We start from the raw sequence: 288,358 nt of genomic DNA, 5'->3' as shown, positions 1-288,358 counted from the left end.
AACACATAGCTGTATCTCGGAAAATAATACAAATACTCCCACAAGCTGTGTTATTTTCAAAAATAAAATTACAATCCTTAGCTTTATCTCGGAAAATAATACAAATATACCCCCAAGCTGTGTTATTTTCAAAAATACAAATACAACCCTGAGCGGTAACTTGGAAAATAATACAAATAAACCCCCAAGCTGTGTTATTTTCAAATATACCAATAAAACCCTGAGCTGAATCTCGGAAAATAATACAAACACACCCCCAAGCTGTGTTATTTTCAAAAATACATATACAACCTATAGCAGTATCTCGGAAAATAATACAAATACACCCCCAAGTTCTGTAATTTTCAAAAATACAAATACAACCCTTAGCTGTATCTCGGAATATAATACAAATGCACCCCGAAGCTGTGTTATTTTCAAAAATACAAATACAACCCTTAGCTGTATCTCGGAAAATAATACAAATACACACCCAAGTTGTATTATTTTCAAAAATACAAATGGAGCCCTTACCTGTATATCGAATAGTAATACAAATACACCCCCAAGCTGTGTTATTTTCAAAAATGCAAATACAGCCCTTAGCTGTATCTCGGAAAATAATAAAAATACACACCCAAGCTCGGTTTTTTTCAAAAATACAAATAAAATCCTTACCTGTATCTCCGAAAATAATACAAATACACCCCCAAGATGTGTTATTTTCAAAAATACAAATACAACCCTGAGCTGTATCTCGGATAATAATAGAAATACACACCCAAGCTGTGTTATTTTCAAAAATACAAACACAACCCATAGCTGTATCTCGGAAAATAATACAAATATAGCCCCACACTGTGTTATTTTCAAAAATACAAATACAACCGTTAGCTGTATCTCGGAAAATAATACAAATATACCCCCAAGCTGTGTTATTTTCAAAAATACACATAGAGCCTTTAGCAGTATCTAAGAAAATAATACAAATACACCCCCAAGTTCGTTTATTTTCAAAAATACAAATACAACCCTAGCTGTATCTCGGAAAATAATACAAATACACCCCCAAGCTGTGTTATTTTGCAAAATACAAATACAACCCTGAGCTGTATCTCGGAAAATAATACAAATACACCCCAAAGCTGTGTTACTTTAAATATACAAACAACAACCCACAGCTGTATCTTGGAAAATAATACAAAAACACCCCAAAGCTGTGTTATTTTCAAAAACACAAATACAACCCTGAGCTGTATCTCGGAGAATAATACAAATACACCCCCAAGCTCTGTTATTTTCAAAAATACAAATACAGCCCTTAGCTCTATCTCGAAAAATAATACATATACACACACAAGCTGTGTTATTTTCAAAAATACAAATACAACCCTGAGCTGTATCTCGGAAAATAATACAAATAAACCCACAAGCTGTGTTATTTCCAAAAATACAAATACAACCCTTAGCTGTATCTCGGAAAATAATACAAATACACCCCCAAGTTGTGTTATTTTCAAAAATACAAATATAGCCCTTACCTGTATATCGGAAAATAATACAAATACACCCCCAAGCTGTGTTATTTTCAAAAATACAAATACAGTCCTTAGCTGTATCTCCAAAAATAATACAAATACACCCCCAAGCTCGGTTATGTTCAAAAATACAAATAAAACCCTTACCTGTGTCTCGAAAAATAATTCAAATACACCCCCAAGCTGAGTTATTTTCAAAAATACAAATACAACCCTTCGTTGTATCTCGGAAAATAATAAAAATACACCCCCAAGATGTCTTATTTTCAAAAATACAAATAAAACCCTTAGCTGTACCTCGGAAAATAATACAAATACAACCCGAAGCTCTGTTATTTTAAAAAATACAAATACAACCCACAGCTGTATCTCGGAAAATAATACAAATACACCACCAAGCTGTGTTATTTTTAAAAATACAAATAGAGCCTTTAGCTGTATCTCGGAAAATAATACAAATACACCCACAAGCTCGTTTATTTTCAAAAATACAAATACAACCCTTAGCTGTATCTCGGAAAATAATACAAATACACCCCCAAGCTGTGTTATTTTCAAAAATACAAATACAACCCTGAGCTGTAACTCGGAAAATAATACAAATACACCCCAAAGCTGTGTTATTTTCAAAAATACAAATACAACCCTGAGCTGTATCTCGGAAAATAATACAAAAACACCCCCAAGCTGTGTTATTTTCTAAAATACAAATAAAACACTTAGCTGTATCTCGGAAAATAATAAAAATACACCACCAAGCTCTGTTATTTTCGAAAACACAAATACAACCCACAGCTGTATCTCGGAAAATAATACAAATACACCCCAAAGCTGTGTTATTTTCTAAAATACAAATACAGCCCTTAGCTGTATCTCAGATAATAATACAAATACACCTCCAAGCTCGTTTATTTTCAAAAATACAAATATAACCCTTAGCTGTATCTCGGAAAATAATACAAATACTACCCCAAGCTGTGTTATTTTGCAAAATACAAATACAACACTAAGCTGTATCTCGGATAATAATAGAAATACACCCCCAAGCTGTGTTATTTTCAAAAATAATATAAAACCCATAGCTGTATCTCGGAAAATAATACAAATACAGCCCCAAGCTGTGTTATTTTCAAAAATAATATAAAACCCATAGCTGTATCTCGGAAAATAATACAAATACCGCCCCAAGCTGTGTTATTTACAAAAATACAAATATAGCCCTTACCTGTATATCGGAAAATAATACAAATACACCCCCAAGCTGTGTTATTTTCAAAAATACAAATACAGCCCTTAGCTGTATCTCGGAAAATAATACAAATACAGCAACAAGCTGTGTTATTTTCAAAAATACAAATACAACCCTGAGCTGTATCTCAGATAATAATAGAAATACACCCCGAAGCTGTGATATTTTCAAAAATACAAACACAACCCATAGCTGTATCTCAGAAAATAATAAATATATAGCCCAAAGCTGTGTTATTTACAAAAATACAAATACAACCGTTAGCTGTATCTCGGAAAATAATACAAATACACCCACAACCTGTGTTATTTGCCAAAATACAAATACAACCCTGAGCTGTATCTCGGAAAATAATACAAATACACCCCCAAGCTTTGATATTTTCAAAAATACAAATACAACCCATAGTCGTATCTTGAAAAATAATACAAATACACCCCCAAGCTGTGTTATTTTCAAAAATACAAATACAACCCTGAGCTGTATATCGGATAATAATAGAAATACACCCCCAAGCTGTGTTATTTTCAAAAATACAAATACAACCCATAGCTTTATCTCGGAAAATAATACAAATACACCCCCAAGCTGTGTTATTTTCAAAAATACAAATACAACCCTGAGCTGTAACTTGGAAAATAATACAAATACACCCCGAAGCTTTGTTATTTTCAAAAATACCAATAAAACCCTGGGCTGAATCTCGGAAAATAATAAAAACACACCCCCAAGCTGTGTTATTTTCAAAAATACAAATACAACCCTTAGCTGTATCTCGGAAAATAATAAAAATACACCCCCAAGCTCTGTTATTTTCGAAAATACAAATAAAACCCACAGCTGTATCTCGGAAAATAATACAAATACACCCCAAAGCAGTGATATTTTCAAAAATACACATAGAGCCCTTAGCTGTATCTAAGAAAATTATACAAATACACCCCCAAGTTCGTTTATTTTCAAAAATACAAATACAACCCTTAGCTGTATCTCGGAAAATAATACAAATACACCCCCAAGCTGTGTTATTTTGCAAAATACAAATACAACCCTGAGCTGTATCTCGGAAAATAATACAAATACACCCCCAAGCTGTGTTACTTTAAAAATACAAACAACAACCCACAGCTGTATCTTGGAATATAATACAAATACACCCCAAAGCTGTGTTATTTTCAAAAACACAAATACAACCCTGAGCTGTATCTCGGAGAATAATACAAATACACCCCCAAGCTCTGTTATTTTCAAAAATACAAATACAGCCCTTAGGTCTATCTCGAAAAATAATACATATACACACACAAGCTGTGTTATTTTCAAAAATACAAATACAACCCTGAGCTGTATCTCGGAAAATAATACAAATAAACCCACAAGCTGTGTTATTTCCAAAAATACAAATACAACCCTTACCTGTATCTCGGAAAATAATACAAATACACCCCCAAATTGTGTTATTTTCAAAAATACAAATATAGCCCTTACCTGTATATCGGAAAATAATACAAATACACCCCCAAGCTGTGTTATTTTCAAAAATACAAATACAGTCCTTAGCTGTATCTCCAAAAATAATACAAATACACCCCCAAGCTCGGTTATGTTCAAAAATACAAATAAAACCCTTACCTGTGTCTCGAAAAATAATTCAAATACACCCCCAAGCTGAGTTATTTTCAAAAATACAAATACAACCCTTCGTTGTATCTCGGAAAATAATAAAAATACACCCCCAAGATGTCTTATTTTCAAAAATACAAATAAAACCCTTAGCTGTACCTCGGAAAATAATACAAATACAACCCGAAGCTCTGTTATTTTAAAAAATACAAATACAACCCACAGCTGTATCTCGGAAAATAATACAAATACACCACCAAGCTGTGTTATTTTTAAAAATACAAATAGAGCCTTTAGCTGTATCTCGGAAAATAATACAAATACACCCACAAGCTCGTTTATTTTCAAAAATACAAATACAACCCTTAGCTGTATCTCGGAAAATAATACAAATACACCCCCAAGCTGTGTTATTTTCAAAAATACAAATACAACCCTGAGCTGTAACTCGGAAAATAATACAAATACACCCCAAAGCTGTGTTATTTTCAAAAATACAAATACAACCCTGAGCTGTATCTCGGAAAATAATACAAAAACACCCCCAAGCTGTGTTATTTTCTAAAATACAAATAAAACACTTAGCTGTATCTCGGAAAATAATAAAAATACACCACCAAGCTCTGTTATTTTCGAAAACACAAATACAACCCACAGCTGTATCTCGGAAAATAATACAAATACACCCCAAAGCTGTGTTATTTTCTAAAATACAAATACAGCCCTTAGCTGTATCTCAGATAATAATACAAATACACCTCCAAGCTCGTTTATTTTCAAAAATACAAATATAACCCTTAGCTGTATCTCGGAAAATAATACAAATACTACCCCAAGCTGTGTTATTTTGCAAAATACAAATACAACACTAAGCTGTATCTCGGATAATAATAGAAATACACCCCCAAGCTGTGTTATTTTCAAAAATAATATAAAACCCATAGCTGTATCTCGGAAAATAATACAAATACAGCCCCAAGCTGTGTTATTTTCAAAAATAATATAAAACCCATAGCTGTATCTCGGAAAATAATACAAATACCGCCCCAAGCTGTGTTATTTACAAAAATACAAATATAGCCCTTACCTGTATATCGGAAAATAATACAAATACACCCCCAAGCTGTGTTATTTTCAAAAATACAAATACAGCCCTTAGCTGTATCTCGGAAAATAATACAAATACAGCAACAAGCTGTGTTATTTTCAAAAATACAAATACAACCCTGAGCTGTATCTCAGATAATAATAGAAATACACCCCGAAGCTGTGATATTTTCAAAAATACAAACACAACCCATAGCTGTATCTCAGAAAATAATAAATATATAGCCCAAAGCTGTGTTATTTACAAAAATACAAATACAACCGTTAGCTGTATCTCGGAAAATAATACAAATACACCCACAACCTGTGTTATTTGCCAAAATACAAATACAACCCTGAGCTGTATCTCGGAAAATAATACAAATACACCCCCAAGCTTTGATATTTTCAAAAATACAAATACAACCCATAGTCGTATCTTGAAAAATAATACAAATACACCCCCAAGCTGTGTTATTTTCAAAAATACAAATACAACCCTGAGCTGTATATCGGATAATAATAGAAATACACCCCCAAGCTGTGTTATTTTCAAAAATACAAATACAACCCATAGCTTTATCTCGGAAAATAATACAAATACACCCCCAAGCTGTGTTATTTTCAAAAATACAAATACAACCCTGAGCTGTAACTTGGAAAATAATACAAATACACCCCGAAGCTTTGTTATTTTCAAAAATACCAATAAAACCCTGGGCTGAATCTCGGAAAATAATAAAAACACACCCCCAAGCTGTGTTATTTTCAAAAATACAAATACAACCCTTAGCTGTATCTCGGAAAATAATAAAAATACACCCCCAAGCTCTGTTATTTTCGAAAATACAAATAAAACCCACAGCTGTATCTCGGAAAATAATACAAATACACCCCAAAGCAGTGATATTTTCAAAAATACACATAGAGCCCTTAGCTGTATCTAAGAAAATTATACAAATACACCCCCAAGTTCGTTTATTTTCAAAAATACAAATACAACCCTTAGCTGTATCTCGGAAAATAATACAAATACACCCCCAAGCTGTGTTATTTTGCAAAATACAAATACAACCCTGAGCTGTATCTCGGAAAATAATACAAATACACCCCCAAGCTGTGTTACTTTAAAAATACAAACAACAACCCACAGCTGTATCTTGGAATATAATACAAATACACCCCAAAGCTGTGTTATTTTCATAAATACAAATACAACCCTGAGCTGTATCTCGGAAAATAATACAAATACACCCTCAAGCTCATTTATTTTCAAAAATACAAATACAGCCCTTAGCTGTATCTCGAAAAATAATACATATACACACCCAAGCTGTGTTATTTTCAAAAATACAAATACAACCCTGAGCTGTATCTCGGAAAATAATACAAATAAACCCACAAGCTGTGTTATTTCCAAAAATACAAATACAACCCTTAGCTGTATCTCGGAAAATAATACAAATACACCCCCAAGTTGTGTAATTTTCAAAAATACAAATATAGCCCTTACCTGTATATCGGAAAATAATACAAATACACCCCCAAGCTGTGTTATTTTCAAAAATACAAATACAGCCCTTAGCTGTATCTCCAAAAATAATACAAATACACCCCCAAGCTCGGTTATGTTCAAAAATACAAATAAAACCCTTACCTGTATCTCGAAAAATAATTCAAATACACCCCCAAGCTGTGTTATTTTCAAAAATACAAATACAACCCTTAGTTGTATCTCGGAAAATAATAAAAATACACCCAAAGATGTGTTATTTTCAAAAATACAAATAAAACCCTTAGCTGTACCTCGGAAAATAATACAAATACAACCACAAGCTCTGTTATTTTAAAAAATACAAATACAACCCACAGCTGTATCTCGGAAAATCATACAAATACACCACCAAGCTGTGTTATTTTTAAAAATACAAATACAGCCCTTAGCTGTATCTCGGAAAATAATACAAATACACCCACAAGCTCGTTTATTTTCAAAAATACAATTACAACCCTTAGCTGTATCTCGGAAAATAATACAAATACACCCACAAGCTGTGTTATTTTCAAAAATACAAATACAACCCTGAGCTGTAACTCGGAAAATAATACAAAAACACCCCCAAGCTGTGTTATTTTCTAAAATACAAATACAACCCTGAGCTGTATCTCGGAAAATAATACAAAAACACCCCCAAGCTGTGTTATTTTCTAAAATACAAATAAAACACTTAGCTGTATCTCGGAAAATAATAAAAATACACCACCAAGCTCTGTTATTTTCGAAAATACAAATACAAACCACAGCTGTATCTCGGAAAATAATACAAATACATCCCAAAGCTGTGTTATTTTCTAAAATACAAATACAGCCCTTAGCTGTATCTCAGAAAATAATACAAATACACCACCAAGCTCGTTTATTTTCAAAAATACAAATATAACCCATAGCTGTATCTCAGAAAATAATACAAATACAACCCCAAGCTGTGTTATTTTGCAAAATACAAATACAACACTAAGCTATATCTCGGATAATAATAGAAATACACCCCCAAGCTGTGTTATTTTCAAAAATAATATAAAACCCATAGCTGTATCTCGGAAAATAATACAAATATATCCAAAGCTGTGTTATTTTTAAAAATACAAATACAACCGTTAGCTGTATCTCGGAAAATAATACAAATACACCCCCAAGTTCTGTAATTTTCAAAAATACAAATACAACCCTTAGCTGTATATCGGAAAATAATACAAATACACCCTCAAGCTCTGTTATTTTCAAAAATACAAATACAGCCCTTAGCTGTATCTCGAAAAATAATACATATACCCACCCAAGCTGTGATATTTTCAAAAATACAAATACAACCCTGAGCTGTATCTCGGAAAATAACACAAATACACCCACAAGCTGTGTTATTTTCCAAAATACAAATACAACCCTTAGCTGTATCTCGGAAAATAATACAAATGAACCCCCAAGCTGTGTTATTTTCAAAAATACAAATACAACCCTTAGCTGTATCTCGGAAAATAATACAAATACACCCCCAAATTGTATTATTTTCAAAACTACAAATGGAGACCTTACCTGTATATCGAAAAATAATACAAATACACCCCCAAGCTGTGTTATTTTCAAAAGTACAAATACAGCCCTTAGCTGTATCTCGGAAAATAATAAAAATACACACCCAAGCTCGGTTATTTTCAAAAATACAAATAAAACCCTTACCTGTATCTCGGAAAATAATACAAATACACCCCCAAGCTGTATTATTTTCAAAAATACAAATACAACCCTGAACTGTATCTCGGAACATAATTCAAATACACCCCTAAGCTGTGTTATTTTCAAAAATACAAATACAAACCTGAGCTGTATCTCGGATAATAATAGAAATACACACCCAAGCTGTGTTATTTTCAAAAATACAAACACAACCCATAGCTGTATCTCGGAAAATAATACAAATATAGCCTCAAGCTGTGTTATTTTCAAAAATACAAATTCAAACGTTCGCTGTATCTCGGAAAACAATACAAATACACCCCCCAGTTTTGTAATTTTCAAAAATACAAATACAACCCTTAGCTGTATCTCGGAAAATAGTACAAATACACCCCCAAGCTCTGTTTTTTTCAAAAATACAAATACAACCCTTAGCTGTAACACGAAAAATAATACATATACACCCCCAAGCTGTGTTATATTCAAAAATACAAAACAACCCTGAGCTGTATCTTAGAAAATAACACAAATACACCCACAAGCAGTGTTATTTTCCAGAATACAAATACAACACTTAGCTGTATCTCGGAAAATAATACAAATACACCCACAAGCTGTGTTATTTTCAAAAATACAAATACAGCCCTTAGCTGTATCTCGGAAAATAATACAAATACACCCCCAAGCTGTGTTATTTTCAAAAATACAAATACAACCCTGAGCTGTAATTTGGATAATAATAGAAATACATCCCCAAGCTGTGTTATTTTCAAAAATACAAACACAACCCATAGCTGTATCTCGGAAAATAATACAAAGATAGCCTCAAGCTGTGTTATTTTCAAAAATACAAATACAACCGTTCGCTGTATCTCGGAAAATAATACAAATACAGCCCCAAGTTGTGTAATTTTCAAAAATACAAATACAATCCTTAGCTGTATCTCGGAAAATAATACAAATACACCCCCAAGCTCTGTTATTTTCAAAAATACAAATACAGCCCTTAGCTCTATCTCGAAAAATAATACATATACACACCCAAGCTGTGTTATTTTCAAAAATACAAATACAACCCTGAGCTTTATCTCGGAAAATAATACAAATAAACCCACAAGCTGTGTTATTTCCAAAAATACAAATACAACCCTTAGCTGTATCTCGGAAAATAATACAAATACACCCCCAAGTTGTGTTATTTTCAAAAATACAAATATAGCCCTTACCTGTATATCAGAAAATAATACAAATACACACCCAAGCTGTGTTATTTTCAAAAATACAAATACAGTCCTTAGCTGTATCTCCAAAAATAATACAAATACACCCCCAAGCTCGGTTATGTTCAAAAATACAAATAAAACCCTTACCTGTGTCTCGAAAAATAATTCAAATACACCCCCAAGCTGAGTTATTTTCAAAAATACAAATACAACCCTTCGTTGTATCTCGGAAAATAATAAAAATACACCCCCAAGATGTCTTATTTTCAAAAATACAAATAAAACCCTTAGCTGTACCTCGGAAAATAATACAAATACAACCCGAAGCTCTGTTATTTTAAAAAATACAAATACAACCCACAGCTGTATCTCGGAAAATAATACAAATACACCACCAAGCTGTGTTATTTTTAAAAATACAAATAGAGCCTTTAGCTGTATCTCGGAAAATAATACAAATACACCCACAAGCTCGTTTATTTTCAAAAATACAAATACAACCCTTAGCTGTATCTCGGAAAATAATACAAGTACACCCCCAAGCTGTGTTATTTTCAAAAATACAAATACAACCCTGAGCTGTAACTCGGAAAATAATACAAATACACCCCAAAGCTGTGTTATTTTCAAAAATACAAATACAACCCTGAGCTGTATCTCGGAAAATAATACAAAAACACCCCCAAGCTGTGTTATTTTCTAAAATACAAATAAAACACTTAGCTGTATCTCGGAAAATAATAAAAATACACCACCAAGCTCTGTTATTTTCGAAAACACAAATACAACCCACAGCTGTATCTCGGAAAATAATACAAATACACCCCAAAGCTGTGTTATTTTCTAAAATACAAATACAGCCCTTAGCTGTATCTCAGATAATAATACAAATACACCTCCAAGCTCGTTTATTTTCAAAAATACAAATATAACCCTTAGCTGTATCTCGGAAAATAATACAAATACTACCCCAAGCTGTGTTATTTTGCAAAATACAAATACAACACTAAGCTGTATCTCGGATAATAATAGAAATACACCCCCAAGCTGTGTTATTTTCAAAAATAATATAAAACCCATAGCTGTATCTCGGAAAATAATACAAATACAGCCCCAAGCTGTGTTATTTTCAAAAATAATATAAAACCCATAGCTGTATCTCGGAAAATAATACAAATACCGCCCCAAGCTGTGTTATTTACAAAAATACAAATATAGCCCTTACCTGTATATCGGAAAATAATACAAATACACCCCCAAGCTGTGTTATTTTCAAAAATACAAATACAGCCCTTAGCTGTATCTCGGAAAATAATACAAATACAGCAACAAGCTGTGTTATTTTCAAAAATACAAATACAACCCTGAGCTGTATCTCAGATAATAATAGAAATACACCCCGAAGCTGTGATATTTTCAAAAATACAAACACAACCCATAGCTGTATCTCAGAAAATAATAAATATATAGCCCAAAGCTGTGTTATTTACAAAAATACAAATACAACCGTTAGCTGTATCTCAGAAAATAATACAAATACACCCACAACCTGTGTTATTTGCCAAAATACAAATACAACCCTGAGCTGTATCTCGGAAAATAATACAAATACACCCCCAAGCTTTGATATTTTCAAAAATACAAATACAACCCATAGTCGTATCTTGAAAAATAATACAAATACACCCCCAAGCTGTGTTATTTTCAAAAATACAAATACAACCCTGAGCTGTATATCGGATAATAATAGAAATACACCCCCAAGCTGTGTTATTTTCAAAAATACAAATACAACCCATAGCTTTATCTCGAAAAATAATACAAATACACCCCCAAGCTGTGTTATTTTCAAAAATACAAATACAACCCTGAGCTGTAACTTGGAAAATAATACAAATACACCCCGAAGCTTTGTTATTTTCAAAAATACCAATAAAACCCTGGGCTGAATCTCGGAAAATAATAAAAACACACCCCCAAGCTGTGTTATTTTCAAAAATACAAATACAACCCTTAGCTGTATCTCGGAAAATAATAAAAATACACCCCCAAGCTCTGTTATTTTCGAAAATACAAATAAAACCCACAGCTGTATCTCGGAAAATAATACAAATACACCCCAAAGCAGTGATATTTTCAAAAATACACATAGAGCCCTTAGCTGTATCTAAGAAAATTATACAAATACACCCCCAAGTTCGTTTATTTTCAAAAATACAAATACAACCCTTAGCTGTATCTCGGAAAATAATACAAATACACCCCCAAGCTGTGTTATTTTGCAAAATACAAATACAACCCTGAGCTGTATCTCGGAAAATAATACAAATACACCCCCAAGCTGTGTTACTTTAAAAATACAAACAACAACCCACAGCTGTATCTTGGAATATAATACAAATACACCCCAAAGCTGTGTTATTTTCATAAATACAAATACAACCCTGAGCTGTATCTCGGAAAATAATACAAATACACCCTCAAGCTCATTTATTTTCAAAAATACAAATACAGCCCTTAGCTGTATCTCGAAAAATAATACATATACACACCCAAGCTGTGTTATTTTCAAAAATACAAATACAACCCTGAGCTGTATCTCGGAAAATAATACAAATAAACCCACAAGCTGTGTTATTTCCAAAAATACAAATACAACCCTTAGCTGTATCTCGGAAAATAATACAAATACACCCCCAAGTTGTGTAATTTTCAAAAATACAAATATAGCCCTTACCTGTATATCGGAAAATAATACAAATACACCCCCAAGCTGTGTTATTTTCAAAAATACAAATACAGCCCTTAGCTGTATCTCCAAAAATAATACAAATACACCCCCAAGCTCGGTTATGTTCAAAAATACAAATAAAACCCTTACCTGTACCTCGAAAAATAATTCAAATACACCCCCAAGCTGTGTTATTTTCAAAAATACAAATACAACCCTTAGTTGTATCTCGGAAAATAATAAAAATACACCCAAAGATGTGTTATTTTCAAAAATACAAATAAAACCCTTAGCTGTACCTCGGAAAATAATACAAATACAACCACAAGCTCTGTTATTTTAAAAAATACAAATACAACCCACAGCTGTATCTCGGAAAATCATACAAATACACCACCAAGCTGTGTTATTTTTAAAAATACAAATACAGCCCTTAGCTGTATCTCGGAAAATAATACAAATACACCCACAAGCTCGTTTATTTTCAAAAATACAATTACAACCCTTAGCTGTATCTCGGAAAATAATACAAATACACCCACAAGCTGTGTTATTTTCAAAAATACAAATACAACCCTGAGCTGTAACTCGGAAAATAATACAAAAACACCCCCAAGCTGTGTTATTTTCTAAAATACAAATACAACCCTGAGCTGTATCTCGGAAAATAATACAAAAACACCCCCAAGCTGTGTTATTTTCTAAAATACAAATAAAACACTTAGCTGTATCTCGGAAAATAATAAAAATACACCACCAAGCTCTGTTATTTTCGAAAATACAAATACAAACCACAGCTGTATCTCGGAAAATAATACAAATACATCCCAAAGCTGTGTTATTTTCTAAAATACAAATACAGCCCTTAGCTGTATCTCAGAAAATAATACAAATACACCACCAAGCTCGTTTATTTTCAAAAATACAAATATAACCCATAGCTGTATCTCAGAAAATAATACAAATACAACCCCAAGCTGTGTTATTTTGCAAAATACAAATACAACACTAAGCTATATCTCGGATAATAATAGAAATACACCCCCAAGCTGTGTTATTTTCAAAAATAATATAAAACCCATAGCTGTATCTCGGAAAATAATACAAATATATCCCCAAGCTGTGTTATTTTTAAAAATACAAATACAACCGTTAGCTGTATCTCGGAAAATAATACAAATACACCCCCAAGTTCTGTAATTTTCAAAAATACAAATACAACCCTTAGCTGTATATCGGAAAATAATACAAATACACCCTCAAGCTCTGTTATTTTCAAAAATACAAATACAGCCCTTAGCTGTATCTCGAAAAATAATACATATACCCACCCAAGCTGTGATATTTTCAAAAATACAAATACAACCCTGAGCTGTATCTCGGAAAATAATACAAATACACCCACAAGCTGTGTTATTTTCCAAAATACAAATACAACCCTTAGTTGTATCTCGGAAAATAATACAAATGAACCCCCAAGCTGTGTTATTTTCAAAAATACAAATACAACCCTTAGCTGTATCTCGGAAAATAATACAAATACACCCCCAAGTTGTATTATTTTCAAAACTACAAATGGAGACCTTACCTGTATATCGAAAAATAATACAAATACACCCCCAAGCTGTGTTATTTTCAAAAGTACAAATACAGCCCTTAGCTGTATCTCGGAAAATAATAAAAATACACACCCAAGCTCGGTTATTTTCAAAAATACAAATAAAACCCTTACCTGTATCTCGGAAAATAATACAAATACACCCCCAAGCTGTATTATTTTCAAAAATACAAATACAACCCTGAACTGTATCTCGGAACATAATTCAAATACACCCCTAAGCTGTGTTATTTTCAAAAATACAAATACAAACCTGAGCTGTATCTCGGATAATAATAGAAATACACACCCAAGCTGTGTTATTTTCAAAAATACAAACACAACCCATAGCTGTACCTCGGAAAATAATACAAATATAGCCTCAAGCTGTGTTATTTTCAAAAATACAAATTCAACCGTTCGCTGTATCTCGGAAAACAATACAAATACACCCCCCAGTTTTGTAATTTTCAAAAATACAAATACAACCCTTAGCTGTATCTCGGAAAATAGTACAAATACACCCCCAAGCTCTGTTTTTTTCAAAAATACAAATACAACCCTTAGCTGTATCACGAAAAATAATACATATACACCCCCAAGCTGTGTTATATTCAAAAATACAAAACAACCCTGAGCTGTATCTTAGAAAATAACACAAATACACCCACAAGCAGTGTTATTTTCCAGAATACAAATACAACACTTAGCTGTATCTCGGAAAATAATACAAATACACCCACAAGCTGTGTTATTTTCAAAAATACAAATACAGCCCTTAGCTGTATCTCGGAAAATAATACAAATACACCCCCAAGCTGTGTTATTTTCAAAAATACAAATACAACCCTGAGCTGTAATTTGGATAATAATAGAAATACATCCCCAAGCTGTGTTATTTTCAAAAATACAAACACAACCCATAGCTGTATCTCGGAAAATAATACAAAGATAGCCTCAAGCTGTGTTATTTTCAAAAATACAAATACAACCGTTCGCTGTATCTCGGAAAATAATACAAATACAGCCCCAAGTTGTGTAATTTTCAAAAATACAAATACAACCCTTAGCTGTATCTCGGAAAATAATACAAATACACCCCCAAGCTCTGTTATTTTCAAAAATACAAATACAGCCCTTAGCTCTATCTCGAAAAATAATACATATACACACCCAAGCTGTGTTATTTTCAAAAATACAAATACAACCCTGAGCTTTATCTCGGAAAATAATACAAATAAACCCACAAGCTGTGTTATTTCCAAAAATACAAATACAACCCTTAGCTGTATCTCGGAAAATAATACAAATACACCCCCAAGTTGTGTTATTTTCAAAAATACAAATATAGCCCTTACCTGTATATCGGAAAATAATACAAATACACCCCCAAGCTGTGTTATTTTCAAAAATACAAATACAGCCCTTAGCTGTATCTCCAAAAATAATACAAATACACCCCCAAGCTCGGTTATGTTCAAAAATACAAATAAAACCCTTACCTGTGTCTCGAAAAATAATTCAAATACACCCCCAAGCTGAGTTATTTTCAAAAATACAAATACAACCCTTCGTTGTATCTCGGAAAATAATAAAAATACACCCCCAAGATGTCTTATTTTCAAAAATACAAATAAAACCCTTAGCTGTACCTCGGAAAATAATACAAATACAACCCGAAGCTCTGTTATTTTAAAAAATACAAATACAACCCACAGCTGTATCTCGGAAAATAATACAAATACACCACCAAGCTGTGTTATTTTTAAAAATACAAATAGAGCCCTTAGCTGTATCTCGGAAAATAATACAAATACACCCACAAGGTCATTTATTTTCAAAAATACAAATACAACCCTTAGCTGTATCTCGGAAAATAATACAAATACACCCCCAAGCTGTGTTATTTTCAAAAATACAAATACAACCCTGAGCTGTAACTCGGAAAATAATACAAATACACCCCAAAGCTGTGTTATTTTCAAAAATACAAATACAACCCTGAGCTGTATCTCGGAAAATAATACAAAAACACCCCCAAGCTGTGTTATTTTCTAAAATACAAATAAAACACTTAGCTGTATCTCGGAAAATAATAAAAATACACCACCAAGCTCTGTTATTTTCGAAAACACAAATACAACCCACAGCTGTATCTCGGAAAATAATACAAATACACCCCAAAGCTGTGTTATTTTCTAAAATACAAATACAGCCCTTAGCTGTATCTCAGAAAATAATACAAATACACCTCCAAGCTCGTTTATTTTCAAAAATACAAATATAACCCTTAGCTGAATCTCGGAAAATAATACAAATACTACCCCAAGCTGTGTTATTTTGCAAAATACAAATACAACACTAAGCTGTATCTCGGATAATAATAGAAATACACCCCCAAGCTGTGTTATTTTCAAAAAGAATATAAAACCCATAGCTGTATCTCGGAAAATAATACAAATACAGCCCCAAGCTGTGTTATTTTCAAAAATAATATAAAACCCATAGCTGTATCTCGGAAAATAATACAAATACACCCCGAAGCTTTGTTATTTTCAAAAATACCAATTAAACCCTGGGCTGAATCTCGGAAAATAATACAAACACACCCCCAAGCTGTGTTATTTTCAAAAATACAAATACAACCCTTAGCTGTATCTCGGAAAATAATAAAAATACACCCCCAAGCTCTGTTATTTACGAAAATACAAATAAAACCCACAGCTGTATCTCGGAAAATAATACAAATACACCCCAAAGCAGTGATATTTTCAAAAATACACATAGAGCCCTTAGCTGTATCTAAGAAAATTATACAAATACACCCCAAATTTCGTTTATTTTCAAAAATACAAATACAACCCTTAGCTGTATCTCGGAAAATAATACAAATACACCCCCAAGCTGTGTTATTTTGCAAAATACAAATACAACCCTGAGCTGTATCTCGGAAAATAATACAAATACACCCCCAAGCTGTGTTACTTTAAAAATACAAACAACAACCCACAGCTGTATCTTGGAAAATAATACAAATACACCCCAAAGCTGTGTTATTTTCATAAATACAAATACAACCCTGAGCTGTATCTCGGAAAATAATACAAATACACCCTCAAGCTCATTTATTTTCAAAAATACAAATACAGCCCTTAGCTGTATCTCGAAAAATAATACATATACACACCCAAGCTGTGTTATTTTCAAAAATACAAATACAACCCTGAGCTCTATCTCGGAAAATAGTACAAATAAACCCACAAGCTGTGTTATTTCCAAAAATACAAATACAACCCTTAGCTGTATCTCGCAAAATAATACAAATACACCCCCAAGTTGTGTTATTTTCAAAAATACAAATATAGCCCTTACCTGTATATCGGAAAATAATACAAATACACCCCCAAGCTGTGTTATTTTCAAAAATACAAATACAGCCCTTAGCTGTATCTCCAAAAATAATACAAATACACCCCCAAGCTCGGTTATGTTCAAAAATACAAATAAAACCCTTACCTGTATCTCGAAAAATAATTCAAATACACCTCCAAGCTGTGTTATTTTCAAAAATACAAATACAACCCTTAGTTGTATCTCGGAAAATAATAAAAATACACCCAAAGATGTGTTATTTTCAAAAATACAAATAAAACCCTTAGCTGTACCTCGGAAAATAATACAAATACAACCCCAAGCTCTGTTATTTTAAAAAATACAAATACAACCCACAGCTGTATCTCGGAAAATCATACAAATACACCACCAAGCTGTGTTATTTTTAAAAATACAAATACAGCCCTTAGCTGTATCTCGGAAAATAATACAAATACACCCACAAGCTCGTTTATTTTCAAAAATACAAATACAACCCTTAGCTGTATCTCGGAAAATAATACAAATACACCCACAAGCTGTGTTATTTTCAAAAATACAAATACAACCCTGAGCTGTAACTCGGAAAATAATACAAAAACACCCCCAAGCTGTGTTATTTTCTAAAATACAAATACAACCCTGAGCTGTATCTCGGAAAATAATACAAAAACACCCCCAAGCTGTGTTATTTTCTAAAATACAAATAAAACACTTAGCTGTATCTCGGAAAATAATAAAAATACACCACCAAGCTCTGTTATTTTCGAAAATACAAATACAAACCACAGCTGTATCTCGGAAAATAATACAAATACACCCCAAAGCTGTGTTATTTTCTAAAATACAAATACAGCCCTTAGCTGTATCTCAGAAAATAATACAAATACACCACCAAGCTCCTTTATTTTCAAAAATACAAATATAACCCTTAGCTGTATCTCAGAAAATAATACAAATACAACCCCAAGCTGTGTTATTTTGCAAAATACAAATACAACACTAAGCTATATCTCGGATAATAATAGAAATACACCCCCAAGCTGTGTTATTTTCAAAAATAATATAATACCCATAGCTGTATCTCGGAAAATAATACAAATATATCCCCAAGCTGTGTTATTTTTAAAAATACAAATACAACCGTTAGCTGTATCTCGGAAAATAATACAAATACACCCCCAAGTTCTGTAATTTTCAAAAATACAAATACAACCCTTAGCTGTATATCGGAAAATAATACAAATACACCCTCAAGCTCTGTTATTTTCAAAAATACAAATACAGCCCTTAGCTGTATCTCGAAAAATAATACATATACCCACCCAAGCTGTGATATTTTCAAAAATACAAATACAACCCTGAGCTGTATCTCGGAAAATAATACAAATACACCCACAAGCTGTGTTATTTTCCAAAATACAAATACAACCCTTAGCTGTATCTCGGAAAATAATACAAATGAACCCCCAAGCTGTGTTATTTTCAAAAATACAAATACAACCCTTAGCTGTATCTCGGAAAATAGTACAAATACACCCCCAAGTTGTATTATTTTCAAAACTACAAATGGAGACCTTACCTGTATATCGAAAAATAATACAAATACACCCCCAAGCTGTGTTATTTTCAAAAGTACAAATACAGCCCTTAGCTGTATCTCGGAAAATAATAAAAATACACACCCAAGCTCGGTTATTTTCAAAAATACAAATAAAACCCTTACCTGTATCTCGGAAAATAATACAAATACATCCCCAAGCTGTATTATTTTCAAAAATACAAATACAACCCTGAACTGTATCTCGGAACATAATTCAAATACACCCCTAAGCTGTGTTATTTTCAAAAATACAAATACAAACCTGAGCTGTATCTCGGATAATAATAGAAATACACAACCAAGCTGTGTTATTTTCAAAAATACAAACACAACCCATAGCTGTATCTCGGAAAATAATACAAATATAGCCCCAAGCTGTGTTATTTTCAAAAATACAAATTCAACCGTTCGCTGTATCTCGGAAAACAATACAAATACACCCCCCAGTTTTGTAATTTTCAAAAATACAAATACAACCCTTAGCTGTATCTCGGAAAATAATACAAATACACCCCCAAGCTCTGTTTTTTTCAAAAATACAAATACAACCCTTAGCTGTATCACGAAAAATAATACATATACACCCCCAAGCTGTGTTATATTCAAAAATACAAAACAACCCTGAGCTGTATCTTAGAAAATAACACAAATACACCCACAAGCAGTGTTATTTTCCAGAATACAAATACAACACTTAGCTGTATCTCGGAAAATAATACAAATACACCCACAAGCTGTGTTATTTTCAAAAATACAAATACAGCCCTTAGCTGTATCTCGGAAAATAATACAAATACACCCCCAAGCTGTGTTATTTTCAAAAATACAAATACAACCCTGAGCTGTATCTTGGATAATAATAGAAATACATCCCCAAGCTGTGTTATTTTCAAAAATACAAACACAACCCATAGCTGTATCTCGGAAAATAATACAAATATAGCCTCAAGCTGTGTTATTTTCAAAAATACAAATACAACCGTTCGCTGTATCTCGGAAAATAATACAAATACAGCCCCAAGTTGTGTAATTTTCAAAAATACAAATACAACCCTTAGCTGTATCTCGGAAATTAATACAAATACACCCCCAAGCTCTTTTTTTTAAAAAAATACAAATACAACCCTTAGCTGTACCTCGAAAAATAATACATATACACCCCCAAGCTGTGTCATTTTCAAAAATACAAATACAACCCTGAGCTGTATCTTAGAAAATAATACAAATACAACCACAAGCAGTTTTATTTTCCAGAATAAAAATACAACCCTTAGCTGTATCTCGGAAAATAATACAAATAACCCCCAAGCTGTGTTATTTTCAAAAATACAAATACAAACCTTAGCTGTATCACAGAAAATAATACAAATACACTCCCAAGTTGTGTTATTTACAAAAATACAAATATAGCCCTTACCTGTATATCGGAAAATAATACAAATACACCCCCAAGCTGTGTTATTTTCAAAAATACAAATACATCCCTTAGCTGTATCTCGGAAGATAATACAAATACACCCACAAGCTGTGTTATTTTCAAGAATACAAATACAACCCTTAGCTGTATCTCGGAAAATAATACAAATACACACCCAAGCTGTGTTATTTTCAAAAATACAAATACAACCCTGAGCTGTATCTCAGATAATAATAGAAATACACCCCCAAGCTGTGTTATTTTCAAAAGTACAAATACAGCCCTTAGCTGTATCTCGGAAAATAATAAAAATACACACCCAAGCTCGGTTATTTTCAAAAATACAAATAAAACCCTTACCTGTATCTCGGAAAATAATACAAATACATCCCCAAGCTGTATTATTTTCAAAAATACAAATACAACCCTGAACTGTATCTCGGAACATAATTCAAATACACCCCTAAGCTGTGTTATTTTCAAAAATACAAATACAAACCTGAGCTGTATCTCGGATAATAATAGAAATACACAACCAAGCTGTGTTATTTTCAAAAATACAAACACAACCCATAGCTGTATCTCGGAAAATAATACAAATATAGCCCCAAGCTGTGTTATTTTCAAAAATACAAATTCAACCGTTCGCTGTATCTCGGAAAACAATACAAATACACCCCCCAGTTTTGTAATTTTCAAAAATACAAATACAACCCTTAGCTGTATCTCGGAAAATAATACAAATACACCCCCAAGCTCTGTTTTTTTCAAAAATACAAATACAACCCTTAGCTGTATCACGAAAAATAATACATATACACCCCCAAGCTGTGTTATATTCAAAAATACAAAACAACCCTGAGCTGTATCTTAGAAAATAACACAAATACACCCACAAGCAGTGTTATTTTCCAGAATACAAATACAACACTTAGCTGTATCTCGGAAAATAATACAAATACACCCACAAGCTGTGTTATTTTCAAAAATACAAATACAGCCCTTAGCTGTATCTCGGAAAATAATACAAATACACCCCCAAGCTGTGTTATTTTCAAAAATACAAATACAACCCTGAGCTGTATCTTGGATAATAATAGAAATACATCCCCAAGCTGTGTTATTTTCAAAAATACAAACACAACCCATAGCTGTATCTCGGAAAATAATACAAATATAGCCTCAAGCTGTGTTATTTTCAAAAATACAAATACAACCGTTCGCTGTATCTCGGAAAATAATACAAATACAGCCCCAAGTTGTGTAATTTTCAAAAATACAAATACAACCCTTAGCTGTATCTCGGAAATTAATACAAATACACCCCCAAGCTCTTTTTTTTAAAAAAATACAAATACAACCCTTAGCTGTACCTCGAAAAATAATACATATACACCCCCAAGCTGTGTCATTTTCAAAAATACAAATACAACCCTGAGCTGTATCTTAGAAAATAATACAAATACAACCACAAGCAGTTTTATTTTCCAGAATAAAAATACAACCCTTAGCTGTATCTCGGAAAATAATACAAATAACCCCCAAGCTGTGTTATTTTCAAAAATACAAATACAAACCTTAGCTGTATCACAGAAAATAATACAAATACACTCCCAAGTTGTGTTATTTACAAAAATACAAATATAGCCCTTACCTGTATATCGGAAAATAATACAAATACACCCCCAAGCTGTGTTATTTTCAAAAATACAAATACATCCCTTAGCTGTATCTCGGAAGATAATACAAATACACCCACAAGCTGTGTTATTTTCAAGAATACAAATACAACCCTTAGCTGTATCTCGGAAAATAATACAAATACACACCCAAGCTGTGTTATTTTCAAAAATACAAATACAACCCTGAGCTGTATCTCAGATAATAATAGAAATACACCCCCAAGCTGTGTTATTTTCAAAAATACAAACACTACCCATAGCTGTATCTAAGAAAATAATACAAATATATCCCCAAGCTGTGTTATTTTCAAAAATACAAATACAACCGTTAGCTGTATCTCGGAAAATAATACAAATACACAACCAAGCTGTGTTATTTTCCAAAATACAAATACAACCCTGAGCTGTATCTCGGAAAATAATACAAATACACAAGCAAGCTTTGTTATTTTCAAAAATACAAATACAACCCATAGCCGTATCTTGAAAAATAATACAAATAAACCCCCAAGCTGTGTTATTTTCAAAAATACAAATAAAACCCTGAGCTGTATCTCGGATAATAATAGAAATACACCCCCAAGCTGTGTTATTTTCAAAAATACAAATACAACCCATAGCTGTATCTCGGAAAATAATACAAATACTCCCACAAGCTGTGTTATTTTCAAAAATACAATTACAATCCTTAGCTGTATCTCGGAAAATAGTACAAATACACCCCCAAGCTGTGTTATTTTCAAAAATACAAATAAAACCCATAGCCGTATCTTGAAAAATAATACAAATACACCCCCAAGCTGTGTTATTTTCAAAAATACAAATACAACCCTGAGCTGTATATCGGATAATAATAGAAATACACCCCCAAGCTGTGTTATTTTCAAAAATACAAATACAACCCATAGCTGTATCTCGGAAAATAATACAAATACTCCCACAAGCTGTGTTATTTTCAAAAATACAATTACAATCCTTAGCTTTATATCGGAAAATAATACAAATACACCCCCAAGCTGTGTTATTTTCAAAAATACAAATACAAACCTGAGCTGTAACTTGGAAAATAATACAAATACACCCCGAAGCTGTGTTATTTTCAAAAATAACAATAAAACCCTGGGCTGAATCTCGGAAAATAATACAAACACACCCCCAAGCTGTGTTATTTTCAAAAATACAAATACAACCCTTAGCTGTATCTCGGAAAATAATAAAAATACACCCCCAATCTCTGTTATTTTCGAAAATACAAATAAAACCCACAGCTGTTTCTCGGAAAATAATACAAATACACCCCAAAGCTGTGATATTTTCAAAAATACACATAGAGCCCTTAGCTGTATCTAAGAAAATTATACAAATAGACCCCCAAGTTCGTTTATTTTCAAAAATACAAATACAACCCTTAGCTGTATCTCGGAAAATAATACAAATACACCCCCAAGCTGTGTTATTTTGCAAAATACAAATACAACCCTGAGCTGTATCTCGGAAAATAATACAAATACACACCCAAGCTGTGTTACTTTAAAAATACAAACAACAACCCACAGCTGTATCTTGGAAAATAATACAAATACACCCCAAAGATGTGTTATTTTCATAAATACAAATACAACCCTGAGCTGTATCTCGGAAAATAATACAAATACACACTCAAGCTCATTTATTTTCAAAAATACAAATATAGCCCTTACCTGTATATCGGAAAATAATACAAATACACCCCCAAGCTGTGTTATTTTCAAAAATACAAATACAGCCCTTAGCTGTATCTCCAAAAATAATACAAATACACCCCCAAGCTCGGTTATGTTCAAAAATACAAATAAAACCCTTACCTGTATCTCGAAAAATAATTCAAATACACCCCCAAGCTGTGTTATTTTCAAAAATACAAATACAACCCTTAGTTGTATCTCGGAAAATAATAAAAATACACCCAAAGATGTGATATTTTCCAAAATACAAATAAAACCCTTAGCTGTACCTCGGAAAATAATACAAATACAACCCCAATCTCTGTTATTTTAAAAAATACAAATACAACCCACAGCTATATCTCGGAAAATAATACAAATACACCACCAAGCTGTTTTATTTTTAAAAATACAAATACAGCCCTTAGCTGTATCTCGGAAAATAATACAAATACACCCACAAGCTCGTTTATTTTCAAAAATACAAATACAACCCTTAGCTGTATCTCGGAAAATAATACAAATACACCCCCAAGCTGTGTTATTTTCAAAAATACAAATACAACCCTAAGCTGCATCTCGGAAAATAATACAAATACACTCCCAAGTTGTGTTATTTACAAAAATACAAATACAACCCTGAGCTGTATCTCGGAAAATAATACAAATACACCCCCAAGCTGTGTTATTTTCAAAAATACAAATACAACCCTGAGCTGTATCTCGGAAAATAATACAAATACAACCCCAAGCTGTGTTATTTTCAAAAATACAATTACCACCCATAGCAGTATTTCGGAAAATAAGAAAAAAAAACCCCCAAGCTGTGTTATTTTAAAAAAAAACTAATACAACCCTTCGCTGTATCTCGGAAATTAATACAAATACACCCCAAAACTGTGTTATTTTCAAAAATACAAATAAAACCCTTAGCTGTGTCTCAGAAAATAATACAAATACACACCCAAGCTCTGTTGTTTTCCAAGATACAAATACAACACTGAGCTGTATTTCATAAAATAATACAAATACACCCCCAAGCTGTGTTATTTTCAAAAATAAAAATACAACACATAGCTGTATCTTGGAAAATAATACAAATACAACCCCAAGCTTTGTTATTTTCAGAAATACAAATACAACCCTGAGCTCTATCTCGGACAATAATAGAAATACACCCCCAAGCTGTGTTATTTTCAAAAATACAAATACAACCCTGAGCTGTATCTCAGAAAATAATACAAATACACCCACAAGCTGTGTTATTTTCCAGAATACAAATACAAACCTTAGCTGTATCTCGGAAAATAATACAAATACACCCCCAAGCTGTGTTATTTTCAAAAATACAAATACATCCCTTAGCTGTATCTCGGAAAATAATACAAATACACCCCCAAGTTGTGTTATTTTCAAAAATACAAATATAGCCCTTACCTGTATATCGGAAAATAATACAAATACACCCCCAAGTTGTGTTATTTTCAAAAATACAAATACAGCCCTTAGCTGTATCTCCAAAAATAATACAAATACATCCCCAAGCTCGGTTATGTTCAAAAATACAAATAAAACCCTTACCTGTATCTCGAAAAATAATTCAAATACACCCCCAAGCTGTTTTATTTTCAAAAATACAAATACAACCCTTAGTTGTATCTCGGAAAATAATAAAAATACACCCCCAAGATGTGTTATTTTCAAAAATACAAATAAAACCCTTAGCTGTACCTCGGAAAATAATACAAATACAACCCCAAGCTCTGTTATTTTAAAAAATACCAATACAACCCACAGCTGTATCTCGGAAAATAATACAAATACACCACCAAGCTGTGTTATTTTTAAAAATACAAATACAGCCCTTAGCTGTATCTCAGAAAATAATACAAATACACCCACAACTCGTTTATTTTCAAAAATACCAATACAACCCTTAGGTGTATCTCGGAAAATAATACATACACACGCCCAAGCTGTGTTATTTTCAAAAATACAAATAAAACCCTGTGCTGTATCTCGGAAAATAATACAAATACACTTCCAAACTGTGTTATTTTCAAAAATACAAATAAAACCCATAGCTTTATCTCGGAAAATAATACAAATACACCCCCAAGCTGTGTTATTTTCAAAAATACAAATACAACCCTGAGCTGTATCTCGGAAAATAATACAAATACAACACCAAGCTGTCTTATTTTCAAAAATACAATTACCACCCATAGCAGTATCTCGGAAAATAATACAAATACACACCCAAGCTGTGTTGTTTTAAAAAATACAGATACAACCCTTAGCTGTATCTCGGAAAATAATACAAATACACCCCAAAACTGTGTTATTTTCAAAAATACAAATACAGCCCTTCGCTGTATCTCGGAAAATAATAAAAATACACACCCAAGCTCGGTTATTTTCAAAAATACAAATAAAACCCTTACCGGTATCTCGGAAAATAATACAAATACACCCCCAAGCTGTATTATTTTCAAAAATACAAATACAACCCCGAGCTGTATCTCGGAACATAATTCAAATACACCCCTAAGCTGTGTTATTTTCAAAAATACAAATACAAACCTGAGCTGTATATCGGATAATAATAGAAATACACCCACAAGCTGTGTTATTTTCAAAAATACAAACACAACCCATAGCTGTATCTCGGAAAATAATACAAATATAGCCCCAAGCTGTGTTATTTTCAAAAATACAAATACAACCCTTAGCTGTATCTCGGAAAATAATACAAATACACACCCAAGCTCTGTTTTTTTCAAAAATACAAATACAACCCTTAGCTGTATCTCGAAAAATAATACATACACACCCCCAAGCTGTGTAATTTTCAAAAATACAAATACAACCCTGAGCTGTATCTCGGAAAATAATACAAATACACCCACAAGCTGTGTTGTTTTCCAGAATACAAATACAACCCTTAGCCGTATCTCGGAAAATAATACAAATACACCCCCAAGCTGTGTTATTTTCAAAAATACAAATACAACCCTTAGCTGTATCTCGGAAAATAATACAAATACACCCCCAAGTTGTGTTATTTACAAAAATACAAATATAGCCCTTACCTGTATATCGGAAAATAATACAAATACACCCCCAAGCTGTGTTATTTTCAAAAATACAAATACAGCCCTTAGCTGTATCTCGGAAAATAATACAAATACACCCACAAGCTGTGTTATTTTCGAGAATACAAATAGAACCCTAAGCTGTATCTCGGAAAATAATACAAATAAACCCCCAAGCTGTGTTATTTTCAAAAATACAAATACAACCCTGAGCTGTATCTCGGAAAATAATACAAATACAACCCCAAGCTGTCTTATTTTCAAAAATACAATTACCACAAATAGCAGTATCTCGGAAAATAATACAAATACACCCCCAAGCTGTGTTGTTTTAAAAAATACAGATACAACCCTTAGCTGTATCTCGGAAAATAATACAAATACACCCCAAAACTGTGTTATTTTAAAAAATACAAATAAAACCCTTAGCTGTATCTCAGAAAATAATACAAATACACATACAAGCTCTGTTATTTTCCAAAATACAAATACAACACTGAGCTGTATCTCGTAAAATAATACAAATACACCCCCAAGCTGTGTTATTTTCAACAATACAAATACCACCTTTAGCTGTATCTCGGAAAATAATACAAATACACCACCAAGTTCTGTAATTTTCAAAAATACAAATACAACCCTTAGCTGTATCTCGGAAAATAATACAAATACACCCCCAAGCTCTGTTATTTTCAAAAATACAAATACAGCCCTTAGCTGTATCTCGAAAAATAATACATATACCCAGCCAAGCTGTGTTATTTTCAGAAATACAAATAAAACCCTGAGCTGTATCTCGGAAAATAATACAAATACACCCACAAGATGTGTTATTTTCCAAAATACAAATACAACCCTTAGCTGTATCTCGGAAAATAATACAAACGCACCCCCAAGCTGTGTTATTTTCAAAAAATACAAATACAACCCTTAGCTGTATCTCGACAAATAATACATATACACAGCCAAGCTGTGTTATTTTCAAAAATACAAATACAGCCCTTAGCTGTATCTCGGAAAATAATAAAAATACACACGCAAGCTCGGTTATTTTCAAAAATACAAATAAAACCCTTACCTGTATCTCGGAAAATAATACAAATACACCCACAAGCTGTATTATTTTCAAAAATACAAATACAACCCAGAGCTGTATCTCGGAACATAATTCAAATACACCCCTAAGCTGTGTTATTTTCAAAAATACAAATACAAACCTGAGCTGTATCTCGGATAATAATAGAAATACACCCCCAAGCTGTGTTATTTTCAAAAATACAAATACAACCCTTAGCTGTATCTCGGAAAATAATACAAATACACCGCCAAGCTCTGTTTTTTCAAAAATACAAATACAACCCTGAGCTGTATCTCGGAAAATAATACAAATACACCCGCCAAGCTGTGTTACTTTCAAAAATACAAATACAACCCTTAGCTGTATCTGGGAAAATAATACAAATACAACCCCAAGCTGTGTTATTTTCAAAAATACAAATACAGCCCTTAGCTGTATCTCGGAAAATAATACAAATACACCCCCAAGCTCGGTTATGTTCAAAAATACAAATAAAACCCATACCTGTATCTCGGAAAATAATTCAAATACACCCCCAAACTGTGTTATTTTCAAAAATACAAATAAAACCCCTAGTTGTATCTCGGATAATAATAAAAATACACCCCCAAGATGTGTTATTTTCAAAAATACAAATAAAACCCTTAGCTGTATCTCGGAAAATAATACAAATACACCCCCAAGCTCTGTTATTTTCAAAAATACAAATACAACCCACAGCTGTATCTCGGAAAATAATACAAATACACCTCCAAGCTGTGTTATTTTCAAAAATACAAATGCAACCCATAGCTGTATCTCGGAAAATAATACAAATACACCCACAAGCTGTGTTATTTTCGAAAATACTAATACAACCCACAGCTGTATCTCGGAAAATAATACAAATACAAAGGTGTGTTATTTTCAAAAATACAAATACAGCCCTTAGCTGTATCTCAGAAAATAATACAAATACACCCCCAAGCTGTGTTATTTTCAAAAATACAAATACAACCCATAGCTGTATCTCGGAAAATAATACAAATACACCCCCAAGTTTTGTTATTTTCGAAACTAGAAATACAGCCCTTAGCTGTATATCGGAAAATAATACAAATACACACACAAGCTGCGTTATTTTCAAAAATACAAATACAATCCTGAGCTGTATCTAGGATAATAAAAGAAATGCATCCACAAGCTGTCTTATTTTCAAAAATACAGACACAACCCATAGCTGTATCTAGGAAAATAATACAAAAACACCCAAAAGCTGTGTTATGTTCAAAAATACAAATACAACCGTTAGCTGTATCTCGGAAAATAATACAAATACACCCCCAAGTTGTGTTACTTTCAAAAATACAAATCAAACCCTTATCTGTATCTCAGAAAATAATACAAATGCATCCACAAGCTCTGATATTTTCAAAAATACAAATACAACCCTTAGCTCTATCTCGAAAAATAATACATATACACCCCCAAGCTGTGTTATTGTCAAAAATACAAATACAGCCCATAACTGTATCTCGGAAAATAATACAATTAAACACCCAAGCTCGGTTATTTTCAAAAATACAAATACAACACTTAGCTGTATCTCGAAAAATAATACAAATACACCCCAAATCTGTGTTATTTTCAAAAATACAAATACAATCCTGAGCTGTATCTCGGATAATAATAGAAATGCATCCCCAAGCTGTCTTATTTTCAAAAATACAAACACAACCCAGAGTTGTATCTAGGAAAATAATACAGAAACACCCAAAAGCTGTGTTATTTTCAAAAATACAAATACAACCGTTAGCTGTATCTCGGAAAATAATACAAATACACCCACAAGTTGTGCAATTTTCAAAAATACAAATACAACCTTTAGCTGTATCTCAGAAAATAATACAAATGCACCCACAAGCTATGTTATTTTCAAAAATACAAATAGAACCCTTAGCTCTATCTCGAAAAATAATACATATACACCCCCAAGCTGTGTTATTTTCAAAAATACAAGTACAGCCCATAACTGTATCTCGGAAAATAATACAAATACACCCCCAAGCTCGGTTATTTTCAAAAATACAAATACAACCCTTAGCTGTATCTCGGAAAATAATACAGATTCACCCCCAAGCTGTGTTATTTTCAAAAATACAAATAAAACCCTGAGCTGTATCTCGGAAAATAATACAAATACACCCCAAAGCTGTGTTATTTTCAAAAATACAAATACAACCCACAGCTGTATCTCGGAAAATAATACAAAAACACCCCCAAGCTGTGTTATTTTCAAAAATACAAATACAACCCTTAGCTGTATCTCGGAAAATAATAAAAATACACACCCAAGCTCTGTTATTTTCAAAAATACAAATACAACCCTCATCTGTATCTCGGAAAGTAATAAAAATACACACCCAAGCTCTGTTATTTTCAAAAACACAAATACAAGCCACAGCTGTATCTTGGAAAATAATACAAATACACCCCCAAGCTGTGTTATTTTCAAAAATACAAATACAACACTGAGTTGTATCTCAGAAAATAATACAAATACAACCCCAAGCAGTGTTATTTTGTAAAATACAAATACAATCATGAGCTGTATCTCGGATAATAATAGAAACACACCCCCAAGCTGTGTTATTTTCAAAAATACAAATACAACCCATAGCTGTATCTCCGAAAATAATACAAATACTCCCCCAAGGTGTGTTATTTTCAAAAATACAAATAAAACCCTTAGCTGTATCTCGGAAAATAATACAAATACACCCCCAAGTTTTGTTATTTTCAAATATGCAAATACAGCCCTTAGCTGTATATCGGAAAATAATACAAATACACCCCATGCTGTGTTATTTTCAAAAATACAAATACAGCCCTAAGCTGTATCTCAAAAAATAATACAAATACACAACGAAGCTCGGTTATTTTCAAAAATACAAATAAAACCCTTAGCTGTATCTCGTAAAATAATACAAATACACCCCCAAATCTGCGCTATTTTCAAAAATAAAAATAAACCCTCAGCTGTATCTCAGAATATAATACAAAAACACCCCCAAGCTGTGTTATTTTCAAAAATACAAATACAATCCTTAGCTGTATCTCGGAAAATAATACAAATACACACCCAAGCTCGGTTATTTTCAAAAATACAAATACAACCCTTACCTGTATCTCAGAAATTAATTCAAATACACCCGCAAGCTGTGTATTTTACAAAAATACAAAAACAACCCTGAGCTTTAACTCGGAAAATAATACAAATACACCCCCAAGCTGCGTTATTATCAAAAATACAAATACAACCCTGAGCTGTGTCTCGGAAAATAATACAAAAACACCCCCAAGCTGTGTTATTTTCAAAAATACAAATACAACCCATAGCTGTATCTCGGAAAATAATACAAATACACACCCAAGCTCTGTTATTTTCAAAAATACAAATACATCCCTTAGCTGTATCTTGGAAATTAATAAAAATACACCCCCAAGCTCTGTTATTTTCAAAAATACAAATACAACCCACAGCTGTCTCTCGGAAAGTAATACAAATACACCCCACAGTTGTGTTATTTTCAAAAATATAAATACATCCCTTAGCTGTATCTCAGAAATTAATACAAATACACCCCCCAGCTCGTTTATTTTCAGAAATACAAATACAACCATTAGCTGTATCTCGGAAAATAATACAAATACATCCCCAAGCTGTGTTATTTTCATAAATAAAAATAAAACCGATATCTGTATCTCGGAAAATAATAAAAATACACCCCCAAGCTGTGTTATTTTCAAAAATACAAATACAACCCTGAGCTGTATCTGGGAAAATAATACAAATACATCCCCAAACTGTGTAATTTTCAAAAAAAGAAATAAAACCCATAGCTGTATCTTGGAAACTAATACAAATACACCCCGAAGCTGTGTTATTTTCAAAAATACAAATACAACCCATAGCTGTATCTTGGAAAATAATACAAATACACCCCCAAAATGTGTTATTTTCAAAAATACAAATACAACCCTGAAATGTATCTCAGAAAATAATACAAATAAACCCCCAAGCTGTGTTATTTTCAAAAATACAAATACAACTAAAGCAGTATCTCGGAAAATTATACAAATACACACAGAAGCTGTGTTATTTTCAAAAATACAAATACAACCCTTAGCTGTATCTCGGAAAATAATACAAATACACCCCCCACCCACAAGCTGTGTTTTTTTTCAAAAATACAAATACAACCGTGAGCTGTAACTCGGAAAATAATACAAATTCACCCCCATGCTGCGTTATTTTCAAAAATACAAATACAACCCTGAGCTGTATCTCGGAAAATAATACAAAAACAGCCCCAAGCTGTGTTATTTTCAAAAATACAAATACAACCCTTAGCTGTATCTCGGAAAATAATAAAAATACACCCCCAATCTCTGTTATTTTCAAAAATACATATACAACCCACAGCTGTATCTCGGAAAATAATACAAATACACCCCAAATCTGTGTTATTTTCAAAAATACAAACACAGCCCTTAGCTGTATCTCAGAAAATAATACAAATACACCCCCAAGCTCGTTTATTTTCAAAAATACAAATACAACCCTTTGCTGTATCTCGGAAAATAATACAAATACACCCCCAAGCTGTGTTATTTTGCAAAATACAAATACAACCCTGAGCTGTATCTTGGATAATAATAGAAATACACCCCCAAGCTCTGTTATTTTCAAAAATACAAATACAACCCATAGCTGTATCTCGGAAAATAATACAAATACACCACCAAGCTGCGTAATTTTCAAAAATACAAATAAAACCCTGAGCTGTAACTCGGAAAATAATACAAATACACCCCCAAGCTGTGTTATTTTCAAAAATACCAATAAAACCCTGAGCTGCATCTCGGAAAATAATACAAAAACACCCCCAAGCTGTGTTACTTTCAAAAATACAAATACAACCCTTAGCTGTATCTCAGAAAATAATAAAAATACACCCCCAAACTCTGTTATTTTCGAAAATACAAATACAACTCACAGCTGTATCTCGGAAAATAATAAAAATACACCCCAAAATGTGTTATTTTCAAAAATACACATAGAGCCCTTAGCTGTATCTAAGAAAATAATACAAATACACCTCCAAGCTGTGTTATTTCCAAAATTACAAATACAATACACAGCTGTATCTTGGAAAATAATACAAATACACCAACAAGTTTTGTTATTTTAAAAAATACAAATGGAGCCCTCAGCTGTATCTCGGAAAATAATACAAATACACCCACAAGCTCGCTTATTTTCAAAAATACAAATACAACCCTTAGATGTATCTCAGAAAATAATACAAATACACCCCCAAGCTGTGTATTTTTAAAAATACAAATACAACCCTGAGCTGTATCTCGGAAAATAATACAAATACACCCCCACACTGTGTTATTTTCAAAAATACAAATACAACCCATAGCTGTATTTTCTAAAATAATATAAATACACCCCCCAGCTGTGTTATTTTCCAAAATACAAATACAACCCTGAGCTGTATCTCGGAAAATAATACAAATACACACCCAAGCTGTGTTATTTTCAAAAATACAAATACAAGCCATAGCCGTATCTAGAAAAATAATACAAATACACCCACAAGCTGTGTTATTTTCAAAAATACAAATACAACCCTGAGCTGTATCTCTGATAATAATATAAATACACCCTCAAGCTGTATTACTTTCAAAAATACAAATACAACCCATAGCTGTTTCTCGGAAAATAATACAAAAACTCCTACAAGCTGTATTATTTTTAAAAATACAAATACAATCCTTAGCTGTATCTCGGAAAATAATACAAATACACCCACAAGCTGTGTAATTTTCAAAAATACAAATAAAACCCTGAGCTGTAACTCGGAAAATAATACAAATACACCCCCAAGCTGTGTTATTTTCAAAAATACTAATAAAACTCTGAGCTGTATCTCGGAAAATAATACAAAAACTCCCCTAAGCTGTGTTACTTTCAAAAATACAAATACAACCCTTAGCTGTATCTCGGAAAATTATAAAAATACACCCCCAAATTCCGTTATTTTCAAAAATACAAATACAACCCACAGCTGTATCTCGGAAAATAATACAAATACACACCAAAGCTGTGTTATTTTCAAAAATACACATAGAGCCCTTAGCTGTATCTAAGAAAATAATACAAATACACCCCCAAGTTCGTTTATTTTCAAAAATACAAATACAACCCTTAGCTGTATCTCGGAAAATAATACAAAAACACCCCCAAGCTGGGTTATTTTGCAAAATACAAGTACAACCCTGAGCTGTATCTCGGAAAATAATACAAATACACCCCCAATCTGGGTTATTTTCAAATATACAAATACAACACATAGCTGTATATTGGAAAATAATACAAATACACCCCAAAGCTGTGTTATTTTCAAAAATACAAATACAATCCTTAGCTGTATCTCGGAAAATAATACAAATACACCTACAAGCTGTGTTATTTTCAAAAATACAAATACAACCCATAGCTGTATCTTGGAAAATAATACAAATACACACCAAAGCTGTGTTATTTTCAAAAATACAAATACAACCCTTAGCTGTATCTCGGACAATAATACAAATACACTCCCAAGCTCTGTTTTTTTCAAAAACACAAATACAACCCTTAGCTGTATCCTAAAAATAATTCATACACACCCCACAGCTGTGTTATTTTCAAAAATACAAACACAACCCATAGCTGTATCTTGGAAAATAATACAAATATAGACCCAAGCTGTGTTATTTTGAAAAATACAAATACAACCGTTAGCTGTATCTCGGAAAATAATACAAATACACCCCCAAGTTGTGTAATTTTCAAAAATACTAATACAACCCTTAGGTGTATCTCGGAAAATAATACAAATACACCCACAAGCTCTGTTTTTTTCAAAAATACAAATACAACCCTTAGCTGTATCTCAAAAAATAATACATATACACCCACAAGCTGTGTTATTTTCAAAAATACAAATACAACCCTGAGCTGTATCTCGGAAAATAACACAAATACACCCACAAGCTGTGTTATTTTCCAGAATACAAATACAACCCTTAGCTGTATTTTCTAAAATAATATAAACACACCCCCCAGCTGTGTTATTTTCCAAAATACAAATAAACTCTGAGCTGTGTCTCGGAAAATAATACAAATACACGCCCAAGGTGTGTTATTTTCAAAAATACAAATACAACCCTGAGCTGTATCTCGGATAATAACAGAAATACACCCCCAAGCTGTGTTATTTTCAAAAATTCAAACACAACCCATAGCTGTATCTCGGAAAATAATACAAATATAGCCCCAAGCTGTGTTATTTTCAAAAATACAAATACAACCGTTAGCTGTATCTCGGAAAATAATACAAATACACCCCCAAGCTGTGTTATTTTCAAAAATACAAATACAACCCATAGCCGTATCTTGAAAAATAATACAAATACACCCCCAAGCTATGTTATTTTCCAAAATACAAATACAACCCTGAGCTTTATCTCGGATAATAATAGAAATACACCCCCAAGCTGTGTTATTTTCAAAAATACAAATAGAACCCATAGCTGTATCTCAGAAAATAATACAAATACTCCCACAAGCTGTGATATTTTCAAAAATACAATTACAATCCTTAGCTGTATCTCGGAAAATAATACAAATAAACCACCAAGCTGTGTTATTTTCAAAAATACAAATACAACCCATAGCAGTATCTCGGAAAATAATAAAAATACACCCCCAAGCTGTGTTATTTTCCAAAATACAAATACAACTCTGAGCTGTATGCTGGAAAATACTACAAATACACACCCAAGCTGTGTTATTTTCAAAAATACAAATACAACTCATAGCCTTATCTTGAAAAATAATACAAATACACCCACAAGCTGTGTTATTTTCAAAAATACAAATACAAACTTGAGCTGTATCTCGGAAAATAATACAAAAACACCCCCAAGCTGTGTTATTTTCAAAAATACAAATACAACCATTAGCTGTATCTCGGAAAATAATAAAAATACACCCCCAATCTCTGTTATTTTCAAAAATACATATACAACCCACAGCTGTATCTCGGAAAATAATACAAATACACTGCCAAGCTCTGTTATTTTCAAAAATACAAATACAACACACAGCTGTATCTCGGAAAATAATAAAAATACAGCACCAAGCTTTGTTATTTTTAAAAATACATATGGAGCCCTTAGTTGTATCTCGGAAAATAATACAAATAGACCCACAAGCTCCTTTATTTACAAAAATACAAATACAACCCTTAGCTGTATCTCGGAAAATAATTCAAATACACCCCCAAGCTGTGTTATTTTCCAAAATACAAATACAACCCTGAGCTGTATCTCAGAAAATAATACAAATACACCCCTAAGCTGTGTTATTTTCAAAAATACAAATACAACCCATAGCAGTATCTCGGAAAATAATACAAATACACACCCAATCTGTGTTATTTTCAAAAATACAAATAAAACCCTTAGCTGTATCTCGGAAAATAATACAAATACACCCCCAAGCTGTGTTATTTTCAAAAATACAAATACAACCCTTAGCTGTATCTCGGAAAATATTACAAATACACCCCGAAGTTCTGTTTTTTTCAAAAACACAAATAGAACCCTTAGCTGTATCTCGAAAAATAATTCATAAACACCCCCAAGCTATGTTATTTTCAAAAATACAAATACAACACTGAGATGTATCTGGGAAAATAATACAAATACACCCCGAAGCTGTGTAATTTTCAAAACAAAAACACATACCATAGCTGTATCTTGGAAAATAATACTAATACACCCCGAAGCTGTGTAATTTTCAAAAACAAAAATACAACCCATAGCTGTATCTTGGAAAATAATACAAATACACCCCCAAGCTGTGTTATTTTCAAAAATACAAATAAAAACTTTAGCTGTATCTCGGAAAATAATATAAATACAACCCCAAGCTGTATTATTTTCATAAATACAAATACAACCCAGAGCTGTATCTCGGAAAACAATACAAATACACCCCCAAGCTGTGTTATTTTCAAAAATAGAAATAAAACCCTTAGCTGTATCTCGGAAAGTAATACAAATACACCCCCAAGCTGTGTTATTTTCAAAAATACAAATACAACCCTTAGTTGTATCTCTGAAAATAATACATATACACCCCCAAGTTCTGTTATTTTCAAAAATACAAATAAAACCCACAGCTGTATCTCGGAAAATAATACAAATAAACCCCCAAGCTGTGTTATTTTCCAAAATACAAATACAACCCTGAGCTGTATCTCGGATAATAATAGAAATACACCCCCAAGCTGTGATATTTTCAAAAATACAAATACAACCCATAGCTGTATCTCGGAAAATAATACAAATACTCCCACAAGCTGTGTTATTTTCAAAAATACCATTACAATCCTTAGCTGTATCTCGGAAAATAATACAAATACACCCCCAGTTGTGTAATTTACAAAAATACAAATAAAACCCTAAGCTGTATCTCGGAAAATAATACAAATACACTCCCAAGCTCTGTTTTTTTCAAAAACACAAATACAACGCTTAGCTGTATCTCGAAAAATAATTCATATACAAACCCAAGCTGTGTTATTTTCAAAAATACAAACAAAACCCATAGCTGTATCTCGGAAAATAATACAAATATTGCCCCAAGCTGTGTTATTTTCAAAAATACAAATACAACCGTTAGCTTTATCTCGGAAAATAGTACAAATACACCCACAAGTTGTGTAATTTTCAAAAATACCAATAGAACCCTTAGATGTATCTCGGAAAATAATACAAATACACCCCCAAGCTCTGTTTTTTTTCAAAAATACAAATACAACCCTTATCTGTATCTCCAGAAATAATACAAATACAACCACAAGCTGTGTTATTTTCCAGAATACAAATACAACCCTTAGCTGTTTCTCGGAAAATAGTACAAATAGACCCACAAGCTGTGTTATTTTCAAAAATACAAATACAACCCTTAGCTGTATCTCCGAAAATAATACAAATACACCCACAAGCTGTGTTATTTTCCAGAATACAAATACAACCCTTAGCTGTATCTCGGAAAATAATAAAAATACACCCCCAAGCTGTGTTATTTTCAAAAATACAAATACAACCGTTAGCTGTATCTCGGAAAATAATACAAATACACCCCCAAGCTGTGTTATTTTCCAAAATACAAATACAACCCTGAGCTGTATCTCGGAAAATAATACAAATACACCCCCAAGCTGTGTTATTTTCAAAAATACAAATACAACCCATAGCCGTATCTTGAAAAATAATACAAATAAACCCCCAAGCTGTGTTATTTTCCAAAATACAAATACAAGCCTGAGCTGTATCTCGGATAATAATAGAAATACACCCCCAAGCTGTGATATTTTCAAAAATACAAATACAACCCATAGCTGTATCTCAGAAAATAATACAAATACTCCCACAAGCTGTGTTATTTTCAAAAATACAATTACAATCCTTAGCTGTATCTCGGAAAATAATACAAATACACCCCCAAGCTGTGTTATTTTCAAAAATACAAATACAACCCATAGCAATATCTCGGAAAATAATACAAATACACCCACAAGCTGTGTTATTTTCCAAAATACAAATACAACTCTGAGCTGTATCCCGGAAAATAATACAAATACACAACCAAGCTGTGTTATTTTCAAAAATACAAATACAACTCTTAGCCTTATCTTGAAAAATAATACAAATACACCCACAAGCTGTGTTATTTTCAAAAATGCAAATACAACCCATAGCTGTATCTCGGAAAATAATACAAGTACTCCCACAAGCTGTGTTATTTTAAAAATACAAATACAATCCTTAGCTGTAACTCGGAAAATAATACAAATACACCACCAAGCTGCGTAATTTTCAAAAATACAAATAAAACCCTTAGCTGTAACTCGGAAAATAATACAAATACACCCCCAAGCTCTGTTATTTTCAAAAATACAAATACAACCCTGAGCTGTATCTCGGAAAACAATACAAATAAACCCCCAAGCTGTGTTATTTCCCAAATTCAAACACAACCCATAGCTGTATCTCGGAAAATGGTACAAATACACACCCAAGATGCGTTATTTTCAAAAATACATACACAAACCTTAGATGTATCTCGGAAAATAATACAAATACACCCCCAAGCTCTGTTATTTTTAAAAATACAAATACAAACCTTAGCTGTATCTGGGAAAATAATACAAATATACCCCCGAGCTGCGATATTTTCAAAAATACAAATACAACCCTTATCTGTATCTCGGAAAATAATACAAATACACCCCCATGCTGCGTTATTTTCGAAAATACAAATACAACCCTTAGCTGTATGTCGGAAAATAATACAAATACAACCCCAAGCTGCGTTATTTTCAAAAATACAAACAAAAACCTGAGCTATATCTCAGAAAATGATACAAATACACCCCCAAGCGGCGTTATTTTCAAAAATACAAATACAACCCTGAGCTGTATCTCAGAAAATAATACAAAAACACCCCCAAGCTGTGTTATTTACCAAAATACAAATACAAACCTTAGCTGTATCTGGGAATATAATAAAAATACACCACCAAGCTGTGTTATTTTCAAATTACAAATACAGACCTTAACTGTATCTCGGAAAATAACACAAATACACCCCCAAGCTGTGTTATTTTCAGAAATACAAATACAAACCATATCTGTATCTCGGAAAATAATACAAATACACCCCCAAGCTTTATTATTTTCAAAAATACATATACAAACCTTAGCTGTATCTGGGAAAATGATACAAATACACCCCCAAGCTGTGTTGTTTTCCAAAATACAAATACAAACCTTAGCTGTATCTCGGAAAATAATACAAATACACTCACAAGCTTGGTTATTTTCAAAAATACAAATAAAAGCCGGAGCTGTATCTCGGAAAATGATACAAATACATCCCCAAGCTCTGTTATTTTCAAAAACACAAATACAACACATAGCTGTATCTCGGAAAATAATACAAATACACCCACAAGCTGTGTTATTTTCAAAAATACAAATACAACCCTTCGCTGTATCTCGGAAAATAATACAAAAACACACACAAGCTGTGTTATTTTCTAAAGTAGAAATACAACACTTAGCTGTATCTCGGAAAATAATACAAACAAACTCCCAAGCTCTGTCATTTTCAAAAATACAAATACAACCCTTAGCTATATCTCGAAAAATAATACAAATACACCCCGATGCTGTGTTATTTTCAAAGATAGAAATACAACCCTTAGCTGTGTCTAGGAAAATAATACAAATACACCCCAAGCTTTGTTATTTTCAAAAATACAAATACAAACCTTAGCTGTATCTCGGAAAGTAATATAAATACACCGCCATGCTGTGTCATTTTCAAAAATACAAATACAACCCTGAGCTGTATCTCGGAAAATAATACAAAAACACCCCCAAGATTTGTTATTTTCCAAAATACAAATACAAACCTTAGCTGTATCTGAGAAAATAATACAAATACACCCCCAAGCTGTGTTATTTTCAAAAATACAAATACAAACCTTAGCTGTATCTGGGAAAATAATACAAATACACCCCCAAGCTGTGTTATTTTCAAGAATACAAATACAAACCTTAGCTGTATCTCGGAATATAATACAAAAACACCCCCAAGCTGTGTTTTTTTACAAAATACAAATACAACTCTAGCTATATCTCGGAATATAATACAAATACACCCCCAAGCTGTGTTATTTTCAAGAATACAAATACAAACCTTAGCTGTATCTCGGAAAATAATACAAATACACCCCCAAGCTGTGTTTTTTTACAAAATACAAATACAACTCTAGCTATATCTCGGAATATAATACAAATACATCCACAAAGTGTGTTATTTTCTAAAATACAAATACAAACCTTAGCTGTATCTCGGAAAATAATAAAAATACACACCTAAGCTGTATTATTTTCAAAAATACAAACACAACCCATAGTCTACCTTGGAAAATAATACAAGAACACCCACAAGATGTGTTATTTTGAAAAATGCAAATACAATCCTTAGCTGTATCTCAGAAAATAATACAAATACACCCCAAAACTGTGTTATTTTCAAAAAACAAATACAAACCTTAGCTGTATCTGGGAAAATAATACAAGTACACCCCCAAGCTGTGTTATTTTCAAAAATACAAATACAAACCTTAGCTGTATCTGGGAAAATAATACAAATACACCCACAAGCTGTGTTATTTTCAAAGATAGAAATACAACCCTTAGCTGTAACTGGGAAAATAATAGAAATACAATCCCAAGCTGTGTTATTTTCAAAAATACAAATACACACCTTAGCTGTATCTCGGACAATAATATAAACACACCCCCATGCTGTGTCGTTTTCAAAAATACAAATACAGCCCTGAGCTGTATCTCGGAAAATAATACAAAAACGCACCCAAGCTGTGTTATTTTCTAAAGTACAAATACAACCCTTAGCTCTATCTTGGAAAATAATACAAACACACCCCCAAGCTCTGTTATTTTCAAAAATACAAATACAACCCTTAGCTATATCTCGGAAAATAATACAAATACACCCCCATGCTGTGTTATTTTCAAAGACAGAAATACAACCCTTAGCTGTATCTCGGAAAATAATACAAATACACCCCCAAGCTGTGTTATTTTCAAAAATACAAATACAAACCTTAGCTGTATCTCGGAAAATAATATAAATACACCCCCATGCTCTGTTATTTTCAAAACTACAAATACAAACCTTAGCTGTATCTCGGAAAATAATACAAATACACCCCCAAGCTGTGTTTTTTTACAAAATACAAATACAACTCTAGCTATATCTCGGAATATAATACAAATACACACCCAAGCTGTATTATTTTCAAAAATGCCAACACAACTCTTAGCTATATCTCAGAAAATAATACAAATACACCCCCAAGATGTACTATTTTCCAAAATACAAATACAACCCTGAGCTGTATCTCGGAAAATAATACAAATACATTCCCAAGCTGTGTTATTTTCAAAAATACAAATACAACCGTTAGTTGTATCTCGGAAAATAATACCAATACACCTCCAAGTTGTGTAATTTTCAAAAATACAAATACAACCCTTAGCTGTATCTCGCAAAATAATACAAATACACCGACAAGCTGTGTTATTTTGAAAAATACAAATACAACCCTGAGCTGTATCTCGGAAAATAATACAAATACACGCCCAAGCTGTATTATTTTCAAAAATACAAATACAACCCATAACTGTATCTTGGAAAATAATACAAGTACACCCAGAAGATGTGTTATTTCAAAAATACAAATACAACCGTTAGCTGTATCTCGAAAAATAATACAAATACACCCCCAAGTTGTGTAATTTTCAAAAATACAAATACAACCCTTAGCTGTATCTCAGAAAATATTACAAATGCATCCACAAGCTCTGTTATTTTCAAAAATACAAATACAACCCTTAGCTCTATCTCGAAAAATAACACATATACACCCCCAAGCTGTGTTATTTTCAAAAATGCAAATACAGCCCATAAGTGTATCTCGGAAAATAATACAAATACACCCCCAAGCTCGGTTATTTCCAAAAATACAAATACAACCCATAGCTGTATCTCAGAAAATAATACAAATTCTCCCCCAAGCTGTGTTATTTTTAAAAATACAAATACAATCCTTAGCTGTATCTCGGAAAATAATACAAATACACCCCCAAGCTGTGTTTTTTTCAAAAAACAAATACAACCCTGAGCTGTAACTCGGAAAATAATACAAATACACCCCCAAGCTATGTTATTTTTAAAAATACATATACAACCCTGAGCGGAATCTCGGAAAATAATACAAAAACACCCCCAAGCTGTGTTATTTTCAAAAATACAAATACAACCCTTAGCTATATCTCGGAAAATAATACAAAAACACCCCCAAGCTCTGTTATTTTCAAAAATACAAATACAACCCACAGCTGTATCTCGGAAAATAATACAAATACACCCCCAAGCTGTGTTATTTTGCAAAATACAAATACAACCCTGAGCTGTATCTCGGATTATAATAGAAATACACGCCCAAGATGTGTTATTTTCAGAAATACAAATACAACCCATAGCTGTATCTCGGAATATAACACAAATACACCCAAACCTGTGTTATTTTCAAAAATACAAATACAACCGTTAGCTGTATCTCGGAAAAAAATAAAAATACACCCATAAGTTGTGTAATTTTCAAAAATACAAATAAACTCATAGCTATATCTTGGAAAATAATACAAATACAAAACCAAGCTGTGTTTTTTTCAAAAATACAAATAAAACACTGAGCTGTATCTCGGAAAATAATACAAATACAACCCCATGCTGTGTTATTTTGTAAAATACAAATACAATCCCGAGCTTTATCTCGGATAATAATAGAAACACACCCCCAAGCTGTGTTATTTTTAAAAATACAAACACAACCCATAGCTATATCTCCGAAAATAATACAAATACTCCCCCAAGCTGTGTTATTTTCAAAAATACAAATACAATCCTTAGCTGTATATCGGAAAATAATGCAAATACACTCAAAGGTGTGTTATTTTCAAAGATACAAATACAACCCTGAACTGTATCAAGGAAAATAATACAAATACACCACCGAGCTGCGTTATTTTTAAAAATACATATACAACCTTGAGCTGAATCTCGGAAAATAATACAAAAACACCCCCAAGCTGTGTTATTTTCAAAAATACAAATACATCCCTTAGCTGTATCTCGGAAAATAATAAAAATACATCCCCAAGCTCTGTTATTTTCAAAAATACAAATACAACCCACAGCTGTATCTCGGGAAGTAATACAAATACACCCCAAAGCTGTGTTATTTTCAAAAATATAAATACAGCCCTTAGCTGTATCTCAGAAAATCATACAAATACACCCTCCAGCTGGTTTATTTTCAGAAATACAAATACAACCATTGGCTGTATCTCGGAAAATAATTCAAATACACCCCCAAGCTGTGTTATTTTGCAAACTACAAATACAAACCTGAGCTGTATTTCAGAAAATAATACAAAAACACCCAAAAGCTGTGTTATTTTCAAAAATACAAATACAACCGTTAGCTGTATCTCAGAAAATAATACAAATACACCCCCAAGTTGTGTAATTTTCAAAAATACAAATACAACCCTTAGCTGTATCTCGGAAAATAATACAAATGCACCCACAAGCTCTGTTATTTTCAAAAATACAAAGACAACCCTGAGCTGTATCTCGGAAAATAATACAAATACACCCACAAGCTGCGTTATTTTCCAAAATACAAATACAACACTTAGCTGTATCTCGGAAAATAATACAAATACACGACAAAGCTGTGTTATTTTTAAAAATACATATACAGCCCTTAGCTGTATCTCGGAAAATAATACCAATACACATACAAGCTCGTTTATTTTCAAAAATACAAATACAACCCTTAGCTGTATCTCGGAAAATAATACAAATACACCCCCAAGCTCTGTTTTTTCAAAAATACATATACAACCCTGAGCTGTAACTCGGAAAATAATACAGCTACACCCCCAAGCTGCGTTACTTTCAAAAATACAAATACAACCATGAGCTGTATCTCGGATAATAATACAAATACACCCCCAAGCTGTGTTATTTTCAAAAATACAAATACAACCCATAGCTGTAACTCGGAAAATAATACAAATACACCCCCAAACTGTGTTATTTTCAAAAATAGAATTAAAACCCTTAGCTGTATCTCGGAAAGTAATACAAATACACCCCCAAGCTGTGTTATTTTCAAAAATACAAATACAGCCCTTAGCTGTATCTCGGAAAATAATACAAATACACACACAAGCTCGTTTATTTTCAAAAATAAAAATACAACCCTTAGCTGTATCTCGGAAAGTAATACAAATACACACCCAAGCTGTGTTATTTTCAAAAATACAAATACAACACTGAGCTGTATTTCGGAAAATAATACAAATACACCGCCAAGCTGTGTTATTTTCAAAAATACAAATACAACCCATAACTTTTTCTTGGAAAATAATATAAATACACCCCCAAGCTGTATTATTTTCCAAAATACAAATACAACCCTGAGCTGTATCTCGGAAAATAATACAAATACACGCCCAAGCTTTGTTATTTTCAAAAATACAAATACAACCCATAGCTGTATCTCGGAAAGTAATACAAATACACTCCCAATCTGTGTTATTTTCAAAAATACAAATACAATCCTGAGCTGTATCTAGGATAATAATAGAAATGCATCCCCAAGCTGTCTTATTTTCAGAAATACATACACAACCCATAGCTGTATCTAGGAAAATAATACAAAAACACCCAAAAGCTGTGTTATTTTCAAAAATACAAATACAACCGTTAGCTGTATCTCAAAAAATAATACAAATACACCCCCAAGTTGTGTAATTTTCAAAAATACAAATAAAACCCTTATCTGTATCTCAGAAAATAATACAAATGCATCCACAAGCTGTGTTATTTTCAAAAATACAAATAAAACCCTTAGCTCTATCTCGAAAAATAATACATATACACCCCCAAGCTGTGTTATTTTCAAAAATACAAATACAGCCCATAACTGTATCTCGGAAAATAATACAAATACACCCTCAAGCTCGGTAATTTTCAGAAATACAAACACAAACCTTAGCTGTATCTCGGAAAATAATACAAATACACCCCCAATATGTGTTATTTTCAAAAATACAAATACAATGCTGAGCTCTATCTCAGATAATAATAGAAATGCATCCCCAAGCTGTCTTATTTTCAAAAATACAAACACAACCCATAGCTGTATCTGGGAAAATAATACAAAAACACCCAAAAGCTGGGTTATTTTCAAAAATACAAATGCAACCGTTAGCTGTATCTCAGAAAATAATTCAAATACACCCCCAAGTTGTGTAATTTTCAAAAATACAAATAAAACCCTTAGCTGTATCTCAGAAAATAATACAAATGCACCCACAAGCTATGTTATTTTCAAAAATACAAATACAACCCTTAGCTCTATCTCGAAAAATAATACATATACACCCCCAAGCTGTGTTATTTTCAAAAATAAAAGTACAGCCCATAACTGTATCTCGGAAAATAATACAAATACACACCCAAGCTTTGTTATTTTCAAAAATACAAATACAACCCATAGCTGTATCTCGGAAAATAATACAAATACAGCCCCAATCTGTGTTATTTTCAAAAATACAAATACAATCCTGAGCTGTATCTAGGATAATAATAGAAATGCATCCCCAAGCTGTCTTATTTTCAAAAATACAAACACAACCCATAGCTGTATCTAGGAAAATAATACAAAAACAGCCAAAAGCTGTGTTATTTTCAAAAATACAAATACAACCGTTAGCTGTATCTCGGAAAATAATACAAATACACCCCCAAGTTGTGTAATTTTCAAAAATACAAATAAAACCTTTAGCTGTATCTCAGAAAATAATACAAATGCATCCACATGCTCTGTTATTTTCAAAAATACAAATACAGCCCTTAGCTCTATCTCGAAAAATAATACATATACACCCCCAAGTTGTGTTATTTTCAAAAATACAAATACAGCCCATAACTGTATCTCGGAAAATAATACAAATACACCCCCAAGCTCGGTTATTTTCAAAAATACAAATACAACCATTAGCTGTATCTCGGAAAATAATACAAATACACCCCCAATCTGTGTTATTTTCAAAAATACAAATACAATCCTGAGCTGTATCTCAGATAATAATAGAAATGCATCCCCAAGCTGTCTTATTTTCAAAAATACAAACACAACCCATAGCTGTATCTAGGAAAATAATAAAAAAACACCCAAAAGCTGTGTTATTTTCAAAAATACAAATACAACCGTTAGCTGTATCTCGGAAAATAATACAAATACACCCCCAAGTTGTGTAATTTTCAAAAATACAAATAAAACCCTTATCTGTATCTCAGAAAATAATACAAATGCATCCACAAGCTGTGTTATTTTCAAAAATACAAATACAACCCTTAGCTCTATCTCGAAAAATAATACATATACACCCCCAAGCTGTGTTATTTTCAAAAATACAAATACAGCCCATGACTGTATCTCGGAAAATAATACAAATACACCCCCAAGCTCGGTTATTTTCAAAAATACAAATACAACCCTTAGCTGTATCTCGGAAAATAATACAAATACACCCCCAATCTGTGTTATTTTCAAAAATAAAAATACAATCCTGAGCTCTATCTCAGATAATAATAGAAATGCATCCCCAACCTGTCTTATTTTCAAAAATACAAACAGAACCCATAGCTGTATCTAGGAAAATAATACAAAAACACCCAAAAGCTGTGTTATTTTCAAAAATACAAGTATAACCGTTAGCTGTATCTCGGAAAATAATACAAATACACCCCCAAGTTGTGTAATTTTCAAAAATACAAATACAACCCTTAGCTTTATCTCAGAAAATAATACAAATGCACCCACAACCTATGTTATTTTCAAAAATACAAATACAAACCTTAGCTCTATCTCGAAAAATAATACATATACATCCACAAGCTGTGTTATTTTCAAAAATACAAGTACAGCCCATAACTGTATCTCGGAAAATAATAAAAATACACACCCAAGCTCGGTTATTTTCAAAAATACAAATACAACCCTTAGCTGTATCTCAGAAAATAATACAGATACACCCCCAAGCTGTGTTATTTTCAAAAATACAAATACAACCCTGAGCTGTAACTCGGAATATAATACAAATACACCCCCAAGCTGTGTTATTTTCAAAAATACAAATACAACCCATAGCTGTATCTTGGAAAATAATACAAATACACCCCCAAGCTGTGTTATTTTGAAAAATACAAATACAACCCTGAGCTTTATCTCGGATAATAATAGAAACACACCCCCAAGCTGTGTTATTTTCAAAAATACAAATACAACCCATAGCTGTATCTCCGAAAATAATACAAATACTCCCCGAATCTGTGTTATTGTCAAAAATACAAATAAAATCCTTACCTGTATCTCGGAAAATAATACAAATACACCCCAAAGATCTGTTTTTTCAAAAATACAAATACAACCCTGAGCTGTATCTGAGAAAATAATACAAAAACACCCCCAAGCTGTGTTATTTTCAAAAATAAAAATACAACCCTCAGCTGTATCTTGGAAAATAATAAAAATACTCCCCCAAGCTCTGTTATTTTCAAAAATACAAATATAACCCACAGCTGTATCTCGGAAAATAATACAAATACACCCCCAAGCTGTGTTATTTTGTAAAATACAAATACAACCCTGAGCTGTATCTCAGAAAATAATACAAATACAACCCCAAGCAGTGTTATTTTGTAAAATACAAATACAATCATGAGCTGTATCTCGGATAATAATAGAAACACACCCCCAAGTTGTGTTATTTTCAAAAATACAAATACAACCCATAGCTTTATATCCGAAAATAATACAAATACTCCCCAAAGCTCTGTTATTTTCAAAAATACAAATAAAACCCTTAGCTGTATCTCGGAAAATAATACAAATACACCCCCAAATTGTGTTATTTTCAAAAATACAAATACAGCCCTTAGCTGTATATCGGAAAATAATACAAATACACCCCCATGCTGTGTTATTTTCAAAAATACAAATACAGCCCTAAGCTCTATCTCAAAAAATAATACAAATACACAACCAAGCTCGGTTATTTTCAAAAATACAAATAAAACCCTTAGCTGTATCTCGGAAAATAATACAAATAAACCCCCAAATCTGCGTTATTTTCAAAAATACAAATACAACCCTGAGCTGTATCTCGGAAAATAATACAAAAACACCCCCAAGCTGTGTTATTTTCAAAAATACAATAACAACCCTTAGCTGTATCTCGGAAAATAATAAAAATACACACCCAATCTCTGTTATTTTCAAAAATATAAATACAACCCACAGCTGTATCTCGGAAAATAATACAAATACACCCCAAATCTGTGTTATTTCAAAAAATACAAATACAACCCTTAGCTGTATCTCAGAAAATAATACAAATACACCCCCAAGCTCGTTTATTTTCAAAAATACAAATACAATCGTTAGCTGTATCTCGGAAAATAATGCAAATAGACCCTCAAGCTGTGTTATTTTGCGAAATACAAATATAACCCTGAGCTGTGTCTCGGAAAATAATACAAATACACCCCCAAGCTGTGTTATTTTCAAAAATACAAATACAACACTTTGCTGTATCTCGGAAAACAATACAAATACACCCCCAAGTTGTGTTGTTTTCAAAAATAGAAATACAGCCCTTACCTGTATATCGGAAAATAATACAAATACACCCCCAGGCTGTGTTATTTTCAAAAACACAAATACAGCCCTTAGTTGTATTTCGGAAAATAATACATATATACACCAAAGCTCGGTTATTTTCAAAAATACAAATAAAACCCTTACCTGTATCTCAGAAATTAATTCAAATACACCCCCAAGCTGTGTTTTTTACAAAAATACAAAAACAATCCTGAGCTGTAACTTGGAAAATAATACAAATACACCCCCAAGCTGCTTTATTGTCAAAAATACAAATACAACCCTGAGCTGTATCTCGGAAAATAATACAAAAACAACCCCAAGCTGTGTTATTTTCAAAAATACAATAACAACCCTTAGCTGTATCTCGGAAAATAATACAAATACACCCCCAAGCTCTGTTCTTTTCAAAAATATAACTACAACCCACAGCTGTATCTCGGAAAATAATACAAATACACCCTAAAGCTGTGTTATTTTAAAAAATAGAAATACAGCCCTTAGCTCTATCTCAGAAAATAATACAAATACACCCCCAAGCTCGTTTATTTTCAAAAATACAAATACAACCGTTAGCTGTATCTCGGAAAATAATGCAAATACACCCTCAAGCTGTGTTATTTTGCAAAATACAAATACAACCCTGAGCTGTGTCTCAGAAAATAATACAAATACACCCCCAAGCTGTGTTATTTTCAAAAATACAAATACAACACTTTGCTGTATCTCGGAAAATAATACAAATACACCCCCAAGTTGTGTTGTTTTCACAAATAGAAATACAGCCCTTACCTGTATATCGGAAAATAATACAAATACACCCCCAAGCTGTGTTATTTTCAAAAACACAAATACAGCCCTTAGTTGTATTTCGGAAAATAATACATATACACACCAAAGCTCGGTTATTTTCAAAAATGCAAATAAAACCCTTACCTGTATCTCAGAAATTAATTCAAATACACCCCCAAGCTGTGTTTTTTACAAAACTACAAAAACAACCCTGAGCTGTAACTCGGAAAATAATACAAATACACCCCCAAGCTGCGTTATTATAAAAAATACAAATATAACCCTGAGCTGTATCTCGGAAAATAATACAAAAACACCCCCAAGCTGTGTTATTTTCAAAAATACAAATACAACCCTTAGCTGTATCTCGGAAAATAATAAAAATACACCCCCAAGCTCTGTTATTTTCAAAAATACAAATACATCCCTTAGCTGTATCTCGGAAATTAATAAAAATACACCCACAAGCTCTGTTATTTTCAAAAATACAAATACAACCCACAGCTGTCTCTCGGAAAGTAATACAAATACACCCCAAAGCTGTGTTATTTTCAAAAATATAAATACATCCCTTAGCTGTATCTCAGAAATTAATACAAATACACCCCCCAGCTCGTTTATTTTCAGAAATACAAATACAACCATTAGCTGTATCTCGGAAAATAATACAAATACACCCCCAAGCTGTGTTATTTTGCAAAATACAAATACAACCCTGAGCTGTATCTCGGAAAATAATACAAATACACCCACAAGCTTTGTTATTTTCAAAAATACAAATACAACCCATAGCTGTATCTTTGGAAAATAATACGAATACATACGCAGCTGTGTTATTTTCATAAATACAAATAAAACCGATATCTGTATCTCGGAAAATAATAAAAATACACCAGCAAGCTGTGTTATTTTCAAAAATACAAATACAACCCTGAGCTGTATCTCGGAAAATAATACAAATACACCGCCAATCTGTGTTACTTTCAAAAATACAAATACAACCCATAGCTGTATTTTCTAAAATAATATAAATACACCCCCCAGCTGTGTTATTTTCCAAAATACAAATACAACCCTGAGCTGTATATCGGAAAATAATACAAATACACCCCCAAAGTGGGTTATTTTCAAAAATACAGATACAACCCATAGCTGTACCTTGGAAAATAATACAAATACACCCCCAAGCTGTGTTATTTTCAAAAATACAAATACAACCCATAGCAGTATCTCGGAAAATAATACAAATACACACCCAAGCTGTGTTATTTTCAAAAATACAAATACAACCCTGAGCTGTATTTCGGATAATAATAGAAATACACCCCCAAGCTGTGTTATTTTCAAAAATACAAATACAACCCATAGCGGTATCTCGGCAAATAATACAAATACTCCCACAAGCTCTGTTATTTTTAAAAATGCAAATACAATCCTTAGCTGTATCTCGGAAAATAATACAAATACACTCCCAAGCTGTGAAATTTTCAAAAATACAAATAAAACCGTGAGCTGTAACTCGGAAAATAATACAAATACACCCCCAAGCTGTGTTATTTTCAAAAATACCAATAAAACCCTGAGTTGTATCTCGGAAAATAATCCAAAAACACCCCCAAACTGTGTTACTTTCAAAAATACAAATACAACCCTTAGCTGTATCTCAGAAAATAATAAAAATACACCCCCAAACTCTGTTATTTTCGAAAATACAAATACAACCCACAGCTGTATCTCCGAAAATAATAAAATTACACCCCATAATGTGTTATTTTCAAAAATACACATAGAGCCCTTAGCTGTATCTAAGAAAATAATACAAATACACCTCCAAGCTGTGTTATTTTCAAAAATACAAATACAACCCATAGCTGTTTCTTGGAAAATAATACAAATACACCCCCAAGCTGTGTTATTTTCAAAAATACAAATACAACCCTGAGCTGTATCTTGGAAAATAATACAAATACACCCCCAAGCTGTGTTGTTTTCAAAAATACACATACAACCCATATCTGTATCTTGGAAAATAATTCAAAAACACCACCAGGTGTGTTATTTTCAAAAATACAAATACAACCCTGAGCTGTATCTGGGAAAATAATACATATACACCTCCAAGCTGTGTAATTTTCAGAAACAAAAATACAACCCATAGCTCTATCTTGGAAAATAATACAAACACACCCCGAAGCTGTGTTATTTTCAAAAATACAAATAAAACCCAGAGCTGTATCTCGGAAAATAATACAAATACACCCCCAAGCTGTGTTATTTTCAAAAATAGAAATAAAACCCTTAGCTGTATCTCGGAAACTAATAAAAATACACCCCCAAGCTGTGTTATTTTCAAAAATACAAATACAAACCTTAGCTGTATCTCGGAAAATATTACAAATACACCGCCAAGCTGTGTTATTTTCAAAAATGCAAATACAACCCATAGCTGTATCTTGGAAAATAATTAAGTACACCGCCAAGCTGTGTTATTTTCCAAAATACAAATACAACCCTGAGCTGTATCTCGGAAAATAATACAAATACACCCCCAAGATGTGTTATTTTCAAAAATAAAAATACAACCCATAGCTGTACCTTGGAAAATAATACAAATACACTCCCAAGCTGTGTTATTTTCAAAAATACAAATACAATCCTGAGCTGTATCTCAGAAAATAATACAAATACACCCAGAAGCTGTGTTATTTTCAAAAATACAAATACAACCCATAGCAGTATCTCGGAAAATACTACAAATACACACAAAAGCTGTGTTATTTTCAAAAATACAAATAAAACCCTTAGCTATATCTTGTAAAATAATACAAATACAGCCACAAGCTGTGTTATTATCAAAAATACAAATACAATCGTTAGCTGTATCTCGGAAAATAATACAAATACACCCCCAAGTTGTGTAATTTTCAAAAATACAAATACAACCCTTAGCTGTATCTCGGAAAATAATACAAATACACACACAAGCTCTGTTTTTTTCAAAAACACAAATACAACACTTAGCTGTATATCAAAAAATAATTCATATACACCCCGAAGCTGTGTTATTTTCAAAAATACAAACAAAACCCATAGCTGTATCTCGGAAAATAATACAAATATAGCCAAAAGCTGTGTTATTTGCAAAAATACAAATACAACCCTGAGCTGTATCTCGGATAATAATAGAAATACACCCCCAAGCTGTGTTATTTTCAAAACTACAAATACATCCCATAGCTGTATCTCGGAAAATAATAAAAATACTCCCACAATCTGTGTTATTTTCAAAAATACAAATAAAATCCTTAGCTGTATCTCAGAAAATAATACAAATACACCCCCAAGCTGAGTTATTTTCAAAAATAAAAATACAACCCTGAGCTGTAACTCGGAAAATAATACAAATACACCCCCAAGCTGTGTTATTTTCAAAAATACAAATAAAACCCTTATCTGTATCTCGGAAAATAATACAAATACACCCCCAACCTCTGTTATTTTCAAAAATACAAATACAATCCACAGCTGTATCTTGGAAAATAATACAAATACACCAACAAGCTTTGTTATTTTAAAAAATACAAATGGAGCCCTTAGCTGTATCTCGGAAAATAATACAAATACACCCACAAGCTCGTTTATTTTCAAAAATACAAATACAACCCTTAGATGTATCTCAGAAAATAATACAAATACACCCACAAGCTGTGTATTTTCCAAAATACAAATACAATCCTGAGCTGTATCTCGGAAAATAATACAAATACACCCCCAAGCTGTGTTATTTTGCAAAATACAAATACAACCCATAGCTGTATCTTGGAAAATAATACAAATACACCCCCAAGCTGTGTTATTTTCAAAAATACAAATACAACCCTACGTTGTATCTTGGAAAATAATACAAACACACCCCAAGCTGTGTTATTTTCCAAAATACAAATACAACCCTGAGCTGTATATAGGAAAATAATACAAATACACCCCCAAGCTCGGTTATTTTCAAAAATACAAATACAACCCTTAGCTGTATCTCGGAAAATAATACAAATGTACCCCCAAGATGTGTTATTTTCAAAAATACAAATACAACCCTTAGCTGTATCTCGGAAAATAATACAAACACACCCCCAAGCTGTGTTATTTTTCAAAATACAAATACAACCCTGAGCTGTATCTCGGAAAATAATACAAATACACCGCCAAGCTCGTTTATTTTCAAAAATGCAAATACAACATTTAGCTGTATCTCGGAAAATAATACAAATAAACCGCCAAGCTCTGTTTTTTTCAAAAACACAAATACAACCCTTAGCTGTATCTCGAAAAATAATACATATACACCACCAAGCTGTGTTATTTTCAAAAATACAAATACAAACCTGAGATGTATCTGGGAAAATAATACAAATACACCCCGAAGCTGTGTAATTTTCAAAAATAGAAATAAAACCCTTAGCTGTATCTCGGAAAATAATACAAATACACCACCAAGCTGTGTTATTTTTAAATAGAACCCATAGCTGTATCTTGGAAAATAATACAAATACACCCCGAAGCTGTGTTATTTTCAAAAATACAAATAAAACCCAGAGCTGTATCTCAGAAAATAATACAACTACACCCCCAATATGTGTTATTTTCAACAACAGAAATAAAACCCTTAGCTATATCTCGGAAAGTAATACAAATACACCCCAAAGCTGTGCTATTTTCAAAAATACAAATACAAACCTTAGCTGTATCTCGGAAAATAATATAAATACACCCACAAGCTGTGTTATTTTCAAAAATACAAATACAACCCATAGCAATATGTCAGAAAATAATACAAATACACCCCCAATATGTGTTATTTTCAAAAATACAAATAAAACCCTTATCTGTATCTCGGAAAATAATACAAATACACCCACAAGCTCTGTTATTTTCAAAAATACAAATACAAACCACAGCTGTATCTCGGAAAATAATAAAAATACAGCACCAAGCTGTGTTATTTTTAAAAATACATATAGAGCCCATAGCTGTATCTCGGAAAATAATACAAATACACCCACAAGCTCCTTTATGTTCAAAAATACAAATACAAGCCTTAGCTGTATTTCGGAAAATAATACAAATACACCCCCAAGCTGTGTTATTTTCAAAAATACAAATGCAACCCATAGCAGTATCTCGGAAAATAATACAAATACACACCCAATCGGTGTTATTTTCAAAAATACAAATACAACCCTTAGCTGTATCTCGGAAAATAATACAAATACACCCCCAAGCTGTGTTATTTTCAAAAATACAAATACAACCCTTAGCTGTATCTCGGAAAGTAATACAAATACAGCCCCAAGTTGTGTAATTTTCAAAAATACAAATACAACCCTTAGCTGTATCTCGGAAAATATTACAAATACACCCCCAAGCTCTGTTTTTTTCAAAAACACAAATACAACCCTTAGCTGTATCTCGAAAAATAATTCATAAACACCCCCAAGCTATGTTATTTTCAAAAATACAAATACAACCCTGAGATGTATCTGGGAAAATAATACAAATACACCCCGAAGCTGTGTAATTTTCAAAAACAAAAACACAAACCACAGCTGTATCTTGAAAAATAATACAAATACACCCCGAAGCTGTGTAATTTTCAAAAACAAAAATACAACCCATAGCTGTATCTTGGAAAATAATACAAATACACCCCCAAGCTGTGTTATTTTCAAAAATACAAATAAAAACCTCAGCTGTATCTCGGAAAATAATAAAAATACACCCCCAAGCTCTATTATTTTCAAAAATACAAATACAACCCTTAGTTGTATCTCGGAAAATAATACAAATACACCCCCAAGATGTATTATTTTCCAAAATACAAATACAACTCTTAGCTGTATCTCGGAAAGTAATACAAATACACCCCCAGGCTGTGTTATTTTCCAAAATACAAATACAACCCTGAGCTGTATCTCGGAAAATAATACAAATACACCACCAATCTGAGTTACTTTCAAAAATACAAATACAACCCATAGCTGTATTTTCTAAAATAATATAAATACACCCCCCAGCTGTGTTATTTTCCAAAATACAAATAAAACCCTGAGCTGTATATCGGAAAATAATACAAATACACCACCAAGATGTGTTATTTTCAAAAATACAGATACAACCCATAGCTGTACCTTGGAAAATAATACAAATACACCCCCAAGCTTTGTTATTTTCAAAAATACAAATACAACCCATAGCAGTATCTCAGAAAATAATACAAATACACACCCAAGCTGTGTTATTTTCAAAAATACAAATACAACCCTGAGCTGTATCTCGGATAATAATAGAAATACACCCCCAAGCTGTGTTATTTTCAAAATTACAAATACAACCCATAGCTGTATCTCGGCAAATAATACAAATACTCCCACAAGCTGTGTTATTTTTAAAAATACAAATAAAATCCTTAGCTGTATCTCGGAAAATAATACAAATACACTCCCAAGCTGTGAAATTTTCAAAATTACAAATAAAACCGTGAGCTGTAACTCGGAAAATAATACAAATACACACCCAAGCTGTGTTATTTTCAAAAATACCAATAAAACCCTGAGCTGTATCTCGGAAAATAATCCAAAAACACCCCCAAGCTGTGTTACTTTCAAAAATACAAATACAACCCTTAGCTGTATCTCGGAAAATCATAAAAATACACCCCCAAACTCTGTTATTTTCGAAAATACAAATACAACCCACAGCTGTATCTCGGAAAATAATAAAATTACAAACCAAAATGTGTTATTTTCAAAAATACACATAGAGCCCTTATCTGTATCTAAGAAAATAATACAAATACACCTCCAAGCTGTGTTATTTTCAAAAATACAAATACAACCCATAGCTGTTTCTTGGAAAATAATACAAATACACCCCCAGCTGGGTTATTTTCAAAAATACAAATACAACCCTGAGCTGAATCTCGGAAAATAATACAAACACACCCCCAAGCTGTGTTGTTTTCAAAAATACACATACATCCCATATCTGTATCTTGGAAAATAATTCAAAAACACCACCAGGTGTGTTATTTTCAAAAATACAAATACAACCCTGAGCTGTATCTGGGAAAATAATACAAATACACCCCCAAGCTGTGTTATTTTGTAAAATACAAATACAACCCTTTGCTGTATCTCAGAAAATAATACAAATACAACCCCAAGCAGTGTTATTTTGTAAAATACAAATACAATCATGAGCTGTATCTCGGATAATAATAGAAACACACCCCCAAGTTGTGTTATTTTCAAAAATACAAATACAACCCATAGCTTTATATCCGAAAATAATACAAATACTCCCCAAAGCTCTGTTATTTTCAAAAATACAAATAAAACCCTTAGCTGTATCTCGGAAAATAATACAAATACACCCCCAAGTTGTGTTATTTTCAAAAATACAAATACAGCCCTTAGCTGTATATCGGAAAATAATACAAATACACCCCCATGCTGTGTTATTTTCAAAAATACAAATACAGCCCTAAGCTCTATCTCAAAAAATAATACAAATACACAACCAAGCTCGGTTATTTTCAAAAATACAAATAAAACCCTTAGCTGTATCTCGGAAAATAATACAAATAAACCCCCAAATCTGCGTTATTTTCAAAAATACAAATACAACCCTGAGCTGTATCTCGGAAAATAATACAAAAACACCCCCAAGCTGTGTTATTTTCAAAAATACAATAACAACCCTTAGCTGTATCTCGGAAAATAATAAAAATACACACCCAATCTCTGTTATTTTCAAAAATATAAATACAACCCACAGCTGTATCTCGGAAAATAATACAAATACACCCCAAATCTGTGTTATTTCAAAAAATACAAATACAACCCTTAGCTGTATCTCAGAAAATAATACAAATACACCCCCAAGCTCGTTTATTTTCAAAAATACAAATACAATCGTTAGCTGTATCTCGGAAAATAATGCAAATAGACCCTCAAGCTGTGTTATTTTGCGAAATACAAATATAACCCTGAGCTGTGTCTCGGAAAATAATACAAATACACCCCCAAGCTGTGTTATTTTCAAAAATACAAATACAACACTTTGCTGTATCTCGGAAAATAATACAAATACACCCCCAAGTTGTGTTGTTTTCAAAAATAGAAATACAGCCCCTACCTGTATATCGGAAAATAATACAAATACACCCCCAGGCTGTGTTATTTTCAAAAACACAAATACAGCCCTTAGTTGTATTTCGGAAAATAATACATATATACACCAAAGCTCGGTTATTTTCAAAAATACAAATAAAACCCTTACCTGTATCTCAGAAATTAATTCAAATACACCCCCAAGCTGTGTTTTTTACAAAAATACAAAAACAATCCTGAGCTGTAACTTGGAAAATAATACAAATACACCCCCAAGCTGCTTTATTGTCAAAAATACAAATACAACCCTGAGCTGTATCTCGGAAAATAATACAAAAACAACCCCAAGCTGTGTTATTTTCAAAAATACAATAACAACCCTTAGCTGTATCTCGGAAAATAATACAAATACACCCCCAAGCTCTGTTCTTTTCAAAAATATAACTACAACCCACAGCTGTATCTCGGAAAATAATACAAATACACCCTAAAGCTGTGTTATTTTAAAAAATAGAAATACAGCCCTTAGCTCTATCTCAGAAAATAATACAAATACACCCCCAAGCTCGTTTATTTTCAAAAATACAAATACAACCGTTAGCTGTATCTCGGAAAATAATGCAAATACACCCTCAAGCTGTGTTATTTTGCAAAATACAAATACAACCCTGAGCTGTGTCTCAGAAAATAATACAAATACACCCCCAAGCTGTGTTATTTTCAAAAATACAAATACAACACTTTGCTGTATCTCGGAAAATAATACAAATACACCCCCAAGTTGTGTTGTTTTCACAAATAGAAATACAGCCCTTACCTGTATATCGGAAAATAATACAAATACACCCCCAAGCTGTGTTATTTTCAAAAACACAAATACAGCCCTTAGTTGTATTTCGGAAAATAATACATATACACACCAAAGCTCGGTTATTTTCAAAAATGCAAATAAAACCCTTACCTGTATCTCAGAAATTAATTCAAATACACCCCCAAGCTGTGTTTTTTACAAAACTACAAAAACAACCCTGAGCTGTAACTCGGAAAATAATACAAATACACCCCCAAGCTGCGTTATTATAAAAAATACAAATATAACCCTGAGCTGTATCTCGGAAAATAATACAAAAACACCCCCAAGCTGTGTTATTTTCAAAAATACAAATACAACCCTTAGCTGTATCTCGGAAAATAATAAAAATACACCCCCAAGCTCTGTTATTTTCAAAAATACAAATACATCCCTTAGCTGTATCTCGGAAATTAATAAAAATACACCCACAAGCTCTGTTATTTTCAAAAATACAAATACAACCCACAGCTGTCTCTCGGAAAGTAATACAAATACACCCCAAAGCTGTGTTATTTTCAAAAATATAAATACATCCCTTAGCTGTATCTCAGAAATTAATACAAATACACCCCCCAGCTCGTTTATTTTCAGAAATACAAATACAACCATTAGCTGTATCTCGGAAAATAATACAAATACACCCCCAAGCTGTGTTATTTTGCAAAATACAAATACAACCCTGAGCTGTATCTCGGAAAATAATACAAATACACCCACAAGCTTTGTTATTTTCAAAAATACAAATACAACCCATAGCTGTATCTTTGGAAAATAATACGAATACATACGCAGCTGTGTTATTTTCATAAATACAATTAAAACCGATATCTGTATCTCGGAAAATAATAAAAATACACCAGCAAGCTGTGTTATTTTCAAAAATACAAATACAACCCTGAGCTGTATCTCGGAAAATAATACAAATACACCGCCAATCTGTGTTACTTTCAAAAATACAAATACAACCCATAGCTGTATTTTCTAAAATAATATAAATACACCCCCCAGCTGTGTTATTTTCCAAAATACAAATACAACCCTGAGCTGTATATCGGAAAATAATACAAATACACCCACAAAGTGGGTTATTTTCAAAAATACAGATACAACCCATAGCTGTACCTTGGAAAATAATACAAATACACCCCCAAGCTGTGTTATTTTCAAAAATACAAATACAACCCATAGCAGTATCTCGGAAAATAATACAAATACACACCCAAGCTGTGTTATTTTCAAAAATACAAATACAACCCTGAGCTGTATTTCGGATAATAATAGAAATACACCCCCAAGCTGTGTTATTTTCAAAAATACAAATACAACCCATAGCGGTATCTCGGCAAATAATACAAATACTCCCACAAGCTCTGTTATTTTTAAAAATGCAAATACAATCCTTAGCTGTATCTCGGAAAATAATACAAATACACTCCCAAGCTGTTAAATTTTCAAAAATACAAATAAAACCGTGAGCTGTAACTCGGAAAATAATACAAATACACCCCCAAGCTGTGTTATTTTCAAAAATACCAATAAAACCCTGAGTTGTATCTCGGAAAATAATCCAAAAACACCCCCAAGCTGTGTTACTTTCAAAAATACAAATACAACCCTTAGCTGTATCTCAGAAAATAATAAAAATACACCCCCAAACTCTGTTATTTTCGAAAATACAAATACAACCCACAGCTGTATCTCCGAAAATAATAAAATTACACCCAATAATGTGTTATTTTCAAAAATACACATAGAGCCCTTAGCTGTATCTAAGAAAATAATACAAATACACCTCCAAGCTGTGTTATTTTCAAAAATACAAATACAACCCATAGCTGTTTCTTGGAAAATAATACAAATACACCCCCAAGCTGTGTTATTTTCAAAAATACAAATACAACCCTGAGCTGTATCTTGGAAAATAATACAAATACACCCCCAAGCTGTGTTGTTTTCAAAAATACACATACAACCCATATCTGTATCTTGGAAAATAATTCAAAAACACCACGAGGTGTGTTATTTTCAAAAATACAAATACAACCCTGAGCTGTATCTGGGAAAATAATACATATACACCCCCAAGCTGTGTAATTTTCAGAAACAAAAATACAACCCATAGCTCTATCTTCGAAAATAATACAAACACACCCTGAAGCTGTGTTATTTTCAAAAATACAAATAAAACCCAGAGCTGTATCTCGGAAAATAATACAAATACACCCCCAAGCTGTGTTATTTTCAAAAATAGAAATAAAACCCTTAGCTATATCTCGGAAACTAATAAAAATACACCCCCAAGCTGTGTTATTTTCAAAAATACAAATACAAACCTTAGCTGTATCTCGGAAAATAATACAAATACACCGCCAAGCTGTGTTATTTTCAAAAATGCAAATACAACCCATAGCTGTATCTTGGAAAATAATTAAGTACACCGCCAAGCTGTGTTATTTTCCAAAATACAAATACAACCCTGAGCTGTATCTCGGAAAATAATACAAATACACCCCCAAGATGTGTTATTTTCAAAAATAAAAATACAACCCATAGCTGTACCTTGGAAAATAATACAAATACACTCCCAAGCTGTGTTATTTTCAAAAATACAAATACAATCCTGAGCTGTATCTCAGAAAATAACACAAATACACCCAGAAGCTGTGTTATTTTCAAAAATACAAATACAACCCATAGCAGTATCTCGGAAAATAATACAAATACACACAAAAGCTGTGTTATTTTCAAAAATACAAATAAAACCCTTAGCTATATCTTGTAAAATAATACAAATACAGCCACAAGCTGTGTTATTATCAAAAATACAAATACAATCATTAGCTGTATCTCGGAAAATAATACAAATACACCCCCAAGTTGTGTAATTTTCAAAAATACAAATACAACCCTTAGCTGTATCTCGGAAAATAATACAAATACACACACAAGCTCTGTTTTTTTCAAAAACACAAATACAACACTTAGCTGTATATCAAAAAATAATTCATATACACCCCGAAGCTGTGTTATTTTCAAAAATACAAACAAAACCCATAGCTGTATCTCGGAAAATAATACAAATATAGCCAAAAGCTGTGTTATTTGCAAAAATACAAATACAACCCTGAGCTGTATCTCGGATAATAATAGAAATACACCCCCAAGCTGTGTTATTTTCAAAACTACAAATACATCCCATAGCTGTATCTCGGAAAATAATAAAAATACTCCCACAATCTGTGTTATTTTCAAAAATACAAATAAAATCCTTAGCTGTATCTCAGAAAATAATACAAATACACCCCCAAGCTGAGTTATTTTCAAAAATAAAAATACAACCCTGAGCTGTAACTCGGAAAATAATACAAATACACCCCCAAGCTGTGTTATTTTCAAAAATACAAATAAAACCCTTATCTGTATCTCGGAAAATAATACAAATACACCCCCAACCTCTGTTATTTTCAAAAATACAAATACAATCCACAGCTGTATCTTGGAAAATAATACAAATACACCAACAAGCTTTGTTATTTTAAAAAATACAAATGGAGCCCTTAGCTGTATCTCGGAAAATAATACAAATACACCCACAAGCTCGTTTATTTTCAAAAATACAAATACAACCCTTAGATGTATCTCAGAAAATAATACAAATACACCCACAAGCTGTGTATTTTCCAAAATACAAATACAATCCTGAGCTGTATCTCGGAAAATAATACAAATACACCCCCAAGCTGTGTTATTTTGCAAAATACAAATACAACCCATAGCTGTATCTTGGAAAATAATACAAATACACCCCCAAGCTGTGTTATTTTCAAAAATACAAATACAACCCTACGTTGTATCTTGGAAAATAATACAAACACACCCCAAGCTGTGTTATTTTCCAAAATACAAATACAACCCTGAGCTGTATATAGGAAAATAATACAAATACACCCCCAAGCTCGGTTATTTTCAAAAATACAAATACAACCCTTAGCTGTATCTCGGAAAATAATACAAATGTACCCCCAAGATGTGTTATTTTCAAAAATACAAATACAACCCTTAGCTGTATCTCGGAAAATAATACAAACACACCCCCAAGCTGTGTTATTTTTCAAAATACAAATACAACCCTGAGCTGTATCTCGGAAAATAATACAAATACACCGCCAAGCTCGTTTATTTTCAAAAATGCAAATACAACATTTAGCTGTATCTCGGAAAATAATACAAATAAACCGCCAAGCTCTGTTTTTTTCAAAAACACAAATACAACCCTTAGCTTTATCTCGAAAAATAATACATATACACCACCAAGCTGTGTTATTTTCAAAAATACAAATACAAACCTGAGATGTATCTGGGAAAATAATACAAATACACCCCGAAGCTGTGTAATTTTCAAAAATAGAAATAAAACCCTTAGCTGTATCTCGGAAAATAATACAAATACACCACCAAGCTGTGTTATTTTTAAATAGAACCCATAGCTGTATCTTGGAAAATAATACAAATACACCCCGAAGCTGTGTTATTTTCAAAAATACAAATAAAACCCAGAGCTGTATCTCAGAAAATAATACAACTACACCCCCAATATGTGTTATTTTCAACAACAGAAATAAAACCCTTAGCTATATCTCGGAAAGTAATACAAATACACCCCAAAGCTGTGCTATTTTCAAAAATACAAATACAAACCTTAGCTGTATCTCGGAAAATAATATAAATACACCCACAAGCTGTGTTATTTTCAAAAATACAAATACAACCCATAGCAATATGTCAGAAAATAATACAAATACACCCCCAATATGTGTTATTTTCAAAAATACAAATAAAACCCTTATCTGTATCTCGGAAAATAATACAAATACACCCACAAGCTCTGTTATTTTCAAAAATACAAATACAAACCACAGCTGTATCTCGGAAAATAATAAAAATACAGCACCAAGCTGTGTTATTTTTAAAAATACATATAGAGCCCATAGCTGTATCTCGGAAAATAATACAAATACACCCACAAGCTCCTTTATGTTCAAAAATACAAATACAAGCCTTAGCTGTATTTCGGAAAATAATACAAATACACCCCCAAGCTGTGTTATTTTCAAAAATACAAATACAACCCATAGGAGTATCTCGGAAAATAATACAAATACACACCCAATCGGTGTTATTTTCAAAAATACAAATACAACCCTTAGCTGTATCTCGGAAAATAATACAAATACACCCCCAAGCTGTGTTATTTTCAAAAATACAAATACAACCCTTAGCTGTATCTCGGAAAGTAATACAAATACAGCCCCAAGTTGTGTAATTTTCAAAAATACAAATACAACCCTTAGCTGTATCTCGGAAAATATTACAAATACACCCCCAAGCTCTGTTTTTTTCAAAAACACAAATACAACCCTTAGCTGTATCTCGAAAAATAATTCATAAACACCCCCAAGCTATGTTATTTTCAAAAATACAAATACAACCCTGAGATGTATCTGGGAAAATAATACAAATACACCCCGAAGCTGTGTAATTTTCAAAAACAAAAACACAAACCATAGCTGTATCTTGAAAAATAATACAAATACACCCCGAAGCTGTGTAATTTTCAAAAACAAAAATACAACCCACAGCTGTATCTTGGAAAATAATACAAATACACCCCCAAGCTGTGTTATTTTCAAAAATACAAATAAAAACCTCAGCTGTATCTCGGAAAATAATAAAAATACACCCCCAAGCTCTATTATTTTCAAAAATACAAATACAACCCTTAGTTGTATCTCGGAAAATAATACAAATACACCCCCAAGATGTATTATTTTCCAAAATACAAATACAACTCTTAGCTGTATCTCGGAAAGTAATACAAATACACCCCCAGGCTGTGTTATTTTCCAAAATACAAATACAACCCTGAGCTGTATCTCGGAAAATAATACAAATACACCACCAATCTGAGTTACTTTCAAAAATACAAATACAACCCATAGCTGTATTTTCTAAAATAATATAAATACACCCCCCAGCTGTGTTATTTTCCAAAATACAAATACAACCCTGAGCTGTATATCGGAAAATAATACAAATACACCCCCAAGATGTGTTATTTTCAAAAATACAGATACAACCCATAGCTGTACCTTGGAAAATAATACAAATACACCCCCAAGCTTTGTTATTTTCAAAAATACAAATACAACCCATAGCAGTATCTCAGAAAATAATACAAATACACACCCAAGCTGTGTTATTTTCAAAAATACAAATACAACCCTGAGCTGTATCTCGGATAATAATAGAAATACACCCCCAAGCTGTGTTATTTTCAAAAATACAAATACAACCCATAGCTGTATCTCGGCAAATAATACAAATACTCCCACAAGCTGTGTTATTTTTAAAAATACAAATAAAATCCTTAGCTGTATCTCGGAAAATAATACAAATACACTCCCAAGCTGTGAAATTTTCAAAATTACAAATAAAACCGTGAGCTGTAACTCGGAAAATAATACAAATACACACCCAAGCTGTGTTATTTTCAAAAATACCAATAAAACCCTGAGCTGTATCTCGGAAAATAATCCAAAAACACCCCCAAGCTGTGTTACTTTCAAAAATACAAATACAACCCTTAGCTGTATCTCGGAAAATCATAAAAATACACCCCCAAACTCTGTTATTTTCGAAAATACAAATACAACCCACAGCTGTATCTCGGAAAATAATAAAATTACAAACCAAAATGTGTTATTTTCAAAAATACACATAGAGCCCTTATCTGTATCTAAGAAAATAATACAAATACACCTCCAAGCTGTGTTATTTTCAAAAATACAAATACAACCCATAGCTGTTTCTTGGAAAATAATACAAATACACCCCCAGCTGGGTTATTTTCAAAAATACAAATACAACCCTGAGCTGAATCTCGGAAAATAATACAAACACACCCCCAAGCTGTGTTGTTTTCAAAAATACACATACATCCCATATCTGTATCTTGGAAAATAATTCAAAAACACCACCAGGTGTGTTATTTTCAAAAATACAAATACAACCCTGAGCTGTATCTGGGAAAATAATACAAATACACCCTCAAGCTGTGTAATTTTCAGAAACAAAAATACAACCCATAGCTGTATCTTGGAAAATAATACAAACACACCCCGAAGCTGTGTTATTTTCAAAAATACAAATACAATCCTGAGCTGTAACTCAGAAAATAATACAAATACACCCACAAGCTGTGTTGTTTTCAAAAATTCAAATACAACCCATAGCAGTATTTCGAAAAATAATACAAATACACACCAAAGCTGTGTTATTTTCAAAAATACAAATACAACCCTTAGCTGTATCTCGGAAAATAGTACAAATACACCCCCAAGTTGTGTAATTTTCAAAAATACAAATAGAACCCTTAGGTGTATCTCGGAAAATAATACAAATACACCCCCAAGCTCTGTTTTTTTTTCAAAAATACAAATACAACCCTTATCTGTATCTCCAAAAATAATACAAATACACCCACAAGCTGTGTTATTTTCCAGAATACAAATACAACCCTTAGCTGTATCTCGGAAAATAATACAAATACACCCCCAAGCTGTGTTATTTTCAAAAATACAAATACAACCCTTAGCTGTATCTCGGAAAATAATACAAATACACTCCCAAGTTGTGTTATTTTCAAAAATACAAATATAGCCCTTGCCTGTATATCGGAAAATAATACAAATACACCCCCAAGCTGTGTTATTTTCAAAAATACAAATACAGCCCTTAGCTGTATCTCGGAAAATAATACAAATACACGCCCAAGGTGTGTTATTTTCAAAAATACAAATACAACCCTGAGCTGTATCTCGGATAATAATAGAAATACACCCCCAAGCTGTGTTATTTTCAAAAATACAAACACAACCCAAAGCTGTATCTCGGAAAATAATACAAATATAGCCCCAAGCTGTGTTATTTTCAAAAATACAAATACAACCGTTAGCTGTATCTCAGAAAATAATACAAATACACCCCCAAGCTGTGTTATTTTACAAAATACAAATACAACCCTGAGCTGTATCTCGGAAAATAATACAAATACACCTCCAAGCTGTGTTATTTTGCAAAATACAAATACAACCCTGAGCCGTATCTCAGAAAATAATACAAATACACCGCCAAGCTGTGTTACTTTCAAAAATACAAATACAACCCTGAAATGTATCTCAGAAAATAATACAAATACACCCCAAAGCTGTGTTATTTTCAAAAATACAAATACAACCCTGAGCTGTATCTCGGAAAATAATACATATACACCTACAAGCTGTGTTATTTTCAAAAATACATATACAACCCATAGCTGTATCTTGGAAAATAATACAAATACACCCCTAAGCTGTGTTATTTTCAAAAATACAAATACAAAACTGAGGTGTATCTCGGAAAATAAAACAAATACACCCCCAAGCTGTGTTGTTTTCAAAAATACACATACAACCCATACCTGTATCTTGGAAAATAATTCAAAAACACCCCCAGGTGTGTTATTTTCAAAAATACAAATACAACTCTTAGTTGTATCTCTGAAAATAATACATATACACCCCCAAGTTCTGTTATTTTCAAAAATACAAATAAAACCCACAGCTGTATCTCGGAAAATAATACAAATACGCCAACAACCTGTGTTATTTTTAAAAATACAAATAAAATCCTGAGCTGTATCTCAGAAAATAATACAAATACACCCCCAAGCTGTGTTATTTTAAAAAATACAAATACAACCCATAGCAATATCTCGGAAAATAATACAAATACACCACCAAGCTGTGTTATTTTCCAAAATACAAATACAACCCTGAGCTGTATCCCGGAAAATAATACAAATACACAACCAAGCTGTGTTATTTTCAAAAATACAAATACAACTCATAGCCTTATCTTGAAAAATAATACAAATACACCCACAAGCTGTGTTATTTTCAAAAATACAAATACAACCCTGAGCTGTATCTCGGATAATAATAGAAATACACACTCAAGCTGTGTTATTTTCAAAAATACAAATACCACCCATAGCTGTATCTAGGAAAATAATACAAATACTCCCACAAGCTGTGTTATTTTTAAAAATACAAATACAATCCTTAGCTGTATCTAGGAAAATAATACGAATACACCAGCAAGCTGCGTAATTTTCAAAAATACAAATAAAACCCTGAGCTGTAACTCGGAAAATAATACAAATACACCCCCAAGCTGTGTTATTTTCAAAAATACCAATAAAACCCTGAGCTGTATCTCGGAAAATAATACAAAAACACCCCCAAGCTGTGTTACTTTCAAATATACAAATAAAACCCTTAGCTGTATCTCGGAAAATAATAAAAATACACCCCCAAATTCTGTTAATTTCGAAAATACAAATAAAACCCACAGCTGTATCTCGGAAAATAATACAAATACACTCAAAAGCTGTGTTATTTTCAAAAATACACATAGAGCCCTTAGCTGTATCTAAGAAAATAATACAAATACACCCCCAAGTTCGTTTATTTTCAAAAATACAAATACAACCCTTAGCTGTATCTCGGAAAATAATACAAATACACCTCCAAGCTGTGTTATTTTGCAAAATACAAATACAACCCTGAGCTGTATCTCGGAAAATAATGCAAATACACCCCAAACTGTGTTACTTTCAAAAATACAAATATAACCCATAGCTCTATCTTGGAAAATAATACAAATACACACCAAAGCTGTGTTATTTTCAAAAATACTAATACAACCCTGAGCTGTATCTCGGAAAATAATACAAATACACCTACAAGCTGTGTTATTTTCAAAAATACATATACAACCCATAGCTGTATCTTGGAAAATAATACAAATACACCCCTAAGCTGTGTTATTTTCAAAAATACAAATACAAACCTGAGGTGTATCTCGGAAAATAATACAAATACAACCCCAAGTTGTGTTGTTTTCAAAAATACACATACAACCCATAGCTGTATCTTGGAAAATAATTCAAAAACACCCCCAGGTGTGTAATTTTCAAAAATACAAATACAACCCTGAGCTGTACCTGGGAAAATAATACAAATAAACCCCCAAGCTGTGTAATTTTCAGAAACAAAAATACAACCCATAGCTGTATCTTGGAAAATAATACAAACACACCCCGAAGCTGTGTTATTTTCAAAAATACAAATACAACCCAGAGCTGTATCTCGGAAAACAATACAAATACACCCCCAAGCTGTGTTATTTTCAAAAATAGAAATAAAACCCTTAGCTGTATCTCGGAAAGTAATACAAATACACCCCCAAGCTGTGTTATTTTCAAAAATACAAATACAACCCTTAGTTGTATCTCTGAAAATAATACATATACACCCCCAAGTTCTGTTATTTTCAAAAATACAAATAAAACCCACAGCTGTATCTCGGAAAATAATACAAATACGTCACCAAGCTATGTTATTTTTAAAAATACAAATACAGCCCTTAGCTGTATCTCGGAAAATAATACAAATGCACCCCCAAGCTGTGTTATTTTCAAAAATGCAAATACAACCCATAGCTGTATCTTGGAAAATAATTAAGTTAACCGCCAAGCTGTGTTATTTTCCAAAATACAAATACAACCCTGAGCTGTATCTCGGAAAATAATACAAATACACCCCCAAGCTGTGTTATTTTCAAAAATATAAATACAAACCATAGCGGTACCTTGGAGAATAATACAAGTACACCCCCAAGCTGTGTTATTTTCAAAAATACAAATACAATCCTGAGCTGTATCTCAGAAAATAATACAAATACACCCACTAGCTGTGTTATTTTCAAAAATTCAAATACAACCCATAGCAGTATTTCGGAAAATAATACAAATACACACCAAAGCTGTGTTATTTTCAAAAATACAAATAAAACCCTTAGCTGTATCTCGGAAAATAATACAAATACAGCCCCAAGCTGTGTTATTTTCAAAAATACAAATACAATCCTGAGCTGTATCTCAGAAAATAATACAAATACAACCACTAGCTGTGTTATTTTCAAAAATTCAAATACAACCCATAGCAGTATTTCGGAAAATAATACAAATACACACCAAAGCTGTGTTATTTTCAAAAATACAAATACAACCCTTAGCTGTATTTCGGAAAATAATACAAATACAACCCTTAGCTGTGTTATTTTCAAAAATACACATACAATCGTTAGCTGTATCTCGGAAAATAATACAAATACACCCCAAAGTTGTGTAATTTTCAAAAATACAAATACAACCCATAGCTGTATCTCGGAAAATAATACAAATACACTCCAAAGCTCTGTTTTTTTTTTTCAAAAACACAAATACAACGCTTAGCTGTATCTCGAAAAATAATTCATATTCACCCCCAAGCTGTGTTATTTTCAAAAATACAAACAAAACCCATAGCTGTATCTCGGAAAATAATACAAATATTGCCCCAAGCTGTGTTATTTTCAAAAATACAAATACAACCGTTAGCTTTATCTCGGAAAATAGTAGAAATACACCCCCAAGTTGTGTAATTATCAAAAATAATAATAGAACCCTTAGGTGTATCTCGGAAAACAATACAAATACACTCCCAAGCTCTGTTTTTTTCAAAAATACAAATACAACCCTTATCTGTATCTCCAAATATAATACAAATACAACCACAAGCTGTGTTATTTTCCAGAATACAAATACAACCCTTAGCTGTATCTCAGAAAATAATACAAATACACCCCCAAGCTGTGTTATTTTCAAAAATACAAATACAACCCTTAGCTGTATCTCGGAAAATAATACAAATACACTCCCAAGTTGTGTTATTTTCAAAAATACAAATATAGCCCTTACCTGTATATCGGAAAATAATACAAATACACCCCCGAGCTGTGTTATTTTCAAAAATACAAATACAGCCGTTAGCTGTATCTCGGAAAATAATACAAATACACGCCCAAGGTGTGTTATTTTCAAAAATACAAATACAACCCTGAGCTGTATCTCGGATAATAATAGAAATACACCCCCAAGCTCTGTTATTTTCAAAAATACAAACACAACCCATAGCTGTATCTCGGAAAATAATACAAATATAGCCCCAAGCTGTGTTATTTTCAAAAATACAAATACCACCGTTAGCTGTATCTCGGAAAATAATACAAATACACCCCCAAGCTGTGTTATTTTCCAAAATACAAATACAACCCGGAGCTGTATCTCGGAAAATAATACAAATACACCCCCAAGATGTGTTATTTTCAAAAATACAAATTCAACCCATAGCCGTATCTCGAAAAATAATACAAATAAACCCCCAAGCTGTGTTATTTTCCAAAATACAAATACAACGCTGAGCTGTATCTCGGATAATAATAGAAATACACTCCCAAGCTGTGTTATTTTCAAAAATACAAATAAAACCCATAGCTGTATCTCGGAAAATAATACAAATACTCCCACAAGCTGTGTTATTTTCAAAAATACAATTACAATCCTTAGCTGTATCTCGGAAAATAATACAAATACACCCCCAAGCTGTGTTATTTTCAAAAATACAAATACAACCTATAGCAATATTTCGGAAAATAATACAAATACACCCCCAAGCTGTGTTATTTTCCAAAATACAAATACAACCCGGAGCTGTATCTCGGAAAATAATACAAATACACACACAAGCTGTGTTATTTTCAAAAATACAAATACAACTCATAGCCTTATCTTGAAAAATAATACAAATACACCCACTAGCTGTGTTATTTTCAAAAATACAAATACCACCCATAGCTGTATCTCGGAAAATAATACAAATACTCCCACAAGCTGTGTTATTTTTAAAAATACAAATACAATCCTTAGCTGTATCTCGGAAAATAATACAAATACACCAGCAAGCAGCGTAATTTTCAAAAATACAAATAAAACCCTGAGCTGTAACTCGGAAAATAATACAAATACACCCCCAAGCTGTGTTATTTTCAAAAATACCAATAAAACCCTGAGCTGTATCTCGGAAAATAATACAAAAACTCCCCCAAGCTGTGTTACTTTCAAATATACAAATACAACCCTTAGCTGTATCTCGGAAAATAATAAAAATACACCCCCAAACTCTGTTAATTTCGAAAATACAAATACAACCCACAGCTGTATCTCGGAAAATAATACAAATACACCCCAAAGCTGTGTTATTTTCAAAAATACACATAGAGCCCTTAGCTGTATCTAAGAAAATAATACAAATACACCCCCTAGTTCGTTTATTTTCAAAAATACAAATACAACCCTTAGCTATATCTCGGAAAATAATACAAACACACCTCCAAGCTGTGTTATTTTGCAAAATACAAATACAACCCTGAGCTGTATCTCGGAAAATAATACAAATACACCCCCAAGCTGTGTTACTTTCAAAAATAAAAATACAACCCATAGCTGTATCTTGGAAAATAATACAAATACACCCCAAAGCTGTGTTATTTTCAAAAATACAAATACAACCCTGAGCTGTATCTCGGAAAATAATACAAATACACCTACAAGCTGTGTTATTTTCAAAAATACATATACAACCCATAGCTGTATCTTGGAAAATAATACAAATACAACCCTAAGCTGTGTTATTTTCAAAAATACAAATACAAACCTGAGGTGTATCTCGGAAAATAATACATATACACCCCCAAGCTGTGTTGTTTTCAAAAATAAACATACAACCCATAGCTGTATCTTGGAAAATAATTCAAAAACACCCGCAGGTGTGTTATTTTCAAAAATACAAATACAACCCTGAGCTGTACCTGGGAAAATAATACAAATACACCGCAAAGCTGTGTAATATTCAGAAACAAAAATACAACCCATAGCTGTATCTTGGAAAATAATACAAACACACACCGAAGCTGTGTTATTTTCAAAAATACAAACACAACCCAGAGCTGTATCTCGGAAAACAATACAAATACACCCCCAAGCTGTGTTATTTTCAAAAACAGAAATAAAACCCTAAGCTGCATCTCGGAAAGTAATACAAATACACCCCCAAGCTGTGTTATTTTCAAAAATACAAACAAAGCCCTTAGCTGTATCTCGGAAAATAATACAAATACACCACCAAGCTGTGTTATTTTCAAAAATACAAATACAACCCTGAGCAATAGAAATACACCCCCAAGCTGTGTTATTTTCAAAAATATAAACACAACCTATAGCTGTATCTCGGAAAATAATACAAATATAGCCCCAAGCTGTGTTATTTTCAAAAATACAAATACAACCCTTAGCTGTATCTCGGAAAATAATACAAATACACCCACAAGCTCGTTTATTTTCAAAAATACAAATACAACCCTTAGCTTTATCTCGGAAAATAATACAAATACACCCCCAAGCTGTGTTATTTTCAAAAATACAAATACAACCCTGAGCTGTATCTCGGAAAATAATGGAAATACACCCCAATGCTGTGTTATTTTCTAAAATACAAATACAGCCCTTAGCTGTATCTCAGAAAATAATACAAATACACCACCAAGCTCGCTTATTTTCAAAAATACAAATATAACCCTTAGCTGTATCTCGGAAAATAATACAAATACAACCCCAAGCTGTGTTATTTTGCAAATTACAAATACAACCCTTAGCTGTATCTCGGAAAATAATACAAATGCACCCCCAAGCTGTGTTATTTTCAAAAATACAAATACAACCCTTAGCTGTAACTCGGAAAATAATACAAATACACCCCCAAGTTGTATTATTTTCAAAAATACAAATAGATCCCTTACCTGTATATCGAAAAATAATACAAATACACCCCCAAGCTGTGCTATTTTCAAAAATACAAATACAGCCCTTAGCTGTATCTCGGAAAATAATAAAAATACACACCCAAGCTCGGTTATTTTCAAAAATACAAATAAAACCGTTACCTGTATCTCGGAAAATAATACAAATACACACCCAAGCTGTATTATTTTCAAAAATACAAATACAACCCTGAACTGTATCTCGGAACATAATTCATATACACCCCCAAGCTGTGTTATTTTCAAAAATACAAATACAAACCAGAGCTGTATCTCCGATAATAATAGAAATACTCCCCGAAGCTGTGTTATTTTCAAAAATACAAACAGAACCCATAGCTGTATCTCGGAAAATAATACAAATATAGCCCCAAGCTGTGTTATTTTCAAAAATACAAATACAACCGTTCCCTGTATCTCGGAAAATAATACAAATACACACCCAAGTTGTGTAATTTTCAAAAATACAAATACAACCCTTAGCTGTAACTCGGAAAATAATACAAATACACACCCAAGCTCTGTTTTTTCAAAAATACAAATACAACCCTTAGCTGTATCTCGAAAAATAATACATATACACGCCCAGGCTGTGTTATTTTCAAAAATACAAATACAACCCTGAGCTGTATCTTAGAAAATAATACAAATACACCCACAAGCAGTGTTATTTTCCAGAATACAAATACAACCCTTAGCTGTATCTCGGAAAATAATACAAATACACCCCCAAGCTGTGTTATTTTCAAAAATACAAATACAACCCTTAGCTGTATCTCGGAAAATAATACAAATACACTCCCAAGTTGTGTTATTTACAAAAATACAAATATAGCCCTTTCCTGTATATCGGAAAATAATACAAATACACCCCCTAGCTGTGTTATTTTCAAAAATACCAATAAAACCCTGAGCTGTAGCTCGCAAAATAATACAAACACACCCCCAAGCTGTTTTGTTTTCAAAAATACAAATACAACCCTTAGCTGTATCTTGGAAAATAATAAAAATACACCCCCAAGCTGTGTTATTTTCAAAAATACACATAGAGCCCTTAGCTGTATCTAAGAAAATAATACAAATACACCCCCAATTTCGTTTATTTTCAAAAATACAAATACAACCCTTAGCTGTATCTCGGAAAATAATACAAATACACCCCAAAACTGTGTTATTTTCAAAAATACAAATACAACCCTTAGCTGTATCTCGGAAAATAATACAAATACACCCCAAAACTGTGTTATTTTCAAAAATACAAATAAAACCCTTAGCTGTATCTCAGAAAATAATTGAAATACACATGCAAGCCCTGTTATTTTCCAAAATACACATACAACACGGAGCTGTATCTCATAAAATAATACAAATACACCCCCAAGCTGTGTTATTTTCAAAAATACATATACAACACATAACTGTATCTTGGAAAATAATACAAATACACCCCCAAGCTTTGTTATTTTCAAAAATACAAATACAACCCTGAGCTCTATCTCGGATAATAATAAAAATACACCCCCAAGCTGTGTTATTTTCAAAAATACAAATACAACCCTGAGCTGTATCTCGGAAAATAATACAAATACACCCACAAGCTGTGTTATTTTCCAGAATACAAATACCACCCTTAGCTGAATCTCGGAAAATAATACAAATACACCCCCAAGTTGTGTTATTTTCAAAAATACAAATATAGCCCTTACCTGTATATCGGAAAATAATACAAATACACCCCCAATCTGTGTTATTTTCAAAAATACAAATACAACCCTTAGCTGTATCTCGGAAAATAATACAAATACACACCCAAGCTGTGTTATTTTCAAAAATAAAAAAAAAACCCACAGCTGTATCTCGGAAAATAATACAAATACCCCCCAAAGCTGTGTTATTTTGAAAAATACACATAGAACCCCTAGCTGCATCTCAGAAATTAGTAAAAATACACCCCCAAGCTCGTTTATTTTGCAAAATACAAATACAACCCTGAGCTGTATCTCGGAAAATAATACAAATACACCCCCTAGCTGTGTTATTTTCAAAAATACAAATACCACCCATAGCAGTATCTCGGAAAATAATACAAATACACACACAAGCTCGTTTATTTTCAAAAATACAAATACAACCCTTAGCTGTATCTCGGAAAATAATACAAATACACCCCCAAGCTGTGTTATTTTCCAAAATACAAATACAACACTGAGCTGTATCTCGGAAAATAATACAAATACACCCTCAAGGTGTGTTATTTTCAAAAATACAAATACAACCCATAGCTGTATCTCGGAAAATAATACAAATACACACCGAAGCTGTATAATTTTCAAAACCAAAAATACAACCCATAGCTGTATCTTGGAAAATAATACAAATACACCCCGAAGCTGTGTTATTTTCAATAATACAAATACAACTCAGAGGTATATCTCAGAAAATAATACAAATACAACCCCAAGCTGTGTTATTTTCAAAAATAGAAATAAAACCCTTAGCTGTATCTCGGAAAGTAATACAAATACACCCCCAAGTGGTGTTATTTTCAAAAATACAAATATAGCCCTTACCTGTATATCGGAAAATAATACAAATATACCCCCAAGCTGTGTTATTTTCAAAAATACAAATACAGCCCTTAGCTGTATCTCCAAAAATAATACAAATACACCCCCAAGCTCGGTTATGTTCAAAAATACAAATAAAACCCTTACCTGTATCTCGAAAAATAATTCAAATACACCCCCAAGCTGTGTTATTTTCAAAAATACAAATACAACCCTTAGTTGTATCTCGGAAAATAATAAAAATACACCCCCAAGATGTGTTATTTTCAAAAATACAAATAAAACCCTTAGGTGTACCTCGGAATATAATACAAATACAACCCCAAGCTCTGTTATTTTAAAAAATACAAATACAACCCACAGCTGTGTTATTTTCTAAAATACAAATACAGCCCTTAGCTGTATCTCAGAAAATAATACAAATACACCACCATGCTCGCTTATTTTCAAAAATACAAATATACCCCTTAGCTGTATCTCGGAAAATAATACAAATACAACCCCAAGCTGTGTTATTTTGCAAAATACAAATACAACCCTTAGCTGTATCTCGGAAAATAATACAAATGCACCCCCAAGCTGTGTTATTTTCAAAAATACAAATACAACCCTTAGCTGTAACTCGGAAAATAATACAAATACACCCCCAAGTTGTATTATTTTCAAAAATACAAATAGATCCCTTACCTGTATATCGAAAAATAATACAAATACACCCCCAAGCTGTGCTATTTTCAAAAATACAAATACAGCCCTTAGCTGTATCTCGGAAAATAATAAAAATACACACCCAAGCTCGGTTATTTTCAAAAATACAAATAAAACCGTTACCTGTATCTCGGAAAATAATACAAATACACACCCAAGCTGTATTATTTTCAAAAATACAAATACAACCCTGAACTGTATCTCGGAACATAATTCAAATACACCCCCAAGCTGTGTTATTTTCAAAAATACAAATACAAACCAGAGCTGTATCTCCGATAATAATAGAAATACTCCCCGAAGCTGTGTTATTTTCAAAAATACAAACAGAACCCATAGCTGTATCTCGGAAAATAATACAAATATAGCCCCAAGCTGTGTTATTTTCAAAAATACAAATACAACCGTTCCCTGTATCTTGGAAAATAATACAAATACACACCCAAGTTGTGTAATTTTCAAAAATACAAATACAACCCTTAGCTGTAACTCGGAAAATAATACAAATACACCCTCAAGCTCTGTTTTTTTCAAAAATACAAATACAACCCTTAGCTGTATCTCGAAAAATAATACATATACACGCCCAGGCTGTGTTATTTTCAAAAATACAAATACAACCCTGAGCTGTATCTTAGAAAATAATACAAATACACCCACAAGCAGTGTTATTTTCCAGAATACAAATACAACCCTTAGCTGTATCTCGGAAAATAATACAAATACACCCCCAAGCTGTGTTATTTTCAAAAATACAAATACAACCCTTAGCTGTATCTCGGAAAATAATACAAATACACTCCCAAGTTGTGTTATTTACAAAAATACAAATATAGCCCTTTCCTGTATATCGGAAAATAATACAAATACACCCCCAAGCTGTGTTATTTTCAAAAATACCAATAAAACCCTGAGCTGTAGCTCGCAAAATAATACAAACACACCCCCAAGCTGTTTTGTTTTCAAAAATACAAATACAACCCTTAGCTGTATCTTGGAAAATAATAAAAATACACCCCAAGCTGTGTTATTTTCAAAAATACACATAGAGCCCTTAGCTGTATCTAAGAAAATAATACAAATACACCCCCAATTTCGTTTATTTTCAAAAATACAAATACAACCCTTAGCTGTATCTCGGAAAATAATACAAATACACCCCAAAACTGTGTTATGTTCAAAAATACAAATACCACCCATAGCAGTATCTCGGAAAATAATACAAATACACACACAAGCTCGTTTATTTTCAAAAATACAAATACAACCCTTAGCTGTATCTCGGAAAATAATACAAATACACCCCCAAGCTGTGTTATTTTCCAAAATACAAATACAACACTGAGCTGTATCTCGGAAAATAATACAAATACACCCCTAAGGTGTGTTATTTTCAAAAATACAAATACAACCCATAGCTGTATCTCGGAAAATAATACAAATACACACCGAAGCTGTGTAATTTTCAAAACCAAAAATACAACCCATAGCTGTATCTTGGAAAATAATACAAATACACCCCGAAGCTGTGTTATTTTCAATAATACAAATACAACCCAGAGGTGTATCTCAGAAAATAATACAAATACAACCCCAAGCTGTGTTATTTTCAAAAATAGAAATAAAACCCTTAGCTGTATCTCGGAAAGTAATACAAATATACCCCCAAGCTGTGTTATTTTCAAAAATACAAATACAGCCCTTAGCTGTATCTCCAAAAATAATACAAATACACCCCCAAGCTCGGTTATGTTCAAAAATACAAATAAAACCCTTTCCTGTATCTCGAAAAATAATTCAAATACACCCCCAAGCTGTGTTATTTTCAAAAATACAAATACAACCCTTAATTGTATCTCGGAAAATAATAAAAATACACCCCAAAGATGTGTTATTTTCGAAAATACAAATACAACCCACAGCAGTATCTCGGAAATTAATACAAATACACCCAAAAGCTGTGTTATTTTCTAAAATACAAATACAGCCCTTAGCTGTATTTCAGAAAATAATACAAATACACCACCAAGCTCGTTTATTTTCAAAAATACAAATATAACCCTTAGCTGTATCTCGGAAAATAATACAAATACACCCCCAAGCTGTGTTATTTTCAAAAATACAAATACAACCCTTAGCTGTATCTCGGAAAATAATACAAATACACCCCCAAGTTGTATTATTTTCAAAAATACAAATAGAGCCCTTACCTGTATATCGAAAAATAATACAAATACACCCCAAAGCTGTGTTATTTTCAAAAATACAAATACAGCCCTTAGCTGTATCTCGGAAAATAATAAAAATACACACCCAAGCTCGGTTTTTTTCAAAAATACAAATAAAAAGCTTACCTGTATCTCGGAAAATAATAAAAATACACCCCCAAGCTCTATTATTTTCAAAAATACAAATACAACCCTGAGATGTATCTCGGAAAATAATTCAAATACACGCATAAGCTGTGTTATTTTCAAAAATACAAATACAACACTAAGCTGTATCTCGGATAATAATAGAAATACACCCCCAAGCTGTGTTATTTTCAAAAATAATATAAAACCGATAGCTGTATATCGGAAAATAATACAAATACAGCCCCAAGCTGTGTTATTTTCAAAAATACAAATACAACCGTTAGCTGTATCTCGGAAAATAATACAAATACACCCCCAAGTTCTGTAATTTTCAGAAATACAAATACAACCCTTAGCTGTATCTCGGAAAATAATACAAATGCACCACCAAGCTGTGTTATTTTCAAAAATACATATACAACCCTTAGCTGTATCTCGGAAAATAATACAAATACACCCCCAAGCTGTGTTATTTTCAAAAATACAAATAGAGCCCTTACCTGTATATCGAAAAGTAATACAAATACACCCCCAAGCTGTGGTATTTTCAAAAATACAAATACAGCCCTTAGCTGTATCTTGGAAAATAATAAAAATACACACCCAAGCTCGGTTTTTTTCAAAAATACAAATAAAAACCTTACCTGTATCTCGGAAAATAATACAAATACACCCCCAAGCTGTGTTATTTTCAAAAATACAAATACAACCCTGAGCTGTATCTCGGATAATAATAGAAATACACCCCCAAGCTGTGTTATTTATAAAAATACAAATACAACCCATAGCTGTATCTCGGAAAATAATACAAATCCTCCCACAAGCTGTGTTATTTTCAAAAGTACAATTACAATCCTTAGCTGTATCTCGGAAAATAATACAAATACACCCCCAAGCTGTGTTATTTTCAAAAATACAAATACAACCCTGAGCTGTAACTTGGAAAATAATACAAATACACCCCCAAGCTATGTTATTTTCAAAAATACCAATAAAACCCTGAGCTGTATCTCGGAAAATAATACAAACACACCCCCAAGCTGTGTTATTTTCAAAAATACAAATACAACCCTTACCTGTATCTCTGAAAATAATAAAAATACACCCCCAAGCTCTGTTATTTTCGAAAATACAAATACAACCCACAGCTGTATCTCGGAAAATAATACAAATACACCCCAAAGCTGTGTTACTTTAAAAATACAAACAGCAACCCACAGCTGTATCTTGGAAAATAATACAAATACACCCCAAAGCTGTGTTATTTTCAAAAATACAAATAAAGCCCTGAGCTGTATCTCGGAAAATAATACAAATACACCTCCAAGCTGTGTTATTTTCAAAAATACAAATACAACCCATAGCTGTATCTCGGAAAATAATACAAATACACGCCCAAGCTGTGTTATTTTCAAAAATACAAATACAACCCTGAGCTGTATCTCGGAAAATAATACAAATACAACCCCAAGCTGTGTTATTTTCAGAAATACAATTACCACCCAAAGCAGTATATCGGAAAATAATACAAATACACCCCCAAGCTGTGTTATTTTAAAAAATACAAATACAACCCTTAGCTGTATCTCTGAAAATAATACAAATACACCCCCAAGCTGTGTTATTTTCAAAAATACAAATTCAACACATAGCTGTATCTTGGAAAATAACATAAATACACCCCCAAGCTCTGTTATTTTCAAAAATACAAATGAAATCCTTAGCTCTATGTCGGATAATGATAGAAATTCACCCCCAAGCTGTGTTATTTTCTAAAATACAAATACAACCCTGAGCTGTATCTCGGAAAATAATACAAATACACCCACAAGCTGTGTTATTTTCCAGAATACAAATACAACCCTTAGCTGTATCTCGAAAAATAATACAAATAACCCCCAAGCTGTGTTATTTTCAAAAATACAAATACATCCCTTAGCTGTATCTCGGAAAATAATACAAATACACCACCAAGCTGTGTTATTTTCTAAAAATACAAATACAACCCTGAGCTGTATCTCGGAAAATAATACAAATACACCCCCAAGCTGTGTTATATTCAAAAAGACGAACACAACAGTGAGCTGTATCTCGGATAATAATATCAATACACACCACCCCCAAGCTGTGTTATTTTCAAAAATTCAAATACAACCCATGGCTGTATCTCCGAAAAAAAAACAAATACTCCCACATGCTGTGTTATTTTCAAAAATACAAATACAACCATTAGCTGTATCTCGTAAAATAATACAAATACACGCCCAAGCTGTGTTATTTTCAAAAATACAAATACATCCCTGAAATGTATCTTGGAAAATAATACGAATAGAACCCGAAGCTGTGTAATTTTAAAAAACAAAAATGCAACCCATAGCTGTATCTTGGAAAATAATACAAATACACCCCGAAGCTGTGTTATTTTCAAATGTACAAATACAACCCAGAGCTGTATCTCGGAAAATAATACAAATACTCCCCCAAGCTGTGTTATTTTCAAAAATAGAAATAAAACCCTTAGCTGTATCTCGGAAAGTAATACAAATACACCCCCATGCTCTGTTATTTTCAAAAATACAATTACAAACCTTAATTGTATCTCGGAAAATAATATAAATACACCCCCAAGCTGTGTTATTTTCAAAAATACAAATAAAACCCTTAGTTGTATCTCTGAAAATAATACAAATACACCAACAAGCTCGTTTATTTTCAAAAATACAAATACAACCATTAGCTGTATCTCGGAAAATAATACAAATAGACACCAAACCTGTGTTATTTTCCAAAATACAAATACAACACTGAGCTGTATCTTGGAAAATAATACAAATACACCCCAAGCTGTGTTATTTTCAATAATACAAATACAACCCATAGCTGTATCTTGGAAAATAATACAAATACACACCGAAGCTGTGTAATTTTCAAAAACAAAAATACAACCCATAGCTGTATCTTGGAAAATAATACAAATACACCCCGAAGCTGTGTTATTTTCAAAAATACAAATACAACCCAGAGTTGTATCTCGGAAAATATTACAAATACACCCCCAAGCTGTGTTATTTTCAAAAATAGAAATAAAACCCTTAGCTGTATCTCGGAAAATAATACAAATACACCCTCAAGCTGTGTTATTTTCAAAAATACAAATAAAACCTTAGCTGTTTCTCGGAAAATAATATAAATGCACCCTCAAGCTGTGTTATTTTCAAAAATACAAATACAACCCTTAGCTGTATGTCGGAAAATAATACAAATACACCCCAAAGCTGTGTTATTTTGCAAAATACAAATACAACCCTGAGCTGTATCTCGGAAGATAATACAAATACACCCACAAGCTGTATTACTTTAAAAATACAAACAACAACCCACAGCTGTATCTTGGAAAATAATACAAATCCACCCCAAAACTGTATTTTTTTCAAAAATACAAATACAACCCTGAGCTGTATGTCGGAAAATAATACAAATACACCTCCAAGCTGTGTTATTTTCAAAAATACAAATACAACCGAGAGCTGTATCTCGGAAAATAATAGAAATACACCCCCAAGCTGTGTTATTTTCAAAAATACAAATACAACCCTGAGCTGTATCTCGGAAAATAATACAAATACAACCCCAAGCTGTGTTATTTTCAAAAATACAATTACCACCCATAGCAGTATTTCGTAAAATAAGACAAATACACCCACAAGCTGTGTTATTTTAAAAAATACTAATACAACCCTTAGCTCTATCTCGGAAAATAATACAAATACACCCCAAAAGTGTGTTATTTTCAAAAATACAAATAAAACCCTTAGCTGTATCTCAGAAAATAATACAAATACACACCCAAGCTCTGTTGTTTTCCAAAATACAAATACAACACTGAGCTGTACCTCGTAAAATAATACAAATACACCCACAAGCTGTGTTATTTTCAAAAATACAAATACAACACATAGCTGTATCTTGGAAAATAATACAAATACACCCCAAAGCTTTGTTATTTTCAAAAAAAAAAAAATACAACCCTGAGCTGTATCTCACAAAATAATAAAAATACACCCACAAGCTGTGTTATTTTCCAGAATACAATACAACCCTTAGCTGTATCTCGGAAAATAATACAAATACACCCCCAAGCTGTGTTATTTTCAAAAATACAAATACATCCCTTAGCTGTATCTCGTAAAATGATACAAATACACCCCCAAGTTGTGTTATTTTCAAAAATACAAATATAGCCCTTACCTGTATATCGGAAAATAATACAAATACACGCCCAAACTGTGTTATTTTCAAAAATACAAATACAGCCCTTAGCTGTATCTCCAAAAATAATACAAATACATCCCCAAGCTCGGTTATGTTCAAAAATACAAATAAAACCCTTACCTTTATCTCGAAAAATAATTCAAATACACCCCCAAGCTGTGTTATTTTCAAAAATACAAATACAACACTTAGTTGTATCTCGGAAAATAATAAAAATACACACCCAAGACGTGTTATTTTCAAAAATACAAATAAAACCCTTAGCTGTACCTCGGAAAATAATACAAATACAACCACAAGCTCTGTTATTTTAAAAAATACCAATACAACCCACAGCTGTATCTCGGAAAATAATACGAATACACCCCCAAGCTGTGTTATTTTTAAAAATACAAATACAACCCCGAGCTGTATCTCGGAAAATAACACAAATACACCCCCAAGTTCTGTAATTTTCAAAAATACAAATACAACACTTAGCTGTATCTCGGAAAATAATACAAATACACCCCCTAGCTCTGTTATTTTCAAAAATACAAATACAGCCCTTAGCTGTATCTCGAAAAATAATACATATACCCAGCCAAGCTGTGTTATTTTCAGAAATACAAATACAACCCTGAGCTGTATCTCGGAAAATAATACAAATACACCCCCAAGTTGTATTATTTTCAAAAATACAAATAGAGCCCTTACCTGTATATTGAAAAATAATACAAATACACACCCAAGCTGTGTTATTTTCAAAAATACAAATACAGCCCTTCGCTGTATCTCGGAAAATAATAAAAATACACACCCAAGCTCGGTTATTTTCAAAAATACAAATAAAACCCTTACCAGTATCTCGGAAAATAATACAAATCCACACCCAAGCTGTATTATTTTCAGAAATACAAATACAACCCCGAGCTGTATCTCGGAACATAATTCAAATACACCCCTAAGCTGTGTTATTTTCAAAAATGCAAATACAAACCTGAGCTGTATCTCGGATAATAATAGAAATACACCGCCAAGCTGTGTTATTTTCAAAAATACAAACACAACCCATAGCTGTATCTCGGAAAATAATACAAATATAGCCCAAAGCTGTGTTATTTTCAAAAATACATATACAACCGTTCGCTGTATCTCGGAAAATAATACAAAAACACCCCCAAGTTGTGTAATTTTCAAAAATACAAATACAACCCTTAGCTGTATCTCGGAAAATAATACAAATACACACCCAAGCTCTGTTTTTTTCAAAAATACAAATACAACCCTTAGCTATATCTGGAAAAATAATACATACACACCCCCAAGCTGTGTTATTTTCAAAAATACAAATACAACCCTGAGCTGTATCTCGTAAAGTAATACAAATACACCCACAAGCTGTGTTATTTTCCAGAATACAAATACAACCCTTAGCTATATCTCGGAAAATAATACAAATACACTCCCAAGTTGTGTTATTTTCAAAAATACAAATATCGCCCTTACCTGTATATCGGAAAATAATACAAATACACCCCAAAGCTGTGTTATTTTCAAAAATACAAATACAGCCCTTAGCTGTATCTCAGAAAATAATACAAATACACCACCAAGCTCGTTTATTTTCAAAAATACAAATATAACCCTTAGCTGTATCTCGGAAAATAATACAAATACAACCCCAAGCTTTGTTATTTTGCAAAATACAAATACAACACTAAGCTGTATCTCGGATAATAATAGAAATACACCCCCAAGCTGTGTTACTTTCAAAAATAATATAAAACCCATAGCTGCATCTCGGAAAATAATACAAATACAGCCCCAAGCTGTGTTATTTTCAAAAATACAAATACAACCGTTAGCTGTATCTCGGAAAATAATACAAATACAACCCCAAGTTCTGTAATTTTCAAAAATACAAATACAACCCTTAACTGTATCTCGGAAAATAATACAAATACACCCCCAAGCTCTGTTATTTTCAAAAATACAAATACAGCCCTTAGCTCTACCTCGAAAAATAATACATATACACACCCAAGCTGTGTTATTTTCAAAAATACAAATACAACCCTGAGCTGTATCTCGGAAAATAATACAAACACACCCCCAAGCTCTGTTATTTTAAAAAATACAAATACAACCCACAGCAGTATCTCGGAAAATAATACAAATACACCACCAAGCTGTGTTATTTTTAAAAATACAAATACAGCCCTTAGCTGTATCTCGGAAAATAATACAAATTCACACACACCTCGTTTATTTTCAAAAATACCAATACAACCTTTACCTGTATATCGGAAAATAATACAAAAACACCCACAAGCTGTGTTATTTTCAAAAATACAAATACAACCCTGAGCTGTATCTCGGAAAATAATAAAATACAGCCCCAAGCTGTGTTATTTTCAAAAATACAAATACAACGCATAGCTGTATCTCGGAAAATAATACAAATACACCCCCAAGCTGTTTTATTTTCAAAAATACAAATAAAACCCTGAGCTGTATCTCGGAAAATAATACAAATACAACCCCAAGCTGTGTTATTTTCAAAAATACAATTACCACCCATAGCAGTATTTCGGAAAATAATACAAATACACCCCCAAGCTCTGATATTTTCAAAAATACAAATACAACCCTTAGCTGTATCTCGGAAAGTAATACAAATACACACCAAAACTGTGTTATTTTCAAAAATACAAATAAAACCCTTAGCTGTATCTCAGAAAATAATACAAATACACACCCAAACTCTGTTATTTTCCGAAATACAAATACAACACTGAGCTGTATCTCGTAAAATAATACAAATACACCCCCAAGCTGTGTTATTTTCAAAAATACAAATACAACCCTTAGCTGTATCTCAGAAAATAATACAAATACACCCCCAAGCTCTGTTATTTTCAAAAATACAAATACAACCCTTAGCTGTATCTCGAAAAATAATACATATACAACCCCAAGCTGTGTTGTTTTCAAAAATACAAATACAGCCCTTAGCTGTATCTCGGAAAATAATACAAATACACCACCAAGCTGTGTTATTTTGCAAAATACAAATACAACCCTTAGCTGTATCTCAGAAAATAATACAAATACACCCCTAAGATGTGTTATTGTCAAAAATACAAATATAACCCATAGCTTTATCTTGGAAAATAATATAAATACACCCCCAAGCTGTATTATTTTCCAAAATACAAATAAAACCCTGAGCTGTATCTCGGAAAATATTACAAATACACCCACAAGCTGTGTTATTTTCAAAAATAAAAATACAACCCATATCTGTATCTTGGAAAATAATACAAATACACCCCCAAGCTGTGTTATTTTGAAAAATACAAATAAAACCCTGAGCTGTATCTCGGATAATAATAGAAACACACCCCCAAGCTGTGTTATTTTCAAAAATACAAATACAGCCCTTTGCTGTATCTCGGAAAATAATACATGTACACCCCCAAGCTGTGTTATTTTGCAAAATACAAATACAACCCTTAGCACTATCTCAGAAAATAATACAAATACACCCCCAAGCTGTGTTATTTTCTAAAATACAAATAAAACCCATAGCTGTATCGTGGAAAATAATACAAATACACTCCCAAGCTGTGTTATTTTCAAAAATAAAAATACAACCCTGAACTGTATCAAGGAAAATAATACAAATACACCAGCGAGCTATGTTATTTTCAAAAATACAAATACAACCCTGAGCTGTATGTTGGAAAATAATACAAATACACCACAAAGCTGTGTTATTTTTAAAAATACCTCTACAGCCCTTAGCTGTATCTCGGAAAATAATACCAATACACACAGAAGCTCGTTTATTTTCAAAAATACAAATACAACCCTTAGCTGTATCTCGGAAAATAATACAAATACACCCCCAAGTTGTGCTATTTTCAAAAATACAAATACAACCCTTAGCAGTATCTCAGAAAATAATACAAATACACTCACAAGTTGTGATATTTTCAAAAATACAAATACAGCCCTTAGCTGTATATCGGAAAATAATACAAATACACCCCCATGCTGTGTTATTTTCAAAAATACAAATACAACCCTGAGCTCTATCTCGGAATATAATACAAATACACCCCCAAGCTGTGTTATTTTCAAAAATACAAATACAACCCATAGCTGTATCTTGGAAAATAATACAAATACACTCCCAAGCTGTGTTATTTTGAAAAATACAAATACAATCCTGAGCTGTATCTCGGATAATAATAGAAACACACCCCCAAGCTGTGTTATTTTCAAAAATACAAATACAACCCGTAGCTGTATCTCCGAAAATAATACAAATTCTCCCCCAAGCTGTGTTATTTTTAAAAATACAAATACAATCCTTAGCTGTATCTCGGAAAATAATACAAATACACCCACAAGCTGTGTTTTTTTCAAAAATACAAATACAACCCTGAGCTGTAACTCGGAAAATAATACAAATACACGCACAAGCTGTGTTATTTTTAAAAATACATATACAACCCTTAGCTGTATCTCGGAGAATAATACAAAAACACCCCCAAGCTGTGTTATTTTCAAAAATACAAATACAACCCATAGCTGTATCTCGGAAAATAATAAAAATACACCCCCAAGCTCTGTTGTTTTCAAAAATACATATACAACCCAGAGCTGTATCTCGGAAAATAATACAAATACACCCCCAAGCTGTGTTATTTTGCAAAATAAAATACAACCCTGAGCTGTATCTCGGATAATAATAGAAATACACGCCCAAGATGTGTTATTTTCAGAAATACAAATACAACCGTTAGCTGTATCTCGGAAAATAATACAAATACACCCATAAGTTGTGTAATTTTCAAAAATACAAATAAACTCACAGCTGTATCTTGGAAAATAATACAAATACACCACCAAGCTGTGTTATTTTCAAAAATACAAATACAACACTGAGCTGTATCTCGGAAAATAATACAAATACAACCCCATGCTGTGTTATTTTGTAAAATACAAATACAATCCTGAGCTGTATATCGGATAATAATAGAAACACACCCCCAAGCTGTGTTATTTTCAAAAATACAAATACAACCCATAGCTATATCTCCGAAAATAATACAAATACTCCCCCAAGCTGTGTTATTTTCAAAAATACAAATACAATCCTTAGCTGTATCTCGGAAAATGATACAAATACACTCAAAGGTGCGTTATTTTCAAAGATACAAATACAACCCTGACCTGTATCAAGGAAAATAATACAAATACACCACCGAGCTGCGTTATTTTCAAAAATACAAATACAACCCACAGCTGTATCTCGGAAAGTAATACAAATACACCCCAAAGCTGTGTTATTTTCAAAAATATAAATGCAGCCCATAGCTGTATCCCAGAAAATAATAGAAATACATCCTCCAGCTGGTTTATTTTCAGAAATACAAATACAACCATTGGCTGTATCTCGGAAAATAATTCAAATACACCCCCAAGCTGTGTTATTTTGCAAACTACAAATACAACCCTGAGCTGTATCTCAGAAAATAATAAAAAACACCCAAAAGCTGTGTTATTTTCAAAAATACAAATACAACCGTTAGCTGTATCTCAGAAAATAATACAAATACACCCCCAAGTTGTGTAATTTTCAAAAACACAAATACAACCCTTAGCTATATCTCGGAAAATAATACAAATGCACCCACAAGCTCTGTTATTTTCAAAAATACAAATACAACCCTGAGCTGTATCTCGGAAAACAATACAAATACACACACAAGCTGCGTTATTTTCAAAAATACAAATACAACACTTAGCTGTATCTCGGAAAATAATAAAATACACGACAAAGCTGTGTTATTTTTAAAAATACATATACAGCCCTTAGCTGTATCTCGGAAAATAATACCAATACACACACAAGCTCGTTTATTTCCAAAAATACAAATACAACCCTTAGCTGTATCTCGGAAAATAATACAAATACACCCCCAAGCTGTGTTTTTTTCAAAAATACAAATACAACCGTGAGCTGTAACTCGGAAAATAATACAGATGCACCCCCAAGCTGCGTTATTTTCAAAAATACAAATACAACAATGAGCTGTATCTCGGAAAATAATACAAATACACCCCGAAGCTGTGGTATTTTCAAAAATACAAATACAACCCATAGCTGTAACTCGGAAAATAATACAAATACACCCCCAAACTGTGTTATTTTAAAAAATAGAAATAAAACCCTTAGCTGTATCTCGGAAAGTAATACAAATACACCCCCAAGCTGTGTTATTTTCAAAAATACAAATACAGCCCTTAGCTGTATCTCGGAAAATAATATAAATACACACACAAGCTCGTCTATTTTCAAAAATAAAAATACAACCCTTAGCTGTATCTCGGAAAGTAATACAAATACACCCCCAAGTTGTGTAATTTTCAAAAATGCAAATACAACCCTTATCTGTATCTCAGAAAATAATACAAATGCATCCACAAGCTCTGTTATTTTCAAAAATACAAATACAACCCTTAGCTCTATCTCGAAAAATAATACATATACACACCCATGCTGTGTTATTTTCAAAAATACAAATACAGCCCATAACTGTATCTCGGAAAATAATACAAATACACCCCCAAGCTCGGTTATTTTCAAAAATACAAATACAACCCTTAGCTGTATCTCGGAAAATAGTACAAATACACCCCCAATCTGTGTTATTTTCAAAAATACAAATACAATTCTGAGCTGTATCTCGGATAATAATAGAAATGCATCCCCAAGCTGTCTTATTTTCAAAAATACAAACACAACCCACAGCTGTATCTAGGAAAATAATACAAAAACACCCAAAAGCTGTGTTATTTTCAAAAATACAGATACAACCGTTAGCTGTATATCGGAAAATAATACAAATACACCCCCAAGTTGTGCAATTTTCAAAAATACAAATACAACCTTTAGCTGTATCTCAGAAAATAATACAAATGCACCCACAAGCTATGTTATTTTCAAAAATACAAATACAACCCTTAGCTCTATCTCGAAAAATAATACATATACACCCCCAAGCTGTGTTATTTTCAAAAATACAAGTACAGCCCATAACTGTATCTCGGAAAATAATACAAATACACCCCCAAGCTCGGTTATTTTCAAAAATACAAATACAACCCTTAGCTGTATCTCGGAAAATAATACAGATACACCCCCAAGCTGTGTTATTTTCAAAAATACAAATACAACCCTGAGCTGTATCTCGGAATATAATACAAATACACCCCCATGCTGTGTTATTTTCCAAAATACAAATACAACCCTGAGCTGTAACTCGGAATATAATACAAATACACCCCCAAGCTGTGTTATTTTCAAAAATACAAATACAACCCATAGCTGTATCTTGGAAAATAATACAAATACACCCCCAAGCTGTGTTATTTTGAAAAATACAAATACAACCCTGAGCTGTATCTCGGATAATAATAGAAACACACCACCAAGCTGTGTTATTTTCAAAAATACAAATAGAACCCATAGCTGCATCTCCGAAAATAATACAAATACTCCCCGAAGCTGTGTTATTTTCAAAAATACAAATACAATCCTTAGCTGTATCTCGGAAAATAATACAAATACACCCCCAAGCTGTGTTTTTTTCAAAAATACAAATACAACCCTGAGCTGTAACTCGGAAAATAATACAAATACACCCCCAAGCTGCGTTATTTTCAAAAATACAAATACAACCCTAAGCTGTATCTGAGACAATAATACAAAAACACGCCCAAGCTGTGTTATTTTCAAAAATACAAATACAACCCTCAACTGTATCTCGGAAAATAATAAGAATACAGCCCAAGCTCTGTTATTTTCAAAAATACAAATACAACCCACAGCTGTATCTCGGAATATAATACAAATACACCTTCAAGCTGTGTTATTTTGTAAAATACATATACAACCCTTAGCTGTATCTCGGAAAATAATACAAATACAACCCCAAGCAGTGTTATTTTGTAAAATACAAATACAATCATGAGCTGTATCTCGGATAATAATAGAAACACACCCCCAAGCTGGGTTATTTTCAAAAATACAAATACAACCAATAGCTGTATCTCCGAAAATAATACAAATACTCCCCCAAGCTGTGTTATTTTCAAAAATACAAATAAAACCCTTAGCTGTATCTCGGAAAATAATACAAATACACCCCCTTGCTGTGTTATTTTCAAAAATACAAATACAGCCCTAAGCTGTATCTCAAAAAATAATACAAATACACAACCAAGCTCGGTTATTTTCAAAAATACAAATAAGACCCTTAGCTGTATATCGGAAAATAATACAAATACACCCCCAAGCTGTGTTATTTTCCAAAATACAAATACAACCCTCAGCTGTATCTCAGAAAATAATACAAAAACACCCCCAAGCTGTGTTATTTTCAAAAATACAAATACAACCCTTAGCTGTATCTCGGAAAATAATAAAAATACACACCCAAACTCTGTTATTTTCAAAAATACAAATACAACCCACAGCTGTATCTCGGAAAATAATAAAAATACACACCCATGTTGCGTAATTTTCAAAAATACAAATACATCCCATAGCTGTATCTCCGAAAATAATACAAATACTCCCCCAAGTTGTGTTATTTTCAAAAATACAAATATAGCCCTTACCTGTATATCGGAAAATAATACAAATACACCCCCATGCTGTGTTATTTTCAAAAATACAAATACAGCCCTAAGCTGTACCTCGGAAAATAATACAAATACACAACCAAGCTCGGTTATTTTCAAAAATACAAATAAGACCCTTAGCTGTATATCGGAAAATAATACAAATACACCCCCAAGCTGTGTTATTTTCCAAAATACAAATACAACTCTGAGCTCTATCTCGGAATATAATACAAATACACCCCCAAGCTGTGTTATTTTCAAAAATACAAATACAACCCATAGCTGTATCTTGGAAAATAATACAAATACACTCACAAGCTGTGTTATTTAGAAAAATACAAATACAATCCTGAGCTGTATCTCGGATAATAATAGAAACACACCCCCAAGCTGTGTTATTTTCAAAAATACAAATACAACCCATAGCTGTATCTCCGAAAATAATACAAATTCTCCCCCAAGCTGTGTTATTTTTAAAAATACAAATACAATCCTTAGCTGTATCTCGGAAAATAATACAAATACACCCCCAAGCTGTGTTTTTTTTCAAAAATACAAATACAACCCTGAGCTGTAACTCGGAAAATAATAAAAATACACACCCAAGTTGTGTAATTTTCAAAAATACAAATACAACCCTTAGCTGTATCTCAGAAAATATTACAAATGCATCCACAAGCTCTGTTATTTTCAAAAATACAAATACAACCCTTAGCTCTATCTCGAAAAATAACACATATACACCCCCAAGCTGTGTTATTTTCAAAAATGCAAATACAGCCCATAAGTGTATCTCGGAAAATAATACAAATACACCCCCAAGCTCGGTTATTTTCAAAAATACAAATACAACCCTTAGCTGTAACTCAGAAAATAATACAAATACACCCCCAAGTTGTGTTATTTTCAAAAATACAAATACAGCCCTTAGCTGTATATCGGAAAATAATACAAATACACCCCCATGCTGTGTTATTTTCAAAAATACAAATACAGCCCTAAGCTGTATATCGGAAAATAATACAAATACCCAACCAAGCTCGGTTATTTTCAAAAATACAAATAAGACCCTTAGCTGTATATCGGAAAATAATACAAATACACCCCCAAGCTGTGTTATTTTCCAAAATACAAATACAACCCTGAGCTCTATCTCGGAATGTAATACAAATACACCCCCAAGCTGTGTTATTTTCAAAAAAACAAATACAACCCTTAGCTGTATCTCGGAAAATAATAAAAATACACCCCCAAGCTCTGTTATTTTCAAAAATACAAATACAACCCACAGCTGTATCTCAAAAAATAATACAAATACACCCCCAAGCTGTGTTATTTTGCAAAATACAAATACAACCCTGAGCTGTATCTCGGATAATAATAGAAATACACGCCCAAGATGTTTTATTTTCAGAAATACAAATACAACCCATAGCTGTATCTCGGAATATAATACAAATACACCCAAACCTGTGTTATTTTCAAAAATACAAATACAACCCACAGCTGTATCTCAAAAAATAATACAAATAAACCCCCAAGCTGTGTTATTTTCAAAAATACAAATACAACCCATAGCAGTAACTCGGAAAATAATACAAATACACACAGAAGCTGTGTTATTTTCAAAAATACAAATACAACCCTTAGCTGTATCTCGGAAAATAACACAAATACACCCCCCACCCACAAGCTCTGTTTTTTTCAAACATACCAATACAACCCTGAGCTGTCACTCGGAAAATAATACAAATTCACCCCCATGCTGCGTTATTTTCAAAATACAAATACAACCTTAGCTTTATCTCGGAAAATAATACAAAAACACCCCCAAGCTGTGTTATTTTCAAAAATACAAATACAACCCTGAGCTCTAACTCGGAAAATAATACAAATACACACCCAAGCTGTGTTATTTTCAAAAATACAAATACAACCCTGAGCTGTATCTCGGATAATAATACAAAAACACCTTCAAGCTGTATTATTTTCAAAAATACAAATACAACCCTTAGCTGTATCTCGGAAAATAATAAAAATACACCCCAAATTGTGTTATTTTCAAAAATACACAAAGAGCCCTTAGCTGTATCTAAGAAAATAATACAAATACACCTCCAAGCTGTGTTATTTTCAAAAATACAAATACAACCCTGAGCTGTATCTCGGAAAATAATACAAATACTCCACCAAGCTGTGTTGTTTTCAAAAATACACATACAACCCATATCTGTATCTTGGAAAATAATTCAAAAACACCACCAGGTGTGTTATTTTCAAAAATACAAATACAAACCTTAGCTGTATCTCGGAAAATAATATAAATACACACCCAAGCTGTGTTATTTTCAAAAATACAAATACAACCCTTAGTTGTGTCTCGGAAAATAATACAAATACACCCCCAACCTCTGTTATTTTCAAAAATTCAAATAAAACCCACAGCTGTATCTCGGAAAATAATACAAATACACCACCAAGCTGTGTTATTTTTAAAAATACAAATACAGCCCTTAGCTGTATCTCGGAAAATAATACAAATACACCGCCAAGCTGTGTTATTTTCAAAAGTGCAAATACAACCCATAGCTCTATCTTGGAAAATAATAACGTACACCGCCAAGCTGTGTTATTTTCCAAAATACAAATACAACCCTGAGCTGTACCTTGGAAAATAATACAAATACATTCCCAAGCTGTGTTATTTTCAAAAATACAAATACAATCCTGAGCTGTATCTCAGAAAATAATACAAATACACCCAGAAGCTGTGTTATTTTCAAAAATACAAATACAACCCATAGCAGTATCTCGGAAAATAATACAAATACACACCAAAGCTGTGTTATTTTCAAAAATACAAATAAAACCCTTAGCTATATCTTGTAAAATAATACAAATACAGCCCCAAGCTGTGTTATTTTCAAAAATACAAATACAATCGTTAGCTGTATCTCGGAAAATAATACAAATACACCCCCAAGTTGTGTAATTTTCAAAAATACAAATAAAACCCTTAGCTGTATCTCGGAAAATAATACAAATACACCCCCAAGCTCTGTTTTTTTCAAAAACACAAATACAACACTTAGCTGTATATCGAAAAATAATTCATATACACCCCCAAGCTGTGTTATTTTCAAAAATACAAACAAAACACATAGCTGTATCTCAGATAATAATACAAATATAGCCAAAAGCTGTGTTATTTTCAAAAATACAAATACAACCCTGAGCTGTATCTCGGATAATAATAGAAATACACCCCCAAGCTGTGTTATTTTCAAAAATACAAATACAACCCATAGCTGTATCTCGGAAAATAATACAAATACTCCCACAAGCTGTGTTATTTTCAAAAAAACAAATAAAATCCTTAGCTGTATCTCGGAAAATAATACAAATACACCCCCAAGCTGTGTTATTTTCAAAAATAAAAATACAACCCTGAGCTGTAACTCGGAAAATAATACAAATACACCAACAGGTTTTGTTATTTTAAAAAATACAAATGGAGCCCTTAGCTGTATCTCGGAAAATAATACAAATACACCCACAAGCTCGTTTATTTTCAAAAATACAAATACAACCCTTAGATGTATCTCAGAAAATAATACAAATACACCCCCAAGCTGTGTATTTTCCAAAATACAAATACAACCCTAAGCTGTATCTCGGAAAATAATACAAATACACCCCCACGCTGTGTTATTTTCAAAAATACAAATACAACCCATAGCTGTATTTTCTAAAATAATATAAATACACCCCCCAGCTGTGTTCTTTTCCAAAATACAAATACAACCCTGAGCTGTATCTCGGAAAATAATACAAATGCACCCCCAAGCTGTGTTATTTTCAAAAATACAGATACAACCCATAGCTGTACTTTGGAAAATAATACAAATACACACCCAACCTGTGTTATTTTCAAAAATACAAATACAACCCTGAGCTGTATCTCAGAATATAATACAAATACACCCCCAAGCTGTGTTATTTTCAAAAATACAAATACAACCCATAGCAGTATCTCGGAAAATAATTCAAATACACCCCGAAGCTGTGTTATTTTCCAAAATACAAATACAATTCTGAGATGTATCTCGGAAAATAATACAAATACACACCCAAGCTGTGTTATTTTCAAAAATACAAATACAAGCCATAGCCGTATCTTGAAAAATAATACAAATACACCCACAAGCTCTGTTATATTCAAAAATACAAATAAAACCCTGAGCTGTATCTCAGATAATAATAGAAATACACCCTCAAGCTGTGTTATTTTCAAAAATACAAATACAACCCATAGCAGTTTCTCGGATAATAATACAAATACTCCCACAAGCTGTGTTATTTTTAAAAATACAAATACAATCCTTAGCTGTATCTCGGAATATAATACAAATACACCCCCAATTTGTGTAATTTTCAAAAATACAAATAAAACCCTGAGCTGTAACTAGGAAAATAATACAAATACACCCCCAAGCTGTGTTATTTTCAAAAATACTATTAAAACCCTGAGCTGTATCTCGGAAAATAATACAAAAACTCCCCAAAGCTGTGTTACTTTCAGAAATACAAATACAACCCTTAGCTGTATCTCGGAAAATTATAAAAATACACCCCCAAACTCTGTTATTTTCGAAAATACAAATACAACCCGCAGCTGTATCTCAGAAAATAATACAAATACACCCCAAAGCTGTGTTATTTTCAAAAATACACAAAGAGCCCTTAGCTGTATCTAAGAAAATAATACAAATAAACCCCCAAGTTCGTTTATTTTCAAAAATACAAATACAACCCTTAGCTGTATCTCGGAAAATAATACAAATACACCCCCAAGCTGTGTTATTTTGCAAAATACAAATACAACCCTGAGCTGTATCTCGGAAAATAAAACAAATACACCCCCAATCTGTGTTACTTTCAAATATACAAATACAACACATAGCTGTATCTTGGAAAATAATACAAATACACCCCAAAGCTGTGTTATTTTCAAAAATACAAATACAACCCTTAGCTGTATCTCGGAAAATAATACAAATACACCTACAAGCTGTGTTATTTTCAAAAAGACAAATACAACCCATAGGTGTATCTTGGAAAATAATACAAATACACACCAAAGCTGTGTTATTTTCAAAAATACAAATACAACCCTTAGCTGTATCTCGGAAAATAATACAAATACAGCCCCAAGCTGTGTTATTTTCAAAAATACAAATACAATCGTTAGCTGTATCTCGGAAAATAATACAAATACACCCCCAAGTTGTGTAATTTTCAAAAATACAAATACAACCCTTAGCTGTATCTCGGAAAATAATACAAACACACTCCCAAGCTCTGTTTATTTCAAAAACACAAAAACAACCCTAAACTGTATCTTAAAAAATAATTCATACACACCCCACAGCTGTGTTATTTTCAAAAATACAAACACAACCCATAGCTGTATCTCGGAAAATAATACAAATATAGCCCCAAGCTGTGTTATTTTCAAAAATACAAATACAACCGTTAGCTGTATCTCGGAAAATAATACAAATACACCCCCAAGTTGTGTAATTTTCAAAAATACAAATACAACCATTAGGTGTATCTCGGAAAATAATACAAATACACCCACAAGCTCTGTTTTTTTCAAAAATACAAATACAACCCTTAGCTGTATCTTTAAAAATAATACATATACACCCCCAAGCTGTGTTATTTTCAAAAATACAAATACAACCCTGAGCTGTATCTCTGAAAATAATACAAATACACCCACAAGCTGTGTTATTTTCCAGAATACAAATACAACCCTTAGCTGTATCTCGGAAAATAATACAAATACACTCCCAATTTGTGTTATTTTCAAATATACAAATATAGCCCTTACCTGTATATCGGAAAATACTACAAATACACCCCCATGCGGTGTTATTTTCAAAAATTCAAATACAGCCCTTAGCTGTATCTCGGAAAATAATACAAATACACGCCAACGGTGTGTTATTTTCAAAAATATAAATACAACCCTGAGCTGTATCTCGGATAATAACAGAAATACACCCCCAAGCTGTGTTATTTTCAAAATTCAAACACAACCCATAGCTGTATCTCGGAAAATAATACAAATATAGCCCCAAGCTGTGTTATTTTCAAAAATACAAATACAACCGTTAGCTGTATCTCGGAAAATAATACAAATACACCCCCAAGCTGTGTTATTTTCCAAAATACAAATACAACCCTGAGCTGTATCTCGGAAAATAATACAAATACACCCCCAAGCTGTGTTATTTTCAAAAATACAAATACAACCCGTAGCCGTATCTTGAAAAATAATACAAATACACCCCTAAGCTATGTTATTTTCCAAAATACAAATACAACCCTGAGCTGTATCTCGGATAATAATAGAAATACACCCCCAAGCTGTGCTATTTTCAAAAATACAAATACAACCCTTAGCTGTATCTCGGAAAATAATACAAATACTCCCACAAGCTGTGTTATTTTCAAAAATACAATTACAATCCTTAGCTGTATCTCGGAAAATAATACAAATACACCCCCAAGCTGTGTTATTTTCAAAAATACAAATACAACTCATAGCCTTATAATGAAAAATAATACAAATACACCCACAAGCTGTGTTATTTTCAAAAATACAAATACAACACTGAGCTGTATCTCGGATAATAATAGAAATACACCCTCAAGCTGTGTTATTTTCAAAAATACATATACCACCCTGAGCTGTATCTCAGATAATAATAGAAATACACCCTCAAGCTGTGTTATTTTCAAAAATACAAATACAACCCTGAGCTGTATCTCGGAAAATAATACAAATACACCCCCAAGCTGTGTTATTTTGCAAAATACAAATACAACCCTGAGCTGTATCTCGGAAAATAATACAAATACGCCCCGAAGCTGTGTTACTTTCAAAAATACAAATACAACCCATAGCTGTATCTTGGAAAATAATACAAATACACCCCAAAGCTCTGTTATTTTCAAAAATACATATACAACCCTGAGCTGTATCTCAGAAAATAATACAAATACACCTACAAGCTGTGTTATTTTCAAAAATAGAAATACAATCCTGAGCTGTATCTCAGAAAATAATACCTATACACCCCCAGGTGTGTTATTTTCAAAAATACAAATACAACCCTGAGCTGTACCTGGGAAAATAATACAAATACACCCCCAAGCTGTGTAATTTTCAGAAACAAAAATACAACCCATAGCTGTATCTTGGAAAATAATACAAACACACCCTGAAGCTGTGTTATTTTCAAAAATAAAAATACAACCCAGAGCTGTATCTTGGAAAATAATACAAATACACCCCCAAGCTATGTTATTTTCAAAAATACAAATACAAACCTTAGCTGTATCTCGGAAGGTAATACAAATACACCCCCAAGCTGTGTTATTTTTAAAAATACAAATACAACCCATAGCTGTACCTTGGAAAATAATACAAATACATTCCCAAGCTGTGTTATTTTCAAAAATACAAATACAACCCTTAGTTGTGTCTCGGAAAAAAATACAAATACACCCCCAAGCTCTGTTATTTTCAAAAATACAAATAAAACCCACAGCTGTATCTCGGAAAATAATACAAATACACCACCAAGCTGTGTTATTTTTAAAAATACAAATACAGCCCTTAGCTGTATCTCGGAAAATAATACAAATACACCGCCAAGCTGTGTTATTTTCAAAAGTGCAAATACAACCCATAGCTGTATCTTAGAAAATAATAACGTACACCGCCAAGCTGTGTTATTTTCCAAAATACAAATACAACCCTGAGCTGTATCTCGGAAAATAATACAAATACACCCCCAAGCTGTGTTGTTTTCAAAAATACAAATACAACCCATAGCTGTACCTTGGAAAATAATACAAATACATTCCCAAGCTGTGTTATTTTCAAAAATACAAATACAATCCTGAGCTGTATCTCAGAAAATAATACAAATACACCCAGAAGCTGTGTTATTTTCAAAAATACAAATACAACCCATAGCAGTATCTCGGAAAATAATACAAATACACACCAAAGCTGTGTTATTTTCAAAAATACAAATAAAACCCTTAGCTATATCTTGTAAAATAATACAAATACAGCCCCAAGCTGTGTTATTTTCAAAAATACAAATACAATCGTTAGCTGTATCTCGGAAAATAATACAAATACACACCCAAGCTGTGTTATTTTCCAAAATACAAATACAACCCTGAGCTGTATCTCGGAAAATAATACAAATACACCCCCAAGCTGTGTTGTTTTCAAAAATACACATACAACCCATAGCTGTATCTTGGAAAATAATTCAAAAACACCCCAAGGTGTGTTATTTTCAAAAATACAAATACAACCCTGAGCTGTACCTGGGAAAATAATACAAATACACCCCCAGCTGTGTAATTTTCAGAATCAAAAATACAACCCATAGCTGTATCTTTGAAAATAATAAAAACACACCCCGAAGCTGTGTTATTTTCAAAAATACAAATACAACCCAGAGCTGTATCTCGGAAAACAATACAAATACACCCCCAAGCTGTGTTATTTTCAAAAATAGAAATAAAACCCTTAGCTGTATCTCGGAAAGTAGTACAAATACACCCCCAAGCTATGTTATTTTCAAAAATACAAATACAACCCTTAGTTTTATCTCTGAAAATAATACATATACACCCCCAAGTTCTGTTATTTTCAAAAATACAAATAAAACCCACAGCTGTATCTCGGAAAATAATACAAATACGCCAACAAGCTGTGTTATTTTTAAAAATAAAAATACAATCCTGAGCTGTATCTCAGAAAATATTACAAATACACCCACAAGCTGTGTTATTTTTAAAAATTCAAATACAACCCACAGCAGTATTTCGGAAAATAATACAAATACACACCAAAGCTGTGTTATATTCAAAAATACAAATACAACCCTTAGCCGTATTTCGGGAAAATAATACAAATACAGCCCTAAGCTGTGTTATTTTCAAAAATACAAATACAATCGATAGCTGCATCTCGGAAAATAATACAAATACACCCCCAAGTTGTGTAATTTTAAAAAAAATACAAATACAACCCTTAGCTGTATCTCGGAAAATAATACAAATACACTCCCAAGCTCTGTTTTTTTCAAAAACACAAATACAACGCTTAGCTGTATCTCGGAAAATAATTCATATACACCCCCAAGCTGTGTTATTTTCAAAAATACAAACAAAACCCATAGCTGTATCTTGGAAAATAATACAAACATTGCCCCAAGCTGTGTTATTTTCAAAAATACAAATACAACCGTTAGCTTTATCTCGGAAAATAGTACAAATACACCCCCAAGTTGTGTAATTTTCAAAAATACAAATAGAACCCTTAGGTGTATCTCGGAAAATAATACACATACACCCCCAAGCTCTGTTTTTTTCAAAAATACAAATACAACCCTTATCTGTATCTCCAAAAATAATACAAATAAACCCACAAGCTGTGTTATTTTCCAGAATACAAATACAACCCTTAGCTGTATCTCGGAAAATAATACAAATACACCCCCAAGCTGTGTTATTTTCAAAAATACAAAGACAACCCGTAGCTGTATCTCGGAAAATAATACAAATACACCCCAAAGCTGTGTTATTTTCAAAAATACACATAGAACCCTTAGCTGTATCTAAGAAAATAATACAAATACACACCCAAGTTCGTTTATTTTCAAAAATACATATAAAACCCTTAGCTGTATCTCGGAAAATAATACAAATACACCCCCAAGCTGTGTTATTTTGCAAAATACAAATACTACCCTGAGCTGTATCTCGGAAAATAATACAAATACACCCCCAAGCTGTGTTACTTTAAAAATACAAACAACAACCCACAGCTGTATCTTGGAAAATAATACAAATACACCCCAAAGCTGTGTTATTTTCAAAAATACAAATACAACCCTGAGCTGTATCTCGGAAAATAATACAAATACACCCTCAAGCTCTGTTATTTTCAAAAATACAAATACAGCCCTTAGCTGTATCTCGAAAAATAATACATATACACACCCAAGCTGTGTTATTTTCAAAAATACAAATACAACCCTGAGCTGTATCTCGGAAAATAATACAAATAAAGCCAAAAGCTGTGTTATTTCCAAAAATACAAATACAAACCTTAGGTGTATCTCGGAAAATAATACAAATACACCCCCAAGTTGTGTTATTTTCAAAAATACAAATATAGCCCTTACCTGAATATCGGAAAATAATACAAATACACCCCCAAGCTGTGTTATTTTCAAAAATACAAATACAGCCCTTATCTGTATCTCCAAAAATAATTCAAATACACCCCCAAGCTCGGTTATGTTCAAAAATACAAATAAAACCCTTACCTGTATCTCGAAAAATAATTCAAATACACCCCCAAGCTGTGTTATTTTCAAAAATACAAATACAACCCTTATTTGTGTCTCGGAAAATAATAAAAATACACCTCCAAGATGTGTTATTTTCAAAAATACAAATAAAACCCTTAGCTGTACCTCGGAAAATAATACAAATACAACCCCAAGCTGTGTTATTTTGCAAAATACAAATACAACACTAAGCTGTATCTCGGATAATAATAGAAATACACCCCCAAGCTGTGTTATTTTCAAAAATAATATAAAATCCATAGCTGTATCTCGGAAAATAATACAAATACAGCCCCAAGCTGTGTTATTTTCAAAAATAACATAAATCCCATAGCTGTATCTCGGAAAATAATACAAATACACCACCAAGTTCTGTAACTTTCAAAAATACAAATACAACCCTTAGCTGTATCTCGGAAAATAATACAAATGCACCCCCAAGCTGTGTTATTTTCAAAAATACAAATACAACCCTTAGTTGTATCTCGGAAAATAATGCAAATACACCACCAAGTTGTATTATTTTCAAAAATACAAATAGAGCCCTTACCTGTATATCGAAAAGTAATACAAATACACCCCCAAGCTGTGTTATTTTCAAAAATACAAATACAGCCCTTAGCTGTATCTCGGAAAATAATAAAAATACACACCCTAGCTCGGTTTTTTTCAAAAATACAAATAAAAACCTTACCTGTATCTCGGAAAATAATACAAATACACCCCCAAGCTGTGTTATTTTCAAAAATACAAATACAACCCTGAGCTGTATCTCGGATAATAATAGAAATACACCCCCAAGCTGCGTTATTTTCAAAAATACAAACACAACCCATAGCTGTATCTCGGAAAATAATACAAATATAGCCCCAAACTGTGTTATTTTCAAAAATACAAATACAACCGTTAGCTGTATCTCGGAAAATAATAGAAATACACCCCCAAGCTGTGTTATTTTGCAAAATACAAATACAACCCTGAGCTGTATCTCGGAAAATAATACAAATACACCCCCAAGCTGTGTTACTTTAAAAATACAAACAACAACCCACAGCTGTATCATGGAAAATAATACAAATACACCCAAAATCTGTTTTATTTTCAAAAATACACATAGAGCCCTTAGCTGTATCTCGGATAATAATAGAAATACACCCCCAAGCTGTGTTATTTTCAAAAATAATATAAAACCCATAGCTGTATCTCGGAAAATAATACAAATACAGCCCAAGCTGTGTTATTTTCAAAAATAATATAAAACCCATAGCTCTATCTCGGAAAATAATACAAATACAGCCCCAAGCTGTGTTATTTACAAAAATACAAATATAGCCCTTACCTGTATATCGGAAAATAATACAAATACACCCCCAAGCTGTGTTATTTTCAAAAATACAAATACAGCCCTTAGCTGTATCTCGGAAGATAATACAAATACACCCACAAGCTGTGTTATTTTCAAAAATACAAATACAACCCTGAGCTGTATCTCAGATAATAATAGAAATACACCCCGAAGCTGTGTTATTTTCAAAAATACAAACACAACCCATAGCTTTATCTCAGAAAATAATAAAAATATAGCCCAAAGCTGTGTTATTTTCAAAAATACAAATACAACCGTTAGCTGTATCTCGGAAAATAATACAAATACACCCACAAGCTGTGTTATTTGCCAAAATACAAATACAACCCTGAGCTGTATCTCGGAAAATAATACAAATACACCCCCAAGCTTTGTTATTTTCAAAAATACAAATACAACCCATAGCCGTATCTTGAAAAATAATACAAATACAGCCACAAGCTGTGTTATTTTCAAAAATACAAATACAACCCTGAGCTGTATATCGGATAATAATAGAAATACACCCCCAAGCTCTGTTATTTTCAAAAATACAAATACAACCCATAGCTGTATCTCGGAAAATAATACAAATACTCCCACAAGTTGTGTTATTTTCAAAAATACAATTACAATCTTATCTTTATCTCGGAAAATAATACAAATACACCCTCAAGCTATGTTATTTTCAAAAATACAAATACAACCCTGAGCTCTAAATTGGAAAATAATACAAATACACCCCCAAGCTGTATTATTTTCAAAAACACCAATAAAACCCTGAGCTGAATCTCGGAAAATAATACAAACACACCCCCAAGCTGTGTTATTTTCAAAAATACAAATACAACCCTTTGCTGTATCTCGGAAAATAATAAAAATACACCCCCAAGCTCTGTTATTTTCGAAAATACAAATAAAACCCACAGCTGTATCTCGGAAAATAATACAAATACACCCCAAAGCTGTGAAATTTTCAAAAATACACAAAGAGCCCTTAGCTGTATCTAAGAAAATTATACAAATACCCCCCCAAGTTCGTTTATTTTCAAAAATACAAATACAACCCTTCGCTGTATCTCGGAAAATAATACAAATACACCCCCAAGCTGTGTTATTTTGCAAAATACAAATACAACCCTGAGCTGTATCTCGGAAAATAATACAAATACAAACCCAAGCTGTGTTACTTTAAAAATAAAAACAACAACCCACAGCTGTATCTTGGAAAATAATACAAATACACCCTAAAGCTGTGTTATTTTCATAAATACAAATACAACCCTGAGCTGTATCTCGGAAAATAATACAAATACACCCTCAAGCTCATTTATTTTCAAAAATACAAATACAGCCCTTAGCTGTATCTCGAAAAATAATACAAATAAACCCCAAAGCTGTGTTATTTTCAAAAATACAAATACAAACCTGAGCTGTATCTCGGAAAATAATACAAATACACCCCCAAGTTGTGTTATTTTCAAAAATACAAATATAGCCCTTACCTGTATATCGGAAAATAATACAAATACACCCCCAAGCTGTGTTATTTTCAAAAATACAAATACAGCCCTTGGCTGTAACTCCAAAAATAATACAAATACACCCCCAAGCTCGGTTATGTTCAAAAATACAAATAAAAACCTTAGCTGTACCTCGGAAAATAATACAAATACAACCCGAAGCTCTGTTATTTTAAAAAATACAAATACAACCCACAGCTGTATCTCGGAAAATAATACAAATACACCCCCAAGCTGTGTTATTTTCAAAAATATAAATACAACCCTGAGCTGTAACTCGTAAAATAATACAAATACACCCCAAACCTGTGTTATTTTCAAAAATACAAATACAACCCTGAGCTGTATCTCGGAAAATAATACGAAAACACCACCAAGCTGTGTTATTTTCTAAAATACAAATAAAACACTTAGCTGTATCTCGGAAAATAATAAAAATACACCACCAAGCTCTGTTATTTTCGAAAATACAAATACAACCCACAGCTGTATCTCGGAAAATAATACAAATACACCCCAAAGCTGTGTTATTTTCTTAAATACAAATACAGCCCTTAGCTGTATCTCAGAAAATAATACAAATACACCACCAAGCTCGTTTATTTTCAAAAATACAAATATAACCCTTAGCTGTATCTCGGAAAATAATACAAATACAACCCCAAGCTGTGTTATTTTCCAAAATACAAATACAAACCTGAGGTGTATCTCGGATAATAATAGAAATACACCCCCAAGTTGTGTAATTTTCAAAAATACAAATACAACCCTTTAGCTGTATCTCGGAAAATAATACAAATACACCCCCAAGCTCTGTTTTTTTTAAAAATACAAATACAACCCTTGGCTGTATCTCGAAAAATAATACATATACACCCCCAAGCTGTGTTATATTCAAAAACACAAATACAACCCTGAGCTGTATCTTAAAAAATAATACAAATACACCCACAAGCAGTGTTATTTTCCAGAATACAAATACAACCCTTAGCTGTATCTCGGAAAATAATACAAATACACCCCCAAGCTGTGTTATTTTCAAAAATACAAATAAAACCCTTAGCTGTATCACGGAAAATAATACAAATACACTCCCAAGTTGTGTTATTTACAAAAATACAAATACAGCCCTTAGCTGTATCTCGGAAGATAATACAAATACACCCACAAGCTCGTTTATTTTCAAAAATACAAATACAATCCTTAGCTGTATCTCGGAAAATAATACAAATACACCCCCAAGCTGTGTTATTTTCAAAAATATAAATACAACCCTGAGCTGTAACTCGTAAAATAATACAAATACACCCCAAACCTGTGTTATTTTCAAAAATACAAATACAACCCTGAGCTGTATCTCGGAAAATAATACGAAAACACCACCAAGCTGTGTTATTTTCTAAAATACAAATAAAACACTTAGCTGTATCTCGGAAAATAATAAAAATACACCACCAAGCTCTGTTATTTTCGAAAATACAAATACAACCCACAACTGTATCTCGGAAAATAATACAAATACACCCCAAAGCTGTGTTATTTTCTTAAATACAAATACAGCCCTTAGCTGTATCTCAGAAAATAATACAAATACACCACCAAGCTCGTTTATTTTCAAAAATACAAATATAACCCTTAGCTGTATCTCGGAAAATAATACAAATACAACCCCAAGCTGTGTTATTTTCCAAAATACAAATACAAACCTGAGGTGTATCTCGGATAATAATAGAAATACACCCCCAAGTTGTGTAATTTTCAAAAATACAAATACAACCCTTTAGCTGTATCTCGGAAAATAATACAAATACACCCCCAAGCTCTGTTTTTTTTAAAAATACAAATACAACCCTTGGCTGTATCTCGAAAAATAATACATATACACCCCCAAGCTGTGTTATATTCAAAAACACAAATACAACCCTGAGCTGTATCTTAAAAAAGAAGACAAATACACCCACAAGCAGTGTTATTTTCCAGAATACAAATACAACCCTTAGCTGTATCTCGGAAGATAATACAAATACACCCCCAAGCTGTGTTATTTTCAAAAATACAAATAAAACCCTTAGCTGTATCACGGAAAATAATACAAATACACTCCCAAGTTGTGTTATTTACAAAAATACAAATACAGCCCTTAGCTGTATCTCGGAAGATAATACAAATACACCCACAAGCTGTGTTATTTTCAAGAATACAAATACAACCCTTAGCTGTATCTCGGAAAATAATACAAATACACACCCAAGCTATGTTATTTTCAAAAATACAAATACAACCCTGAGCTGTATCTCAGATAATAATAGAAATACACCCCCAAGCTGTGTTATTTTCAAAAATACAAACACTATCCATAGCTGTATCTCAGAAAATAATACAAATATATCCCGAAGCTGTGTTATTTTCAAAAACACAAATACAACCGTTAGCTGTATCTCGGAAAATAATAAAAATACACCCCCAAGCTGTGTTATTTTCCAAAATACAAATACAAACCTGAGCTGTATCTCCGAAAATAATACAAATACACCCGCAAGCTTTGTTATTTTCAAAAATACAAATACAACCCATAGCCGTATCTCGGAAAATAATACAAATACACACCAAAGCTGTGTTATTTTAAAAAATACAAATACAACTCTTAGCTGTATCTCGGAAAATAATACAAATACACCCCAAAACTGTGTTATTTTCAAAAATACAAATAAAACCCTTAGCTGTATCTCAGAAAATAATACAAATACACACCCAAGCTCTGTTATTTTCCAAAATACAAATACAACACTGAGCTGTATCTCTTAAAATAATACAAATACACCCCCAAGCTGTGTTATTTTCAAAAATACAAATATAACACATAGCTGTATATTGGAAAATAATACAAATACACACCCAAGCTTTGTTATTTTCAAAAATACAAATACAACCCTGAGCTCTATCTCGGATAATAATAGAAATACACCACCATGCTGTGTTATTTTCAAAAATACAAATACAACCCTGAGCTGTATCTCGGAAAATAATACATATACACCCACAAGCTGTGTTATTTTCCAGAATACAAATACAACCCTTAGCTGTATCTCGGAAAATAATACAAATACACCCCCAAGTTGTATTATTTTCAAAAATACAAATAGAGCACTTACCTGCATATTGAAAAATAATACAAATACACCCATAAGCTGTGTTATTTTCAAAAATACAAATACAGCCCTTAGCTGTATGTCGGAAAATAATGAAAATACACACCCAAGCTCGGTTATTTTCAAAAATACAAATAAAACCCATACCTGTATCTCGGAAAATAATACAAATACACACCCAAGCTGTTTTATTTTCAAAAATACAAACACAAACCTGAGCTGTATCTCGGATAATAATAGAAATACACCCCGAAGCTGTGTTATTTTCAAAAATACAAACACAAACCATAGCTGTATCTCGGAAAATAATACAAATATAGCCCCAAGCTGTGTTATTTTCAAAAATACAAATACAACCGTTCGCTGTATCTCAAAAAATAATACAAATACACCCCCAAGCTGTGTTATTTTCCAAAATACAAATACAACCCTGAGCTGTATCTCGGAAAATAATACAAATACACACCCAAGCTCTGTTTTTTTCAAAAATAAAAATACAACCCTTAGCTGTATCTCGAAAAATAATACATACACACCCCCAAGCTGTGTTATTTTCAAAAATACAAATATAACCCTGAGCTGTATCTCGGAAAATAATACAAATACACCCCCAAGCTGTGTTGTTTTCAAAAATACAAATACAACCCTGAGCTGTATCTCGGATAATAATAGAAATACACCCCCAAGCTGTGTTATTTTCAATAATACAAACACAACTCATAGCTGTATCTCGGAAAATAATACAAATATAGCCCCAAGCTGTGTTATTTTCAAAAATACAAATACAACCGTTAGCTGTATCTCGGAAAATAATACAAATACACCCCCAAGCTGTGTTATTTTCCAAAATACAAATACAACCCTGAGCTGTATCTCGGAAAATAATACAAATACACCCACAAGCTGTGTTATTTTCAAAAATACAAATACAACCCATAGCCGTATCTTGAAAAATAATACAAATACACCCCCAACCTGTGTTATTTTCAAAAATACAAATACAACCCTGAGCTTTATCTCGGATAATAATAGAAATACACCCCCAAGCTGTGTTATTTATAAAAATATAAATACAACCCATAGCTGTATCTCGGAAAATAATACAAATACTCCCACAAGCTGTGTTATTTTCAAAAATACAATTACCATCCTTACTGTATCTCGGAAAATTATACAAATACACCCGCAAGCTGTGTTATTTTCAAAAATACAAATACAACCCTGAGCTGTAACTTGGAAAATAATTCAAATACACCCCCAAGCTGTGTTATTTTCAAAAATACTAATAAAACCCTGAGCTGTATCTCGGAAAATAATACAAACACACCCCCAAGCTGTGTTATTTTCAAAATTACAAATAAAACCCTTACCTGTATCTCGGAAAATAATAAACATACACCCCCAAGCTCTGTTATTTTCGAAAATACAAATACAACCCACAGCTGTATCTCGGAAAATAACACAAATACACCCCAAAGCTGTGTTACTTTAAAAATACAAACAACAACCCACAGCTGTATCTTGGAAAACAATACAAATACACCCCAAACTGTGTTATTTTCAAAAATACAAATACAGCCCTGAGCTGTATCTCGGAAAATAATACAAATACACATCCAAGCTGTGTTATTTTCAAAAATACAAATACAACCCATAGCTGTATCTCGGAAAATAATACAAATACACCCCCAAGCTGTGTTATTTTAAAAAATACAAATACAACTCTTAGCTGTATCTCGGAAAATAATACAAATACACCCCAAAACTGTGTTATTTTCAAAAATACAAATAAAACCCTTAGCTGTATCTCAGAAAATAATACAAATACACACCCAAGCTCTGTTATTTTCCAAAATACAAATACAACACTGAGCTGTATCTCTTAAAATAATACAAATACACCCCCAAGCTGTGTTATTTTCAAAAATACAAATATAACACATAGCTGTATATTGGAAAATAATACAAATACACCCCCAAGCTTTGTTATTTTCAAAAATACAAATACAACCCTGAGCTCTATCTCGGATAATAATAGAAATACACCACCATGCTGTGTTATTTTCAAAAATACAAATACAACCCTGAGCTGTATCTCGGAAAATAATACAAATACACCCACAAGCTGTGTTATTTTCCAGAATACAAATACAACCCTTAGCTGTATCTCGGAAAATAATACAAATACACCCCCAAGTTGTATTATTTTCAAAAATACAAATAGAGCACTTACCTGCATATTGAAAAATAATACAAATACACCCCCAAGTTGAGTAATTTTCAAAAATACAAATAAAACCCTTAGCTGTATCTCGAAAAATAATACATATACACCCTCAAGCTGTGTTATTTTCAAAAATACAAATACAGCCCTTAGCTGTATGTCGGAAAATAATGAAAATACACACCCAAGCTCGGTTATTTTCAAAAATACAAATAAAACCCATACCTGTATCTCGGAAAATAATACAAATACACACCCAAGCCGTTTTATTTTCAAAAATACAAACACAAACCTGAGCTGTATCTCGGATAATAATAGAAATACACCCCGAAGCTGTGTTATTTTCAAAAATACAAACACAAACCATAGCTGTATCTCGGAAAATAATACAAATATAGCCCCAAGCTGTGTTATTTTCAAAAATACAAATACAACCGTTCGCTGTATCTCGGAAAATAATACAAAAACTCCCGCACGTTGTGTAATTTTCAAAAATACAAATACAACCCTTAGCTGTATCTCGGAAAATAATACAAATACACACCCAAGCTCTGTTTTTTTCAAAAATACAAATACAACCCTTAGCTGTATCTCGAAAAATAATACATACACACCCCCAAGCTGTGTTATTTTCAAAAATACAAATATAACCCTGAGCTGTATCTCGGAAAATAATATAAATACACCCCCAAGCTGTGTTGTTTTCAAAAATACAAATACAACCCTGAGCTGTATCTCGGATAATAATAGAAATACACCCCCAAGCTGTGTTATTTTCAATAATACAAACACAACTCATAGCTGTATCTCGGAAAATAATACAAATATAGCCCCAAGCTGTGTTATTTTCAAAAATACAAATACAACCGTTAGCTGTATCTCGGAAAATAATACAAATACACCCCCAATCTGTGTTATTTTCCAAAATACAAATACAACCCTGAGCTGTATCTCGGAAAATAATACAAATACACCCAGAAGCTGTGTTATTTTCAAAAATACAAATACAACCCATAGCCGTATCTTGAAAAATAATACAAATACACCCCCAACCTGTGTTATTTTCAAAAATACAAATACAACCCTGAGCTTTATCTCGGATAATAATAGAAATACACCCCCAAGCTGTGTTATTTATAAAAATATAAATACAACCCATAGCTGTATCTCGGAAAATAATACAAATACTCCCACAAGCTGTGTTATTTTCAAAAATACAATTAAGATCCTTACTGTATCTCGGAAAATTATACAAATACACCCGCAAGCTGTGTTATTTTCAAAAATACAAATACAACCCTGAGCTGTAACTTGGAAAATAATTCAAATACACCCCCAAGCTGTGTTATTTTCAAAAATACTAATAAAACCCTGAGCTGTATCTCGGAAAATAATACAAACACACCCCCAAGCTGTGTTATTTTCAAAATTACAAATAAAACCCTTACCTGTATCTCGGAAAATAATAAACATACACCCCCAAGCTCTGTTATTTTCGAAAATACAAATACAACCCACAGCTGTATCTCAGAAAATAATACAAATACACCCCAAAGCTGTGTTACTTTAAAAATACAAACAGCAACCCACAGCTGTATCTTGGAAAACAATACAAATACACCCCAAACTGTGTTATTTTCAAAAATACAAATACAGCCCTGAGCTGTATCTCGGAAAATAATACAAATACACATCCAAGCTGTGTTATTTTCAAAAATACAAATACAACCCATAGCTGTATCTCGGAAAATAATACAAATACACCCCCAAGCTGTGTTATTTTCAAAAATACAAATACATCCCTGAGCTGTATCTCGGAAAATAATACAAATACAACACCAAGCTATGTTATTTTCAAAAATACAATTACCACCCAAAGCAGTATCTCGAAAAATAATACAAATACACCCCCAAGCTGTGTTATTTCAAAAAATACAAATACAACCCTTAGCTGTATCTCTGAAAATAATACAAATACACCCACAAGCTGTGTTATTTTCAAAAATACAAATTCAACACATAGCTGTATCTTGGAAAATAATACAAATACACCCCCAAGCTCTGTTATTTTCAAAAATACAAATACAATCCTTAGCCCTATCTCGGATAATAATAGAAATACACCCCCAAGCTGTGTTATTTTCAAAAATACAAATACAACCCTGAGCTGTATCTCGGAAAATAATACAAATACACCCCCAAGCTGTGTTATTTTCAAAAATACAAATACATCCCTTAGCTGTATCTCGGAAAATAATACAAATACCCCCCCAAGTTATGTTATTTTTAAAAATACAAATATAGCACTTACCTGTATATCGGAAAATAATACAAATAAACCCCCAAGCTGTGTTATTTTAAAAAATACAAATACAGCCCTTAGCTGTATCTCCAAAAATAATACAAATACACCCCAAAGCTGTATTATTTTCAAAAATACAAATACAACCCATAGCAGTATCTCAGAAAATAATACAAATACACACCAAAGCTGTGTTATTTTCAAAAATACAAATACAACCCTTAGCTGTATCTCGGAAAATAATACAAATACACCCCCAAGCTGTGTTATTTTCAAAAATACAAACACAACCCTTAGCTGTATCTCAGAAAATAATACAAATACACCACCAAGCTGTGTTATTTTCTAAAAATACAAATAAAACCCTGAGCTGTATCTCGGAAAATAATACAAATACACCCCCAAGCTGTGTTATTTTTAAAAATACTGATACAACCCATAGCCTTATCTTGAAAAATAATACAAATACTCCCCCAAGCTGTGTTATATTCAAAAATACGAATACAGCAGTGAGCTGTATCTCGGATAATAACATAAATACACCCCACCCCCAAGCTGTGTTATTTTCAAAAATTCAAATACAACCCATAGCTGTATCTCCGAAAAAAATACAAATACTCCCACATGCTGTGTTATTTTCAAAAATACAAATACAATCCTTAGCTGTATCTCGTAAAATAATACAAATACACCCCCAAGCTGTGTTATTTTCAAAAATACAAATACATCCCTGAGATGTATCTTGGAAAATAATACAAATAGAACCCGAAGCTGTGTAATTTTAAAAAACAAAAATGCAACCCATAGCTGTATCTTGGAAAATAATACAAATACACCCCGAAGCTGTGTTATTTTCAAAAATACAAATACAACCCAGAGCTGTATCTCGGAAAATAATACAAATACTCCCCCAAGCTGTGTTATTTTCAAAAATAGAAATAAAACCCTTAGCTGTATCTCGGAAAGTAATACAAATACACCCCCAAGCTCTGTTATTTTCAAAAATACAAATACAACCCTGAGCTGTATCTCGGAAAATAATACAAATGCAACCCCAAGCTGTGTTATTTTCAAAAATAGAAATAAAACCCTTAGCTGTATCTCGGAAAATAATATAAATACACCCCCAAGATGTGTTATTTTCAAAAATACAAATAAAACCCTTAGTTGTATCTCTGAAAATAATACAAATACACACACAAGCTCGTTTATTTTCAAAAATACAAATACAACCCTTACCTGTATCTCGGAAAATAATACAAATAGACACCCAAGCTGTGTTATTTTCAAAATACAAATACAACACTGAGCTGTATCTTGGAAAATAATACAAATACACCCCCAAGCTGTGTTATTTTCAAAAATACAAATACAACCCACAGCTGTATATTGGAAAATAATACAAATACACACCGAAGCTGTGTAATTTTCAAAAACAAAAATACAACCCATAACTGTATCTTGGAAAATAATACAAATACACCCCGAAGCTGTGTTATTTTCAAAAATACAAATACAACCCAGAGCTGTATCTCGGAAAATATTACAAATACACCACCAAGCTGTGTTATTTTTAAAAATACAAATACAGCCCTTAGCTGTATCTCGGAAAATAATACAAATACACCCACATGCTCGTTTATTTTCAAAAATACAAATACAACACTCCGCTGTATCTCGGAAAATAATACAAATACACCCCCAAGCTGTGTTATTTTCAAAAATACAAATACAATCCTGAGCTGTATCTCGGAAAATAATACAAATATAGGCCAAACTGTGTTATTTTCAAAAATACAAATACAACCGTTCACTGTATCTCGGATAATAATACAAATACACCCCCAAGTTGTGTAATTTTCAAAAATACAAATACAACCCTTAGCTGTATCTCGGAAAATAATACAAATACACCCCCATGCTCTGTTTTTTTTTTAAATACAAATACAACCCTTAGCTGTATCTCGAAAAATAATACATATACACTCCCAAGCTGTGTTATTTTCAAAAATACAAATACAACCATGAGCTGTATCTTAGAAAATAATACAAATACACCCCCAAGCAGTGTTATTTTCCAGAATACAAATACAACCCTTTGCGGTATCTCGTAAAATAATACAAATACACACCCAAGCTGTGTAATTTTCAAAAATTCAAATACAACCCTTAGCTGTATCTCGGAAAATAATACAAATACACTCCCAAGTTGTGTTATTTACAAAAATACAAATATAGCCCTTACCTGTAAATCGGAAAATAATACAAATACACCCCCAAGCTCTGTTATTTTCAAAAATACAAATACAGCCCTTAGCTGTATCTCAGAAAATAATACAAATACACCCACAAGCTGTGTTATTTTCCAGAATACAAATACAACCCTTAGCTGTATCTCGGAAAATAATACAAATACACCCCCAAGCTGTGTTATTTTCAAAAATACAAATACAACCCTGAGCTGTATCTCAGAAAATAATACAAATGCAACCCCAAGCTGTGTTATTTTCCAAAATACATTTACCACCAATAGCAGTATTTCGGAAAATAAGAAAAATACACCCCCAAGCTGTGTTATTTTTAAAAAAACTAATACAACCCTTAGCTGTATCTCGGAAAATAATACAAATACACCCCAAAACTGTGTTATTTTCAAAAATACAAATAAAACCCTTAGCTGTATCTCAGAAAATAATACAAATACACACCCAAGCTCTGTTGTTTTCCAAAATACAAATACAACACTGAGCTGTATCTCGTAAAATAATACAAATACACCCCCAAGCTCTGTTATTTTCAAAAATAAAAATACAACACATAGCTGTATCTTGGAAAATAACACAAATACACCCCCAAGCTTTGTTATTTTCAGAAATACAAATACAACCCTGAGCTCTATCTCGGACAATAATAGAAATACACCCCCAAGCTGTGTTATTTTCAAAAATACAAATACAACCCTGAGCTGTATCTCAGAAAATAATACAAATACACCCACAAGCTGTGTTATTTTCCAGAATACAAATACAAACCTTAGCTGTATCTCGGAAAATAATGCAAATACACCCCCAAGCTGTGTTATTTTCAAAAATACAAATACATCCCTTCGCTGTATCTCGGAAAATAATACAAATACACCCCCAAGTTGTGTTATTTTCAAAAATACAAATATAGCCCTTACCTGTATATCGGAAAATAATACAAATACACCCCCAAGTTGTGTTATTTTCAAAAATACAAATACAGCCCTTAGCTGTATCTCCAAAAATAATACAAATACATCAACAAGCTCGGTTATGTTCAAAAATACAAATAAAACCCTTACCTGTATCTCGAAAAATAATTCAAATACACCCCCAAGCTGTGTTATCTTCAAAAATACAAATACAACCCTTAGTTGTATCTCGGAAAATAATAAAAATACAGACCCAAGCTCTGTTATTTTCCAAAATACAAATACAACACTGAGCTGTATCTCGTAAAATAATACAAATACACCCCCAAGCTGTGTTATTTTCAACAATACAAATACAACCTTTAGCTGTATCTCGGAAAATAATACAAATACACCCCCAAGTTCTGTAATGTTCAAAAATACAAATACAACCCTTAGCTGTATCTCGGAAAATAATACAAATACACCCCCAAGCTCAGTTATTTTCAAAAATACAAATACATCCCTTAGCTGTATCTCGAAAAATAATACATACACTCAGCCAAGCTGTGTTATTTTCAGAAATACAAATACAACCCTGAGCTGTATCTCGGGAAATAATACAAATACACCCACAAGCTGTGTTATTTTCCAAAATACAAATACAACCCTTAGCGGTATCTCGGAAAATAATACAAACGCACCCCCAAGCTGTGTTATTTTCCAAAATACAAATACAACCCTTAGCTGTATCTCGGAAAATAATACAAATACACCCCCAAGTTGTATTATTTTCAAAAATACAAATAGAGCCCTTACCTGTATATTGAAAAATAATACAAATACACCCCCAAGCTGTGTTATTTTCAAAAATACAAATACAACCCTTAGCTGTATATCGGAAAATAATAAAAATACACACCCAATCTCGGTTATTTTCAAAAATACAAATAAAACCCTTACCAGTCTCTCGGAAAATAATACATATACACCCCCAAGCTGTATTATTTTCAAAAATACAAATACAACCCCGAGTTGTATCTCGGAACATAATTCAAATACACCCCTAAGCTCTGTTATTTTCAAAAATACAAATACAAACCTGAGCTGTATCTCGGAATATAATAAAAATAAACCCCCAAGCTCTGTTATTTTCGAAAATACTAATACAACCCACGGCTGTATCTCGGAAAATAATACAAATACAAAGGTGTGTTATTTTCAAAAATACAAATACAGCCCTTAGCTTTATCTCAGAAAATAATACAAATACACCCCCAAGCTGTGTTATTTTCAAAAATACAAATACAACCCATAGCTGTATCTCGGAAAATAATAGAAATACACCCCCAAGTTTTGTTATTTTCGAAACTACAAATACAGCCCTTAGCTGTATATCGGAAAATAATACAAATACACCCACATGCTGTGTTATTTTCAAAAATACAAATACAGCCCTGAGCTGTATCTCAAAAAATAATACAAATACACAACGAAGCTCGGTTATTTTCAAAAATACAAATAAAACCCTTAGCTGTATCTCGGAAAATAATACAAATACACCCCCAAATCTACGCTATTTTCAAAAATACAAATACAACCTCAGCTGTATCTCAGAAAATAATACAAAAACACCCCCAAGCTGTGTTATTTTCAAAAATACAAATACAAACCTTAGCTGTATCTAGGAAAATAATAAAAATACACACCCAAGCTCTGTTATTTTCAAAAATACAAATACAACCCACAGCTGTATCTCAGAAAATAATACAAAAACACCCCCAAGCTGTGTTATTTTCAAAAATACAAATACAACCCTTAGCTGTATCTCAGAAAATATTACAAATGCATCCACAAGCTCTGTTATTTTCAAAAATACAAATACAACCCTTAGCTCTATCTCGAAAAATAACACATATACACCCCCAAGCTGTGTTATTTTCAAAAATGCAAATACAGCCCATAAGTGTATCTCGGAAAATAATACAAATACACCCCCAAGCTCGGTTATTTTCAAAAATACAAATACAACCCTTAGCTGAATCACAGAAAATAATACAAATACACCCCCAAGTTGTGTTATATTCAAAAATACAAATACAGCCCTTAGCTGTATGTCGGAAAATAATACAAATACACCCCCATGCTGTGTTATTTTCAAAAATACAAATACAGCCCAAAGCTGTATCTCGGAAAATAATACAAATACACAACCAAGCTCGGTTATTTTCAAAACTACAAATAAGACCCTTAGCTGTATATCGGAAAATAATACAAATACACCCCCAAGCTGTGTTATTTTCCAAAATACAAATACAACTCTGAGCGCTATCTCGGAATATAATACAAATACACCCCCAAGCTTTGATATTTTCAAAAATACAAATACAACCGTTCGCTGTATCTCGGAAAATAATACAAAAACACACCCAAGTTGTGTAATTTTCAAAAATACAAATACAACCCTTAGCTGTATCTCGGAAAATAATACATACACACCCCCAAGCTGTGTTATTTTCAAAAATACAAATACAACCCTGAGCTGTATCTCGGAAAATAATACAAATACACCCACAAGCTGTGTTATTTTCCAGAATAAAAATACAACCCTTAGCTGTATCTCGGAAAATAATACAAATACACCCCCAAGCTGTGTTATTTTCCAAAATACAAATACAACCCTTAGCTGTATCTCGGAAAATAATACAAATACACTCCCAAGTTGTGTTATTTACAAAACTACAATATAGCCCTTACCTGTATATCGGAAAATAATACAAATACACCCCCAAACTGTGTTATTTTCAAAAATACAAATACAGCCCTTAGCTGTATCTCGGAAAATAATACAAATACACCCACAAGCTGTGTTATTTTCCAGAATACAAATACAACCCTTAGCTGTATCTCGGAAAATAATACAAATACACCCCCAAGCTGTGTTATTTTCCAAAATACAAATACAACCCTGAGCTGTAACTTGAAAATAATACAAATACACCCCCAAGCTGTGTTATTTTCAAAAATACCAATGAAACCCTGAGCTGTATCTCGGAAAATAATACAAACACACCCCCAAGCTGTGTTATTTTCAAAAACACAAATACAACACTTAGCTGTATCTCGGATAATAATAAAAATACACCCCCAAGCTCAGTTATTTTCGAAAATACAAATAAAACCCACAGCTGTATCTCGGAAAATAACACAAATACTCCCACAAGCTGTGTCATTTTCAAAAATACACATAGAGCCCTTAGCTGTATCTAAGAAAATAATACAAATACACCCCCAAGTTCGTTTATTTTCAAAAATACAAATACAACCCTTAGCTGTATCTCGGAAAATAATACAAATATACCCCCAAGCTGTGTTATTTTGCAAAATACAAATACAACCCTGAGCTGTATCTCGGAAAATAATACAAATACACCCACATGCTGTGTTACTTTAAAAATACAAACAACAACACACAGCTCTATCTTGGAAAATAATACAAATCCACCCCAAAACTGTGTTTTTTTCAAAAATACAAATATAACCCTGAGCTTTATCTCGGAAAATAATACAAATACACCTCCAAGCTGTGTTATTTTGAAAAATACAAATACAACCCATAGCTGTGTCTCGGAAAATAATAGAAATACACCCCCCAGCTGTGTTATTTTCAAAAATACAAATACAACCCTGAGCTGTATCTCGGAAAATAATACAAATACAACCCCAAGCTGTGTTATTCTCAAAAATACAATTACCACCCATAGCAGTATTTCGGAAAATAAGAAAAATACACCCCCAAGCTGTGTTATTTTAAAAAAAACTAATACAACCCTTAGCTGTATCTCGGAAAATAATACAAATACACCCCAAAACTGTGTTATTTTCAAAAATACAAATAAAACCCTTAGCTGTATCTCAGAAAATAATACAAATACACACCCAAGCTCTGTTGTTTTCCAAAATACAAATACAACACTGAGCTGTATCTCGTAAAAAATACAAATACACCCCCAAGCTGTGTTATTTTCAAAAATAAAAATACAACACATAGCTGTATCTTGGAAAATAATACAAATACACCCCCAAGCTTTGTTATTTTCAGAAATACAAATACAACCCTGAGCTCTATCTCGGACAATAATAGAAATACACCCCCAAGCTGTGTTATTTTCAAAAATACAAATACAACCCTGAGCTGTATCTCAGAAAATAATACAAATACACCCACAAGCTGTGTTATTTTCAAGAATACAAATACAAACCTTAGCTGTATCTCGGAAAATAATACAAATACACCCCCAAGCTGTGTTATTTTCAAAAATACAAATACATCCCTTAGCTGTATCTCGGAAAATAATACAAATACACCCCCAAGTTGTGTTATTTTCAAAAATGCAAATATAGCCATTACCTGTATATCGGAAAATAATACAAATTCAACCCCAAGTTGTGTTATTTTCAAAAATACAAATACAGCCCTTAGCTGTATCTCCAAAAATAATACAAATACATACGCAAGCTCGGTTATGTTCAAAAATACAAATAAAACCCTTACCTGTATCTCGAAAAATAATTCAAATACACCCCCAAGCTGTGTTATTTTCAAAAATACAAATAAAACCCTTAGCTGTACCTCGGAAAGTAATACAAATACAACCCCAAGCTCTGTTATTTTAAAAAATACCAATACAACCCACAGCTGTATCTCGGAAAATAATACAAATACACCACCAAGCTGTGTTATTTTTAAAAATACAAATACAGCACTTAGCTGTATCTCGGAAAATAATACAAATACACCCACACCTCGTTTATTTTCAAAAATACCAATACAACCCTTAGCTGTATCTCGGAAAATAATACAAATACACCCCCAAGCTGTGTTATTTTCAAAAATACAAATAAAACCCTGAGCTGTATCTCAGAAAATAATACAAATACACCTCCAAGCTGTGTTATTTTCAAAAATACAAATACAACCCATAGCTTTATCTCGGAAAATAATACAAATACACCCCCAAGCTGTGTTATTTTGAAAAATACAAATACAACCCTGAGCTGTATCTCGGAAAATAATACAAATACAACCCCAAGCTGTCTTATTTTCAAAAATACAATTACCACCCATAGCAGTATCTCGGAAAATAATACAAATACACCACCAAGCTGTGTTGTTTTAAAAAATACAGATACAACCCTTAGCTGTATCTCGTAAAATAATACAAATACACCCCAAAACTGTGTTATTTTCAAAAATACAAATAAAACCCTTAGCTGTATCTCAGAAAATAATACAAATACACACCCAAGCTCTGTTATTTTCCAAAATACAAATACAACACTGAGCTGTATCTCGTAAAATAATACAAATACACCCCCAAGCTGTGTTATTTTCAAAAATACAAATAGAGCCCTTAGCTGTATCTCGAAAAATAATACATATACGCAGCCAAGCTGTGTTATTTTCAGAAATACAAATACAACCCTGAGCTGTATCTCGGAAAATAATACAAACGCACCCCCAAGCTGTGTTATTTTCAAAAATACAAATACAACCCTTAGCTGTATCTCGGAAAATAATACAAATACACCCCCAAGTTGTATTATTTTCAAAAATACAAATAGAGCCCTTACCTGTATATTGAAAAATAATACAAATACACCCTCAAGCTGTGTTATTTTCAAAAATACAAATACAGCCCTTTGCTGTATCTCGGAAAATAATAAAAATACACACCCAAGCTCCGTTATTTTCAAAAATACAAATAAAACCCTTACCAGTATCTCGGAAAATAATACAAATACACCCCCAAGCTGTATTATTTTCAAAAATACAAATACAACCCCGAGCTTTATCTCGGAACATATTTCAAATACACCCCTAAGCTGTGTTATTTTCAAAAATACAAATACAAACCTGAGCTGTATCTTGGATAATAATAGAAACACACCCCCAAGCTGTGTTATTTTCAAAAATACAAACACAACCCATAGCTGTATCTCGGAAAATAATACAAATATAGCCCGAAGCTGTGTTATTTTCAAAAATACAAATACAACCGTTCGCTGTATCTCGGAAAATAATACAAAAACACCCCGATGTTTTGTAATTTTCAAATATACAAATACAACCCTTAGCTGTATCTCGGAAAATAATACAAATACACACCAAAGCTCTGTTATTTTCAAAAATACAAATACAACCCTTAGCTGTATCTCAAAAAATAATACATACACACCCCCAAGCTGTGTTATTTTCAAAAATACAAATACAAACCTGAGCTGTATCTCGGAAAATAATACAAATACACCCACAAGCTGTGTTATTTTCCAGAATACAAATAAAACCCTTAGCTGTATCTCGGAAAATAATACAAATGCACCCCCAAGCTGTGTTATTTTCAAAAATACAAATACAACCCTTAGCTGTATCTCGGAAAATAATAAAATACACTCCCAAGTTGTGTTATTTACAAAAATACAAATATAGCCCTTACCTGTATATCGGAAAATAATACAAATACACCCGCAAGCTGTGTTATTTTCAAAAATACAAATACAGCCCTTAGCTGTATCTCGGAAAATAATACAAATACACCCACAAGCTGTGTTATTTTCCAGAATACAAATACAACCCTTAGCTGTATCTCGGAAAATAATACAAATACACCCCCAAGCTGTGTTTTTTTCCAAAATACAAATACAACACTGAGCTGTATCTCGGAAAATAGTACAAATACACCCCCAAGCTTTGTTATTTTCAAAAATACAAATACAACGCATAGCCGTATCTTGAAAAATAATACAAATACACCCCCAAGCTGTGCTATTTTCAAAAATACAAATAAAACCCATAGTTGTATCTCGGATAATAATAAAAATACACCCCCAAGATGTGTTATTTTCAAAAATACAAATAAAACCCTTAGCTGTATCTCGGAAAATAATACAAATACACCCCCAAGCTCTGTTATTTTCAAAAATACAAATACAACCCACAGCTGTATCTCGGAAAATAATACAAATACACCTCCAAGCTGTGTTATTTTCAAAAATACAAATGCAACCCATAGCTGTATCTCGGAAAATAATACAAATACACCCACAAGCTGTGTTATTTTCAAAAATACAAATACAACCCTTAGCTGTATCTCAGAAAATAATACAAATACACCCCCAAGCTGTGTTATTTTCAAAAATAGAAATAAAACCCTTAGCTGTATCTCGGAAAGTAATAAAAATACACCCCCAAGCTCTGTTATTTTCATAAATACAAATAGAACCCTTAGCTGTATCTCAGAAAATAATACATATACACCACCAAGCTCTGTTATTTTCAAAAATACAAATACAACCCTTAGCTGTATCTCGAAAAATAATACATATACACACCCAAGCTGTGTTATTTTAAAAAATACAAATACAACCCTGAGCTCTATCTCGAAAAATGATACAAATACACATAGAAGCTGTGTTATTTTCCAAAATACAAATACAACCCTTAGCTGTATCTCGGAAAATAATACAAATACACACCCAAGCTGTGTTATTTTAAAAAATACAAATATAACCCTTAGCTGTATCTCGGAAAATAATACAAATAAACCGCCAAGTTGTGTTATTTTCAAAAATACAAAGAGAGCCCTTACCTGTATATCGGAAAATAATACAAATACACCCCCAAGCTGTGTTATTTTCAAAAATACAAATACAGCCCTTAGCTGTATCTCGGAAAATAATAAATATACACCCCCAATCTCGGTTTTTTTCAAAACTACAAATAAAACCCTTACCTGTATCTCGGAAAATAATACAAATACACCCCCAAGCTGTATTATTTTCAAAAATACAAATACAACCCTGGGCTCTATCTCGGAAAATAATACAAAAACACCCACAAGCAGTTTTATTTTCCAAAATACAAATAAAACCCTTAGGTGTAACCAGGAAAATAATACAAATACACCCCCAAGATGTTTTATTTTCAAAAATATAAATACAACCCACAGCTGTATCTCGGAAAATAATAAAAATAAACCGCCAAGTTGTGTTATTTTAAAAAATACAAAGAGAGCCCTTACCTGTATATCGGAAAATAATACAAATACACCCCCAAGCTCTGTTATTTTCCAAAATAAAAATACGAAGCTGAGCTGTATCTCGGAAAATAATACAAATACAACACCAAGCTGTGTTATTTTCAAAAATACAAATACAAGCCATAGCAGTATCTTGGAAAATAATACAAATACACCCCCAAGCTGTGTTATTTTCGAAAATACAAATACAACCCTTAGCTGTATCTCAGCAAATAATACAAATATACTCCCAAGCTGTGTTATATTCCAAAATACAAATACAACCCTGAGCTGTATCACGGAAAATAATACAAATACACCCCCAAGTTGTGTTATTTTCAAAAATACAAATACAACCCATAGTTGTATCTTCGAAAATAATACAAATACACCCCCAAGCTGTGTTATTTTCAAAATTACAAATACAACCCTGAGCTGTATCTCGGATAATAATAGAAATACACCCCCAATCTGTGTTATTTTCAAGAATACAAATACAACCCATAACTGTATCTCAGAAAATAATACAAATACAGCCCCAAGCTGTGTTATTTTCAAAAATACAAATACAACCCTGAGCTGTATCTCGGAAAATAATACAAATACACCACCAAGTTGTGTAATTTTCAAAAATACAAATACAACCCTTAGCTGTATCTCGAAAAATAATACATATACATCCCCAAGCTGTGTTATTTTCAAAAATACAAATAGAGCCCTTATTTGTATCTCGGAAAATAATACAAATACTCCCCCAAGCTCCGTTATTTTCAAAAATACAAATACAACCCTTAGGTGTATCTTGGAAAATAATACACATACACCCCCAAGCTGTGATATTTTCAAAAATAGAAATACAACCCTGAGCTGTATCTCGGAAAGTAATACAAATACACCCACAAGCTGTGTTATTTTCCAAAATACAAATACAACCCTTAGCTTTATCTCGTTAAATAATACAAATACAAACCCAAGCTGTGTTATTTTCAAAAATACAAACAAAACCCTTAGCTGTATCTGGGAAAATAATACAAATACACCCCCAAGTTGTGTTATTTTCAAAAATACAAATACAGACATTAGCTGTATATCAGAAAATATTACAAATACACCCCCAAGCTGTGTTATTTTCCAAAATACAAATACAATCCATATCTGTATCTGGGAAAATAATACAGATACACCCCCAAGCTGTGTTATTTTCAAAAATACAAATACAACCCATAGCTGTATCTTGTAAGATAATACACATACACCGCCAAGCTGTGTTATTTTCAAAAATACGAATACAACCATGAGCTGTATCTCAGAAAATAATACAAATACACCCCCAAGCTGTGTTATTTTCAAAAATACAAATAAAACCCATAGCAGTATCTCGGAAAAGAATACAAATAGACACCCAAGCTGTGTTATTTTCAAAAATACAAATACAACCCTTAGCTGTATCTCGGAAAATAATAAAAATACACACCCAAGCTCTGTTATTTTCAAAAATACAAGTACAACCCACAGCTGTATCTCAGAAAATAATACAAAAACACCCCCAAGCTGTGTTATTTTCAAAAATACAAATACAACCCTTAGCTGTATCTCGTAAAATAATAAAAATACACACCCAAGTTGTGTAATTTTCAAAAATACAAATACAACCCTTAGCTGAATCTCAGAAAATATTACAAATGCATCCACAAGCTCTGTTATTTTCAAAAATACAAATACAACCATTAGCTCTATCTCGAAAAATAACACATATACACCCCCAAGCTGTGTTATTTTCAAAAATGCAAATACAGCCCATAAGTGTATCTCGGAAAATAATACAAATACACCCCCAAGCTCGGTTATGTTCAAAAATACAAATACAACCCTTAGCTGTATCTCAGAAAATAATACAAATACACCCCCAAGTTGTGTTATTTTCAAAAATACAAATACAGCCCTTAGCTGTATATCGGAAAATAATACAAATACACCCCCATGCTGTGTTATTTTCAAAAATACAAATACAGCCCTAAGCTGTATCTCTGAAAATAATACAAATACACAACCAAGCTCGGTTATTTTCAAAAATACAAATAAGACCCTTAGCTGTATATCGGAAAATAATACAAATACACCCCCAAGCTGTGTTATTTTCCAACATACAAATACAACCCTGAGCTCTATCTCGGAATATAATACAAATACACCCCCAAGCTGTGTTATTTTCAAAAATACCAATACAACCCATAGCTGTATCTTGGAAAATAATACAAATACACTCCCAAGCTGTGTTATTTTGAAAAATACAAATACGATCCTGAGCTGTATCTCGGATAATAATAGAAACACACCCCCAAGCTGTGTTATTTTCAAAAATACAAATACAACCCATAGCTGTATCTCCGAAAATAATACAAATTCTCCCCCAAGCTGTGTTATTTTTAAAAATACAAATACAATCCTTAGCTGTATCTCGGAAAATAATACAAATACACCCCCAAGCTGTGTTTTTTTCAAAAATACAAATACAACCCTGAGCTGTAACTCGGAAAATAATACAAATACACCCACAAGCTGTGTTATTTTTAAAAATACATATACAACCCTGAGCTGAATCTCGGAAAATAATACAAAAACACCCCCAAGCTGTGTTATTTTCAAAAATACAAATACAACCCTTAGCTGTATCTCGGATAATAATAAAAATACAACCCCAAGCTCTGTTATTTTCAAAAATACAAATACAACCCACAGCTGTATCTCGGAAAATAATACAAATACACCCCCAAGCTGTGTTATTTTGCAAAATACAAATACAACCCTGAGCTGTATCTCGGATAATAATAGAAATACACGCCCAAGATGTGTTATTTTCAGAAATACAAATACAACCCATAGCGGTATCTCGGAATATAATACAAAAACACACAAACCTGTGTTATTTTCAAAAATACAAATACAACCGATAGCTGTATCTCGGAAAATAATACAAATACACCCATAAGTTGTGTAATTTTCAAAAATACAAATAAACTCATAGCTGTATCTTGGAAAATAATACAACTACACCACCAAGATGTGTTATTTTAAAAAATACAAATACAACACTGAGCTGTATCTCGGAAAATAATACAAATACAACCCCATGCTGTGTTATTTTGAAAAATACAAATACAATCCTGAGCTGTATCTCGAATAATAATAGAAACACACCCCCAAGCTGTGTTATTTTCAAAAATACAAATACAACCCATAGCTGTATCTCGGAAAATAATACAAATACTCCCACAAGCTGTGTTATTTTCAAAAATACAATTACAATCCTTAGCTGTATCTCGGAAAATAATACAAATACACCCCCAAGCTGTGTTATTTTCAAAAATACAAATACAACCCATAGCAATATCTCGGAAAATAATACAAATACACCCACAAGCTGTGTTATTTTCCAAAATAAAAATACAACTCTGAGCTGTATCCCGGAAAATGATACAAATACACACCCAAGCTGTGTTATTTTCAAAAATACAAATACAACTCATAGCCTTATCTTGAAAAATAATACAAATACACCCACAAGCTGTGTTATTTTCAAAAATACAAATACAAGCATGAGCTGTATCTCGGATAATAATAGAAATACACACTCAAGCTGTGTTATTTTCAAAAATACAAATACAACCCATAGCTGTATCTCGGAAAATAATACAAATACTCCCACAAGCTGTGTTATTTTTAAAAATACAAATACAATCCTTTGCTGTATCTCGGAAAATAATACAAATACACCACCAAGCTGCGTAATTTTCAAAAATACAAATAAAACCCTGAGTTGTAACTCGGAAAATAATACAAATACACCCCCAAGCTGTGTTATTTTCAAAAATACCATTAAAACCCTGAGCTGTATCTCGGAAAATAATACAAAAACACCCGCAAGCTGTGTTACTTTCAAATACACAAATACAACCCTTAGCTGTATCTCGGAAAATAATAAAAATACACCCCCAAACTCTGTTAATTTCGAAAATACAAATACAACCCACAGCTGTATCTCGGAAAATAATACAAATACACCCCAAAGCTGTGTTATTTTCAAAAATACACATACAGCCCTTAGCTGTATCTAAGAAAATAATACAAATACACACCCAATTCGTTTATTTTCAAAAATACAAATACAACCCTTAGCTGTATCTTGGAAAATAATACAAATACACCTCCAAGCTGTGTTATTTTGCAAAATACAAATACAACCCTGAGCTGTATCTCGGAAAATAATACAAATACACCCCCAAGCTGTGTTACTTTGAAAAATACAAATACAACCCGTAGCTGTATCTTGGAAAATAATACAAATACACCCCAAAGCTGTGTTATTTTCAAAAATACAAATACAACCCTGAGCTGTATCTCAGAAAATAATACAAATACACCTACAAGCTGTGTTATTTTCAAAAATACATATACAACCCATAGCTGTATCTTGGAAAATAATACAAATACACCCCTAAGCTGTGTTATTTTCAAAAATACAAATACAAACCTGAGGTGTATCTCGGAAAATAATACAAATACACCCCCAAGCTGTGTTGTTTTCAAAAATACACATACAACCCATAGCTGTATCTTGGAAAATAATTCAAAAACACACCCAGGTGTGTTATTTTCAAAAATACAAATACAACCCTGAGCTGTACCTGGGAAAATAATACAAATACACCCCCAAGCTGTGCAATTTTCAGAAACAAAAATACAACCCATAGCTGTATCTTGGAAAATAATACAAACACACCCCGAAGCTCTGTTATTTTCAAAAATACAAATAAAACCCAGAGCTGTATCTCGGAAAACAATACAAATACAGCCCCAAGCTGTGTTATTTTCAAAAATAGAAATAAAACCCTTAGCTCTATCTCGGAAAGTAATATAAATACACCCCCAAGCTGTGTTATTTTCAAAAATACAAATACAACCCTTAGTTGTATCTCTGATAATAATACATATACACCCTCAAGTTCTGTTATTTTCAAAAATACAAATAAAACCCATAGCTGTATCTCGGAAAATAATACAAATACGTCACCAAGCTGTGTTATTTTTAAAAATACAAATACAGCCCTTAGCTGTATCTTGGAAAATAATACAAATACACCGCCAAGCTGTGTTATTTTCAAAAATGCAAATACAACCCATAGCTGTATCTTGGAAAATAATTAAGTTAACCGCCAAGCTGTGTTATTTTCCAATATACAAATATAACCCTGAGCTGTATCTCGGAAAATAATACAAATACACCCCCAAGCTGTGTTATTCTCAAAAATACAAATACAAACCATAGCGGTACCTTGGAGAATAATACAAATACACCCCCAAGCTGTGTTATTTTCAAAAATACAAATAAAATCCTGAGCTGTATCTCAGAAAATAATACAAATACACCCACTAGCTGTGTTATTTTCAAAAATTCAAATACAACCCATAGCACTATTTCTGAAAATAATACAAATACACACCAAAGCTGTGTTATTTTCAAAAATACAAATACAACCCTTAGCTGTATCTCGGAAAATAATACAAATACAGCCCCAAGCTGTGTTATTTTCAAAAATACAAATAAAATCATTAGCTGTATCTCGGAAAATAATACAAATACACCCCCAAGTTGTGTAATTTTCAATAATACAAATACAACCCTTAGCTGTATCTCGGAAAATAATACAAATACACACCCTAGGTCTGTTTTTTTCAAAAACACAAATACAACGCTTAGCTGTATCTCGAAAAATAATTCATATACACCGCCAAGCTGTGTTATTTTCAAAAATACAAACAAAACCCATAGCTGTATCTCGGAAAATAATACAAATAAGCCCCAAGCTGTGTTATTTTCAAAAATACAAATACAACCGATAGCTGTATCTCGGAAAATAATGCAAATACACCCCCAAGCTGTCTTATTTTCCAAAATACAAATACAACCCTGAGCTGTATCTCGGAATATAATACAAATACACCCACAAGCTGTGTTATTTTCAAAAATACAAATACAACCCATAGCTGTATCTCGGAAATTAATACAAATACACACACAAGTTGTATTATTTTCAAAAATACAAATAGAGCCCTTACCTGTATATAGAAAAATAATACAAATACACCCCCAAGCTGTGTTATTTTCAAAAATACAAATACAGCCATTAGCTTTATCTCGGAAAATAATAAAAATACACACCCAAGCTCGATTACTTTCAAAAATACAAATAAAACCCTTACCTGTATCTCGGAAAATAATACAAATACACCCCTAAGCTGTATTATTTTCAAAAACACAAATACAACCCTGAGCTGTATCTCGGAACATAATTCAAATACAACCCCAGGTGCGCTATTTTAAAAAATACAAATACAACGCTGAGCTGTATCTCGGATAATAATAGAAATACACCCCCAAGCTGTGTTATTTTCAAAAATACAAACACAACCCATAGCTGTATCTCGGAAAATAATACAAATATAGCCCCAAGCTGTGTTATTTTCAAAAATACAAATACAACCGTTCGCTGTATCTCGAAAATAATACAAATACACCGCCAAGCTGTGTTATTTTCAAAAATGCAAATTCAACCCATAGCTGTATCTTGGAAAATAATTAAGTTAACCGCCAAGCTGTGTTATTTTCCAAAATACAAATATAACCCTGAGCTGTATCTCGGAAAATAATACAAATACACCCCCAAGCTGTGTTATTTTCAAAAACACAAATACAAACCATAGCGGTACCTTGGAGAATAATAAAAATACACCCCCAAGCTGTGTTATTTTCAAAAATACAAATACAATCCTGAGCTGTATCTCAGAAAATACTACAAATACACCCACTAGCTGTGTTATTTTCAAAAATTCAAATACAACCCATAGCAGTATTTCGGAAAATAATACAAATACACACCAAATCTGTGTTATTTTCAAAAATACAAATACAACCCTTAGCTTTATCTCGGAAAATAATACAAATACAGCCCCAAGCTGTGTTATTTTCAAAAATACAAATACAATCGTTAGCTGTATCTCGGAAAATAATACAAATACACCCCCAAGTTGTGTAATTTTCAATAATACAAATACAACCCTTAGCTGTATCTCGGAAAATAATACAAATACACTCCCTAGGTCTGTTTATTTCAAAAACACAAATACAACCCTTAGCTGTATCTCGAAAAATAATTCATATACACCGCCAAGCTGTGTTATTTTCAAAAATACAAACAAAACCCATAGCTGTATCTCGGAAAATAATACAAATATAGCCCCAAGCTCTGTTATTTTCAAAAATACAAATACAACCGTTAGCTGTATCTCGGAAAATAATACAAATACACCCCCAAGTTGTGTAATTTTCAAAAATACAAATAGAACCCTTAGGTGTATCTCGGAAAATAATACAAATACACCCCCAAGCTCTGTTTTTTTCAAAAATACAAATACAACCCTTAGCTGTATCTCGAAAAATAATACATATACACCCACAAGCTGTGTTATTTTCTAAAATACAAATACAACCCTGAGCTGTGTCTCGGAAAATATTAAAAATACACCCACAAGCTGTGTTATTTTCCAGAATACAAATACAACCCTTAGCTGTATCTCAGAAAATAATACAAATACACACCCAAGCTGTGTTATTTTCAAAAATGCAAATATAGCCCCTACCTGTATATCGGAAAATAATACAAATACACCCCCAAGCTGTGTTATTTTCAAAAATACAGATACAGCCCTTAGCTGTATCTCGGAAAATAATACAAATACACCCCCAAGCTGTGTTATTTTCAAAAATACAAACACAGCCCTGAGCAATAGAAATACACCCCCAAACTGTGTTGTTTTCAAAAATATAAACACAACCTATAGCTGTATCTCGGAAAATAATACAAATATAGCCCCAAGCTGTGTTATTTTCAAAAATACAAATACAACCCTTAGCTCTATCTCGGAAAATAATACAAACACACACCCAAGCTGTGTTATTTTCAAAAATACAAATACAACCCTTAGCTGTATCTCGGAAAATAATAAAAATACACCCCCAGGCTCTGTTATTTTCGAAAATACAAATACAACCCACAGCTGTATCTCGGAAAATAATACAAATACACCCCAAAGCTGTGTTATTTTCAAAAATACACATAGAGACCTTAGCTGTATCTAAGAAAATAATACAAATACACCCCCAAGTTCGTTTATTTTCAAAAATACTTATACAACCCTTAGCTGTATCTCAGAAAATAATACAAATACACCCCCAAGCTGTGTTATTTTGCAGAATACAAATACTACATTGAGCTGTATCTCGTAAAATAATACAAATACACCCCCAAGCTGTGTTACTTTAAAAATACAAACAACAACCCACAGCTGTATCTTGGAAAATAATACAAATACACCCCAAAGCTGTGTTATTTTCAAAAATACAAATACAACCCTGAGCTGTATCTCGGAAAATTATACAAATACACCCTCAAGCTCTGTTATTTTCAAAAATACAAATACAGCCCTTAGCTGTGTCTCGAAAAATAATACATATACACACCCAAGCTGTGTTATTTTCAAAAATACAAATACAACCCTGAGCTGTATCTCGGAAAATAATACAAATAAACCCACAAGCTGTGTTATTTCCAAAAATACAAATACAACCCTCAGCTGTATCTTGGAAAATAATACAAATACACCCCCAAACTTTGTAATTGTCAAAAATACAAATACAACCCTTAGCTGTATCTTAGAAAATAATACAAATACACCCCAAAGCTGTGTTATTGTCAAAAATACAAATACAACCCTTAGCTGTATCTTGGAAAATAATACAAATACTCCCCCAATCTGTGTTATTTTCAAAAACACAAATACAACCCTTAGCTGTATCTTGGAAAATAATACAGATACACCTTCAAGCTGTGTTATTTTCCAAAATACAAATAAAACCCTTAGCTGTATCTTGGATAATAATACAAATACACACCCAAGCTGTGTTATTTTCAAAAATACAAATAAAACCCTCAGCTGTATTTTGGAAAATAATACAAATACACCCCCAATCTGTGGTATTTTCAAAAATACAAATACAACCCTTAGCTGTATCTTGTAAAATAATACAAATACACCCCCAAGATGTGTTATTTTCAAAAATACAAATACAACCCTTAGCTGTATCTTGGAAAATAATACAAATACACCCCCAGGATGTGTTATTTTCAAAAATACAAATACAACCCTTAGCTGTGTCTTGGAATATAATACAAATACACCTCCAGGTTGTGTTTTTTTTCAAAAATACAAATATATCCCTTAGCTGTATCTTGGAAAATAATACAAATACACCCCAAGGCTGTGTTATTTTCAAAAATGCAAATACAACCCTAAGCTGTATCTTGGAAAATAATACAATTACACCCCCAGGCTGTGTTATTTTCCAAAATGCAAATACAACCCTTAGCTGTATGTTGGAAAATAATGCAAATACACCCCCATGCTGTGTTATTGTCAAAAATACAAATATAACCCTTAGCTGTATCTTGGAATATAATACAAATTCACCTCCAAGCTCTGTTATTGTCAAAAAAAAATACAAACCTTAGCTGTATCTTGGAAAAAAATACAAACACACAAGCAAGCTCTGTTATTTTCAAAAACACATATACATCTCTTAGCTGTATATCGGTAAATAATACAAATGCAACCACAAGTTGTGTTATTTTCAAAAATAAAAATACAACCCTTAGCTGTATCTCGGAAAATAATACAAATACAACCGCAAGCTGTGTTATTTTCAATAATACAAATAAAACCCTTAGCTCTATCTCAGAAAATAATACAAATACACCCCAAAGCTGTGTTATTGTCAAAAATACAAATACAACCCATAGTTGTATCTTGGATAATAATACAAATACACCCCCAAGCTGTGTTATTGTCAATAATACAAATACAACCCTTAGCTGTGTCTCGGAAAATAACACAAATACACCCCAAAGCTGTGTTATTTTCAAAAATACAAATACAACCCTTTGCTCTATCTCGGAAAATGATACAAAAACACCCCCAAGCTGTTTTATTGTCAAAAATACAATTACAACCCTTAGCTGTATCTCGGAATATGATACAAATACACTGCCAAGCTGTGTTATTTTCAAAAATACAAATACAACCCTTTGCTGTATGTCAGAAAATGATATAAATACACCCGCAAGGTGTGTTATTTTCAAAAATTCAAATAATACGCTTAGCTGTATCTTGGAAAATGATACAAATACACCACCAAGCTGTGTTATTTCCAAAAATACAAATAAAACCCTTAGCTGTATCTTGGAAAATAATACAAATACACCTCGAAGCTGTGTATTTTCAAAATACAAATACAACCCTTAGCTGTATCTTGGAAAATAATACAAATACAACCCCAAGCTGTGTTATTATCAAAAATACAAATACAAACCATAGCTGTATCTCTGAAAATATTACAAATACACCCTCAACCTGTGTTATTTTCAAAAATACAAACAAAAGCCTCAGATGTATTTAGGAAAATAATACAAATACATCCCCAAGCTGTGTTATTTTCAAAAATACAAATACATCCCTTAGCTGTATATCGGAAAATAATACAAATACACCCCCAAGCTGTGTTATTTTCCAAAATACAAATACAACCATTAGCTGTATGTCATAAAATAATACAAATACACCCAAAATCTGTGTTATTTTTTCAAAATACAAATACAACCCTTAGCTGTATCTTGGACAATATTTCAAATACAACCACAAGCTGTGTTATTTTCCAATATACATATACAAACCTTAGCTGTAGCTTGGAAAATAATACAAATAAACCCCCGAGCTGTGTTCTTTTCAAAAATGCAAATACAAGCCTTAGCTGTATCTTGGAAAATGATACAAATACATCTCCAAGCTGTTTTATTTTCAAAAATACAAATTCAACACTTAGCTGTATCTTGGAATATAATACAAATACACAAACAAGCTGTGTTATTGTCAAAAATAAAAATACAACCCTTAGCTGTATCTTTGGAAATAATACAAATACCCCCCAGGCTGTGGTATTTTCAAAAATACAAATAAAACCCTTAGCTGTATCTTGGAAAATAATACAAATACACCCCTAAGCTGTGTTCTTTTCAGAAATACATATACAACCCTTAGCTGTATCTTGGAAAATAATACAAATAAACCAACAAGCTGTGTTCTTTTCAAAAATACAAATACAACCCTTAGCTGTATTTTGGAAAATAATACAAATACACCCCGAAGCTGTGTTATTTTCATAAATACGAATACATCCCTTAGCTGTATCTTGGAAAATAATACAAATAAACCAACAAGCTGTGTTCTTTTCAAAAATACAAATACAACCCTTAGCTGTATTTTGGAAAATAATACAAATACACCCCTAAGCTGTGTTATTTTCATAAATACGAATACATCCCTTAGCTGTATCTTGGAAAATAATACAAGTACACCCCCCAAGCTGTGTTATTGTCAAAAATACAAATACAACCCTTAGATGTATCTTGAAAAATAATTCAAATTAACCCCCCAATATGTGTTATTTTCATAAATACAAATAAAACCCTTAGCTGTATCTTGGAAAATAATACAAGTACACCCCCCAAGCCGTGTTATTTTCAAAAATACAAATACAACCCTTAGCTGTATCTTCGAAAATAATACAGATACACCCCAAGCTGTGTTATTTTCAAAAATACCAATACAACACTTAGCTGTATCTTGGAATATAATACAAATACACCACGCAGGCTGTGTTATTTTCAAAAATACCAATACAACTTTTAGCTGTATCTTGGAAAATAATACAAATACACCCCAAGGCTGTGTTATTTTCAAAAATACCAATAAAAGCGTTAGCTGTATATTGGAAAATAATGCAAATACACCCGCCAAGCTGTGTTACTTTCAGAAATACAAATACAACCCTTAGCTGTATCTGGGAAAATAATACAAATACACCCCACATGCTTTGTTATTTTCAAAAATACAAACACAACCCTTAGCTGTATCTCGGAAAATAATACAAATACACCCCCAAGTTGTGTAATTTTCAAAAATAGAAATACAACCCTTAGCTGTATCTCGGAAAATAGGACAAATACACGCCCAAACTGCCTTATTTTCAAAAATACAAATACATCCCTTAGCTGTCTCTCTGAAAAGTATACAAATACACCCCCAAACTGTGTTATTTTCCAACATACATATACAACCCAGAGCTGTATCTCGGAAAATAATACAAATACATCCCCAAGTAGTGTTATTTTCCAAAAATACAAATACAACCCTGAGCTGTATCTCGGAAAATCATACAAATACACCGCAAACCTGTTTTATTTTCAAAAATACAAACACAACCCTTGGCTGTATCTCGGAAAATAATACAAATACATCCACAAGTTGTGTTATTTTCAAAAATAAAAATACAGCCCTTATCTGTATCTCGGAAAATAATACAAACACACCCCCAAGCTCTTTATTTTCCAAAATACAAATACAAACCTTAGCTTTATCTCGGAAAATAATACAAATACACCCCCACGCTGTGATATTTTCAAAAATACAAATACAAACCTTAGCTGTATTTCGGAAAATAATACAAATACACAACGAAGCTGCGTTGTTTTCAAAAATACAAGTAAAACCCTTAGCTGTGTATCGGAGAATAATACAAATATACCCCCAAGCTGTGTTATTTTCAAAAATACAAATACAAACCTTAGCTGTATATGGGAAAATAATACAAATACACCCCCAAGCTGTGTTGTTTTCAAAAATACAAATACAACCCTGAGCTGTATCTCCGAAAATAATACAAAAACACCCTCAAGCTGCGTTATTTTCAAAAATACATATAGCACCCTGAGCTGTATCTCGGAAAATAATACAAATAAACCCACAAGCTGTCTTATTTTCCAAAATACAAATACAACCCTTAGCTGTATCTCGGAAAATAATAAAAATACACCCCCAAGCTGCGTTATTTTCAAAAATACAAATACAACCCTTAGCTATATCTTGGAAAATAATACAAATACACTCCCAAGCTGTGTTATTTTCTAAAATACAAATACAAACCTTAGCTGTATCTCGGAAAATAATACAAATACACCCCCAAGCTGTGTTATTTTCAAAAATACAAATAAAACCCTGAGCTGTATCTTGGAAAATAATACAAATACACCCGCAAGCTGTGTTATTTTCAAAAATACTAATAAAACCTTAGGTGTATCTCGGAAAATAATATAAATACACCCCCATGCTGTGTTGTTTTCAAAAATACAAATACCACACTTAGCTGTATCTTGGAAAATAATACAAATAAACACCCAAGTTGTGTCATTTTCAAAAATACAATTACAACCCTGAGCTGTATCTCGGAAAATAATACAAAAACACCGCAAGCTGTGTTATTTTCCAAAATACAAATAAAAACCTTAGCTGTATCTGGGAAAATAATAAAAATACACACACAAGACGTTTTATTTTCAAAAATACATATACAAACCTTAGCTGTATCTGGGAAAATTATACAAATACACCCCCAAGGTGTGTTATTTTCAAAAATACAAATATACACCTTAGCTGTATCTCGGAAAATAATACAAATATACGCCCAAGCTGTGTTATTTTCAAAAATACAAATACAAACCTTAGCTGTATCTGGGAAAATAATACAAATACTCCCCCAAACTGTGTTATTTTCTAATAAACCAATACAACCCTTAGCTGTATCTCGGAAAATAATACAAATACACGCCCAAGCTGTGTTATTTTCCGAAATACAAATACAACCCTTAGCTATATCTCTTAAAATAATACAAATACACCCCCAAGCTGTGTTGTTTTCAAAAATACAAATACAACCCTGAGCTGTATCTTTGAAAATAATACAAATAAACTCACAAGCTGTGTTATTTTCAAAAATAGAAATAAAACCCTGAGCTGTATCTCGGAAAATGATACAAATACTCCACCAACCTGTGTTATTTTCAAAAATACAAATACAACCCATAGCTGTAACTCGGAAAATAATACAAATACACCCCCAAGCTGTGTTATTTTCAAAAATGCAAATACAAACCTTAGCTGTATCTGGGAAAATAATACAAATTCAACCCCAAGCTGTGTTATTTTCCAAAATACAAATTCAAACCTTAGCTGTTTCTGAGAAAATAATACAAATACACCCCCAAGCTGTGTTATTTTCAAAAATACAAATAAAACCGTTAGGTGTATCTTGGAAAATAATAGAAATACAGCCTCAAGCTGCGTTATTTTCAAAAATACAAATACAACCTTTAGATGTATCTAGTAAAATAATACAAATAAACCCCCAAGCTGCGTTATTTTGAAAAATACAAATACAACCCTTAGCTGTATCTTTGAAAATAATACAAACACACCCACAAGCTGCGTTATTTTCAAAAATACAAATAGAACCCTTAACTGTATATCGGAAAATAATACAAATACACTCCCAAGTTGTGTTATTTTCAAAAATGCAAATATAGCTTTTACCTGTATATCGGAAAATAATACAAATACAACCCCAAGATGTGTTATTTTCAAAAATACAAATACAGCCCTTAGCTGTATCTCGGAAAATAATACAAATACACCCCCAAGTTGTGTTATTTTCAAAAATACAAATATAGCCCTTACCTGTATATCGGAAAATAATACAAATACACCCCCAAGCTGTGTTATTTTCAAAAATACAAATACAGCCCTTAGCTGTATCTCGGATAATAATAGAAATACACCCCCAAGCTGTGTTATTTTCAAAAATACAAACACAACCCATAGCTGTATCTCGGAAAATAATACAAATATAGCCCCAAGCTGTGTTATTTTCAAAAATACAAATACAACCGTTAGCTGTATCTCGGAAAATAATACAAATACACCCCCAAGCTGTGTTATTTTCCAAAATACAAATACAAACCTGAGCTGTATCTCGGATAATAATACAAATACACACCCAAGCTGTGTTATTTTCAAAAATACAAATACAACCCATAGATATATCTCGGAAAATAATACAAATACGCCCACAAGCTGTGTTATTTTCAAAAATACAATTACAATCCTTAGCTGTATCTCGGAAAATAATACAAATACACCCCCAAGCTGTGTTATTTGCAAAAATACAAATACAACCCTGAGCTGTAAGTTGGAAAATAATACAAATACACCCCCAAGCTGTGTTATTTTCAAAAATACCAATAAAACCCTGAGCTGTATCATGGAAAATAATACAAACACACCACCAAGCTGTGTTATTTTCAAAAATACAAATACAACCCTTAGCTGTATCTCGGAAAATAATAAAAGTACACCCCCAGGCTCTGTTATTTTCGAAAATACAAATAAAACCCACAGCTGTATCACGGAAACTAATACAAATACACCCCAAAACTGTGTTATTTTCAAAAATACACATAGAGCCCTTAGCTGTATCTAAGAAAATAATACAAATACAACCCCAAGTTCGTTTATTTTCAAAAATACAAATACAACCCTTAGCTGTATCTCCGAAAATAATACAAACGCACCCCCAAGCTGTGTTATTTTGCAAAATACAAATACAACCCTGAGCTGTATCTCGGAAAATAATACAAATACAACCCCAAGCTGTGTTATTTTCAAAAATACAAATACAACCCATAGCTGTATCTCGGAAAATAATACAAATACACCCCGAAGCTGTGTTAATTTCAAAAATACAAACACAACCCATAGCTGTATCTCGGAAAATAATACAAATACACCCTCAATCTGCATTATTTTCCAAAATACAAATACAACACTTAGCTGTATCTCGGAAAATAATACAAAAACACCCCCAAGCTGTGTTATTTTCAAAAATACAAATACAACCCTTAGCTTTATCTCGGAAAATAATACAAATACACCCCAAGCTGTGTTATTTTCAAAAACACAATTAAAACCCTTAGCTGTATATCGGAAAATAATACAAATACACCCCCAAGCTGTGTTATTTTCAAAAATACAAATACAACCCTTAGCTGTATCTCGGAAAATAACACAAATACACCGCCAAGCTTCGTTATTTTCAAAAATACAAATACAAACCTTAGCTTTATCTCGGAAAATAATACAAATATACCCCCTAGCTGCGTTATTTACAAAAATACAAATAAAACCCTGAGCTGTATCTCAGAAAATAATACAAATACACCCCCAAGATGCGTTATTTTCAAAAATACAAATACAACCCTTAGCTGTATCTCGGAAAATATAAAAAACACCCCCAAGCAGTGTTATTTTCCAAAATACAAATACAACCCTGAGCTGTATCTGGGAAAATAATACAAATACACCCCAAGCTGAGTTATTTTCAAATATACAAATACAACCCATAGCTGTATCTTGGAAAATAATACAAACACACCCCAAGCGGTGTTATTTTCCAAAAATACAAATACAACCCAAAGCTGTATCTCGGAAAATAATACAAATACACACCAAAACTGTGTTATTTTCAAAAACAGAAATAAAACCCTTAGCTGTATCTCGGAAACTAATAAAAATACACCTCCAAGCTGTGTTATTTTCAAAAATACAAATACAAACCTTAGCTGTATCTCGGAAAATAATATAAATACACACCCAGGCTGTGTTATTTTCAAAAATACAAATACAACCCTTAGTTGTATCTCGGAAAATAATACAAATACACCCCCAAGCTCTGTTATTTTCAAAAATACAAATACAACCCTTAGCTGTATCTCGGAAAATAATACAAATACACCCCCAAGCTGTGTTATTTTCAAAAATACAAATACAACCCTTAACTGTATATCGGAAAATAATACAAATACACTCCCAAGTTGTGTTATTTTCAAAAATGCAAATATAGCCCTTACCTGCATATCGGAAAATAATACAAATACAACCCTAAGATGTGTTATTTTCAAAAATACAAATACAGCCCTTAGCTGTATCTCGGAAACTAATACAAATACACCCCCAAGCTGTGTTATTTTCAAAAATACAGATACAACCCTTAACTGTATATCGGAAAATAATACAAATACACTCCCAAGTTGTGTTATTTTCAAAAATGCAAATATAGCCCTTACCTGTATATCGGAAAATAATACAAATATAAACCCAAGATGGGTTATTTTCAAAAATACAAATACAGCCCTTAGCTGTATCTCGGAAAATAATACAAATACACCCCCAAGTTGTGTTATTTTCAAAAATACAAATATAGCCCTTACCTGTATATCGGAAAATAATACAAATACACCCCCAAGCTGTGTTATTTTCAAAAATACAAATACAGCCCTTAGCTGTATCTCGGATAATAATAGAAATACACCCCCAAGCTGTGTTATTTTCAAAAATACAAACACAACCCATAGCTGTATCTCGGAAAATAATACAAATATAGGCCCAAGCTGTGTTATTTTCAAAAATACAAATACAACCGTTAGCTGTATCTCGGAAAATAATACAAATACACCCCCAAGCTGTGTTATTTTCCAAAATACAAATACAAACCTGAGCTGTATCTCGGATAATAATACAAATACACCCCCAAGCTGTGTTATTTTCAAAAATACAAATACAACCCATAGATATATCTCGGAAAATAATACAAATACTCCCACAAGCTGTGTTATTTTCAAAAATACAATTACAATCCTTAGCTGTATCTCGGAAAATATTACAAATACACCAAAAGCTGTGTTATTTGCAAAAATACAAATACAACCCTGAGCTGTAAGTTGGAAAATAATACAAATACACCCCCAAGCTGTGTTATTTTCAAAAATACCAATAAAACCCTGAGCTGTATCACGGAAAATAATACAAACACACCCCCAAGCTGTGTTATTTTCAAAAATACAATTACAACCCTTAGCTGTATCTCGGAAAATAATAAAAGTACACCCCCAGGCTCTGTTATTTTCGAAAATACAAATAAAACCCACAGCTGTATCTCGGAAAATAATACAAATACACCCCAAAACTGTGTTATTTTCAAAAATACACATAGAGCCCTTAGCTGTATCTAAGAAAATAATACAAATACAACCCCAAGTTCGTTTATTTTCAAAAATACAAATACAACCCTTAGCTGTATCTCCGAAAATAATACAAACGCACCCCCAAGCTGTGTTATTTTGCAAAATACAAATACAACCCTGAGCTGTATCTCGGAAAATAATACAAATACAACCCCAAGCTGTGTTATTTTCAAAAATACAAATACAACCCATAGCTGTATCTCGGAAAATAATACAAATACACCCCGAAGCTGTGTTAATTTCAAAAATACAAACACAACCCATAGCTGTATCTCGGAAAATAATACAAATACACCCTCTATCTGCATTATTTTCCAAAATACAAATACAACACTTAGCTGTATCTCGGAAAATAATACAAAAACACCCCCAAGCTGTGTTATTTTCAAAAATACAAATACAACCCTTAGCTTTATCTCGGAAAATAATACAAATACACCCCAAGCTGTGTTATTTTCAAAAACACAATTAAAACCCTTAGCTGTATATCGGAAAATAATACAAATACACCCCCAAGCTGTGTTATTTTCAAAAATACAAATACATCCCTTAGCTGTATCTCGGAAAATAACACAAATACACCGCCAAGCTTCGTTATTTTCAAAAATACAAATACAAACCTTAGCTTTATCTCGGAAAATAATACAAATATACCCCCTAGCTGCGTTATTTACAAAAATACAAATAAAACCCTGAGCTGTATCTCAGAAAATAATACAAATACACCCCCAAGATGCGTTATTTTCAAAAATACAAATACAACCCTTAGCTGTATCTCGGAAAATATAAAAAACACCCCCAAGCAGTGTTATTTTCCAAAATACAAATACAACCCTGAGCTGTATCTGGGAAAATAATACAAATACACCCCAAGCTGAGTTATTTTCAAATATACAAATACAACCCATAGCTGTATCTTGGAAAATAATACAAACACACCCCAAGCGGTGTTATTTTCCAAAAATACAAATACAACCCAGAGCTGTATCTCGGAAAATAATACAAATACACACCAAAACTGTGTTATTTTCAAAAACAGAAATAAAACCCTTAGCTGTATCTCGGAAACTAATAAAAATACACCTCCAAGCTGTGTTATTTTCAAAAATACAAATACAAACCTTAGCTGTATCTCGGAAAATAATATAAATACACACCCAGGCTGTGTTATTTTCAAAAATACAAATACAACCCTTAGTTGTATCTCGGAAAATAATACAAATACACCCCCAAGCTCTGTTATTTTCAAAAATACAAATACAACCCTTAGCTGTATCTCGGAAAATAATACAAATACACCCCCAAGCTGTGTTATTTTCAAAAATACAAATACAACCCTTAACTGTATATCGGAAAATAATACAAATACACTCCCAAGTTGTGTTATTTTCAAAAATGCAAATATAGCCCTTACCTGCATATCGGAAAATAATACAAATACAACCCTAAGATGTGTTATTTTCAAAAATACAAATACAGCCCTTAGCTGTATCTCGGAAACTAATACAAATACACCCCCAAGCTGTGTTATTTTCAAAAATACAGATACAACCCTTAACTGTATATCGGAAAATAATACAAATACACTCCCAAGTTGTGTTATTTTCAAAAATGCAAATATAGCCCTTACCTGTATATCGGAAAATAATACAAATATAAACCCAAGATGGGTTATTTTCAAAAATACAAATACAGCCCTTAGCTGTATCTCGGAAAATAATACAAATACACCCCCAAGTTGTGTTATTTTCAAAAATACAAATATAGCCCTTACCTGTATATCGGAAAATAATACAAATACACCCCCAAGCTGTGTTATTTTCAAAAATACAAATACAGCCCTTAGCTGTATCTCGGATAATAATAGAAATACACCCCCAAGCTGTGTTATTTTCAAAAATACAAACACAACCCATAGCTGTATCTCGGAAAATAATACAAATATAGGCCCAAGCTGTGTTATTTTCAAAAATACAAATACAACCGTTAGCTGTATCTCGGAAAATAATACAAATACACCCCCAAGCTGTGTTATTTTCCAAAATACAAATACAAACCTGAGCTGTATCTCGGATAATAATACAAATACACCCCCAAGCTGTGTTATTTTCAAAAATACAAATACAACCCATAGATATATCTCGGAAAATAATACAAATACTCCCACAAGCTGTGTTATTTTCAAAAATACAATTACAATCCTTAGCTGTATCTCGGAAAATATTACAAATACACCCCCAAGCTGTGTTATTTGCAAAAATACAAATACAACCCTGAGCTGTAAGTTGGAAAATAATACAAATACACCCCCAAGCTGTGTTATTTTCAAAAATACCAATAAAACCCTGAGCTGTATCACGGAAAATAATACAAACACACCCCCAAGCTGTGTTATTTTCAAAAATACAATTACAACCCTTAGCTGTATCTCGGAAAATAATAAAAGTACACCCCCAGGCTCTGTTATTTTCGAAAATACAAATAAAACCCACAGCTGTATCTCGGAAAATAATACAAATACACCCCAAAACTGTGTTATTTTCAAAAATACACATAGAGCCCTTAGCTGTATCTAAGAAAATAATACAAATACAACCCCAAGTTCGTTTATTTTCAAAAATACAAATACAACCCTTAGCTGTATCTCCGAAAATAATACAAACGCACCCCCAAGCTGTGTTATTTTGCAAAATACAAATACAACCCTGAGCTGTATCTCGGAAAATAATACAAATACAACCCCAAGCTGTGTTATTTTCAAAAATACAAATACAACCCATAGCTGTATCTCGGAAAATAATACAAATACACCCCGAAGCTGTGTTAATTTCAAAAATACAAACACAACCCATAGCTGTATCTCGGAAAATAATACAAATACACCCTCTATCTGCATTATTTTCCAAAATACAAATACAACACTTAGCTGTATCTCGGAAAATAATACAAAAACACCCCCAAGCTGTGTTATTTTCAAAAATACAAATACAACCCTTAGCTTTATCTCGGAAAATAATACAAATACACCCCAAGCTGTGTTATTTTCAAAAACACAATTAAAACCCTTAGCTGTATATCGGAAAATAATACAAATACACCCCCAAGCTGTGTTATTTTCAAAAATACAAATACAACCCTTAGCTGTATCTCGGAAAATAACACAAATACACCGCCAAGCTTCGTTATTTTCAAAAATACAAATACAAACCTTAGCTTTATCTCGGAAAATAATACAAATATACCCCCTAGCTGCGTTATTTACAAAAATACAAATAAAACCCTGAGCTGTATCTCAGAAAATAATACAAATACACCCCCAAGATGCGTTATTTTCAAAAATACAAATACAACCCTTAGCTGTATCTCGGAAAATATAAAAAACACCCCCAAGCAGTGTTATTTTCCAAAATACAAATACAACCCTGAGCTGTATCTGGGAAAATAATACAAATACACCCCAAGCTGAGTTATTTTCAAATATACAAATACAACCCATAGCTGTATCTTGGAAAATAAATCAAACACACCCCAAACGGTGTTATTTTCCAAAAATACAAATACAACCCAGAGCTGTATCTCGGAAAATAATACAAATACACACCAAAACTGTGTTATTTTCAAAAACAGAAATAAAACCCTTAGCTGTATCTCGGAAACTAATAAAAATACACCTCCAAGCTGTGTTATTTTCAAAAATACAAATACAAACCTTAGCTGTATCTCGGAAAATAATATAAATACACACCCAGGCTGTGTTATTTTCAAAAATACAAATACAACCCTTAGTTGTATCTCGGAAAATAATACAAATACACCCCCAAGCTCTGTTATTTTCAAAAATACATATAAAACCCACAGCTGTATCTCGGAAAATAATACAAATACACCACCAAGCTGTGTTATTTTTAAAAATACAAATACAGCCCTTAGCTGTATCTCGGAAAATAATACAAATACACCGCCAAGCTGTGTTATTTTCAAAAATGCAAATACAACCCACAGCTGTATCTTGGAAAATAATTAAGTACACCGCCAAGCTGTGTTATTTTCCAAAATACAAATACAACCCTCAGCTGTATCTCGGAAAATAATACAAATACACCCCCAAGCTGTGTTATTTTCAAAAATACAAATACAACCCATAGCTGTACCTTGGAAAATAATACAAATACAATCCCAAGCTGTGTTATTTTCAAAAATACAAATACAATCCTGAGCTGCATCTCAGAAAATAATACAAATACACCCAGAAGCTGTGTTATTTTCAAAAATACAAATACAACCCATAGCAGTATCTCGGAAAATAATACAAATACACACCAAAGCTGTGTTATTTTCAAAAATACAAATAAAACCCTTAGCTATATCTTGAAAAATAATACAAATACAGGCCCAAGCTGTGTTATTTTCAAAAATGCAAATACAATCGTTAGCTGTGTCTCGGAAAATAATACAAATACACCCCCAAGTTGTGTAATTTTCAAAAATACAAATACAACCCTTAGCTGTGTCTCATAAAATAATACAAATACACCCACAAGCTCTGTTTTTTTCAAAAACACAAATACAACACTTAGCTGTATATCGAAAAATAATTCATATACACCCCCAAGCTGTGTTATTTTCAAAAATACAAACAAAACCCATAGCTGTATCTCGGAAAATAATACAAATATAGCCAAAAGCTGTGTTATTTTCCAAAATACAAATACAAGCCTGAGCTGTGTCTCGGATAATAATAGAAATACACCCCCAAGCTGTGTTATTTTCAAAAATACAAATACAACCCACAGCTTTATCTCGGAAAATAATACAAATACACCCCCAAGCCCTGTTATTTTCAAAAATACAAATACAATCTACAGCTGTATCTTGGAAAATAATACAAATACACCAACAAGCTTTGTTATTTTAAAAAATACAAATGGAGCCCTTAGCTGTATCTCGGAAAATAATACAAATACACCCACAAGCTCGTTTATTTTCAAAAATACAAATACAACCCTTAGATGTATCTCAGAAAATAATACAAATACACCCCCAAGCTGTGTATTTTCCAAAATACAAATACAACCCTGAGCTGTATCTCGGAAAATAATACAAATGCACCCCCAAGCTGTGTTATTTTCAAAAATACAAATACAACCCATAGCTGTACCTTGGAAAATAATACAAATACACACCCAAGCTGTGTTATTTTCAAAAATACAAATACAATCCTGAGCTGTATCTCAGAAAATAATACAAATACACCCACAAGCTGTGTTATTTTCAAAAATACAAATACAACCCATAGCAGTATCTCGGAAAATAATTCAAATACACCCCCAAGCTGTGTTGTTTTCAAGAATACACATACAACCCATAGCTGTATCTTGGAAAATAATTCAAAAACACCCCCAGGTGTGTTATTTTCAAAAATACAAATACAACCCTGAGCTGTACCTGGGAAAATAATACAAATACACCCCCAAGCTGTGTAATTTTCAGAAACAAAAATACACCCCATAGCTGTATCTTGGAAAATAATACAAACACACCCCTAAGCTGTGTTATTTTCAAAAATACAAATACAACTTAGAGCTGTATCTCGGAAAATAATACAAATACACCCACAAGCTGTGTTATTTTCAAAAGTAGAAATAAAACCCACATCTGTATCTCGGAAAATAATACAAATACACCAACAAGCTGTGTAATTTTCAAAAATACAAATAAAACCCTGAGCTGTAACTCGGAAAAGAATACAAATACACCCCCAAGCTGTGTTATTTTCAAAAATACAAATACAACCCATAGCTGTATCTTGGAAAATAATTAAGTACACCGCCAAGCTGTGTTATTTTCCAAAATACAAATACAAACCTGAGCTGTATCTCGGAAAATAATACAAATACACACCCAAGCTGTGTTATTTTCAAAAATACAAATACAAACCATAGCTGTACCTTGGAAAATAATACAAATACACCCCCAAGCTGTGTTATTTTCAAAAATACAAATACAATCCTGAGCTGTATCTCAGAAAATAATACAAATATTGCCACAAGCTGTGTTATTTTCAAAAATTCAAATACAACTCATAGCAGTATTTCGGAAAATAATACAAATACACACCAAAGCTGTGTTATTTTCAAAAACACATATACAACGCTTAGCTGTATCTCGAAAAATAATTCATATACACCCCCAAGCTGTGTTATTTTCAAAAATACAAACAAAACCCATAGCTGTATCTCGGAAAATAATACAAATATTGCCACAAGCTGTGTTATTTTCAAAAACACAAATACAACCGTTTGCTTTATCTCGGAAAATAGTACAAATACACCCCCAAGTTGTGTAATTTTCAAAAATACAAATAGAACCCTTAGGTGTATCTCGGAAAATAATACAAATATACCCCCAAGCTCTGTTTTTTTCAAAAATACAAATACAACCCTTATCTGTATCTCCAAAAATAATACAAATACACCCACAAGCTGTGTTATTTCCCAGAATACAAATACAACCCTTAGCTGTATCTCGGAAAATAATACAAATACGCCCCCAAGCTGTGTTATTTTCAAAAATACAAATACAACCCTTAGCTGTAACTCGGAAAATAATACAAATACACTCCCAACTTGTGTTATTTTCAAAAATACAAATATAGCCCTTACCTGTATATCAGAAAATAATACAAATACACCACCAAGCTGTGTTATTTTCAAAAACACAAATACAGCCCTTAGCTGTATCTCGGAAAATAATACAAATACACGCCCAAGGTGTGTTATTTTCAAAAATACAAATACAACCCTGAGCTATATCTCGGATAATAATAGAAATACACCCCCAAGCTGTGTTATTTTCAAAAATACAAACACAACCCATAGCTGTATCTCGGAAAATAATACAAATATAGCCCCAAGCTGTGTTATTTTCAAAAATACAAATACAACCGTTAGCTGTATCTCGGAAAATAATACAAATACACCCACAAGCTGTGTTATTTTCCAAAATACAAATACAACCCTGAGCTGTATCTCGGAAAATAATACAAATACACCCCCAAGCTGTGTTATTTTCAAAAATACAAATACAACCTATAGCCGTATCTTGAAAAATAATACAAATAACCCGCAAGCTGTGTTATTTTCCAAAATACAAATACAACCCTGAGCTGTATCTCGGATAATAATAGAAATACACCCCCACGCTGTGTTATTTTAAAAAATACAAATACAACCCATAGCTGTATCTCGGAAAATAATACAAAAACTCCCACAAGCTGTGTTATTTTCAAAAATACACTTACAATCCTTAGCTGTATCTCGGAAAATAATACAAATACACCCCAAAGCTGTGTTATTTTCAAAAATACATATACAACCCACAGCAGTATCTCGAAAAATAATACAAAAACACCCCCAAGCTGTGTTATTTTCCAAAATACAAATACAACTCTGAGCTGTATCCCGGAAAATAATACAAATACACACCCAAGCTGTGTTATTTTAAAAAATACAAATACAACTCATAGCCTTATCTTGAAAAATAATACAAACACACCCACAAGCTGTGTTATTTTCAAAAATACAAATACAACCCTGAGCTGTATCTCGGATAATAATAGAAATACACCCTCAAGCTGTGTTATTTTCAAAAATACAAATACAACCCATAGATGTATCTCAGAAAATAATAAAAATACTCCCACAAGCTGTGTTATTTTTAAAAATACAAATAAAATCCTTAGCTGTATCTCGGAAAATATTACAAATACACCACCAAGCTGCGTAATTTTCAAAAATACAAATAAAACCCTGAGCTGTAACTCGGAAAATAATACAAATACACCCCCAAGCTGTGTTATTTTCAAAAATACCAATAAAACCCTGAGCTGTATCTCGGAAAATAATACAAAAAGACCCCCAAGCTGTGTTACTTCCAAATATACAAATACAACCCTTAGCTGTATCTCGGAAAATAATAAAAATACACCCACAAACTCTGTTAATTTCGAAAATACAAATACAACCCACAGCTGTATCTCGGAAAATAATACAAATACACCCCAAAGCTGTGTTATTTTCAAAAATACACATAGAGCCCTTAGCTGTATCTAAGAAAATAATACAAATACACCCCCAAGTTCGTATATTTTCAAAAATACAAATACAACCCTTAGCTGTATCTCGGAAAATAATACAAATACACCCCCAAGCTGTGTAATTTTGCAAAATACAAATAGTACCCTGAGCTGTATCTCGGAAAATAATACAAATACACCCCCAAGCTGTGTTACTTTAAAAATACAAACAGCAACCCACAGCTGTATCTTGGAAAATAATACAAATACACCCCAAAGCTGGGTTATTTTCAAAAATACAAATAAAACCCTTAGCTGTACCTCGGAAAATAATGCAAATACAACCCCAAGCTTTGTTATTTTAAAAAATACAAATACAACCCACAGCTGTATCTCGGAAAATAATACAAATACACCACCAATCTGTGTTATTTTTAAAAGTTCAAATACAGCCCTTAGCTGTATCTCGGAAAATAATACAAATACACCCACAAGCTCGTTTATTTTCAAAAATACAAATACAACCCTTAGCTGTATCTCGGAAAATAATACAAATACACCCACAAGCTGTGTTATTTTCAAAAATACAAATACAACCCTGAGCTGTAACTCGGAAAATAATAGAAATACACCCCAAAGCTGTGTTATTTTCAAAAATACAAATACAACCCGGAGCTGTATCTCGGAAAATAATACAAAAACACCCCCAAGCTGTGTTATTTTCTAAAATACAATTAAAACACTTAGCTGTATCTCGGAAAATAATAAAAATACACCACCAAGCTCTGTTATTTTCGAAAATACAAATACAACCCACAGCTGTATCTCGGAAAATAATACAAATACACCCCAAAGCTGTGTTATTTTCTAAAATACAAATACTGCCCTTAGCTGTATCTCAGAAAATAATACAAATACACCACCATGCTCGCTTATTTTCAAAAATACAAATATAACCCCTAGCTGTATCTCGGAAAATAATACAAATACAACCCCAAGCTGTGTTATTTTGCAAAATACAAATACAACACTAAGCTGTATCTCGGATAATAATAGAAATACACCCCCAAGCTGTGTTATTTTCAAAATTAATATAAAACCCATAGCTGTATCTCGGAAAATAATACAAATACAGCCCCAAGCTGTGTTATTTTCAAAAACACAAATACAACCCTTAGCTGTATCTCGGAAAATAATACAAATACACCACCAATTTGTATTATTTTCAAAAATACAAATAGATCCCTTACCTGTATATCGAAAAATAATACAAATACACCCCCAAGCTGTGTTATTTTCAAAAATACAAATAAAACCCTTACCTGTATCTCGGAAAATAATACAAATACACCCCCAAGCTGTATTATTTTCAAAAATACAAATACAACCCTGAACTGTATCTCGGAACATAATTCAAATACACCCCTAAGCTGTGTTATTTTCAAAAATACAAATACAAACCAGAGCTGTATCTCGGATAATAATAGAAATACACCGCGAAGCTGTGTTATTTTCAAAAATAAAAAACACAACACATAGCTGTATCTCTTAAAATAACACAAATATAGCCCCAAGCTGTGTTATTTTCAAAAATACAAATACAACCGTTCGCTGTATCTCAGAAAATAATACAAATACACCCCCAAGTTGTGTAATTTTCAAAAATACAAATACAACCCTTAGCTGTATCTCAGAAAATAATACAAATACACCCCCAAGCTCTGTTTTTTTCAAAAATACAAATACAACCCTTAGCTGTATCTCGAAAAATAATACATATACACGCCCAAGCTGTGTTATTTTCAAAAATACAAATACAACCCTGAGCTCTATCTTAGAAAATAATACAAATACACCCACAAGCAGTGTTATTTTCCAGAATACAAATACAACCCTTAGCTGTATCTCGGAAAATAATACAAATACACCCCCAAGCTGTGTTATTTTCAAAAATAAAAAAACAACCCTTAGCTGTATCTCGGAAAATAATACAAATACACTCCCAAGTTGTGTTATTTACAAAAATACAAATATAGCCCTTACCTGTATATCGAAAAATAATACAAATACACCCCCAAGCTGTGTTATTTTCAAAAATACAAATAAAACCCACAGCTGTATCTCGGAAAATAATACAAATACACCCCAAAACTGTGTTATTTTCAAAAATACACATAGAGCCCTTAGCTGTATCTAAGAAAATAATACAAATACAACCCCAAGTTCGTTTATTTTCAAAAATACAAATACAACCCTTAGCTGTATCTCCGAAAATAATACAAACGCACCCCCAAGCTGTGTTATTTTGCAAAATACAAATACAACCCTGAGCTGAATCTCGGAAAATAATACAAATACAACCCCAAGCTGTGTTATTTTCAAAAATACAAATACAACCCATAGCTGTATCTCGGAAAATAATACAAATACACCCCCAAGCTGTGTTATTTTCAAAAATACAAATACAACCCTGAGCTGTATCTCGGAAAATAATACAAATACAACCCCAGCTGTCTTATTTTCAAAAATACAATTACCACCCATAGCAGTATCTCGGAAAATAATACAAATACACCCCCAAGCTGTGTTATTTTCAAAAATACAAATACAACACTGAGCAGTATCTCGTAAAATAATACAAATACACCCCCAAGCTGTGTTATTTCCAAAAATAAAAATACAAACCCGAGCTCTATCTCGGAACATAATTCAAATACACCACCAAGCTGTGTTATTTTTAAAAATACTAATACAGCCCTTAGCTGTATCTCGGAAAATAATACAAATACACCCACAATCTCGTTTATTTTCAAAAATACAGATACAACCCTGAGCTGTATCTCGGAAAATAATACAAATAGACACACAAGCAGTGTTATTTTAAAAAATACAAATAAAACCCATAGCTGTATCGTGGAAAATAATACAAATACACACCGAAGCTGTGTTCTTTTCAAAAATACAAATACAACCCTTAGCTGTATCTCAGAAAATAATACAAATACACCCCAAAGTTGTGTTATTTTCAAAAATACAAATACAACCCTTAGTTGTAACTCGGAAAATAATACAAATACACCCCAAAGCTGTGTTATTTTCAAAAATACAAATACAACCCTGAGCTGTATCTCGGAAAATAATACAAAAACACCCCCAAGCTGTGTTATTATCAAAAATACAAATACAAACCTGAGCTGAATCTCAGAAAATAATACAAATACACCCACAAGCTGTGTTATTTTCAAAAATACAAATACAACCCTTAGCTGTATCTCGGAAAATAATACAAATACTCCCCCAAGTTGTGTTATTTTCAAAAATACAAATATAGCCCTTAACTGTATATCGGAAAATAATACAAATACACCCCCAAGCTGTGTTATTTTCAAAAATACAAATACAGCCCTTTGCTCTATCTCAAAATATAATACAAATACACCCCCAAGCTCGGTTATGTTCAAAAATACAAATAAAACCCTTAACTGTATCTCGGAAAATAATTCAAATACACCAAGAAACTGTGTTATTTTCAAAAATACAAATAAAACCCTTAGTTGTATCTCGGATAATAATAAAAATACACCCCCAAGATGTGTTATTTTCAAAAATACAAATACAACCCACAGCTGTATCTCGGAAAATAATACAAATACACCACCAAGCTGTGTTATTTTTAAAAATACAAACACAGCCCTTAGCTATATCTCGGAAAATAATAGAAATACACCCACAAGCTCGTTTATTTTCAAAAATACAGAAACAACCCTGAGCTGTATCTCGAAAAATAATTCAAATAGACACCCAAGGTGTGTTATTTTCAAAAATACAAATACAACCCATAGCTGTATCTTGGAAAATAATACAAATACACACCGAAGCTGTGTTCTTTTCAAAAATACAAATACAACCCTAAGCTGTATCTCAGAAAATAGTACAAATACACCCCCAAGCTGTGTTATTTTCAAAAATACAAATACAACCATGAGCTGTAACTCGGAAAATAATACAAATACACCCCAAAGCTGTGTTATTTTCAAAAATACAAATACAGCCCTTAGCTGTATCTCGGAAAATAATAAAAATACACACGCAAGCTCGGTTATTTTCAAAACTACAAATAAAACCCTTACCTGTATCTCTGAAAATAATACAAATACACCCCCAAGCTGTATTATTTTCAAAAATACAAATACAACCCTGAGCTGTATCTCGGAACATAATTCAAATACACCCCTAAGCTGTGTTATTTTCCAAAATAAAAATACAAACCTGAGCTGTATCTCGGATAAAAATAGAAATACACCCCCAAGCTGTGTTATTTTCAAAAATACAAACACAACCCATAGCTGTATCTCGGAAAATAATACAAATATAGCCCCAAGCTGTGTTATTTGCAAAAATACAAATACAACCGTTCGCTGTATCTCGGAAAATAATACAAATACACCCCCAAGTTGTGTAATTTTCAAAAATACAAATACAACCCTTAGCTGTATCTCAGAAAATAATACAAATACACGCCCAAGCTCTTTTTTTTTTTCAAAAATACAAATACAACCCTTAGCTGTATCTCGAAAAATAATACATATACACCCCCAAGCTGTGTTATTTTCAAAAATACAAATACAAACCTGAGCTGTATCTCAGAAAATAATACAAATACACCCACAAGCTGTGTTATTTTCAAAAATACAAATACAACCCTTAGCTGTATCTCGGAAAATAATACAAATACTCCCCCAAGTTGTGTTATTTTCAAAAATACAAATATAGTCCTTAACTGTATATCGGAAAATAATACAAATACACCCCCAAGCTTTGTTATTTTCAAAAATACAAATACAGACCTTAGCTGTATCTCGGAAAATAATACAAATACACCCACAAGCTCGGTTATGTTCAAAAATACAAATAAAACCCTTACCTGTATCTCGGAAAATAATTCAAATACACCCCGAAACTGTGTTATTTTCAAAAATACAAATAAAACCTTTAGTTTTATCTCGGATAATAATAAAAATACACCCCCAAGATGTGTTATTTTCAAAAATACAAATACAACCATGAGCTGTATCTCGGAAAATAATACAAAAACAACCCCAAGCTGTGTTATTTTCTAATATACAAATAAAACACTTAGCTGTATCTCGGAAAATAATACAAATACACCACCAAACTCTGTTATTTTCGAAAATACAAATACAACCCACACCTGTATCTCGGAAAATAATACAAATACACCCCAAGGCTGTGTTATTTTCTAAAATACAATACAGCCCTTAGCTGTAACTCAGAAAATAATACAAATACACCACCAAGCTCGTTTATTTTCAAAAATACAAATATAACCCTTAGCTGTATCTCGGAAAATAATACTAATAAAACCCCAAGCTGTGTTATTTTGCAAAATACAAATACAACACTAAGCTGTATCTCGGATAATAATAGAAATCCACACCCAAGCTGTGTTATTTTCAAAAATAATATAAAACCCATAGCTGTATCTCGGAAAATAATACAAATTCACCCACAAGCTCGTTTATTTTCAAAAATACAGATACAACCCTGAGCTGTATCTCAAAAAATAATACAAATAGACACCCAAGCTGTGTTATTTTCAAAAATACAAATACAACCCATACCTGTACCTTGGAAAATAATACAAATACACACCGAAGCTGTGTTCTTTTCAAAAATACAAATACAACCCTAAGCTGTATCTCAGGAAATAATACAAATACACACCCAAGCTGTGTTATTTTCAAAAATACAAATACAACCCTGAGCTGTAACTCGGAAAATAATACAAATACACCCCAAAGCTGTGTTATTTTCAAAAATACAAATACAGCCGTTAGCTGTATCTCAGAAAATAATACAAATACACCCCCAACCTGTGTTATTTTCAAAAATACAAGTACAACCCTGAGCTGTATCTCGGAACATAATTCAAATACACCGCTAAGCTGTGTTATTTTCAAAAATACAAATACAACCCTGAGCTGTATCTCGGATAATAATAGAAATACAACCCCAATCTGTGTTATTTTCAAAAATACAAACACAACCCATAGCTGTATCTCGGAAAATAATACAAATATAGCCCAAAGCTGTGTTATTTTCAAAAATACAAATACAACCGTTCGCTGTATCTCGGAAAATAATACAAATACACCCCCAAGTTGCGTACTTTTCAAAAATACAAATACAACCCTTAGCTGTATCTCAGAAAATAATACAAATACACGCCCAAGCTCTGTTTTTTTCAAAAATACAAATACAACCCTTAGCTGTATCTCGAAAAATAATACATATACACCCCCAAGCTGTGTTATTTTCAAAAATACAAATACAAACCTGAGCTGTATCTCAGAAAATAATACAAATACTCCCCCAAGTTCTGTTATTTTCAAAAATACAAATATAGTCCTTAATTGTATATCGGAAAATAATACAAATACACACCCAAGCTGTGTTATTTTCAAAAATACAAATACAGACCTTAGCTGTATCTCGGAAAATAATACAAATACACCCCCAAGCTCGGTTATGTTCAAAAATACAAATAAAACCCCTACCTGTATCTCGGAAAATAATTCAAATACACCCCGAAACTGTGTTATTTTCAAAAATACAAATAAAACCCTGAGTTGTATCTCGGATAATAATAAAAATACACCCCCAAGATGTGTTATTTTCAAAAATACAAATAAAACCCTTAGCTGTATCTCGGAAAATAATACAAATACACCCCCAAGCTCTGTTATTTTCAAAAATACAAATACAACCCACAGCTGTATCTCGGAAAATAATACAAATACACCACCAAGCTGTGTTATTTTTAAAAATACAAATACAGCCCTTAGCTGTATCTCGGAAAATAATACAAATACACCCACAAGCTCGTTTATTTTCAAAACTACAGATACAACCCTGAGCTGTATCTCGGAAAATAATACAAATAGACACCCAAGCTGTGTTATTTTCAAAAATACATATACAACCCATAGCTGTATCTTGGAAAATAATACAAATACACACCGAAGCTGTGTTCTTTTCAAAAATACAAATACAACCCTGAGCTGTACCTCAGAAAATAATACAAATACACCCACAAGCTGTGTTATTTTCAAAAATACAAATACAACCCTGAGCTGTAACTCAGAAAATAATACAAATACACCCCAAAGCTGTGTTATTTTCAAAAATACAAATAAAACCCTGAGCTGTATCTAGGAAAATAATACAAAAACACCCCCAAGCTGTGTTATTTTCTAAAATACAAATAAAACACTTTGCTGTATCTCGGAAAATAATACAAATACACCCCCAAGCTCTGTTATTTTCAAAAATAAAAATACAGCCCTTAGCTGTATCTTGAAAAATAATACATATACACACCCAAGCTGTGTTATTTTCAAAAATATAAATACAACCCTTAGCTGTATCTCGGAAAATAATACGAATGCACCCCCAAGCTGTGTTATTTTCAAAAATACAAATACAACCCTTAGCTGTATCTTGGAAAATAATACAAATACATCCCCAAGTTGTATTATTTTCAAAAATACAAATAGAGCCCTTACCTGTATATCGAAAAATATACAAATACACCACCAAGCTGTGTTATTTTCAAAAATACAAATACAGCCCATAGCTGTATCTCGGGAAATAATAAAAATACACACCCAAGCTCGGTTATTTTCAAAAATACAAATAAAACCCTTACCTCTATCTCGGAAAATAATACAAATACACCCCCAAGCTGTATTATTTTCAAAAATACAAATACAACCCAGAGTTGTATCTCGGAACATAATTCAAATACACCCCTAAGCTGAGTTATTTTCAAAAATACAAATAGAAACCGGAGCTGTATCTCGGATAATAATAGAAATACACCCCCAAGCTGTGATATTTTCAAAAATACAAACACAACCCATAGCTGTATCTCGGAAAATAATACAAATATAGCCCCAAGCTGTGTTATTTTCAGAAATACAAATACAACCGTTCGCTGTATCTCGGAAAATAATACAAATACAGCCCCAAGTTGTGTAATTTTCAAAAATACAAATACAACCCTTAGCTGTATCTCGGAAAATAATACAAATAAACCCCCAAGCTCTGTTTTTTTCAAAAATACAAATACAACCCTTAGCTGTATCTCGAAAAATAATACATATACACCCCCAAGCTGTGTTATTTTCAAAAATACAAATACAACCCTGAGCTGTATCTCGGAAAATAATACAAATACACCCACAAGCTGTTTTATTTTCAAAAATACAAATACAACCCTTAGCTGTATCTCGGAAAATAATTCAAATACACCCCCAAGTTGTGTTATTTTCAAAAATACATATATAGCCCTTAACTGTATATCGGAAAATAAAACAAATACAACCCCAAGCTGTGTTATTTTCAAAAATACAAATACATCCCTTAGCTGTATCTCGGAAAATAATACAAATACACCCCCAAGCTCGGTTATGTTCAAAAATACAAATAAAACCCATACCTGTATCTCGGAAAATAATTCAAATACACCCCGAAACTGTGTTATTTTTAAAAATACAAATAAAACCCTTAGCTGTATCTCAGAAAGTAATACAAATACACCCCCACGCTGTGTTATTTTCAAAAATACAAATAGAAACCTTAGCTGTATCTCGGAAAATAATACAAATACACCACCCAGCTCTGTTATTTTCAAAAATACAAATACAACCCTCAGCTGTATCTCGAAAAATAATACATATACACACCCAACCTGTGTTATTTTAAAAAATACAAATACAACCCTGAGCTGTATCTCGGAAAATAATACAAATACACATAGAAACTGCGTTATTTTCCAAAATACAAATACAACCCTTAGCTGTATCTCGGAAAATAATACAAATACACCACCAAGCTGTGTTATTTTAAAAAATACAAATATAACCCTTAGCTGTATCTCGGAAAATAATACAAATAAACCGCCAAGTTGTGTTATTTTCAAAAATACAAAGAGAGCCCTTACCTGTATATCGGAAAATAATACAAATACACCTACAAGCTGTGTTATTTTCAAAAATACAAATACAGCCCTTAGCTGTATCTCGGAAAATAATAAATATACACCCACAATCTCGGTTATTTTCAAAAATACAAATAAAACCCTTACCTGTATCTCGGAAAATAATACAAATACACCCCCAAGCTGTATTATCTTCAAAAATACAAATACAACCCTTAGCTATATCTCGGAAAATAATACAAAAACACCCACAAGCTGTGTTATTTTCCAAAATACAAATAAAACCCTTAGGTGTAACCAGGAAAATAATACAAATACACCCACAAGATGTTTTATTTTCAAAAATACAAATACAACCCACAGCTGTATCTCGGAAAATAATACAAATACACACACATGTTGTGTTATTTTCAAAAATACAAATACAACCCTTAGCTATATCTCGGAAAATAATACATATACACCCCCAAGCTGTGTTATTTTCGAAAATACAAATACAACCCTTAGCTGTATCTCGGAAAATAATACAAATACACCCCCAATCTCTGTTATTTTCCTAAATAAAAATACAAAGCTGAGCTGTATCTCGGAAAATAATACAAATACACCCCCAAGCTGTGTTATTTTCGAAAATACAAAAAAAACCCATAGCTGTATCTCGGAAAATAATAAAAATATACTCCCAAGCTGTGTTATTTTCCAAAATACAAATACAACCCTGCGCTGTATCTCGGAAAATAATACAAATACACCCACAATCTGTGTTATTTTCAAACATACAAAAACAAGCCATAGCAGTATCTCGAAAAATAATACAAATACACCCCCAAGCTGTGTTATTTTCAAAAATACAAAAACAACCCTTAGCTGTATCTCGGAAAATTATACAAATACACCCCCAAGCTGTGTTATTTTCAAAAATACAAATACAACCCTTAACTGTATCTCGGAAAATAATACAAATACACCCCCAAGCTATGTTATTTTCCAAAATACAAATACAACCCTGAGCTGTATCACGGAAAATAATACAAATACACCCCCAAGTTGTGTTATTTTCAAAAATACAAATACAACCCATAGTTGTATCTTCGAAAATAATACAAATACACCCCCAAGCTGTGTTATTTTCAAAATTACAAATACAACCCTGAGCTGTATCTCGGATAATAATAGAAATACACCCCCAATCTGTCTTATTTTCAAGAATACAAATACAACCCATAGCTGTATCTCTTAAAATAATACAAATACAGCCCCAAGCTGTGTTATTTTCAAAAATACAAATAAAACCCTGAGCTGTATCTCGGAAAATAATACAAATAAACCACCAAGTTGTGTAATTTTCAAAAATACAAATACAACCCTTAGCTTTATCTCGTTAAATAATACAAATACACCCCCAAGTTGTGTTATTTTCAAAAATACAAATACAGACCTTAGATGTATATCGGAAAATATTACAAATACACCCCCAAGCTGTGTTATTTTCCAAAATACAAATACAAACCATATCTGTATCTGGGAAAATAATACATATACACCCCCAAGCTGTGCTATTTTCAAAAATACAAATACAACCCATAGCTGTATCTTGGAAGATAATACAAATACACTGCCAAGCTGTGTTATTTTCAAAAATACAAATACAACCCTGAGCTGTATCTCAGAAAATAATACAAATACACCCCCAAGCTGTGTTATTTTCAAAAATACAAATACAACCCATAGCAGTATCTCGGAAAATAATACAAATAGACACCCAAGCTGTGTTATTTTCAAAAATACAAATACAACCCTTAGCTGTATGTCGGAACATAATACAAATACACCCGCAAGCTGTGTTATTTTGAAAAATACAAATACAACCCATAGCCGTATCTTGGAAAATAATACCAATACACCCCCAAGCTGTGTTATTTTCAAAAATACAAATACAACCCTGACCTATATCTCGGATAATAGTAGAAATACACCCCAAAGCTGCGTTATTTTCAAAAATACAAATACAACACATAGCTGTATCTCGGAAAATAATACAAATACTCCCACAAGCATTGTTATTTTCAAAAATACAAACACAATCCTTAGCTGTATCTCGGAAAATAATACAAATACACACCCAAGCTCTGTTATTTTCAAAAATACAAATACAACACTGAGCTCTAACTCGGAAAATAATACAAATACACCCCCAAACTGTGTTATTATCAAAAATACAAATACAAACCTTAGCTGTATCTCGGAATATAATAAAAATACACCCCCAATCTCTGTTATTTTTGAAAATACTAATACAACCCACAGCTGTATCTCGGAAAATAATACAAATACAAAGGTGTGTTATTTTCAAAAATACAAATACAGCCCTTAGCTGTATCTCAGAAAATAATACAAATACACCCCCAAGCTCGTTTATTTTCAAAAATACAAATACAACCCATAGCTGTATCTCGGAAAATAATACAAATACACCCCCAAGCTGTTTTATTTTCAAAAATACAAATAGAACCCTTAGCTGTATCTCGGAAAATAATACAAATACACCCCCAAGCTGTTTTATTTTCAAAAATACAAATAGAACCCTTAGCTGTATCTCGGAAAATAATACAAATACACCACCAAGCTCTGTTATTTTCAAAAACACAAATACAACCCTTAGCTGTATCTCGAAAAATAATACGTATACACAACCAAGCTGTGTTATTTTAAAAAATACAAATACAACCCTGAGCTGTATCTCGGAAAATAATACAGATACACACAGAAGCTGTGTTATTTTCCAAAATACAAATACAACCCTTAGCTGTATCTCGGAAAATAATACAAATACACCCCCAAGCTGTGTTATTTTAAAAAATACAAATACAACCCTTAGCTGTATCTCGGAAAATAATACAAATAAACCGCCAAGTTGTGTTATTTTCAAAAATACAAAGAGAGCCCTTACCTGTATATCGGAAAATAATAAAAATACACCCCCAAGCTGTGTTATTTTCAAAAATACAAATAAAGCCCTTAGCTGTATCTCAGAAAATAATAAATATACACCCCTAATCTCGGTTGTTTCAAAAATACAAATAAATCCCTTACCTGTATCTCGGAAAATAATACAAATACACCCCCAAGCTGTATTATTTTCAAAAATACAAATACAACCCTGAGCTCTATCTCAGAAAATAATACCAAAACACCCACAAGCTGTGTTATTTTCCAAAATACAAATAAAACCCTTAGGTGTAACCAGGAAAATAATACAAGTACACCCCCAAGATGTTTTATTTTCAAACATACAAATACAAGCCATAACATTATCTCGGAAAATAATACAAATACACCCCCAAGCTGTGTTATTTTCAAAAATACAAAAACAACCCTTAGCTGTATCTCGGAAAATAATACAAATACACCCCCAAGCTGTGTTATTTTCAAAAATACAAATACAACCCTTAGCTGTATCACGGAAAATAATACAAATACAACCCAAGCTCTGTTATTTTCCAAAATACAAATACAACCCTGAGCTGTATCACGGAAAATAATACAAATACACCCCCAAGTTGTGTTATTTTCAAAAATACAAATACAACCCATAGTTGTATCTTCGAAAATAATACAAATACACCCCCAAGCTGTGTTATTTTCAAAATTACAAATACAACCCTGAGCTGTATCTCGGATAATAATAGAAATACACCCCCAATCTGTGTTATTTTCAAGAATACAAATACAACCCATAGCTGTATCTCAGAAAATAATACAAATACAGCCACAACCTGTGTTATTTTCAAAAATACAAATAAAACCCTGAGCTCTATCTCGGAAAATAATACAAATAAACCACCAAGTTGTGTAATTTTCAAAAATACAAATACAACCCTTAGCTTTATCTCGTTAAATAATACAAATACAACCCCAAGCTGTGTTATTTTCAAAAATACAAACAAAACCCTTAGCTGTATCTGGGAAAATAATACAAATACACCCACAAGTTGTGTTATTTTCAAAAATACAAATACAGACCTTAGCTGTATATCAGAAAATATTACAAATACACCCCCAAGCTGTGTTATTTTCCAAAATACAAATACAAACCATATCTGTATCTGGGAAAATAATACAGATACACCACCAAGCTGTGTTATTTTCAAAAATACAAATACACATCATAGCTGTATCTTGGAAGATAATACAAATACACCGCCAAGCTGTGTTATTTTCAAAAATTCAAATACAACCCTGAGCTGTATCTCAGAAAATAATACAAATACACCCCCAAGTTGTGTTATTTTCAAAAATACAAATACAACCCATAGCAATATCTCGGAAAATAATACAGATAGACACCCAAGCTGTGTTACTTTCAAAAATACAAATACAACCCATAGCTGTATGTCGGAACATAATACAAATACACCCCCAAGCTGTGTTATTTTCAAAAATACAAATACAACCCATAGCCGTATCTTGGAAAATAATACAAATACACCCCCAAGCTGTGTTATTTTCAAAAATACATATACAACCCTGACCTATATCTCGGACAATAGTAGAAATACACCCCAAAGCTGCGTTATTTTCAAAAATACAAATACAACACATAGCTGTATCTCGGAAAATAATACAAATACTCCCACAACCATTGTTATTTTCAAAAATACAAACACAATCCTTAGCTGTATCTCGGAAAATAATACAAATAAGCACCCAAGCTCTGTTATTTTCAAAAATACAAATACAACACTGAGCTCTAACTCGGAAAATAATACAAATACACCCCCAAGCTGTGTTATTTTCAAAAATACAAATACAACCCTGAGCTATATCTCGGAAAATAATATAAAAACACCCCCAAACTGTGTTATTTTCAAAAATACAAATACAACCCTTAGCTGTATCTCGGAATATAATAAAAATACACCCCCAAGCTCTGTTATTTTCGAAAATACTAATACAACGCACAGCTGTATCTCGGAAAATAATACAAATACAAAGGTGTGTTATTTTCAAAAATACAAATACAGCCCTTAGCTGTATCTCAGAAAATAATACAAATACAACCACATGCTCGTTTATTTTCAAAAATACAAATACAACCCATAGCTGTATCTCGGAATATAATACAAATACACCCACAAGCTGTGTTATTTTCGAAACTACAAATACATCTGTTAGCTGTATCTCGGCAAATAATACAAATACACCACCAAGCTCTGTTATTTTCCAAAATAAAAATACAAAGCTGAGCTTTGTCTCGGAAAATAATACAAATACAACACCAAGCTGTGTTATTTTCAAAAATACAAATACAAGCCATAGCAGTATCTTGGAAATTAATACAAATATACCCCCAAGCTGTGTTATTTTCGAAAATACAAATACAACACTTAGCTGTATCTCGGCAAATAATACAAATACACTCCCCAGCTGTGTTATTTTCCAAAATACAAATACAACCCTGAGCTGTATCTCGGAAAATAATACAAATACACCCCCAATCTGTGTTATTTTCAAACATACAAATACAAACCATAGCAGTATCTGGGAAAATAATACAAATACACACCCAAGCTGTGTTATTTTCAAAAATACAAAAACAACCCTTAGCTGAATCTCGGAAAATAATACAAATACACCCCCAAGCTGTGTTATTTTCAAAAATACAAATACAACCGTTAGCTGTATCTCGGAAAATAATACAAATACACCCCCAAGCTCTGTTATTTCCAAAATACAAATACAACCCTGAGCTTTATCACGGAAAATAATAAAAATACACCCCCAAGTTGTGTTATTTTCAAAAATACAAATACAACCCATAGTTTTATCTTCGAAAATAATACAAATACACCCCCAAGCTGTGTTATTTTCAAAATTACAAATACAACCCTGAGCTGTATCTCGGATAATAATAAAAATACACCCCCAATCTGTGTTATATTCAAGAAAACAAATACAACCCATAGCTGTATCCCAGAAAATAATACAAATACAGCCCCAAGCTGTGTTATTTTCAAAAATACAAACAGAACCCTGAGCTGTATCTCGGAAAATAATACAAATACACCACCAAGTTGTGTAATTTTCAAAAATACAAATACAACCCTTAGCTGTATCTCGGAATATAATAAAAATACACCCCCAAGCTCTGTTATTTTCGAAAATACTAATACAACCGACAGCTGTATCTCGGAAAATAATACAAATACAAAGGTGTGTTATTTTCAAAAATACAAATACAGCCCTTAGCTGTATCTCAGAAAATAATACAAATACACCACCAAGCTCGTTTATTTTCAAAAATACAAATACAACCCATAGCTGTATCTCGGAATATAATACAAATACACCCACAAGCGGTGTTATTTTCGAAACTACAAATACATCTCTTAGCTGTATCTCGGAAAATAATACAAATACACCCCCAAGCTGTGTTATTTTCCAAAATACAAATACAACCCTGAGCTGTATCTCGGAAAATAATACAAATACACCACCAAGTTGTGTTATTTTCAAACATACAAATACAACCCATAGCAGTATCTCGGAAAATAATACAAATACACGCCCAAGCTGTGTTATTTTCAAAAATACAAAAACAACCCTTAGCTGTATCTCTGAAAATAATACAAATACACTCCCAAGCTGTGTTATTTTCAAAAATACAAATACAACCCTTAGCTGTATCTCGGAAAATAATACAAATACACCCCCAAGCTCTGTTATTTTCCAAAATACAAATACAACCCTGAGCTGTATCACAGAAAATAATACAAATACACCCCCAATTTGTGTTATTTTCAAAAATACAAATACAACCCATAGTTGTATCTTCGAAAATGATACAAATACACCCCCAAGCTGTGTTATTTTCAAAATTACAAATACAACCCTGAGCTGTATCTCGGATAATAATAGAGAAACACCCCCAATCTGTGTTATTTTCGAGAATACAAATACAACCCATAGCTGTATCTCAGAAAATAATACGAATACAGCCCCAAGCTGTGTTATTTTCAAAAATGCAAATACAAACATTAGCTGTATCTCGAAAAATAATACAAATACACCCCCAAGCTCTGTTATTTTCAAAAATACAAATACAACCCTTAGCTGTATCTCGAAAAATAATACATATACACTCCCAAGCTGTGTTATTTTCAAAAATACTAATACAACCCTTAATTGTATCGTGGAAAATAATACAAATACTCCCCCAAGCTGTGTTATTTTCAAAAATACAAATATAACCCTGAGCTGTATCTCGGAAAGTAATACAAATACACCCACAACCTGTGTTATTTTCCAAAATACAAATACAACCCTTAGCTTTATCTCATTAAATAATACAAATACAACCCCAAGCTGTGTTATTTTCAAAAATACAAATACAACCCTTAGCTGTATCTCGGAATATAATAAAAATACACCCCCAATCTCTGTTATTTTCCAAAATACTAATACAACCCACAGCTGTATCTCGGAAAATAATACAAATACAAAGGTGTGTTTTTTTCAAAAATACAAATACAACCCTTAGCTGAATCTCGGAATATAATAAAAATACACCCCAAAGCTCTGTTATTTTCCAAAATACAAATACAACCCTGAGCTGTATCACGGAAAATAATACAAATACACCCCCAAGTTGTGTTATTTTCAAAAATACAAATAGAACCCATAGTTGTATCTTCGAAAATAATGCAAATACACCCCCAAGCTGCGTTATTTTCAAAATTACAAATACAACCCTGAGCTGTATCTCGGATAATAATAGAAATACACCCCCAATCTGTGTTATTTTCAAGAATACAAATACAACCCATAGCTGTATCTCAGAAAATAATACAAATACAGCCCCAAGCTGTGTTATTTTCAAAAATGGAAATACAACCATTAGCTGTATCTCGGAAAATAATACAAATACACACAGAAACTGTGTTATTTTCCAAAATACAAATACAACCCTTAGCTGTATCTCCGAAAATAATACAAATACACCCCCAAGCTGTGTTATTTTAAAAAATACAAATACAACCCTTAGCTTTATCTCGGAAAATAATACAAATAAACCGCCAAGTTGTGTTATTTTCAAAAATACAAAGAGAGCCCTTACCTGTATATCGGAAAATAATACAAATACAACCCCAAGCTGTGTTATTTTCAAAAATACATATAAAGCCCTTAGCTGTATATCGGAAAATAATAAATATACTCCCCCAATCTCGGTTATTTCAAAAATACAAATAAAACCCTTACCTGTATCTCGGAAAATAATACAAATACACCCCCAAGCTGTATTATTTTCAAAAATACAAATACAACCCTGAGCTCTATCTCGGAAAATAATACAAAAACACACACAAGCTGTGTTATTTTCCAAAATACAAATAAAACCCTTAGGTGTAACCAGGAAAATAATACAAATACACCCCCAAGATGTTTTATTTTCAAAAATACAAATACAACCCTCAGCTCTATCTCGGAAAATAATACAAATACACACACAAGTTGTGTTATTTTCAAAAATACAAATACAACCCTTAGCTGTATCTCGGAAAATAATACAAATACACCCCCAAGCTGTGTTATTTTCGAAAATACAAATACAACCCTAAGCTGTATCTCGGCAAATAATACAAATACACCCCCAAGCTCTGTTATTTTCCAAAATAAAAATACAAAGCTGAGCTGTATCTCGGAAAATAAAACAAATACAACACCAAGCTGTGTTATTTTCAAAAATACAAATACAAGCTATAGCAGTATATTGGAAAATAATACAAATACACCCCCAAGCTGTGTTATTTTCGAAAATACAAATACAACCCTTAGCTGTATCTCGGCAAATAATACAAATACACTCCCAAGCTGTGTTATTGTCCAAAATACAAATACAACCCTGAGCTGTATCTCGGAAAATAATACAAATACACCCACAATCTGTGTTATTTTCAAACTTACAAATACAAACCATAACAGTATCTCGGACAATAATACAAATACACATCCAAGCTGTGTTATTTTCAAAAATACAAAAACATCCCTTAGCTGTATCTCGGGAAATAATACAAATACACCCCCAAGCTCTGTAATTTTCCAAAATACAAATGCAACCCTGAGCTGTATCATGGAAAATAATAAAAATACACCCTCAAGTTGTGTTATTTTCAAAAATACAAATACAACCCATAGTTGTATCTTCGAAAATAATACAAATACACCCCCAAGCTGTGTTATTTTCAAAATTACAAATACAACCCTGAGCTGTATCTCGGATAATAATAGAAATACACCCCCAATCTGTGTTATTTTCAAGAATACAAATACAACCCATAGCTGTATCTCAGAAAATAATACAAATACAGCCCCAAGCTGTGTTATTTTCAAAAATACAAATACAACCCAGAGCTGTATCTCGGAAAATAATACAAATACACCACCAAGTTGTGTAATTTTCAAAAATACAAATACAACCCTTAGCTTTATCTCGAAAAATAATAAAAATACACCCCCAAGCTCTGTTATTTTCAAAAATACAAATACAACCCTTAGCTGTATCTCGAAAAATAATACATATACACCCCCAAGCTGTGTTATTTTCAAAAATACAAATACAACCCTTAGGTGTATCTTGGAAAATAATACAAATACTCCCCCAAGCTGTGTTATTTTCAAAAATACAAATATAACCCTGAGCTGTATCTCGGAAAGTAAAACAAATACACCACATGCTGTGTTATTTTCCAAAATACAAATACAACCCTTAGCTTTGTCTCGTTAAATAATACAAATACAACCCCAAGCTGTGTTATTTTCAAAAATACAAATACAACCCTTAGCTGTATCTCGGAATATAATAAAAATACACCCCCAAGCTCTGTTATTTTCGAAAATACTAATACAACCCACAGCTGTATCTCGGATAATAATACAAATACAAAGGTGTGTTATTTTCAAAAATACAAATACAGCCCTTAGCTGTATCTCAGAATATAATACAAATACACCCCTAAGCTCGTTTATTTTCAAAAATACAAATACAACCCATAGTTGTATCTTGGAAAATAATACAAATACACCCACAAGCTGTGTTATTTTCGAAACTACAAATACAACCCTTAGCTGTATCTCGGCAAATAATACAAATACACCCCCAAGCTGTGTTATTTTCAAAAATACAAATACAACCCTGAGCTGTATCTCGGAAAATAATACAAAAACACCGCCAAACTGTGTTATTATCAAAAATACAAATACAAACCTTAGCTGTATCTCGGAATATAATAAAAATACACCCCCAAGCTCTGTTATTTTCGAAAATACTAATACCACACACAGCTGTATCTCGGAAAATAATACAAATACAAAGGTGTGTTATTTTCAAAAATACAAATACAGCCCTTAGCTGTATCTCAGAAAATAATACAAATACACCCCCAAGCTCGTTTATTTTCAAAAATACAAATACAACCCATAGCTGTATCTCGGAAAATAATACAAATACACCCCCAAGCTGTTTTATTTTCAAAAATACAAATAGAACCCTTAGCTGTATCTCGGAAAATAATACAAATACACCACCAAGCTCTGTTATTTTCAAAAACACAAATACAACCCTTAGCTGTATCTCGAAAAATAATACATATACACACCCAAGCTGTGTTATTTTAAAAAATACAAATACAACCCTGAGCTGTATCTCGGAAAATAATACAAATACACACAGAAGCTGTGTTATTTTCCAAAATACAAATACAACCCTTAGCTGTATCTCGGAAAATAATACAAATACACCCCCAAGCTGTGTTATTTTAAAAAATACAAATACAACCCTTAGCTGTATCTCGGAAAATAATACAAATAAACCGCCAAGTTGTGTTATTTTCAAAAATACAAAGAGAGCCCTTACCTGTATATCGGAAAATAATAAAAATACACCCCCAAGCTGTGTTATTTTCAAAAATACAAATAAAGCCCTTAGCTGTATCTTAGAAAATAATAAATATACACCCCTAATCTCGGTTGTTTCAAAAATACAAATAAATCCCTTACCTGTATCTCGGAAAATAATACAAATACACCCCCAAGCTGTATTATTTTCAAAAATACAAATACAACCCTGAGCTCTATCTCGGAAAATAATACCAAAAAACCCACAAGCTGTGTTATTTTCCAAAATACAAATAAAACCCTTAGGTGTAACCAGGAAAATAATACAAGTACACCCCCAAGATGTTTTATTTTCAAAAATACAAATACAACCCTCAGCCGTATCTCGGAAAATAATACAAATACACACACAAGTTGTGTTATTTTCAAAAATACAAATACAACCCTTAGCTGTATCTCGGAAAATAATACAAATACACCCCCAAGCTGTGTTATTTTCGAAAATACAAATACAACCCTTAGCTGTATCTCGCCAAATAATACAAATACACCCCCAAGCTCTGTTATTTTCCAAAATAAAAATACAAAGCTGAGCTGTATCTCGGAAAATAATACAAATACAACACCAAGCTGTGTTATTTTCAAAAATACAAATACAAGCCATAGCAGTATCTTGGAAAATAATACAAATACACCCCCAAGCTGTGTTATTTTCGAAAATACAAATACAACCCTTAGCTGTATCTCGGCAAATAATACAAATATACTCCCAAGCTGTGTTATTTTCCAAAATACAAATACAACCCTGACCTGTATCTCGGAAAATAATACAAATACACCCCCAATCTGTGTTATTTTCAAACATACAAATACAAGCCATAACATTATCTCGGAAAATAATACAAATACACCCCCAAGCTGTGTTATTTTCAAAAATACAAAAACAACCCTTAGCTGTATCTCGGAAAATAATACAAATACACCCCCAAGCTGTGTTATTTTCAAAAATACAAATACAACCTTTAGCTGTATCACGGAAAATAATACGAATACACCCCCAAGCTCTGTTTTTTTCCAAAATACAAATACAACCCTGAGCTGTATCACGGAAAATAATACAAATACACCCCCAAGTTGTGTTATTTTCAAAAATACAAATACAACCCATAGTTGTATCTTCGAAAATAATACAAATACACCCCCAAGCTGTGTTATTTTCAAAATTACAAATACAACCCTGAGCTTTATCTCGGATAATAATAGAAATACACCCCCAATCTGTGTTATTTTCAAGAATACAAATACAACCCATAGCTGTATCTCAGAAAATAATACAAATACAGCCACAAGCTGTGTTATTTTCAAAAATACAAATAAAACCCTGAGCTCTATCTCGGAAAATAATACAAATAAACCACCAAGTTGTGTAATTTTCAAAAATACAAATACAACCCTTAGCTTTATCTCATTAAATAATACAAATACAACCCCAAGCTGTGTTATTTTCAAAAATACAAACAAAACCCTTAGCTGTATCTGGGAAAATAATACAAATACACCCACAAGTTGTGTTATTTTCAAAAATACAAATACAGACCTTAGCTGTATATCAGAAAATATTACAAATACACCCCCAAGCTGTGTTATTTTCCAAAATACAAATACAAACCATATCTGTATCTGGGAAAATAATACAGATACACCACCAAGCTGTGTTATTTTCAAAAATACAAATACACATCATAGCTGTATCTTGGAAGATAATACAAATACACCGCCAAGCTGTGTTATTTTCAAAAATTCAAATACAACCCTGAGCTGTATCTCAGAAAATAATACAAATACACCCCCAAGCTGTGTTATTTTCAAAAATACAAATACAACCCATAGCAATATCTCGGAAAATAATACAAATAGACACCCAAGCTGTGTTACTTTCAAAAATACAAATACAACCCATAGCTGTATGTCGGAACATAATACAAATACAACCCCAAGCTGTGTTATTTTCAAAAATACAAATACAACCCATAGCCGTATCTTGGAAAATAATACAAATACACCCCCAAGCTGTGTTATTTTCAAAAATACAAATACAACCCTGACCTTTATCTCGGACAATAGTAGAAATACACCCCCAAGCTGCGTTATTTTCAAAAATACAAATACAACACATAGCTGTATCTCGGAAAATAATACAAATACTCCCACAAGCATTGTTATTTTCAAAAATACAAACACAATCCTTAGCTGTATCTCGGAAAATAATACAAATAAGCACCCAAGCTCTGTTATTTTCAAAAATACAAATACAACACTGAGCTCTAACTCGGAAAATAATACAAATACACCCCCAAGCTGTGTTATTTTCAAAAATACAAATACAACCCTGAGCTATATCTCGGAAAATAATATAAAAACACCCCCAAACTGTGTTATTTTCAAAAATACAAATACAACCCTTAGCTGTATCTCGGAATACAATAAAAATACACCCCCAAGCTCTGTTATTTTCGAAAATACTAATACAACGCACAGCTGTATCTCGGAAAATAATACAAATACAAAGGTGTGTTATTTTCAAAAATACAAATACAGCCCTTAGCTGTATCTCAGAAAATAATACAAATACAACCACAAGCTCGTTTATTTTCAAAAATACAAATACAACCCATAGCTGTATCTCGGAATATAATACAAATACACCCACAAGCTGTGTTATTTTCGAAACTACAAATACATCTGTTAGCTGTATCTCGGCAAATAATACAAATACACCACCAAGCTCTGTTATTTTCCAAAATAAAAATACAAAGCTGAGCTGTGTCTCGGAAAATAATACAAATACAACACCAAGCTGTGTTATTTTCAAAAATACAAATACAAGCCATAGCAGTATCTTGGAAATTAATACAAATACACCCCCAAGCTGTGTTATTTTCGAAAATACAAATACAACCCTTAGCTGTATCTCGGCAAATAATACAAATACACTCCCAAGCTGTGTTATTTTCCAAAATACAAATACAACCCTGAGCTGTATCTCGGAAAATAATACAAATACACCCCCAATCTGTGTTATTTTCAAACATACAAATACAAACCATAGCAGTATCTGGGAAAATAATACAAATACACACCCAAGCTGTGTTATTTTCAAAAATACAAAAACAACCCTTAGCTGAATCTCGGAAAATAATACAAATACACCCCCAAGCTGTGTTATTTTCAAAAATACAAATACAACCGTTAGCTGTATCTCGGAAAATAATACAAATACACCCCCAAGCACTGTTATTTCCAAAATACAAATACAACCCTGAGCTTTATCACGGAAAATAATAAAAATACACCCCCAAGTTGTGTTATTTTCAAAAATACAAATACAACCCATAGTTTTATCTTCGAAAATAATACAAATACACCCCCAAGCTGTGTTATTTTCAAAATTACAAATACAACCCTGAGCTGTATCTCGGATAATAATAAAAATACACCCCCAATCTGTGTTATATTCAAGAAAACAAATACAACCCATAGCTGTATCCCAGAAAATAATACAAATACAGCCCCAAGCTGTGTTATTTTCAAAAATACAAACAGAACCCTGAGCTGTATCTCGGAAAATAATACAAATACACCACCAAGTTGTGTAATTTTCAAAAATACAAATACAACCCTTAGCTTTATCTCGTTAAATAATACAAATACAACCCCAAGCAGTGTTATTTTCAAAAATACAAATACAACCCTTAGCTGTATCTCGGAATATAATAAAAATACACCCCCAAGCTCTGTTATTTTCGAAAATACTAATACAACCCACAGCTGTATCTCGGAAAATAATACAAATACAAAGGTGTGTTATTTTCAAAAATACAAATACAGCCCTTAGCTGTATCTCAGAAAATAATACAAATACACCACCAAGCTCGTTTATTTTCAAAAATACAAATACAACCCATAGCTGTATCTCGGAATATAATACAAATACACCCACAAGCGGTGTTATTTTCGAAACTACAAATACATCTCTTAGCTGTATCTCGGAAAATAATACAAATACACCCCCAAGCTGTGTTATTTTCCAAAATACAAATACAACCCTGAGCTGTATCTCGGAAAATAATACAAATACACCACCAAGTTGTGTTATTTTCAAACATACAAATACAACCCATAGCAGTATCTCGGAAAATAATACAAATACACGCCCAAGCTGTGTTATTTTCAAAAATACAAAAACAACCCTTAGCTGTATCTCTGAAAATAATACAAATACACTCCCAAGCTGTGTTATTTTCAAAAATACAAATACAACCCTTAGCTGTATCTCGGAAAATAATACAAATACACCCCCAAGCTCTGTTATTTTCCAAAATACAAATACAACCCTCAGCTCTATCACAGAAAATAATACAAATACACCCCCAAGTTCTGTTATTTTCAAAAATACAAATACAACCCATAGTTGTATCTTCGAAAATGATACAAATACACCCCCAAGCTGTGTTATTTTCAAAATTACAAATACAACCCTGAGCTGTATCTCGGATAATAATAGAGAAACACCCCCAATCTGTGTTATTTTCGAGAATACAAATACAACCCATAGCTGTATCTCAGAAAATAATACGAATACAGCCCCAAGCTGTGTTATTTTCAAAAATGCAAATACAAACATTAGCTGTATCTCGAAAAATAATACAAATACACCCCCAAGCTCTGTTATTTTCAAAAATACAAATACAACCCTTAGCTGTATCTCGAAAAATAATACATATACACTCCCAAGCTGTGTTATTTTCAAAAATACTAATACAACCCTTAATTGTATCGTGGAAAATAATACAAATACTCCCCCAAGCTGTGTTATTTTCAAAAATACAAATATAACCCTGAGCTGTATCTTGGAAAGTAATACAAATACACCCACAACCTGTGTTATTTTCCAAAATACAAATACAACCCTTAGCTTTATCTCATTAAATAATACAAATACAACCCCAAGCTGTGTGATTTTCAAAAATACAAATACAACCCTTAGCTGTATCTCGGAATATAATAAAAATACACCCCCAAGCTCTGTTATTTTCCAAAATACTAATACAACCCACAGCTGTATCTCGGAAAATAATACAAATACAAAGGTGTGTTTTTTTCAAAAATACAAATACAACCCTTAGCTGTATCTCGGAATATAATAAAAATACACCCCCAAGCTCTGTTATTTTCCAAAATACAAATACAACCCTGAGCTGTATCACGGAAAATAATACAAATACACCCCCAAGTTGTGTTATTTTCAAAAATACAAATAGAACCCATAGTTGTATCTTCGAAAATAATGCAAATACACCCCCAAGCTGCGTTATTTTCAAAATTACAAATACAACCCTGAGCTGTATCTCGGATAATAATAGAAATACACCCCCAATCTGTGTTATTTTCAAGAATACAAATACAACCCATAGCTGTATCTCAGAAAATAATACAAATACAGCCCCAAGCTGTGTTATTTTCAAAAATGGAAATACAACCATTAGCTGTATCTCGGAAAATAATACAAATACACACAGAAGCTGTGTTATTTTCCAAAAGACAAATACAACCCTTAGCTGTATCTCCGAAAATAATACAAATACACCCCCAAGCTGTGTTATTTTAAAAAATACAAATACAACCCTTAGCTTTATCTCGGAAAATAATACAAATAAACCGCCAAGTTGTGTTATTTTCAAAAATACAAAGAGAGCCCTTACCTGTATATCGGAAAATAATACAAATACAACCCCAAGCTGTGTTATTTTCAAAAATACATATAAAGCCCTTAGCTGTATATCGGAAAATAATAAATATACTCCCCCAATCTCGGTTATTTCAAAAATACAAATAAAACCCTTACCTGTATCTCGGAAAATAATACAAATACACACCCAAGCTGTATTATTTTCAAAAATACAAATACAACCCTGAGCTCTATCTCGGAAAATAATACAAAAACACACACAAGCTGTGTTATTTTCCAAAATACAAATAAAACCCTTAGGTGTAACCAGGAAAATAATACAAATACACCCCCAAGATGTTTTATTTTCAAAAATACAAATACAACCCTCAGCTCTATCTCGGAAAATAATACAAATACACACACAAGTTGTGTTATTTTCAAAAATACAAATACAACCCTTAGCTGTATCTCGGAAAATAATACAAATACACCCCCAAGCTGTGTTATTTTCGAAAATACAAATACAACCCTAAGCTGTATCTCGGCAAATAATACAAATACACCCCCAAGCTCTGTTATTTTCCAAAATAAAAATACAAAGCTGAGCTGTATCTCGGAAAATAATACAAATACAACACCAAGCTGTGTTATTTTCAAAAATACAAATACAAGCTATAGCAGTATCTTGGAAAATAATACAAATACACCCCCAAGCTGTGTTATTTTCGAAAATACAAATACAACCCTTAGCTGTATCTCGGCAAATAATACAAATACACTCCCAAGCTGTGTTATTGTCCAAAATACAAATACAACCCTGAGCTGTATCTCGGAAAATAATACAAATACACCCACAATCTGTGTTATTTTCAAACTTACAAATACAAACCATAACAGTATCTCGGACAATAATACAAATACATATCCAAGCTGTGTTATTTTCAAAAATAAAAAACATCCCTTAGCTGTATCTCGGGAAATAATACAAATACACCCCCAAGCTCTGTAATTTTCCAAAATACAAATGCAACCCTGAGCTGTATCATGGAAAATAATAAAAATACACCCCCAAGTTGTGTTATTTTCAAAAATACAAATACAACCCATAGTTGTATCTTCGAAAATAATACAAATACACCCCCAAGCTGTGTTATTTTCAAAATTACAAATACAACCCTGAGCTGTATCTCGGATAATAATAGAAATACACCCCCAATCTGTGTTATTTTCAAGAATACAAATACAACCCATAGCTGTATCTCAGAAAATAATACAAATACAGCCCCAAGCTGTGTTATTTTCAAAAATACAAATACAACCCTGAGCTGTATCTCGGAAAATAATACAAATACACCACCAAGTTGTGTAATTTTCAAAAATACAAATACAACCCTTAGCTTTATCTCGAAAAATAATAAAAATACACCCCCAAGCTCTGTTATTTTCAAAAATACAAATACAACCCTTAGCTGTATCTCGAAAAATAATACATATACACCCCCAAGCTGTGTTATTTTCAAAAATACAAATACAACCCTTAGGTGTATCTTGGAAAATAATACAAATACTCCCCCAAGCTGTGTTATTTTCAAAAATACAAATATAACCCTGAGCTGTATCTCGGAAAGTAAAACAAATACACCACAAGCTGTGTTATTTTCCAAAATACAAATACAACCCTTAGCTTTATCTCGTTAAATAATACAAATACAACCCCAAGCTGTGTTATTTTCAAAAATACAAATACAACCCTTAGCTGTATCTCGGAATATAATAAAAATACACCCCCAAGCTCTGTTATTTTCGAAAATACTAATACAACCCACAGCTGTCTCTCGGATAATAATACAAATACAAAGGTGTGTTATTTTCAAAAATACAAATACAGCCCTTAGCTGTATCTCAGAATATAATACAAATACACCCCCAAGCTCGTTTATTTTCAAAAATACAAATACAACCCATAGTTGTATCTTGGAAAATAATACAAATACACCCACAAGCTGTGTTATTTTCGAAACTACAAATACAACCCTTAGCTGTATCTCGGCAAATAATACAAATACACCCCCAAGCTGTGTTATTTTCCAAAATACAAATAAAACCCTGATCTGTATCTCGGAAAATAATACAAATACACCCCCAATCTGTGTTATTTTCAAACATACAAATACAACCCATAGCAGTATCTCGGAAAATAATACAAATACACGCCGAAGCTGTGTTCTTTTTAAAAATACAAAAACAACCCTTAGCTGTATCTCTGAAAATAATACAAATATACTCCCAAGCTGTGTTATTTTCAAAAATACAAATACAACCCTTAGGTGTATCTCGGAAAATAATACAAATACACCCCCAAGCTCTGTTATTTTCCAAAATACAAATACAACCCTCAGCTCTATCACAGAAAATAATACAAATACACCCCCAAGTTGTGTTATTTTCAAAAATACAAATACAACCCATAGTTGTATCTTCGAAAATAATACAAATACACCCCCAAGCTGTGTTATTTTCAAAATTACAAATACAACCCTGAGCTGTATCTCGGATAATAATAGAAATACACCACCAATCTGTGTTATTTTCAAGAATACAAATACAACCCATAGCTGTATCTCAGAGAATAATACAAATACAGCCCCAAGCTGTGTTATTTTCAAAAATTCAAATACAACCATTAGCTGTATCTCGGAAAATAATACAAATACACCCTCAAGCTCTGTTATTTTCAAAAATACAAATACAACCCATAGCTGTATCTTGGAAAATAATACAAATAAAACCCCAAGCTGTGTTATTTTCAAAAATACAAATAAAACCCATAGCCGTATCTTGGAAAATAATACAAATACACCCCCAAGCTGTGTTATTTTCACAAATACAAATACAACCCTGACCTATATCTCGGACAATAGTAGAAATACACCCCCAAGCTGCGTTATTTTCAAAAATACAAATACAACACATAGCTGTATCTCGGAAAATAATACAAATACTCCCACAAGCATTGTTATTTTCAAAAATACAAACACAATCCTTAGCTGTATCTCGGAAAATAATACAAATAAGCACCCAAGCTCTGTTATTTTCAAAAATACAAATACAACACTGAGCTCTAACTCGGAAAATAATACAAATACACCCCCAAGCTGTGTTATTTTCAAAAATACAAATACAACCCTGAGCTGTATCTCCGAAAATAATATAAAAACACACCCAAACTGTGTTATTTTCAAAAATACAAATACAACCCTTAGCTGTATCTCGGAATATAATAAAAATACACCCCCAAGCTCTGTTATTTTCGAAAATACTAATACAACAAACAGCTGTATCTCGGAAAATAATACAAATACAAAGGTGTGTTATTTTCAAAAATACAAATACAGCCCTTAGCTGTATCTCAGAAAATAATACAAATACACCCACAAGCTGGTTTATTTTCAAAAATACAAATACAACCCTTAGCTGTATCTCGGAAAATAATACAAATACACACACAAGCTGTGTTATTTTCAAAAATACAAATAGAACCCTTAGCTGTATCTCGGAAAATAATACAAATACACAACCAAGCTCTGTTATTTTCAAAAATACAAATACAACCCTTAGCTGTATCTCGAAAAATAATACATATACACCCCCAAGCTGTGTTATTTTCAAAAATACAAATACAACCCTGAGCTGTATCTCGGAAAATAATACAAATACACCCACAAGCTGTTTTATTTTCAAAAATACAAATACAACCCTTAGCTGAATCTCGGAAAATAATACAAATACACCCCCAAGTTGTGTTATTTTCAAAAATACATATATAGCTCTTAACTGTATATCGGAAAATAAAACAAATACAACCCCAAGGTGTGTTATTTTCAAAAATACAAATACAGCCCTTAGCTGTATCTCGGAAAATAATACAAATACACCCCCAAGCTCGGTTATGTTCAAAAATACAAATAAAACCCATACCTGTATCTCGGAAAAAAATTCAAATACACCCCGAAACTGTGTTATTTTCAAAAATACAAATAAAATCCCTAGTTGTATCTCGGATAATAATAAAAATACACCACCAAGATGTGTTATTTTCAAAAATACAAATAAAACCCTTAGCTGTATCTCGGAAAATAATACAAATACACACCCAAGCTCTGTTATTTTCAAAAATACAAATACAACCCACAGCTGTATCTCGGAAAATAATACAAATACACCTCCAAGCTGTGTTATTTTCAAAAATACAAATGCAACCCATAGCTGTATCTCGGAAAATAATACAAATACACACCCAAGCTGTGTTATTTTCAAAAATACAAATACAACCCTTAGCTGAATCTCGGAAAATAATACAAATACACCCCCAAGCTGTGTTATTTTCAAAAATAGAAATAAAACCCTTAGCTGTATCTCAGAAAGTAATACAAATACACCCCCACGCTGTGTTATTTTCAAAAATACAAATAGAAACCTTAGCTGTATCTCGGAAAATAATACAAATACACCACCCAGCTCTGTTATTTTCAAAAATACAAATACAACCCTCAGCTGTATCTCGAAAAATAATACATATACACACCCAAGCTGTGTTATTTTAAAAAATACAAATACAACCCTGAGCTGTATCTCGGAAAATAATACAAATACACATAGAAACTGCGTTATTTTCCAAAATACAAATACAACCCTTAGCTGTATCTCGGAAAATAATACAAATACACCACCAAGCTGTGTTATTTTAAAAAATACAAATACAACCCTTAGCTGTATCTCGGAAAATAATACAAATAAACCGCCAAGTTGTGTTATTTTCAAAAATACAAAGAGAGCCCTTACCTGTATATCGGAAAATAATACAAATACACCTACAAGCTGTGTTATTTTCAAAAATACAAATACAGCCCTTAGCTGTATCTCGGAAAATAATAAATATACACCCAATTTCTCGGTTATTTTCAAAAATACAAATAAAACCCTTACCTGTATCTCGGAAAATAATACAAATACACCCCCAAGCTGTATTATCTTCAAAAATACAAATACAACCCTGAGCTGTATCTCGGAAAATAATACAAAAACACCCACAAGCTGTGTTATTTTCCAAAATACAAATAAAACCCTTAGGTGTAACCAGGAAAATAATACAAATACACCCACAAGATGTTTTATTTTCAAAAATACAAATACAACCCACAGCTGTATCTCGGAAAATAATACAAATACACACACATGTTGTGTTATTTTCAAAAATACAAATACAACCCTTAGCTATATCTCGGAAAATAATACATATACACCCCCAAGCTGTGTTATTTTCGAAAATACAAATACAACCCTTAGCTGTATCTCGGAAAATAATACAAATACACCCCCAAGCTCTGTTATTTTCCTAAATAAAAATACAAAGCTGAGCTGTATCTCGGAAAATAATACAAATACACCCCCAAGCTGTGTTATTTTCGAAAATACAAATACAAACCTTAGCTGTATGTCGGAAAATAATAAAAATATACTCCCAAGCTGTGTTATTTTCCAAAATACAAATACAACCCTGCGCTGTATCTCGGAAAATAATACAAATACACCCACAATCTGTGTTATTTTCAAACATACAAAAACAAGCCATAGCAGTATCTCGAAAAATAATACAAATACACCCCCAAGCTTTGTTATTTTCAAAAATACATAAACAACCCTCAGCTGTATCTCGGAAAATTATACAAATACACCCCCAAGCTGTGTTATTTTCAAAAATACAAATACAACCCTTAACTGTATCTCGGAAAATAATACAAATACACCCCCAAGCTATGTTATTTTCCAAAATACAAATACAACCCTGAGCTGTATCACGGAAAATAATACAAATACACCCCCAAGTTGTGTTATTTTCAAAAATACAAATACAACCCATAGTTGTATCTTCGAAAATAATACAAATACACCCCCAAGCTGTGTTATTTTCAAAATTACAAATACAACCCTGAGCTGTATCTCGGATAATAATAGAAATACACCCCCAATCTGTCTTATTTTCAAGAATACAAATACAACCCATAGCTGTATCTCTTAAAATAATACAAATACAGCCCCAAGCTGTGTTATTTTCAAAAATACAAATAAAACCCTGAGCTGTATCTCGGAAAATAATACAAATAAACCACCAAGTTGTGTAATTTTCAAAAATACAAATACAACCCTTAGCTTTATCTCGTTAAATAATACAAATACACCCCCAAGTTGTGTTATTTTCAAAAATACAAATACAGACCTTAGATGTATATCGGAAAATATTACAAATACACCCCCAAGCTGTGTTATTTTCCAAAATACAAATACAAACCATATCTGTATCTGGGAAAATAATACATATACACCCCCAAGCTGTGCTATTTTCAAAAATACAAATACAACCCATAGCTGTATCTTGGAAGATAATACAAATACACTGCCAAGCTGTGTTATTTTCAAAAATACAAATACAACCCTGAGCTGTATCTCAGAAAATAATACAAATACACCCCCAAGCTGTGTTATTTTCAAAAATACAAATACAACCCATAGTAATATCTCGGAAAATAATACAAATAGACACCCAAGCTGTGTTATTTTCAAAAATACAAATACAACCCTTAGCTGTATGTCGGAACATAATACAAATACACCCGCAAGCTGTGTTATTTTGAAAAATACAAATACAACCCATAGCCGTATCTTGGAAAATAATACCAATACACCCCCAAGCTGTGTTATTTTCAAAAATACAAATACAACCCTGACCTATATTTCGGATAATAGTAGAAATACACCCCAAAGCTGCTTTATTTTCAAAAATACAAATACAACACATAGCTGTATCTCGGAAAATAATACAAATACTCCCACAAGCATTGTTATTTTCAAAAATACAAACACAATCCTTAGCTGTATCTCGGAAAATAATACAAATACACACCCAAGCTCTGTTATTTTCAAAAATACAAATACAACACTGAGCTCTAACTCGGAAAATAATACAAATACACCCCCAAACTGTGTTATTATCAAAAATACAAATACAAACCTTAGCTGTATCTCGGAATATAATAAAAATACACCCCCAAGCTCTGTTATTTTCGAAAATACTAATACCACACACAGCTGTATCTCGGAAAATAATACAAATACAAAGGTGTGTTATTTTCAAAAATACAAATACAGCCCTTAGCTGTATCTCAGAAAATAATACAAATACACCCCCAAGCTCGTTTATTTTCAAAAATACAAATACAACCCATAGCTGTATCTCGGAAAATAATACAAATACACCCCCAAGCTGTTTTATTTTCAAAAATACAAATAGAACCCTTAGCTGTATCTCGGAAAATAATACAAATACACCACCAAGCTCTGTTATTTTCAAAAACACAAATACAACCCTTAGCTGTATCTCGAAAAATAATACATATACACACCCAAGCTGTGTTATTTTAAAAAATACAAATACAACCCTGAGCTGTATCTCGGAAAATAATACAAATACACACAGAAGCTGTGTTATTTTCCAAAATACAAATACAACCCTTAGCTGTATCTCGGAAAATAATACAAATACACCCCCAAGCTGTGTTATTTTAAAAAATACAAATACAACCCTTAGCTGTATCTCGGAAAATAATACAAATAAACCGCCAAGTTGTGTTATTTTCAAAAATACAAAGAGAGCCCTTACCTGTATATCGGAAAATAATAAAAATACACCCCCAAGCTGTGTTATTTTCAAAAATACAAATAAAGCCCTTAGCTGTATCTCAGAAAATAATAAATATACACCCCTAATCTCGGTTGTTTCAAAAATACAAATAAATCCCTTACCTGTGTCTCGGAATATAATACAAATACACCCCCAAGCTGTATTATTTTCAAAAATACAAATACAACCCTGAGCTCTATCTCGGAAAATAATACCAAAACACCCACAAGCTGTGTTATTTTCAAAAAAATACAAATAAAACCCTTAGGTGTAACCAGGAAAATAATACAAGTACACCCCCAAGATGTTTTATTTTCAAAAATACAAATACAACCCTCAGCCGTATCTCGGAAAATAATACAAATACACACACAAGTTGTGTTATTTTCAAAAATACAAATACAACCCTTAGCTGTATCTCGGAAAATAATACAAATACACCGCCAAGCTGTGTTATTTTCGAAAATACAAATACAACCCTAAGCTGTATCTCGGCAAATAATACAAATACACCCCCAAGCTCTGTTATTTTCCAAAATAAAAATACAAAGCTGAGCTGTATCTCGGAAAATAATACAAATACAACACCAAGCTGTGTTATTTTCAAAAATACAAATACAAGCCATAGCAGTATCTTGGAAAATAATACAAATACACCCCCAAGCTGTGTTATTTTCGAAAATACAAATACAACCCTTAGCTGTATCTCGGCAAATAATACAAATATACTCCCAAGCTGTGTTATTTTCCAAAATACAAATACAACCCTGACCTGTATCTCGGAAAATAATACAAATACACCCCCAATCTGTGTTATTTTCAAACATACAAATACAAGCCATAACATTATCTCGGAAAATAATACAAATACACCCCCAAGCTGTGTTATTTTCAAAAATACAAAAACAACCCTTAGCTGTATCTCGGAAAATAGTACAAATACACCCCCAAGCTGTGTTATTTTCAAAAATACAAATACAACCCTTAGCTGTATCACGGAAAATAATAAGAATACACCCCCAAGCTCTGTTATTTTCCAAAATACAAATACAACCCTGAGCTGTATCACGGAAAATAATACAAATACACCCCCAAGTTGTGTTATTTTCAAAAATACAAATACAACCCATAGTTGTATCTTCGAAAATAATACAAATACACCCCCAAGCTGTGTTATTTTCAAAATTACAAATACAACCCTGAGCTGTATCTCGGATAATAATAGAAATACACCCCCAATCTGTGTTATTTTCAAGAATACAAATACAACCCATAGCTGTATCTCAGAAAATAATACAAATACACCCACAATCTGTGTTATTTTCAAACTTACAAATACAAACCATAACAGTATCTCGGACAATAATACAAATACATATCCAAGCTGTGTTATTTTCAAAAATAAAAAACATCCCTTAGCTGTATCTCGGGAAATAATACAAATACACCCCCAAGCTCTGTAATTTTCCAAAATACAAATGCAACCCTGAGCTGTATCATGGAAAATAATAAAAATACACCCCCAAGTTGTGTTATTTTCAAAAATACAAATACAACCCATAGTTGTATCTTCGAAAATAATACAAATACACCCCCAAGCTGTGTTATTTTCAAAATTACAAATACAACCCTGAGCTGTATCTCGGATAATAATAGAAATACACCCCCAATCTGTGTTATTTTCAAGAATACAAATACAACCCATAGCTGTATCTCAGAAAATAATACAAATACAGCCCCAAGCTGTGTTATTTTCAAAAATACAAATACAACCCTGAGCTGTATCTCGGAAAATAATACAAATACACCACCAAGTTGTGTAATTTTCAAAAATACAAATACAACCCTTAGCTTTATCTCGAAAAATAATAAAAATACACCCCCAAGCTCTGTTATTTTCAAAAATACAAATACAACCCTTAGCTGTATCTCGAAAAATAATACATATACACCCCCAAGCTGTGTTATTTTCAAAAATACAAATACAACCCTTAGGTGTATCTTGGAAAATAATACAAATACTCCCCCAAGCTGTGTTATTTTCAAAAATACAAATATAACCCTGAGCTGTATCTCGGAAAGTAAAACAAATACACCACAAGCTGTGTTATTTTCCAAAATACAAATACAACCCTTAGCTTTATCTCGTTAAATAATACAAATACAACCCCAAGCTGTGTTATTTTCAAAAATACAAATACAACCCTTAGCTGTATCTCGGAATATAATAAAAATACACCCCCAAGCTCTGTTATTTTCGAAAATACTAATACAACCCACAGCTGTCTCTCGGATAATAATACAAATACAAAGGTGTGTTATTTTCAAAAATACAAATACAGCCCTTAGCTGTATCTCAGAATATAATACAAATACACCCCCAAGCTCGTTTATTTTCAAAAATACAAATACAACCCATAGTTGTATCTTGGAAAATAATACAAATACACCCACAAGCTGTGTTATTTTCGAAACTACAAATACAACCCTTAGCTGTATCTCGGCAAATAATACAAATACACCCCCAAGCTGTGTTATTTTCCAAAATACAAATAAAACCCTGATCTGTATCTCGGAAAATAATACAAATACACCCCCAATCTGTGTTATTTTCAAACATACAAATACAACCCATAGCAGTATCTCGGAAAATAATACAAATACACGCCGAAGCTGTGTTCTTTTTAAAAATACAAAAACAACCCTTAGCTGTATCTCTGAAAATAATACAAATATACTCCCAAGCTGTGTTATTTTCAAAAATACAAATACAACCCTTAGGTGTATCTCGGAAAATAATACAAATACACCCCCAAGCTCTGTTATTTTCCAAAATACAAATACAACCCTCAGCTCTATCACAGAAAATAATACAAATACACCCCCAAGTTGTGTTATTTTCAAAAATACAAATACAACCCATAGTTGTATCTTCGAAAATAATACAAATACACCCCCAAGCTGTGTTATTTTCAAAATTACAAATACAACCCTGAGCTGTATCTCGGATAATAATAGAAATACACCACCAATCTGTGTTATTTTCAAGAATACAAATACAACCCATAGCTGTATCTCAGAGAATAATACAAATACAGCCCCAAGCTGTGTTATTTTCAAAAATTCAAATACAACCATTAGCTGTATCTCGGAAAATAATACAAATACACCCTCAAGCTCTGTTATTTTCAAAAATACAAATACAACCCATAGCTGTATCTTGGAAAATAATACAAATAAAACCCCAAGCTGTGTTATTTTCAAAAATACAAATAAAACCCATAGCCGTATCTTGGAAAATAATACAAATACACCCCCAAGCTGTGTTATTTTCACAAATACAAATACAACCCTGACCTATATCTCGGACAATAGTAGAAATACACCCCCAAGCTGCGTTATTTTCAAAAATACAAATACAACACATAGCTGTATCTCGGAAAATAATACAAATACTCCCACAAGCATTGTTATTTTCAAAAATACAAACACAATCCTTAGCTGTATCTCGGAAAATAATACAAATAAGCACCCAAGCTCTGTTATTTTCAAAAATACAAATACAACACTGAGCTCTAACTCGGAAAATAATACAAATACACCCCCAAGCTGTGTTATTTTCAAAAATACAAATACAACCCTGAGCTGTATCTCCGAAAATAATATAAAAACACACCCAAACTGTGTTATTTTCAAAAATACAAATACAACCCTTAGCTGTATCTCGGAATATAATAAAAATACACCCCCAAGCTCTGTTATTTTCGAAAATACTAATACAACAAACAGCTGTATCTCGGAAAATAATACAAATACAAAGGTGTGTTATTTTCAAAAATACAAATACAGCCCTTAGCTGTATCTCAGAAAATAATACAAATACACCCACAAGCTGGTTTATTTTCAAAAATACAAATACAACCCTTAGCTGTATCTCGGAAAATAATACAAATACACACACAAGCTGTGTTATTTTCAAAAATACAAATAGAACCCTTAGCTGTATCTCGGAAAATAATACAAATACACAACCAAGCTCTGTTATTTTCAAAAATACAAATACAACCCTTAGCTGTATCTCGAAAAATAATACATATACACCCCCAAGCTGTGTTATTTTCAAAAATACAAATACAACCCTGAGCTGTATCTCGGAAAATAATACAAATACACCCACAAGCTGTTTTATTTTCAAAAATACAAATACAACCCTTAGCTGAATCTCGGAAAATAATACAAATACACCCCCAAGTTGTGTTATTTTCAAAAATACATATATAGCTCTTAACTGTATATCGGAAAATAAAACAAATACAACCCCAAGGTGTGTTATTTTCAAAAATACAAATACAGCCCTTAGCTGTATCTCGGAAAATAATACAAATACACCCCCAAGCTCGGTTATGTTCAAAAATACAAATAAAACCCATACCTGTATCTCGGAAAAAAATTCAAATACACCCCGAAACTGTGTTATTTTCAAAAATACAAATAAAATCCCTAGTTGTATCTCGGATAATAATAAAAATACACCACCAAGATGTGTTATTTTCAAAAATACAAATAAAACCCTTAGCTGTATCTCGGAAAATAATACAAATACACACCCAAGCTCTGTTATTTTCAAAAATACAAATACAACCCACAGCTGTATCTCGGAAAATAATACAAATACACCTCCAAGCTGTGTTATTTTCAAAAATACAAATGCAACCCATAGCTGTATCTCGGAAAATAATACAAATACACACCCAAGCTGTGTTATTTTCAAAAATACAAATACAACCCTTAGCTGAATCTCGGAAAATAATACAAATACACCCCCAAGCTGTGTTATTTTCAAAAATAGAAATAAAACCCTTAGCTGTATCTCAGAAAGTAATACAAATACACCCCCACGCTGTGTTATTTTCAAAAATACAAATAGAAACCTTAGCTGTATCTCGGAAAATAATACAAATACACCACCCAGCTCTGTTATTTTCAAAAATACAAATACAACCCTCAGCTGTATCTCGAAAAATAATACATATACACACCCAAGCTGTGTTATTTTAAAAAATACAAATACAACCCTGAGCTGTATCTCGGAAAATAATACAAATACACATAGAAACTGCGTTATTTTCCAAAATACAAATACAACCCTTAGCTGTATCTCGGAAAATAATACAAATACACCACCAAGCTGTGTTATTTTAAAAAATACAAATACAACCCTTAGCTGTATCTCGGAAAATAATACAAATAAACCGCCAAGTTGTGTTATTTTCAAAAATACAAAGAGAGCCCTTACCTGTATATCGGAAAATAATACAAATACACCTACAAGCTGTGTTATTTTCAAAAATACAAATACAGCCCTTAGCTGTATCTCGGAAAATAATAAATATACACCCAATTTCTCGGTTATTTTCAAAAATACAAATAAAACCCTTACCTGTATCTCGGAAAATAATACAAATACACCCCCAAGCTGTATTATCTTCAAAAATACAAATACAACCCTGAGCTGTATCTCGGAAAATAATACAAAAACACCCACAAGCTGTGTTATTTTCCAAAATACAAATAAAACCCTTAGGTGTAACCAGGAAAATAATACAAATACACCCACAAGATGTTTTATTTTCAAAAATACAAATACAACCCACAGCTGTATCTCGGAAAATAATACAAATACACACACATGTTGTGTTATTTTCAAAAATACAAATACAACCCTTAGCTATATCTCGGAAAATAATACATATACACCCCCAAGCTGTGTTATTTTCGAAAATACAAATACAACCCTTAGCTGTATCTCGGAAAATAATACAAATACACCCCCAAGCTCTGTTATTTTCCTAAATAAAAATACAAAGCTGAGCTGTATCTCGGAAAATAATACAAATACACCCCCAAGCTGTGTTATTTTCGAAAATACAAATACAAACCTTAGCTGTATGTCGGAAAATAATAAAAATATACTCCCAAGCTGTGTTATTTTCCAAAATACAAATACAACCCTGCGCTGTATCTCGGAAAATAATACAAATACACCCACAATCTGTGTTATTTTCAAACATACAAAAACAAGCCATAGCAGTATCTCGAAAAATAATACAAATACACCCCCAAGCTTTGTTATTTTCAAAAATACATAAACAACCCTCAGCTGTATCTCGGAAAATTATACAAATACACCCCCAAGCTGTGTTATTTTCAAAAATACAAATACAACCCTTAACTGTATCTCGGAAAATAATACAAATACACCCCCAAGCTATGTTATTTTCCAAAATACAAATACAACCCTGAGCTGTATCACGGAAAATAATACAAATACACCCCCAAGTTGTGTTATTTTCAAAAATACAAATACAACCCATAGTTGTATCTTCGAAAATAATACAAATACACCCCCAAGCTGTGTTATTTTCAAAATTACAAATACAACCCTGAGCTGTATCTCGGATAATAATAGAAATACACCCCCAATCTGTCTTATTTTCAAGAATACAAATACAACCCATAGCTGTATCTCTTAAAATAATACAAATACAGCCCCAAGCTGTGTTATTTTCAAAAATACAAATAAAACCCTGAGCTGTATCTCGGAAAATAATACAAATAAACCACCAAGTTGTGTAATTTTCAAAAATACAAATACAACCCTTAGCTTTATCTCGTTAAATAATACAAATACACCCCCAAGTTGTGTTATTTTCAAAAATACAAATACAGACCTTAGATGTATATCGGAAAATATTACAAATACACCCCCAAGCTGTGTTATTTTCCAAAATACAAATACAAACCATATCTGTATCTGGGAAAATAATACATATACACCCCCAAGCTGTGCTATTTTCAAAAATACAAATACAACCCATAGCTGTATCTTGGAAGATAATACAAATACACTGCCAAGCTGTGTTATTTTCAAAAATACAAATACAACCCTGAGCTGTATCTCAGAAAATAATACAAATACACCCCCAAGCTGTGTTATTTTCAAAAATACAAATACAACCCATAGTAATATCTCGGAAAATAATACAAATAGACACCCAAGCTGTGTTATTTTCAAAAATACAAATACAACCCTTAGCTGTATGTCGGAACATAATACAAATACACCCGCAAGCTGTGTTATTTTGAAAAATACAAATACAACCCATAGCCGTATCTTGGAAAATAATACCAATACACCCCCAAGCTGTGTTATTTTCAAAAATACAAATACAACCCTGACCTATATTTCGGATAATAGTAGAAATACACCCCAAAGCTGCTTTATTTTCAAAAATACAAATACAACACATAGCTGTATCTCGGAAAATAATACAAATACTCCCACAAGCATTGTTATTTTCAAAAATACAAACACAATCCTTAGCTGTATCTCGGAAAATAATACAAATACACACCCAAGCTCTGTTATTTTCAAAAATACAAATACAACACTGAGCTCTAACTCGGAAAATAATACAAATACACCCCCAAACTGTGTTATTATCAAAAATACAAATACAAACCTTAGCTGTATCTCGGAATATAATAAAAATACACCCCCAAGCTCTGTTATTTTCGAAAATACTAATACCACACACAGCTGTATCTCGGAAAATAATACAAATACAAAGGTGTGTTATTTTCAAAAATACAAATACAGCCCTTAGCTGTATCTCAGAAAATAATACAAATACACCCCCAAGCTCGTTTATTTTCAAAAATACAAATACAACCCATAGCTGTATCTCGGAAAATAATACAAATACACCCCCAAGCTGTTTTATTTTCAAAAATACAAATAGAACCCTTAGCTGTATCTCGGAAAATAATACAAATACACCACCAAGCTCTGTTATTTTCAAAAACACAAATACAACCCTTAGCTGTATCTCGAAAAATAATACATATACACACCCAAGCTGTGTTATTTTAAAAAATACAAATACAACCCTGAGCTGTATCTCGGAAAATAATACAAATACACACAGAAGCTGTGTTATTTTCCAAAATACAAATACAACCCTTAGCTGTATCTCGGAAAATAATACAAATACACCCCCAAGCTGTGTTATTTTAAAAAATACAAATACAACCCTTAGCTGTATCTCGGAAAATAATACAAATAAACCGCCAAGTTGTGTTATTTTCAAAAATACAAAGAGAGCCCTTACCTGTATATCGGAAAATAATAAAAATACACCCCCAAGCTGTGTTATTTTCAAAAATACAAATAAAGCCCTTAGCTGTATCTCAGAAAATAATAAATATACACCCCTAATCTCGGTTGTTTCAAAAATACAAATAAATCCCTTACCTGTGTCTCGGAATATAATACAAATACACCCCCAAGCTGTATTATTTTCAAAAATACAAATACAACCCTGAGCTCTATCTCGGAAAATAATACCAAAACACCCACAAGCTGTGTTATTTTCAAAAAAATACAAATAAAACCCTTAGGTGTAACCAGGAAAATAATACAAGTACACCCCCAAGATGTTTTATTTTCAAAAATACAAATACAACCCTCAGCCGTATCTCGGAAAATAATACAAATACACACACAAGTTGTGTTATTTTCAAAAATACAAATACAACCCTTAGCTGTATCTCGGAAAATAATACAAATACACCGCCAAGCTGTGTTATTTTCGAAAATACAAATACAACCCTAAGCTGTATCTCGGCAAATAATACAAATACACCCCCAAGCTCTGTTATTTTCCAAAATAAAAATACAAAGCTGAGCTGTATCTCGGAAAATAATACAAATACAACACCAAGCTGTGTTATTTTCAAAAATACAAATACAAGCCATAGCAGTATCTTGGAAAATAATACAAATACACCCCCAAGCTGTGTTATTTTCGAAAATACAAATACAACCCTTAGCTGTATCTCGGCAAATAATACAAATATACTCCCAAGCTGTGTTATTTTCCAAAATACAAATACAACCCTGACCTGTATCTCGGAAAATAATACAAATACACCCCCAATCTGTGTTATTTTCAAACATACAAATACAAGCCATAACATTATCTCGGAAAATAATACAAATACACCCCCAAGCTGTGTTATTTTCAAAAATACAAAAACAACCCTTAGCTGTATCTCGGAAAATAGTACAAATACACCCCCAAGCTGTGTTATTTTCAAAAATACAAATACAACCCTTAGCTGTATCACGGAAAATAATAAGAATACACCCCCAAGCTCTGTTATTTTCCAAAATACAAATACAACCCTGAGCTGTATCACGGAAAATAATACAAATACACCCCCAAGTTGTGTTATTTTCAAAAATACAAATACAACCCATAGTTGTATCTTCGAAAATAATACAAATACACCCCCAAGCTGTGTTATTTTCAAAATTACAAATACAACCCTGAGCTGTATCTCGGATAATAATAGAAATACACCCCCAATCTGTGTTATTTTCAAGAATACAAATACAACCCATAGCTGTATCTCAGAAAATAATACAAATACAGCCACAAGCTGTGTTATTTTCAAAAATACAAATAAAACCCTGAGCTCTATCTCGGAAAATAATACAAATAAACCACCAAGTTGTGTAATTTTCCAAAATACAAATACAACCCTTAGCTTTATCTCGTTAAATAATACAAATACAACCCCAAGCTGTGTTATTTTCAAAAATACAAACAAAACCCTTAGCTGTATCTGGGAAAATAATACAAATACACCCACAAGTTGTGTTATTTTCAAAAATACAAATACAGACCTTAGCTGTATATCAGAAAATATTACAAATACACCCCCAAGCTGTGTTATTTTCCAAAATACAAATACAAACCATATCTGTATCTGGGAAAATAATACAGATACACCACCAAGCTGTGTTATTTTCAAAAATACAAATACACATCATAGCTGTATCTTGGAAGATAATACAAATACACCGCCAAGCTGTGTTATTTTCAAAAATTCAAATACAACCCTGAGCTGTATCTCAGAAAATAATACAAATACACCCCCAAGCTGTGTTATTTTCAAAAATACAAATACAACCCATAGCAATATCTCGGAAAATAATACAAATAGACACCCAAGCTGTGTTATTTTCAAAAATACAAATACAACCCTTAGCTGTATGTCGGAACATAATACAAATACACCCGCAAGCTGTGTTATTTTGAAAAATACAAATACAACCCATAGCCGTATCTTGGAAAATAATACCAATACACCCCCAAGCTGTGTTATTTTCAAAAATACAAATACAACCCTGACCTATATTTCGGATAATAGTAGAAATACACCCCAAAGCTGCTTTATTTTCAAAAATACAAATACAACACATAGCTGTATCTCGGAAAATAATACAAATACTCCCACAAGCATTGTTATTTTCAAAAATACAAACACAATCCTTAGCTGTATCTCGGAAAATAATACAAATACACACCCAAGCTCTGTTATTTTCAAAAATACAAATACAACACTGAGCTCTAACTCGGAAAATAATACAAATACACCCCCAAACTGTGTTATTATCAAAAATACAAATACAAACCTTAGCTGTATCTCGGAATATAATAAAAATACACCCCCAAGCTCTGTTATTTTCGAAAATACTAATACCACACACAGCTGTATCTCGGAAAATAATACAAATACAAAGGTGTGTTATTTTCAAAAATACAAATACAGCCCTTAGCTGTATCTCAGAAAATAATACAAATACACCCCCAAGCTCGTTTATTTTCAAAAATACAAATACAACCCATAGCTGTATCTCGGAAAATAATACAAATACACCCCCAAGCTGTTTTATTTTCAAAAATACAAATAGAACCCTTAGCTGTATCTCGGAAAATAATACAAATACACCACCAAGCTCTGTTATTTTCAAAAACACAAATACAACCCTTAGCTGTATCTCGAAAAATAATACATATACACACCCAAGCTGTGTTATTTTAAAAAATACAAATACAACCCTGAGCTGTATCTCGGAAAATAATACAAATACACACAGAAGCTGTGTTATTTTCCAAAATACAAATACAACCCTTAGCTGTATCTCGGAAAATAATACAAATACACCCCCAAGCTGTGTTATTTTAAAAAATACAAATACAACCCTTAGCTGTATCTCGGAAAATAATACAAATAAACCGCCAAGTTGTGTTATTTTCAAAAATACAAAGAGAGCCCTTACCTGTATATCGGAAAATAATAAAAATACACCCCCAAGCTGTGTTATTTTCAAAAATACAAATAAAGCCCTTAGCTGTATCTCAGAAAATAATAAATATACACCCCTAATCTCGGTTGTTTCAAAAATACAAATAAATCCCTTACCTGTGTCTCGGAATATAATACAAATACACCCCCAAGCTGTATTATTTTCAAAAATACAAATACAACCCTGAGCTCTATCTCGGAAAATAATACCAAAACACCCACAAGCTGTGTTATTTTCAAAAAAATACAAATAAAACCCTTAGGTGTAACCAGGAAAATAATACAAGTACACCCCCAAGATGTTTTATTTTCAAAAATACAAATACAACCCTCAGCCGTATCTCGGAAAATAATACAAATACACACACAAGTTGTGTTATTTTCAAAAATACAAATACAACCCTTAGCTGTATCTCGGAAAATAATACAAATACACCGCCAAGCTGTGTTATTTTCGAAAATACAAATACAACCCTAAGCTGTATCTCGGCAAATAATACAAATACACCCCCAAGCTCTGTTATTTTCCAAAATAAAAATACAAAGCTGAGCTGTATCTCGGAAAATAATACAAATACAACACCAAGCTGTGTTATTTTCAAAAATACAAATACAAGCCATAGCAGTATCTTGGAAAATATTACAAATACACCCCCAAGCTGTGTTATTTTCGAAAATACAAATACAACCCTTAGCTGTATCTCGGCAAATAATACAAATATACTCCCAAGCTGTGTTATTTTCCAAAATACAAATACAACCCTGACCTGTATCTCGGAAAATAATACAAATACACCCCCAATCTGTGTTATTTTCAAACATACAAATACAAGCCATAACATTATCTCGGAAAATAATACAAATACACCCCCAAGCTGTGTTATTTTCCAAAATACAAATACAAACCATATCTGTATCTGGGAAAATAATACAGATACACCACCAAGCTGTGTTATTTTCAAAAATACAAATACACATCATAGCTGTATCTTGGAAGATAATACAAATACACCGCCAAGCTGTGTTATTTTCAAAAATTCAAATACAACCCTGAGCTGTATCTCAGAAAATAATACAAATACACCCCCAAGCTGTGTTATTTTCAAAAATACAAATACAACCCATAGCAATATCTCGGAAAATAATACAAATAGACACCCAAGCTGTGTTACTTTCAAAAATACAAATACAACCCATAGCTGTATGTCGGAACATAATACAAATACACCCCCAAGCTGTGTTATTTTCAAAAATACAAATACAACCCATAGCCGTATCTTGGAAAATAATACAAATACACCCCCAAGCGGTGTTATTTTCAAAAATACAAATACAACCCTGACCTATATCTCGGACAATAGTAGAAATACACCCCCAAGCTGCGTTATTTTCAAAAATACAAATACAACACATAGCTGTATCTCGGAAAATAATACAAATACTCCCACAAGCATTGTTATTTTCAAAAATACAAACACAATCCTTAGCTGTATCTCGGAAAATAATACAAATAAGCACCCAAGCTCTGTTATTTTCAAAAATACAAATACAACACTGAGCTCTAACTCGGAAAATAATACAAATACACCCCCAAGCTGTGTTATTTTCAAAAATACAAATACAACCCTGAGCTGTATCTCGGAAAATAATATAAAAACACCCCCAAACTGTGTTATTTTCAAAAATACAAATACAACCCTTAGCTGTATCTCGGAATACAATAAAAATACACCCCCAAGCTCTGTTATTTTCGAAAATACTAATACAACGCACAGCTGTATCTCGGAAAATAATACAAATACAAAGGTGTGTTATTTTCAAAAATACAAATACAGCCCTTAGCTGTATCTCAGAAAATAATACAAATACAACCACAAGCTCGTTTATTTTCAAAAATACAAATACAACCCATAGCTGTATCTCGGAATATAATACAAATACACCCACAAGCTGTGTTATTTTCGAAACTACAAATACATCTGTTAGCTGTATCTCGGCAAATAATACAAATACACCACCAAGCTCTGTTATTTTCCAAAATAAAAATACAAAGCTGAGCTTTGTCTCGGAAAATAATACAAATACAACACCAAGCTGTGTTATTTTCAAAAATACAAATACAAGCCATAGCAGTATCTTGGAAATTAATACAAATACACCCCCAAGCTGTGTTATTTTCGAAAATACAAATACAACCCTTAGCTGTATCTCGGCAAATAATACAAATATACTCCCAAGCTGTGTTATTTTCCAAAATACAAATACAACCCTGACCTGTATCTCGGAAAATAATACAAATACAACCCCAATCTGTGTTATTTTCAAACATACAAATACAAGCCATAACATTATCTCGGAAAATAATACAAATACACCCCCAAGCTGTGTTATTTTCAAAAATACAAAAACAACCCTTAGCTGTATCTCGGAAAATAATACAAATACACCCCCAAGCTGTGTTATTTTCAAAAATACAAATACAACCCTTAGCTGTATCACGGAAAATAATACAAATACACCCCCAAGCTCTGTTATTTTCCAAAATACAAATACAACCCTGAGCTGTATCACGGAAAATAATACAAATACACCCCCAAGTTGTGTTATTTTCAAAAATACAAATACAACCCATAGTTGTATCTTCGAAAATAATACAAATACACCCCCAAGCTGTGTTATTTTCAAAATTACAAATACAACCCTGAGCTTTATCTCGGATAATAATAGAAATACACCCCCAATCTGTGTTATTTTCAAGAATACAAATACAACCCATAGCTGTATCTCAGAAAATAATACAAATACAGCCACAAGCTGTGTTATTTTCAAAAATACAAATAAAACCCTGAGCTCTATCTCGGAAAATAATACAAATAAACCACCAAGTTGTGTAATTTTCAAAAATACAAATACAACCCTTAGCTTTATCTCGTTAAATAATACAAATACAACCCCAAGCTGTGTTATTTTCAAAAATACAAACAAAACCCTTAGCTGTATCTGGGAAAATAATACAAATACACCCACAAGTTGTGTTATTTTCAAAAATACAAATACAGACCTTAGCTGTATATCAGAAAATATTACAAATACACCCCCAAGCTGTGTTATTTTCCAAAATACAAATACAAACCATATCTGTATCTGGGAAAATAATACAGATACACCACCAAGCTGTGTTATTTTCAAAAATACAAATACACATCATAGCTGTATCTTGGAAGATAATACAAATACACCGCCAAGCTGTGTTATTTTCAAAAATTCAAATACAACCCTGAGCTGTATCTCAGAAAATAATACAAATACACCCCCAAGCTGTGTTATTTTCAAAAATACAAATACAACCCATAGCAATATCTCAGAAAATAATACAAATAGACACCCAAGCTGTGTTACTTTCAAAAATACAAATACAACCCATAGCTGTATGTCGGAACATAATACAAATACACCCCCAAGCTGTGTTATTTTCAAAAATACAAATACAACCCATAGCCGTATCTTGGAAAATAATACAAATACACCCCCAAGCTGTGTTATTTTCAAAAATACAAATACAACCCTGACCTATATCTCGGACAATAGTAGAAATACACCCCCAAGCTGCGTTATTTTCAAAAATACAAATACAACACATAGCTGTATCTCGGAAAATAATACAAATACTCCCACAAGCATTGTTATTTTCAAAAATACAAACACAATCCTTAGCTGTATCTCGGAAAATAATACAAATAAGCACCCAAGCTCCGTTATTTTCAAAAATACAAATACAACACTGAGCTCTAACTCGGAAAATAATACAAATACACCCCCAAGCTGTGTTATTTTCAAAAATACAAATACAACCCTGAGCTGTATCTCGGAAAATAATATAAAAACACCCCCAAACTGTGTTATTTTCAAAAATACAAATACAACCCTTAGCTTTATCTCGGAATATAATAAAAATACACCCCCAAGCTCTGTTATTTTCAAAAATACTAATACAACGCACAGCTGTATCTCGGAAAATAATACAAATACAAAGGTGTGTTATTTTCAAAAATACAAATACAGCCCTTAGCTGTATCTCAGAAAATAATACAAATACAACCACAAGCTCGTTTATTTTCAAAAATACAAATACAACCCATAGCTGTATCTCGGAATATAATACAAATACAACCACAAGCTGTGTTATTTTCGAAACTACAAATACATCTGTTAGCTGTATCTCGGCAAATAATACAAATACACCACCAAGCTCTGTTATTTTCCAAAATAAAAATACAAAGCTGAGCTTTGTCTCGGAAAATAATACAAATACAACACCAAGCTGTGTTATTTTCAAAAATACAAATACAAGCCATAGCAGTATCTTGGAAATTAATACAAATACACCCCCAAGCTGTGTTATTTTCGAAAATACAAATACAACCCTTAGCTGTATCTCGGCAAATAATACAAATACACTCCCAAGCTGTGTTATTTTCCAAAATACAAATACAACCCTGAGCTGTATCTCGGAAAATAATACAAATACACCCCCAATCTGTGTTATTTTCAAACATACAAATACAAACCATAGCAGTATCTGGGAAAATAATACAAATACAGCCCCAAGCTGTGTTATTTTCAAAAATACAAATACAACCGTTAGCTGTATCTCGGAAAATAATACAAATACACCCCCAAGCTCTGTTATTTCCAAAATACAAATACAACCCTGAGCTTTATCACGGAAAATAATAAAAATACACCCCCAAGTTGTGTTATTTTCAAAAATACAAATACAACCCATAGTTTTATCTTCGAAAATAATACAAATACACCCCCAAGCTGTGTTATTTTCAAAATTACAAATACAACCCTGAGCTGTATCTCGGATAATAATAAAAATACACCCCCAATCTGTGTTATATTCAAGAAAACAAATACAACCCATAGCTGTATCCCAGAAAATAATACAAATACAGCCCCAAGCTGTGTTATTTTCAAAAATACAAACAGAACCCTGAGCTGTATCTCGGAAAATAATACAAATACACCACCAAGTTGTGTAATTTTCAAAAATACACATACAACCCTTAGCTTTATCTCGTTAAATAATACAAATACAACCCCAAGCTGTGTTATTTTCAAAAATACAAATACAACCCTTAGCTGTATCTCGGAATATAATAAAAATACACCCCCAAGCTCTGTTATTTTCGAAAATACTAATACAACCCACAGCTGTATCTCGGAAAATAATACAAATACAAAGGTGTGTTATTTTCAAAAATACAAATACAGCCCTTAGCTGTATCTCAGAATATAATACAAATACACCCCTAAGCTCGTTTATTTTCAAAAATACAAATACAACCCATAGTTGTATCTTGGAAAATAATACAAATACACCCACAAGCTGTGTTATTTTCGAAACTACAAATACAACCCTTAGCTGTATCTCGGCAAATAATACAAATACACCCCCAAGCTGTGTTATTTTCCAAAATACAAATAAAACCCTGATCTGTATCTCGGAAAATAATACAAATACACCTCCAATCTGTGTTATTTTCAAACATACAAATACAACCCATAGCAGTATCTCGGAAAATAATACAAATACACGCCGAAGCTGTGTTATTTATAAAAATACAAAAACAACCCTTAGCTGTATCTCTGAAAATAATACAAATATACTCCCAAGCTGTGTTATTTTCAAAAATACAAATACAACCCTTAGGTGGATCTTGGAAAATAATACAAATACACCCCCAAGCTCTGTTATTTTCCAAAATACAAATACAACCCTCAGCTCTATCACAGAAAATAATACAAATACACCCCCAAGTTGTGTTATTTTCAAAAATACAAATACAACCCATAGTTGTATCTTCGAAAATAATACAAATACACCCCCAAGCTGTGTTATTTTCAAAATTACAAATACAACCCTGAGCTGTATCTCGGATAATAATAGAAATACACCACCAATCTGTGTTATTTTCAAGAATACAAATACAACCCATAGCTGTATCTCAGAGAATAATACAAATACAGCCCCAAGCTGTGTTATTTTCAAAAATTCAAATACAACCATTAGCTGTATCTCGGAAAATAATACAAATACACACTCAAGCTCTGTTATTTTCAAAAATACAAATACAACCCATAGCTGTATCTTGGAAAATAATACAAATACAACCCCAAGCTGTGTTATTTTCAAAAATACAAATAAATCCCATAGCCGTATCTTGGAAAATAATACAAATACACCCCCAAGCTGTGTTATTTTCAAAAATACAAATACAACCCTGACCTATATCTCGGACAATAGTAGAAATACACCCCCAAGCTGCGTTATTTTCAAAAATACAAATACAACACATAGCTGTATCTCGGAAAATAATACAAATACTCCCACAAGAATTGTTATTTTCAAAAATACAAACACAATCCTTAGCTGTATCTCGGAAAATAATACAAATAAGCACCCAAGCTCTGTTATTTTCAAAAATACAAATACAACACTGAGCTCTAACTCGGAAAATAATACAAATACACCCCCAAGCTGTGTTATTTTCAAAAATACAAATACAACCCTGAGCTGTATCTCCGAAAATAATATAAAAACACCCCAAAACTGTGTTATTTTCAAAAATACAAATACAACCCTTAGCTGTATCTCGGAATATAATAAAAATACACCCACAAGCTCTGTTATTTTCGAAAATACTAATACAACACACAGCTGTATCTCGGAAAATAATACAAATACAAAGGTGTGTTATTTTCAAAAATACAAATACAGCCCTTAGCTGTATCTCAGAAAATAATACAAATACACCCACAAGCTGGTTTATTTTCAAAAACACAAATACAACCCTTAGCTGTATCTCGGAAAATAATACAAATACACACCCAAGCTGTGTTATTTTCAAAAATACAAATAGAACCCTTAGCTGTATCTCGGAAAATAATACAAATACACAACCAAGCTCTGTTATTTTCAAAAATACAAATACAACCCTTAGCTGTATCTCGAAAAATAATACATATACACACCCAAGCTGTGTTATTTTAAAAAATACAAATACAACCCTGAGCTGTATCTCGGAAAATAATACAAATACACACAGAAGCTGTGTTATTTTCCAAAATACAAATACAACCCTTAGCTGTATCTCCGAAAATAATACAAATACACCCCCAAGCTGTGTTATTTTAAAAAATACAAATACAACCCTTAGCTTTATCTCGGAAAATAATACAAATAAACCGCCAAGTTGTGTTATTTTCAAAAATACAAAGAGAGCCCTTAACTGTATATCGGAAAATAATAAAAATACACCCCCAAGCTGTGTTATTTTCAAAAATACAAATAAAGCCCTTAGCTGTATCTCGGATAATAATAAATATACACCCCCAATCTCGGTTATTTCAAAAATACAAATAAAACCCTTACCTGTATCTCGGAAAATAATACAAATACACCCCCAAGCTGTATTATTTTCAAAAATACAAATACAACCCTGAGCTCTATCTCGGAAAATAATACAAAAACACCCACAAGCTGTGTTATTTTCCAAAATACAAATAAATCCCTTAGGTGTAACCAGGAAAATAATACAAATACACCCCCAAGATGTTTTATTTTCAAAAATACAAATACAACCCTCAGCTGTATCTCGGAAAATAATACAAATACACACACAAGTTGTGTTATTTTCAAAAATACAAATAAACCCTTAGCTGTATCTCGGAAAATAATACAAAATACACCCCCAAGCTGTGTTATTTTCGAAATTACAAATACAACCCTTAGCTGTATCTCGGCAAATAATACAAATACACCACCAAGCTCTGTTATTTTCCAAAATAAAAATACAAAGCTGAGCTGTGTCTCGGAAAATAATACAAATACAACACCAAGCTGTGTTATTTTCAAAAATACAAATACAAGCCATAGCAGTATCTTGGAAAATAATACAAATACACCCCCAAGCTGTGTTATTTTCGAAAATACAAATACAACCCTTAGCTGTATCTCGGCAAATAATACAAATACACTCCCAAGCTGTGTTATTTTCCAAAATACAAATACAACCCTGAGCTGTATCTCGGAAAATAATACAAATACACCACCAATCTGTGTTATTTTCAAACATACAAATACAAACCATAGCAGTATCTCGGAAAATAATACAAATACACACCCAAGCTGTGTTATTTTCAAAAATACAAAAACAACCCTTAGCTGTATCTCGGAAAATAATACAAATACACCCCCAAGCTGTGTTATTTTCAAAAATACAAATACAACCGTTAGCTGTATCTCAGAAAATAATACAAATACACCCCCAAGCTCTGTTATTTCCAAAATACAAATACAACCCTGAGCTTTATCACGGAAAATAATAAAAATACACCCCCAAGTTGTGTTATTTTCAAAAATACAAATACAACCCATAGTTTTATCTTCGAAAATAATACAAATAAACCCCCAAGCTGTGTTATTTTCAAAATTACAAATACAACCCTGAGCTCTATCTCGGATAATAATAGAAATACACCCACAATCTGTGTTATATTCAAGAATACAAATACAACCCATAGCTGTATCCCAGAAAATAATACAAATACAGCCCCAAGCTGTGTTATTTTCAAAAATACAAATAGAACCCTGAGCTGTATCTCGGAAAATAATACAAATACACCACGAAGTTGTGTAATTTTCAAAAATACAAATACAACCCTTAGCTTTATCTCAAAAAATAATACAAATACACCCCCAAGCTCTGTTATTTTCAAAAATACAAATACAACCCTTAGCTGTATCTCGAAAAATAATACATATACACCCCCAAGCTGTGTTATTTTCAAAAATACAAATACAACCCTTAGTTGTATCTTGGAAACTAATACAAATACTCCCCCAAGCTGTGTTATTTTCAAAAATACAAATACAACCCTTAGCTGTATCTCGGAATATAATAAAAATACACCCCCAAGCTCTGTTATTTTCGAAAATACTAATACAACCCACAGCTGTATCTCGGATAATAATACAAATACAAAGGTGTGTTATTTTCAAAAATACAAATACAGCCCTTAGCTGTATCTCAGAATATAATACAAATACACCCCCAAGCTCGTTTATTTTCAAAAATACAAATACAACCCATAGTTGTATCTTGGAAAATAATACAAATACACCCAAGGGCTGTGTTATTTTCGAAACTACAAATACAACCCTTAGCTGTATCTCGGCAAATAATACAAATACACCCCCAAGCTGTGTTATTTTCCAAAATACAAATAAAACCCTGATCTGTATCTCGGAAAATAATACAAATACACCCCCAATCTGTGTTATTTTCAAACATACAAATACAACCCATAGCAGTATCTCGGAAAATAATACAAATACACGCCGAAGCTGTGTTATTTTTAAAAATACAAAAACAACCCTTAGCTGTATCTCTGAAAATAATACAAATATACTCCCAAGCTGTGTTATTTTCAAAAATACAAATACAACCCTTAGGTGTATCTCGGAAAATAATACAAATACACCCCCAAGCTCTGTTATTTTCCAAAATACAAATACAACCCTCAGCTCTATCACAGAAAATAATACAAATACACCCCCAAGTTGTGTTATTTTCAAAAATACAAATACAACCCATAGTTGTATCTTCGAAAATAATACAAATACACCCCCAAGCTGTGTTATTTTCAAAATTACAAATACAACCCTGAGCTGTATCTCGGATAATAATAGAAATACACCACCAATCTGTGTTATTTTCAAGAATACAAATACAACCCATAGCTGTATCTCAGAGAATAATACAAATACAGCCCCAAGCTGTGTTATTTTCAAAAATTCAAATACAACCATTAGCTGTATCTCGGAAAATAATACAAATACACCCTCAAGCTCTGTTATTTTCAAAAATACAAATACAACCCATAGCTGTATCTTGGAAAATAATACAAATACAACCCCAAGCTGTGTTATTTTCAAAAATACAAATAAAACCCATAGCCGTATCTTGGAAAATAATACAAATACACCCCCAAGCTGTGTTATTTTCAAAAATACAAATACAACCCTGACCTATATCTCGGACAATAGTAGAAATACACCCCCAAGCTGCGTTATTTTCAAAAATACAAATACAACACATAGCTGTATCTCGGAAAATAATACAAATACTCCCACAAGCATTGTTATCTTCAAAAATACAAACACAATCCTTAGCTGTATCTCGGAAAATAATACAAATAAGCACCCAAGCTCTGTTATTTTCAAAAATACAAATACAACACTGAGCTCTAACTCGGAAAATAATACAAATACACCCCCAAGCTGTGTTATTTTCAAAAATACAAATACAACCCTGAGCTGTATCTCCGAAAATAATATAAAAACACCCCCAAACTGTGTTATTTTCAAAAATACAAATACAACCCTTAGCTGTATCTCGGAATATAATAAAAATACACCCCCAAGCTCTGTTATTTTCGAAAATACTAATACAACACACAGCTGTATCTCGGAAAATAATACAAATACAAAGGTGTGTTATTTTCAAAAATACAAATACAGCCCTTAGCTGTATCTCAGAAAATAATACAAATACACCCACAAGCTGGTTTATTTTCAAAAATACAAATACAACCCTTAGCTGTATCTCGGAAAATAATACAAATACACACCCAAGCTGTGTTATTTTCAAAAATACAAATAGAACCCTTAGCTGTATCTCGGAAAATAATACAAATACACAACCAAGCTCTGTTATTTTCAAAAATACAAATACAACCCTTAGCTGTATCTCGAAAAATAATACATATACACACCCAAGCTGTGTTATTTTAAAAAATACAAATACAACCCTGAGCTGTATCTCGGAAAATAATACAAATACACACAGAAGCTGTGTTATTTTCCAAAATACAAATACAACCCTTAGCTGTATCTCCGAAAATAATACAAATACACCCCCAAGCTGTGTTATTTTAAAAAATACAAATACAACCCTTAGCTTTATCTCGGAAAATAATACAAATAAACCGCCAAGTTGTGTTATTTTCAAAAATACAAAGAGAGCCCTTACCTGTATATCGGAAAATAATAAAAATACACCCCCAAGCTGTGTTATTTTCAAAAATACAAATAAAGCCCTTAGCTGTATCTCGGATAATAATAAATATACACCCCCAATCTCGGTTATTTCAAAAATACAAATAAAACCCTTACCTGTATCTCGGAAAATAATACAAATACACACCCCAGCTGTATTATTTTCAAAAATACAAATACAACCCTGAGCTCTATCTCGGAAAATAATACAAAAACACCCACAAGCTGTGTTATTTTCCAAAATACAAATAAATCCCTTAGGTGTAACCAGGAAAATAATACAAATACACCCCCAAGATGTATTATTTTCAAAAATACAAATACAACCCTCAGCTGTATCTCGGAAAATAATACAAATACACACACAAGTTGTGTTATTTTCAAAAATACAAATACAACCCTTAGCTGTATCTCGGAAAATAATACAAAATACACCCCCAAGCTGTGTTATTTTCGAAAATACAAATACAACCCTTAGCTGTATCTCGGCAAATAATACAAATACACCACCAAGCTCTGTTATTTTCCAAAATAAAAATACAAAGCTGAGCTGTGTCTCGGAAAATAATACAAATACAACACCAAGCTGTGTTATTTTCAAAAATACAAATACAAGCCATAGCAGTATCTTGGAAAATAATACAAATACACCACCAAGCTGTGTTATTTTCGAAAATACAAATACAACCCTTAGCTGTATCTCGGCAAATAATACAAATACACTCCCAAGCTGTGTTATTTTCCAAAATACAAATACAACCCTGAGCTGTATCTCGGAAAACAATACAAATACACCACCAATCTGTGTTATTTTCAAACATACAAATACAAACCATAGCAGTATCTCGGAAAATAATACAAATACACACCCAAGCTGTGTTATTTTCAAAAATACAAAAACAACCCTTAGCTGTATCTCGGAAAATAATACAAATACACCCCCAAGCTGTGTTATTTTCAAAAATACAAATACAACCGTTAGCTGTATCTCGGAAAATAATACAAATACACCCCCAAGCTCTGTTATTTCCAAAATACAAATACAACCCTGAGCTTTATCACGGAAAATAATAAAAATACACCCCCAAGTTGTGTTATTTTCAAAAATACAAATACAACCCATAGTTTTATCCTCGAAAATAATACAAATAAACCCCCAAGCTGTGTTATTTTCAAAATTACAAATACAACCCTGAGCTCTATCTCGGATAATAATAGAAATACACCCCCAATCTGTGTTATATTCAAGAATACTAATACAACCCATAGCTGTATCCCAGAAAATAATACAAATACAGCCCCAAGCTGTGTTATTTTCAAAAATACAAATAGAACCCTGAGCTGTATCTCGGAAAATAATACAAATACACCACGAAGTTGTGTAATTTTCAAAAATACAAATACAACCCTTAGCTTTATCTCAAAAAATAATACAAATACACCCCCAAGCTCTGTTATTTTCAAAAATACAAATACAACCCTTAGCTGTATCTCGAAAAATAATACATATACACCCCCAAGCTGTGTTATTTTCAAAAATACAAATACAACCCTTAGTTGTATCGTGGAAACTAATACAAATACTCCCCCAAGCTGTGTTATTTTCAAAAATACAAATATAACCCTGAGCTGTATCTCGGAAAGTAATACAAATACACCACAAGCTGTGTTATTTTCCAAAATACAAATACAACCCTTAGCTTTATCTCGTTAAATAATAGAAATACAACCCCAAGCTGTGTTATTTTCAAAAATACAAATACAACCCTTAGCTGTATCTCGGAATATAATAAAAATACACCCCCAAGCTCTGTTATTCTCGAAAATACTAATACAACCCACAGCTGTATCTCGGAAAATAATACAAATACAAAGGTGTGTTATTTTCAAAAATACAAATACAGCCCTTAGCTGTATCTCAGAAAATAATACAAATACACCCCCAAGCTCGTTTATTTTCAAAAATACAAACACAACCCATAGCTGTATCTCGGAATATAATACAAATACACCCACAAGCTGTGTTATTTTCGAAACTACAAATATATCTCTTAGCTGTATCTCGGAAAATAATACAAATACACCCACAAGCTGTGTTATTTTCCAGAATACAAATACAACCCTGAGCTGTATCTCGGAAAATAATAGAAATACACCACCAAGTTGTGTTATTTTCAAACATACAAATACAACCCATAGCAGTATCTCGGAAAAAAATACAAATACACGCCCAAGCTGTGTTATTTTCAAAAATACAAAAACAACCCTTAGCTGTATCTCGGAAAATAATACAAATACACTCCCAAGCTGTGTTATTTTCAAAAATACAAATACAACCCTTAGCTGTATCTCGGAAAATAATACAAATACACCCCCAAGCTCTGTTATTTTCCAAAATACAAATACAACCCTGAGCTGTATCACAGAAAATAATACAAATACACCCCCAGGTTGTGTTATTTTCAAAAATACAAATACAACCCATAGTTGTATCTTCGAAAATGATACAAATACACCCCCAAGCTGTGTTATTTTCAAAATTTCAAATACAACCCTGAGCTGTATCTCGGATAATAATAGAGAAACACCACCAATCTGTGTTATTTTCGAGAATACAAATACAACCCATAGCTGTATCTCAGAAAATAATACGAATACAGCCCCAAGCTGTGTTATTTTCAAAAATGCAAATACAAACATTAGCTGTATCTCGGAAAATAATACAAATACACCCTCAAACTCTGTTATTTTCAAAAATACAAATACAACCCATAGCTGAATCTTGGAAAATAATACAAATACAATCCCAAGCTGTTTTATTTTCAAAAATACAAATACAACCCTGAGCTGTATCTCAGAAAATAATACAAATACACCCCCAAGCTGTGTTATTTTCAAAAATACAAATACAACCCATAGCAGTATCTCGTAAAATAATACAAATACACACCCAAGCTGTGTTATTTTCAAAAATACAAATACAACCCTTAGCGGTATCTCGGAAAATAATACAAATACACCCCCAAGCTGTGTTATTTTCAAAAATACAAATACAACCCTTAGCTGTATCTCGGAAAATAATACAAATACACCCCCAAGCTCTGTTATTTTCCAAAATACAAATACAACCCTGAGCTGTCTCATGGAAAATAATACAAATACACCCCAAATTTGTGTTATTTTCAAAAATACAAATACAACCCATAGTTGTATCTTCGAAAATAATACAAATACACCCCCAAGCTGTGTTATTTTCAAAATTACAAATACAACCCTGAGCTGTATCTCGGATAATAATAGAAATACACCCCCAATCTGTGTTATTTTCAAGAATAAAAATACAACCCATAGCTGTATCTCAGAAAATAATACAAATACAGCCACAAGCTGTGTTATTTTCAAAAATACAAATACAACCCTGAGCTGTATCTCGGAAAATAATACAAATACACCACCACGTTGTATAATTTTCAAAAATACAAATACAACCCTTAGCTTTATCTCGAAAAATAATACAAATACACCCCCAAGCTCTGTTATTTTCAAAAATACAAATACAACCCTTAGCTGTATCTCGAAAAATAATACATATACACCCCCAAGCTGTGTTATTTTCAAAAATACTAATACAACCCTTAATTGTATCGTGGAAAATAATACAAATACTCCCCCAAGCTGTGTTATTTTCAAAAATACAAATGTAACCCTGAGCTGTATCTCGGAAAGTAATACAAATACACCCACAACCTGTGTTAGTTTCCAAAATACAAATACAACCCTTAGCTTTATCTCGTTAAATAATACAAATACAACCCCAAGCTGTGTTATTTTCAAAAATACAAATACAACCCTTAGCTGTATCTCGGAATATAATAAAAATACACCCCCAAGCTCTGTTATTTTCCAAAATACTAATACAACCCACAGCTGTATCTCGGAAAATAATACAAATACAAAGGTGTGTTATTTTCAAAAATACAAATACAACCCTTAGCTGTATCTCGGAATATAATAAAAATACACCCCCAAGCTCTGTTATTTTCCAAAATACAAATACAACCCTGAGCTGTATCACGGAAAATAATACAAATACACCCCCAAGTTGTGTTATTTTCAAAAATACAAATAGAACCCATAGTTGTATCTTCGAAAATAATACAAATACACACCCAAGCTGCGTTATTTTCAAAATTACAAATACAACCCTGAGCTGTATCTCGGATAATAATAGAAATACACCCCCAATCTGTGTTATTTTCAAGAAAAAAAATACAACCCATAGCTGTGTTATTTTAAAAAATACAAATACAACCCTTAGCTTTATCTCGGAAAATAATACAAATAAACCGCCAAGTTGTGTTATTTTCAAAAATACAAAGAGAGCCCTTACCTGTATATCGGAAAATAATACAAATACAACCCCAAGCTGTGTTATTTTCAAAAATACATATAAAGCCCTTAGCTGTATATCGGAAAATAATAAATATACACCCCCAATCTCGGTTATTACAAAAATACAAATAAAACCCTTACCTGTATCTCGGAAAATAATACAAATACACACCCCAGCTGTATTATTTTCAAAAATACAAATACAACCCTGAGCTCTATCTCGGAAAATAATACAAAAACACCCACAAGCTGTGTTATTTTCCAAAATACAAATAAAACCCTTAGGTGTAACCAAAAAAATAATACAAATACACCCCCAAGATGTTTTATTTTCAAAAATACAAATACAACCCTCAGCTCTATCTCGGAAAATAATACAAATACACACACAAGTTGTGTTATTTTCAAAAATACAAATACAACCCTTAGCTGTATCTCGGAAAATAATACAAATACACCCCCAAGCTGTGTTATTTTCGAAAATACAAATACAACCCTTAGCTGTATCTCGGCAAATAATACAAATACACCCCCAAGCTCTGTTATTTTCCAAAATAAAAATACAAACCTGAGCTGTATCTCGGAAAATAATACAAATACAACACCAAGCTGTGTTATTTTCAAAAATACAAATACAAGCTATAGCAGTATCTTGGAAAATAATACAAATACACACCCAAGCTGTGTTATTTTCAAAAATACAAATACAACCCTTAGGTGTATCTTGGAAACTAATACAAATACTCCCCCAAGCTGTGTTATTTTCAAAAATACAAATATAACCCTGAGCTGTATCTCGGAAAGTAATACAAATACACCACAAGCTGTGTTATTTTCCAAAATACAAATACAACCCTTAGCTTTATCTCGTTAAGTAATACAAATACAACCCCAAGCTGTGTTATTTTCAAAAATACAAATACAACCCTTAGCTGTATCTCGGAATATAATAAAAATACACCCCCAAGCTCTGTTATTTTCGAAAATACTAATACAACCCACAGCTGTATCTCGGAAAATAATACAAATACAAAGGTGTGTTATTTTCCAAAATACAAATACAGCCCTTAGCTGTATCTCAGAAAATAATACAAATACTCCCCCAACCTCGTTTATTTTCAAAAATACAAATACAATCCATAGCTGTATCTCGGAAAATAATACTAATACACACACAAGCTGTGTTATTTTCGAAACTTCAAATACAACCCTTAGCTGTATCTCAGCAAATAATACAAATACACCCCCAAGCTGTGTTATTTTCAAAAATACAAATACAACCCTTAGCTGTATCTCGGAAAATAATACAAATACACCCCCAAGCTCTGTTATTTTCCAAAATACAAATACAACCCTGAGCTGTCTCATGGAAAATAATACAAATACACCCCAAATTTGTGTTATTTTCAAAAATACAAATACAACCCATAGTTGTATCTTCGAAAATAATACAAATACACCCCCAAGCTGTGTTATTTTCAAAATTACAAATACAACCCTGAGCTGTATCTCGGATAATAATAGAAATACACCCCCAATCTGTGTTATTTTCAAGAATAAAAATACAACCCATAGCTGTATCTCAGAAAATAATACAAATACAGCCACAAGCTGTGTTATTTTCAAAAATACAAATACAACCCTGAGCTGTATCTCGGAAAATAATACAAATACACCACCACGTTGTATAATTTTCAAAAATACAAATACAACCCTTAGCTTTATCTCGAAAAATAATACAAATACACCCCCAAGCTCTGTTATTTTCAAAAATACAAATACAACCCTTAGCTGTATCTCGAAAAATAATACATATACACCCCCAAGCTGTGTTATTTTCAAAAATACTAATACAACCCTTAATTGTATCGTGGAAAATAATACAAATACTCCCCCAAGCTGTGTTATTTTCAAAAATACAAATGTAACCCTGAGCTGTATCTCGGAAAGTAATACAAATACACCCACAACCTGTGTTAGTTTCCAAAATACAAATACAACCCTTAGCTTTATCTCGTTAAATAATACAAATACAACCCCAAGCTGTGTTATTTTCAAAAATACAAATACAACCCTTAGCTGTATCTCGGAATATAATAAAAATACACCCCCAAGCTCTGTTATTTTCCAAAATACTAATACAACCCACAGCTGTATCTCGGAAAATAATACAAATACAAAGGTGTGTTATTTTCAAAAATACAAATACAACCCTTAGCTGTATCTCGGAATATAATAAAAATACACCCCCAAGCTCTGTTATTTTCCAAAATACAAATACAACCCTGAGCTGTATCACGGAAAATAATACAAATACACCCCCAAGTTGTGTTATTTTCAAAAATACAAATAGAACCCATAGTTGTATCTTCGAAAATAATACAAATACACACCCAAGCTGCGTTATTTTCAAAATTACAAATACAACCCTGAGCTGTATCTCGGATAATAATAGAAATACACCCCCAATCTGTGTTATTTTCAAGAAAAAAAATACAACCCATAGCTGTGTTATTTTAAAAAATACAAATACAACCCTTAGCTTTATCTCGGAAAATAATACAAATAAACCGCCAAGTTGTGTTATTTTCAAAAATACAAAGAGAGCCCTTACCTGTATATCGGAAAATAATACAAATACAACCCCAAGCTGTGTTATTTTCAAAAATACATATAAAGCCCTTAGCTGTATATCGGAAAATAATAAATATACACCCCCAATCTCGGTTATTACAAAAATACAAATAAAACCCTTACCTGTATCTCGGAAAATAATACAAATACACACCCCAGCTGTATTATTTTCAAAAATACAAATACAACCCTGAGCTCTATCTCGGAAAATAATACAAAAACACCCACAAGCTGTGTTATTTTCCAAAATACAAATAAAACCCTTAGGTGTAACCAGGAAAATAATACAAATACACCCCCAAGATGTTTTATTTTCAAAAATACAAATACAACCCTCAGCTCTATCTCGGAAAATAATACAAATACACACACAAGTTGTGTTATTTTCAAAAATACAAATACAACCCTTAGCTGTATCTCGAAAAATAATACAAATACACCCCCAAGCTGTGTTATTTTCGAAAATACAAATACAACCCTTAGCTGTATCTCGGCAAATAATACAAATACACCCCCAAGCTCTGTTATTTTCCAAAATAAAAATACAAACCTGAGCTGTATCTCGGAAAATAATACAAATACAACACCAAGCTGTGTTATTTTCAAAAATACAAATACAAGCTATAGCAGTATCTTGGAAAATAATACAAATACACACCCAAGCTGTGTTATTTTCAAAAATACAAATACAACCCTTAGGTGTATCTTGGAAACTAATACAAATACTCCCCCAAGCTGTGTTATTTTCAAAAATACAAATATAACCCTGAGCTGTATCTCGGAAAGTAATACAAATACACCACAAGCTGTGTTATTTTCCAAAATACAAATACAACCCTTAGCTTTATCTCGTTAAGTAATACAAATACAACCCCAAGCTGTGTTATTTTCAAAAATACAAATACAACCCTTAGCTGTATCTCGGAATATAATAAAAATACACCCCCAAGCTCTGTTATTTTCGAAAATACTAATACAACCCACAGCTGTATCTCGGAAAATAATACAAATACAAAGGTGTGTTATTTTCCAAAATACAAATACAGCCCTTAGCTGTATCTCAGAAAATAATACAAATACTCCCCCAACCTCGTTTATTTTCAAAAATACAAATACAATCCATAGCTGTATCTCGGAAAATAATACTAATACACACACAAGCTGTGTTATTTTCGAAACTACAAATACAACCCTTAGCTGTATCTCAGCAAATAATACAAATACACCCACAAGCTGTGTTATTTTCCAAAATACAAATACAACCCTGAGCTGTATCTCGGAAAATAATACAAATACACCCACAAGTTGTGTTATTTACAAACATACAAATACAACCCATAGCAGTATCTCGGAAAATAATACAAATACACCCCCAAGCTGTGTTATTTTCAAAAATACAAAAACAACCATTAGCTGTATCTCTGAAAATAATACAAATACAGCCCCAAGCGGTGTTATTTTCAAAAATACAAATACAACCCTTAGCTGTATCTCGGAAAATAATACAAATACACCCCGAAGCTCTGTTATTTTCCAAAATACAAATACAACCCTGAACGGTATCACGGAAAATAATACAAATACACCCCCAAGTTGTGTTATTTTCAAAAATACAAATAGAACCCATAGTTGTATCTTCGAAAATAATACAAATACACCCCCAAGCTGCGTTATTTTCAAAATTACAAATACAACCCTGAGCTGTATCTCGGATAATAATAGAAATACACCCCCAATCTGTGTTATTTTCAAGAATACAAATACAACCCAAAGCTGTATCTCAGAAAATAATACAAATACAGCCCCAAGCTGTGTTATTTTCAAAAATGCAAATACAACCATTAGCTGTATCTCGGAAAATAATACAAATACACACAGAAGCTGTGTTATTTTCCAAAATACAAATACAACCCTTAGCTGTATCTCGGAAAATAATACAAATACACCCCCAAGCTGTGTTATTTTAAAAAATACAAATACAACCCTTAGCTGTATCTCGAAAAATAATACAAATACACCACCAAATTGTGTAATTTTCAAAAATACAAATACAACCCTTAGCTTTATCTCGAAAAATAATACAAATACACCCACAAGCTCTGTTATTTTCAAAAATACAAATACAACCCTTAGCTGTATCTTGAAAAATAATACATATACACCCCCAAGCTGTGTTATTTTCAAAAATACAAATACAACCCTTAGGTGTATCTTGGAAAATAATACAAATACTCCCCCAAGCTGTGTTATTTTCAAAAATACAAATATAACCCTGAACTGTATCTCCGAAAGTAATACAAATACACCCACAAGCTGTGTTATTTTCCAAAATACAAACAAAACCCTTAGGTGTATCTGGGAAAATAATACAAATACACCCCCAAGTTTGTTATTTTCAAAAATACAAATACAGACCTTAGCTGTATATCGGAAAATATTACAAATACACCCCCAAGCTGTGTTATTTTCCAAAATACAAATACAAACCATATCTGTATCTGGGGAAATAATACAGATACACCCCCAAGCTGTGTTATTTTCAAAAATACAAATACAACCCATAGCTGTATCTTGGAAGATAATACAAATACACCGCCAAGCTGTGTTATTTTCAAAAATACAAATACAACCCATAGCAGTATCTCGGAAAATAATACAAATAGACACCCAAGCTGTGTTATTTTCAAAAATACAAATAAAACCCTTAGCTGTATGTCGGAACATAATACAAATACACCCCCTAGCTGTGTTATTTTCAAAAATACAAATACAACCCATAGCCGTATCTTGGAAAATAATACAAATACACCCCCAAGCTGTCTTATTTTCAAAAATACAAATACAACCCTGACCTATATCTCGGATAATAGTAGAAATACACCCCCAAGCTGCGTTATTTTCAAAAATACAAATACAACACATAGCTGTATCTCGGAAAATAATACAAATACTCCCACAAGTATTGTTATTTTCAAAAATACAAACACAATCCTTAGCAGTATCTCGGAAAATAATACAAATACACCCCATAGCTCTGTTATTCTCAAAAATACAAATACAACCCTTAGCTGTATTTCGAAAAATAATACATATACACCCCCAAGCTGTGTTATTTTCAAAAACACAAATAGAGCCCTTAGTTGTATCTCGGAAAATAATACAAATACTCCCCCAAGCTCCGTTATTTTCAAAAATACAAATACAACCGTTAGGTGTATCTTGGAATATAATACAAATACACCCCCAAGCTGTGATATTTTCAAAAATACAAATACAACCCTGAGCTGTATCTCGGAAAGTAATACAAATACACCCACAAGCTGTGTTATTTTCCAAAATACAAATACATCCCTTAGCTTTACCACGTTAAATAATACAAATACAACCCCAAGCTGTGTTACTTTCAAAAATACAAACACAACCCTTAGCTGTATCTGGGAAAATAATACAAATACACCCACAAGTTGTGTTATTTTCAAAAATACAAATACAGTCCTTAGCTGTATATCGGAAAATATTACAAATACACCCCAAGTTGTATTATTTTCCAAAATACATATACAAACCATATCTGTATCTGTGAAAAAAATACAGATACACCCCCAAGCTGTGTTATTTTCAAAAATACAAATACAACCCATAGCTGTATCTTGGAAAATAATACAAATACACCCCCAAGCTGTGTTATTTTCAAAAATACAAATACAACCCATAGCTGCATCTCAGAAAAAAATACAAATACACCCCCAAGCTGTGTTATTTTCAAAAATACAAATAAAAACCATAGCAGTATTTCAGAAAATAATACAAATAGACACCCAACCTGGGTTATTTTCAAAAATACAAATACAACCCTTAGCAGTATCTCGGAACATAATACAAATACACCCCCAAGCTGTGTTATTTTCAAAAATACAAATACAACCCTTACCTATATCTCGGATAATAGTAGAAATACACACCCAAGCTGCGTTATTTTCAAAAATACCAATACACCACATAGCTGTATCTCGGAAAATAATACAAATACTCCCAAAAGCTGTGTTATTTTCAAAAATACAAATACAACCCTGAGCTCTAACTCGGAAAATAATACAAATACACACGCAAGCTGTGTTATTTTCAAAAATACAAATACAACCCTGAGCTGTATCTCGGAATATAATAAAAATACACCCCCAATCTCTGTTATTTTTGAAAATACTAATACAACCCACAGCTGTATCTCAGAAAATAATACAAATACAAAGGTGTGTTATTTTCAAAAATACAAATACAGCCCTTAGCTGTATCTCAGAAAATAATACAAATACACCCCCAAGCTGTGTTATTTTCCAAAATACAAATACAAGCCTTCTCTGTATCTGGGAAAATAATACAGATACACCCCCAAGCTGTGTTATTTTCAAAAATACAAATACAACCCATAGCTGTATCTTGGAAAATAATCCAAATACAACCCCATGCTGGGTTATTTTCTAAAATACAAATACAACCCTGAGCTGTATCTCAGAAAATAATACAAATACTCCCCCAAGCTGTGTTATTTTCAAAAATACAAATACAACCCATAGCAGTATCTCGGAAAATAATACAAATACACACCCAAGCTGTGTTATTTTCAAAAATACAAATAAAACCCTTAGTTGTATCTCGGAACATAATACAAATACACCCCCAAGCTGTGTTATTTTCAAAAATACAAATACAACCCATAGACGTATCTTGGAAAATAATACAAATGAACCCCCAAGCTGCGTTATTTTCAAAAATACAAATACAACCCTGAGCTATATCTCGGATAATAATAGAAATACACCGCAAAGCTGCGTTATTTTCAAAAGTACAAATACAACACATAGCTGTATCTCGGAAAATAATACAAATACTCCCACAAGCATTGATATTTTCAAAAGTACAAACACAACCCTTAGCTGTATCTCGGAAAATAATACAAATACACCCACAAGCTGTGTTATTTTCAAAAATACAAATACAACCCTGAGCTCTAAATCGGAAAATAATACAAATACACACCCAAGCTGTGTTATTTTCAAAAATACAAATACCACCCTGAGCTGTATCTCGGATAATAATACAAAAACACCGCCAAGCTGTGTTATTTTCAAAAATACAAATACAACCCTTACCTGTATCACGGAAAAAAATAAAAATGCACCCCCAAGCTCTGTTATTTTCGAAAATACAAATACAACCCGTAGCTGTATCTCGGAAAATATTACAAATACAAAGCTGTGTTATTTTCAAAAATACAAATACAGCCCTTAGCTGTATCTCAGAAAATAATACAAATACACCCCCAAGCTCGTTTATTTTCAAAAATACAAATACAACCCATAGCTGTATCTCGGAAAAAAATACAAATACACCCCAAAGCTGTGTTATTTTGCAAAATACAAATACAACACTGAGCTGAATCTCAGATAATAATAGAAATACACCGCCAAGCTGTGTTATTTTCAAAAATAATATAAAACCCATAGCTGTATCTCGGAAAATAATACAAATACAGACCCAAGCTGTGTTATTTTCAAAAATACAATTACAACTTTTAGCTGTATCTCGGAAAATAATACAAATACACGACAAGTTGTGAAATTTTCAAAAATACAAATAGAGCCCTTACCTGTATATCAGAAAATAATACAAATACACCCCCAAGCTCGGTTATTTTTAAAATACAAATAAAACCCTGACCTGTATCTCGGAAAACAATACAAATACACCTGTAACAGGTTTTATTTTGAAAAATACAAATACAACCCTCAGCTGTATCTCGGAAAATAATACAAATACACCCCCAAGTTGTGTTATTTTCAAAAATAGAAATACACCCCTAGCTGTATATCGGAAAATAATACAAATACACACCCAAGCTGTGTTATTTTCCGAAATATAAATACAAACCTTATCTGTATCTGGGAAAGTAATACAAATACACCCCCAAGCTGCGTTATTTTAAAAAATACAAATACAACCCTTAGCTGTATCTCGGAAAATAATACAAATACACCCCAAAGCTGTGTTATTTTCAAAAGTACAAATACAAACCTTAGCTGTATCTCCGAAAATAATAAAAATACACCCCTAAGCTGCGTTATTTCCAAAAATACGAATACAAGCCTTAGATGTATCTCAGAAAATAGTAAGAAAAAGCCCAAGCTGCGTTATTTTCCAAAATACAAATACAAACCTTAGGTGTATCGCAGAAAATAATACAAATACACCCCAAGCTACGTTACTTTCAAAAATACAAATACAAAACGTAGCTCTATCTCGGAAAATAATACAAATACAGCCCAAAGCTGTGTTATTTTCAAAAATGCAAATACAAACCTTAGCTGTATTTCGGACAATAATATAAATACACCCCCAAGCTGTGTTATTTTCAAAAATAAAAATACAACTCTTAGATGTATCTCGGAAAATAATATAAATACACCCCCAAGATGTTTTATTTTCAAAAATACAAATAAATCCCACAGCTGTATCTCAGAAAATAATACAAATAACACCACCAAGCTGTGTTATTTTTAAAAATACAAAAACAGCCCTTAGCTGTATCTCGGAAAATAATACAAATACACCCCCAAGCTCGTTTATTTTCAAAAATACATATACAACCCTTAGCTGTATCTCAAAAAATAATACAAATACACCCCCATGCTTTGTTATTTTCCAAAAAACACATACAACCCTGAGCTGTATCTCGGAAAATAATACAAATACACCGCCAAGCTGTGTTATTTTCAAAAATACAAATAAAACCCATAGCTGTATCTTGGAAAATAATACAAATACAACCCCAAGCTGTGTTATTTTCAAAAATACAAATACAAACCTGAGCTGTATCTCAGAAAATAATTCAAATACACCCCCAAGCTGTGTTATTTTCAAAAATACAAATACAACCCATAGCAGTATCTCGGAAAATAATACAAATACACCCCCAAGCTGTGTTATTTTCAAAAATACAAATACAACCCTTAGCTGTATCTCGAAAAATAATACAAATACACCCCCAAGCTCTGTTATTTTCCAAAATAAAAATACAACCCTGAGCTGTATCTCGGAAAATAATACAAATACACCCACAAGCTGTGTTATTTTCAAAAATACAAATACATGCCATAGCTGTATCTTGGAAAATAATACAAATACTCCCTCAAGCTGTGTTATTTTCAAAAATACAAATACAACCCTAAGCTGTTCTCGGATAATAATAGAAATACACCCCCAAGCTGGGTTACTTTCGAAAATACAAACACAACCCTTAGCTCTATCTCGGCAAATAATACAAATACACTCCCAAGCTGTGTTATTTTCCAAAATACAAATACAACCCTGAGCTGTATCTCGGAAAATAATAAAATTAAACCCGCAAGATGTGTTATTTTCAAAAATACAAATACAACCCTTAGCTGTATCTCGGAAAATAATACAAATACACCCCCAAGCTGTGTTATTTTTAAAAATACAAATACAACCCATAGCGGTATCTCGGATAATAATACAAATACACCCAAAAGCTGTGTTATTTTCAAAAATACAAATACATCCCTTAGCTATATCTCGGAAAATAATAAAAATACGCCCCCAAGCTCTGTTATTTTCAAAAATACAAATACAACCCACAGCTGTATCTCGGAAAATAATACAAATAACACCACCAAGCAGTGTTATTTTTTAAAATACAAATAGAGCCCTTAGCTGTATCTCGGAAAATAATACAAATACACCCCCAAGCTCGTTTATTTTCAAAAATACAAATACAACCCTTAGCTGTATCTTGGAAAATAATACAAATACATCCCCAAGCTGTGTTATTTTCCAAAAAACAAATACAACCCTGACCTGTATCTCGGAAAATAATACAAAAACACCCCCAAGCTGCGTTATTTTCCAAAATACAAATACAACCCTGACCTGTATCTCGGAAAATAATACAAATACACCCCCAAGCTGTGTTATTTTCAAAAATACAAATACAACCCATAGCCATATCTTGGAAAATAATACAATACACCCACAAGCTGTGTTATTTTCAAAAATACAAATACAACCCTGAGTTTTAACTTGGAAAATAATACAAATACACCCCCAAGCTGTGTTATTTTCAAAAATACAAATACAACCCTGAGCTGTATCTCGAATAATAATACAAAAACACACACAAGCCGTTTTATTTTCAAAAATACAAATACAACCCTTAGCTGTATCTCGGAAAATAATAAAAATACACCCCCAAGATCTGTTATTTTCGAAAATACAAATACAACCCTGAGCTGTATCGCGGAAAATAATACAAATACACCCCCAAGTTGTGTTATTTTCTAAAATACCAATACAACCCATAGTTGTATCTTCGAAAATAATACAAATACACCCCGAAGCTGTGTTATTTTCAAAAATACAAATACAACCCTATGCTGTATCTCCGATAATAATAGAAATACACCCCCAATCTGTGTTATTTTCAAAAATACAAATACAACCCATAGCTCTATCTCAGAAAGTAATACAAATACAGACACAAGCTGTGTTATTTTCAAAATAAAAATACAACCGTTAGCTCTATCTCGGAAAATAATACAAATACCCCACCAAGTTGTGTAATTTTCAAAAATTCAAATACAACCCTTAGCTTTATCTCGAAAAATAATACAAATACACCCCCAGGCTCTGTTATTTTCAAAAATACAAATTCAAACCTTAGCTTTATCTCGTAAAATAATACAAATACACCCCCAAGCTGTGTTATTTTCAAAAATACAAACACAACCTTTAGCTGTATCTCGAAAAGTAATACATATACATTCTCAAGCTGTGTTATTTTAAAAATACAAATACAGCCCTTAGTAGTATCTCAGAAAATAATACAAATACTCTCCCAAGCTCCGTTATTTTCAAAAATACAAATACAACCCTTAGCTCTATCTTGGAAAATAATACAAATACACCACCAAGCTGTGATATTTTCAAAAATACAAATACAACCCTGAGCTGTATCTCGGAAAATAATACAAATACACCAACAAGCTGTGTTATTTTCCACAATACAAATACAACCCTTAACTTTATCTCGTAAAATAATACAAATACACCCCCAAGCTGTGTTATTTTCAAAAATACAAACACAACCCTTAGCTGTATCTGGGAAAATAATACAAATACACCCCAAGCTGTGTTATTTTCAAAAATACAAATACAGCCCTTAGCTGTATATCGGAAAATAATACAAATACTCCCCCAAGTTGTGTTATTTTCCAAAATACAAATACAAACCTTATCTGTATCTGGGAAAATAATACAAATACACCCCCAAGCTGTGTTATTTTCAAAAATACAAATACAACCCATGGCTGTATCTTGGAAAATAATACAAATACAACCCCAAGCTGTTTTATTTTCAAAAATACAAATACAACCCTGAGCCGTATCTCAGAAAATAATACAAATACACCCCCAAGCTGTGTTATTTTCAAAAATACAAATACAACCCATAGCAGTATCTCGGAAAATAATACAAATACACACCCAAGCTGTGTTATTTTCAAAAATACAAATACAACCCTTAGCTGTATCTCGGAACATAATACAAATACACCCCCAAGCTGTGTTATTTTCAAAAATACAAATACAAACCTTAGCCGTATCTTGGAAAATAATACAAATGCACCCTCAAGCTGTGTTATTTTCAAAAATACATATACAACCCTGAGCTATATTTCAGATAATAATAGAAATACACACCCAAGCTGCGTTATTTTCAAAAATACAAATACAACGCATAGCTGTATCTCGGAAAATAATACAAATACTCCCACAAGCTGTGTTATTTTCAAAAATACAAATACAATCCTTAGCTGTATCTCGGAAAACAATACAAATACACGCCCAAGCTGTGTTATTTTCAAAAATACAAATACAACCCTGAGCTCTAACTCGGAAAATAATACAAATACACACCCAAGCTGTGTTATTTTCAAAAATACAAATACAACCCTGAGCTGTATCTCGGATAATAATACAAAAACACCCCCAAGCTGTATTATTTTCAAAAATACAAATACAACACTTAGCTGTATCTCGGAAAACAATAAAAATACACCCCCAAGCTCTGTTATTTTCGAAAATACAAATACAACCCACAGCTGTATCTCGGAAAATAATACAAATACAAAGCTGTGTTATTTTCCAAAAAAAAAAAATACAGCCCTTAGCTGTATCTCAGAAAATAATACAAATACACCCCCAAGCTCGTTTATTTTCAAAAATACAAATACAACCCATAGCTGTATCTTCGAAAATAATACAAATACAACCCCAAGCTGTGTTATTTTGCAATATACAAATACAACAGTGAGCTGTATCTCGGATAATAATAGAAATACACCCCCAAGCTGTGTTATTTTCAAAAATACTATAAAACCCATAGCTGTATCACGGAAAATAATACAAATACAGCCCCAAGCTGTGTTATTTTCAAAAATACAAATACAACCGTTAGCTGTATTTCGGAAAATAATACAAATACACCCCAAGTTGTGTAATTTTCAAAAATACAAACACAACCCTTAGCTGTATCTCGGAAAATAATACAAATACACCCCCAAGCTCTGTTATTTTCAAAAATACAAATAAAACCCTTAGCTCTATCTCGAAAAATAATACATATACACACCCAAGCTGTGTTATTTTCAAAAATACAAATACAACCCTGAGCTGTATCTCGGAAAATAATACAAATACACCCACAAGCTGTGTTATTTTCCAAAATACAAATACAACCCTTAGCTGTATCTCGGAAAATAATAGAAATACACCCCCAAGCTGTGTTATTTTCAAAAATACAAATACAACCCTTAGCTGTATCTCAGAAAATAATACAAATACACCGCCAAGTTGTGTTATTTTCAAAAATACATATAGAGCCCTTACCTGTATATAGGAAAATAATACAAATACACCCCCAAGCTGTGTTATTTTCAAAAATACAAATACAACCCTTAGCTGTATCTCGGAAAATAATACAAATACACCCCCAAGATGTTTTATTTTTAAAAATACAAATACAGTCCTAGCTGTATATCGGAAAATAATACAAATACACACCCAAGCTGTGTTATTTTCCGAAATATAAATACAAACGTAATCTGTATCTGGGAAAGTAATACAAATACACCCCCATGCTGCGTTATTTTCAAAAATACAAATACAACCCTGAGCTGTATCTTGGAAAATAATACAAATACACCTCAAAGCTCCGTTATTTTCAAAAATACAAATACAAACCTTAGCTGTATCTCCGAAAATAATACAAATACATCCCAAGCTGCGTTATTTTCAAAAATACAAATACAAACCTTAGCTGTATCTCGGATAATAATACAAATACACCCCCAAGCTTTGTTATTTTCAAAAATAGAAATAAAACCCTTAGCTGTATCTCGGAAAGTAATACAGATACACACCCAAGCTGTGATATTTTCAAAAATGCAAATACAACCCTGAGCTGTACTCGAAAATAATACAAATACACCCCCAAGATGTGTAATTTTCAAAAATACAAATACAACCCACAGCTGTGTTTCGGAAAATAATACAAATAACACCACCAAGCTGTGTTATTTTTTAAAATACAAATAGAGCCCTTAGCTGTATCTCGGAAAATAATCCAAATACACCCCCAAGCTCGTATATTTTCAAAAATACAAATACAACCCTTAGCTGTATCTTGGAAAATAATACAAATACAACCCCAAGCTGTGTCATTTTCCAAAATTACAAATACAACCCTGAGCTGTATCTCCGATAATAATAGAAATACACCCCCAATCTGTGTTATTTTCAAAAATACAAATACAACCCATGGCTGTATCTTGGAAAATAATACAAATACAAAGCCAAGCTGTGTTATTTTCAAAAATACAAATACAACCCTGAGCTGTATCTCAGAAAATAATACAAATACACCCCCAAGCTGTGTTATTTTCAAAAATACAAATACAACCCATAGCAGTATCTCGGAAAATAATACAAATACACACACAAGCTGTGTTATTTTCAAAAATACAAATACAACCCTTAGCTGCATCTCGGAACATAATACAAATACTCCACCAAGCTGTGTTATTTTCAAAAATACAAATACAACCCATAGCCGTATCTTGGAAAATAATACAAATGCACCCCAAAGCTGTGTTATTTTCAAAAATACATATACAACCCTGAGTTATATTTCGGATAATAATAGAAATACACCCCCAAGCTGCGTTATTTTCAAAAATACAAATACAACACATAGCTGTATCTCAGAAAATAATACAAATACTCCCACAAGCTGTGTTATTTTCAAAAATACAAATACTATCCTTAGCTGTATCTCAGAAAACAATACAAATACACGCCCAAGCTGTGTTATTTTCAGAAATACAAATACAACCCTGAGCTCTAACTCGGAAAATAATACAAATACACACCCAAGCTGTGTTATTTTCAAAAATACAAATACAACCCTGAGCTGTATCTCGGATAATAATACAAAAACACCCCCAAGCTGTGTTATTTTGAAAAATACAAATACAACCCTGAGCTGTATCTCAGAAAATAATACAAATACACCCGCAAGCTCGTTTATTATCAAAAATACAAATACAACCCATAGCTGTATCTCGGAAAATAATAAAAATACACCCCCAAGCTGTGTTACTTTGCAATATACAAATAAAACAGTTAGCTGTATCTCGGATAATAATAGAATTACACCCCCAAGCTGTGTTATTTTCAAAAATAATATAAAACCCATAGCTGTATCACGGAAAATAATACAGATACAGCCCCAAGCTGTGTTATTTTCAAAAATACAAATACAATCGTTAGCTGTATCTCGGAAAATAATACAAATACACCCCAAGTTGTGTAATTTTCAAAAATACAAACACAACCCTTAGCTGTATCTCGGAAAATAATACAAATACACCCCCAAGCTCTGTTATTTTCAAAAATACAAATACAACCCTTAGCTGTATCTCGAAAACTAATAGAAATACACCCCCAAGCTGTGTTATTTTCAAAAATACAAATACAACCCTTAGCTGTATCTCGGAAAATAATACAAATACACCGCCAAGTTGTGTTATTTTCAAAAATACATATAGAGCCCTTACCTGTATATCGGAAAATAATACAAATACACCCCCAAGCTTTGTTATTTTCAAAAATACAAATACAGCCCTTAGCTGTATCTCGGAAAATAATAAAAATAAACACCCAAGCTCGGTTATTTTCAAAAATACAAATAATACCCTTACCTGTATCTCGGAAAATAATACAAATACACCCCCAAGATGTTTTATTTTCAAAAATACATATACAACCCTCAGCTGTATCTCGGAAAATAATACAAATACACCCCCAAGTTGTGTTATTTTCAAAAATACAAATACAGTCCTAGCTGTATATCGGTAAATAATACACATACACACCCAGCTGTGTTATTTTCAAAAATACAAATACAAACATTAGCTTTATCTCGGATAATAATACAAATACACCCCCAAGCTTTGTTATTTTCAAAAATAGAAATAAAACCCTTAGCTGTATCTCGGAAAGTAATACAGATACACCCCCAAGCTGTGTTATTTTCAAAAATGCAAATACAACCCTGAGCTGTAACTCAGAAAATAATTCAAGTACACCCCCAAGATGTGTTATTTTCAAAAATACAAATACAAACCACAGCTGTGTCTCGGAAAATAATACAAATAACACCACCAAGCTCTGTTATTTTTTAAAATACAAATAGATCCCTTAGCTGTATCTCGGAAAATAATACAAATACACCCCCAAGCTCGTTTATTTTCAAAAATACAAATACAACCCTTAGCTGTATCACGGAAAATAATACAAATACAACCCCAAGTTGTGTTATTTTCAAAAATACAAATACAACCCTGAGCTGTATCTCGGAAAAAAATACAAATACAACCCCAAGCTGTGTTATTTTCAAAAATACAAATACAACCCTGAGCTGTATCTCAGAAAATTATACAAATACACCACCAAGCTGTGTTATTTTCAAAAATACAAATACAACCCGTAGCCGTATCTTGGAAAATAATACAATACAACCCCAAGCTGTGTTATTTTCAAAAATACAAATACAACCCTGAGCTATATCTCGAATAATAATAGAAATACACACCCAGGCTGTGTTATTTTCAAAAATACAAATACAACACATAGCTGTATCTCGGAAAATAATACAAATACTCCCACATGCTGTGTTATTTTCAAAAATACAAATACAATCCTTAGCTGTATCTCGGTAAATAATACAAATACACCCCCAAGCTGTGTTATTTTCAAAAATACATATACAACCCTGAGCTCTAACTTGGAAAATAATACAAATACACCCCCAAGCTGTGTTATTTTCCAAAATACAAATACAACCCTGAGCTGTATCTCGGATAATAATACAAAAACACCCACAAGCCGTGCTATTTTCAAAAATACAAATAAAACCCTTAGCTGTATCTCGGAAAATAATAAAAATACACCCCCAAGATCTGTTATTTTCGAAAATACAAATACAACCCTGAGCTGTATCGTGGATAATAATACAAATACACCCCCAAGTTGTGTTATTTTCAAAAATACAAATACAACCCATAGTTGTATCTTCGAAAATAATACAAATACACACCGAAGCTGTGACATTTTCAAAAATACAAATACAACCCTGAGCTGTATCTCGGAAAATAATACAAATACACCCACAGGCTGTGTTATTTTCCACAATACAAATACAACCCTTAGCTTTATCTCGTAAAATAATACAAATATACCCCCAAGCTGTGTTATTTTCAAAAATACAAACACAACCCTTAGCTGTATCTGGGAAAATAATACATATACACCCCAAGTTGTGTTATTTTCCAAAATACAAATACAAACCTTAACTGTATCTGGGAAAATAATACAAATACACCCCCAAGCTGTGTTATTTTCAAAAATAAAAATACAACCCATGGCAGTATCTCGGAAAATAATTCAAATACACACCCAAACTGTGTTATTTTCAAAAATACAAATACAACCCTTAACTGTATCTCGGAACATAATACAAATGCACCCCCAAGCTGTGTTATTTTCAAAAATACAAATACAACCCTTAGCCGTATCTTGGAAAATAATACAAATGCACCCACAAGCTGTGTTATTTTCAAAAATACATATACAAACCTGAGCTATATTTCGGATAATAATAGAAATACACCCCCAACCTGCGTTATTTTCAAAAATACAAATACATCACATAGCTGTATCTCGGAAAACAATACAAATACACGCCCAAGCTGTGTTATTTTCAAAACTACAAATACAACCCTGAGCTCTAACTCGGAAAATAATACAAATACACACCCAAGCTGTGTTATTTTGAAGAATACAAATACAACCCTGATCTGTATCTCGGATAATAATACAAAAACACCCCAAGCTGTGTTATTTTCAAAAATACAAATACTACCCCTAGCTGTATCTCGGAAAACAATAAAAATACACCCCCAAGCTCTGTTATTTTCGAAAATACAAATACAACCCACAGCTGTATCTCGGAAAATAATAGAAATACAAAGCTGTGTTATTTTCAAAAATACAAATAGAGCCCTTAGCTGTATCTCAGAAAATAGTACAAATACACCCCCAATCTCGTTTATTATCAAAAATACAAATACAACCCATAGCTGTATCTCGGAAAATAATAAAAATACACCCCCAAGCTGTGTTATTTTGCAATATACAAATAAAACAGTGAGCTGTATCTCGGATAATAATAGAATTACACCCCCAAGCTGTGTTATTTTCAAAAATAATATAAAACCCATAGCTGTATCTCGGAAAATAATACAAATACACCCCAAGTTGTGTAATTTTCAAAAATACAAACACAACCCTTAGCTGTATCTCGTAAAATAATACAGATACACCGCCAAGCTCTATTACTTTCAAAAATACAAATACAACCCACAGCTCTATCTCGGAAATTAATACAAATACAACAAGCTGTGTTATTTTCAAAAATACAAATACAGCCCTTAGCTGTATCTCAGAAAATAATACAAATACACCCCCAAGCTCGTTTATTTTCAAAAATACATATAACACCCTTAGCTGTATCTCGGAAAATAATACAAATACACCCCCAAGCTGTGTTATTTTCAAAACCACAAATACAATCCTTAGCTGTATCTCGGAAAATAATACAAATGCAGAACCAAGCTGTGTTATTTTCAAAAATACAAATAAAACCCTGAGTTGTAACTCGGAAAATAATACAAATACACCCCAAAGCTGTGTTATTTTCAAAAATACAAATACAACCCTGAGCTGTATCTCGGAAAATAATACAAATACACACACAAGCTCTGTTATTTTCAATAATACAAATACAACCCTTAGCTGTATCTCGGAAAATATTACAGATACACCCCCAAGCTCTGTTATTTTCAAAAATACAAATAAAACCCACAGCTGTATTTCGGAAAATAATACAAATACAACACCAAGCTGTGTTATTTTCAAAAATACAAATACAGCCCTTAGCTGTATCTTGGAAAATAATACAAATACACCCCCAAGCTCGTTTATTTTCAAAAATACAAATATAACCCTTAGCTGTATCTCGGAAAATAATAAAAATACACCCACAAGCTGTATTATTTTCCAAAATACAAATACAACCCTGAGCTGTATCTCGGAAAACAATAAAAATACACCCCCAATTTGTGTTATTTTCAAAAATACAAATACAACCCATAGCTGTATCTTGGAAAATAATACAAATACACCCCCAAGCTGTGTTATTTTCAAAAATACTAATACAACCCTGCGACGTATCTCGGAAAATAATACAAATACACCCACAAGCTGTGTTATTTTGAAAAATACAAAAAGAACCCTGAGCTGTATCTCGGAAAATAATACAAATACACCCCCAAGCTGTGTTATTTTCAAAAATACAAATACAACCCATAGCATTATCTCAGAAAATAATACAAATTCACCCCCAAGCGGTGTTATTTTTAAAAATACAAATACAACACTTAGCTGTATCACGGAAAATAATACAAATACACCCCCAAGCTGTGTTATTTTCAAAAATACAAATACAACTCTAAGCTGTATCTCGGCAAATAATACAAATACACCCCCAAGCTGTGTTATTTCCCAAAATACAAATAAAACCCTGAGCTGTAACTCGGAAAATAATACAAATACACCCCCATTCTGTGTTATTTTCAAAAATAGGCATACAAACCTTCGCTGTATCTCGGAATATGATACAAAAACACCCCCAAGCTGTGTTATTTTCAAAAATACAAATACAACCCTTAGCTGTATCTCGGAAAATAATACAGATACACCGCCAAGCTCTGTTATTTTCAAAAATACAAATAAAACCCACAGCTGTATCTCGGAAATTAATACAAATACAACACCAAGCTGTGTTATTTACAAAAATACAAATACAGCCCTTAGCTGTATCTCAGAAAATAATACAAATACACCCCCAAGCTTCGTTATTTTCAAAAATACATATACAACACTTAGCTGTATCTCGGAAAATAATACAAATACACCCCCAAGCTGTGTTATTTTCAAAACCAGAAATAAAATCCTTAGATGTATCTCGGAAAATAATACAAATACACCCCGAAGCTGTGTTATTTTCCAAAATACAAATACAACCCTTAGCTATATCTCGGAAAACAATACAAATACACCCCCAAGCTGTGTTATTTTCAAAAACACAAATACAACCCTTAGCTGTATCTCGCAAAATAATACAAATAAACCGCCAAGCTGTGTTATTTTCTAAAATACAAATAAAACCCTGAGCTATACCTCGGAAAATAATACCAATACACCCCCAAACTGTATTATTTTCAAAAATACAAATTCAACCCATAGCTGTATCTTGGAAATAATACAAGTACACCCACAAGATGTGTTTTTTTCAAAAATGCAAATACATCCCTTAGCTGTAACTCGGAAAATAATACAAATACACAGCCAAGCTGTGTTATTTTCAAAAACACAAATACAAACCATAGCTGTATCTCAGAAAATAATACAAATACTCCCCAAGCTGTGTAATTTTACAAAATACAAATACAAACCTTAGCTGTATCTGGGAAAATAATACAATACACCCCAAAGCTGTGTTATTTTCAAAAATACAAATACAAACCTTAGCTGTAACTCGGAAAATAATACAAATACACCCACAAGCTGTGTTATTTTCAAAAATACAAATACAACCCTGAGCTGTATCTCGGAAAATAATACAAAAATACCCCCAAGCTGTGTTATTTTCAAAAATACAAATACAACCCTTAGCTGTATCTCAGAAAATAATAAAAATACACCCCCAAGCTCTGTTATTTTCAAAAATACAAATACAACCCAAAGCTTTATCTCGGAAAATAATACCATTACACCCCAAAGCTGTGTTATTTTCAAAAATACAAATACAGCCCTTAGCTGTATCACAGAAAATAATACAAATACACCCCCAAGCTCGTTTATTTTCAAAAATACAAATATAACCCTTAGCTCTATCTCAGAAAATAATACAAATACACCCCCAAGCTGTGTTATTTTGCAAAATAAAAATAAAACCCTGAGCTGTATCTCGGAAAATAACACAAATACATCCCCAAGCTGTGTTATTTTCAAAAATACAAATACAACCCATATCTGTATCTTGGAAAATAATACAAATACAATGCCAAGCAGTGTTATTTTCAAAAATACAAATACAACCCGTAGCAATATCTCGGAAAATTATACAAATACACCCCCAAGCTGTGTTATTTTCAAAAATGCAAATAAAACCCTTAGCTGTATCTCATAAAATAATACAAATACACCCCCAAGCTGTGTTATTTTCAAAAATGCAAATACATCCCTTAGCTGTAACTCGGAAAATAATACAAATACACAGCCAAGCTGTGTTATTTTCAAAAATACAAATACAACCCTTAGCTGTATCTCGGAAAATAATACAAATACACCCGCAAGCTCTGTTATTTTCAAAAATAGAAATACAAACCTTAGCTTTATCTCGGAAAATAATACAAAAACAACCCCAAGCTGTGTTATTTTCAAAAATACAAATACAACACTTAGCTGTATCTCGGAAAATAATACAAATACTCCCACAAGATGTGTTATTTTCAAAAATACAAATACAACCGTTAGCTGTATCTCGGAAAATAATACAGATACACCCGCAAGCTCTGTTATTTTCAAAAATACAAATAAAACCCTTAGCTGTATCTCGGAAAATAATACAAATACACCACCAAACTGTGTTATTTTCCAAAATGCATATAAAACCCTTAGCTTTATCTCGTAAAATAATACAAATTCACCCCCAAGCTCGTTTATTTTCAAAAATACAAATACAACCCTTAGCTTTATCTCGGAAAATAATAAAAATACACCCCCAAGCTGTGTTATTTTCCAAAATACATATACAACCCTGAGCTGTATCTCGGAAAATAATAGAAATACACACCCAAGCTGTGTTATTTTCAAAAATACAAATACAACCCATAGCAGTATATCGGAAAACAATACAAATACACCACCAAGCTGTGTTATTTTCAAAAATACAAATACAACCCTTAGCTGTATCTCGGAAAATAATACAAATACACCCCCAAGGTGTGTTACTTTCAAAAATACAAATAAAACCCTTAGCTGTATCTCGGAAAATAATACAAATATACCCCCAAGCTGTGTTATTTTCGAAAACACAAATACAACCCTTAGCTGTATCTCGCAAAACAATACAAATACACCCCGAAGCTCTGTTATTTATCAAAATACAAATACAACCCTTAGCTATATCATGGAAAACAATACAAATACACCCCCAAGCTGTGTTATTTTCTAAAATACAAATACAACCCTGAGCTGTACCTCGGAAAATAATACAAATACACCCCCAAACTGTATTATTTTCTAAAATACAAATACAACCCATAGCAGTATCTCGGAAAATAATACAAATACACCCCCAAGCGGTGTTATTTTCAAAAATACAAATACAACCCTTAGCTGTATCTCGGAAATTAATACAAATACAAATAGAACCCTGAGCTGTATCTCGGAAAATAATACAAATACACCCCCAAGCTGTGTTATTTTCAAAAATACAAATACAACCCATAGCAGTATCTCGGAAAATAATACAAATACACCCCCAAGCGGTGTTATTTTCAAAAATGCAAATACAACCCTTAGCTGTATCTCGGAAAATAATACAAATACACCACCAAGCTGTGTTATTTTCAAAAATACAAATACAACCCTATGCTGTAACTCGGAAAATAATACAAATACAACCCCAAGCTATGTTATTTTCAAAAATACAAATACAACCCTGAGCTGTATCTCTTAAAATAATACAAAAACACCCCCAAGCTGTGTTATTTTCAAAAATACAAATAATACCCTTAGCTGTATCTCGGAAAATAATACAAATACTCCCCCAAGCTCTGTTATTTTCAATAATACAAATACAACCCTTAGCAGTATCTCGGAAAATAATACAAATACACCCACAATCTGTGTTACTTTCAAAAATAGGGATGCAAATCTTAGCTGTATCTCGGATAAATATAGAAATACACCCACAAGCTGTGTTATTTTCAAAAATACAAATACAACCCAGAGCTGTATCTCGGAAAATAAAACAAAAACACCCATAAGCTGTGTTATTTTCAAAAATACAAATACAACCCTTAGCTGAATCTCAGAAAATAATAAAAATACACCCCCAAGCTGCGTTATTTTCAAAAATACAAATACAACCCACAGCTGTATTTTGGAAAATAATACAAATACACCCCAAAGCTGTGTTATTTTAAAAATACAAATAAAGCCCTTAGCTGTACCTCAGAAAATAATACAAATACACCCCCAAGCTCGTTTATTTTCAAAAATACATATACAAACTTTAGCTGTATCTCGGAAAATAATACAAATACACCCCCAAGCTGTGTTATTTTCCAAAATACAAATACAACCCTTAGCTATATCTCGGAAAGCAATACAAATATACACCCAAGCTGTGTTATTTTGGAAAACACAAATACTACCCTTAGGTGTATCTCGCAAAATAATACAAATACAACCCGAAGCTCTGTTATTTTCCAAAATACAAATACAATCCTTAGCTATATCTCGGAAAACAATACAAATACACCCCCAAGCTGTGTTACTTTCTAAAATACAAATACAACCCTGAGCTGCACCTCGGAAAATAATACAAATACACCCCCAAAATGTATTATTTTCTAAAATACAAATACAACCCATATCTGTATCTTGGAAATAATACAAGTACTCCCACAAGATCTGTTTTTTTCAAAAATGCAAATACATCCCTTAGCTGTAACTCGGAAAATAATACAAATACACAGCCAAGCTGTGTTATTTTCAAAAATACAAATACAAACCTTAGCTGTATCTCGGAAAATAATAATACAAATACACCCCCAAGCTGTGTTATTTACAAAAATAGAAATACAAACCTTACCTGTATCTGGGAAAATAATACAAATACACACCCAATCTGTGTTATTTTCCAAAATACAATACAAACCTGAGCTGTATCTGGGAAAATAATACAAGTACACCCCAAAGCTGTGTTATTTTCAAAAATACAAATACAAACCTTAGCTGTATCTGGGAAAATAATACAAGTACACCCCAAAGCTTTGTTATTTTCAAAAATACAAATACAACCCTGAGCTGTAACTCTTAAAATAATACAAATACACCCCCAAGCTGTGTTATTTTCAAAAATACCAATAAAACCCTGAGCTGTATTTCGGAAAATAATACAAAAACACCCCCAAGGTGTGTTATTTTCAAAAATACAAATACAACACTTAGCTGTATCTAGGAAAATAATAAAAATACACCCTCAAACTCTGTTATTTTCGAAAATACAAATACAACCCTGACCTGTATCTCGGAAAATAATACAAAAATACCCCCAAGCTGTGTTATTTTCAAAAATACATATACAACCCTTAGCTGTATCTCATAAAATAATAAAAATACACCCCCAAGCTCTGATATTTTCAAAAATACAAATACAACCCACAGCTTTATCTCGGAAAATAATACCATTACACCCCAAAGCTGTGTTATTTTCAAAAATACAAATACAGCCCTTAGCTGTATCACAGAAAATAATACAAATACACCCCCAAGCTCGTTTATTTTCAAAAATACAAATATAACCCTTAGCTCCATCTCAGAAAATAATACAAATACACCCCCAAACTGTGTTATTTTGCAAAATAAAAATAAAACCCTGAGCTGTATCTCGGAAAATAACACAAATACATCCCCAAGCTGTGTTATTTTCAAAAATACAAATACAACCCATATCTGTATCTTGGAAAATAATACAAATACAATGCCAAGCACTGTTATTTTCAAAAATACAAATACAACCCGTAGCAATATCTCGGAAAATTATAAAAATACACCCCCAAGCTGTGTTATTTTCAAAAATGCAAATAAAACCCTTAGCTGTATCTCAGAAAATAATACAAATACACCCCCAAGCTGTGTTATTTTCAAAAATGCAAATACATCCCTTAGCTGTAACTCGGAAAATAATACAAATACACAGCCAAGCTGTGTTATTTTCAAAAATACAAATACAACCCTTAGCTGTATCTCGGAAAATAATACAAATACACCCGCAAGCTCTGTTATTTTCAAAAATAGAAATACAAACCTTAGCTGTATCTCGGAAAATAATACAAAAACAACCCCAAGCTGTGTTATTTTCAAAAATACAAATACAACACTTAGCTGTATCTCGGAAAATAATACAAATACTCCCACAAGATGTGTTATTTTCAAAAATACAAATACAACCGTTAGCTGTATCTTGGAAAATAATACAGATACACCCGCAAGTTCTGTTATTTTCAAAAATACAAATAAAACCCTTAGCTGTATCTCGGAAAATAATACAAATACACCACCAAGCTGTGTTATTTTCCAAAATACATATAAAACCCTTAGCTTTATCTCGTAAAATAATACAAATTCACCCCCAAGCTCGTTTATTTTCAAAAATACAAATACAACCCTTAGCTTTATCTCGGAAAATAATAAAAATACACCCCCAAGCTGTGTTATTTTCCAAAATACATATACAACCCTGAGCTGTATCTCGGAAAATAATACAAATACACACCAAAGCTGTGTTATTTTCAAAAATACAAATACAACCCATGGCAGTATATCGGAAAACAATACAAATACACCACCAAGCTGTGTTATTTTCAAAAATACAAATACAACCCTTAGCTGTATCTCGGAAAATAATACAAATACACCCCCAAGGTGTGTTACTTTCAAAAATACAAATAAAACCCTTAGCTGTATCTCGGAAAATAATACAAATATACCCCCAAGCTGTTTTATTTTCGAAAACACAAATACAACCCTTAGCTGTATCTCGCAAAACAATACAAATACACCCCGAAGCTGTGTTATTTTCCAAAATACAAATACAACCCTTAGCTATATCATGGAAAACAATACAAATACACCCCCAAGCTGTGTTATTTTCTAAAATACAAATACAACCCTGAGCTGAACCTCGGAAAATAATACAAATACACCCCCAAACTGTATTATTTTCTAAAATACAAATACAACCCATAGCAGTATCTCGGAAAATAATACAAATACACCCCCAAGCGGTGTTGTTTTCAAAAATACAAATACAACCATTAGCTGTATCTCGGAAATTAATACAAATACAAATAGAACCCTGAGCTGTATCTCGGAAAATAATACAAATACACCCCCAAGCTGTGTTATTTTCAAAAATACAAATACAACCCATAGCAGTATCTCGGAAAATAATACAAATACACCCCCAAGCGGTGTTATTTTCAAAAATGCAAATACAACCCTTAGCTGTATCTCGGAAAATAATACAAATACACCACCAAGCTGTGTTATTTTCAAAAATACAAATACAACCCTATGCTGTAACTCGGAAAATAATACAAATACAACCCCAAGCTATGTTATTTTCAAAAATACAAATACAACCCTGAGCTGTATCTCGGAAAATAAAACAAAAACACCCACAAGCTGTGTTATTTTCAAAAATACAAATACAACCCTTAGCTGTATCTCGGATAATAATAGAAATACACCCACAAGCTGTGTTATTTTCAAAAATACAAATACAACCCAGAGCTGTATCTCGGAAAATAAAACAAAAACACCCACAAGCTGTGTTATTTTCAAAAATACAAATACAACCCTTAGCTGAATCTCGGAAAATAATAAAAATACACCCCCAAGCTGCGTTATTTTCAAAAATACAAATACAACTTACAGCTGTATTTTGGAAAATAATACAAATACACCCCAAAGCTGTGTTATTTTAAAAATACAAATAAAGCCCTTAGCTGTACCTCAGAAAATAATACAAATACACCCCCAAGCTCGTTTATTTTCAAAAATACATATACAAACTTTAGCTGTATCTCGGAAAATAATACAAATACACCCCCAAGCTGTGTTATTTTCCAAAATACAAATACAACCCTTAGCTATATCTCGGAAAACAATACAAATATACACCCAAGCTGTGTTATTTTGGAAAACACAAATACTACCCTTAGGTGTATCTCGCAAAATAATACAAATACAACCCGAAGCTCTGTTATTTTCCAAAATACAAATACAACCCTTAGCTATATCTCGGAAAACAATACAAATACACCCCCAAGCTGTGTTATTTTCTAAAACACAAATACAACCCTGAGCTGCACCTCGGAAAATAATACAAATACACCCCCAAAATGTATTATTTTCTAAAATACAAACACAACCCATATCTGTATCTTGGAAATAATACAAGTACTCCCACAAGATCTGTTTTTTTCAAAAATGCAAATACATCCCTTAGCTGTAACTCAGAAAATAATACAAATACACAGCCAAGCTGTGTTATTTTCAAAAATACAAATACAAACCTTAGCTGTATCTCGGAAAATAATAATACAAATTCAGCCCCAAGCTGTGTTATTTACAAAAATAGAAATACAAACCTTACCTGTATCTGGGAAAATAATACAAATACACACCCAAGCTGTGTTATTTTCCAAAATACAATACAAACCTTAGCTGTATCTGGGAAAATAATACAAGTACACCACAAAGCTGTGTTATTTTCAAAAATACAAATACAAACCTTAGCTGTATCTGGGAAAATAATACAAGTACACCCCAATGCTGTGTTATTTTCAAAAATACAAATACAACCCTGAGCTGTAACTCGGAAAATAATACAAATACACCCCCAAGCTGTGTTATTTTCAAAAATACCAATAGAACCCTGAGCTGTATTTCGGAAAATAATACAAAAACAACCCCAAGGTGTGTTATTTTCAAAAATACAAATACAACACTTAGCTGTATCTCGGAAAATAATAAAAATACACCCTCAAACTCTGTTATTTTCGAAAATACAAATACAACCCACAGCTGTATCTCGGAAAATAATAAAAATACACCCCAAAGATGTGTTATTTTCAAAAATACACATAGAGCCCTTAGCTGTATCTAAGAAAATAATACAAATACACCCCCAAGCGGTGTTATTTTCAAAAATACCAATAAAACCCTTAGCTGTATCTCGGAAAATAATACAAATACACCCCCAAGCTGTGTTATTTTCAAAAATACAAATACAACCCTGAGCTGTATCTCGGCAAATAATAAAAATACACCCCCAAACTCTGTTATTTTCGAAAATACAAATACAACCCACAGCTGTATCTCGGAAAATTATACAAATACACCCCAAAGCTGTGTTATTTTCAAAAATACACATATAGCCCTTAGCTGTATCTAAGAAAATAATACAAATACACCCCCAAGTTCGTTTATTTTCAAAAATACAAATACAACCCTTAGCTGTATCTCGGAAAATAATACAAATACACCCCCAAGCTGTGTTACTTTAAAAATACAAACAACAACCCACAGCTGTATCTTGGAAAATAATACAAATACACCTCAAAGCTGTGTTATTTTCAAAAATACAAATACAACCCTGAGCTGTATCTCGGAAAATAATATAAATACACCCGCCAAGCTGTGTTATTTTCAAAAATACAAATACAACACATAGCTCTATCTTGGAAAATAATAGAAATACAACCCCAAGCTTTGTTATTTTCAAAAATACAAATACAACCCTGAGCTCTATTTCGGATAATAATAGAAATACAACCCCTAGCTGTGTTATTTTCAAAAATACAAATACAACCCTGAGCTGTATCTCGGAAAATAATACAAATACACCCACAAGCTGTGTTATTTTCCAGAATACAAATACAACCCTTACCTGTATCTCGGAAAATAATACAAATACACCCCCAAGCTCTGTAATTTTAAAAATACAAATACAGCCCTTAGCTGTATCTCGAAAAATAATACAAATAAACCCACAAGCTCGTTTATATTCAAAAATACAAATACAACCCTTAGCTGTATCTCGGAAAATAATAAAAATAGACCCCAAAGCTGTGTTACTTTCAAAAATACAGATACAACCCATAGCTGTATCTTGGAAAATAATACAAATACACACCCAAGCTGTGTTATTTTCAAAAACACAAATACAACCCTGAGCTGTATCTCGAATAATAATAGAAATACATCCCCAAGCTGTGTTATTTTCAAAAATACAAATACAACCCATAGCTGTATCTCGGAAAATAATACAAATACTCCCAAAAGCTGTGTGATTTTAAAAAATACAAATACAATCCTTAGCTGTATCTCGGAAAATAATACAAATACACCCCAAAGTTGTGTTATTTTCAAAAATACAAATACAACCCTGAGCTGCATCTCGGAAAATAATACAAAAATACCCCCAAGCTGTGTTATTTTCAAAAATACAAATACAACCCTTAGCTGTATCTCAGAAAATAATAAAAATACACCCCCAAGCTCTGTTATTTTCAAAAATACAAATACAACCCACAGCTTTATCTCGGAAAATAATACCATTACACCCCAAAGCTGTGTTATTTTCAAAAATACAAATACAGCCCATAGCTGTATCACAGAAAATAATACAAATACACCCCCTAGCTCGTTTATTTTCAAAAATACAAATATAACCCTTAGCTCTATCTCAGAAAATAATACAAATACACCCACAAGCTGTGTTATTTTCCAGAATACAAATACAACCCTTACCTGTATCTCGGAAAATAATACAAATACACCCCCAAGCTCTGTTATTTTTAAAAATACAAATACAGCCCTTAGCTGTATCTCGAAAAATAATACAAATAAACCCACAAGCTCATTTATATTCAAAAATACAAATACAACCCTTAGCTGTATCTCGGAAAATAATAAAAATAGACCCCAAAGCTGTGTTACTTTCAAAAATACAGATACAACCCATAGCTGTATCTTGGAAAATAATACAAATACACCCCCAAGCTGTGTTATTTTCAAAAACACAAATACAACCCTGAGCTGTATCTCGAATAATAATAGAAATACATCCCCAAGCTGTGTTATTTTCAAAAATACAAATACAACCCATAGCTGTATCTCGGAAAATAATACAAATACTCCCAAAAGCTGTGTGATTTTAAAAAATACAAATACAATCCTTAGCTGTATCTCGGAAAATAATACAAATACACCCCAAAGTTGTGTTATTTTCAAAAATACAAACACAACCCTGAGCTGCATCTCGGAAAATAATACAAAAATACCCCCAAGCTGTGTTATTTTCAAAAATACAAATACAACCCTTAGCTGTATCTCAGAAAATAATAAAAATACACCCCCAAGCTCTGTTATTTTCAAAAATACAAATACAACCCACAGCTTTATCTCGGAAAATAATACCATTACACCCCAAAACTGTGTTATTTTCAAAAATACAAATACAGCCCATAGCTGTATCACAGAAAATAATACAAATACACCCCCTAGCTCGTTTATTTTCAAAAATACAAATATAACCCTTAGCTCTATCTCAGAAAATAATACAAATACACCCCCAAGCTGTGTTATTTTGCAAAATAAAAATAAAACCCTGAGCTGTATCTCGGAAAATAACACAAATACATCCCCAAGCTGTGTTATTTTCAAAAATACAAATACAACCCATATATGTATCTTGGAAAATAATACAAATAGAATGCCAAGCAGTGTTATTTTCAAAAATACAAATACAACCCGTAGCAATATCTCGGAAAATTATACAACACCCCCAAGCTGTGTTATTTTCAAAAATGCAAATACATCCCTTAGCTGTAACTCGGAAAATAATACAAATACACAGCCAAGCTGTGTTATTTTCAAAAATACAAATACAACCCTTAGCTGTATATCGGAAAATAATACAAATACACCCCCAAGCTCTGTTATTTTCAAAAATAGAAATACAAACCTTAGCTGTATCTCGGAAAATAATACAAAAACAACCCCAAGCTGTGTTATTTTCAAAAATACAAATACAACACTTAGCTGTATCTCGGAAAATAATACAAATACTCCCACAAGATGTGTTATTTTCAAAAATACAAATACAACCGTTAGCTGTATCTCGGAAAATAATACAGATACACCCGCAAGCTCTGTTATTTTCAAAAATACAAATAAAACCCTTAGCTGTATCTCGGAAAATAATACAAATACACCACCAAGCTGTGTTATTTTCCAAAATACATATAAAACCCTTAGCTTTATCTCGTAAAATAATACAAATTCACCCCCAAGCTCGTTTATTTTCAAAAATACAAATACAACCCTTAGCTTTATCTCGGAAAATAATAAAAATACACCCCCAAGCTGTGTTATTTTCCAAAATACATATACAACCCTGAGCTGTATCTCGGAAAATAATACAAATACACACCCAAGCTGTGTTATTTTCAAAAATACAAATACAACCCATAGCAGTATATCGGAAAACAATACAAATACACCACCAAGCTGTGTTATTTTCAAAAATACAAATACAACCCTTAGCTGTATCTCGGAAAATAATACAAATACACCCCCAAGGTGTGTTACTTTCAAAAATACAAATAAAACCCTTAGCTGTATCTCGGAAAATAATACAAATATACCCCCAAGCTGTGTTATTTTCGAAAACACAAATACAACCCTTAGCTGTATCTCGCAAAACAATACAAATACACCCCGAAGCTCTGTTATTTTCCAAAATACAAATACAACCCTTAGCTATATCATGGAAAACAATACAAATACACCCCCAAGCTGTGTTATTTTCTAAAATACAAATACAACCGTGAGCTGTACCTCGGAAAATAATACAAATACACCACCAAACTGTATTATTTTCTAAAATACAAATACAACCCATAGCAGTATCTCAGAAAATAATACAAATACACCCCCAAGCGGTGTTATTTTCAAAAATACAAATACAACCCTTAGCTGTATCTCGGAAATTAATACAAATACAAATAGAACCCTGAGCTGTATCTCGGAAAATAATACAAATACACCCCCAAGCGGTGTTATTTTCAAAAATACAAATACAACCCATAGCAGTATCTCGGAAAATAATACAAATACACCCCCAAGCGCTGTTATTTTCAAAAATGCAAATACAACCCATAGCTGTATCTCGGAAAATAATACAAATACACCACCAAGCTGTGTTATTTTCAAAAATACAAATAAAACCCTATGCTGTAACTCGGAAAATAATACAAATACAACCCCAAATTATGTTATTTTCAAAAATACAAATACAACCCTGAGCTGTATCTCTTAAAATAATTCAAAAACACCCCCAAGCTGTGTTATTTTCAAAAATACAAATAAAACCCTTATCTGTATCTCGGAAAATAATACAAATACACCCCCATGCTCTGTTATTTTCAATAATACAAATACAACCCTTAGCAGTATCTCAAAAAATAATACAAATACACCCCCAATCTGTGTTACTTTCAAAAATAGGGATACAAACCTTAGCTGTATCTCGGATAATAATAGAAATACACGCACAAGCTGTGTTATTTTCAAAAATACAAATACAACCCAGAGCTGTATCTCGGAAAATAAAACAAAAACACCCACAAACTGTGTTATTTTCAAAAATACAAATACAACCCTCAGCTGAATCTCGGAAAATAATAAAAATACACCCCCAAGCGGCGTTATTTTCAAAAATACAAATAAAACCCACAGCTGTATTTTGGAAAATAATACAAATACACCCCAAAGCTGTGTTATTTTAAAAATACAAATAAAGCCCTTAGCTGTACCTCAGAAAATAATACAAATACACCCCCAAGCTCGTTTATTTTCAAAAATACATATACAAACTTTAGCTGTATCTCGGAAAATAATACAAATACACCCCCAAGCTGTGTTATTTTCCAAAATACAAATACAACCCTTAGCTATATCTCGGAAAACAATACAAAAATACCCCCAAGCGGTGTTATTTTGGAAAACACAAATACTACCCTTAGGTGTATCTCGCAAAATAATACAAATACACCCCGAAGCTCTGTTATTTTCCAAAATACAAATACAACCCTTAGCTATATCTCGGAAAACAATACAAATACACCCCCAAGCTGTGTTATTTTCTAAAATACAAATACAACCCTGAGCTGCACCTCGGAAAATAATACAAATACACCCCCAAAATGTATTATTTTCTAAAATACAAATACAACCCATATCTGTATCTTGGAAATAATACAAGTACTCCCACAAGATCTGTTTTTTTCAAAAATGCAAATACATCCCTTAGCTGTAACTCGGAAAATAATACAAATACACAGCCAAGCTGTGTTATTTTCAAAAATACAAATACAAACCTTAGCTGTATCTCGGAAAATAATAATACAAATACACCCCCAAGCTGTGTTATTTACAAAAATAGAAATACAAACCTTACCTGTATCTGGGAAAATAATACAAATACACACCCAAGCTGTGTTATTTTCCAAAATACAATACAAACCTGAGCTGTATCTGGGAAAATAATTCACGTACACCCCAAAGCTGTGTTATTTTCAAAAATACAAATACAAACCTTAGCTGTATCTGGGAAAATAATACAAGTACACCCCCAAGCTGTGTTATTTTCAAAAATACCAATAAAACCCTGAGCTGTATTTCGGAAAATAATAAAAAAACACCCCCAAGGTGTGTTATTTTCAAAAATACAAATACAACACTAAGCTGTATCTCGGAAAATAATAAAAATACACCCTCAAACTCTGTTATTTTCGAAAATACAAATACAACCCACAGCTGTATCTCGGAAAATAATAAAAATACACCCCAAAGATGTGTTATTTTCAAAAATACACATAGAGCCCTTAGCTGTATCTAAGAAAATGATACAAATACACCCCCAAGCGGTGTTATTTTCAAAAATACCAATAAAACCCTGAGCTGTATCTCGGAAAATAATACAAAAACACCCCCAAGCTGTGTTATTTTCAAAAATACAAATACAACCCTGAGCTGTATCTCGGAAAATAATAAAAATACACCCCCAAACTCTGTTATTTTCGAAAATACAAATACAACCCACAGCTGTATCTCGGAAAATTATACAAATACACCCCAAAGCTGTGTTATTTTCAAAAATACACATATAGCCCTTAGCTGTATCTAAGAAAATAATACAAATACACCCCCAAGTTCGTTTATTTTCAAAAATACAAATACAACCCTTAGCTGTATCTCGGAAAATAATACAAATACACCCCCAAGCTGTGTTATTTTCAAAAATACCAATAAAACCCTGAGCTGTATTTCGGAAAATAATAAAAAAACACCCCCAAGGTGTGTTATTTTCAAAAATACAAATACAACACTTAGCTGTATCTCGGAAAATAATAAAAATACACCCTCAAACTCTGTTATTTTCGAAAATACAAATACAACCCACAGCTGTATCTCGGAAAATAATAAAAATACACACCAAAGATGTGTTATTTTCAAAAATACACATAGAGCCCTTAGCTGTATCTAAGAAAATGATACAAATACACCCCCGATCTCGTTTATTTTCAAAAATTCAAGTACAACCCTTAGCTGTATCTCGGAAAATAATTCAAATACACCACCAACCTGTGTTATTTTGCAAAATCGAAATACAACCCTGAGCTGTATCTCGGAAAATAATACAAAAACACACCCAAGATGTGTTATTTTCAAAAATACAAATACAACTCTTAGCTATATCTCGGAAAATAATAAAAATACACCCCCAAGCTCTGTTATTTTCAAAAATACAAATACAAACCACAGCTGTATCTCGGAAAATAATAATACAAATACACCCCCAAGCTGTGTTATTTACAAAAATAGAAATAAAAACCTTACCTGTATCTGGGAAAATAATACAAGTACACCCCAAAGCTGTGTTATTTTCAAAAATACAAATACAAACCTTAGCTGTATCTGGGAAAATAATACAAATGCACCCTCAAACTCGGTTATTTTCGAAAATACAAATACAACCCACAGCTGTATCTCGGAAAATAATAAAAATACACCCCAAAGATGTGTTATTTTCAAAAATACACATAGAGCCCTTAGCTGTATCTAAGAAAATAATACAAATACACCCCCACGCTGTGTTATTTTCTAAAATACCAATAAAACCCTGAGCTGTATCTCGGAAAATAATACAAAAACACACCCAAGCTGTGTTACTTTCAAAAATACAAATACAACCCATAGTGGTATCTCAGAAAATAATAAAAATACACCCCCAAGATGTGTTATTTTCAAAAATACAAATACAACCCTTAGCTGTATCTCGGAAAATAATACAAATAGACCCCAAAGCTGTGTTACTTTCAAAAATACAAATACAACCCATAGCTGTATCTTGGAAAATAATACAAATACACCCCCAAGCTGTGTTCTTTCCAAAAATACAAATACAACCCTGAGCTGTATCTCAGAAAATAATACAAATACACCCCCAAGCTGTGTTATTTTCAAAAATACAAATACAACCCATAGCCGTATCTTGGAAAATAATACAAATACACCCCCAAGCTGTGTTATTTTCAAAAATACAAATACAACCCTGAGCTGTATCTCGAATAATAATAGAAATACATCCCCAAGCTGTATTATTTTCAAAAATACAAATACAACCCATAGCTGTATCTCGGAAAATAATACAAATACTCCCACAAGCTGTGTGATTTTAAAAAATACAAATACAATCCTTAGCTGTATCTCGGAAAATAATACAAATACACCCCCAAGTTGTGTTATTTTCAAAAATACAAATACAACCCTGAGCTGTATCTCGGAATATAATACAAAAACACCCCCAAGCAGTGTTATTTTCAAAAATACAAATACAACACTTAGCTGTATCTTGGAAAATAATTAAAATACACCCCCAAGCTCTCTTATTTTCGAAAATACAAATACAACCCACAGCTGTATCTCGGAAAATAATACAAATACACCCCAAAGCTGTGTTATTTTCTAAAATACAAATACAGCCCTTAGCTGTATCTCAGAAAATAACACAAATACACCACCAAGCTCGTTTATTTTCAAAAATACAAATATAACCCTTAGCTGTATCTCGGAAAATAATACAAATACAACCCCAAGCTGTGTTATTTTGCCAAATACAAATACAACACTGAGATGTATCTCTGATAATAATAGAAATACACCCCAAAGCTGTGTTATTTTCAAAAATAATATAAAACCCATAGCTGTATCTCGGAAAATAATACAAATACAGGCCCAAGCTGTGTTATTTTCAAAAATACAAATACAACCGTTAGCTGTGTCTCGAAAAATATTACAAATACACCCCCAAGTTCTGTAATTTTCAAAAATACAAATACAACCCTAAGCTGTATCTCGGAAAATCATACAAATACACCCCCAAGCTCTGTTATTTTCAAAAATACAAATACAGACCTTAGCTGTATCTCGAAAAATAATACATATACACACCCAAGCTGTGTTATTTTCAAAAATACATATACAACCCTGATCTGTATCTCGGAAAATAATACAAATACACCCACAAGCTGTGTTATTTTCCAAAATACAAATAAAACCCTCAGCTGTATCTCGGAAAATAATACAAATGCACCCCCAATCTGTGTTATTTTCAAAATACAAATACAACCCTTAGGAGTATCTCGGAAAATAATACAAATACACCCCCATGTTTTGTTATTTTCAAAAATACAAATAGAGCCCTTACCTGTATATCGAAAAATATTACAAATACACCCCCAAGCTCTGTTATTTTCAAAAATACCAATAAAAACCTGAGCTGTATCTCGGAAAATAATACAAAAACAACCCCAAGCTGTGTTACTTTCAAAAATACAAATACAACCCTTAGCTGTATCTCGGAAAATAATAAAATACACCCCAAAACTCTGTTATTTTCGAAAATACAAATACAACCCACAGCTGTATCTCGGAAAATTATACAAATACACCCAAAATCTGTGTTATTTTCAAAAATACACATAGAGCCCTTAGCTGTATCTAAGAAAATAATACAAATACACCCCCAAGTTCGTTTATTTTCAAAAATACCAATACAACCCTTAGCTGTATCTCGGAAAATAATACAAATACACCCCCAAGCTGTGTTACTTTAAAAATACAAACAACAACCCACAGCTGTATCTTGGAAAATAATACAAATACACCTAAAAGCTGTGTTATTTTCAATAATACAAATACAACCCTGAGCTGTATCTCGGAAAATAATACAAATACACCTCCAAGCTCTGTTATTTTCCAAAATACAAATAAAACACTGAGCTGTATCTCGGAAAATAATACAAATACAACCCCAAGCTGTGTTATTTTCAAAAATACAAATACAATCCTGAGCTCTATCTCGGATAATAATAGAAATACACCCCCTTGCTGTGTTATTTTCAAAAATACAAATACAACCCTGAGCTGTATCTCGGAAAATAATACAAATACACGCACAAGCTGTGTTATTTTCCTGAATACAAATACAACCCTTAGCTGTATCTCGGAAAATAATACAAATACACCCCCAAGCTGTGTTATTTTCAAAAATACAAATACATCCCTTAGCTGTATATCGGAAAATAATACAAATACACACTCAAGTTGTGTTATTTTCAAAAATACAAATATAGCCCTTAACTGTATATCGGAAAAAAATACAAATACTCCCCCAAGCTGTGTTATTTTCAAAAATACAAATACAGCCCTTAGCTGTATCTCCAAAAATAATACAAATACACCCCCTAGCTCGGTTATGTTCAAAAATACAAATAAAAACCTTACCTGTATCTCGGAAAATAATTCAAATACACCCCAAAGCTGTGTCATTTTCAAAAATACAAATACAACCCATAGTGGTATCTCGGAAAATAATAAAAATACACCCCCAAGATGTGTTATTTTCAAAAATACAAATACAACCCTTAGCTGTATCTCGGAAAATAATACAAATAGACCCCAAAGCTGTGTTACTTTCAAAAATACAAATACAACCCATAGCTGTATCTTGGAAAATAATACAAATACACCCCCAAGCTGTGTTCTTTCCAAAAATACAAATACAACCCTGAGCTGTATCTCAGAAAATAATACAAATACACCCCCAAGCTGTGTTATTTTCCAAAATACAAATACAACCCATAGCCGTATCTTGAAAAATAATACAAATACACCCCCAAGCTGTGTTATTTTCAAAAATACAAATACAACCCTGAGCTGTATCTCGAATAATAATAGAAATACATCCCCAAGCTGTATTATTTTCAAAAATACAAATACAACCCAAAGCTGTATCTCGGACAATAATACAAATACTCCCACAAGCTGTGTGATTTTAAAAAATACAAATACAATCCTTAGCTGTATCTCGGAAAATAATACAAATACACCCCCAAGTTGTGTTATTTTCAAAAATACAAATACAACCCTGAGCTGTATCTCGGAATATAATACAGAAACACCCCCAAGCAGTGTTATTTTCAAAAATACAAATACAACACTTAGCTGTATCTTGGAAAATATTTAAAATACACCCACAAGCTCTGTTATTTTCGAAAATACAAATACAACCCACAGCTGTATCTCCGAAAATAATACAAATACACCCCAAAGATGTTTTATTTTCTAAAATACAAATACAGCCCTTAGCTGTATCTCAGAAAATAATACAAATACACCACCAAGCTCGTTTATTTTCAAAAATACAAATATAACCCTTAGCTGTATCTCGGAAAATAATACAAATACAACCCCAAGCTGTGTTATTTTGCAAATATAAATACAACACTGAGCTGTATCTCTGATAATAATAGAAATACACCCCCAAGCTGTGTTATTTTCAAAAATAATATAAAACCCATAGCTGTATCTCGGAAAATAATACAAATACAGGCCCAAGCTGTGTTATTTTCAAAAATACAAATACAACCGTTAGCTGTATCTCGAAAAATATTACAAATACACCCCCAAGTTCTGTAATTTTCAAAAATACAAATACAACCCTAAGCTGTATCTCGGAAAATCATACAAATATACCCCCAAGCTCTGTTATTTTCAAAAATACAAATACAGCCCTTAGCAGTATCTCGAAAAATAATACATATACACACACAAGCTGTGTTATTTTCAAAAATACATATACAACCCTGATCTGTATCTCGGAAAATAATACAAATACACCCACAAGCTGTGTTATTTTCCAAAATACAAATAAAACCCTTAGCTGTATCTCGGAAAATAATACAAATGCACCCCCAATCTGTGTTATTTTCAAAAATACAAATACAACCCTTAGGTGTATCTCGGAAAATAATACAAATACACCCACATGTTTTGTTATTTTCAAAAATACAAATAGAGCCCTTACCTGTATATCGAAAAATATTACAAATACACCCCCAAGCTCTGTTATTTTCAAAAATACCAATAAAACCCTGAGCTGTATCTCGGAAAATAATACAAAAACACCCCCAAGCTGTGTTACTTTCAAAAATACAAATACAACCCTTAGCTGTATCTCGGAAAATAATAAAATACACCCCCAAACTCTGTTATTTTCGAAAATACAAATACAACCCACAGCTGAATCTCGGAAAATTATACAAATACACCCCAAATCTGTGTTATTTTCAAAAATACACGTAGAGCCCTTAGCTGTATCTAAGAAAATAATACAAATACACCCCCAAGTTCGTTTATTTTCAAAAATACATATACAACCCTTAGCTGTATCTCGGAAAATAATACAAATACACCCCCAAGCTGTGTTATTTTGCAAAATACAAATACAACCCTGAGCTCTAACTCGGAAAATAATACAAATACACAACCAAGCTGTGTTACTTTCAAAAATACAAATACAAACCTTAGGCATATCTCGGAAAATAATAAAAATACACCCCCAAGCTCAGTTATTTTCAAAAATACAAATACAACCCACAGCTGTATCTCGGAAAATAAGACAGTTACATTCCAAAGCTGTGTTATTTTCAAAATACAAATACAGCCGTTAGCTGTATCTCAGAAAATAATACAAATACACCCCCAATCTAGTTTATTTTCAAATATACAAATACAACCCTTAGCTGTATCTCGGAAAATAATACAAATACACCCCCAAGCTGTGTTATTTTGCAAAACACAAATACAACCCTGAGCTGTATCTCGGAAAATAATACAAATACACCCCCAAGCTGTGTTATTTTCAAAAATACAAATACAACCCACAGCAGTATCTCGGAAAATAATACAAATACACCTCCAAACAGTGTTATTTTCAAAAATACAAATACAACCCTTAGCTGTATCTCGGAAAGTAATACAAATACACCCCCAAGCTGTGTTATTTTGCAAAACACAAATACAACCCTGAGCTGTATCGCGGAACATAATACAAATACACCCCCATGCTGTGTTATTTTCGAAAATACAAATACAACCCATAGCAGTATCTTGGAAAATAATACAAATACACCACCAAGCTGTGTTATTTTCAAAAATACAAATACAACCCTTAGCTGTATCTGGGAAAATAATACAAATACACCCCCAAGCTGTGTTATTTTCAGAAATACAAATACATCCCATAGGTGAATCTTGGAAAATAATACAAATACAACCCCAAGCTGTGTTATTTTCAAAAATACAAATACAACCCTGAGCTGTATCTCAGAAAATAATACAAATACAAACCCAAGCTGTGTTATTTTCAAAAACACAAATACAACCCATAGCAGTATCTCGGAAAATAATACAAATACACACCCAAGCTGTGTTATTTTCAAAAATACAATAAAACCCTTAGCTGTATCTCGGAACATAATACAAATACACCCACAAGCTGTGTTATTTTCAAAAATACAAATACAACCCATAGCCGTATCTTGGAAAATAATACAAATACACCCCCAAGCTCTGTTATTTTCAAAAATACAAATACAACCCTGAGCTATATCTCGGATAATAATAGAAATACACACCCAAGCTGCGTTATTTTCAAAAATACAAATACAACACATAGCTGTATCTCGGAAATTAATACAAATACTCCCACAAGCTGTGTTATTTTCAAAAATACAAATACAATCCTTAGCTGTATATCGGAAAATAATACAAATACACCCCCAAGCTGTGTTATTTTCAAAAATACAAATACAACCCTGAGCTCTAACTCGGAAAATAATACAAATACACCCACAAGCTGTGTTATTTTCAAAAATACAAATACAACCCTGAGCTGTATCTCGGATAATAATACAAAAACACCCCCAAGCTGTGTTATTTTGAAAAATACAAATACAACCTTTACCTGTATCTCGGAAAATACTAAAAATACAACGCCAAGCTCTGTTATTTTCGAAAATACAAATACAACCCACAGCTGTATCTCGGAAAATAATACAAATACAAAGCTGTGTTATTTTCAAAAATACAAATACAGCCCTTAGCTGTATCTCAGAAAATAAAACAAATACACCCCCAAGCTCGTTTATTTTCAAAAATACAAATACAACCCATAGCTGTATTTCGGAAAATAATATAAATACACCACCAAGCTGTGTTATTTTGTAAAATACAAATACAACACTGAGCTGTATCTCAGATAATTATAGAAATACACCGCCAAGCTGTGTTATTTTCAAAAATAATATAAAACCCTTAGCTGTATCTCGGAAAATAATACAAATACAGCCCCAAGCTGTGTTATTTTCAAAAATACAAATACAACCTTTAGCTGTATCTCGGAAAATATTACAAATACACCGCCAAGTTGTGTTATTTTCAAAAATACAAATATAGCCCTTACCCGTATATCGGAAAATAATACAAATACACCCCCAAGCTGTGTTATTTTCCAAAATACAAATACAACCCTTAGCTGTATCTCGGAAAATGATACAAATGCACCGCCAAGTTGTGTTATTTTCAAAAATACAAATAGAGCCCTTACCTGTATATCGGAAAATAATACAAATACACCCCCAAGATGTGTTATTTTCTAAAATACAAATACAGCCCTTAGATGTATCTCGGAACATAATACAAATACACCCCCAAGCTCGGTTCTTTTCAAAAATACAAATAAAACCCAGAACTGTATCTCGGAAAATAATACAAATACACCCCTAAGATGTTTTATTTTCAAAAATACAAATACAACCCTCAGCTGTATCTCGGAAAATAATACAAATACACCCCCAAGTTGTGTTATTTTCGAAAATACAAATGCAGCCCTAGCTGTATATCGGAAAATAATACAAATACACACCCAAGCTGTGTTATTTTCCGAAATATAAATACAAAGCTTATCTGTATCTGGGAAAGTAATACAAATACACCCCCAAGCTGCGTTATTTTCAAAAATACAAATACAACCCTTAGCTGTATCTCGGAAAATAATACAAATACACCCCAAAGCTCTGTTATTTTCAAAAATACAAATACAAACCTTAGCTGTATCTCCGAAAATAATAAAAATACACCCCCAAGCTGCGTTATTTTCAAAAATACGAATACAAGCCTTAGCTGTATCTCAGAAAATAATAAAAAACACCCCCAAGCTGCGTTATTTTCCAAAATACAAATACAAACCTTAGCTGTATCTCGGAAAGTAATACAAATACACCACAAGCTGCATTATTTTCAAAAATACAAATACAAACCTTAGCTCTATCTCGGAAAATAATACAAATAGAGCCCCAAGCTGGGTTATTTTCAAAAATAGAAATAAAACCCTTAGGTGTATCTCGGAAAGTAATACAAATAAACCCCAAAGCTGTGTTATTTTCAAAAATGCAAATACAAACCTTAGCTGTATCTCGGAAAATAATATAAATACACCCGCAAGCTGTGTTATTTTCAAAAATAAAAATACAACTATTAGTTGTATCTCGGAAAATAATACAAATACACCCCCAAGATGTGTTATTTTCAAAAATACAAATAAAACCCACAGCTGTATCTCGGAAAATAATAGAAATAATACCACCAAGCTGTGTTATTTTTAAAAATACAAATACATCCCTTAGCTGTATCTCGGAAAATAATACAAATACACCCCCAAGCTCGTTTATTTTCGAAAATACAAATACAACCCTTAGCTGTATCTCGGAAAATAATACAAATACACCCCAAAGCTTTGTTATTTTCCAAAATACAAATACAACCCTGAGCTGTATCTCGGAAAATAATAAAAATACACCCCCAAGCTGCGTTATTTTCAAAAATACAAATACAACCCACAGCTGTATCTTGGAAATTAATACAAATACACCCACAAGCTGTGTTATTTTCAAAAGTACAAATAAAGCCCTTAGCTATATCTCAGAAAATAATACAAATACAACCCCGATCTCGTTTATTTTCAAATATACAAGTACAACCCTTTGCTGTATCTCAGAAAATAATACAAATACACCGCCAACCTGTGTTATTTTGCAAAATACAAATACAACCCTGAGCTGTATCTCGGAAAATAATACAAAAACACGCCTAAGCTGTGTTATTTTCAAAAATACAAATACAACCCTTAGCTATATCTCGGAAAATAATAAAAATACACCCCCAAGCTCTGTTATTTTCAAAAATACAAATACAACCCACAGCTGTATCTCGTAAAGTAATACAATTACATTCCAAAGCTGTGTTATTTTCAAAAATACAAATACAGCCGTTAGCTGTATCTCAGAAAATAATACAAATACACCCCCAAGCTCGTTAATTTTTGAAAATACAAATACAACCCTTAGCTGTATCTCGGAAAATAATACAAATACACCCCAAAGCTTTGTTATTTTCCAAAATACAAATACAACCCTGAGCTGTATCTCGGAAAATAATAAAAATACACCCCCAAGCTGCGTTATTTTCAAAAATACAAATACAACCCACAGCTGTATCTTGGAAATTAATACAAATACACCCACAAGCTGTGTTATTTTCAAAAGTACAAATAAAGCCCTTAGCTATATCTCAGAAAATAATACAAATACAACCCCGATCTCGTTTATTTTCAAATATACAAGTACAACCCTTTGCTGTATCTCAGAAAATAATACAAATACACCGCCAACCTGTGTTATTTTGCAAAATACAAATACAACCCTGAGCTGTATCTCGGAAAATAATACAAAAACACGCCTAAGCTGTGTTATTTTCAAAAATACAAATACAACCCTTAGCTATATCTCGGAAAATAATAAAAATACACCCCCAAGCTCTGTTATTTTCAAAAATACAAATACAACCCACAGCTGTATCTCGTAAAGTAATACAATTACACTCCAAAGCTGTGTTATTTTCAAAAATACAAATACAGCCGTTAGCTGTATCTCAGAAAGTAATACAAATACACCCCCAAGCTCGTTTATTTTCAAAAATACAAATACAACCCTTAGCTGTGTCTCGGAAAATAATACAAATACAACCCCAAGCTGTGTTATTTTGCAAAACACAAATACAACCCTGAGCTGTATCTCGGAAAATAATACAAATACACCCCCAAGCTGTGTTATTTTCAAAAATACAAATACAACCCATAGTAGTATCTCGGAAATTAATACCAATACACCCCCAAACTGTGTTATTTTCAAAAATACATATACAACCCTTAGCTGTATCTCGGAAAATAATACAAATACACCCCCAAGCTTTGTTATTTTCAAAAATACAAATACAACCCTTAGCTGTATCTCGAAAAAAAATACAAATACACCCCCAAGCTCTGTTATTTTCCAAAATACAAATACAACCCTGAGCTGTATCGTGGAAAATAATACAAATACACCACAAAGTTGTGTTATTTTCAAAAATACAAATACAACCCATAGTTGTATCTTCGAAAATAATACAAATACTCCCCAAGCTGTGTTATTTTCTAAAATACAAATACAACCCTGAGCTGTATCTCGCAAAATAATACAAATAGAGCCCCAAGCTGTGTTATTTTCAAAAATACAAATACAACCCTTTGCATTATCTCAAAAAATAATACAAATACAATCCAAGCTCTGTTATTTTCAAAAATACAAATACAACCCATAGCTGTATATCGAAAAATAATACATATACACCCCCAAGCTGTGTTATTTTCAAAAATACAAATACAGCCCTTAGTTGTATCTCGGAAAATAATACAAATACTCCCCCAAGCTCCGTTATTTTCAAAAATACAAATACAACCCTTAGCTGTATCTTGGAAAATAACACAAATACACCCCCAAGCTGTGTTATTTTCATAAATACAAATACAACCCTGAGCTGTATCTCGGAAAATAATACAAATACACCCACAAGCTGTGTTATTTTCCAAAATACAAATACAACCCTTAGCTGTATCTGGGAAAATAATACAAATAAACCCCCATGTTGTGTTATTTTCAAAAATACAAATACAGCCCTTAGCTGTGTCTCGGAAAATAATACAAATACAACCCCAAGCTGTGTTATTTTCCAAAATACAAATACAAACCTGATCTGTGTCTGGGAAAATAATACAAATACAGCCCCAAGCTGTGTTATTTTCAAAAATACAAATAGAACCGTTAGATTTAACTCAGAAGATATACAAATACACCCCCAAGTTGTTTAATTTTCAACAATACAAATACAACCCTTAGCTGTATCTCGAAAAATAATACAAATACACCCCCAAGCTCTGTTATTTTCAAAAATACAAATGCAACCCTGAGCTGTATCTCGGATAATAATAGAAATACACAACCAAGCTGTGTTATTTTCAAAAATACAAATACAACGCATAGCTGTATCTCGGAAAATAATACAAAAATACCCCCAAGCTGTGTTATTTTCAAAAATACAAATACAACCCTTAGCTATATCTCGGAAAATAATAAAAATACACCCCCAAGCTGCGTTATTTTCAAAAATACAAATACAACCCACAGCTGTATCTTGGAAAATAATACAAATAAACCGCAAAGCTGTGTTATTTTCAAAAATACAAATAAAGCCCTTAGCTGTATCTCCGAAAATAATACAAATACACCCCCAAGCTTGTTTGTTTTCAAAAATACAAGTACAACCCTTAGCTGTATGTCGGAAAATAACACAAATACATCCCCAACCTGTGTTATTTTGCAAAATACTAATACAACCCTGAGCTGTATCTCAGAAAATAATACAAATACACCCCCAAGCTGTGTAATTTTCAAAAATACAAATACAACCCTTAGCTGTATCTCGGATAATAATAGAAATACACCAACAAGCTCTGTTATTTTCAAAAATACAAATACAACCCTGAGCTGTATCTCGGAAAATAATACAAATACACCCCCAAGCTGTGTTATTTTCAAAAATAAAAATACAACCGTTAGCTGTATCTCGGAAAATAATACAAATAAACCCCCAAGTTGTGTAATTTTCAAAAATACAAATACAACCCTTAGCTATATTTCGGAAAATAATACAAATACACCCCGAAGCTGTGTTATTTTCAAAAATAGAAATAAAACCCTTAGCTTTATCTCGGAAAGTAATACAAATACACCCCCAAGCTGTGTTATTTTCAAAAATACAAATACAAACCTTAGCTGTATCTCGAAAAAAATATAAATACACCCCCAAGCTGTGTTATTTTCAAAAATACAAATACAACCCTTAGTTGTATCTCGGAAAATAATACAAACACACCCCCAAGATGTGTTATTTTCAAAAATACAAACACAACCCTTAACTATATATCGGAAAATAATACAGATACACAGCCAAGCTCCGTTGTTTTCAAAAATGCAAATACAACCCACAGTTGTATCTCTGAAAATAATACAAATAACACCACAAAGCTGTGTTATTTTTTAAAATAAAATAAAGCCCTTAGCTGTATCTCGGAAAATAATACAAATACACCCCCAAGCTCGTTTATTTTCATAAATACAAATTCAAAATTCAGCTATATCTCGGAAAATAATACAAATACACCCCCAAGCTGTGTTATTTTCAAAAATACAAATACAACCCTGAGCTGTATCTCGGAAAATAATATAAATACACTGCCAAGCTGTGTTATTTTCAAAAATAAAAATAAAACACATAGCTGTATCTTGGAAAATAATACAAATACACCCGCAAACTGTGTTATTTTCAAAAATACAAATACAACACTGAGCTGTATCTCAGAAAATAATACAAATAAACCCCCAAGATGTTTTATTTTCAAAAATACATATACAACCCATAGCAGTATCTATGAAAATAATACAAAAACACCCCCAAGCGTTGTTATTTTCAAAAATGCAAATACATCCCTTAGCTGTATCTCGGAAAATAATAAAAATACACCCCTAAGCTGTGTTATTTTCGAAAATACAAATACAACTCTTAGCTGTATCTCGGCAAATAATACAAATACACCCCCAAGCTGTGTTATTTTTTAAAATACAAATACAACCCTGAGCTGTATCTCGGAAAATAATACAAATACACCCCCAAACTGTGATATTTTGAAAAATACAAATACAACCCATAGCTGTATCTTGGAAAATAATACAAATAAACCCACAAGCTGTGTTATTTTCAAAAATACAAATACAAACCTGAGCTGTATCTCAGATAATAATAAAAATACACCACCAAGCTGTGTTATTTTCAAAAATACAAATAAAACCCATAGCTGTATCTCGGAAAATAATACAAATACTCCCCCAAGCTGTGTTATTTTCAAAAATAAAAATGCAATCCGTAGCTGTATCTCGGAAAATAATAAAAATACACCCCAAAGCTGTGTTATTTTCAAAAATACAAATACAACCCTGAGCTGTAACTCGGAAAATAATACAAATAAACCCCTAAGCTGTGTTATTTTCAAAAATACAAATACAACCCTGAGCTCTATCTCGTTAAATAATACAAAAATACCCCCAAGCTGTGTTATTTTCAAAAATACAAATACAACCCTTAGCTGTATCTCGGAAAATAATAAAAATACACCACCAAGTTCTGTTATTTTCAAAAATACAAATGAAACCCACACCTGTATCTCGGAAAATAATACATTTACACCCCAAAGCTGTGTTATTTTCAAAAAACAGATACAGGCATTAGCTGTATCTCAGAATATAAAAAAAAATACACCCCAAAGCTCGTTTATTTTCAAAAATACAAATACAACCCTTAGCTGTATCTCGGAAAATAATACAAATACACCTCCAAGCTGTGTTATTTTGCAAAACACAAATAAAACCTTGAGCTGTATCTCGAAAAATAATACAAATACACCCCTAAGCTGTGTTATTTTCAAAAATACAAATACAACCCATAGCTTTATCTTGGAAAATAATACAAATACATCCCCAAGCTGTGTTATTTTCAAAAATACAAATACAATCCTGAGCTGCATCTCGGAAAATAATACAAATACACCATCGAGTTTGGTTATTTTCAAAAATACAAATACAACACATAGCAGTATCTCGGAAAATAATACAAATACAACCCCAAGCTGTGTTATTTTCAAAAAAAAAATACAACCCTTAGCTGTGTTTCGGAATATAATACAAATACACCACCAAGCTGTGTTATTTTCAAAAATACAAATACAACACTTATCTGTATCTCAGAAAATAATACAAATACACCCTCAAGCTCTGTTATTTTCCAAAATACAAATACAACCCTGAGCTGTATCTCAGAAAATAATACAAATACAACACAAAGCTGTGTTATTTTCAAAAATACAAATACAATCCATAGCTGTAACTTGGAAAATAATACAAATAAACCCTCAACTGTGTTATTTTCAAAAATACAAATACAACCCTGAGCTGTATCTCGGATAATAATAGAAATACACCCCCAAGCTGTGTTATTTTCAAAAATACAAATACCACTCATAGCTGTATCTCAGAAAATAATACAAATACACCCACAAGCTGTGTTATTTACCAAAATACAAATACAACCCTGAGATATATCTCGGAAAATAATACAAATACACCCACAAGCTGTGTTATTTTTAAAAATACAAATACAACCCATAGCGGTATCTTGGAAAATAATACAAATACACCCACAAGCTGTGATATTTTCAAAAATACAAAAACAACCCTGAGGTGTATCTCGGATAATAATAGAAATACACACCCAAGCTGTGTTATTTTCAAAAATACAAATACAACCCAGAGCTGTATTTCGGAAAATAATACAAAAACACCCCCAAGCTGTGTTATTTTGAAAAATACAAATACAACCCATAGCTGTATCTCAGAAAATAATACAAATACACCCCCAAGCTGTGTTATTTTCGAAAATACAAATACAACCCTGAGCTGTATCTCGGAAAATAATAAAAATACACCCCAAAGCTCTGTTATTTTCAAAAATACAAATAAAACCTTAGCTGTATCTCCGAAAATAATAAAAATACACTCCAAAGCTGTGTTATCATCAAAAATACAAATACAACTCTTAGTTGTATCTCGGAAAATAATACAAATACACCCCCAAGATGTGTTATTTTCAAAAATAGAAATAAAACCGTTAGCTGTATCTCGGAAAGTAATACAAATACACCCCCAAGCTGTGCTATTTTCAAAAATACAAATACAAACCTTAGCTGTATCTCGGAAAATAATATAAATACACCCCCAAGCTGTGTTATTTTCAAAAATACAAATACAACTCTTAGTTGTATCTTGGAAAATAATACAAATACACCCCCAAGATGTGTTATTTTCAAAAATACAAATACAACCCACAGCTATATCTCGGAAAATAATACAAATAACACCACCAAGCTGTGTTATTTTTAAAAATAAAAATTCAGCCCTGAGCTGTATCTAGGAAAATAATACAAATACACCCCGAAGCTCGTTTATTTTCAAAAATACAAATACAACCCTTAGCTGTATCGCGTAAAATAATACAAATACACCCCCAAGCTTTGTTATTTTCCAAAATACAAATACAACCCTCAGCTGTATCTCGGAAAATAATACAAGTACACCGCCAAGCTGTGTTATTTTCAAAAATACAAATACAACCCATAGCTGTATCTTGGAAAATAATAAAAATACAACCCCAAGCTGTGTTATTTTTAAAAATACAAATACAACCCTGAGCTGTATTTCAGAAAATAAAACAAATACACCCCCAAGCTGTGTTATTTTGAAAAATACAAATATAACCCATAGCAGTATCTCGGAAAATAATACAAATACACCCCCAAGCTGTGTTATTTTCAAAAATACAAATACAACTCTTAGCTGTATCTCGGAAAATAATACAAATACACCCCAAAGCTGTGTTATTTTCGAAAATACAAATACAACCCTTAGCTGTATCTCGGCAAATAATACAAATACACTCCCAAGCTCTGTTATTTTCCAAAATAAAAATTCAATCCTGAGCTTTATCTCGGAAAATAATACAAATACAACACCAAGCTGTATTATTTTCAAAAATACAAATACAAGCCATAGCTGTAACTTGGAACATAATACAAATACACATTCAAACTGTGTTATTTTAAAAATACAAATACAACCCTGAGCTGTATCTCGGATAATAATAGAAATACACCCCCAAGCTGTGTTATTTTCAAAAATACAAATACAACCCATAGCTGTATCTCAGAAAATAATACAAATACAACCCCAAGCTGTGTTATTTTCTAAAATACAAATACAACCCTTAGCTGTATCTCGGCAAATAATACAAATACACCCCCAAGCTGTGTTATTTTCCAAAATACAAATACAACCCTGAGCTGTATCTCAGAAAATAATACAAATACACCCCCAAGCTCTGTTATTTTTAAAAATACAAATACAACCCATAGCGGTATCTTGGAAAATAATAGAAATACACACCCAAGCTCGTTTATTTTAAATATACAATTACAAGCTTAGCTGTATCATGGAAAATAATACAAATAAACCCCCAAACTGTGTTATTTTGCAAAATACAAATACAACCCTGAGCTGTATCTCGGAAAATAATACAAAAACACGCCCAACTGTGTTATTTTCAAAAATACAAATACAACCCTTAGCTGTATCTCGGAAAATAATAAAAATACACCCCCAGGCTCTGTTATTTTCAAAAATACAAATACAACCCTTAGCTGTATCTCGAAAAATAATACATATACACCCCCAAGCTGTGTTATTTTCAAAAATACAAATAGAGCCCTTAGTTGTATCTCGGAAAATAATACAAATACTCCTCCAAGCTCTGTTATTTTAAAAAATACAAATAAAACCCTTAGCTGTATGTTGGAAAATAGTACAAATACACCCCCAAGCTGTGATATTTTCAAAAATACAAATTCAACCCTGAGCTGTATCTCGGAAAATAATACAAATACACCCACAAGCTGTGTTATTTTCCAAAATACAAATACAACCCTTAGCTGTATCTCGGAAAATAATACAAATACACCCACAAGCTCTGTTATTTTCAAAAATAGAAATACAACCCTTAGCTGTATCTCGGAAATAATACAAATACACCCCCAAGCTCTGTTATTTTGCAAAACACAAATACAACCCTGAGCTGTATCGCGGAAAATAATACAAATACACCCCCAAGTTGTGTTATTTTCAAAAATACAAATACAACCCATAGTTGTATCTTCGAAAATAATAAAAATACACCCCCAAGTTGTGTTATTTTCAAAAATACAAATACAACCCTTAGCTGTATCTTGGAAAATAATACAAATACACCCCCAAGCTGTGATATTTTCAAAAATACAAACACAACCCTTAGCTGTATCTGGGAAAATAATACAAATACACCCCAAGTTGTGTTATTTTCAAAAATACAAATACAGCCCTTAGCTGTATATCGGAAAATAATACAAATACACCCCCAAGCTGTTTTATTTTCCAAAATACAAATACAAACCTTATCTGTATCGGGGAAAATAATACAAATACACCCCCAAGCTGTGTTATTTTCAAAAATACAAATACAACCCATAGCTGTATCTCGGAACATAATACAAATACACCCCCAAGGTGTGTTATTTTGCAAAATACAAATACAACACTGAGCTGTATCTCCGATAATAATAGAAATACACACCCAAGCTGTGTTATTTTCAAAAATAATATAAAACCCATAGCTGTATCTCGGAAAATAACACAAATACAGCCCCAAGCTGTGTTATTTTAAAAAATAGAAATACAACCCTTAGCTGTATCTCGAAAAATAATACATATACACACCCAAGCTGTGTTATTTTCAAAAATACAAATACAACCCTGAGCTGTATCTTGGAAAATAATACAAATACACCCACAAGCTGTGTTATTTTCCGAAATACAAATACAAACCTTAGCTGTATCTCGGAAAATAATAGAAATACAACCCAAAGCTGTGTTATTTTCAAAAATACAAATACAACCATTAGCTCTATCTCGGAAAATAATACAAATACACCGCCAAGTTGTGTTATTTTCAAAAATACATATAGAGCCCTTACCTGTATATCGAAAAATAATACAAATACACCCCCAAGCTGCGTTATTTTCAAAAATACAAATACAGCCCTTAGCTGTATCTCAGAAAATAATAAAAATACACCCCCAAGCACGGTTATTTTCAAAAGTACAAATAAAACCCTTACCTGTATCTCGGAAAATAATACAAATACACCACCAAGATGTTTTATTTTCAAAAATACAAATACAACCCTCAGCTGTATCTCGAAAAATAATACGTGCACAACCCCAAGCTGTGTTATTTTCAAAAATACAAATACAACCCTGAGCTGTATCTCGGAAAATAATACAAATACACCCACAAGCTGTGTTATTTTCCAGAATACATATACAACCCTTAGCTGTATCTCGGAAAATAATACAAATACACCCCCAAGCTGTGTTATTTTCAAAAATACAAATACAACCCTTAGCTGTATCTCGGAAAATAATACAAATACACTCCCAAGTTGTGTTATTTACAAAAATACAAATATATCCCTTACCTGTATATCGGAAAATAATACAAATACACCCTCTAGCTGTGTTATTTTCAAAAACACAAATACAGCCCATAGCTGTATCTCGGAAAATAATACAAATACACCCACAAGCTGTGTTATTTTCCAGAATACAAATACAACCCTTAGCTGTATCTCGGAAAATAATACAAATACACCCCCAAGCTGTGTTATTTTCCAAAATACAAATACAACCCTGAGCTGTATCTCGGAAAATAATACAAATACACCCCCAAGCTTTGTTATTTTCAAAAATACAAATAAAACCCTTAGCTGTATATCAGAAAATAATACAAATACACACCCAAGCTCTGTTGTTTTCCAAAATACAAATACAACACGGAGCTGTATCTCGTAAAATAATACATATACACCCCCAAGCTGTGTTATTTTCAAAAATAAAAATACAACACATAGCTGTATCTTGGAAAATAATACAAATACACCCCCAAGCTTTGTTATTTTCAGAAATACAAATACAACCCTGAGCTCTATCTCGGACAATAATAGAAATACACCCCCAAGCTGTGTTATTTTCAAAAATACAAATACAACCCTGAGCTGTATCTCAGAAAATAATACAAATACACCCACAAGCTGTGTTATTTTCCAGAATACAAATACAAACCTTAGCTGTATCTCGGAAAATAATACAAATACACCCCCAAGCTGTGTTATTTTCAAAAATACAAATACATCCCTTAGCTGTATCTTGGAAAATAATACAAATACACCCCCAAGTTTTGTTATTTTCAAAAATACAAATATAGCCCTTACCTGTATATCGGAAAATAATACAAATACACCCCCAAGTTGTGTTATTTTCAAAAATACAAATACAGCCCTTAGCTGTATCTCCAAAAATAATACAAATACATCCCCAAACTCGGTTATGTTCAAAAATACAAATAAAACCCTTACCTGTATCTCGAAAAATAATTCAAATACACCACCAAGCTGTGTTATTTTCAAAAATACAAATACAACCCTTAGTTGTATCTCGGAAAATAATACAAATACACCCCCAAGCTGTATTATTTTCAAAAATACAAATACAACCCCGAGCTGTATCTCGGAACATAATTCAAATACACCCCTAAGCTGTGTTATTTTCAAAAATACAAATACAAACCTGAGCTGTATCTCGGATAATAATAGAAATACACCCCCAAGCTGTGTTATTTACAAAAATACAAACACAACCCATAGCTGTATCTCGGAAAATAATACAAATATAGCCCCAAGCTGTGTTATTTTCAAAAATACAAATACAACCGTGCGCTGTATCTCGGAAAATAATACAAAAACACCCCCAAGTTGTGTAATTTTCAAAAATACAAATACAACCCTTAGCTGTATCTCGGAAAATAATACAAATACACACCCAATCTCTGTTTTTTTCAAAAATACAAATACAACCCTTAGCTGTATCTCGAAAAATAAAACATACACACCCCCAAGCTGTGTTATTTTCAAAAATACAAATACAACCCTGAGCTGTATCTTGGAAAATAATACAAATACACCCACAAGCTGTGTTATTTTCCAGAATACAAATACAACCCTTAGATGTATCTCGGAAAATAATACAAATACACCCCCAAGCTGTGTTATTTTCAAAAATACAAATACAACGCTTAGCTGTATCTCGGAAAATAATACAAATACACTCCCAAGTTGTGTTATTTACAAAAATACAAATATAGCCCTTACCTGTATATCGGAAAATAATACAAATACACCCCCAAGCTGTGTTATTTTCAAAAATACAAATACAGCCCTTAGCTGTATCTCGGAAAATAATACAAATACACCCACAAGCTGTGTTATTTTCCAGAATACAAATAAAACCCTTAGCTGTATCTCGGAAAATAATACAAATACACCCCCAAGCTGTGTTATTTTCCAAAATACAAATACAACCCTGAGCTGTATCTCGGAAAATAATACAAATACACACCCAAGCTTTGTTATTTTCAAAAATACAAATACAACCCATAGCCGTATCTTGAAAAATAATACAAATACACCCACAAGCTGTGTTATTTTCAAAAATACAAATACAACCCTTAGCTGTATCTCAGATAATAATAGAAATACACCCACAAGCTCTGTTATTTTCAAAAATACAAATACAACCCATAGCTGTATCTCGGAAAATAATACAAATACTCCCACAAGCTGTGTTATTTTAAAAAATACAATTTCAATCCTTAGCTGTATCTCGGAAAATAATACAAATACACCCCCAAGCTGTGTTATTTTCAAAAATACAAATACAACCCTGAGCTGTAACTTGGAAAATAATACAAATACACCCCCAAGCTGTCTTATTTTCAAAAATATCAAAGAAACCCTGATCTGTATCTCGGAAAATAATACAAACACACCCCCAAGCTGTGTTATTTTCAAAAACACAAATACAACCCTTAGCTGTATCTCGGATAATAATAAAAATACAATCCCAAGCTCAGTTATTTTCGAAAATACAAATAAAACCCACAGCTGTATCTCGGAAAATAACACAAATACTCCCACAAGCAGTGTTATTTTCAAAAATACACATAGAGCCCTTAGCTGTATCTAAGAAAATATTACAAATACAACCCCAAGCTGTGTTATTTTGCAAAATACAAATACAACCCTGAGCTGTATCTCGGAAAATAATACAAATACACCCCCATGCTGTGTTACTTTAAAAATACAAACAACAACCCACAGCTCTATCTTGGAAAATAATACAAATCCACCCCAAAACTGTGTTTTTTTCAAAAATACAAATACAACCCTGAGCTGTATCTCGGAAAATAATACAAATACACCTCCAAGCTGTGTTATTTTCAAAAATACAAATACAACTCTGAGCTGTATCTCGGAAAATAATACAAATACAACCCAAAGCTGTGTTATTTTCAAAAATACAATTACCACCCATAGCAGTATTTCGGAAAATAAGAAAAATACACCCCCAAGCTGTGTTATTTTAAAAAAAACTAATACAACCCTTAGCTGTATCTCGGAAAATAATACAAATACACCCCAAAACTGTGTTATTTTCAAAAATACAAATAAAACCCTTAGCTGTATCTCAGAAAATAATACAAATACACACCCAAGCTCTGTTGTTTTCCAAAATACAAATACAACACTGAGCTCTATCTCGTAAAATAATACAAATACACCCCCAAGCTGTGTTATTTTCAAAAATAAAAATACAACACATAGCTGTATCTTGGAAAATAATACAAACACACCCCCAAGCTGTGTTGTTTTCAAAAATACAAATACAACCCTTAGCTGTATCTCGGAAAATAATACAAATACACCCCCAAGCTGTGTTATTTTCAAAAATACAAATACATCCCTTAGTTGTATCTCGGAAAATAATACAAATACACCCCCAAGTTGTGTTATTTTCAAAAATACAAATATAGCCCTTACCTGTATATCGGAAAATAATACAAATACACCCCCAAGGTGTGTTATTTTCAAAAATACAAATACAGCCCTTAGCTGTATCTCCAAAAATAATACAAATACATCCCCAAGCTCGGTTATGTTCAAAAATACAAATAAAACCCTTACCTGTATCTCGAAAAATAATTCAAATACACCCCCAAGCTGTGTTATTTTCAAAAATACAAATACAACCCTTAGTTGTATCTCGGAAAATAATAAAAATACACCCCCAAGATGTGTTATTTTCAAAAATACAAATAAAACCCTTAGCTGTACCTCGGAAAATAATACAAATACAACCCCAAGCTCTGTTATTTTAAAAAATACCAATACAACCCACAGCTGTATCTCGGAAAATAATACAAATACACCACCAAGCTGTGTTATTTTTAAAAATACAAATACAGCCCTTAGCTGTATCTCGGAAAATAATACAAATACACCCCAAAACTGTGTTATTTTCAAAAATACAAATAAAACCCTTAGCTGTATCTCAGAAAATAATACAAATACACACCCAAGCTCTGTTATTTTCCAAAATTCAAATACAACACTGAGCTGTATCTCGTAAAATAATACAAATACACCCCCAAACTGTGTTATTTTCAACAATACTAATACAACCTTTAGCTGTATCTCGGAAATAATACAAATACACCCCCAAGCTCTGTTATTTTGCAAAACACAAATACAACCCTGAGCTGTATCGCGGAAAATAATACAAATACACCCCCAATTTGTGTTATTTTCAAAAATACAAATACAACCCATAGTTGTATCTTCGAAAATAATAAAAATACACCCCCAAGTTGTGTTATTTTCAAAAATACAAATACAACCCTTAGCTGTATCTTGGAAAATAATACAAATACACCCCCAAGCTGTGATATTTTCAAAAATACAAACACAACCCTTAGCTGTATCTGGGAAAATAATACAAATACACCCCAAGTTGTGTTATTTTCAAAAATACAAATACAGCCCTTAGCTGTATATCGGAAAATAATACAAATACACCCCCAAGCTGTTTTATTTTCCAAAATACAAATACAAACCTTATCTGTATCGGGGAAAATAATACAAATACACCCCCAAGCTGTGTTATTTTCAAAAATACAAATACAACCCATAGCTGTATCTCGGAACATAATACAAATACACCCCCAAGGTGTGTTATTTTGCAAAATACAAATACAACACTGAGCTGTATCTCCGATAATAATAGAAATACACACCCAAGCTGTGTTATTTTCAAAAATAATATAAAACCCATAGCTGTATCTCGGAAAATAACATAAATACAGCCCCAAGCTGTGTTATTTTAAAAAATAGAAATACAACCCTTAGCTGTATCTCGAAAAATAATACATATACACACCCAAGCTGTGTTATTTTCAAAAATACAAATACAACCCTGAGCTGTATCTTGGAAAATAATACAAATACACCCAAAAGCTGTGTTATTTTCCGAAATACAAATACAAACCTTAGCTGTATCTCGGAAAATAATAGAAATACAACCCAAAGCTGTGTTATTTTCAAAAATACAAATACAACCATTAGCTCTATCTCGGAAAATAATACAAATACACCGCCAAGTTGTGTTATTTTCTAAAATACATATAGAGCCCTTACCTGTATATCGAAAAATAATACAAATACACCCCCAAGCTGCGTTATTTTCAAAAATACAAATACAGCCCTTAGCTGTATCTCAGAAAATAATAAAAATACACCCCCAAGCACGGTTATTTTCAAAAGTACAAATAAAACCCTTACCTGTATCTCGGAAAATAATACAAATACACCACCAAGATGTTTTATTTTCAAAAATACAAATACAACCCTCAGCTGTATCTCGAAAAATAATACGTGCACAACCACAAGCTGTGTTATTTTCAAAAATACAAATACAACCCTGAGCTGTATCTCGGAAAATAATACAAATACACCCACAAGCTGTGTTATTTTCCAGAATACATATACAACCCTTAGCTGTATCTCGGAAAATAATACAAATACACCCCCAAGCTGTGTTATTTTCAAAAATACAAATACAACCCTTAGCTGTATCTCGGAAAATAATACAAATACACTCCCAAGTTGTGTTATTTACAAAAATACAAATATAGCCCTTACCTGTATATCGGAAAATAATACAAATACACCCTCTAGCTGTGTTATTTTCAAAAACACAAATACAGCCCATAGCTGTATCTCGGAAAATAATACAAATACACCCACAAGCTGTGTTATTTTCCAGAATACAAATACAACCCTTAGCTGTATCTCGGAAAATAATACAAATACACCCCCAAGCTGTGTTATTTTCCAAAATACAAATACAACCCTGAGCTGTATCTCGGAAAATAATACAAATACACCCCCAAGCTTTGTTATTTTCAAAAATACAAATAAAACCCTTAGCTGTATATCAGAAAATAATACAAATACACACCCAAGCTCTGTTGTTTTCCAAAATACAAATACAACACGGAGCTGTATCTCGTAAAATAATACATGTACACCCCCAAGCTGTGTTATTTTCAAAAATAAAAATACAACACATAGCTGTATCTTGGAAAATAATACAAATACACCCCCAAGCTTTGTTATTTTCAGAAATACAAATACAACCCTGAGCTCTATCTCGGACAATAATAGAAATACACCCCCAAGCTGTGTTATTTTCAAAAATACAAATACAACCCTGAGCTGTATCTCAGAAAATAATACAAATACACCCACAAGCTGTGTTATTTTCCAGAATACAAATACAAACCTTAGCTGTATCTCGGAAAATAATACAAATACACCCCCAAGCTGTGTTATTTTCAAAAATACAAATACATCCCTTAGCTGTATCTTGGAAAATAATACAAATACACCCCCAAGTTTTGTTATTTTCAAAAATACAAATATAGCCCTTACCTGTATATCGGAAAATAATACAAATACACCCCCAAGTTGTGTTATTTTCAAAAATACAAATACAGCCCTTAGCTGTATCTCCAAAAATAATACAAATACATCCCCAAACTCGGTTATGTTCAAAAATACAAATAAAACCCTTACCTGTATCTCGAAAAATAATTCAAATACACCACCAAGCTGTGTTATTTTCAAAAATACAAATACAACCCTTAGTTGTATCTCGGAAAATAATACAAATACACCCCCAAGCTGTATTATTTTCAAAAATACAAATACAACCCCGAGCTGTATCTCGGAACATAATTCAAATACACCCCTAAGCTGTGTTATTTTCAAAAATACAAATACAAACCTGAGCTGTATCTCGGATAATAATAGAAATACACCCCCAAGCTGTGTTATTTACAAAAATACAAACACAACCCATAGCTGTATCTCGGAAAATAATACAAATATAGCCCCAAGCTGTGTTATTTTCAAAAATACAAATACAACCGTGCGCTGTATCTCGGAAAATAATACAAAAACACCCCCAAGTTGTGTAATTTTCAAAAATACAAATACAACCCTTAGCTGTATCTCGGAAAATAATACAAATACACACCCAATCTCTGTTTTTTTCAAAAATACAAATACAACCCTTAGCTGTATCTCGAAAAATAAAACATACACACCCCCAAGCTGTGTTATTTTCAAAAATACAAATACAACCCTGAGCTGTATCTTGGAAAATAATACAAATACACCCACAAGCTGTGTTATTTTCCAGAATACAAATACAACCCTTAGATGTATCTCGGAAAATAATACAAATACACCCCCAAGCTGTGTTATTTTCAAAAATACAAATACAACGCTTAGCTGTGTCTCGGAAAATAATACAAATACACTCCCAAGTTGTGTTATTTACAAAAATACAAATATAGCCCTTACCTGTATATCGGAAAATAATACAAATACACCCCCAAGCTGTGTTATTTTCAAAAATACAAATACAGCCCTTAGCTGTATCTCGGAAAATAATACAGATACACCCACAAGCTGTGTTATTTTCCAGAATACAAATACAACCCTTAGCTGTATCTCGGAAAATAATACAAATACACCCCCAAGCTGTGTTATTTTCCAAAATACAAATACAACCCTGAGCTGTATCTCGGAAAATAATACAAATACACACCCAAGCTTTGTTATTTTCAAAAATACAAATACAACCCATAGCCGTATCTTGAAAAATAATACAAATACACCCCCAAGCTGTGTTATTTTCAAAAATACAAATACAACCCTTAGCTGTATCTCAGATAATAATAGAAATACACCCACAAGCTCTGTTATTTTCAAAAATACAAATACAACCCATAGCTGTATCTCGGAAAATAATACAAATACTCCCACAAGCTGTGTTATTTTAAAAAATACAATTTCAATCCTTAGCTGTATCTCGGAAAATAATACAAATACACCCCCAAGCTGTGTTATTTTCAAAAATACAAATACAACCCTGAGCTGTAACTTGGAAAATAATACAAATACACCCCCAAGCTGTCTTATTTTCAAAAATATCAAAGAAACCCTGATCTGTATCTCGGAAAATAATACAAACACACCCCCAAGCTGTGTTATTTTCAAAAACACAAATACAACCCTTAGCTGTATCTCGGATAATAATAAAAATACAATCCCAAGCTCAGTTATTTTCGAAAATACAAATAAAACCCACAGCTGTATCTCGGAAAATAACACAAATACTCCCACAAGCAGTGTTATTTTCAAAAATACACATAGAGCCCTTAGCTGTATCTAAGAAAATAATACAAATACAACCCCAAGTTCGTTTATTTTCAAAAATACAAATACAACCCTTAGCTGTATCTCGGAAAATAATACAAATACAACCCCAAGCTGTGTTATTTTGCAAAATACAAATACAACCCTGAGCTGTATCTCGGAAAATAATACAAATACACACCCATGCTGTGTTACTTTAAAAATACAAACAACAACCCACAGCTCTATCTTGGAAAATAATACAAATCCACCCCAAAACTGTGTTTTTTTCAAAAATACAAATACAACCCTGAGCTGTATCTCGGAAAATAATACAAATACACCTCCAAGCTGTGTTATTTTCAAAAATACAAATGCAACCCTAAGCTGTATCTCGGAAAATAATACAAATACAACCCCAAGCTGTGTTATTTTCAAAAATACAATTACCACCCATAGCAGTATTTCGGAAAATAAGAAAAATACACCCCCAAGCTGTGTTATTTTAAAAAAAACTAATACAACCCTTAGCTGTATCTCGGAAAATAATACAAATACACCCCAAAACTGTGTTATTTTCAAAAATACAAATAAAACCCTTAGCTGTATCTCAGAAAATAATACAAATACACACCCAAGCTCTGTTGTTTTCCAAAATACAAATACAACACTGAGCTCTATCTCGTAAAATAATACAAATACACCCCCAAGCTGTGTTATTTTCAAAAATAAAAATACAACACATAGCTGTATCTTAGAAAATAATACAAACACACCCCCAAGCTGTGTTATTTTCAAAAATACAAATACAACCCTTAGCTGTATCTCGGAAAATAATACAAATACACCCCCAAGCTGTGTTATTTTCAAAAATACAAATACATCCCTTAGTTGTATCTCGGAAAATAATACAAATACATCCCCAAGTTGTGTTATTTTCAAAAATACAAATATAGCCCTTACCTGTATATCGGAAAATAATACAAATACACCCCCAATGTGTGTTATTTTCAAAAATACAAATACAAACCTTAGTTGTATCTCGGAAAATAATAAAAATACACCCCCAAGATGTGTTATTTTCAAAAATACAAATAAAACCCTTAGCTGTACCTCGGAAAATAATACAAATACAACCCCAAGCTCTGTTATTTTAAAAAATACCAATACAACCCACAGCTGTATCTCGGAAAATAATACAAATATACCACCAAGCTGTGTTATTTTTAAAAATACAAATACAGCCCTTAGCTGTATCTCGGAAAATAATACAAATACACCCCAAAACTGTGTTATTTTCAAAAATACAAATAAAACCCTTAGCTGTATCTCAGAAAATAATACAAATACACACACAAGCTCTGTTATTTTCCAAAATTCAAATACAACACTGAGCTGTATCTCGTAAAATAATACAAATACACCCCCAAGCTGTGTTATTTTCAACAATACTAATACAACCTTTGGCTGTATCTCGGAAAATAATACAAATACACCCACAAGTTCTGTAATATTCAAAAATACAAATACAACCCTTAGCTGTATCTCGGAAAATAATACAAATACACCCACAAGCTCTGTTATTTTCAAAAATACAAATACAGCCCTTAGCTGTATCTCGAAAAATAATACATATACACAGCCAAGCTGTGTTATTTTCAGAAATAAAAATACAACCCTGAGCTGTATCTCGGAAAATAATACAAATACACCCACAAGCTGTGTTATTTTCCAAAATACAAATACAACCCTTAGCTGTATCTCGGAAAATAATACAAACGCTCCCCCAAGCTGTGTTATTTTCAAAAATACAAATACAACCCTTAGCTGTATCTCAGAAAATAATACAAATACACCCCCAAGCTGTGTTATTTTCCAAAATACAAATAAAACCCTGAGCTGTATCTCGGATTATAATAGAAATAAACCCCCAAGCTGTGTTATTTTCAAAAATACAAATACAATCCTTACCTGTATCTCGGAAAATAATACAAATACACCACCAAGCTGTGTTATTTTCAAAAATACAAATACAACCCTGATCTGTAACTCGGAAAGTAATAGAAATACACCCCCAAGCAGTGTTATTTTCAAAAATTAAAATACAACCCTGAGCTGTATCTCGGAAAATAATACAAATACACCCCCAAGCTGTGTTGTTTTCAAAAATACAAATACAACCCTTCTCTGTATCTCGGAAAATAATACAAATATACCCCCAATCTCTGTTATTTTCAGTAATACAAATACAACCCTTAGCTGTATCTCGGAAAATAATACAAATACACCGCCAAGCTCTGTTAATTTCAAAAATACAAGTACAACCCACAGCTGTATCTCAGAAAATAATACAAATACACCCCCAAGCTGTGTTGTTTTCAAAAATACAAATACAACCCTTCTCTGTATCTCGGAAAATAATACAAATATACCCCCAATCTCTGTTATTTTCAGTAATACAAATACAACCCTTAGCTGTATCTCGGAAAATAATACAAATACACCGCCAAGCTCGTTTATTTTCAAAAATACAGATACAACCCTTAGCTGTATCTTGGAAAATAATACAAGTACACCCCTAGCTGTGTTATTTTCCAAAATACAAATACAACCCTTAGCTGCATCTCGAAAAATAATACAAATACACCCCCAAGCTGTGTTATTTTAAAAAATACAAACACAACCCATAGCTGTATCTTGGATAATAATACAAATACACCCCCAAGCTGTGTTATTTTCAAAAATACAAATACAACCCATAGCATTATCTCGGAAAATAATACAAATACATCCCCAAGCTGTGTTATTTTCAAAAATAAAAATACAACCCTTAGCTCTATCTCGGAAAATAATACAAATACACCCTCAAGCTGTGTTATTTTCAAAAATACAAATACAACTCTAAGCTGTATCTCGGAAAATAATACAAATACACCCCCAAGCTGTGTTATTTTCCAAAATACAAATAAAACCCTGAGCTGTATCTCCGATAATAATAGAAATACACGCCCAAGCTGTGTTATTTTCAAAAATACAAATACAACCCATAGCTGTATCTCTTAAAATAATACAAATACACCCCCAAGCTGTGTTATTTTCAAAAATACAAATACAATCCTTAGCTGTATCTCGGAAAATAATACAAATACACCACCAAGCTGTGTTATTTTCAAAAATACAAATACCACCCTGATCTGTAACTCGGAAAATAATAGAAATACACCCACAAGCAGTGTTATTTTCAAAAATACAAATACAACCCTGAGCTGTATCTCGGAAAATAATACAAAAACACCCCCAATCTGTGTTATTTTCAAAAATAGAAATAGAAAACTTAGCTGTATCTCGGAAAATAATACAAAATCACCCCCAAGCTGTGTTATTTTCAAAAATACAAATACAACCCTTAGCTGTATCTCAGAAAATAGTAAAAATACACCCACAAGATGTGTTATTTTCAAAAATACAAATACAACCCACAGCTGTATCTCGGAAAATAATACAAATACACCCCCAAGCTGTGTTATTTTCAAAAATACAAATACAGCCCTTAGCTGTATCTCAGAAAATAATACAAATACACCCCCAAGCTCGTTTATTTTCAAAAATACAGATACAACCCATAGCTGTACCTCGGAAAATAATACAAGTACACCCCCTAGCTCTGTTATGTTCCAAAATAGAAATACAACCCTTAGCTGTATCTCGAAAAATAATACAAATACACCCCCAAGCTGTGTTATTTTCAAAAATACAAATACAACCCTGGGTTGTATCTCGGAAAATAATACAAATATACCCCCAAGCTGTGTTATTTTCAAAAATGCAAATATAACCCATAGCATTATCTCGGAAAATAATACAAATACATCCCCAAGCTGTGTTATTTTCAAAAATAAAAATACAACCCTTAGCTCTATCTCGGAAAATAATACAAATACACCCCCAAGCTGTGTTATTTTCAAAAATACAAATACAACTCTAAGCTGTATCTCGGAAAATAATACAAATACACCCCCAAGCTGTGTTATTTTCCAAAATAGAAATAAAACCCTGAGCTGTATCTCCGATAATAATAGAAATACACCCCCAAGCTGTGTTATTTTCAAAAATACAAATACAACCCATAGCTATATCTCTTAAAATAATACAAATACACGCCCAAGCTGTGTTATTTTTAAAAATACAAATACAATCCTTAGCTGTATCTCGGAAAATAATACAAATACACCACCAAGCTGTGTTATTTTCAAAAATACAAATACCACCCTGATCTGTAACTCGGAAAATAATAGAAATACACCCACAAGCAGTGTTATTTTCAAAAATACAAATACAACCCTGAGCTGTATCTCGGAAAATAATACAAAAACACCCCCAATCTGTGTTATTTTCAAAAATAGAAATAGAAAACTTAGCTGTATCTCGGAAAATAATACAAAATCACCCCCAAGCTGTGTTATTTTCAAAAATAGAAATAAACCCCTTAGCTGTATGTCGGAAAATAATACAAATACCACCCCAAGCTGTGTTATTTTAAAAAATACCAATACAAACCTTAGCTGTATCTCGGAAAATAATATAAATACACCCCCAAGCTGTGTTATTTTCAAAAATACAAATACAACCCTGAGCTGTATCTCAGAAAATAGTAAAAATACACCCACAAGATGTGTTATTTTCAAAAATACAAATACAACCCACAGCTGTATCTCGGAAAATAATACAAATACACCCTCAAGCTGTGTTATTTTCAAAAATACAAATACAGCCCTTAGCTGTATCTCAGAAAATAATACAAATACACCCCCAAGCTCGTTTATTTTCAAAAGTACAGATACAACCCATAGCTGTACCTCGGAAAATAATACAAGTACACCCCCTAGCTCTGTCATGTTCCAAAATAGAAATACAACCCTTAGCTGTATCTCGAAAAATAATACAAATACACCCCCAAGCTGTGTTATTTTCAAAAATACAAATACAACCCATAGCTGTATCTTGGAAAATAAAAAAAATACACCCCCAAGCTGTGTTATTTTTAAAAATACAATAAAACCAATAGCTGTATCTCGGAAAATAATACAAATACACCCCCAAGCTATGTTATTTACAAAAATACAAATACAACACTGAGCTGTACCTCACATAATAATAGAAATACATCCCCAAGCTGTGTTATTTTCCAAAATAAAAATACAACCCTCAGCTGTATCTCGGAAAATAATAAAAATACACCCCCAAGCTGTGTTATTTCCAAAAATACAAATACAACCCTGAGATGTAAATCGGAAAATAATACAAATACACCCCCAAGCTGTGTTGTTTTAAAAAATACAAATACAACCCTTAGCTGTATCTCGGAAAATAATACAAAAACACCCACAAGCGGTGTTATTTCCAAAAATACAAATACAAACATTAGCTGTATCTCGGAAAATAATACAAATAAACACCCAAGCTGTGTTATTTTCCAAAATACAAATACAAATCTTTCCTGTATCTGGGAAAATAATACAAATACAAGCCCAAGCTGTGTTATTTTCGAAAATACAAATACAACCCATAGATATATCACGGAAAATAATACAAATACACAACCAAGCTGTGTTATTTTCAAAAATACAAATACAACCCTTAGCTGTATCTCATAAAATAATACAAATACACCCCCAAGCTGTGTTATTTTCAAAAATACAAATACAACCATTAGCTGTAACTACGAAAATAATACAAATACACCCCCAACTCTGTTATTTTCAAACATACGTATACATCCATGAGCTGTATCTCGGAAAATAATACAAAAACACCCCCAAGCTGTGTTATTTTCAAAAATACAAATACAACCCTTAGCTGTATCTCGGAAAATAATACTAATACACCACCAAGCTCTGTTATTTTCAATAATACAAATACAACCCTTAGTTGTATCTCGGAAAATGATACAAATACACCCCCAAGTTGTATTATTTTCAAAAATAGAAATAAAACCCTTAGCTGTATCTCGGAAAATAATATAAATACACCACCAAGCTGTGTTATTTTCAAAAATACAAATGCAAACCTTAGCTGTATCTCAGAAGATAATAAAAAATACACCCCCAAGATGTGTTATTTTCAAAAATACAAATACAACCCTTAGCTGTATCTCGGAAAATCATACAAATACACCCCCAAACTCTGTTAGTTTCAAAAATACAAATACAATCCACAGCTGTATCTCCGAAAATAATACAAATACACACCCAAGCTCTGTTATTTTCAAAAATACAAATACAGCCCTTAGCTGTATCTCAGAAAATAATACAAATAAATCCACAAGCTCGTTTATTTTCAAAAATACAGATACAACCCTTAGCTGTATCTCGGAAAATAATACAAATACACCCCCTAGCTGTGTTATTTTCCAAAATACAAATAAAACCCTTAGCTGTAGCTCAGAAAATAATACAAATACACCCACAAGCTGTGTTATTTTCAAAAACACAAATACAACCCATAGCAGTATCTCGGACAATAATACAAATACACACCAAAGCTGTGTTATTTTAAAAAATACAAATACAACCCTTAGCTGTATCTCAGAAAATAATACAAATACACCCCCAAGCTATGTTATTTTCAAAAATACAAATACAACTCTTAGCTGTATCTCGGAAAATAATACAAAAACACCCCCAAGCTGTGTTATTTTACAAAATACAAATAAAGCCCTGAGCTGTATCTCCGTTAATAATAGAAATACACCCCCAAGCTGTGTTATTTGCAAAAATAGAAATACAACCCTTAGCTGTATCTCGGAAAATAATACAAATACACCCCCAAGCTGTGTTATTTTCAAAAATACAAATACAACCCTTAGCTGTATCTCAGAAAATAATACAAATACACCACAAAGCTGCGATATTTTCAAAAATACATCAACAAACCTTAGCTGTATCTGGGAAAATAATAAAAATACACCCTAATGCTGCCTTATTTTCAAAAATACAAATACAACACTGAGCTTTATCTGGGAAAATAATACAAATACACCCCCAAGCTGTGTAATTTTCAAAAACAAAAATACAACCCATAGCTATATCTTGGAAAATAATAAAAATACACCCCCAAGCTGTGTTATTTTCAAAAATACAAATACAACCAATAGCTGTATCTCGGAAAATAATACAAATACACCCCAAAGCTGTGTTATTTTCAAAAATACAAATAAAATCCTTAGCTGTATGTCGGAAAATAATACAAATATACCCCCAAGCTGTGTTATTTTCAAAAATACATATACAACCCTGAGCTGTAACTCGGAAAATAATACAAATAAACCCCCAAGCTCTGTTATTTTAAAAAATACAAATTCAACCCTTAGCTGTATCTCGGAAAATAATACAAAAACACCCACAAGCGGTGTTATTTTCAAAAATACAAATACAACCCTTAGCTGTATCTCGGAAAATAATACAAATACACCACCAAGCTGTTTTATTTTCAAAAATACAAATACAACCCTTAGCTGTATCTCGGAAAATAATAAAAATACACCCCCAAGCTCTGTTAATTTCAAAAATACAAATACAACTCTTAGCTGTATCTCGAAAAATAATACAAATACACCCCCAAGCTGTGTTATTTTCAAAAATACAAATACAACCCATAGCTGTATCTTGGAAAATAATACAAATACACCCCCAAGCTGTTTTATTTTCAAAAATACAAATGCATCCCTGAGCTGTATCTCGGAAAATAATACAAATGCACCCTCAATCTGTGTTATTTTCAAAAATAGAAATACGAAACTTAGCTGTATCTCGAAACATACTACAAAAACAGCCCCAAGCTGGGTTATTTTCAAAAATACAAATACAACCCATAGCTGTATCTCGGAGAATAATACAAATACACCCCCAAGATGTGTGATTTTGAAAAATACAAATACAACCCTTAGCTGTTTCTCTGAAAATTATACAGATACACCCCAAATCTCTGTTATTTTCAAAAATACAAATACAACCCAGAGATGTATCTCGGAAAATAATAAAAATACACCACCAAGCTGTGTTATTTTAAAAAATACAAATACAGCCCTTAGCTGTATCTCAGAAAATAATACAAATGCACCACCAAGCTCGTTTATTTTCAAAAATACAAATACAACCCTTAGCTGTATCTCAGAAAATAATAAAAATACAAGCCCAAGCTGTGTTATTTTCCAAAATACAAATACAACCCTGAGCTGTATCTCGGAAAATAATACAAATACACCCCCAAGCTCGGTTATTTTCAAATATACAAATACAACCCTTAGCTGTATCTCAGATAATAATACAAATACACCCCAAAGCTGCGATATTTTCAAAAATACATAAACAAACCTTAGCTGTATCTCAGAAAATAATAAAAATACACCCCCAAGCTGCGTTATTTTCAAAAATACAAATACAACCCTGAGCTGTATCAGGGAAAATAATACAAATACACCCCCAAGCTAGGTTATTTTAAAAAATACAATTACAACCCTTAGCTGTATCTCGGAAAATAATACAAATACACCCCCAAGCTGTGTTATTTTTCAAAATACAAATACAACCCTGAGCTGTATCTCGGAAAACAATACAAATACACCCCCAAGCTGTGTTATTTTCAAAAATTCACATACAACCCTTAGCTGTATCTCGGAAAATAATACAAATACAACCCCAAGTTTTGTTATTTTCAAAAATACAAATACAACCCTTAGTTGCATCTCGGAAAATAATACAAATACACACCCAAGCTCTGTTATTTTCAAAAATGCAAATAAAACCCTTAGCTGTATCTCGGAAAATAATACAAATACACCACAAAGCTGTGTTATTTTCAAAAATTGAAATACAGGCCTTAGCTGAATCTCAGAAAATAATACAAATACACCCTCAAGCTCGGTTATTTTCCAAAATACAAATACAACCCTTAGCTGTATCTCGGAAAATAATACAAATACACCCCCAAGCTGTGTTATTGTCAAATATACAACTACAACCCTGAGCTGTATCTAGGAAAATAATACAAAAACACCCCCAAGCTGTGTTATTTTCAAAAATACAAATGCAACCCTTAGCTGTATCTCGGAAAATAAAACAAATACATCCACAAGCTGCGTTATTTTCAAAAATACAAATACAAACCTTAACTGTATCTCGTAAAATAATACAAATACACTCCCAAGCTGTGTTATTTTCAAAAATACAAATACAACCCTTAGGTATATCTCGGAAAATAATACAAATATACCCCCAGGCTGTGTTATTTTCAAAAATACAAATACAAACCTTAGCTATATCTCGGAAAATAATACATATACACCACCAAGCTGTGTTATTTCCTAAAATACAAATACAACACTTAGGTGTATCTCGGAAAATAATACAAATACACCCCGAAGTTGTGTCATTTTCAAAAATACAAATACAACCCTGAGCTCTATCTTGGAAAATAATACAAAAACACCCCCAAGCTGTGTTATTTTCCAAAATACAAATACAAGCCTTAGCTGTATCTAGGAAAATAATATAAATATACCCCAAGCTGTGTTACTTTCAAAAATACAAATAAAACCCTTAGCTGTATCTCGAAAAATAATACAAAAACACCCCCAAGCTGTGTTATTTTCCAAAATACAAATACAAGCCTCAGCTGTATCTAGGAAAATAATACAAATACAAACCTAAGTTGTGTTATTTTCAAAAATACAAATACAAATCATAGCTGTATCTCAGAAAATAATACAAATACACCCCGAAGCTGTGTTATTTTCCAAAGTACAGATACAACCCTTAGCTGTATCTCAGAAAATAATACAAATACACCCCCAAGCTGCGTTATTTTCAAAAATACAAGCACAATCCTTAGCTGTATCTCTGAAAATAATACAAATACACCCCAAAGCTGTGTTATTTTCAAAAATAGAAATACAACCCTTAGCTATACCTCGGAAAATAACACAAATACACCCCCAAGCTGTGTTATTTTCAAAAATAAAAATACAAAACTTAGCTGTATCTCGGAAAATAATATAAATTCACCCCCATGCTGTGTTATTTTCAAAAATACAAATACAACCATTAGCTGTATCTCGCAAAATAATTCAAATACACCGCCAAGCTGTGTTACTTTCAAAAATACAAATACAACCCATAGCTGTATCTTGGAAAATAATACAAATACACCCAAAAGATGTGTTATTTTCAGAAATGCAAATACAATCCTTAGCTGTATCTCGGAAAATAATACAAACACACCCCAAAACTGTGTTATTTTCCAAAATACAAATACAAACCTTAGCTGCATCTGGGAAAATAATACAAATACACACCCAAGCTGTGTTATTTTCAAAAATACAAATACAACCCTTAGCTTTATCTTGGAAAATAATACAAATACACTCACAATCTGTGTTATTTTCAAAAATAGAAATACAACCCTGAGCTGTATCTCGGAAAATGATTAAAATACACCCACAAGGTGTGTTATTTTCCAAGATACAAATACAACCCTTGGCTGTAACTCGGAAAATAATACAAATACACCCCAAGCTGTGTTATTTTCAAAAACACAAATACAACACTTAGCTGTATCTCGGAAAATAATACAAATACACCCCCAAGCTGTGTTATTTTCAAAAATACAAATACAACCCTTAGCTGTATCTCGGAAAATAATACATATACACCCCATTTTGTGTTATTTTCAAAAATACAAATACATCCATTAGCAGTAACTAAGAAAATAATACAAATACACCACCAAGCTGTGTTATTTTCAAAAATACAAACACAACCCTTAGCTGTATCTCCGAAAATAATTCAAATACACCCCCAAGCTGTGTTATTTTCAAAAATACGAATACAACCCTTAGCTGTATCTCGGAAAATAATACAAATACACCCCAAAGCTGTGTTATTTTCAAAAATACAAATAAAATCCTTAGCTGTATGTCGGAAAATAATACAAATATACCCCCAAGCTGTGTTATTTTCAAAAATACATATACAACCCTGAGCTGTAACTCGGAAAATAATACAAATAAACCCCCAAGCTCTGTTATTTTAAAAAATACAAATACAACCCTTAGCTGTATCTCGGAAAATAATACAAAAACACCCACAAGCGGTGTTATTTTCAAAAATACAAATACAACCCTTAGCTGTATCTCGGAAAATAATACAAATACACCACCAAGCTGTTTTATTTTCAAAAATACAAATACAACCCTTAGCTGTATCTCGGAAAATAATAAAAATACACCCCCAAGCTCTGTTAATTTCAAAAATACAAATACAACTCTTAGCTGTATCTCGAAAAATAATACAAATACACCCCCAAGCTGTGTTATTTTCAAAAATACAAATACAACCCATAGCTGTATCTTGGAAAATAATACAAATACACCCCCAAGCTGTTTTATTTTCAAAAATACAAATGCATCCCTGAGCTGTATCTCGGAAAATAATACAAATGCACCCTCAATCTGTGTTATTTTCAAAAATAGAAATACGAAACTTAGCTGTATCTCGAAACATACTACAAAAACAGCCCCAAGCTGGGTTATTTTCAAAAATACAAATACAACCCATAGCTGTATCTCGGAGAATAATACAAATACACCCCCAAGATGTGTGATTTTGAAAAATACAAATACAACCCTTAGCTTTTTCTCTGAAAATTATACAGATACACCCCAAATCTCTGTTATTTTCAAAAATACAAATACAACCCAGAGATGTATCTCGGAAAATAATAAAAATACACCACCAAGCTGTGTTATTTTAAAAAATACAAATACAGCCCTTAGCTGTATCTCAGAAAATAATACAAATGCACCACCAAGCTCGTTTATTTTCAAAAATACAAATACAACCCTTAGCTGTATCTCAGAAAATAATAAAAATACAAGCCCAAGCTGTGTTATTTTCCAAAATACAAATACAACCCTGAGCTGTATCTCGGAAAATAATACAAATACACCCCCAAGCTCGGTTATTTTCAAATATACAAATACAACCCTTAGCTGTATCTCAGATAATAATACAAATACACCCCAAGCTGCGATATTTTCAAAAATACATAAACAAACCTTAGCTGTATCTCAGAAAATAATAAAAATACACCCCCAAGCTGCGTTATTTTCAAAAATACAAATACAACCCTGAGCTGTATCAGGGAAAATAATACAAATACACCCCCAAGCTAGGTTATTTTAAAAAATACAATTACAACCCTTAGCTGTATCTCGGAAAATAATACAAATACACCCCCAAGCTGTGTTATTTTTCAAAATACAAATACAACCCTGAGCTGTATCTCGGAAAACAATACAAATACACCCCCAAGCTGTGTTATTTTCAAAAATTCACATACAACCCTTAGCTGTATCTCGGAAAATAATACAAATACAACCCCAAGTTTTGTTATTTTCAAAAATACAAATACAACCCTTAGTTGCATCTCGGAAAATAATACAAATACACACCCAAGCTCTGTTATTTTCAAAAATGCAAATAAAACCCTTAGCTGTATCTCGGAAAATAATACAAATACACCACAAAGCTGTGTTATTTTCAAAAATTGAAATACAGGCCTTAGCTGAATCTCAGAAAATAATACAAATACACCCTCAAGCTCGGTTATTTTCCAAAATACAAATACAACCCTTAGCTGTATCTCGGAAAATAATACAAATACACCCCCAAGCTGAGTTATTGTCAAATATACAACTACAACCCTGAGCTGTATCTAGGAAAATAATACAAAAACACCCCCAAGCTGTGTTATTTTCAAAAATACAAATGCAACCCTTAGCTGTATCTCGGAAAATAAAACAAATACATCCACAAGCTGCGTTATTTTCAAAAATACAAATACAAACCTTAACTGTATCTCGTAAAATAATACAAATACACTCCCAAGCAGTGTTATTTTCAAAAATACAAATACAACCCTTAGGTATATCTCGGAAAATAATACAAATATACCCCCAGGCTGTGTTATTTTCAAAAATACAAATACAAACCTTAGCTATATCTCGGAAAATAATACATATACACCACCAAGCTGTGTTATTTCCTAAAATACAAATACAACACTTAGCTGTATCTCGGAAAATAATACAAATACACCCCGAAGTTGTGTCATTTTCAAAAATACAAATACAACCCTGAGCTCTATCTTGGAAAATAATACAAAAACACCCCCAAGCTGTGTTATTTTCCAAAATACAAATACAAGCCTTAGTTGTATCTAGGAAAATAATATAAATATACCCCAAGCTGTGTTACTTTCAAAAATACAAATAAAACCCTTAGCTGTATCTCGAAAAATAATACAAAAACACCCCCAAGCTGTGTTATTTTCCAAAATACAAATACAAGCCTCAGCTGTATCTAGGAAAATAATACAAATACAAACCTAAGTTGTGTTATTTTCAAAAATACAAATACAAATCATAGCTGTATCTCAGAAAATAATACAAATACACCCCGAAGCTGTGTTATTTTCCAAAGTACAGATACAACCCTTAGCTGTATCTCAGAAAATAATACAAATACACCCCCAAGCTGCGTTATTTTCAAAAATACAAGCACAATCCTTAGCTGTATCTCAGAAAATATTACAAATACACCCCAAAGCTGTGTTATTTTCAAAAATAGAAATACAACCCTTAGCTATACCTCGGAAAATAACACAAATACACCCCCAAGCTGTGTTATTTTCAAAAATAAAAATACAAAACTTAGCTGTATCTCGGAAAATAATATAAATTCACCCCCATGCTGTGTTATTTTCAAAAATACAAATACAACCATTAGCTGTATCTCGCAAAATAATACAAATACACCGCCAAGCTGTGTTACTTTCAAAAATACAAATACAACCCATAGCTGTATATTGGAAAATAATACAAATACACCCAAAAGATGTGTTATTTTCAGAAATGCAAATACAATCCTTAGCTGTATCTCGGAAAATAATACAAACACACCCCAAAACTGTGTTATTTTCCAAAATACAAATACAAACCTTAGCTGCATCTGGGAAAATAATACAAATACACACCCAAGCTGTGTTATTTTCAAAAATACAAATACAACCCTTAGCTTTATCTTGGAAAATAATACAAATACACTCACAATCTGTGTTATTTTCAAAAATAGAAATACAACCCTGAGCTGTATCTCGGAAAATGATTAAAATACACCCACAAGCTGTGTTATTTTCCAAGATACAAATACAACCCTTGGCTGTAACTCGGAAAATAATACAAATACACCCCAAGCTGTGTTATTTTCAAAAACACAAATACAACACTTAGCTGTATCTCGGAAAATAATACAAATACACCCCCAAGCTGTGTTATTTTCAAAAATACAAATACAACCCTTAGCTGTATCTCGGAAAATAATACATATACACCCCATTTTGTGTTATTTTCAAAAATACAAATACATCCATTAGCAGTAACTAAGAAAATAATACAAATACACCACCAAGCTGTGTTATTTTCAAAAATACAAACAAAACCCTTAGCTGTATCTCCGAAAATAATACAAATACACCCGCAAGCTGTGTTATTTTCAAAAATACGAATACAACCCTTAGCTGTATCTCCGAAAATAATACAAATATACCCCCAAGCTGCGTTATTTTGAAAAATACAAATACAAACCTTAGCTGTATCTCAGAAAATAATACAAATACACCCACAAGCTGCGTTATTTTCAAAAATACAAGTACAACCCTTAGCTGTATCTCGGAAAATAATACAAATACACCCCCAAGCTGTGTTATTTTCAAAAACACAAATACAACCCTGAGCTGTATTTCGGATAATAATACATAAACACCCCCAAGCTGTGTTATTTTCAAAAATACAAATACAACACTTAGCTGTATCTCAGAAAATAATACAAATACACCCCCAAGCTGTGTTATTTTCAAAAATACACATACAACCCTTAGCTGTATCTCGGAAAATAATACAAATAACCCCCAAGCTGTGTTATTTTCAAAAATAGAAATACAACCCTTAGCTGCATCTGTGAAAATAATACAAATACACCCCCATTCTCTCTTATTTTCAAAAATACAAATACAACACTTAGCTGTATCGCAGAAAATAATACAAATACACCCCCAAGCTGTGTTATTTTCAAAAATACAAATACAACCCTGAGCTGTATCTCGGAAAATAATACAAATACACCCCCAAGCTGTGTTATTTTGAAAAATACAAATACAAACCTTAGCTTTATCTGGAAAATATACAAATACACCCCCAAGCTCTGTTATTTTCCAAAATACAAATACAAACCTTAGCTGTATCTC

The sequence above is a fragment of the Saimiri boliviensis genome, chromosome 21 (assembly GCF_048565385.1).
Source record: "Saimiri boliviensis isolate mSaiBol1 chromosome 21, mSaiBol1.pri, whole genome shotgun sequence".
NCBI classification, from domain to species: Eukaryota; Metazoa; Chordata; class Mammalia; order Primates; family Cebidae; genus Saimiri; species Saimiri boliviensis.
Note: the sequence above shows the minus strand (reverse complement) of the source record.